Below are 283,903 nucleotides of genomic sequence, written 5' to 3' on the forward strand. Positions count from 1 at the left end.
GTTTGATTTTGCACTGCAATAGACTGGTGACCTGTCCATAATGTAACCCTCCTTTCATCCTATGACAGTGGGGATAGGCTTGAACTCTATATTGGATCTATTTTGTATCAGGCAATAATCTGATATTTGTACAACTACATGCTAACATTCTGACTAAATATGGAGGTCTCTCACATTCAGCATTTTTGATTTATGGCCCAAACTGTCTTAAAAATGTATCTTTACATCCATGATACAAACAGTGGCGTGGAAATCCCAGTACATCAGCAATCCATCTGACAAAAACAACTTATCACCTTTCCCATTCTGATGCTCAGTTTGAACTTTAGCAGGTGGTCTTGATGACGTCTACATGCCTAAATGCACTGAGCTGCTGAAATGTGATGGGATGACTTCAACACGTGTACCTAATAACCAACTGGCTACTTATCTTCTGCATATTTGGACACAAAATCTTTAATATGAGCCTTTTTAATCAGAAGCAGGAACATTTGTTGGGATTTTTTAATGAGTGCTAAAAATCATCGCCAAAAAACTTTTCTTTCTTTTTTTTTTTTAAATTATAGCATAATTAAAGGCTTTAATTTAGCTTCTCTCAATGTTATAAATCTGTGTTCACTTTAATTTTCATTAACTTTGTGTTCCCATGTCTATCCAGAATTCAAAATGGTTTAATGTTGCCTAATTGCAAATACTGCTCTAACAATGAGAACAATAATGTTCAACTCTGGTCCTGGAAGGAACTAAAATATCATCAACACAGCACCCATGTCTCTGCGGGACCAGCTGAAACTTAGAGCGACTTGTGATCCTTTATTTGGACAAGTTAAAGCACAGATTAATGTTTTACTCTGCATCATTATTTATTATACAAGTCCTAGAACTGCAGCCATGAGTAGGTTTTGCATCATTAGCCTCCCTAAAAACTGTGTTTTGATAGTAAGTAAGGAAGTTGTATATTAATTATGGTCTTTACATGTTTCACTTAGTATGATACTTTCTGGCATTAATTGAGTTGAAAACCAGATGTTTATTAGGCATTTCACATTTATTATACTTGCTAACATTTATTATACTTGCTAATTAGTTGAACACATCTGTTGCTGGGAGGCACAATAACTAAATCATACAGTACTGTATGGTATTTTACAGTCCTATTAATCAGTATGTTCATAAAAATTAATGGTTTCAGAGAAAATTCAAAGATAATGCTGCCTATTTTGAAAGGGCAGAGAGAAGACTGAAGTACTGTAGCAGTCTAAGGGTCCATACAAAAAGCTTTCCATGCCACAGATGGTAAAAATTAATATAATTTAGATATAGTCTACAAAATTAAGCAGCAACAACTATGGTAAGAAGTGGCATCAACCCCTGGCGGTGCCAAACAGCTACATTAGGTTGAGGCGTCACCCCAAAACAGCAGCACTCGCCTCTGTAATGCTCTGGCTTCTGGAGGGAGCCAGTGGTGCCGCAGCTAGCTGCTGCTGCTGTGATTTAAGCCCCTGCTATGATTATTCTACATTCACCAGCTGTCGTTTATCTGTCATTTGGTGATGGGCAAGAAACGGCTTTTTAAACCCTTTTCTCTCCCCCCCTTTTTAAAACCTCAAACAGCTGCCTCCTATTGCCAAAAAGGCATAAGTTTGATGAGAGGGATGAAAAATCACTTTGAGTGAACCCTTTCTCATCCAAGTAGGCATGTGCTCCATTGTCAGAATGAAATTATTGATCACCGTTGCTTTAAGTCACCAGCTGAAGCTGAGCTACCCTGAAGAGATCATTATGGTTATTTTGTCGAAGCTATGAGAGCTCCTTCAAGAGCCACAGTACGATCATGTCTTAAAAAAGTGCATCGCCCCTTTAACATTGAGCAGATTCCATGGAAGGCAAAGAAAGAAAATATGGTGATAAAATCCTTCAAATAAAAGAAATAAACCTCTCATTTAATATTTTCTTCTTTACTACACCAGTATTCTTCCACATGTCCCTCACAAACTGTGCGGGTTGTTTACATCAGGGTGTGATGCAGCATTTGAAGTGATTTTTATCCTGATGAAGTGAACACAGAGTCTGTGCGTCTTATGAGTCAGATAAAGGTGTTTTGAGACCCCATCAACTGAGAACATAACAAGTCACGAGTGCTGTGATACTTCACCTTCTGTAAGATCAATGATGATGACCTCAGCAATCATATGAGTCACTTCACATCAGAACCGACGTGAGCTGGGTGTCAGCAAAGCCCTTAGTTTTCCTCCTGTGAGTTTCACACTTGTTCTCAGTTCTTCTGAAGTACATATGTCCCCTTGTACTTATATTTTAAATTCCTTTTAAAATGTTTCTATAGGTCTCTTTTTCTCATTTTGCAGTCACACATTGTAGAGAGATACTTTAGAAAATATATAGATTATGATTCTTTAAGGGCTGTTTCTTTTTCATTTGTATAAAATAAAATAAAACACACATTTTAAATGTCTCTATATAAACCTCATCACACATGCAGGTATGTTCAAAATCCAACAATCTGGAAACTCACCAGCCACTCTATTAGGGACTCTTTAGCACTGGGTTTGACAGTGCTAAAGAGTCCCTAATAGAGTGGCTGGTGAGTTTCCAGATTCTTCCTGTTTTCCTTCCCACTTTCACCAAGGGATTGGTCATATGGGGTTGTCTGATTGTTGGGGTTAGTGTCCATATTATTGTAGAGTGTTACATTGCAATTAGAGCAGGGCGATATGGCCAAAAATATTTATCACGATATATATTTGAAAATTTGCGATAACGATATAACTGACGATATAATTGATGCGAGACAAAATACAACTCCACAACATTACTAGCGCAAAAAGACAACCTATCATTTATTTTCACTTAAACAAGAAGCTGGTTTTTATGTACATTAAAGCTTTATAAAAATGTAACAGTGCAAATGCAAATTCCTTGCTGAAAGTTTAACCAAAAGGCATTTCCAGTAGAAATGGGCTGACATATCCTGAGCATAACCATGTATAATATCCACTGAAGTTAAAAAGAGGTGCTTTGCAACATTAAACTGCAGTGTGCAGTACGCATTTTTCGGACCATAAAATGCACGGGATTATAAGGCACATTAAGCGAAACAAAGCAGTCAGATAAATCAAACTTTATTAAACTCATTCTTCTTGCTTCCTCCACTTCTGTACCATTGATTCATTAATGTTGAATTCTCTGGCAGCTGCTCTATTCCCATGTTGTTGCAGTATATTAATGACTAACCTCGCATTGTGGATGGATTATCTCAGTTGTTCTCCTGACTGAAGTTTGGTCCGTTTACAGCATCCTGCCATGCGATTGCATTTGTCTCTAACCATGAGGAACCTTCACGTTAACTTTTATAAGTGGAAAAGTGTTAGTGTTCGTCCTCCAGCTTCACTGTTTATGTTATGCTAACATAGCTGTGCCGCTAGCGATCACGTAGCACATCATTATATACCACCTAGCCCAACTTCAGTAACCCTACAAACGTCACTGCTGTTTAGTTTCCTGTCTTCATTTATGTTGGAAGTGATAGCAGAGCTGTACGTTTGATTTTTTTCAGAAATCTCTCAGTCAGAACATGCTATAGCATGCTTGGGTAACTAGCAAAACTAGCGAGCTAACTTCCGCTAGCTTCCTGCTAACTTCTAACTCCGTTAAATGTAATACATTTTGTTTTCATGGATGCCTGGAAGTTAAACTTCATAGTTACACCTGGTAAAGCAGCAATGCTGATCGTTTTATTAAAGATGAAAGAATTTAGACAGTTTTTAAGTCTCAGTGATGCTGCAGTGTTCGTTTGACCTGAAGCTTACGGAGTTTAGGACCCAGATTACTCCCAGATTTAAGGGCATCTTAGTCCGACGGCCGCTTGCATGTTCTGCAAAAAAATGTGCTTTGTCGTGTATCTGACGGACAAACACCAAAGCAGTTCCACATCACTGAAGTTGCACCATTTTTACAAACCAATTCTGGTTCATCTGTTTCACTCAACAATCGGCCATGTGCGTACGAAAACAAAGGCACTGCGCATGCGCGTTTTACTCATCCCGATATTTCATTTTCCTATCGTTGCCTAACATTATACCGGTATTACCGTGAACGTTATAATATGGCCCAGCCCTAATTGCAATATAAAGAACCTTGAGATGACTGCTATTGTAATTTGGGGATCATTAAATAAATCTGACTTGAATTGATTTGGTCACTCTAATCTGACATCTGGCATCAACAAGGTATTTTCTCCCAGAGTTTCTGAAATGCTGTGAAATACTGAACGTAAACCTGTGTGGTACCAACAGCATTCAAAGTCACTTAAATTGTTTTTCCTTCCCCATTTTGATGCTCAGTTTGAACTTCATCAGGTGGGCTTGACAATGTCTACGTTGGCAGACAGCCACTGTGGCGCCATGACCAGGTTCTTATGGCAGTGGCTAGACTTATCTATTAATAGCAGGAAACAGCATCATGATTCAAAGAAGACAATATCAACTGTCAAAGCCTCAGAGAAACCAACAAACAAATATAGGCCATTTCACACAGCCTTGGACTGGCAGTTGGAAGTATATCGTGAAAAGCAGTTCCCAGAGCTCACTGTTAAAACTTCAGTCAGACCATACTTGATAATTACCTCTGAAGTTTCAAAACATTTGATCACAATGGAACTCACGGTGCCTTGGAAAGAGTATTTCAAACAATACCTTGAGAAGAAAACGCACAAGGTACCAAGACCTGCAGGAAAAGTGTAGGAACAGGGACAGGAGGACTTTCTGTGAGCCAAGAGAAGGAGGATGCAGAAGCTTTGCAGGATGCTCATTTTGCAAAGTTGAACATTACAGGAGCTGCTGGAGGGCCATTCAATCTTTGACTGAAGCTGCAAGGAAAGCCCATCCATGGGCTGCCGGTGGGTCACAACTTTCCTACATTTAAGCAACAAAACTTGCAGCTAAAACCTAAGTTAACATTAACAACACGCAAGCAATACTAATTTATTAATGTTTATAATTTCTTAATAAACCTGTAACAACTAATTTCGGCCGCGTAGGTGTAGGATTACAAACTGCAACCTCATTATAGTCACTTGAGGTCAAAATAAATGCATTGGCATTGTTTTGTCCCTTTTGTGTTTCCAAATGGTGTGAACACTGCTTGCAGTCTATAATTCCTGAGAGAAAATGTCTTGCCCTTTAGGTGCTTTATGTTCTGTGTGTTTAGAAAAGCAGAGGCTGTAAACGATGCACTGTATCGCTGGTGGGAGACCATTACAGTAAAGTTGTGGGCCAGACATCTGAACAATGAGCTGAATTGTGAAAGTTCGTTGCAGGAGGGAGCAGCAGACTCAGATAATGATGGTCTGTCGGTTTGTCACTGACAACACTGAGTGGGTCTCTTGCTATATAAAAATATTGATTATAGCTGCTTTAATAAAATTTGGATTCAGCTCTGCAGCTGTTTCCAAGAAAGTCAGGGCTTAAATGCTCCATTGGAGCTTTTTTCAAATGAAGAAAAAAGTAATCATGTGGTTGGACTGACTCCAGCAAAAGAGACTTTTCAAAACTACACTCAGAAATTAAAGTACAGAAATGTACCTATAGGGGTACAATGGCTTGTCACTGGGGTGGTACCCTCTAAGGTACCGTTCTGTACCCTAAACTGTGGGTACTGATTGTACCCTTGTAATTTGTACCTTTTACACGTCAAACCTGTACTTTAAAGGGCAAAATTGTACCCTTAGTATAAAGTACAAAAAAGAACCCTTAAAAGGAGTACAAAAATGTCTTTCTAAAGGTTCAGTATCTACACACAGATTTCCTATATTTTTCCTCTCAAGATTTGAAAAATTGAAGATACAAAGTCAAAAATACTTGTCACATTTATTACCTTCTTAAATACATTGCTTAACTGTTACATACAAACTGTTATCAACAGAGTATGTGTCATAAGCTGCAACATCAATTTCCTGTCCAGGTTTTAGCAACGTCCATTCACTATCAACTCTAACACTGTATGAATGAAAATGGTTGTCATATAACAGAGGAATGAGAATTTTTCCACAAAAGACCCACATTGTGTCAATATTAACACAACACCTGTTCTCTGTGTTTCCTATACACATGTCGTCTGAAAGATTCATATTTTTTGAAGGAAGAACAGCAGTCACTGAGTCCACAGGTTATATCAAAATTGGCATCATGGGAATGAATAAGTCCTGTGTGCTGCATAAGCTTTGTCAAACTAAAGGTTCTTCTGCCACATTTGGAGCACTGATATGGCTGAGGCATGGTGGTCAATACAGAAGATTTATTTGTCTGGTGACTGTGATTGGCAGAGGCCGGTCCTCACCCTCATCTATTTTCACAATGTACTTTTGGAGAAAAATCAGGGTGTTCTTCAGATGTTTTGGATAAGCAAGGTTGAAGACAAAATACAAGCAGAAAGAAGAGATGATTCCTTCAAAAATACACGAGCTTCTGCACACTTCACTGCCATCCAACTTCACAATGTTTGGAGCGCTTCTGGAGAACACTGGTTTCCAGTCTTCATGAAGTAGCTGAACAGTTGGATAGGGGGTTTTAGGATGAACCTTTGAAGTCAAAAAAGAAGGTAGAGGAAAGCAATATATTAGTCTCTTAACAAAAGATACATTTGTTTTCCTTTTATATAGACTAAATATTTTAATACACACACCTCTCCAAGTATGACAAAGAGATCCAGTTTCTCCTTGAAGACGTATGGCAGGAATAAAAGTGCAGCCCTTGTGTCAAGATCTGCCAAAAAACAACAAAACACAAGATCACCCATGCATTTTATCTGGCATTTCCAGTTACCTATAAAAATTATATAAAATGGAAGCCTTGAAGTTAAAAAAAAAAAAAAAAAAAAGCAAATACCCGGTAGGTCATCAGTGAGAGCCTCCTCTCTTGCATCAAGGTAGAGCTGGTAGAGTGGGGTTTTCCCTTGTGTAAGGTCAATCACCTTTGCTGCAACACATGAGAGCCCTTCACGAAATCGCTGGCTTACATTACCCGTTGTTGGTTGGATCCACCCGAGTTCGTTGCACAGCTACAAGTAAAAAATTCATTTTCAGTACAAAATAACAGTGTATGAAAATGAAATAATCTAAAGTTGATATTAATTATGTATGGTGCTGCATAATTATTTTTTTTATAGAATTTAACAACAATACTGTAAGAAGTTACATGAACATACAAAAAAAGGAAAGAGGGACAGATGAAGAAAACAAGGTCAAGGGCAAATAAAATTTACTACTATAAACATGTTAAATGTGACAGCTATTTCCAAGTTCAATTCAGCTTTCTGACTTACACCAGTAGGCATCCCTAAGAAGGGGTACTTCTTCAACACATCCTCCACAGGCATACCATTTGCAATTTCTTTCTGCCGCCAAGCAAACGTTTGCTGCACACGGTTATGAACCACCATGGTATCTGGTTGCATCTTCTGACATTGGCACTGTAAGACCTTTAAGTGGGCGTCTATGGATAATAAATCCTCTCCTTGGACGCATGGTCCCTTGAAAGAAAGCAAGAGTGAGAAGAGAAAGTCAAAACAGATTAGAAACCCAACATAAGACTAAATATACAATTAGAGCTGACACGATCTGTGCATCACAAAGAACTCGTATCGGTTAAAGTTAACCGATACCATGAACCAATATTTAAAATATGGAAACTCTGAAATAATTTCACATAAAATCTTAATTGTTAACTTGAAATTTTAGTTTTGGAGTCATATTTAAAAAATTTTTTTTTTTTTTTTAATCTAGTTCACCCTCTTTTAGCACCTTCTAATTAATAATATTTTGTGAGGTAGAAGTATTAGCATTGGTACTTTGTATTAGCAAGTGCTCTAATCCAAGTATTGGTATTGTTTCGGTTTGAAAAAAAAGGGGTACAGTTGCATCCCTAATCCTTAGTTTTAGATGTAATAACAGAGGCAAGAACATTTTATAGCTCAAGATGTCCCTCACACCAACCTGACAAACATTTCTCTGACTTGTTCATTGACATTTATTAGGCTGCCCTCTCCTCGTAGAACCAAACTTCTCCTTACAACGCCTCACTGCCTCACTGTCGACTAGTGGTGCCCGCTCTGATTTGAATTTACGTCTCAAAGACATATGCCATGTGTGCTTGTTGAACAGAAACATAAGTTACTGTAAAAACAATCTACACAAAATACACCCAACAAAGAATCAGTAAACATACTTCATACAAACCTACTGAGAGGCTACAGATTGTCTTACTAACAAAACAAGATTGAAAAAAGCTTCACTTTTACTTTGTAATCTTGAAGGAACCTTATGCAAATTTTAAATTTAACTTACATAACCATTTCCCTCACGATCCTTGAGGAAAGGATACTTCATTACCAGCGTCTTCACAGCTTGCACATATTCAGAATTTGTGGGATACCTGTAATATCAGAAGAAACATAAGTGTTAGAGCAACTGCTGACAAACAAACTTTATCAAGTGTCAGTTATTGTTTCTTAGTAACGTAGCGTTTATTTTCAATATGACAGATTCAGCTTTTTCTAAAGCAACAAGCTAACATTACCCTGATTAACTTACATAGTATACTGTGCCACAGCTTCATATAGAACTCTGATTATTGTGTGTCTGTCCCTTGGATTTTTATGGCACGGTTCTTTGTTGTCCAGTTTTAGTTGGAGATTTTTGGGAAATCTTGGAATTTCAAAAGAGGCTGGTAGTCTCAAAGTATTTTCATTGCTGTGAAAACAGTTAAGCGTTTGTTTTTATTGCATGAATTGAAGTATAAAACACTACAGTAACAATACATATGGTAGAAACAATGATCATATTAACTAAATCCTAAAAGTGCATAACGGCCAACATGTATGTTTCAGACATACTAACTTCATTATAAATAAGAAAATACCTTATTGAAGTTGACGAAGTAGATGGTTGCCAGTCTTCTGGAGAGACAGTCTGTAGAGTCAGCGTCACTGAAGATTCCTTCATCCTTGACACAAATTGGTTGAATTTAACCTGCTTTTTGAAGGATCCTTGGAAAAGGTATGCAACCATAGTCTCAGTAAGACCGCAGTCAACTGTGTCACCATCAACCTCATTGTCTGCAAGATAAATGGTAGTACAAACTCTAAATTCCATGTAAGAATATTTATCACCACATTTTTACATGGGTAAAAACCGTATATCACACACATTAAAACCTTTTGTACAACTTCTTTCAGTTCAAAGAAATATTCATTTAAAAAAATCAGTAAATAAAATAAAATAAAGCAAATCTTTAGAGTGAATCCTCTTGATATGCAAAGTTTTCATTTTTAAATTTAGATGTTTGTTTGGGACTACTGGACACAGGAGAGCAGAGTCTGAGCATGCTTTTGTGCCCTTTCACGTTTGGAAGAAAAAAAAAGACTAGAATGCTGTAATTTGTTAATATTCACTACTAAGGTGACTCCTTTCTCCAGATTTCCGACAGTTTCTGCCGTCTGTTCTTTCAGACCGATTACTTATAGCGATAACACCCGCAGGACCGTATTACAATCTCAGATTACATGCTGAAAAAGTTCCCACATTGCTTAAAACGCGACTATCAAACCCCAGCTGCGACACCCTTGTTATATTTTAAACAAGTGCGATGTTAAGATATTTCCTTTAGACGTTATATTCAGCCGCCCATGTGTGTTGATAGCCTTGGAATGGATGTAAAAACGTGATTTTATTAAACCATTAATTAGAGCTGGGCGATAGAACGATAACGATATGTATCGCGATATAACTTTTACTCGATAGAGAAATTAAGCTATCGCGATAGACCTCGCCGCTCTTGTCCTCTTAAAAAAAAAAAAAAAAAAAGATCAGCCAATCCAAATTAAGTAGCGCAGAGCCGAACCAATCACAGCCGCAGCGTCACGTCGCGTGACTTGTAACGTACAGCACAAGTGCCAAGCCGCACGTGTGTTTGTTTGGGAAGCAGCCAGCGGGTAATGGAGGAAATGAGTGTGCCGACTAGAAAAATCAACCGAGCGTGACCGAAGAGAAAACAGATGATGGTTCCAACGCCGAAGAGATTGTCGAACGGAAGAGCCATAGAAGTTCCGTAGTGTGAAGGTATTTCGGCTATTTCAAGTCTGACAAAAAACAGAGTAGCGTGCACTGTAAATTGTGCCGAAAGCAAGTCTGGAAATACAATGAACTGGTGCATGCGTCACACTGTGCGCCACGTTATTGTTTCGGTGAAATGAATTTCTACAATACTGTTAATTCTACTCTCTGCAGTGTTTAAATGCTTACATATACACACAGTTACTGTCCCTCCACACTTACGACTCGGTTCTGCTTCTATGCCCCAGCTTTGTTTACTTTTTCCCACCGAGGCTTCTAGACTTCTGATTGGCCAATATTTCTGCACGGTTAGGAATCTAGCGCCACCTGCTGCTTTGGCATGTTCATAGCAGCGTTTTCCTTTATTTCTGCCTTTATGTGTGGACGGGATTATTTTTTAAAACGAAAACGGAAAATCTCCGTTTTCAAAAATACCCGTGTACGTGTGGACGTAGCCTCAGTCTCTGACTGGAAGCGCTAATTCGTCATTCGGCTTTTGTCAGACTAAAGTAACTGTTACAACTGTTTGAAAAGCTCAGCTATACAACAAGGAGAGATTGAGAATTTCCTTTTAGTTCTCAGTTTATTTGATATTGACAAAAGTTAGTCAGTTTTGTCTGTTCTTCTGTAAAACAAACTAAGATTTATTTTTAGAATTAATATTTTGTTTCTAAGTGGAATTGACAATTTAGTAGTGTCATGGTCCTGGGCCATGTTGGCCCAGTGTTCTTAGTTTTCTTGTATTTTTGTGTTCAGTTCCCTGTTTAGGTTCTGTTTCCTGAGTTGCCCTATTATGTGGTTCCCTGTGTGCTTTCCCTTTGTGACTCTCACCCCCCGTGTGCCCCTCTATGTATTCATGAGCCCTTGTCCCCTTTCGTGTTTTATTCCATGTTTTCCCCAGCCTGTTATGTCTGTGTTCTCCCCGTGCTCTCTCCTCTTGTCTGAACCTCTGTACTTCCTGTTTTACTTTGACAGTCTCTCGTCAGTATGCGTCATGTTGTGTTCACTCCTGCCCTGTCTCGTTATGATTATCTGTGTCAGCTGTGTTCCCCGTGTGCTCCCACTTCCCTCGTTAACCCTCTGTGTATTTCTGTCTGCGTCTCCCTCTGTTCAGTGTGACGTCGTCCCTCATGTTGTGTGGATCTCCCTGTGTCTCTCTACGTATGTTAGTTTACTTTTCCCAGTTTAGTTTTGTATTTCCCATGTTCTGCCTTTCCAGCATTAAAGCTGTGATTTTGAGTTCATCCCCGTGTCTGCGAGTTTTGCGTTTGGGTCCTCCTCCTGCCTGCCACACAGCCGAGCCTTGACAGTACGACGTCACCAGTAATGGACCCAGCAAACTCCCTACGGAACCGGCAGCGAGCAGACCCCGCCTTCCCTAACGAGAGGAGAAGGCAGGAGGCTCGGCATGCCCGGGAGCGCGAGTCTGCCTTCTATGGGACTCGATTGGCTCTAGGTGGGCCGCGCAGCCTCCAAACTGCAAACGCTGCTGCTTTTTCCCCACACCGTCCCACGGTAAGAAGAGTTGGAGGAGTCAGCCTATCGCCTGCCACAACTCCTCCGGCATTTTCGACTTCTGGTTCGCCTCTCCGGTCGCCGCCCACGTCCCGCGCAAAGAAGAGGGTTACTCGGCGGTCGGGGAGTGGTTTCGAGCCGACGACAAACGGCCTTACCCCGCTGCAGGCTTTTGCGCTCTACCTGGGACTTCCGCGCTCAGAGCTGCACAAGCTCCCTGTCTCTCCGGCGCAGCCTGGTTCGTCATCGGCTCAGCCAGCCGACATCACCGAAGTGCCTGCGCCCACTGCCTCGGGAACTCACGGCACAGTTCCCGGGAAAACACGACGCTCACGCCGTCGCCACTCTAAAGCTACTGAGCAAGCTCCGGTGGTGAGTGAATCTGACTGCTTTTTCCATGCGAGTTCCAAGCCCGACCGTCTCGGACAGTATTCGTTTTCTGAGTCCGCTGTTTTTCACGTCCGTAACTCACCAGAGAAGAACAAAAAGGTTGAATATGACTGTGTTTCTAGGCCTCATACTGTTTCTACGTTCGCCTCCGCTTCTATTACGCACGAGACTGAGTTCATTACCCCCCCAGAGACTGCTGTTCATGCTAAATTAAAGAATCCTGGCACTATAAGCCCCGTGCGCGTCATCCCTGAGGCCATTAACTCTGGGTCTGTTAATTCTGGTCCTGCAGTGCCTACCCTCACGCCCGTGTTTGAGAGCGACTATGTTTCCTGTGCTCCTCCCAGGTCAGCAGCAATTAACTCACAGACAGATTATTTCACCGTAGAGAAGCAAAAGACCGTTTTTGAGCCGCATACTTGTGAACAGCACTGTGAAGTTAACAGTTCTGCGGTCTCTGTACCTGCTGAGTGTGAGACTGTGAGTGGTGTGTCTCCACTCCTGGACTATGCTGCTCCCCAACCTGTATATTTAGAAACGGTCTGTGTGAATGCTCCTGTGTCCATAACGGATCCCTTTGTGCCCGGTATTACAGACTCTGACTCTGCTAAACCTGGATCTTCCTGTGCAATGACTGTTTTAGAGACTGCTACTCCTAAGATGGACAGCTTAAGGCCTACAGAGTCGCTAGGAGTGGCTCGCCATGAATCTCTGTTAGCCGCCCGGCCCGAAGCTCAGTCGCCACCTCCACCACATTCAGCCTCGCTTCCCATAGCACAGTCACATCCACAGCCTGACTTACTACAAACCTTATTTCAATCCTTAGCCCAGTCAATAGCTCAGTTGGTAGAGGAATCATCGGCCTTATCGTCAGCTCGGTTTCCAACTTTACAACCATCACTGCAGTCTCCAGTGTCCCCAGTGCAGTCCCCAGTGCAGTCCCCAGTGCAGTCCCCAGTGCAGTCCCCAGTGCAGTCCCCAGTGCAGTCCCCAGTAGCACAGTCACCCACTCAACCACCAGCACCACAACCGTCACTACCTCTAGTTCATTCCCCTGTGGAGTCATTAACTCCACCACCTACTCCACTCTCACCACCACCGTTACTACAGACATCAGCTCAGGTCCCCGTGTGTCCGGCAGCTCAGGTCCCCGTGTGTCCGGCAGCTCAGGTCCCCGTGTGTCCGGCAGCTCAACTCGCACCTGAACCTTTGGCCCAGTTCCCCGTAGCAGTGCGGTTTTTTAGCCAGCTTAACATTCAGCCAGGGGTCCCAAACCTCTCTGGCTCTACATCAGCTCCTGCTGGGAGCTCGGATGAGCTCATCCAGGACTCCGCGGCTCCCACGCCGCCATCTACCTCGTCCGCTGGGGGTTCCAGTGAGCCCGGCCAGCACCTCCTCGTCTCCGCTGGAGGGTCCGAGGGGCCCGTTCAGCCTCCTGTCTCCGCTGGAGGGTCCGAGGGGCCCGTTCAGCCTCCTGTCTCCGCTGGAGGGTCCGAGGGGCCCGTTCAGCCTCCTGTCTCCGCTGGAGGGTCCGAGGGGCCCGTTCAGCCTCACGCCGCATCAGCTGGAGGGCCCGAGGAGCCTGTCCAGCCGCCATCTGCGACCGCCTCGTCATCGCCTGGCCCGGCTACATCCGCCTGTGCTTCTGCTACGCCTGGGCCAGCCTCTGCCTGTGCTTCTGCAACCTCGCCTGGCCCGGCCTCAGCCTCTGCAACCTCGCCTGGCCCGGCCTCAGCCTCTGCAACCTCGCCTGGCCCGGCCTCAGCCTCTGCAACCTCGCCTGGCCCGGCCTCAGCCTCCTCAGAGCCTTCGTCTGCTGCAGCCTCCTCAGAGCCTTCGTCTGCTGCAGCCTCCTCAGAGCCTTCGTCTGCTGCAGCCTCCTCCTCAGCTGCTTCGTCTGCTGCAGCCTCCTCCTCAGCTGCTTCGTCTGGTCCAGCATCCTCCTCAGCTGCTTCGTCTGGTCCAGCATCCTCCTCAGCTGCTTCGTCTGGTCCAGCATCCTCCTCAGCTGCCTCGTCTGGTCCAGCATCCTCCTCAGCTGCCTCGTCTGGTCCAGCATCCTCCTCAGCTGCCTCGTCTGGTCCAGCATCCTCCTCAGCTGCCTCGTCTGGTCCAGCATCCTCCTCAGCTGCCTCGTCTGGTCCAGCATCCTCCTCAGCTGCCTCGTCTGGTCCAGCATCCTCCTCAGCTGCCTCGTCTGGTCCAGCATCCTCATCAGCTGCCTCGTCTGGTCCAGCATCCTCATCAGCTGCCTCGTCTGGTCCAGCATCCTCATCAGCTGCCTCGTCTGGTCCAGCATCCTCATCAGCTGCCTCGTCTGGTCCAGCATCCTCCGCTTCTGCCTCGTCTGGCCCTGCGCCCACCAGGCCATGGCCAGCACGCCTGAGACTGGAGGGCCGCCGCTGCCTTCCGCGCGGTCGGCCCCCTGAACTGCTCCGTCGTCTCCTTCGCCGCCGCCGCTGCCTTCCGCGCGGCCGGCCCCCTGAACTGCTCCGTCGTCTCCTTCGCCGCCGCCGCTGCCTTCCGCGCGGCCGGCCTCCTGAACTGCTCCGTCGTCTCCTTCGCCGCCGCCGCTGCCTTCCGCGCGGCCGGCCTCCTGAACTGCTCCGTCGTCTCCTTCGCCGCCGCCGTTGCCTTGCGCGCGGCCGGCCTCCTGAACTGTTTCCACGTCGCCACCGTTGCCTTGCGCATGGCCGGCCTCCTGAACTGTTTCCACGTCGCCGCCGTTGCCTTCCGCACGGTCGGCCTCCTGAACTGTTTCCACGTCTCCGCCGTTGCCTTCCGCACGGTCGGCCCCCTGAACTGCTCTGTGTTTGGGTTATTTTCTTGGGCTCCGGTGTTTGCTGTGCTCTTTTGTTTTCTGTTCAGAGCCCTCCGTCCTGGGCCCCCGCCGCCCGCCCTGGGTTGTTTTCTGTTTGGTTTTGTTTTTCTGTGTTTGGGCTGTCTGGAGCCGGCCCTTGAGGGGGGGGTACTGTCATGGTCCTGGGCCATGTTGGCCCAGTGTTCTTAGTTTTCTTGTATTTTTGTGTTCAGTTCCCTGTTTAGGTTCTGTTTCCTGAGTTGCCCTATTATGTGGTTCCCTGTGTGCTTTCCCTTTGTGACTCTCACCCCCCGTGTGCCCCTCTATGTATTCATGAGCCCTTGTCCCCTTTCGTGTTTTATTCCATGTTTTCCCCAGCCTGTTATGTCTGTGTTCTCCCCGTGCTCTCTCCTCTTGTCTGAACCTCTGTACTTCCTGTTTTACTTTGACAGTCTCTCGTCAGTATGCGTCATGTTGTGTTCACTCCTGCCCTGTCTCGTTATGATTATCTGTGTCAGCTGTGTTCCCCGTGTGCTCCCACTTCCCTCGTTAACCCTCTGTGTATTTCTGTCTGCGTCTCCCTCTGTTCAGTGTGACGTCGTCCCTCATGTTGTGTGGATCTCCCTGTGTCTCTCTACGTATGTTAGTTTACTTTTCCCAGTTTAGTTTTGTATTTCCCATGTTCTGCCTTTCCAGCATTAAAGCTGTGATTTTGAGTTCATCCCCGTGTCTGCGAGTTTTGCGTTTGGGTCCTCCTCCTGCCTGCCACACAGCCGAGCCTTGACAAGTAGTCTGTTTTGTTTGTTCTATTTTGAAACTTAAACGCTTTAGCGGCTGCCTTTTGTGTAGTTTGCAATATTTGCCTTTATTTATCTGAAAAAGTCTCATGTTCCTTAAGTACATCTACCCTGTTGAACTTATTATGGGAAATAAATATTTAAATAAAAACAAGCTGCTGATTATTTCACATTTTACTTGTGAGCAACGGCACATTTAAATCTTACAAATATAGTTATTTGGCTTATATCGTGATAGATATCGTTATCGCCTGAAATGAAAAAAACATATCGTGATATGAAAAAATCTCATATCGCCCAGCTCTACCATTAATACACTAACGGTAAACTGCATTCAGCTACCAGGGAATCAAATTTCGCGCCATTCCGCTGCGCAGGGGTTACCGAACCCATAGACTGTGGCCGAACCACATATATAAGTTCAAACTTATACAAATACTATGTGTACACATTTTTCATTTTTCAGAACTGTGACCTCAACTTTACACATGAAACGTTTGTAAAAACGTTTGTAAAAAGAGATAATTTGAGCTAAGAGAGTGCCGAAACTAGCTAAATTGCTAATATACGTTAAGCTAGGCTAAACCAATAATTAGTAATTACGCTACATTTTTCTTTAAATAAAACTTACCTCTGAAATGCTGAGCTTCAGCTTCGGTGACATCTAAGCCCCACTCTTGTATTTTTGTTAAGAGTTCCTTGGTTGAAAGTGAACAGAGCACACCAGGACTTGCAAGTTCATAATCCATCTCCCTCCGTTGATAAAACAAAATGGCACCTGCTGCATTTACAGAAAATTCTAGAATCCACCAGCTATTCGTTGAGTTTCTTCTTCTACTTTTGGTTTGATGTTGTGAGGATGGGCTCAACTCGCACTCCGAGTTCAATAAGGGTGCTTTTTTGCAATTCATCCAAAGAGTTATACTTTAAAAAAAACACTCTCTTAAAAAATTTTTTAAATGCATTTTTACTTTTTTTTCTTTCAAATAAATTCATTGTTCTTAAAGCAGCTTAAAAATAAGGGGGGGGGGGGGGGTACAGGGAATACAAAAACAACAACAGCAATGAAAATAATAAAAAATAAAAACACTAAAATATATGCTTATATCAATACAGTTGCAAATAAATTACTGTCAAAAAGAATAAAAAACAAAAAACCTCTAATCAAAAAGAGCTTAATCAACCTGTACTTTATCTTTTGAAAGAATGGGTACAAATAAGTACTTTTCACAATTAAGGAACATGTATGTACCTTTCAGACGCTAAAAAAGGTACAGATAGTTACCCCGAGGTCCAATATTTGTCCTTAGACTGTATTAATGTCATTTTTGTACCTTGGGGCACAGTAATGTACCCCTTCCGTACCCCTATTTCTGACTGTGTAAGAAACCCAAAACGTGCAACTTTTAAAGGTGTATGAGTGATAAATCCAATACTCTAATGAAGCCTTAATTAACTGCCGCTTATGTATCAGCCATAACAGTGTTTGAACAAAGTTCCTGTGGAAACATCTGTCAGCAGACTTGAACTCAAATTTAATGAGCTGCACATTCGATTAGTTGCACTCTCTAAATATGTAATTTCCTTCCTGCTAAAGGGACAAGAGCTCTTCTACTAAGTTAAGTTCAAGACGATTACAGGAAAACACTAAAGGTCACACAATTAATCGTAATCTGTTTTGTGAAATCACGCTGAGAGATATATTGAGCATTTTTGAAAATATTTTAATATTATTTATAATAAAGGAACCTTGTTGGGGGACCTGACACCAGATGGTTCATCGATTCGCACGGGATTCATTTGCATCAACATCACAGCAACACATTTTTGCATCATTAAATGGGCACTTTCATCTTTTCTTTAAAAAAATGCTTCTGCTTATACAGAATAAACATGATTTGCATATGTTATGAACTTTGCAGCCACAGGCCCGCCCTTTCCTGTGAGTCCTTACAACACCAGGTAAAAATTCCTTCCTACAGTACTAGACCTCTAAATCTGCGAAAATGACATGAAAAGATAGACTTCTAGCATCTGGGGATCAAACTAATTCAGTTTATTTTTGTTTTTTCTGTCTATGCCAGTAATATCATTATTATGTGTATATGCAGTGTGATATACAGTTTATGTATTTATTTTCTTTTTTTCTTTTTTTTTTCTTTTTTTTTTCTTTTTTTGCCTGTCCCGTTTGGCTCTTTTGCCATCAGAATTGTTGTCTAAAGGCAAAGAAAGATGCCCAACGGATTTACTTTACCAAACTGACCATCCCAGCCTTGCCGTAATGGTCCATTTGATTCACCTTTTATTGTTTATTTTATTTTCACTTACTGAATACGGGACAGACTTGACTGGGGGAAAGAAGGGGAGAAAAAAAGAGGGAAAGAGAAACAGCTGAGAAGAGGGACGGGGGAGAAGGGCAAAAGACAAAAACCAACAGAACGGGCAGAGAAAAAAATGCATATATCAATCACCTGGATCACCTGCTGAGAAAGAAAAAAGAAAGCAAGCAGAAGAGAACAAGAGTAATAGAATAAACAACATCACAATGATATATGGGAATATGACAGTAAATACTAAATGTTAAACATTATTGTGCAGCACATAAGATCAACAGAACACAGTGTGCTTTGAGGTAGGAGCCAAAAAGGGTGTAGTTTGTGGGTGTGATCACCCGTGTGTACACCTGTGAGCATGGACGCGCTTGTTTTTTTAAAAGGTTCCTTCATGTAATAATCTGCTAGAGGGTGTGGGGGGGCCACAGCCCCGTCCTCCAGGGCGTGAAGCAGGTGTGGAGGAGATCAAAACTCCAGACATCCAGAGGCCCCCAGAACACAAGAGACCAAGGAAGACCAACAGAGGGGCAGCTGCGCCACTGTCCCGGAAAGAGCTGAGGAGAGTCCCAGATGAGGGCTCACTCAGCAGCCGCGGAGCAGAAGCCAGGGGGAGTTGCAGTGACGCGCCCGTGAGCTCCGCCGGCAGCCAGCTGCGCCTGAGTGACCGAGCCCCAGGCCGAGAGGCCGGGGGCACCCCACCTCCGAAGTGGCCCGAGCGAGCCCCAGGCTCCAGGCCCCGATAAGCGGCCGCCAAGGAGTGAGCCGGTGTGTACCTGGACGCCCATCCCCGGACACAAAGAACCACCAACGCACCGATGTCTGAGGGGGTCCGCCACTGGCAGGGGAAGTGGTGGTAGGGGGAGATAGGCCTCCATACCTTGGAGGGCCTAAGATGTCCCCAGAGAGGTGGCGCCTGACACCCAACCTGACATATAGACACAGACATACAGGCACACACAGATACAAACATCCATTCCCACCCTCATGCTCTCATATGCACTTACTCCACACTCAACCAACGTGGAGACAGACATAAAGAGACGTTGTACACACGATCACACTCCCCAAGCGTACTCTACAAACCGGGTCTAGGTGCCCCCGCCCCTGGAGGGGGGAACTGCACCCAGACCCAGGTGGTGTTTCCCTTTTCCCTGCGGTGGGGGGAGGCAGACCGCCCCGACTCCGCAGCAGCAGGAAGGCTCCACACTCCAGACCGCAGTCGGACGGCCAACTCCTCCTCCTAGTCCTAGCCCCCCTGCTCCAGCAGGTCGCAGAGAACGGGGGTGAGAGAAGACTCCGAACCTCCCTCCACCCGCTCATTGTAGTGTTGATGCATGTGCGTTCTAAGGTGCATTTAAAACCCAGGAGGGCTTGGAGCTACCTGCCAGAGAGCAGCAGGTAAGCGCATGGTCCCTCCTGCTAGCCCTCAATGTCTACGTGTATTTAAAATTGAGAGGTGGGCAACGATGCCAGGGGTGGGGTGTACACCCTGATGGTACTTTGGACTCCGTGTATCGTGCCCACCCCCAAGATCCTATATGTATGTGTAATGAGAGTGTGAGTAATGTGAATGTCTAAGTTGTGGGATAAAATTGAGGCAGAGGCAGCCAGAAGGGGACGGGGGGGGGTAGCCTCCTCTGCACCCTGGTGACATACCCCTACTCCAAGGCCCTGCATGTGTGGGTGGTTTCTGTCTATGCCAGTAATATCATTATTATGTGTATATGCAGTGTGATATACAGTTTATGTATTTATTTTCTTTTTCTTTTTTTTAATGAGAAATGGCACAAGACACTGTGTCTTGCTAGCCTTGTTTATGTCTTTTACAAAGATTCATGCTTTCATATGTGGCTTCCTCTGAAATTTGGAGCAAATTTCTGCCTCATACACAAAGGTAAGGCAAGGCAAGGCAAGTTTATTTGTATAGCACAATTCAACAACAAGGTGATTCAAAGTGCTTTACAGAGACATTAGAAACAAAAACAAATAAAAAGCATGATTTAAAATTGATTAAAACAAACAAACAAACAAACTAATTAACAAACAAACAAAACAGTATATAAAATCAAAACAGATAAAATCAGAACAATAGATAAAATCAGTAGTTAAAATGTACGTTTTGAAATTTAAGCTTAAAAGTGTGGATTTGGTGCTTTATTCAAATGCAGCTGAGAATAGGTGAGTCTTCAGCCTGGATTTAAATAAACTGAGTGTTTCAGCTGATCTGAGGCTTTCTGAAAGTTTGTTCCAGATATAAGGAGCATAAAAGCTGAATGCAGCTTCTCCATGTCTGGTTCTGACTCTGGGAACTGATAAAAAAAACGGATCCAGATGACCTGAGGGATCTGGAAGGTTCAGGAGGTCACTGATGTGTTTTGGTCCTAAACCATTCAGAGCTTTATAGACCAGCATCAGAACTTTAAAGTCTATCCTCTGACAGACAGGCAGCCAGTGTAAAGACCTCAGAGCTGGACTGATGTGGTCAACTTTTTTGGTCTTAGTGAGGACTCGAGCAGCAGAGTTCTGAATGAGCTGTAGTTGTCTGACTGATGTTTTAGGTAGACTTGTAAAGATGCTACAGTAATCAAGCCTACTAAAGATGAATGCATGGACTAGTTTTTCCAGGTCCTGTTGAGACATCAGATCTTTTATCCATGAAATATTCTTGAGGTGATAGGAAGCTGATTTTGTTATTGTCTTAATGTGTTTTTCCAAGTTTAGGTCTGCATCCATCACTACACCCAAATTTCTCGCCTGGTTTTTAGGTGTATAGATTGAAGTTCTCTGGTCACCTGTAATCGTTTTTCTTTGGCACCAAAGACTATTACCTCAGTTTTGTTTTTGTTTAGCTGGAGAAAATTGTGGCACAGCCAGTCATTAATTTCCTCAATGCATTTACCAAGAGCCTGTACAGGGCCTCGGTCTCCTGGTGACATTGTGATATATATTTGTGTGTCATCTGCATAGCTATGATAGTTAATTTTGTTGTTCTTTATAATCTGTGCCAGTGGGCGCATGTAAATGTTAAACAGAAGGGGTCCCAAGATGGAACCTTGGGGAACTCCACATGTGATACTTGTCTGCTCAGATGTGAAGTTGCCTATTGATACAAAGTATTTCCTGTTTTCTAAGTATGTTTTGAACCAGTTTAGTACAGTTCCTGAAAGACCTGCCCAGTTCTCCAGTCGTTTGAGTAATATGTTGTGGTCAACTGTATCAAATGCTGCACTGAGATCCAGCAAAACCAAGACTGACATTTTTCCACTGTCTGTATTCAGACATATGTCATTAAACACTTTGGTCAGAGCGGTTTCAGTGCTGGGGTTCTGTCTAAAACCTGACTGGAAGGCATCATAGCAGTTATTCTGTTTTAAGAAGTAATTGAGCTGTTGAGAAACTGCTTTTTCAATGATCTTACTTAAAAATGGGAGATTTGAGATCGGCCTGTAGTTGTTCATTTGTGTCATGTCAAGATTGTCCTTTTTCAGTATAGGTTTTATTACAGCTTTATTATTACAGTTTTTAGTGGTTCTGGAAACACACCTGATATTAAAGAACAGTTGACGATCTGTAACAGGTCTGACTCCAAAGTCTTTGAGACCTTTTTGAAAAAACTTGTTGGCAGGACATCTAAACAGCAGGAGGAGGAGTTCAGTGACCTAAGATGTCCTCCAGGTCTTTGCTGTTAATAGGGGGAAACTGTTTCATGGTGTTTAAACAGTTTTTCAGTGGACACAGTATATATCCTGAATATGCTGTTTATGTACCAATTGCTTGTCTAATCTTTTGGATTTTGTCTGTGAAGAATTTGGCGAAGTCATTGCAGGCCATGGTAGAATGAAGTTAAGCTGCCACTGACACAGGAGGGTTTGTTAGCCTGTCAACTGTAGAAATTAAGACCCGAGCATTATGACTGTTTTTAGTGATGATGTCAGAGAAGTAGGACCTCCTTGCACTCTTCAGTTGTAAATTATAATTGTGAAGTTTCTCTTTATGATGTCATAATGAACCTGGAGGTTTGTTTTTCTCCATCTGCGCTCAGCTTTCCTACACTCTCTTTTTTCATTTTTCACCAGTTTGGAGTTTCTCCATGGAGACTTTTTCCTTCCAGAGATAACCTTCACCTTAATGGGAGCAATAGTGTCCATTACATTTAACATGCTAGCATTGAAGCTATTGACGAGCTCATTGACTGAACCTCTGGACAGGTCAGGTGTTAATGGGAAGACCTGGTTAAATATCTCACTAATGTATTCAGTTATACACCGTTTTGTGATCACTGCTGTTGATATATTTGTGTGAGCTGAAATTTTACTTTCAAAGAAAACACAGTAATGGTCAGACAGGCCCACATCAGACATAGTAACCTTCAAAATGCTCAGGCCCTTGGAGATCAGTAGGTCAAGAGTGTGTCCTCTATCATGTGTGGCCTCTGTTACATGCTGAGTCAGCCCAACGTTGCCCAGAGTGTTACTCAGGTCTTTAGTCCCTTTGTCCTGAGGGTTGTCCACATGGATGTTAAAATCCCCAACAATAATTACACAGTCGAAATCAACACAGATCACAGACAACAGTTCACTGAGATCATTAAAAAAAGTCTGTGCAGTATTTGGGAGGCCTGTAAACATTAAGAACACAACACAACACAAAGGGGCGCTGCTCTTGTGGCGACCTGCAGCAGGTGTTTACTGGTGTTCTTTTTGTTTTTAACTTTGTTTTAACTCTGTTCTTAACTGTGGTTTTAACTTTTTATGAAGTTTTTTTTTTTGCCGAGATGGAGATCTTCTACACCTTAGTTTTATTGTTGGCGATATTCACCTGGAGTAATTCACTCTCACTGACAATCACTTATACATGCAAGGAACTACTTGGATTACAGTGGTCCTGTTTGTCTATGTACGACTCTTCTAATGCTCGGACAGATGTGATTCTTGGTGAGGATTTATTTGCCCGGTCAAAGACTAATTTTGGAAAGCCCCGCCGCTTGAGAAAACGCAGAAAGAAAGGCGGCGTGGGTCAGCATGTAAGAAAACTTCGGAGGAAGAATCGTGTTCCTCTGCCTTCTATGATTCTGGCCAATGTCCAATCTCTTAGGAACAAAACGGATGAATTACAAGGAAATGTGCTTCATCTACGGGAATACAGGGAGGATTGTCTGATGGCACTTACCGAGACGTGGCTAACTTGTCCTACAAGGCATAACAAAACGCTGGATTTGTGTTATGGACCAATTAAGGGGGCATATAAGTCTGTGGCCGGACCTGCGCTAGGTTCTTCGGATCACAATGTTATTCTTCTCCTCCCTGCTTACAGATCTGTGATTAGGAGGGAGAAGGCCTGTGTGAAGCGGACTAATGTCTGGACAAAAGACAGTTGTGTTGCCCTTCAGGGGTGTTTTGATTGCACTGATTGGTCCTTGTTTCAAGAGAGCACTTCTGATTTGGATGAACTCACTGATGTGGTGTGTAGCAAAGACTCTGTGATTCCAGTCAGAGAATTTAAGACTTTCCCTAATAACAAACCGTGGCTCTCTAAAGATATTAAGGATCTGATTCTTAAAAGGAAAATTGCTTTTAACGAGGGAGACGTTCCCACTATGAGAATATTGAGGAAGGAGGTGAGGGCTGCAATAAAGATTGCCAAGATGAGGTATAGAAATAAGATTGAGACAGAACTCAGCAGTAAAAACCTCAAAAGAGCTTGGCTTGGTATGAAAACAATGGCAGGGCTACAGACGAAAGGTAAAAGTAATATTACCTTAGAGGGGTTTACCTCTGACAAACATCTGGCAGACAGTCTTAACAGTTTTTACCTTCGTTTTGAGAACTTTGACTGTTCTAGGCAGACCAGCACACTGAGGGAAAAGACTATCACTCCCCCATCAATTTGTATTGATGAGAGGGGGCTAGCTAATCTTTTTAGACACACTAAAAGCAAGAGTCTGGACCTGACAACATCTGTGGACAGGTACTGATCAGCTGAGTGGGATTTTTCACCATATCTTCTCACTTTCTTTAGAGCTACAGACAGTACCTAAGATTTGGAAACATGCTGTCATTGTTCCTGTTGCTAAGGGCAGTTCTCCTAAGGTGCTGAATGATTATAGGCCTGTGGCTCTGACTTCTTTAGTGATGAAGTCATTTGAGAAGATAATTAAGAAGGAGATTTTAATGCATGTTGAACACCATCTTGACCCCTTGCAGTTCGCCTATAGAGCAGGGAGAGGTGTGGAGGACGCTGTTGTCACACTCCTGCATCTCTTGTATAAGCATCTTGAGGCCCCCCACACCCATGCAAGATTATTATTTGCTGACTTTCATTCAATACAATTCAACCCTTCTTACTTGCTGACAGGCTTTACAATCATTTCAAGCTTGACACTAGTCTGGTCGGCTGGGTGACAGACTTTCTGACTAATAGGTCACAATGCGTGAGGGTGAATCATGTATTTTCTGATGTGCTCTCCTCTACTGGATCACCCCAGGGTTGCTGCCTCTCTCCCCTTCTGTCCATTCTGTACACGAATGAGTGTCGCAGCAATTTCACGAACAGACACATCCTGAAGTTTGCTGACGACACAGTGATCGTCAGTCTTCTAGTGGGGGACGAGTCAGGCCATGGACAGGTTGTAGATGATTTTGTGAATTAGTGTGATGAGTCCTTCCTTTCACTTAATGCAGGGGTGTCAAACTCAAATACACAGTGGGCCAAAATTCAAAACTGGAACAAAGTCGCGGGCTAACGTTAATATTTATTGAAAAAAAATCTTGCTCCAGATTTAAGAATGAATCTTTTCTTATGGACTCAAATAACTTTTGCTGGAAAACTGAATATGAAACAAGCAATGCTTAATACTAAACAATATATATATTAGCTGTATAATACCAGTAGGCCAGCTCTAATAGTAATTTGGTATGGCTTCGCGGGCCAAATGTAATTAGGCTGCGGGCCAAATTTGGCCCGCGGGCCAGAGTTTGACACCTATGACTTAATGTGTCAAAAACTAAAGACATGATTACTGATTTTAGGAAGTCCTTTTATAGCTCATCACCCACTATCATTAAAACTGCTGATATTGGGATCGTTGAGAGTTATAAATATCTAGGTGTGGTACTTGACCATAAACTGTGTTTTGAATCTCATGCTGATGCCACTACTAAAAAAGTTCAACAAAGATTGTTCTTTTTAAGGAAAATGAGATCTTTTAATGTCTCATCTGAGATGTTGTCTTTGTTTTATAGAAGTTTTATCGAATCTGTGATGTCCTTTTGTATCGCTGCCTGGTTTGGTAACCTGACGGTGAAGAATAAGAATTGGTTGGGCTTCTGGTAAAAACTGCTAGCAAAATTTCAGGGCGCTGGCAAGATGGACTTTTGGCCATTTACAATAGAAATGTGCTTAGAAAGGCTCATTCTATTATTAATTGTTTGAACCATTCACTTCACAGTGAGTTTGAGTTGTTGCCTTCCGGCCGCCGTTTTAGCGTACCTGTGAGGAAGACTAAAAGACTCCAGGTCTGTCCTTGGACTTTCTATCACTATTATTGTCATTATTATTTTATAGTATTGTTCTGTTTATTTATATCCTGCTGCTAAACTAATTTCCCCTTGTGGGACAATAAAGAAATTGAATTGAATTGAATTGAACTTTGGATGGGGCCTTCAGCTGTAAAGCCACATATTCAAAAGACTGAAAACTTCCAGGAGATAGCTGCTTACATTGAAATGATTCATTAAATAAGACAGCAACCCCTCCTCCTCTCCTGCTCACCCTGGCCTCACTGATAAAACTGTAGTTAGGAAGGGTCGTCTCAATGAGAACAGCTCCACTATTACTTTGGTCCAACCAAGTTTCAGTTAAAAACATAAAATCAGTGATTAAATCATTAATTAAAAATGTTTTCCCAGCTAAAGATCTAACGTTTAATAAAGCCAACTTAAGTGTTTTAGAGGTATTATTTGCCCCCTCGTGTTTGGGAGCAGTCTGTGGCACACAAGGTATGTTTACTATATTTAAAGATCATTTAGAGTGCAGCTCTCTGTGTTTTGACCAGGCCACATGTCTCCTTCTGTCACCCAAAAGTACAGAAATTTTAAAACCTTCTAGTAAACAGGGTCCCAGCTGTCACAAAACTGAAATGACAGCCTTGTTTTTCTCTAAAAAGTCAAAAAATTTATAGCAGAAGAATTGCTGAGGCATAACTGCTGCTGGATTTACATCATTCATCTGTGCAGGCTCTGGGAGCTGTGTTCTGTAAGCAAGCACTTGTACAGGCTTTAGCGGGACAATGCTCTAAATGGAAACATTTGAAAAGCAATTCTTCTTTAAAAACAGGAAGCTTTGTTGACCATCTCATCGCCCTAAGTCAGTTTCCGTCATGATGAATCCCTCAGTGAGAGAAGTGCAGTTAATTCAATTTCCTTTTTGCCTGGCATCGGCGTTCATTCATTTTCAGTGGATCCATTCATTACATCTGAGCAATCCACAGTTTTTCTTTTGGCTATATTAATGTAGTGTATGGGATTCCTTAGTGGGTGTGCTAGTGGGAGGTGCTTGGGCAACAAGCGACCATGCATCAGGTGTAACAGTCACTTTTTTTGTTGCCCAAACAAAAACTCAACACGGCCCTCCAAGATTGATGTGTTTCCCCAAGAAAGACTCATTTTAAAGACGTTCCAAAACATGTAGGTGCCTGGACTATGCGGACTTGTCATTAATTGTTATCCAGTTGCGTTTTAATTATCCTGTAATTTTAATACATAGATTGTTTTATGTCTTTTGGCATTGAAAGATACTGTGCTGGTGATTGTACCACACTCTTCTTCGGTGTGCACACTTGGGGCGGTGTAGTTTAAGTTTGCATCTGGATTTGTAGTGGAACTGTGGTGTGATCGCTTAGTTAGCGTGAGTGGTAAATTAAATTGAGCCCCACACCGTGCTGCAGCCTCTGGCTGTTCTCGCTTTTCCTAACTTGACCTTTTGCGGGTCCATTGGGTATGTTTTTTTTTTTTTATTAACATATTTGCATTTTCCAGCCATCCACCCATCTATTTCCTTCTGCTTATTCAATGCAGGGTAGCAGTTGAATGGGATCCTCTCTCAGCTGTCACAGGAGGAGGGGGGGTTACTCCCTGGACAGGTTGCCAGTCTACTGCAGTGCTAACCATTCACACTAGCATTCACAACCAATTTAGAATCACCAGTTAACCCACATGCATTTTTTTGATAGGACGCACCCACACACACACACACACACACACACACTGAAAGAACATGTAAACTCCACACAGAAAGCCCATGGCCAGCTTTTGGATTTTAATCCCAGACCTTTTTGCCAAGAGGTAATGGTAGTAGCCACTATTAACCATCTGCATTTTTACATATATAATTATGATATATCTCTAATTATATATATATATATATATATATATATATATATAATATAAAAACTGCAACAGCACTTGTGCAGTGTTTACTTAATTTCAGTACAGTGGTAACCCTTCTCGTGAGCCACATTAATATGAGTGTAAGTCACGATCTTCATTCCTCTATTTCACCCTTAACTGTTCATTCATATATTTCATGGTAATTAATAACTCATTTTTACATGAGATACTTCATATACTGCTGACATGCAGACCTGCATGTGTAGCAGCCAACATGCGTTGCTGTTGTCTTACGTGGGCTTTTGTAGACCCCTTTCCAGCAGGATTGGAAGGAATCCAGCTTCAGCTTCCATTTTTCTGATCTTTTTGACAATCAGCACTTTGATTGTGTGTTAAGTCAGAAGGTTACTGGCAACGCAACCGTGTAAACAAACAGTTCAGCAAGCAATTAATTAAACTACTGTCATAGCGAGTCCTGCACATGCCTGTGAACACAGCTCTAATTATCTTAACTGTCACCATTCCCAGATCTCTCAGTCAGACCGCTAACTAACGTGTTGAAGATCAAAAGTCTGTGGCAAGTCCAACCTAGACTTGGAACTAAACTATCTTATTGGCATTTCTCTCACCCACTCTCTCTCCCCCCGTTTTCTCCTCCTCTCTCGCGCACTCTCTCTTCCTGTCTTTATAAAACTGCATTCAGCCCGAGCTCACTCACCGTGGAGAAGCACACAAGGAAGGTCTGCTCTTCACACTCCTCACACACTCAACTCGTCATTGCACTGAGAAACAGCAGCACAGGTAGGTTATCAGCTGATTGTTTTTTAAGGAATTTTCATGTTATTGTATTCTTTTTTATTTTATTTTATTTTCAGCTGCACCTTAAGCAGTAGTAGTAACATTTTTCTTTTTCCAAGTGCATAAAAATATGTAATTAGAACAGAAACGAGTGTTTCCTGTTTTTCAAGCTTTTCCAGTCACATGTAACACAAGCCTCACAGGTAGGGGCTTATGTTAGGTAATTTCAGAATATTATATATATATATGGCAATTGCATGCTTATCCACATTTTTTTTTCAATTAATGCATATAAAGGTATACATTGTTGTGAGCTAATAGCTTTGCATGCCAGACCTCTTTTATGATGCTTCTTGGCATTTTCATCCAAGGGCCTACAGCTGGATTTCTAACATAAAATCAGATTGCAAATAAGTGCTGGCATGGACATGTGAAGCTTTGTATTGTTGAAGGGTGAGTGTGTGAACACAAAGGAACCAAAAAGACCTGTGTATGTCATCTAACGCTAAAAAAAAGTATATTGGAACAGTGATATGAAATATCTATTAGTCTGTCAAAAAGTTTAGATTTGTAATCATGTAAATTGCAAATATCTGAATGAGAAGAAATTGGCATCTTTTTAGATAGAGAGTGAGATAGTTAGATAAATAGAAATCATATATATATATATATATATATATATATATATATATATATATATATATATATATATATATATATATATATATATATATATATATATTTTTTTTTTTTTTTTTTTTTTTTTTTTTTTTTTTTTAAATTGTCATTTTTTTAAATTAATTTTTTTTTAAATAAATAACAAAACACTAGTAAATGAGAAGTGCTGGAAGGGTGTACAAACCTGTATCTGGGATGGACATATGAGAAAGATGAGGCTGCTGGAGAGCTGGCGGGTTATCTGAAATCTTACACAATGAAAAACATCAGCATAGCAACAGGACACAAGGTGGTGGTCACCCTGCATTAGCGAAGACTCTCACGGGCAGAAATTCTGCAGCAGGCAGATGTTTCTAGATATCAGAATCAGAAAGGGTTTTATTGCCAAATGTTGAGCGGGTTTACAACATTAGGAAATTGCTGCGGTGCTTCAGTGCAAACATACTGTTATAAATTAATCTTAAATAGACATGAAAATAAAAATGAGAATAAGAATTAAAAGTGCTAAGTAGACAGATAGATATATACATGATATATGCATGAGTGCAGGTGGTGATCAGTGCCAAACATGGAATGATGCAGTGAACACAGCGTAGGGTCATGTGTTAGTGGTGGGAACAGTCATACGGTTATTGTTATATTGTTATATCCGGGCTCTTCTGCAGATGTACAACATAATGAGCTTTGGACACGAAACAAAAATAGGTAGCAGATGAAAGAGACATAAAGCCTTATTTTGAGAAGTATTTGGAAGAACTCCAACAGCATCATCAGCTGAGAATCACCAAAAACCTGTGAAACCCTGATACCCCTATGTACAGTACAATACACAGAATTCTGTCAGAAGTGATCTTTCTGAAAGATGAGAGCTTATTTGCCCGTCTGTAAAGCAAGACAAGCTCCTCACCTGAGATCAGAGCTTTGTAGGAACCCTGCAGCAGGTTCTGGGTTCCTACAAAGCTCTGATGTAAAATAAACCCAAACAAATCAATGCATTAATATTGGGTTAGATATAGAGACAATAACATTAAACCTTCATCCACATAAGAGCTGTTGAAAGTTCTCTAAAATGCTTTTATTAAACATAAAAAAATGCATATAATAGCAGTTTAATTTGTTGTTGTTTACCTTTTTTCACTTATACAACTGGATAGAAGAAACATTTATTGAAATAGCTCGCAAAAAAGTTTTCATTTGTGGAGACTTCAATATTGATTTGCTAAACCCAAATAAACATAAAACCACTGAGGAATTTATAAACACAATGCACTGTATGAATCTATTCCCTAAAATTACTAGACCTACCAGGATTACATCACATTGTGCAACTCTCATAGACAACATTTTTGCAAATGACATTGAAAATAAGACTGTAAGTGGACTCCTGATTAACGACATAAGTGACCATCTTCCAATTTTTACAATCTATGATAGGAATTACAAGATCAATAAAATGGACAGTAAAAAAGAGTACAGACGAGTAAGAACAGAAGAAAGAATGAATGCATTTAAAAAAGATTTATTGAAGGAAAACTGGGGTGAAGTATATCAGGAACAGGACGTTAATAGTGCTTATAATAAATTCCTTAGAATATTTACATTACTGTACAATACCAACTGTCCAATAAAGCAATATAGTAGGAAACAGAAATATATGGACTGTCCATGGATAACAAAAGGTCTGCAAAATGCATGTATAAAGAAAAATGCTCTATACAGAGAGTTCTTAAGAACGAGAACTAAAGATGCTGAAATCAGATACAAAAGATATAAAAATAGGTTAACTAATATACTTAGATTTAGTAAAAAGGAATACTATAAGAAGCAATTAGATATAAATAGAAATAATAATAAAAGATTATGGGAAATCCTGAACAGTGTTATAAAATGTGGGACTGGACAAAAGAACTATCCCAAGTATTTCATTTGTAATGACCATGAAGAATACAATATGGATGTTGTGGCAAATAGTCTCAATGAATTCTTTGTAACTGCTGGACCAAATTTAGCAAGAACAATCACTCATCCTGGGAAAGCACAGGAAAAACCCGATACACTGATTGACAGAAATCCATATTCTATGTTTCTCACAGCCGTTGATGAAAATGAAGTTCTTGAAATTGTCAAAAAATGTAAAAATCACAAATCTTTGGATTGTAATGATATTGATATGATAGTGGTTAAAAGAGTCATTGAGGCTATTATAAAACCATTTACATACATCTGTAATTTATCATTTCAAACTGGTCGATTTCCAGACAGAATGAAAATAGCAAAAGTTATACCTCTATACAAATCTGGAAACAAACACCATTTCACAAACTACAGGCCTGTCTCTTTACTACCTCAATTCTCAAAAGTTCTTGAAAAACTGTTTAAAAACAGACTGGAAAAATTTATAGATAAACATAAACTACTCACTGAGAGTCAGTACGGATTCAGATCAAGCAGATCAACATCATCGGCACTATTAGATTCAATAGAATACATCACAAATTCCATAGACAAAAAGCAATATGTGGCTGGGTTATTCATAGACTTGACAAAGGCATTTGACACTATAGATCATGATATATTAATAAGAAAACTGGAACGTTATGGTGTCAGAGGGGTAGTTTTAGATTGGGTCCGGAGTTATTTAAGTGACAGAAAGCAGTTTGTGAAAATAAATGGTGGTTGCTCCTTATGTATGGACATTGCTTGTGGTGTACCCCAAGGGTCAGTTTTGGGTCCAAAATTCTTCAACTTGTACATTAACGACATCTGTAAAGTGTCCAAAGTATTAAAAATGGTTCTCTTTGCTGACGATACAAACATTTTTTGCTCTGGTGATGATCTGCAGAATTTATTGGAGGATATGACTAATGAAATAAGTAAAGTGAAGTTCTGGCTTGATAAAAACAAATTATCATTAAATTTGAATAAATCTAAACTTATGTTATTTGGAAATAGTAGTTTAAATACAAATGCAAAGATTCAAATAAATGGTGTTGATATTGAAAGAGTCAGTGAAAATAAATTTCTGGGGGTAATAATAGATGAAAAACTTAACTGGAGAGCTCACGTAAGATATATTCATTCCAAAGTATCACGAAGCATTGCAGTACTAAACAAGGCAAAACAGGTATTCGACAGAACATCACTTCATATTCTCTACTGTTCACTGGTTTCACCATACTTAAGCTATTGTGCAGAGGTCTGGGGCAATAACTATAAAACCACATTACATTCACTTTTTACTCTTCAAAAGAAAGCAATTCGAATCATCCACAATGCAGGTTATAGGGAACATACAAACTCACTATTTTTGCAGTCTGAAATATTGAAAATTGACGATATAGTGAAATTCCAAACAGCACAAATTCTATTCAAAGCAAAAAATAAAGAACTGCCAGGTAATATTCAGAGTATGTTTTTTTTGAAAGAAGGAAGTTATAATTTAAGGGGTTTTTGTAACTTCAAAACAATGAAGGTACGTACTACAAGAAAAGGCTTTTGTGTTTCTGTTCAAGGAGTGAAACTATGGAACAAACTGAATATGGAATTAAAGCAATGTCCAAACATAAAACTGTTCAAAAAGAGTTATAAAAATATGATCTTCTTGATCTATAAAGAAAAGGAAAATATTTAAATTAAGTGAATGTCTCTATTTAAAAACAAACAAACAAAAAATTCATGATGTGATATTATAGTATATAGTATATCAGAAATCTGTTCACTATTTTTATTACAAATTATATCAGTAAGGAAGCTGACTAAATATTCACTGATAATTTATGGGACAGGGGTGGGATTAAATAAGTGTATACTTCTTCCCACTCCCTTTCAACATGTAAATTAATCAGAATGTTTTTTTGTATGTAATTTGTATAGTATATTTTTTTTCTCTCATTTCTTTTCTAAATGTACTTGTATATTGTTCACATGTTGAAATAAAATTACCAATCAATCAATCAATTGATAGCACTTTATATTTTGTCCCTTTGGAGCTCTTTTGGTGCACAAGACTCCATCATTTTTTCTCCTTATTCACATTCAGGTTACTATGTCATTTGGTTTGAGCCTCATTTGTGTGGAAAGTAATTTGGGGGAGCAAAGTACTTTTTATTTGTGCAGATCTGGGCCCGTATCCCTAAAGAATCTTTGTGCAAAAAGTGGCTCCTCGCGGCCAAATTCTAAGAAAATTCTCAGAGTCATGACGTTTTCTTAGAATTTCCCCTAAAAGTGACACGACAATCCCAGTTAATATAAAAGCTATTCCTCAAGATTCCTAGCGCTTAAAAGGGCTCCTAAGGCGAGATCTGCTAAGAGCAGGGAAGAGGACTTTTAGTGGCTTAGGAGTTCCCCTAAGCAGCTGCACAAAATGGCCAACAGAAGAGGCAGGAGAGATGTCCTGCAAACACTGGATGACAGGGAATTATTGAGATGCTACAGATTGGATCGTGCAGGAATCATGTTTGTGGTGGATCTCCTTAGAGATGCAATTACTTCACCAACTCGACGCCACAACGCTATTACACCGGAGACGAAAGTAATCACAACCCTGAGGTATTTGGCAACCGGGAAAATGCAACAATGCAGCAGTGATGACTTGGGTCTGCAATCACAGACATTGCTAAAAGCTGAGCCATGTTACCCTCGTTAAGACCACACTGGACTTGTAACGTTGTGATTTCTACTTCATTAAGGACAGCCTCTTGAGATAGGCCATCTCGTTTTCAACGGGGTCCATATGGGAGTGAAAGTACAAAATATGCCAGCTAGGATATTAATATGAGCAAATAAGACACGAATCATTATTTGAACAGGGTGTAATGAGTTTAAGTTTTCACATATTTTAGATTCTAATGGCTATAACCCCTACAGCTTACTATTCATTTTCCAGATATTTTCTTGAATGTGAAATATTATTTACAATTACAGTCAGCATAAGATTAGAGTGTATAATATGTTTATTGATTTGAGGGTACATCCTTTGCTCATTATCACCAAAAGCTCATTTCCATCAAACTTGTAGGATCAACCAATCACGGCTTTTGAAATGATGACTCATACCTAGCAACGGGGTCAACCACACCTCCTCACTAAGATAGGATTTTCCATCCATTCCTTGCTCAGAGTTCACTGAAAATGTTCTGGAATCACTTCTAAGCTAAAACTCCTGGCAAGGAATTTTTAGGTTAAGTTAGGAGCTCTCTGAGAGGATTCTCAGAATCTTTAGGGATATGGGCCCTGATCTTTTTAACCACATTTAAAGCACCAGGGTCAGTCTTTTAGACCTGTCAACATCCATTTGGCAAATCGTCACTGAAAGAAAATGCACTCTACAAGCATGAAAAAGCCCTGTGATACATACAAATTATGGAGTGCATAATTTCTTCACTGCCGAAATCTGTAAGAGGTTCAAAGGAGAGACTTGTATTCAATTGTACCTGAAAAGAACAAAATCCTGAACAAGTACCAGCAAACTATGGAGGAAATCTGATCAAATTTTACAATCTTTTCATTTGTTCACACTCTTGGTGAACATTAGGATAAGCTGTCAGAATCAGTCCTTTGCATCAATGGCAGAATTGAATGAAAAAAAAAGGCCTTGACAAGGTACAGTTCAGTCCTTAGTTATTCGGTGTACTGCTACACTAAAGAGCAGTATAAGTGTCAAGTGTAAAAAGAACAGAATGAGTACAGAAAGTCACAGTCTGTGCTGCAGCTGCAAATGATGCAATCTGGTGAGGTAAAAAGGACAGAAATATTTTCATGAAATTATGTGCAAAAACAAAACAACCACAATAATAAACCTCATCGATTCTGACTGCGCTCCTTTTAGACTTCATTTCAAAACACTACTGCTTTGCAGAGGGGCTTCTGTTTCATCATCTATTTGCAAATTACTACATTTAGATAATTACACGACACATTGCATCAGCAAGCTGGCTTCAAAATCAGGCTGTGAAGTTATTTTGCACAGGAGATTTAATATGTAGAAATTCAGAAATTTTCATCCATATAATGGCAGCCCATTGCAATTTTGAGGAGGTTACCAGCCTTGTAAACTCAACATGATGCCTAGAAGAGCTAGTTTGAGTGATAAATTAGTGTACATTTGTTTTCCTTCGTTTCTTTTTCATTCCATCTGGTGGTTTTCCAGTTGTCAGCTTCAAGGACAGGTTTAACATCGATGATGATAAATCAGCGAGTTTTGGCTCGCTGATTTAAAACAGTTTTTTACTAGTTAAATATCTGTAGTTCTTTTAAGTCTTCCACAAGTCTTCGAACCACGGAGCAAAGAGGTGTTCGGTCCCACCTTACACATGTGAAGCTGTTCCTGGTTCCACTTTTCAGGCACACAAAAACAAGGAAGTCGTTAATTTAATTTTATGCTTAAATGTTTCCTCCCGTTAATTAATTAACTTGCAATTCCTTCTCTGCTAGATGGCATGTGACAATAACCGGAAAGGGAAGCAACATTTTAATCAATTAATATAATGCATAAAAATGGAGCTTGGATTGACTGGATAAAATTGAGATTTTACCTTTGGAAAAGTTAGAATGTCGTGTCGTTTCACTGCTTTTTGTTTTTTGTTTTTATAGTGCAGTTACTGGCAGACTGATTCTGCTCCCATGGAGGGTAATCACAGTGGTTTGACTGGAAGCACACAACCATCTTTGCTAGAAAGACAGACTGATGGGCACATTTATGAAGTTGCAGTACAAACCAACTCCACCAACCGCAGCTCCCAGTTTGCAGACGTGGCCTTGCTGCAAACTTTCAAACCTCTCATCATCCCCTTTTACGTTCTAGTCGTGGTGGTGGGTGTCTTTGGGAATTACCTGCTTCTTTATGTCATCTGCCGAACCCGAAAGATGCACAACGTCACCAACTTTTTCATTGGAAATCTGGCCTTCTCTGACATGCTCATGTGTGTCACCTGCGTCCCCTTTACTCTCGCCTACGCCTTCAACCCTCATGGTTGGGTTTTCGGGCGCACCATGTGCTATCTGGTGTTTCTCGTCCAACCTGTCACAGTGTATGTTTCAGTCTTCACACTCACTGCTATTGCTGTGGACAGGTGAGTGCTCCTTGTGGCATATGAGATCTTCTTTAGATCAAAATTGAAGATTTGAATTATTTGAATTGTTTTAAATGTTTTTCCCTTTGTCTTTCCCTCTTTCTCTCTCTTGCTCTGTACATATATATGTATATATCTCACAGACAATTAAAAAGGCTTGAAAACGCATCACATCTCAATGGCAAAAAAACCCCTCTTAGATATCTACACTGATATGGACTGGGTAATGTGTTTGGTACAAAAGGCTGCCGCATCATTTGATGGAAATAAAAATGATCAGACCCTGAAAACACCCCAAATATCAAAATGAGAAATTGATGCAGCAGGTCAGATCATTTTGTCGAAATTTCATTGCAGCAACTTAAAATAGTGTTCAGCAGTTTGTACAGATCCCACGCTTGTATGCATGTCTGAAAATGTCGAGGGATCCTCCGAATGAGAAGATGGCTGAAGTCCTGATTTCCTCCTAGATCCTGGACAGTTTGAGGTGTAGCCTGGCAGAATCAGATGGACTGAAACATAATGTCCCAGAGGTGTTCTATTGAATTTAAGTTAGTCAAGCCTGGGGGACAGTCAGTGGTATCAATTGCTTCATCCGTCAGGAGCTGCCTACATACTGTCATCACATGACGTGGATTGTCATTGTCATGCACCACGAGGAACCCAGGACCCACTGCACCAATGTAGGGTCTGACAATGGGTCCAAGGATTTCATCCTGATACCTAATAGCACACAAGTTGCTCTTGGCCAGCCTACAGAGGTCTGTGCATCCCTCCCCAGACCATCACTGACTCACCATCAAACAGGCCATGTTAAACGAGGTTATAGGCCACATAACCTTCTCCACAGCTTCTCCAGACACCTTTCACGTCTGTCACATGTACTCAGGGTGAACCCGCTCTCATCTGTTGTAAGCACGGGATGCGAGTGGTGGATCTGCCAGTTCAGATATTCTATGGCCAATGTAAATTGGGCTCCATGGTGCCAGGCAGTGAATACTGTGGAGGATGTCGGATCCTAAGGGCATCTCTGTGAAGTCTGTTTCTGATTGTTGGAACATTCACACTGGTGTTCTGCTGGAGTTCATTTTGTAGGGCTTTGGCTCTGGCAGTGCTCATCCTGTTCCTCCTTGCACAAAGGACCAGATATTGGTCCTGCTGATGGTTTAAGCGCTTTCTACAGCCCCATCCAGCTCTACTAGAGTATGTGCCTGACTCCTGAAGTCTCCTCCATGATTTTCAGACTGCTGGAAGACACAGTAAAGCTTCTGGCATGGCACAAATTGATGAGCCATCCTGGAGGAGCTGGACTACCTGTGCTACCTCTGTTGGGTCCAGGTATCGCCTTGGGCTACCAGCAGTGAAACTGATCCTAAATGTGAGAAAAGATGTAAAACCAGTCCTGTTTTGGGGATTGTCTCACTTTTGCTCTTCTAGTGTGACAATTGTTAATTTCATTAACAGCAAAAGCGCTGAAACTCATGAAGAACTGCATTTTTTTGTTGTTGTTTCATGATCTGAAACATGGACAAAGTGTGACAAATATGTAAAAAAAAAGTAAAAAAAGAATAGAAAGACATCAGGAAAGGAACAAATACTTCACAGTATATATGAGAGAACTGTAAATTTGATTATAAATTGCAATTATAACTCATTATGATTACTTGGAAATGAGACATTAGTTTAGAAATTAGGCAGATATGAAGGGAGACTGATTACTGAGTGTTTCCTTTTCATTGAGGTGACACTTAAACAATAAAGATTTTCCACTGAATGCATTAATTCATTTACATGAGCTCCAGACCCAGACATAACATAATTATTCAGCTGTATAGAGTGTTCATCATTAAACCCCTGAGACATGCAGCAGACCTCAGGTTTGAACAGGTCTGCTCACTGGACCCATGAAAAATTCATTGATCTTTAGTTAAGTTTTCAATTGTACTTTGCATTCTGCAATGTCTCCTCCTTCTAAGGGGAAGACATTAACATGAAATGAAAAGTCCCTTTACTTTTACAGAGAATATAATGCTGCTGTCATTTTGTGATGCACAACTGGGTTCAGTTTTAAAGTGTAAAATATAAATAATTCACTCTTTTTCCTCGTGGACTGTGCAGGTCACGGAGTCCACTCTGTCTTTTCTAACAAATTTGATTGTCCTTCAGTGAAGCACGTCGAATGCAAAGTAACTGGTTATGAGAAAATGATTCAACTTAACATTTATAGCCAATATTAAGTAACGCCACTGCCAATGAGCTTGAGTATTATAATTGTAGGAGTTCACGACTGCATTAATAGCCATTCATTAATTAAGCATGAGCACCTTCCCTTTCTTTTTTATAAAGTACTATTCCTTATTCATTGCAGATATTATGCAACAGTTCACCCCCTGAAGAAGCGGACCTCTGTGGCGACCTGTGCCTCTGTCCTTACTGGGATCTGGCTTCTGTCTTGTGGCCTGGTAGCTCCAGCAGTGACCCACACCTATCATGTTGAATTCAAAGAGGAAGGCTTCACTATCTGTGAGGAGTTCTGGTTGGGTCAGGAAAAAGAAAGACGTGCTTATGCGTACAGCACCCTGCTGGTTACTTACGTCCTCCCGCTTTCGGCTGTTTTTGTCTCTTATCTCTGCATCACTGTCAAACTGAGGAACTGCGTTGCTCCAGGCCACAGGACGCAGGACCAGGCAGGCGCTCAGCAGGCTCGCAAAAGAAAGATCTTTCGCCTGGTCGCTCTCCTGGTGTCTGCCTTTGCGGTGTGCTGGCTTCCTATTCACGTGTTCAACGTGCTGAGAGACATTGACATTCACCTCATTAACAAGCGTTACTTTTTGCTCATCCAATTGCTGTGCCACCTGTGCGCCATGAGCTCCTCCTGCTGTAACCCCTTCCTGTACGCCTGGCTTCACGACCGCTTCCGCACCGAGCTGCGGAAGATGTTCAAGTGCCATCATCGCATTGGAGTGCCTGCCAATCACTGTGCCGCCAGCGTGGTATTGTAATTGACTAGTGAAGAGCATCCTCTGTCGTTAATTTAGTGTCACTTACTGACTCATCCTGAGCGCAAGTGGAAACACAGGTCTCACCAGCAAACCATTCCACCTAAACATTCGTGGTAATGCAGTCATTGGTTATAAAACGGGATGGGGGTGAATCTCAGGTGATTTATTTCCTGGGTAGCATGAAAATGTGCATTCATTTTCTTAGGAATCACATCTGTTAAATGGCACGATCAGTCGTGTTTAGGTGGGAGTAGCACCTGTTTATTTGTGTAAAAGGCTGATCATTTAAGCCAAGAGCGGCGAAAACTCAGAGGACCCAAACCAGGCTAAGGCAAGCATGAGTGCATGCAGCTACTTTTGTGGCTACTTAGATCCACACATTTCCTTTCTATGGGTTGCCATGTGCCACGAGCTGAAAGATAAGAATCTCTGCTAACACGGGGGGAGGGGGCATATCAGCAGCAGATTTCATAAATATCAGACGGTTAGACTACTCTGTCATGGACCACAGTGCTGTTTGAAAAGAAATGTTAATATTTAAAAAAAATGTTTGTAATTATTTGTTTAATAGTAATATTTCCAGTGAATTACAGGAGATAAGATCAGAAGGGTTTCAGCTTTTAATCAAAAATGACAGAGAACATGTCAGACGGGTGCAGCTTTACTGGATATGAATAGCACATTAAACCATGAGTTCAAATTGCATTTGGAAACCACAAAGGTGGTTGTTTGCACCAGGGGGGCTGGTGTCAGAGCTAATCTTTGTGTAGTGCAAAATTAAATTCATCAGCTTGGTCCCTAAGGCCCACATTTCCTGTATTTGATAAATATGCGGCTTAAGTCATCAAATTATTTTTGATAGCATAATATAATTGCTGCAGAAAAATAATCATACTGTGGCAGTTGGCTCGATGTTGCTTTTTCTGTGCTGTGGTTTCTCTTGCTTCCACTGGCTTTTGGAAATTTGCACATAATGGGAAAGACTGGTTATCCAGGCAGAAAATGTGAAAAGAAAGAAAGAAAGAAAGAAAGAAAGAAAGAAAGAAAGAAAGAAAGAAGTCATGTTAATGCAGCTTTCTAATAAAATTGTCTACTGCATTTACCAACATGTTACACTGAACTGATAACAGATGAGCTGCCTGTTGTTTACACCGTCTTTAATCCAGTTTTTAGTTTGCACAGCAGATGTTATGCTTCTTGCTTTGTGTTCTCTGTGTGCACATCTGTGCCTCTGCAGCAGAGTCAACACATTTCAAATGTTACAGCGTGCTCTCTCTTTTTGTTGTTGCTTTTTTCCCTATCATATTCTTATATTAAAGGACACAGTATAAATACTTTGCAAAAAAAAGTGTTATAATGACCACACAATGTTTAAAATGATATAAATAATGTGGTGTGGCATGTAACAACAGTATACTGTAATATGTAGCATGGAAAATCTGAGATTAAATCCAGAGATGAAATGACCTTGCTGTTTCTGACCGGCCTGTGTGATGGCAGTAACGGGAAGCAAATTATATCCAACTTGGTCAGAGTGCAGCTGCACAGCTGAATTTACTAATTAAATGGAAGAGGAGGATGAAAAGTGTTGTCTGCATATCAATTAGGCCTGTTAGGACACTGAAAAATGTGATAATTTATTGATCTCCCCAATCACGTCAGAGAACTTGCTACTTGCCAACAAAGATGTTCGCTTCCTGCAGTGGTTGTTTTTCAGCACGACAACACCCAGTTAAGTAGGTGAAAATTTTATCATCAACTCATTCAGTCATGTATGATTTTGTTTATTTAATTTTTGTGTTTTACTTTTAACCTGCAAGCTGATGAATTTTTTTTTCAATATTATCTGTGTTTTTTCTTGTTTGTTTTGTTTTTAACAGAGAAGGGAAATCATCATTTTGGGCTGTCTTTTTAAGTGGATTATTAGAAAATGTTGGCAAGTGTGATTATCAAAATGGATTTATAAACCACACAGGATCAACACACAGCACATGTCTGATGTTAAAAACATTAAGCTGCAAAAGTCTTCATTTTTTTTATTTTCCAGCCAGACTTTCTTTTCATTTTGTGAGGTGGTCTTGAGCACTAAGACTTTTTTGTTTGGACATTTGTTGCTATTTTGCTCATTTTCAGTCCAGTCCTTACCTTTATAGGAATGTCGCATTTGCTAATACACTTAAAAGGCACCTAACTCGAGGGATGAATCAGTAATGTGTCTGTACATAGCAGATAACTTAACGAAGAATTCACTTAATAAGTGTATGTTGTAGTTCTTTGTCACTAGCAGCATGTTGCAAAGCTCATAGTCATTTCTTTAAATTTCTTCCCTTCAGTCTTTGAAAAATGCCAAAGATAGCACAGTTTTACGGGCATAAAATAATATTTTTACACCAACATTGTGATTCCCAAAGAGCTAACACCTGAAAACCTGCTAAATCTCCACATGGTGTGCAATGTGTCCTTAAAATATGAAGTAATTAGACTAGTGGAAGATAAAAGAAAATAGTTAGGCCAAGAAACCCCCCTCAGGTGAACAGTATCTGAAAGTCATGTCCTTAAGAAAAAAGACAAGGGAAAATCCAGCAAAGACCGGATACAAGACCCGAGAGATGCATCTGGCCCTTTATTTGGCTGCCACAAAGCCATTCTTAAGGACAGCAAACAGGGTGAAAAGGCTGAGATATGCCAAATTACACAAGAGCTGGATTGAAAATCAGTGACAACAGGTTTTATGAACTGATGAATACGAATTTGACATTTTTAGTTCAAAATAAGCATTAGTAAGTACAAAGGTCAGGAGAGAAGAACAACAGTGAGTGTCTACAGCCATCTGTAAAACACACTAGAAGCTGTGTCATGGTTTCGACTGCATTTCATCCAGTGGTGGAAAGCATCTATCTGAAAAGTATCTGATTGGCAACAGCTTCATTTTTCAGCATGACAGTGATCCTAAATACACTGCCAATGCGGTAAAACCATACCTGGATAGAAACATACGCAATGGTACTAATTATCAGTCATGGATTGGCCTCCCCAAAGTTCAAACCTAAACATAACTGAAGCAGTGTGGGATCATATTTGACAGTAAACAGAACAAAAGACAGCCAACATCCGAAGAAGAGCTTTAAATATCCATGAAGAACTACTCCTAAAGACTACTTAAATAAATTACAAGAAATCTTCAGGCGGTGTTGAAGAACAAAGGTGGTACCTAATATGCTGTATTTCCATGTATGTTTATGTTTCAATAAATCACTGCACATATATCCATTTTCCTAACAAAACATAAGGAAATGAGAGGTAGCTCCAGAATTTTGCAAAGTGCTCTAACAAATAAACACTAAAGTATACACTTTAACTTCATTTACCAAAACTTTAAAACAAAGGCTTTGAAGTGCAACAGCAGGACATGTAATTTGTCAGATAATTAAAATGCTGCAAAAGGCAACAAAGGTGCAAACACACCAGAGAGGTTGAGTTCAATGACTCCAGTTAAGAGGAAAATTATCCACAGAGACCAAAAACTTGCACCAGTAAACATGCTTTTTGATCAAGGGTTTAAACGGGATGTGATAGGTGGGGTTAGGCTAAGATCCAGTGTAGCATGATGATTTGGATTGTGAGCCCCAGTAGAGTTTTCTTTGTGTGCACGCTGTGATCAGCTGACCTGTTTTTTTGGGGGGGGGTTTTGGATTTAGACAATTTATTCAACAACATTTAAGAATATTACACGAGCTATCATGGCAGCATTCTCACCAAGTACAAAATTAATACAAAAGATAGCATTTTACGAGTGAAAATAAAAAGCATGACCAGCATAAATTTAAATTGATAACCGCTACGGTTGCTGAAATTGATCAATCATTAATAATAAAAAATAATCTATAATGAATTTCACTTAAAGGTGCCTGTCATCAACAGACAACAGCAAACTCTTCTTTGATTGTTTTCCTTTAAAGAAAAGCCACATTTATGCTTGTTGTTGTGGGAGTTTTCCATTTAAATAAAGCCTGCAGACGAGCAGTGAGCGGTAGCTAACATTCTTTAATCCAAACACACAAAGAACAGAAAACCAAGCTTGTGGAGAGCATGACCGCGGGGCAGACGGTCAGCAGAGTCTCCCTGAGCCTAGCATGGCTCTCAGTTAAATACCTTCTCCAGGAACAAAAGGCAGTACGCAGCTATTTCACACCTTAAGGTTCACACTCCCTTGCTACCTCCCAGAGTCCTCAAAGAGACAAAAGACTCTTCCTGTGGAGTGGTCTTCTTCCCCCCAACTTCCTTACTACACCCCCACCATTTGTCTTACAGTATGGGTGTCAGACATGTTAAAATCCAGTGGCACCAAGGCATCATACAATAAAATAATGTGATTAATACATAAGTAAAAGAAAATCTATACATGCTCTTTTACCTTTTTTACTTGGTTGTCTGCACCCTACCACTAGCTCTACCAATCCATCTCAGTGCTCACTGCCAAGTAAGCTGTTTAGCATTCACTAAACAGCTTAAAATTTTCATACTTGGAATAACACAAGTTGATTATAATTCAATTTGTTTTTCCAAGTGTTTTCACAACATAAATTAACTCTCATCTTCCTCTCCTGTCCTCTAACATCAGTTCTTTATATTATCACACATTAGGCTTTCTCTCAATGGAAAATACACATTTCTTTTATCGCGCTCCCATTTTTCAGGACTTGTTAGATGGCTATAATACAGAATTTCCACAACATCAGCTGTGACATCTGTGTGCATGAAAGCATGAAGGGGATAAGAAGGAAAACAGGATGCGCAGAGGGTGCAAGCAGGACCGTGGGATGCCACTTTTTAATTTGAGCAAGTACCTCAGTGCGATCAGCTGAAAAGACTGCCAGGCTGCAGCACAGGAAAAATAATGGTGCTTTGTATTATTATGTATTTAACCACACAATCAGATTTAAGTCATAATTAGCAGAAAATGCCAGAACGTCATTCCAGATCACTCTGTCCCACTTCAACACCAGTTTTTTAAGCTGTAAAGCTGGATTATTTCTTTATACATCTATGAGGACTGACTGAGTTTTGAAGTCACACTACAAGAGGAACCCCAGTTTTGGGCACTTATTTTGTGGGTTTGATTTTTAAGTTCTCAGGTTTGCCACTTATGTGAATCTTTTATTATGTATTGTGGGAATTTTGAGTTTTAAGACGCATTGTGTTCAATAACAATAATTTTCAAACAGATATTTCCTGTTTCAACAAACTTTTTCACTGAAGTGAAACGAAAATTGGACGTTTACTCAACACAATGTAGCCTCAGGACAATAGGCTTTTTCCACAGCAGATTCCTCATAGTTGGAAATGCTCATATTAGTGGTAACCTTAAAGCGTCCCTTTATTGTATTAAGGAAATCCTTGTAGTTCATACAACAAAGAGACAGGACACACACAACCTGAATGTACTTCAATATGTCAACATGACTTCAGCAAAAAGGGCTTATTATACTTCACAGGTCTCATATCTCAGGTAGAATTTGTGATGTTGTCACAAAAATGGTCTGTCAGGGGAAAAAAATTAATTGAAATTTATGGTTTTGATGTTCGGGCGAGTTTCTTTCCATGTCCATCTGATATATGAGGCATTTCATACATAATATGCAGAAGAAAACTCTTTCAAATGGTGTCCATTAGTGTGAGAAATTTGATCTTATTAAACTGGATCACATGTTAGGAACTACCAGAGTCATACTCAAACCTTAAACCCAATGCCTGTTCAGCTGCTCTTTAAACTTTAAACTGGGCATTGGAATGAAGAAGTGAGGTGACTTAAGTGACTTTAAATGTAGCATTAATACTAGTGCTGCTATTTCAGAGTATATCAGAAACTACTGACCTACTGGGATTTTCACACACTGCCATCTCTGGGGTTTAGAGACTATTGGTCGGAAAAAGAGAAAATACCCAGTGAGTGGCAGTTCTCTCGGTTGACACCAGAAGTCAGAGGTGGACAGTTAAACCAATTCAACTTAATAAACATGAATGGAAAGTTTATAGGAAGAACTTGTTACAACCAACATATGCAGAAGAGCATCTTGAAACAGATGTACTACAACAGCAGAAGACCACACGGTGCCACTCCTGACAGCTAAGGTCAGAAAACCGAGGCTACAATTCAAACAGGACATGACAAGACTGGAAAAATGTGCTACCTCATCTGATCTCTCATCATAATAAACATGCCTCTACCATGCCTTGTACCAGTGCTTCAACCTTTTGGTGGTGCTGTAATGGTGTGGGGATCCCTTAATATCAATTGAGCATCATTTAAACTCCACAACCCACCTCAGTGTTGTTGCTGACCATGTCTAGCCCTTTAGGACCACAGTCTTCTTGAACATGACGATAAGCTTTTAAATAGCCTCCAAAATTTGAGAAATGTTTCCAGCATCTTGTTGAATCTATGCCACAAAGCATTAGGGAGGTTCTGAAGACAAAAGGTTCACCTGGGTGCCAGCAACGTGTAACTAATGAAGTGGCCAGTTGCTGTTCTAAAGCTTCTAATTAGGGCAATGAGGAATAGACAGTTTTCATACAGAACAAAAATTACCAGTATTAGTTTTAAAACCTGACTATTTTTCTTTGTTATTTACAGCGTCCTTAAACAATGCACCAAATAAAGCAGCAAGTAAAGAGGATGCAGTGTCCTGTGCAAAAGCACCATTAGAGGTCTATCTTCATCATTACAAATGTTGAAGAGGAAGTAAATACTTAATGAAATCCAACAGAGGTTGAGAATGCAAATGCATGTCTGCTACTTCTATACTTTTGAACTTTCTCTCAATATAGCAACAAAGCCGATTGTTTTGGGAAGTTCAACTGCAGGTAATCCCCTCGTGGATTAACCCAAATAGGACCTTTGAAATGGAAACTGCTATCAAAGATAGAAGAATGTACAAACAAGTTCCAATAAAAAGTATTTCAAACACTTTCCTCTTACACAAAACCGTTGAGCTCTGCTTTAATAAATCTGACATTTGAGTGGATCAATCCAGTACTAGCAAGGTGTAAGTAAAGAAATAGCTGGTGAGTGTATATTTGACTAATTACCAGAGCTCTACTCAAACACATCCTTAGATTTCACTTACATTTGTTTATTACTTTCTTTATGTTTGTTTGCTGTGGACTCAGCAGTAATTGCTCTATTTATAGCCATGTGTTATTTCACTGATAAGAGCTCTAATATAAAAGAACAAACAGAAAAGCCATCCAAAAATCATAAAATGTACACGGTGAAGTTGGTGCATCCTTTTAATCAGGCCTTTGCTTTAATCACATTTCCATTAAAACAAAATATTTACACACATTAACTTCCTCATGCTACACTTTCAAGTGCTGAGTGAAGCTTTTTAAAGTACAAACACAAAAGACATAGCCCCTTATGTAGACTGTACAAAATTAGATGAATAGGTTATATAATCAAGCCAACGAAAATGTCTGCATCCTGAGTTCAACAGTCATAAAAAAAAAAAGAAAGTGCACATAAACTTAAATATGCCAGCCATCTCTGAAGAACCAGTCACTGGGCTCGGTTATGATTTAGCACTGTCAGACAAAGACAGCATGTGCTGCATTAAAGCGAAGTCTCGAGCCTCCTGAGGTGTGCGAATGTATGAGTCAATTTCACTGTCAGAGATTTCCTCATCACCAGTCACATCCGTGTGTTCAGGCTGCACCGCTCTCCTTTTCTTAGCATTAATGACACATGGGGGAGCAAACAGAACTCTTTTACCCCAGTTTGGAGGTGGATTTTGACTCTCCTGAGTGTCGCTGTGCTCTGGCAGTACACGTGGATTATAGTCTACATCTCCTGGCTTCTCTTTCCCGTCAGAATTCGACCCATTTTGTTTCACAAAAGACGTAATTGGAGTCTGATCTGCACACTCAGAGATTTGGGAGGAAGCAGTCCCCTCAGGCGGAGCCTCAGCACAGCTGGCTTGACTCTCCTCCAGCAGAGCGTCCTCGTGGGTTCTCATAGCCCTTCTTAGCAGGGCGTACCTGTTCTGCAGAATGCATTCAACCAGCTGAATAACATTATCCGGTGTCACTGTTTCCCTGACCCAGGGTATTTCCTTGCCTAGCTTACACAACACCTCTTTGATTTCAGCTACTCTCTTCATAGCAGACTTGAGCTTTTTCACTTTGGCAACCTGACAGAACTTGTCCAGGGAGAATTTCAGGCGATGCTTGTTGGGTTTTAAGGATTGCCAGGCCAAATACGTCGCTGCCATCATTATGGGGATGGGCTTACGGCCAGTCACAATCCAGGAATCTGCTGCCAGCTCTACCAGGGCCACAGCTCGTTTGGTCAGGTCCCTCGAATTCTCAGCCAATTCTTCAGGAACATCAAGTGAGCTAATTTTGTATCTGTCAAAGAGAAATGCTCCCAGTAAATCTGAGATAAAGACTGAGCTGGTAAATCATCTAGAGCACTGACAGTTTTATATTTTAACAATCAGCTTTTCAGATAAACACAGTTAACCTCAAGTAACTCCAATGAAATGGGTTTTAAAATTTAATCGAGGTTTAACGCTGAAACAAGAAACTCCTTTAAAACCAGGGCAGGCCAAGAGAGAAATGAATGTTAAACAAGTGGAAAAACAAAATCAGCTTTTTAAGTTAACTAAAGTAGTAAAAAACTATGTAAGCCAAAAATGTTTTTAAAATAAAAGCAAATAACTACATATTCTATAACTAAGGATAACTTACCACTAAATTATCGGTATGACTGAACAAAAAACGACTCAACATGCCGTATTTGGAACAGAAATGCTGAGTATGACCCAAAGAACACCATCCCCACAGTCAAGCACGGAGGTGGAAACATTAAGCTTTGGGTCAGTTTTTCCTGCTAAGGGTTACAGGACGACACAACGAGGGGCCAATGGACAGGGCCATGTACCACGAAATTTCAGAATCTCCTTCCCTTGGCCAAAACTTTAAATATGGCAACTTATTGCCAAGGCAACGAAGAAGTGGCTAAAGGTAAAGCACACTAAAGTCATGGAGTGGCCTTGCCAGTCTCCAGACCTCAGTCCTACAGATAAATCTGTGGAGGGAGCTGAGGCTTCGAGCTAACAGGCAGCAGCCAAGAAACTTAAAAGTTTCTGTAAAGAGGAGTGAACTAAAATACTAACTACAAGAAATGTCTTCCTGCTGTTCTTGTCAACAAAGCTATGAAGTCCTGTTTTGCTCTGGGATCAAATGCTTATTTCACTCAATGACCTGCAAATCATTTTCTACCTTTTATGTAATGTGTTTTTCAGGATTTTTGGTTCATATTCTGTCTCCTTTAAAAAAGTAAAGATGGTTAATTTCTTTGGAAGTGAGCAAACTAACAAATTCATCAGGGAATCAAATAATTACATCACCACTGTAGGTCTCAGTTAGAAGACCTACAACTGCAATAAATTAGTTGTTTTGAAATACCTACTTAGCATTTTAGGACTGAAAGCTGCAGTAAGTTCTTCACTTACTCATGACAGTGAGCTTCTATTACATCAGTGACGTTGATGATCGGGGCCTCGATGCTGAGGTTCTTGACCATTTCTTGATAAATCGCTCCCACCGCCATCGAGTCGGCATCCAGCAGGCAGCTGATGGTTCCCACAGTAATGGGCCAATTGAGCTGCCTGCAGCTTAGAAGCACACAGCAACCAGTAAGAATCTCTTTCTTCTGAAGGCTCACTTTGAGGAAAGCTTTATGCTCATAGGCCATCTTGTAATACGTCTGTGAGAGATCCTCAATCTCCCTGTTGACCATGAGAATCCGACATATGGCTTTCACACGCTGCTGACCTGTAGGTGTAAAACAAATCCATTATCCATTTGAGGAAATGCACAAGCAACAGGACTGAATTACACTGAAGTAACAAGGAAAAGCTTCTTTTGGAGGGCAAGAGCTCACCTTTTATCAGGTTTGTGCACGGCCTTTTGGCAACAGCAGTGGTTCGACTGAAGCTGACATCTGCAAGAGGGGAAAATAATCAAGGCAAAGTCCAAAAGTGATTAAATGTAAAGAGAGAGATCTACCATTCCTTCAGCAGTAGAGGGTCATAAATTTCATTCATATGGACTTACTTTACATGCTTTACAATCTTCAAGTGCCCTTCTAGTCATTGCCCTGTACTGAAGTTAGTAGTCAATGTCAGCAGCAAAAAAATAAAATAAAATAAAAAAAAAAATCTACATTTATTGACATTACATAACCTTTTACATAACCTCCCCAGTAGAACAAATTTATTAAACCGGCCTGACTAATGCTAAGAAATTTCAAATTATGTATCTACACTTACCTGACACTTTTTTTAGCCATACATGTCCAACTGCTCATAAACATCATTATCAATTCAACCAATCACATGGTAGCCCCTCAATGCATTTAGGCATGCAGACATGGTCAAATGACCTGCTGAAGTCATGAGAATGAGTAAGAAATGTGATTTAAAGGATTTCAGAAATGTCTGATCTCCTGGGATTTTCCCACACAACCATGTCTAGGGTTTTACAGAAAATTTTCTGAAAGACAGAAAATACCAGTGAACAACAGAGCAGCAGCGGTCGAAAATGCCCTGTTTGACCCCAGTGGTCACAGGAGAAAGACCAGGCTGCTTCAAACTGATAGGAAGGAAACAGAACCTCAACTTCAAGATATGCAGATGAGCATCTTTGGAAACTCTGGAACAGGTAAGTGAGGCTAAAATTCACTGTGATGGTGGTGTGGGGGCATGTTTTCTTTGCACACTAGTACAAGCTTAGCATCATTTAAACACCACAGTCTACCTGAGTATTGTTGCTGACCATGTCCCGTCCCTTTATAACCACAGTGTAACACTGGTTTGAAAATGAGTTCACTGTACTCACAGATCTCAGTCCGGTAGAGCACCTTTGAACATTTGAGATGATCATTATGAAGTACAGATGATAAATCTGCAGCAACTGTATGATGCTTTCACATCAATATAGACCAAAAATCTATGATGAATGTTTCCAGAACCTTATTGAATCTATATCTAAGAAATCTCTAACTGTGAGGAAATTAAGCCTCGTCATTACATAATTTCTCCACTAGGGAGCACATACAGGTCCCGCTTACTATCAGTACTTTGTCTCGGTGAGCTCAGCAAACAAAATTATGAAAAGAAACAAACAAAAAAAAAAAACCTACTCATATTTAACACGGTCTTTTAACGGGACAGACTTGACTTCAGTCTCATTTTCGTACCTGAACCTCCCACTGGATCATTAGCCAGGACTCCCTCGGACACCACAGAGCCGCAGTCCACACACACCAGCTGAGCCTGAGAGTACAGGTCATCGTCTACAATGTTTGTGGAACCGCAGGCCGGACAGCGCATACCAGCAGCAGACATTATCCTTAGTGAAGCTGCTGCCGCCGCCTGAGGGACAGCTAAAGGTATGAAACGGGTACTAAACTGATAGGAACACCTGCAACACACACACACAACATCCTGTTACTAACCTGGAACTGTCAACAACCAATGAACGTCGCTTAAGCGACCGGTCGCGAGAAAGGAGCCCAATAATATGTGTCCGGATAGAAACAAGGTTCGGATTCTACAAGGTTCCGCTCGGCCAATTCGTCATTTTTGTAAGCGATTAAAAAAATCACAAGGCCGACCCTCCGGGGTGAGTTATTCATAACAGAAACACTGTTGAAACCAATGATGGTTGAAACACAAACAACGGGTTTTACGACCCCGGAAATTTTGGATAAGTGCTCATTAAAACGCATCGCCACACAGCCTAGTACGAAAATATAACATCACGTTTACAACTTACCTATATACAGTCTTTAAAAAGAAAAAAATAAAATTAAATTAAATGCTGTTACTAACAGACCATCCTACGGGTGCATCGTGGCCTCTGTCTATAAACCACTCAAGCAGTGGGTGTAAGTCACTGTAGCCAAACAGACATAAACTTTCAGTTAAGCTTAACTGCAGGGATTTCTTCAGCTATTTCAGTATCCCCGAATCAGCTTGATAACATTCTTATATGTAGGTAACGTTTTCTTTGTATGATTTAATCTTTTTTGTCGATATTTGAAATTAAATTTGACTGAATGTCAGCTCCTAAGACATTTAAAATAATTAAATGGCGTCATGAGGGGCACGAATTTCTGTGGAACGGGAATTGTGACTACCTGTTTTTCGGTATGCATTCATATATGTTTCAGGATTGTTTGTGTTGAATTTCAAACTGTAGCTTCATACATTTGCTCATCTTTTGTATTGCAAAATTTGTTTACCAGAATTTTTTTTTTTATCTTGATAAGAGCCTAGCTTCCCCTGCCATCTTCTTTAAGGTCTGATGTAAGATGTAGACATTTGGTAGAGACAAAGAACAAGGCACATGTCCAAAGGGTGGCCAGCTGAATGAAAGCTTTGATCAGAATAACAAAGAGTGTTAAGAGTACAAACAGAGATTATCATCAGGAATCTGAATTTTGAAAATAACCCTTTTTAATCAAGGTCATGATAATAATAATAATAATAATAATAATAATAATGACAGTAATAGATTTAATTTAAGTACACATGTACTTTTACATGTACATCTGATAGTATCATCAGATGCAATTCTATCAGTGCAAAGGCAAAAAAGGTTTAGAATGTGTCCATAAATATATGTATAAAAAGTTTATAAATGAGCAACCTCTATACTTGCTAACTCTCTACTCAACTTAAAAGGAAGATAAAACACGCATCATACTTCACACATCACACAAGACATTTTGCATTCTCCAGGCATTCAGCTTGCATAGCTCTGTCTTCACAAAATTGCAAAGTTCCAGCAGCATTTTTTGCTGTTAAAGCTTTTGCATAAAAGCTATTTTTAAATCTTTTTGTCCTTGTTTTTAATGTCCTGAAACATCTGCTCGAGGGCAGCAGTTCAAACAGAAAGTGTCCGAGGTGGGATGGATGTTTCAGGATGCTCTTTCCTTCTATGAGGTACCGGGAACTGTAAAGCTCTTCCAGGGAGGAGAGAGGTGATCTTCTGTGATCACCCTCTGAAAGCACTTTTCTCTCTTCTACTGTGCAGCTGGGAAACCACTCTCTACTTCTCTGAGCAGTGATAGAAGGACATAAGCAGATTTTTGAGTGAGGCAAAGTCTCTGCTTTGCCTTCTTCCAGGTCAGCTCCTCTTCTGCTTGGATGCCCAGGAATCAGTCCAATAATTTATCCACACATGAAATGAAAATGGTCTGAATATCCATTTTCTACCTCTTGTAGTCAATAATCAACACCTTGGTCTTGGTGGTGTTAATGATCAGGTTGTTATCACTACGACAACCAGATAAATACTCCACCTCCACCTAATAAGCAGACTCATCACTCCCTTAGATGAGTCCCATTAAAGTGGTGTCATCTGGAAATTTAATGAGGTTGTTGCTGGAATGGGTGGGGGTGCAGTTGTGAGTATAGAGGATGAAGAGTAGGGACTCAGCACACATCCCTGTGAAGAGCCGGTGCTGAGACTGAGGGCTGAGAACTTGTAGCAGCCTACTCTCACCTTTTGGGAGTCAAAGAGACAGAAAGTCAGACCAGAAGTGACTGGACACTCTGTCAGTTTTGTCACCAGTTTGTGAGGGAGGTTGAAATCTACAAAGAGCAGCCTCGTGTAGCTCAGGACAACAGTAAGGAGTGTTGTGGTTATGGTGTCCTCTGTAGGCCTGGTAGCTCTGTAAACCTCATTCCTCAGCATGGACCAGAAATTCAAAATGGTGTGAGAGAGTTGAGTAATAAATGAAAAGGAAAGTCATGAAATGAGTAAGGGATTCTGATGATGTTGCAAGACTAAAAAGACTGAGGAAGAAAGAAATGTTAGAGAGGGCATTTAGGCTACTCATCACAGCAGGATAAACTACTTACCCAAGAACGACTCACAGCATGAAATCGGAATGACTTGAGGGCAACATGGAGAATGGAGCATTAATAAATAACAGAAAATGTCAGTGCAGAGAGAAGTTCCAGTGAAAGAACAGGCATCAAAGAACAAAAAGAATGATGGAGAAGAAAAGCAACCCCAAAAAGCCATGAAAAAGTAGACTTCAAGTAGTGTGAGTATTCACGAAGAAGACTCACAAAAGAATCAGGAGGCCAAATGCGTCATCACAGACGTTATCACAATCAAAATGAAGACTCACACAAGATGAACAACAGAGGATGCCATTACAGGCTGGAATGAACACAAAAAGACTGGAACAAAAAAACAATACCAAAAATTACCAGTGGTTATAAAAGTAGTTCAAAAGAAAAATCCCTGTTTCACTCTTTTCTTCAAGAGCCAACATATCATAATATCTCAGTTAGATCCATCCATGCAGTGCAAAATATGTGCATTTGAAAGGCAAATAGGGCCAGCGAAAGACACTGAGGTCAATTTTTTCTTTATTGTAGCACAAATGTATTAAGACCAGACTAGAACTCTACATAAAGTAGGGAGGTAACCTTTCTATAGTAAACCTAAAGAGACCAGCCCTCCTTGAAATTATTTCAGGAATCAGTCCAACTCTAATCTGAATAAAAAAGTGATGCAACTAAGCTTGTTGACCCATACTGGGAAAACAATAAGCATAGTTGTGCAACACATGAGAAAGAAGACCAAAAAAACCCCAAAAACATATCTACAGCAGATAATGCACATAATGTTTCCTCTGAGAGTGTAAAAGCTCATTTGACAAATGCATCTGTTTAAAATGTGCGGTCTTCCCAGTCTGTAAAATGCTAACAAATGCAAAGTGCCACACTACACAAATCTACACTAGGATAACAGCTGGTCACCACTATATAATGCAAATAAGAGAAATCACTGTCAGCTACTTAGAAAGGGAAGGTAGAAAAGGATATCACAATGCGTTACACGCACACAAAAACTCAAAGACACTGCCGATTGCTGAATTTCCTGAATGAGAGAACAAGTGAAGCAGTATCAGAAGCATGCAGGAGTCCTAAACAATCAAGCACACTGTAGGGGCTGTAAAGACTGGGGGCAGGTATAATGGAGTCATGCAGGTGTCCAGAGCAGGGAAATGGACTAAAACAGGCTTGGTACTCTAAGACTGGAACCAGAGCCAGCAAGGCTGCAGGGCAATGAGGTAAGCAAATAATTCCCAGAAATAATCTTACAGGTTGCAAAACTCAGTGACTCCTTCACCTAAAATTGTCTACTCACTCGGACACTGTGTTAATATGGAAACCCAACACCAACAATGTCCTGGTTTAACTCAAGGCAGTATAGAAGAAAAACAATCTAAGATTCCCAACATGAAAGAGACAGAAAAAGGTAGATACTGAAGAAAGAAGAAATACTGACACAAATGTTGGCTGGACTCTTTTCACATTTATGTAATTATGGAAGGTTTTGAGAGAGTTACAGGGATAGTTGGGAGAGAATAATATAGACACTTGCGCACAGACTACTGATCAGGAGTTTTGATAACCTTTTGCTATTAGGAGTCATTTTTCCCATTCTGAGGGAATTTGGTAAGATATATGACTGATGGTCCATGTAAGCCGTGGGAGGGACGCCATTTTCTGTGTAGATTGAAACTGTGGACCCACTCACTCATTTACTAACCCACCCACCCATTCATTCACCCATCTATCCATCCATCGTAGGAGCAGCAGCCTAAACAGAGAGACCCAGACCTCTCCCTCCCCAGCTATATTCTCCAAATTATCTGGTGGAACACTGAGGCGTTCCCAGGCCAGCCAAGAGATATAATCTCTCCAGCACGTCCCGAGTCTACCCTGGGGTCTCTTCTCAGTCACGCATGCCTGGAACACCCAGGAGGCACCTTTGTAAGATGCTCGAACCACCCCCCTTTGACGTGGATTAGTAGCTCTAACATTTTAACCCATCTTTGAGAAGTTACTGTTGAATTATTAAACTATAAATTCTGAGAAGGTAGACGCAACGGAGGTCAGGGACCTTTTTTAGGACAACGTTTGTCTCTCTGCATCATGAAGGCTGGGCAAACACTGTCAGTAACAAATTTTGCACTTACAAAACCCGAACATTCATTCATGATTAATGCTAATTAAAATGAAGTCTTCTTACAGTCTGAAACTACTAAGCACTTCCCAGTGCAACAAAAATATTTGAAAGGAAGAATTAAGAAACACTGAGGGGGGTGGGGGTGCAGTCAGAGTATTTAACAGCTTAAAATAGAGTGATTTTCTCAAATGCCTCAGTGATTACAGTTTTATTGTTCATAATCTTAATCTTGTTGAGCAATGCCCTTTGCACATGCAGATCAACTGAATATGTTGTGGCTGCTGGAAGACTTGCTGAATAGAGGCTGATTAGAGGCTGATTTCCACCCTGTGGTACACAGAACTTCACAGTTTGAGACCTTGAGAACTCATCACAGCCAAGGCAAGTTTGCCATTAGTACTCATATTACCGGATTGTTTATCTCAAATTACTCCATCTGTTCATGACCAGTTCTTGAAGAAATATCCAAGAACATGTTTTGTACAGCATAAAAGGATATCCAAGCAGACTGTCTTCAGACAAACTTTAGACTAAGCAATCTTAGGGTCATGTTGACGATATGATTAAACACGATTTTCAACCTTAGCCTCTGCATTACTAGAAATTTTCATATGATTATTGTTTTTATTTTTCCAAAAGGAGATCAAATGTTAAATCAGAGTAATCCTCAGTTTTATAAATACTGCTAGGTGACCTAACCATGTGATTCGCGTACAGGTACACCGTGTTGGTACCGGGCTGGGCCCCTTTTGTCTTGAGAAATGCTTTAATTCATAATGACACACATTCAGCAACATGCTGGAAACGTTCCTCACAGATTCTGGTCCATATTGACCTGACAGCATCACACAGTTGATGCAGATTTGTTGGCTACACATTAACGATGCAGGTCTCACATTCCACCACATCACAAAGGTGCTCTGTTGGACTGAGGTCAGATTCCTGTTTACATCTGACAGGAATGGCCCCCGGTGTGGTCTTCTGCTGCAGTAGCCCATCTGCTTTAAGCTTTAATATGCTGTTCATTCAGAGATGCTCTTCTGCACACCTTGGTTATAATGAGTGGTTATCTGACTTCCTGTTGGCTTCCTATCAGCTTAAAGCAGTCTGGCCATTCTCCTTTGACATCACCAAAAGCAAATGTTTTAAACAAGCTTTAGTAAATTAATGTCAAGATTAATTTTAAGATGATGAAGAAGACCATGTACACTTAAATTTCAGTACTGCGTACAGACATTAGATGAAATTAAGCCTACAGAAAAATATTCCAGGATATAAATTAAGATTTAAAAAACAAGAACAACTGTTTCTTCAGGAAAGGAAAACTAATCTTTAAAACGCGCTATAATCTGATCAGAAACTAAATAAGGTAGCAGACAGTGTTTGTATTAATTCATGGTTTTATTTTATTTTTCAAATTTATTTAAGCAGTAAAAATACTCAGTACAGTGTTCAGTGTCTTAACAGTTAATAGTGTGAGCTACTTAAAGTGCACATGGGAATTAGCAGTAAACTTTGACAGTAAGCTCTACAGAGAGAAATCAACTCGAGTTTCACCATGAAATGCAACAAGTCTGGTATGCTGGCAGGATTACACATTTATCAAAGTTATTTCCAGAAGAAAGATGACAGGCATGACCAGATATATACAAGATATCCTTTAAACTCACATGAAACAAATGTCTAAATTTATCGATCATCTAAAAACTACAAAGTCTTTCCAAACTGAATCCTTTAGCTGAGAGAGCTAAATATTTCAAAGATTTCAAAGATTTTCTTTCCCTCAAATCATTAATTTTATTGGGTGATGAAATATTTGAAATCTAAAGTGTTCCTCCACACTTTACAGCAAAAGTATTCCAGTTGCATTAACGTAACCAATACATCTATAAAGTGATATTTCTAATGTGGACGAGCTGTGAATAAACAGGTCTGATTAAGTGCAGCAAGAATACAGTGATGCCTGCAAAGCTACCTAAGCAGCTTTCTTCATAGCGGTCAAGGACATGAGGATACTTGGCTTCTCTTCTATGACTCGCACAAGTAAATTATCAATGTACTGCTCCAGCTCCGATATCTTATAATCTCTCTCCGAGAGCTGGTTCTCCTGTTTCAAGATCAGAGAGATCAGTTCCTCCCGGGTCAGCTGGGAGTAAGGCCCTTTCATCCCACTGTCATCCACCTGTGGAGCGACAAAGCATGCTTTAAAAGTGCCAGGATATAAGAAACTTAAATTCCATCGGCCTATTTCTTGTTGAAAATCTTAAAAAGGGAGAGAGAGAGAGAGAGGGAGTTAGAAACAAATACCGTTGTTTTGTCCTGAAGTCCACTGGGGATTCCTGTGGATTTGTTTTCATTTTCCTCTTGAACAACTGAGGCACCCTGCTGCTCAAGAGGATTAAGAGGTCTTACCGGCTGAAGCCTGAAATGATGAAAACAAAGCATAAAAGACAGACGTAAGCACCTGTTGAATGGGAGTAAAGGAAACCGTATAACCAAGTACACTGCGCAGTAATCCATTCAACAATTAAACTGAACATAATACCCAATAATAAAACTCAGTTCACCCATATCAAGCTTACTATACTGTACAGAATACATTGAACATTTGTGTAAGTGAAAGCTAATAAGATTGAATGTTGCAAATTACACAAATGAAACGTGCGTACAGATAAAAATATAAATATAGTAACATTTGACCTATAAAAGTTATTCTTTAGCAACCAAACCATCTCACCTGCGTGAAGGTGTAGGGGCCCAGTCTTTCTTCACATCTGTCTCCACTATATTCTGGACTTTAAGGGACTGGGACTCTTGGAGTGGACTCACTGGGACATGCCCAGGACTTGTGGACTCATAATACGGGTCGCATGCTTGGAGTGCATCGTTATCGGGCGCAGCTGCACTTCGATCACCTGTAGCATGGCTTCTTTCCGTGCCCGGGTTCGTTAAAGTGTTCGAGCTGATGTCATTCTTTGCAGGAGGTGGGGGAGCGTGGGCCGTCTTTGAGGATTTGATTTTTGGTTGAGAGGCAGCATCTTTATCTGCACTTTGTGACACAGCTGCAGGCCAGTGTATTGAACCAGTATTACTAGAGACTGCTGTGTCATCTTGAGCTGTGAGCTCACTTTCATCTTCATCATCCTCAAAAGGATTTAAGCCACAAACAACTTTAACTTGTTTGGTCTCTGCGCCGCCTAGATTAGAGCTCGTTTTTGGTTCTGATGACTGCTTTTCTCCCACAGGAGGAGGTACGGACGGCGCAGGACGTTTGCTGTGTTTGGCTTCGTTTGTTGTTCCATTAGCGTTATTGCTTTGCATCAGGCTCTGGGAGTTCTTTGAATCTGTGGGAGACCTACACAGCGGAGCGATCATTTGCACCGAGCGCTGTGGGGGAACACTGACAGTTTTGACATCTTTGTCTTTGCTTTGCTTGTTAATTTGTGCCAGATGTCGTGCCGGCACATCCTGCTCCCTGTGAGGCTGCTTGCCAGCTTGACTCCTTACTGGCGGCTGAGGAGCTGCTCGCTTCTCCCGTTGAGTACTAATCAGGTCCTTTTCATCCACAGAACCAGTCTTACTTCTCACCAATGACATGGCAGAGTGACACCTGGAAATGAGACAGACTATATAACATTTGGGCATACGTCAGCATTTAATTACAGGAATTCAACTGAGGGTTGGTAGGCGTGGGGGGCTAAACACACTAATGATGCAAGTAATATAGATTGATATAATAGGACTTTATTTTTCACAATATTAAAGATACCTTGTCCCAAATTCTCTTGCAATGTTATAGGACAACCAAAAGAAAGTGAAAAGGTAACATAAGATATTGAGATACTATTATAAAAGGAAATGTATTTTAATGTGCTGAGCACATCTGAAGTTTCTTTCCATCTACTTCTTCTGTCAAACTGACTTCTTCACAAAGTTTCTAGTATTTTTCACTTCACATAATGAGGTAAAACTATGCAGTGAGCTCAATCTTTCAGCCCAGTCTGCAAAATTATATAAACTGTAACGCACACATAGCTGTGCAACAGTCACATGTGTCACTTATGTTCCCATTACTCTGCCTCCTGACATCTGACCCATGTTAACACACACACACACACACACACACACACACACACACTAGCACTTTATATAGCCTCTTAACTGCACTACTGTATAGTTCTGTGTAAATAATCATACGATAACTTTTAATTCTACAACTGTTTACAACTTGCATAGTTCCCATTTCTGTATAGCTGTATATCTCATATTTCTGTATAGTTCTTTATTTCATATTCTGTGTAGTTTTTTTTTTTTCATATTTATATCCTGTTCATAGCCTGTACATACTTATAGTTATAGCATATTCATAACATATTACATACCGTAATAGACCCATTCTGTAATATACTTACATATCTATATTATTGCTAATATATATTGTAATATAGCTATATCATGGCTAAAGCACTTCTGGATGGATGCAAACTGCATTTCGTTGCCCTGTACCTGTGACATGTGCAATGACAATAAAGTTGAATTCTATTCTATTCTATTAAATAGAGAAGTACTGAGAAGAACTGCTGCTGACCTGTGACGGAGCAAAAGCACAAAAGGTAACTTCAGATAACACATTCCCTGCATGTACATCATCGTTGTGTTGTTTTTAAATCAACCATTATAATTCAGCTCCACTACCTCCTTTTCTCTTCTGCTCCTGATGCTGTCCTGTTCTGCTTTTAAGCCTGGTCAACCGTGCACATTATGTAATGCTTAACAATGTCAGGCGGTCTAACACTTTAGTTGAGGAAAGGTCTACAGAGGTTCAATGTAACTACCTTGGGGTGATCACCAAGCCTTTTAAGCGTTACCAGCACAGGGCAGTTTCTCTTAAAAGGAAAAGCATTTTAACGTCTGAATTAATTTGCACAAACTTTTTTTGTCGAAGTGTTAATATTCCCGGAGGACACTACAAAGATTTCAATTTTCCTTTGACATTTCGTCCAGCCTTGCCTGAAACCTGTGGTTCTAATTTGTTTTACAACAGCTTTGGAAGGACTTTAATGCACCACTTTGAAAAGGAAAAAAATAAATAAATAAATGAATTGGAAAGAGTGACCTGAATCGCTAAAATCAGGTTTGATTTGCCAACTTTTTACATTCGTGACCAGAAAAAAAACAAACAAAAAAAAATTCCATTGTCTTTATCCACAATTGTACTTGGTACTGAGTGCTATGGAGAAAATGCTAAACAAAGACTGAGAACCTTAAAATTCCATCCACCTTGAGCTGTTGTCTGGTCGTTTTAAAATTACATTAACAAAATTGTTTAAATGCACTGTAAATAAACTCCCTCTGTAAAGTCAGAGGTTCTCGAGAGCTAAGGAGGTTGTATGTATACATGTATGAATGAATTCAAGTATTTCAAGGTAAGACTATTAAATCACACTTTTACTGCAGTGCTTGTGATTGACGTAGCGTATAGCTTTAACTAACCGTTGCTGAACCGTTGGCTCGTCAGCTGTGCTGCTGTCGAGGGACTTGGGAATCTCCTCAAAGGGGTTGGAAGAGAAGGTTTCATCAAAAGGATTAGTGGAAGTGACTGCAGGACTGCTCACTTTGGGTTTCTTCCCTGCAGCCCTAACTTCATCTGTTGTTTTGTTTTCCCTCTTCTCTTGCTCTTCTGCATTCCTCAACTTCTCCAGCTTCCTTGCCTCCTCTTCCTTCTTCTCACTCCTAATCCTCTCCTCTTCCTCAATCCTCCACTTTTCTTGTTCCTGCAGTCTTCTCTCTTCCTCCAGCCTCTCCATTTCTTCCTTTTCCTTTCTAGTCCTCTCTTCTTCCTCTTTTCTCCTCTTCATCTCTTCCTCCATCCTAACCCTTTCCTCTTCTTCCCTTCTAATTCTTTCCTCTTCCTCAAGTCTTCTTTGTTCTTCTTGTTGCATTTTTTCCTCTAACAGTCTTTCATATTCTTCTCTTTGCTTCCTAGCCCTCTCCTCATCCTCCCGTCTCTTCTCCTCCTCTTTCCTAAGTCTTTCCTCTTCAGCTCTTTGATTTTCTTGTTCTTCTAGTCTCCTTTTTTCCTCTTTTTCCATCCTGATCCTTTCTTGTCGTCTAATTTTCTCCTCTGCCTCAATCCGTTTCCTCTCCTCCTCTAATCTCTCATGTTCTTCCCTTTCTTTCTTAGCCCGTTCCTCCTCTTCTTGCCTTTTCTTCTCTTCCTCTTTCTTAACCCTCTCTTCTTCCTCCCTTTGCTTCCTTTCCTGCTCCAACTGTATCCTTTTTTTCTTTTGCTCTTCTTCTAGTTTTTTCAGCAGCTCCTCCTCCTCTTTTTGTCTCCTCTCTTCCTCCTCATTTCCCTTTCTAATCCTCTCTTCTTCCTCAGCTATTTTTGCCTCTTCTAGCCTTCTCCTCTCTTCTTGTGCCCTCTTCTCTTCCTCAAGTCTCTTTTCCTCTGCCACTTTTTGCTCTTCTTGCCTTCTCTTTTCCTCCATCTTAACCCTCTCCTCCTCTTCTAGTCTCTTCTTCTCTTCCTCAATTCTAATCCTTTCCTCTTCATCTCTTTGCTTTCTTCTTTCCTCCTCAAGTTTCCTTCTCTCTACTTCTTTCAGTCTCTTTTCCTCAGCTATTTTTGCCTCTTCTTGCCGTCTCCTCTCTTCCTGTGCCCTCATCTCTTCCTCAAGTCTCTTTTCCTCTGCCAGTTTTTGCTCTTCTTGCCTTCTCTCTTCCATCTTAACCCTCTCCTCTTCTTCTAACCTCTTCTTCTCTGCCTCAATTCTAATCCTTTCCTCTTCGTCTCTTTTCTTCTTTTCTTCCTCCTCTATTTTCCTTCTCTCTAGGACTTGTAATCTCTTTTCCTCTGCCAATCTTTCACGCTCTTCTTCCATCCTAACCCTTTCCTCTTGCTCTTGTCTTCTCTTTTCTTCCTCACTTCTAATATTTTCCTCTTCTTTACTCCTTGTCTCCTCTTCCTCTTGTTTTTCTCTGTCCTCAGCTAAACTTTCAAGCCTCTCTTGTTGCCTTTTAACCTTCTCTTCTTTCGTCTCCTCCTCTATTATAGTCCTTTCTAAATCACTCACATTCGCTTTAACGTTTTCAACTTCAGGAGTGTCTTCCTCCTCCTTCTCATCCTCTTCCCAAGGTGAACACTGCCTCGCTGCCTTTTGTTGCTCAGGTGGTGGAGAGTTTTCAGGGACATCCTCCATTGATCCATGACCTGAACTGGCCAGACTGAAGTTTGAGCTGATGCGAGAAGTCCGAGATGGCGGCTCCTCACAGTATACGTGACTGCCATTGATGCATAAATTACTCTGTTCTACAGAAACCTGTTTTTCACGACCAGATGATGAATCCTTGCTGCCTGAGCTGCCCGAGCGTTTATGTATCATGAACTTGAACTTCTTTTTACCTGAAAAGAAGATGAGAGCGTTAACACAACATAATGAAAGAGGAAAGCATTAATGGTGAAAAAGTACATTCCTGACCCTCTGAGGAATCGACATTCAGACCAGATGATTGGCTGCCGGTGAGCGTGGAGTTCTTCCCAGGCAGAACAGACATAGACTGAGACATGCTCTTCTGCAAGTTGGACTTTGGAGAAAACAAAGACTTAATCTTGTGTTTCTTCTGTTTTCCATCCTTGCCCGTCGCCGCTTCACCATCCCCGGTGCCCTCCTCCTCGCTGTCCGTCAGGACCTGACTGAAAGACGGCGCCACGCTGGTCACAGAATCTGACTCCTTTTTCTTGCCACGAACTTTGTCCTTGAACTTGCCCAGACGAGACCGAGATTTGCCAGCAGCAGAAAGGTCGAACATGCTGGCAGTCATGTTGTTTCTCATGAACTGGATATCCAGAAGCACCTCTCCTCTGTCTTTGTCTGGCTTACCAGTCTTATCAAGAAGTTTAAACCATCTGTTGAAGAGACACAAATTATTAGTGTTTTGTACTTATTTACACATCCACTGTATAAAAGTGCAAATCAAATATCTAGAAATATGTGGTCGTTTTAGAGGTGGGGTGCAATCACAAAATCAAGCTACTTGTGACCAAAATCTATCACTCAATCTATAAGTCAAGTGAGGCCTGTCTGAAGGTCCAAACTGAATGTCTCTGTAATGATTATAAAGATCAAATGCACCACAAACCCCTTGTAACAAAAGAAATTAATACTGATCACGATCTAAATGATTTAAACAAATGAGAGTCACCAAGACTTGGACTCATTTATAGTAATGTGAATGTCTAGTCCTGCTCATTTTTCCTCTTTGCAGAAATCATGACCCATCTCACTGCAAATGGAAAGTGGCAGCGTGAATGTTTTTGGAAAGTCTGTGATGATCTAAGCTCAACCAGCGAACTGACCATAAAGGAAAGTCTTAAAAATATAAATTCTGTCAAGTCTACAGCAGCCCTGCAGAATTTATGAAAGCTTGTACTGTGTGTACCCTCAGCAGTTGACAACCTTTATTAAATCCTGTTCCCTTGTTGCTTGTCTCACATGATCAAATCTTCAGAGCATGGTAGGTGTACGGTGCTGATGTTCACTGTCAAAATGTTTTATGCCAGTTTTCCTAAATAATGCAACCAACCCTGCAGGGAGTTAACAAGCCAACTGCCCCTTTGAAAGAGAAAGCTTTCATCCGAGATTTAGTCGGATCCTTGCGAAACTTAGCCTGCCAGGTTCAAGGGAATTTATTCTGTTATTACCCCCCCCCCCTTCATCCTTTAAATATACAACACATGCACACCAAAGAGAATTTTGATACAGCTGGATAACAACAACACACCAAGATGACAATAAAGTAACCAATTATAAATGCTGGTTACGCCCTAAAAATTCATTCATAAAATTAAAGTCTCATGTTTAAAATGCTGAAAAATCCTAAACAGACATCCTAAAAATGCCAAGCAAGACCAGACAGGGCCAGCTTTCCAGTGTTTCTGCACCTTCGCCATCCAGTACTGACAGAAGGGTCTCAGAACAGGCAGAAGAAATCTAACACAATAGGAAAAAGGAAAAAAAAAAAAAAAAAAGTCAGTCAGCATAAAAAGTGCCCATCAGGCAAAAATCTGAGGTCAGCTCACCACTGAGCAAACAAGTCCCACTGAAGTCTGGATTCCTAGGGAAATGAGGAAATGAGGACGAGGCCATGCATTTGTTGTTGTGCTGCAGGCTTCTGTCTCTTTCTCTGCATTACACATTATTGTCCAAAGATGCTTTGTGCATGCACGCGTTTGTGTGCCATAAATAGACTTTTCCCTCCAACTTCAGCCCTGACAAAACACAGCCCACTGAAATTCCATATATATATATATATATATATATATATATATATATATATATATATATATATATATATATATATATATATAAAAAACACCCAGCACGCCCCTGCGGGCGGTTTATCCTTCAAGCTCGGGTCCTCTACCAGAGGCCTGGGAGCTTGAGGGTCCTGCGCAGTATCTTAGCTGTCCCAGGACTGCGCTCTTCTGGACAGAGATCTCCGATGTTGTTCCCGGGATCTGCTGGAGCCACTCGCCTAGCTTGGGAGTCACCGCACCTAGTGCTCCGATTACCACGGGGACCACCGTTACCTTCACCCTCCACATCCTCTCGAGCTCTTCTCTGAGCCCTTGGTATTTCTCCAGCTTCTCGTGTTCCTTCTTCCTGATATTGCTGTCATTCGGAACCGCTACATCGATCACTACGGCCGTCTTCTTCTGTTTATCTACCACCACTATGTCCGGTTGGTTAGCCACCACCATTTTGTCCGTCTGTATCTGGAAGTCCCACAGGATCTTAGCTCGGTCATTCTCCACCACCCTTGGGGGCATCTTCCATTTTGACCTCGGGACTTCCAGGTTATACTCGGCACAGATGTTCCTGTACACTATGCCGGCCACTTGGTTATGGCGTTCCATGTATGCCTTGCCTGCTAGCATCTTGCACCCTGCTGTTATGTGCTGGATTGTCTCTGGGGCATCTTTACACAGCCTGCACCTGGGGTCTTGCCTGGTGTGATAGACCCCAGCCTCTATGGATCTTGTGCTCAGAGCTTGTTCTTGTGCTGCCATGATTAGTGCCTCTGTGCTGTCTTTCAGTCCAGCTTTGTCCAGCCACTGGTAGGATTTCTGGATATCAGCCACCCCCTCTATCTGCCGGTGGTACATACCGTGCAGGGGCCTGTCCTTCCATGATGGTTCCTCTTCTCCCTCCTCTTTCTTGGGTTTCTGCTGCCTGAGGTATTCACTGAGCACTCGGTCAGTTGGGGCCATCTTCCCAATGTATTCTTGGATGTTCGTTGTCTCATCCTGGACTGTGGTGCTGACACTCACCAGTCCCCGGCCCCCTTCCTTCCGCTTAGCGTACAGCCTCAGGGTGCTGGACTTGGGGTGAAACCCTCCATGCATGGTAAGGAGCTTTCTTGTCTTTATGTCAGTGGCTTCTATCTCCTCCTTTGGCCAGCCTATTACCCCAGCAGGGTACCTGATCACGGGCAGGGCATAGGTGTTGATGGCCCGGATCTTGTTCTTACCATTCAGCTGACTCCTCAGGACTTGCCTGACCCTCTGCAGGTACTTGGTGGTTGCAGCTTTTCTAGCGGCCTCTTCATGGTTCCCATTCGCCTGCGGGATCCCCAGGTACTTGTAACTGTCCTCTATGTCTGCAATGTTGCCTTCTGGTAGTTCAATCCCCTCAGTTCTGACTACCTTCCCTCTCTTTGTTACCATCCGACTACACTTCTCCAGTCCGAACGACATTTCAATGTCATTGCTGTATAGCCTGGTAGTGTGGATCAGTGAATCGATGTCTCGTTCACTCTTGGCATACAGCTTGATGTCATCCATGTACAGGAGGTGGCTGACAACTGCTCCGTTCCGTAGTCGGTATCCGTAGCCAGTCTTGTTAATGATCTCACTGAGGGGGTTCAGGCCTATGCAGAACAGCAGTGGGGACAGAGCATCTCCTTGGTAGATCCCGCACTTGATGGTGACTTGTGCTATGGGCTTGGAGTTGGCCTCTAGTGTTGTACGCCACATCCCCATTGAGTTCCTGATGAAGGCTCTTACGGTCCCATTGATCTTGTACAATTCTAGGCATTCCAGTATCCAGCTGTGGGGCATTGAGTCATAGGCCTTCTTGTAATCAATCCAGGCAGTGCACAGGTTGGTCAGTCTGGTCTTGCAGTCTCGGCTGACTGTTCTGTCTACCAGTAGCTGGTGTTTTGCGCCTCTGGTATTCTTGCCAATTCCTTTCTGTGTCCCGCTCATGTATTGACCCATGTGCCTGTTCATCTTAGCCGATATGATGCCTGACAGGAGCTTCCATGTAGTACTGAGGCAGGTTATTGGTCGGTAGTTGGAGGGGACCGGTCCCTTCTTGGGGTCCTTGGGGATCAGGACCGTCCGACCTTCGGTTAGCCATTCCGGGTGTCTCTCGTTAACTAGCATGCATATATATATATATATATATATATATATATATATATATATATATATATATATATATATATATATATATATATATATATATATATATATATATATATATATATATATATATATATATATATATACACATATATATACACACACACACACACACACACACACACACACACGCTAAAAGAACTGAATACAGCGCTTCCTTTGGATGATCCAGAGTTAGATATGGTGAGATTTTAATCATCCTAGGAATGCTTCAGATGTCATGCAAACAAATTAAGAAGCTGGGGAAAACGCCTTTTCCTGGAAGTTTTGAAATGGCTTACTGCTGTCAACGATCCACAGCCTCCTACTTGCTGATGAGTAATTGGTTGTGATTTGCAGATTTCAGGCCTTGACATAACTGTGTCATGTGTGGCTTCTTCATGCTTGCCTGATAAATGCCATTCAACAGAACGCGTCTAGATGGGATGGGGACACATCTACAAGTGATATAAAGTTATGAAAAATAATATTTCATTCAATACAAGTAAAAAACAAAAAAAAAATTCCACTTTTTCAGTCATATCATTGCCACAATAACTTGACTGTCTGTCCCGTTCTTTGTGTGTACTGAGATAAATTAGGATAGTTCATCATCTACATGCAATCTAGTACAAGAAGGTTAATTGTTGGATTAAAACTGATTAACTATTTATTCTTAATTTTATGAATTTAAAATGCACATACAGCAGTCAATCAGCAATTTAATGTAAACATGGTCAGACTGAACTGCTGAAGTACAAAGACGAAATATGATAAGTGAATTTGAATGTTGCATACTGTAGTTTCTGTTGCCATTATATTTCAGAAATTGCTAGTAATTGCCTAAACAACCATCTCTAGAGTTTACAGAAGAAAAAGAAAATATCCAGTGGTTAGCAGTTCTCTAAATGCAAAAACACCTTTTTAAGTCAGAGGAGGGGGCAGAATGCAGACAAAGTAACACAAATGACTGTTAAAACCATGGAGGCATGCAGAAGAGCATCTGACTGTGTCAAACCTTGAAGCAGATGGGCTACAGCAGAAGAAAACCACACCAGGCTCCACTTCTGTCAGCCAAGAACAGAAAACTGAAGGTACATTTTCTAATGTCTGACCAAAATTAAACAATAGTCATTATTCTCCTTCAACAGTCTCATATTTAGATGATCAGAGTTGTGCACAACCAACATGAGAGCATGGATCCATCATTCTTCGTACACATCCAGCAAAATCTCTGAGAAATGTTTGTTGAATCTATGCTACAAAGAATTAAGTCCATTCTGATGGCAAAAGAGGGCTCTCACCCAGTACTAGCAAGGTGACACTGAGGTGTCCAGTGACAGCACAGACTAATGACAATGGCCCAGTTGTAGTCTAAGGAGCTCATCATTTGTACTTCAAACCTCTCGGGGCCTACTAAACAGATGAAGAGATTTCTTCCAAAAGATATCCATTTGGCATTTCTGGTGTTAAAGTCTGCTGTCTAGCATGTGGATCAGCAGTCACTTAGGCCTTCTGGATAGCTACAGTCTCACCCTTTGAGAAACCACTCCACTGAGTGCTTAAATATTCAGAATATGCAGCATTAAACTCACCAGAACCCCTCACTGTAAGTTGACAATTTGTCAAACCTCTTTATACCAAATGTAAAATCTTTATAATTATATTAAATGTACACAATAACAGCCGTATATATGCATAACATACTTATATAAAAACAAATAGACAAAAACACATGCAGATGAGTACTTTGACAGTACAAAATAGTACTGCATTGCAACACAGTTGCATCCCACATGAACATGAAAAAAATTAAATAAAAAGAGCAGAAGTAGTAAGTCACTTCAGTTAAATGAGAAGGGAAGTTGCAAAAATGTTTGGGCGTTAGCTGGCTGAATGTAGTAAGTGCTGTGCAGGAGTTACAGCTGCTTTGATGGCTTTCATACAAGACATCCTGGGTGATGATGAGGCCATTTGACTAATCTCACACCTCTGTAAGTAGCAGAAAGATTGCAGCTCTGCTAGACAGGCAGAGCCAGGGGAGGATAATGCATGACTCAACATTTTGTAAAGCTATTTTACTTCGTGTGCACACACGCACTTCCTTGTGAACTACTGATAAGACAATGCCCTGTCTTCTTATCACAGAACCCAGCTGTGAGTGGGAGAAGAGCTGAGTGAGTTAAACAGCTCAACAGTGATAATGTTCAAGGCTTATTGGTATCCACGAGTCAGAGAAAGAAAATGAAGGTCAGTGCAAAGAAAAGAAACTCACTTTCCCATTGTTTTGCCAAAACAGAGAATGAAATTGGTGCCTTTTAAAACTGGAAAAACTGTATAACATATGCTAGATCACACAGTGACTTGAAAAAGGCAATGAAGCTATGTAAGAAGTCAGAAATGATGAACAGAAGTTATACTTGAGATCTGTCCTTACTAGATTAGCTCGTTACACCGTTTCATGACAAGTGTATAATTATTCCTTTAATCATGTTTCACATCTTAAAGTCTTCATAATATTTTGCTCTCAGACTGCTGGCTTACTTGTGGTTCCTGGAGTTTCTACAAGTTTAATGGGAATCATTGCCTTCAGCTATCAGGCCTCTACTATGGAACTAGATCCCAGTTAGGCTTTTGGAGACACACAGTCTCCACTTTTAAGATTAGGCTTAAGACCTTTTTTTGATATAGTTGACAGTCAGGTGTGTATCAGCTGACCCTGAACCATCATTTATTTATAGTGCTATAGGCTCAAATGGCTCAGGGACTTCCCCTTTATACACTGAGCAGTTCACACAGTTTGTATTTCCACCACTTCCCATCGCCCTCCAACCAGTCGCATCAGATGTTTGTCCCTCCCCGACCTAGTGCTATATTAATAAAACTGAATTAAGTTGGCTGCTTGATAGCACCTTTAATTTAACGCTTCTCGCTAAGACGGCTGCTGTAATGCCCTTGTACAACTCCATGTGTATGTCATGCAAATACCCCATATATTTGTGTAACTGTAGCACAAATGAGACATTGCACAAATTGAAACTCCTTTTTAATAGGTTTAAAAAAATAAATAAATAAAAAAAAATAAAAAAATAAAAAAAAATGTTGGCAACAAAAGACAATCTCCCAAACCCAATGTTTAAAAATAGTTAATGGTAGACAAAAAAAAAAAAGAGGGGGGTGGGAAGCTAAATCGATATTGAACTGTCCTGATCTCCCGGCCCTCAGGTGGCACAGCATTAAAAACAGACTATGCTCTGTAGTGGAAATCAATGAAAGCCAATGAAGACCACTGTTGGTCCTCAAATTCAAGTCATAACCCTACAAAAGGACAGGAGAGGGAAGAAAAAAAAAAAAGCCACAAGATGGAAGAAAAGCACTGTTGCTCAAAGTCTTTTTAAGACTGATTGAGGCAAAGTGTAAAACAGTCCTGTGGACTGGCAAGCAAAACATTCAAAATTCTTTTAAAAATTGGTTCTTCCTACACTCTGAAAAAAAAAAAGACTATGAGGGAATATCTGGCTGGTTATTGACACTTGTTATTAGTTGAAAAGTGAGAATACATACATCTAAGAGGAAATGCATTTCCTCTTAGATATTCCACAATCAACTGTAGGCTGTAATATTGCAAAATGGAAGTGTTTAGGAACCACAGCACTTGGCCACAAAAAGGCACACCACATAAAATGTTACAGAGCAGGTCGCCAAGTACAAATAGTGCATCAAAGTCCAAAACACTGATGAGTGAATAAGTTAGAACCTCCTCTGGTATTAACATCAGCATAAACACGGTGTGCAAGAGTTTCATGGCGTGGGTTTCCATGGATAAGTAGCTCCTGTAGGTATAATGTATAGATGGTGTAATATGTGTGTCCACACAGTATATATTTAGGATATTGGACCATACTGTGTATGTTTCGGAGCAACATGCTGGTCCACCCAGGTCATGCTTTTTAAAGGGAAAGCCTGGCATACAGGACTGTGCAACCCCTCATCTCTTTATATTTTTTCTTGGAAAACTGGAAAGGGTGAAGTTATTTACTGAAACATGGGCAAACATGCATGGAAAACAGGATATGAGGTAAAACCATTGAAATGAGCTTGAAAGTCAGTATTTGGCATGACCACCTTTATAAACTCTGTGACAAGCTTTCTTGTAATTTCTTTAAGTAGTCTTCTGGAATAGTTCTCCAGGCTTCTTGAAGGACATTTAAAGCATCTTTGGATGTTGGCTGCCTTTTGCTCTGTTCTCTGTCAAGATGATCCCCACACCCTCCTCCCCCCGCCCCTATCTCCCTTCCCAGTTTCTTAAAAACATGACTTTCAGATACTGTTCATCTGCTGCAGATAGTTATGCTAGTTAGGCTAACGTTTAGCAAAGAAAGAGAAATTGCTCAGATCTGGACTGAAGTGAAAGTGATTGAAAAAGCAGCCACTGTCCACAGAAAACCTTTGAAATGGAAAACGATCGCACAGGACCACACTCAGATATTAGAAGAAAGTTTGGCTCCTTGGAAGCAAAACATAAAGAAATGAGGGGTGGTTCAAAACTTTTGCACATTACTACATTTCAGCAAGAAACTGCCAATTCAAATCATCCAGGTATTAAACATTACGGTTCATAGCAAACAAGCCTGGATGCAAACTGGCCCACCTGCGGTCCAGACTTGTTGCCAACTGAAAATATGTGGGACATTATGGAACAAAAATATGACAGAGGAGCTCGAAAAATGCTGAACAGAAGTCCTACATCAAGCCTGAAAGGCTTTTCTGCATAAATAACTATATATTAGTGTCCTCAGTCTTCAAATACCCAATACTGCCAAAAGAAGAGATGATGTAACGCAGAAGTAAACATGCCCCTACCTGACTTGGAACTTTCTGCTAGCTTCAAATTAAAAATATTGAAGACATGTCTAAGTTTCAACATTTGCTGTGTGCTCTTTGTACAGCTTTAGTAAACTAAATGATTTCAGTGATTTGAAAATAATTAAAATAATTTAACTTTGCAGATTTTCCCCAACTTTTCTGGAGACAGGGTTGCAGCCCATAAATCTTATATAACAAAACTCACGAGTCTGTTTATACAATGAGTGGGTTTTTATTTTAATGTGCATGTAATTAAAAGTGTCTTTTTATTGGTGTGACAGACATTTTTTAATAAGTGAAATTAAAAAGGAAAATGTCCATGACAGCTGGGAAAACCATACTACGGGAAGACCACAAGCGCACCAGAGCAGCTACCACTGCACCTCATAGTGGGATTGTTTTTTTTTTTTAAATAATCAGTTTTGTTTGCTAAAAATGGAAGATTTCCTTGTTAATTATTAACAAACAAACACACACAGCTGCACAAACTATAGTTCCTCATAATAAAATACCAATGTCTATTGCAAGCAACAAGCAAAAAGTGCTAAACATGGTCGAATTCTTGATTTCCAGAGTTCACAAACACATCGTGCACATTTAACAGTAGCACTGTTGTGCTAGCAGCATGACACATGTAACCCTGCTTGTGTGATAAAGCTTGGTACTACCACAGTGGTCTTACTCAGACAAACTGACCTTGCATGACCATTGCTGTTGCCATCACTGTTTGTTTTTCCTTGATAAGGTGTTCAGGAATGTAAGGCAGCAGCCAGAATGAAACCTCGGAGGCAACGTGCATTCGCAGAGCTCACATAAAAATCAACAGAGATCGAACTTAGTGTTTACACAGCACCAGCTTCTGACTTCACACATAATAAAAATACTGCAGAAATGCAGATTTCTGCAGTTTTGCTTGAGGAAAACTTAAATATTAAATCAGCCATGATCAGATAGTCCAACCTGCAGGCAGGTGGAGTTCACATTTGCATACTCGAGCATCCTCTTTCCAGAGCATAATAGAGCTGGGCACTAGCCAAACAGGCAGAGCGGTATAAAAAATTAATTGTGACCAAATGCCTTTCAGTCACAGCTCATTTCAGTCAAAAAACACAATGCCAGAGTATGGCTAGACCTCTTTGCTTCCTCATGGCGGAGGAAATGTGAAAATTAATGAATCACAACATCAAATCCAGCCTTCTTGTTGATGCAGTTATCCAAAGACCTTTAACAAAGCGGAACCAAAAAAAAAAAAAACCCAAATAAAACAAAAACAACAAGAAAACCTTTCAACAGGTAAATGGTAAATGGCCTGCATTTGTATAGCGCTTTTCTAGTCCCTAAGGACCCCAAAGCGCTTCACACTACATTCAGTCATTCACCCATTCACACACACATTCACACACTGGCGATGGCAAGCTACATTGTAGCCACAGCTGCCCTGGGGCGCACTGACAGAGGCAAGGCTGCCGGACACTGGCGCCACCGGGCCCTCTGACCACCACCAGTAGGCAAACATGGGGTTAGTATCTTGCCCAAGGATATTTGGCATGCAGCCAGGAGGCAGCCTGGGATCGAACCACCGACCTTCTGATTAGTGGCTGACCTGCTCTGCCACCTGAGCTACAGCCACCCAGGTAGGAGAACAAGTGTGTGTGTTTGAGTTAAGATTAACAGGCTAGATTGTTGTGTGCTTTTGTATAATACCAGCTACACATCGGGGGGAATAAATCACTCAGGAACAGCTTACAAAGAAAATGTTTTCCATTCTTACAGAGATACAGATGTCTCACTGTGGACCTGGACAGATTTGTCTTGGATAATAAATAAAATTTAACTTCAGCACTAATACACTTAACAGAGTAAAGAGCATTTTCTGCTTAAAGGAGCAGATATAAAAGTACCAGCAAGGCCAGTAAAACATGTTCACTTACATTATTACTGCACACTAATAGATGGGTGTGGATGTTTTCACATAGTTAATTATATTTAGCAGTTTTGTTAAATTAAACATTTAAGTTTTTAATTTTCTGAAACAAAGAAAAAATTGAACAGAAGCTTGGGTTTTCTTGATGCAATTTCCCTCTTGTTGACACCTTCAGTCAATGAAAGTAAATCATCTAGCTCACTTCATTTGCCTGGGTAAATAATGCTGCTTGGCATTCTTAAAGGCTGCTTTAGTGGGAACAAATCCCTTAAGCTCTACTGGAGCAAGTAGGCGGCACTCTTAAGTCGAACCCACCAGAGCAGGTCTGGGCACTGATGCATAAATAGTGCACAGCGTGCATCCTCCAATAGCTCACATCACAACAACTTTAAGGGAAAAAAAAAAAAAGTCCAAATATAACAGATAAATATTGGAGTCATGCCCAGTGAGGCTTGCAAACACATAAAAACACTCATAGGGCAACCATTAGCCAGTTTTCACAAATTATACCACGTTTATTGATTCTGACCATACTGGTTATTTAATGGGGTGTTATGAAGATCGAGAAACTACAGCATGACTGACAGAAGGAGCTACCGAGGGTTCCCTCCCCTTGTGTCACAGATGAAAATCAGAGGTGCTTATTATTCACTTGGCCTCCCGTAATGTCCCCATTTACATGCAAGTAGAAACCAACAAATCCTCATTTGATTTCTTTTGACGTGTCCGTCTTTAGAGAGGTCAAGGAGGCTGGCTGCATAGCAAGAGTGATTGATCAGAGAAACTCCAAGGGGACGGTTTTGCAGGCAAAGCGATGCTTCCTTTGAAGTAACTTTAATGTGATCTGGTATTTGTCAAAAAGGGATTGCCCATATTTAAAATGCTATAAATAATTTTTTGGCCTATAATATGTCACATGTCATATGAATCCCTCATGAATTATATCAAGTCATCTTGAGTCACAAACAACATTCCTATCACAAGGTAGAAGCCCCAATCTGTTTTTGGCAAAGTGACTTCTATATAGCTTTTATTTATCCATTTAAAAAGTATTTTTAAGAGTAATCAGGCCAAGAGGATAGCAGAAATTGCAACAAATATAACAATAGGTCTCTAAAGATATTTTAGATGGCCAGAAAGAACTGCAATGGTTATGATGTACAATAACACAGAGTCATAAAGATACTTTTAAAATAACCCCTTGGTAAATACTGTTCACTAAAGTCTATTTACCAATATAATTTACCAATATAAGTAAAGACATTACATAGAAAAAAAAACAAAACAAAACATGGAAACAGTGGAAATCAGTTTTGGCAGACGGTCACTCTTTGACACAACATCGATAACCGTTTAAAGACAGTTATAGCCGAATAATTAAGTGAAATCATTTTAAAGGAGGGGAAAAAATTTGCAGCTTGTGAAAAGCCCCCACCCATTTTAATAAATGCTGTTATCATCGGCAACTGCATGACAGAGTTATATGAAATCATCGATAATTATAGTTCTGTTTCCCCTTGCTACTGTGAAATGAGTCACTCTGTGTAGTTTTGTTTTATTTTTAGTACTGTGACTACATTTTGAATACTTTTTACGTCAGATAACACCGACTTCGGGGCTGTACTCGAAAACTTACTCGGTTTTGTTGCGTGTTTTGTCCTCACTGAGCTGTGACAGATTAATGACCGCCTGTCCCAGCAGTTTGTCCGGGCCCACCAGAGCCCGGTGAAGGACGTGGACGTGCAGCGTGCTGCCTCCTCCTCCCTGGTTCAGCTGCGGGAGGTCGAAAGAGGCCTCCTCCTTCCACACCGGAGCCACGCATTTCTCCACCACTGAAGTCTGGTACTTCTCTTTGCCCACTTGTATGACCGCGTACGCATCGTTGGTGCCACTTTTCCCCTTTATCCTAAGGCTCCTGGCTTGGAGTACCGTTACCTGGACGCTTGTGGGACACCACTGCTGATCCGTCAAGGACATGCTGACACGGCTCAGAGTCGTTAAAAATGTAATCCTCCAAAACAAAACACAGTGGTGGCTACCATCGGCTCACCAAGAGACCGCACAGAAGCGAGGGAAAGTTTTTTTTTTCCTCCTCAGGCTCGCTGAACTTCAGGAACCAGCTGATTGGGCGTGGTTACACGGAGAAAGGGGCCTTGGTTGTATAAAGCACGCCCTCAGATTAACAGGTTACACGTTTTCTCCAACGAAACTCGCGACACAGCAATCAATTAGATGACAGAGAACACCTGATGCTTGTTTGTACCTGTCAGACTGCATCAGCGTCATCGCATACTGAATGAGCCCAAATAACACCAGGACTGAATGTAAAAGATTTTATTATTCCTCGATGTATTTACGGTGCATGCATTTAAATAATAATCTGGCTCTATATGTTTGTATTTTTAGACTAGCTCCAAATTGTGTCATAATTTAAAACTAAAAAATCCTCCTTCCATAGCAGCTATGCCACTGATGTCTAAAATCTGATACCTCTGCTCTAATGATTCTGTCACTTGGAGAGGGGATGGGATACCCGACAAGCCACATTTGGCTGGATTCAGTGTCACCTTCAGCTCTGCTGAATTGTAATTAAATTGAAGTGCCAGTGTCTTCATGGATTACATCAAACCTGCAGATCAAGGTTGTAAGTCTCTGAAAAACCACGAATGTGAGATGATATTTCTCAGGTCTGTTTTCCCCCAGTTTCAGAGCTGGTTCCTTGCAGGCTTTTTCCTCTATACATATGACCTTGAATACACTTGCATAGGCACGGTAAATTTATTTATTTATTTTTGTCACTGCTATCTAAACGAGTCCATAGAGCAATTTAGATGTTTGTTGATGAAGGTAAATGGATTGCCATGTCACAAATTGCTGCTCAAATACTGACTCCTGCTGTTTGAGGAAGGGAACAAACTTTAAAGAAAAATGTGGCTAATTTGCTTTGTAGAGGAAAGTCTGCTGTAAGAGTCAAGGACAAGTAAACTGAAGCTCTTCATTATTAAGGCTTAAACGGTGGAGCAGCCCTGAAAAAGTGTGATCTCGCTTTCCTTTTCATGGACAAAATTCAGCAAAGATCAAAGTCACATATAGACACTTGAGCCGATTAGTACATTAGCTAGCACTGCCAAAGTGTCTGGCTGTGATGTAACAGCTTTAGTAGTAAACACTTGTTGCAGTCAGAGGAAAATGTTTTAATCAGATACTACAACAACAAGCTCACATGCCCACAAAACGGTTGCAGAGATGTTCAGCTTTTGGCCTTAATGCAAACAGTTAAAAAAGAGAAGTTAATAAAGTACAACTTTAAATACATTTAGACTGACCTTGGATACAAAGCAATATAGATAGTTAGATGCATAAAATCATTTTCTTTGGTCTACAGCCTGGTAGAAATAACAGTGTAACTCATTGTTACAGCAAATATCTAATCATCTAGTCACAGGGCAACAATCCTATGCATTTAGTAATATGTACATGGTCTATGTACAAGATCTGCTGAAGTTTGAAATGAGTATCAGAATGAGGAAGGAAGACGATATAAGTGACTCTGATTGTGGCATGGAGAAGAGTGTCCCTGAGTGCACAGCAAAATTGTAAAACAGAAGATTGGAAAACATTGCCTGTTTGAGTCTCGGTTTCTGCTGATGGCACAGTCATAATTTGGTGTAAACAATATCAAAGCATGGATCCATATTGCGTTTTACCAGCAGTTCAGGCTGATGGTGATGGTGTAACAGTGTGGGGAATATTTTCTTGGCACATTTTGGACCAAAATGAAAGAGGGTCCAGCCCAGTACTAGAAAGTTGTACCCAACAAAGCAGCTATTGTACAAATTGCTGCCTGTGGTATTTTACATTCACCTTATGTAAAATGTTCTTTAAGAAGTAAAACTCTGCAGTGATAACATACATTCACTGTGTCCTCATTGTCTTGTGGTTGAATCTTTTTTTTTCTGGGTTTCCATCCTTTCACTTTGGTCTTCATGGTCACCTACAAGAACTTTGCTGTAAAGTTTCTGCAGCCCTTCTTTAAAAGCATTGTTCACTTTGGCTCGTTTCAGTCCACCATCCCTGAGAGAACATACATTGAGGGGTATTACTCATTGAATCGTCAGCGGTTACAAGTGCAAAGTCGGCATTTGTTAATTCTTCCGTAAAGCTTGAAGGAAGCAAGTAAAATTGGGCAACTATAACACTGCACAGTTTCTAAGTCCCAGTTGCACCACTGTTCACATTTCCCTTTTCCAACAATGAACACGTCATTGTTCGGAAATATAAATTATATATAAATATAAACGTGTCTCACCAGATGAGATCTACTAATCCGCCTCGGGCAGCTATGGCGGCTTTCACTCTATTGGCAAACTGTACTGCATCCTCTCCTTCCTGCATATGAACAATAAGAAAAATCGGGCTCTTAAAAAGATGAATTAAACATTATATGATTTAAATTGTTTAAATTAAGGCAGGGCTTTACCTCTCTGTTCATAGGTGGCAGGTACCAAACGCTGCATACGATGGCCCAGCTGCTCATCATACTGAGAAGATACCACACCAGGCCACACTTACTGCTGTTCCAGAAAGCATCACCGAAGCGAGGGTCATACTGCAAGATGACCATAAACGGCCCGTCAGCAGTGAGTAAGAGCAGTATGAGGAGATAGGAGGAAATGGACTGAAGCTCCTACCTTAATAGCAACGGGATAAATAGTACAGCCAATTTCAAAGCTGCCCTTTTTGAACATCATCACTGATGTGTTGTTAATACAAGTACCTGAAAATTACACAGTGTGAGGATCTTAACAATACTAACGAGGCTGTTTCGGCTGCTTTCTGCTTAGATTACACCCATTATGATACGCACCCTCAGGGAAGATGAGGATGGGCTGTTTGGTTTTATCAGCCACATGATCACTAAGCCTGAAATGAAAAACCAGAACAAACAGATTAAAATATTTGTATTGAAATCTAACCACTTTAAATCTAGTCTTACCTACTGCAATTATACAAATAGCCGAAACCAATGTATTACACTGACTGCTGAATACTTCACTTTTAATCACGTGAACCAAATTTAGTGAAACTCACAGTGGGAATCATGCAGTGGTAAATGCCTGACACACAGTATTTTGGCTGTGATATGATGCATACATGCATATGCAAATACACACACATAACTATATACACCCCCTTATTGCATCTACTGTACAAAGGTCTTGAGTCACCCCTCATTTATGCTTTATGCTTTGCTTCCAAGCTTCTAGACTTTCTTATAGTTTCTTCAAGTGCTCTTAAGCAATAGTTTTCCAGGCTTTCTGAAGATCTTCCGAAATTTGTCTTTTGCACATTGGCTGCCTTTTCACTCATTCTGAGTCCGGTTCTTGTCCCTGACTATTTTCACAATAATGTTTTTTTAAGCCACTTAATAATGCCCTGTGGATCATTTAAGCATAAAAAACACACCTATAACACAATAGACGAACCAATGTTGTGTCTACACGTAATGTAGATGTGAAGCATGTTGTTAAAAAGTTTGAGGAAAAGAGAAGAAATGGCAGACCTAAAAAGCTATCCAAAGCACATGAACAGTATCTGAAATTAATGTCCTTAAGATATAGGAAAAAAATCAGCAAAGATCTGACACAGAACACGTGAGATGCATCTGGGCCTTCAGCTGATCCAGCTACTGTTCACTGAAGCCTCATCAGAAATGGTCTCAGTGGAAGGACGGCTGTCAAGAAGCCAATCTTCAGAAAGGGAAACAGGGAGAAAAGGCTGAGGGATGCCAAAATACACAAGAACTGAAATGAAAATCAGTGGATACATGTCTTTTATGGAGTGATGAATTCAAGTTTGAAGCTTGTGGTTAAAATCTTTGCCACTGTGTACAAATAAGTTCAGAAGGGAGGGACAACAGTGAGCATCGACAGCCATCTGTAAGCAAGGTGGAGGCTCTTTCATGCTTTGTGGCTGCATTTAAGCCAGTGCTGTTGATGATTTTGTCAAAATCAACAAAATTATGAAAGTGGGAAAGTAGCTTCAGATTTAAATAAACCATGCAATACAATCTGGAAAGTATCTGACTAACTTCATTGTTTTGCATGACAATGATCCCAAACACACTGCCAATCCAGAATAGCACCTGATTAAAAACAAAAACACAATGCAATACTATCAGTGATGCACTGGCCTTCCCAGACCCCAACATTATTGAACCCATGTGAAGCAACAACATCATCCAAAGAAGAGCTTTGAATGTGCTTTAAGACGCCTAGAAAACTGTTTGTGACGACTGCTTAAATAAATGAAAACAAAGCTGACAGTTTTTTCTTATGTGCTGTATTGTCATGTATGTTTTCAATAAATCGCTGCACCTATTTCCCATTTTCCTTGAAAAATATTTTTAAAAATGACAGTGGATCAAGACTTTTGCACAGTATTGTATTTATCCAGCCATGCCTCCTATCCATTGCTAACCACATTAACATCCTAAGTGGTTACATCCCCCAAAAAAGGAATCCTCCTGATGAAACACAAGAACACAACTCCAGTGCAGTTCCCAAGCACATTTAGTCGGCGAGGGCACTGGGTGTGAAATCTAAGCTCAGTGAAATATGAGGACCAATCTGTTGTGGTGACCTCTTGAAGAACAGGGAGCAGCCAAAGACAGCACACTTATTTGCATACTGAAGCAGAAATTAAAACAGAAAAATGCATGAATGAATCTGCAAAGAAAAATACACTTTACATAAAGTCAGTCAATAAACGGGGTCTAAAATGATGGGAAATAGTAAAGATATAAATGTAAACATCAAAAAAGAACATCAAAAAATACCAAATAAATGAAATATGAAAACAAATCTGAACATAAATAGCAATATATGATATATTTAGTGAATTAATGAATTCTCCTATTTGTCTTCAAAGTAAATTTTAATATTAACTTAATATTATTAGCAATGACTCATTGAATAAATGAGTGATTGCTTTCTTTCTTTATATGTTCTGTTGGCAGTTTTGATCCTTCCTATCCCGGGTCACCCACACTGATTTACTTTTTGTCTCTCATGAGGAAAGGGGATTTATATATAAAGACGATGCAATTTTACCTCTTGGCCACTAGGTGTCTGTCTTTGACTTCTGATCTGTCAAACCAGATGTGCGGGGAGGATTTGACCATTCCTCTTTGGATCATCCCCAGCAACCCACGATGCATCTGTCCAACCTGAGAGCCAAGTTCAAAAACAAAACCTCTGCTCATCTCAAATACTCTGATAAATGCTGATGTACACAAACTCAGAGAAACAAAATGTTGTACCAAAGAGTAGCAGCGATCACTGGCCAAGATGATCACGTCAATGGGTGTCGTGTGATTGGCCACACATATACCACCATTCTTTGGTTTGTTTTCTCTGCAGATAAGACACATAGACACAGTACAAAATAGTGAAAATCTGCCATGTTTGTTGTTAAAAAGTCACCCGATTAGTCTCTAGGATATCTTAAATCGAGACATTACGTTAAAGCTGTTTTCCTGTCAAACAACGTGATGCTGCCATGGGTTTGAATAAGGCTGATGTTTGTTTGGGTTTTTTTTACTGTACCTGTTATGATAGGTGATGATTGCCGTGAGAGAGCTTACACACATGCGATAGCCCATCATGTGAACCTTCTCACTGAGGAAGGATCTTAACCTGAAGACATACAGCATGTAGCCACAGAGTCACTTTATATCTCTTCAGGCTGGTGCTCACAACACTGGAGACTTTAGGTGTTGTGCAAACTTACGCTGCGTTTGGTAAAAACCCCACTAAGGTGGTCAGGAATAGGAAGAGACTAATGCCAGTGACTGCAAGAGTAACCCTGCAGAAAAAAGAACAAATAGTTTCCTCAGCAGTCACCCAGCCAATCACAGTTCTTTTAATGACACAAGTCATACCTGAGAGGCAGCAGGATGCCATAGCGGGTGAGAAGTCCCAGCCCCCACAGGAGTGTAAGTCTCATATTTATGTGATGGAAGTTGTAGTTGCTCCGAGTCAGCAGATTCCAGCTCTCAAGTTCCTGGGCTGAAAATCGCTTGGTCACTTCATCATCCACTATGCTCTCCACGCCCCTTCGGCAAAAGTAGAAGATATCAGCCATATCAAACTCATGATCTGAGCACAGACAGCTGGCAGAACCCCGGATCTCCTGCTGCAAAGATGCTGGTGATTCTTTGGCTATGATACCTGCAGAGAGCGTGCAGAGAAAAATGAATGATTTCATTGTTTAAAACTCATACAAGTCAAATAAACATTTATGACTGACTGTCAGGTTCAGTTGTGTGAGGTGTTGTGGAGTATCCAAATACAGGATGCAGTAGATAAAGGTTCAGTTTAAACCTGAGCATTTAAACCAATAAAAGAACAAGTAACAGGCAGTCCAGAAATAGGTGACAAAATCCACAAGGAAAAAGGACTGGGACTAAGGACCGCACAGCTAGTGGGACTACCCCACAAAGGACGAGGGGAGACGCAATTACAATAAATACACCAATAAATACACAAGGTACTTGAGGCAGACAGTGACAGGAGGGGAGCACTAATTATGGGAAACTAGACAAGTAAATTAATTACCAAAACACAGAAGACACTGGTTACCCAAATAAAACAGGAAATAACCAAACAAGGGTAAACATGACCGATGGAGATTTGACACAAAAGGGCAGAACAGTAAGGAAAGTATAATATACAAAACTATGACCAAGGACAGAACTAATGTACTGCAGGGAAAAGATACATGAATATAAAAACCCAAAGAAAACCAAGAAAACCAGATTACATAAGGAAAACTAAATAGTAAAAAAAAAACCACTTCAAAATGACTAAGATACACGTCCCAGAATCATAACACTGATCAATATATGAAAAAAAGGTTTACCATTTGTATGTGTTTTGTAGAGTTGCTGATTTTTTTCTTTTGCTCTCATTTCCATTCGTAAGGTTGCCCACTAATTTAGGACAAAAAAAATAAAAAAAAACAAGTATATAAAAAAGAGGCTGAACAATTTACCGCTGCATTCGTTCTTCTGTTGACAAGCAGCTGTGAATGGACTGATTCTTATATAGGGCTTTTCTATTCTATTTGAGCTCTCAAAGGTTGTTCTTGTGGCATTAGATAAGCATTAGTAACAACCCTTATAGGTCTCCAAAATACCTTCAAGTTCACAGATTCAAAGAGAAAATGGAAAGCACAGACAAAAATATGATCAAAGTAATGAAACTGGGCAAGATGCTCCCTGGAGACTAAAGCTCTGCTGAGGAAAAGGATGGGAAACCAAGTTTGGCTCAGAAGCCTGCAGCTAAGAAAACAAAGCATAGAAACTCGAGAAACAGTTCTGATATTGTGATCCAATTTACCTCCAATCCAACCTTTTTCCAAAAATTAAAAAAAAAACTGTTTTAAAGAAACCAAACAGTTTTGAGGAACATGATGTTTGCACCAGAGAAGACATTTAAAAAAAACACTATATCATCGTCACAGTATCATAATGGCATGTACTGCAAATAAAACATCACTGTACATCCAAGCAGGGTGACCATGTTGTAACCTGGTCCTCCAGCCCGTAAACCAAAACAAAACAAAAAACAGTTGCAATCCTCGTGCATGTTCCTTAAGCTTTAATTACGATTACATTTCTCCTGAGTAGTAGAATTTATCACATGGGTAAATGCTTGCTTCTTCTTAGGGTGGAGTCACTAAGCCTTACTCCCCGAAGAAGCAGCAGCAACATCCCCTGTGCTTCTAACAGTCCCTCTGAGCCTTAAGAACAAAGGCCTCCATCCTCTTTGCGCCTTTTGTTGTTGCAATGCATTTTTCAAATCAACATGATTAAATGTACTTTGCTAAAAACTCAGGGGTTACAATAAATGATCATTAAGTAATCCAGATTTTATCATTTAGAAAGTCTTTGAATGAAACGCATATGAACTTAAAGGATTTTGATTTTGTACCTTTTTAGTGATATTAGGCACCCAAATCAAGCTCACCTCAAATATCTTGAGAAGTGTCCTCAAATACAAGCTGCGGATACTAAAACAGCCTCCGAGTACAGCTGGCACAATGATAAAGAGACACAGAAGAGTGAACCACGCAGAGATGGGGATGCTGAGACACCTGCACAGCAGGTTGTGAACAGCCCATGTAAATGGAGGCATGCTGTTATCGCACGGAGAACAACTGAAACACTCAGCTTCAGGGAAAGTCGTCTGTGCTGTTTAAAGCCATGCTGTCTGAAATCAGAATGGAGTAAGTCATTAAGTCATTGGCACCATTTGGCAAACACAGCACAAAATACCATGATAAGAGATGCAATAGCACACTTGGGGCTCCCTTTCAGGTGACTTATCATTAAATTAATTAAGAAAAAACATCTGATTTTTCAAATAAACAATGACTTTTCTCTGAGAGCCTTTGTAAGCCAAAAGTTTCTTCCATCCTTTGAAGACTGGCTTAGTGGCTGCTGCTCACAGCTGTAGGCTGATTGTCTTCAAACACTGGAACATGTTTGATTGCTGTCAGAATCAATGTGTAGATGCACAGAATAATTTTAATAACAGAATCATTTGAGGTTCCCTCACTATAGTATCACTAGAGCAGGTGACTGGCTAGAAGCTTGTACAGCTGCACAAATATGAAAAATAATGGAAAGGTTTATCTGTTTACTGTGATGACAGCAAATGCATCTTAGGATAACTAAGACTAAATATTCAACCCCAGGTTTTAGATAGGGGAGATATTATCACCCTCATCTGAGATTGGGTACCAAGCCCCAAGTGTGGCAGAGCACTGAGTGCAAGAGTAGCTAACCTGAATCTGGAAACTGGTTACAAAAGCTACGTGAGCAATACTGTCAAGGGGGCCCGAGGGCCTGTACAGAACTGAACTCAAGTGAAAGACAGGCGTGCAGAGTTCAAAGTTCTCAAATGCTTTATTTAACTAAGGCACAAGGTATTATTTAATGTGGTGTACAAGAATTAGAAACTTGTGGTGAAAGATACACTCAATACTATACTTGACGTGAGGCTGAAGCTAGAAACTTGTCTTGACTAAACATACAACACAATACTTGGCATGATGTTCAACATGACGACAAGAGGGGTGCTACACAAGGCTTGTCAAGAATGAATGACCTAAGATCCTGTGGGACTTCCAGCAGACATAGTAGTTGTGGACAAGCAGAGGAAGGTGGTCGTAGTGATAGATGTAGCTGTACCAAGTGATAGCTACATCAGGAAGAAGGAACACGAGAAGCTGGAGAAATATCAAGGGCTGCGAGAAGAACTCGAGAAGATGTGGAAAGTAGTCCATATTTGGTCCATATTAACATGACAGCATCACACAGTTGTTGCAGATTTGTGAGCTGCACATGTACAATGTGACTCCTGTTCCATCCCATCCCAAAGGTGCTCTATTGGATCGAGATCTGGTGACTGTGGAGGTCATTTGAGACATTGTCATTCAGGATGGATCTCTGCTTCCATGCTGTTTACACCAAGACTCATCATATCAGTCAACATGTTTCTAATTTTTCTGTCGTCCACTTTGGAGAACCCTGTGAAACAGCTCAATTTTCTACTCTTAGCTGCCAGGAGTGTCTCCTTATGTGGTCCTCTTCTGCTCCTTTTGGACCATTCTGTATAAATCCTAGAGACGATTGTGCAGAAACTCCCCAGTAGAACAGTTAAATCGCCTTTCACCATGTGAACATACCTAAATGCATTGAGTTGCTGTGTGATTGACTGATAGATAATGAGCTAAGATTTTGAGCCTGGTGCACCCTATTGTATAACTGGGAAGGGAAGGCAATGTCAAGAACAGGAAATTCGTTACGAAATAAACATAAACTATTTTAACGTTTTACCTTAAATGCTTTTATATTTTATTAACAAAAGTTGTGTTGAAAAGGTAGCAGGGGAGAAGAGTCTGATCTTTCACAGGAAAAAAAGGACATGATGTTCTTATACATAATATAAATGATAAATGTTGTATCAAAACACACAAATGTGCTTGATGAATAATAGCCAGGGATATTTTAGGTGGTCATTCGCGAAGATACAAACAGGAACAGTCATTTAATGTTACTTTAGCAGACTTAGCAGTGTTACTTCTTTCTTTCAATTTTTTCAAACCTATCTGTTATGAGTTTTAACAAGTTTACTTTATGTTTTATAATCATCGCCCCTTAATTTAAATAATGAACTTTTTAGCCATTGAAGTCTAAAACTACTAAAGGTAGTTCTTACCGGCCATTGGATTTACCGCCGCGTCAACAAGGATTGAGATGGCAGGTGGTGTTCCATCTGGACAGTCCGGACTGAAGAACAGGGATTTCTGACACTGTGCTGCCTGTGCAGCCTCTCAGCAGCATGCTGTGGCTGCAGATCACAGGCAGACAGAGCTGTATAGAGTTAACAAGGCAACAGGTGGCCAATGAGGGCTGCTGTCACTGCACTGTGGATTGAACGTGGTATTAATCTGATTACAGTAAGTATGCCAGAAAACACTGTAGATGACATGAAGTCAGGTTCTTACAGCTTTGTATTCCCACCTGGAAAACCAAAACAGATGACAATGTTATGAGGAGCTACTGTTATTTACATCAGTTTTATGCTTTATATTCTGACTATGTTAAATTACATTGTCCCTTTTAAATAAATAAATGAAACAAATGAAGTTAATCTGCACCAATGAGCAAAATGTAATATAGAGCACCCTTGCGCTTCTAAACCACCCATTTAAAATAACATGTATACGACTGGCTGCATTGTTACACCTGCATCAGTTATCACTGATATTTGCAGTTTATTATTTTCCATCTATATTAGAAATATCAAAGCTATCTGATCATTTGGTGTTGTGTCCTGGGTGTTTTTATTGTGATATTTCTGAAGTTAAAAAAGCAAATAGTGTAGATTTGCCAAGTATTTGCAACTCATTAATTTTAAAATGCCCTGTATTATATAGCCAACTGCAAAGACAAGGATGAAGCTGGACAGATGTGCAAACTGCATTGGAGCACTGGAGGCATGGAGAAACTTTGGGCTCATGTACTGAGCATAAGTTTAATTTTCCAAAATTACTGAAGGTGTAAGGAAAGCAAAACACAAGTTCAGCTACAGGCCACTTGAAATGTCAAAACACCATTTTGTGTGTTTCCATTTTATTTTGTATGAAAGTGTGTATAAAACAAAACATAGGAAAGAGAAACACAGCTTACAGTGTGTTTGTTTCTACTATATGAAGTCAGTTTTGAGCAGATTTTAAACTACTAGCACCTTGTTTTCCATCTTATCTTCATTTCTTACCTTATTCCATACTTCCACGGCTCATTTATAAACTTTCCTGAAATGTTTGGTGATGCTTTTTTAACTTTTGAACCTGAGTTTTGGTAACAGATTTTACTGACTTTGAACATGGTATGGTTGTTGGTGCCAAACAGGCTGGTCTGAGTATTTCAGAAAATGTTGATCAGATGGGATTTTCCCATAAAACCATCTCTAGGTTTTACAGAGAATGAAAAAGAAGAACTGGTGGGAGCTGATATAAAAGCAACGCTATCAAATTACCGCTTGTTTAAACCCAGGTATGCATGTGAGCATCTGAACACACGGCATGTCAAATCTTGAAGCAAGAAGTAACAGTTCGAGCTGGAAATGTTATATGATAGTGTTGGGGGTATTTTCATGGCACACTTAGTACCAACTGTGTATTGTTTACACACTATAGCCTAGCTGAGTATTGTTGCTGGACATGTCCATCCCCTTTCGATCACAGTGTATCCATTTTCTGATTCTTTTCTCAGCAAGGTAATGCACCATGACACAAAGCTCAAATCATATCATTCTGGTATCTTCAATATAACGGTGAGTTCACTGTTCACACAGAGCACATTTGTGGGATATGGTAGAACAGGAGATTCTCATCATGGATGAGCAGCAATTGTGTGATGCTATCATGTCAGTACGGACCAAAATCTCTGAGGAAAGTTTCCAGCACCATTCAATGGGTCAAAAAGAAGTTCTGAAGGCATTTGGGGATCAAGGCTAGTACTAGCAAGGTGTACCCAATAAAATGTCCATTGAGCATATTTCCAAATCATTTCTAAGTTTTTTTTATAGTATTAAGTATTTCTGTCTCACCATTTTTAGACTGAACATGCAACTTCAGATTTCCAAGTAGTGCACTCTCACTCCTCACAGATTGTATCACTCTATCTCCACCTCAGCATTTATCTGTTGACTCTGACTATTTGTATAAAGGAGCTATTTTGCACATATCCTCCAGTCTCTGCTTCTGAATAAACTCCACATAAGAGGAGAAATGTCCCTTTTTGGCTTCTCTAGAGTCCGGAAGCAGTGGGTGGAAGTGAAAGATAATGAGGCATCCAACAAGGGTTTCTTTTTTGTTATGTGAAGATGTGAGCAGATGCTAGTATGGAGTGCAAATACTACAGTAGGTCTGATGAGAGTCAAGTCTCAATATTTTCAAAGTTTCTTTAAACAAGAATCTTATTGTCCAATAAAAATGTGAATTCTGTGACACGACTCCAGTCAAAAGAAAGAAAGGAAACATCCCCATCACAGTGTTTGAGGTTAAGAAGAAACACACATTCACACATGGCCTAATCTCAATTTGGAATAAAAATCTTTATTTCTTTTAGATTCTGCTACAAATTGCAGTAGTTTATTAGCATGCATAGTTTCACACAGTTAAAACAAGTAAAATCACAACTCTTTCTTCTTCTTTTTTTAAACAGCATGCATATACCCTCACATCCATTCATGAACAGTCTACAAATAATTTAGCTGTCCCAACAACTAAAGCGCATTTCACGCAGTCGTTTTGAAAAGGTAATTCAGTGCATCAAATTTCTGAAAAATATTGCATCTACTTACCAAACTGGATTAGACTCACAAATAATGTTTGTAAACTTTCTTTGGCTTTTTATTTTACCATAAAGAAGCTTCCACTGCTTCCTTGGAAATAATAATGACGGTAAGGAAGCTGGTACACTACATGGACAAAAATATTGGACCGCCCATAGCTTCATCTTAACAAGACATATTAGACAATTCTCCAACGTAGTGGGGACCGTTTGGGTAAGGCCCCCTTTTTTTTGTTCCAGCATCAATGTACTCGAAGCAAGGTCCATAAAGGCATAGCTGGTGTGGGAGAACTTGCAGAGCTCTGACCTCAACCCCGACAAACACCTTTGGGTTGAAGTGGAATAGAGATCGCGACCAATCACACACAAAAAATGATTCTTCACCCTCATAAACACGAAACAATAATTTTGAGCAAAGTGCAACTGAACTATATAAAATCAAAGGTCAATTTATTCAAATAAGTCATTATTAAAGAAAATATATTTTGTATAATCTAAATATATGCCAATCAAGTGCATTTAATTCAATTAGATTCAGTTAAATTTATCATTTGACTTTGTAACACTGTAGCAAAATTAGACAGAGAACTTACCTATCACTTATAGTCAGCATTTCAAACAGAGTTAGAGTGGGAATTAAGAAATGGGATTTAGGTGTAGTGTATAGGTGGCCCAATAGCTTTGTCCGTGCAGTGTATTAAAAATAAGCGTGTGCCAGGAGGGAGTTCGAGAGTGAGGTTGGTCGTTTGACTGATTTTGAGGTATTAAAGGTAAAAGTGTAAATGTTGCACCAAGTGAGATTTTTTTTAACTTCACAAATATTTTGTTCACTCAGCAAAACTCACAAAGAAACTCAAAATTATCAAAGCTCGCTGATGATAATAAAAGCACTAACCCCATCTCTTTACCACCTATAATTTACCTCTTTGTTGATCCCACGCTTGCACAGTCAGGCGTGGATGATTTCTCAGTGTCAAAACATGTTTTGTGTATTCTGAATATACTCGCGGAAGTAATTCAGAAATAGCAAAACACAGCATATATATAAAAAGTAAGGCCTATCTTCAAGATTAGCAAGTTGCAGTTGAAAGAGTCCGTCAGTCTTATGCACAGTGGCAATGACACACACATAAATATATATGTATAGTCTATATATCACAGTAAAATAGGTATAATGTTATTAAAGTCATGAGAACTGTATCGGTGCTACATAACATATACCGAACAAATACTGGGTCACGATAGTCTCCAGTGACATAACACATGTACAGCACAAGGTGGAAAGAAACAACAGTATGCACAAAACACAAACACGCTGCTTGACAGGGGTCACGTAACATGTTTCTATATTGCCATTTGTATTTGTGCTTCAGATACGCTCGGCATTAAAAAAAGGAATGTGCTGTATGAGTTCGGGTGTTTGCTGGCATACTGCTGCTTCTTCTTAATTGCTACAATTATTAAAGTGTAATAGCATGTAGTTTGTAGGTGAGCAAAACAGCTTCACCCATTGAGTCAGGAGAAAAAAGCACATCAACATTAGAAATGTTGTCGTTAAAGGAAAATACGTTTGTAAAAACTACTTTGCAAAAGTCAGAAATGCAGCTATTGGTTTTGTTTATGCTCTTGGAAACAGCAGCAGCATATTATTCTTAACAGTGTTGCTCCCGACTGTAGTCGTCAGCATTTGTGCTTCAGCGTGGCAGTTTCAGGGCAGGGTTTGATATGTTTTCTTGTTTTGTTTTTTTTGCTGTCTTCTTCATTGACAGATTCAGAAGTTCAAGCTTCATCAGTATTCTGTGCTACTTGCACTTCTTTTCCTCCAAAACCCAACAGAGAATCCAGGCTGTCGTTTTAGCTCTCAGCCAGGAACTCACCGAGACATCATCCGCACAAATTCTGAAAATTAAACAAAGGAGAGATTATTCACACAGTGCAGGGACCTCCTGTGGTGGCCAAAACGGAGCAGAACTACGGTATGGTTGTTGGAGATACTGGAGCACAAGCTGACCTTGCTCAGTAGCAGCAGAATATGAGAAAGCCTGTATTTGCTTCAAAGTGCTGAATATATTTATATTGCTTCCAAAAAAAATGTCTTAATGATATCGCCAGAGATCGTGTGCCGCTAAATGAGCATGACTTGATCTCTAGGCCATGCATTAACTTGGGTATTATTACTGCCAATCTATCTCTGTCAACAAAGAAAATATGCAAGTTAAATAGTCAATGACACATCGGCTCATGAGTTTACGTAAGAGAAACTCGGTTTTTGCCCTTTATTTTGTACTGATGATGTCATGGGGCTAATAATATGTTAGTCTGAAGATAGTTGGGTAAATTTTGGGCTCAAACAAGATAATGATCACTGGATTTCACACAGCTATGTTTAGCATTTCTGTGCTTTTTAGCTCATTGTTTTGGCTACACAGACTAGCACTTTGATTTTTCTTCCTCTAAAAGCTGAATGAGAGGAACCCTTGAAGGTCTTTTTTTTTAACTGAGTGGTTTCTTGTATATTTCATGACCTTCTTTACAAGATATGTCTTTATTGATATATACTGAGGTGTCAAAACTGGTGTATACAGGTGATACCTTTAAACTTTATGGAATAACAAACTGCTGTGAGCCACTCTCACATCTCCAGTAGCATTGTTTCCAGATGCAGCAGGCAGCTGTTTTCAGTGGTAAAGCGCCAAATGCTAGCCACAACACTGAGATGATGGAGCGTTAAGCAACTAAACAGACAGTATTTGTTATGTCTCCAGATTTATTCCCTGATCTCCGTTTGGTTCTTACGTGTAGTTATGGTTTAGGTTTTGATTTTTCATTTATTTTAAAGTGTGATAAGCCTCCAGCTTTTTGTTATTTGTGGAGTTATTAGTCAGGTATGCACGTTCTGTGTGTCCGTGTTTTACTGTGGCTGTTGCCCAGCTCCGTGATTAGCCTTGTGTATATAAATAGTCCTGTGTCCCCTTTCCTTTGCCGAGTTGTGTGTTATCACATGGTATTTATTTTTTCTTGCGTTTCGACTTGTTTGGCACTTTGCAACAGCCAAAATAAGTCCTTGTTTATTAGAGTTCTGCCTCTCTGAGCTTTGTGTTTGTGTCCAGTACACGTCACATTTACCCTTGATATCAGTTTGCTGTGCTATATTAAAAGCTTTAAAAAAAGCTATAAAGTTCCCAGTAAAAGACAAAAAAATCAATTAAAGTTTAATAAAGATATCAAAAAGCAAAACTACACATCAGGTTGAATCAGTCTGCAGGTGTTACCAGGGCTTATAAAAGTCATAATCGCTGATCCACTTGCATGCACACGATATTAAATAAGTACTGGATACATACTAATACTACAGGATCCTAAAACAGAGCTGAACTTGAGGTTTCAAGTAGATCTGAGTAGACCCCAATTCATACCGTCTATGAGAGCAATTTCTAAACCTCATTTCTTTTTCTACCCAATTATATTTGCTTCCATATCTATTTTTAGCTTTAAAACAATTACCGAGGCACTCGAGCGCATAACCAAGTGCTGAGTATTCATATTTATTCTCTCGTCAGCCTCATTAGCAACCTGATGGTTCTCTCCTGCCTCACATCTTCTTGTACGTTCTTTTCTGATCTTCACCCAAAAACCTGAAATTATGTATCTCTAAGTTTAGTAACACTGCTGAGAACAGCAAAACAGCCTTAAATTTTCATCCCCGGCATCCTGCTGTATACATCTTTCTCTCTGTGGGTAATCTATGAGGTGACATAAACCTTTGGCAAGGAGATTATCTGAGACAGACCTACTGCTTCATCCCCTCACCTCACTCTCAGCATGGTATTGGTATATAAGGCAGACACATAGTGGGATTTTGCTTATATGTGAAATAGCTGTGTGCGTGTGTGTTTCAGAGATAGACTGAAGGTTGAGAGAGAAGGACAAAAGCAGAAAAAAAGGTTATACTGTGTTCCCAGACATACTTCACAGTATTTTCTACCTTCAAAGTCTACACGTCCATCTCCGTTGATGTCAATGTCTCGCAGTATTTCCTCCAGTTCTCTGTGTCCAACCTAGAAAAGTCAGGTTGGTGTGATAGTGTGAGCTTCTGTGGCACAAAGGTTTAAAAGCAGACAGGCTGGACAGTGATGGATGGAAAGCTACAGGCACGAGAGCAGCTCTGTACCTGCTGTCCCAGAAGTTTTTTCATGGCCTCTCTGAGTTCTGCAGTGCTAATCTCGCCGTCACCATTAGTATCGAACTGAAAATGGGAAATAAACACATTACTAAAAACAAAAAATATTTATTGGTATTAAATGAAAATATAGCATTGAAAAAAATCCCGCCTTTCCTTACCTCTTTGAAGGCATCCCTCAGCTCCTTCACCCCTATCATGTCTGCTGTTTCAGCCAGAAGTTTGGGCCCCATGAGTTCAACAAAGTCTTCAAAGTCAACATGTCCTCCCACTGACGGATAAAATGTCAGCTTTTATGAGCAAAAACTGGCAGAATTTTGTTTTCTTCATTTCAACATTATCATATGAATAGTAATGGTGAAGAGTAAACTCTAATTTTAAAGGGTCAGTTTACCCCAAAATCCTGGCAGCTAGCACTATTTATCAATCTTCAATGTTCTGATTGGCCGTAAAGCTGCTTATTTTACCTTTAATATAGCGGTATTAGATGGCAATATGTAGTGATGACCAGAGACCAAGGAAGTGGGAATTTCATGAGTTAAAATGTCCTGATTCTTTTTGTGAAGAACACTAGGATGTCAAATGGCAACCTTTTAAACTTCCAAATAAAGGTTTGGGTAATCCGGTTGTGGCTGTGCAAATCTTGTAGCCAGAACACACAAGCTGAGTGTCACGTTCAGTTTGCATCCACCATAAGGTAAGTGCATTTGGTTCCTTTACATAAAAGAGAAGACTGATATCTCTACAGCCAATCTCTCCAAAACTGGGCGGCTCTTATCAGAACAATATAGATGGATAAGCAGCGCTACAGGATAAAAGAAGTGAATGCATATTAGGGAGAAATCTCTCTTTCAATTTTTATGCATATTTGGCAATGAATCAAGCACACAGGCACACTTCTAACTTACAGTTCATGTTGATCTGCTGGCTCAGTTCTATTAGCTCCATCTCTGTTGGCATGTATCCCATAGTTCTCATGCAGTTCCCCAGGTCTTTACAGCCAATGAACCCATCTTTGTCTTTGTCAAACTCCTTGAAGGCCTCGCGCAGCTCTGAGACCAAATGAAATTAAGTGTAAATGTGACAAAGATGTGTTGAAAACTACTTCAGAATACTGTAAAATTCACTCTTTATTTTTTACTAACAACATAGCATACCATCCATTTCTTCTGGCCTCAGCTCTCGATCCTGTGGAGGATCATATTGCAAGTTAGTACCCAAACACTGCTGATATCTTAAAAAATCAGGCCAATTCCCAGCACACAAAATGACACTGTAAAAAAGTAAATTGGCAACCACAGTGCCACAGAGTGCCACGAGCTTTCAGTTTTCACTCCAGCTATAGAGAGAAAGAAATTATTAGTGGGATCACACAGTTAATAAAACATTGAGGCTTCTATTTATAATTAGGCAGTGGGATCAAAGTGAAATACCAGAAACAAAATGTATGGCCTTTGTTGCAGCAGAAAAGAATCAGAACCATTTACTGTGTCTTTAGAACGAATGTGTGCGCAATGAGTGAAAATTGTTAGTATTTAGGGTAAATACAGAGACTAAAGGAAGATGTTAATACAAAATAATATGTGTCAGTCCATTGAATTAGAATAACTAGTCTCGACCACTGTATCCTTTAAGAAGTCCCATATGAGAGCTCATCATCAGAAGAGTCGTCCGCACTGAGGATTTCAGCATTGCTCCTGGCTTTAATAACAAGACCTTGAGTCGTGTTGTCAGCTGCTGGGAATAGATGAAGAGAAATAATCACCATGTGAGTAGCATTTCTGCCGCTGCCATAACCTGTCCTAATAATCCTCCATCCAGCTACAAAATGCATCCATCCTCATGCATAACAGATGCTCACATGCCCTTTCAGCATTCAACTTAAATTATCCAACAAAAAAAACCCATCTTCTAAGCCCGACCACTCTTCAATACATGCAGGAAGTGCTGACATTACAGTAGAAGGTGATTGCTACACACATGGGATTTGGTTGTTGTGCATGTACTGCATTGTGTGCTATAATCTCTCTTGGCATGCATGCACATGATATTTTCTGGACTTACGTACAGCCTGCCGGCTCTCAGCGAAGCCCTTGCGTAGAAAGATGCATGCAGGCCCCAGTATGTTGTGCATGTTGGCTCCATTCTGGGCCAGGGCTACTAGTGGCTCAAGATAGGCCCCCCCAGATCCCCCCTCCTCACAGGATTGCACTGCTTTGTAGTTCTTCTTCTGGTCCTGAAGAAGCATCCGGTGGGTAGCCGGATATGGATGAAGAGGCAAAGACAGGGGTAGAGAGTGTGACTCAGTTTGTTGAGGTATTGTTTCAACAAGGAGCCAACATGGAGATGGGAAGGAGGGAGGGTTCAGAGGAGGATCATAGATGACAGACATATGTCTGTCAGTCATTGGAAAGTGTGGAGTCAGGTGAGTCATGACAGAGGAAAGGATCTCAGTGACAGATAAGTGGGTGTAAAATATAGTGACAGAGCAACTGATGCCATCTACGTATAAATCCATCCGGCAAAAACCATCCTGCACAGCAGAACACTGCAGAGCAGGATGCAGGCCTCTTTTCATGTCACAAAGCAATAGCCTAATGTAAATAGTGCCTATCATTTTTTAATGGTCCTCACAGGTTATTGTGATCATTTTGATTCATTACACAATGTGGTTTGACTTGAGTAGCTTTGGCCATTGTTTCCAGTGATTACGATAACACTGCACTCACCACAATTGCTGAGATGTGGGGAAACAACAAGTCCAACTCCACACACTGGTCACACTTAACTCTGATATCAGTTTTTTTGCTCTACAGGGATGAATTGTAATAATAATAATAATAGTAGTAGAAAGCAGTTGCATGATTGCTCCCCAGATCTTATCACAGAAAATGGAGGGTGCAATATTATCTAAGCAATGGCCAGAACTAACAAAATAAGACCCAAGCTCTACTAAAATCAAAGAATTTCTTAATATTTTTTTTCTACAAGAGTGCTTGTGCTTTGGACTGACACAATTTATTTTTAGATTGCAAATCTGTAAGCAGTAGTACGGTTTTCTTTTAGTTCAGCACGAGGTCAAATAAGGGCATTTAGAGTGTTATAGTGAGTCCATGCAAGTCAGCTACAGCACTATTGCTGGGATTGTTACTTAAAATTACCCAGAAGTGGCTAGTTTTCTGTTTTTTTGTTTTGTTTTTGGGGGGGTTGTGCACATTATAAAACAGTTTTCCTGAAGGTGATGCTGACGTTCAGCCAGCCATTTAATTATAATCACCAATTAGCCAATCAACCAGGGGGCGAATGTTGTTCTCTCACATCAGTCATTGTGATTACCGAGAGGGCTACAAGTTAATTAAAACAGTTTTTCTAAGCCAAATAAGGTCCAGAAGGTCCAGCTGCAGACCAACACAGCTCAGATTGCTATTTAAAAAACAGAGTCTAATGTGCATTTTGGTCAAGATGAGATTAACTAATTTTAATGCACCAATATCTCTTATAAAACATGTCACATTGATCTAGTTTTGAATTACTGCACTTTAACATCCAACTCAATGCAGGAATTTAAAGCTAAAAGGTAGAGAAGTAGACATTATATCACAACGAGTTACCAGCGGACCATTTTGCTGTTGTTTGAAATCTTTCTGACATGAATTTGTACAACGTTCAGATGCTTTATACTGTCAGCACAAGACATCTGCATGCATATGCAATGAAAAATTAATATGCATGCTTGTGCAATATGCACAAACACACACTATTATGCGCTCTACAAATGACCTTCACACTCCATCTGTTACCATGCCAGTCGTCCTGCCAGTTCGTGCATTCCTACAGTTTTCACCACAGGAGCGGATGCCCACTGGGTAATCTGACCAAGTGATGCATGGAGCGGGGCTGTCTGTGGCTATATCGTGCCAGAAAAGTACTATGAACACATGCGCTAGCTTTTATATAACTAAAAAAGAAAATACACGTACACACGCACACACACGCACATACAAGACCAAAGAAAAATCTGAGAGGTTGTCAAAGAAACGCTGAAGTCAAGCAAGAACTTCTTCAGCACTCCAACCAATTTTTGCACAGATGGCATCAACAGTTGCTTGTCATATTGTTCTTCCTCAAGGATGTGCAGCTGGCGCAATAAAGGAAATTCTATTCGTGGGTCTGTCTCCCTGCTACACTGACGGTCTATTCAAGCATACGCTGATACGTGAAAGATGTAATCCAAAATTAGATGTATTAATAAGCCCAAAGACTCTGAGCCAGTGAAAACAGCACACCTGTTTGCAACATTTCCACTGCCTGATCGCATCCTGCAGGTGCAGGTAGCATCTTCACCTGGCTGATAAGGTGGTGTGCAGCCTGACTGACCTTAAGTGATGTGATCCTAATTCACAGATGCAGTCGACAGGTCAACCGAGAGGACTGACCAGCCCCTTGAACCTCTATGTGAATACATGCACTGATAAGGAAAGAGAAATCTTTCTGAAGTCCTTAAAAATGTCAACGTGTAAATGCAGACTGAGTTTTAAAGATCAAAACTAAAAGCTCCTGACTTGGCTAAAAGTACATAAGAGACGAGCTTTAATCTTAAATTATTCTGCTGTTATTCTCCACACAGCCTGAATGTAAAATATCTAACAGTACGCCAGCTCAGTCAGTGCAGATCCAGTCAACTAGCCATCGGTCAGGTTGGGGACAAACCATTAGAAAAACATGCACCAGGAAGGAGGAGATTCAAGGAGAATAAAAAACCTCAAAGCGGACCTTACCTTCTTGGTGAAAATTTTAAGCGACTTTACAGAGTTGCCCATTGCAAAAACAAACAAACCAAAAAAAAAAAAAAATCTTCCTGTCTTATGTTTTCTCTCTAACTGTGGCTGTGTTAGTGAGCCTGCATGTAAGTGCACGTGTATGCATGTGTGTTTGCAAGTGTTTCCAGGCATGCATGGGAATAAGAGTGATTAGAAAGTGAAAGAGGGTTCAGTGGGTCATTGACTAATAAAGGAAGACATTTGGGAGAAGGCAGGGAGAAGAGCAGGGATATAATAGGAGGTACGAGGGGAATAGGACGGAGAGGAGTGTGCAGGGAGGACCTGGAGGCAAGGACACTGGAACGAGGGGGAGGGACACTGAGACAAAGGGAGGGAAATATGTAAACAAGAATGACGGACAGGTCAGAAAAAACACAAAGATGCGCGAAAGAGAGGAAGCATGCATGTAATCAGCTCGAGATGCAAATGCCAGAAGTAGAAAAGAAAGACTGCTTATTCATTCTATCCTCTCTCCTACTGTGTCTTCCCTCCCTCTACCCTTTCTCTCTTCTCTCTCTGTCTCTGTTATCTCTCTCCCTCTCTCTCTCTTCTCTCTCTGTCCGTCAGTCTGTCTCATGCTCTTTTCCCCCTCAATTGCTCCCCCAAGTCCTGCTCACCCCACAGTTCTAAACCATCTATACGAATGTGACAGAAGAAGCTCGTTCGGACAAGCATATTACCTTCCCCTGAGCAAGATGCTGGAGACACTAATCCAAACATGCACACACGCACATGCACACACAGACACATCTCTCTCTCTCCCTCTCTCTCTCTCTCACTCGTACACACGCTCGATTAGACACTCTTGGATGTGGGGCTGTGGAGCTAAAAATATAACACACGCTCTCTCTTCCCCCCTATTCCCACCACTCTACCCCCAGCATCCATCCCTGCTCTCTCTCCCTCTCCCCGTATGTGTCGACCACACACATACACACAAAGACGTAGAAGCATCACAAAGTCACGTTAAGCTTGAAGGGCTCGGATTCAGATCAAAGCTAAAATGTGCAAGAAATGACACATGGATTCTGAACCACCACGCTGAAGGATTCAAATCAGTGTGTGCAAATGCAAACACACACAGACGGAAAATAAATGCTCTCTCTCAGCCTCACACACACACACACACACACACACACACACACACACACACACACACACACACACACACACACACACACACACACACACACACACAAGCATACATTTGTTGTCAGGCACAATGACCAAAAATGTGGCTTTCTAAAAATGAAGCCTCTGTAAAAACAGTAGTGAAAAGGATAATGCATGCAAATGCAAATGTGGGCTAATTGACTGATCAACACTTTGTCCTACTAGGCTTCACATTTAAAGTAAATGCTGTACCTTTTATTCCAGGGTGCAATAAAAACTTAACAAACAAAAATATGAGCTTAAAGTTAATTCACTCATTTCATTTTGTCTCACTATATGTGTTTCCATACCATTTTGCATTTACTCGTTAGTTATTATTGACCTCTGGTTCTCTTCCACAGTGTTTCTTTTGTCCCGTCTTCCTCCCCTCACCCCTAACAGCTCACGGGAGATGGCCGCCCCTCCCTGAGCCTGGTTCTGCCGGAGGTGTCTACCTCTTAAAAGGGAGTTATTCCTTCCCACTGTCACCAAGTGCTTAGGGGGGCCATCTAATTGTTAGTGTGTCCTCTATTTTTTGTAGCATCTTTACCTTAAAATATAAAGTGCCTTAAAGGGACTATTGTTGTGATTTGGTGATACATACTGTACATATATTGCATGACTTCAAAATGCACAGCGTGTTTATTGCAGGAGTTTTAAGTGAGAATTCAGACATGTTCTTATTGACATGTCCCTCTTAAGTAAAAGCCCTTCCCTCTGAGGCATATTTTAAGGTATGTAAACAAGTTCTGCCTTAAACATTTATTATTTATGACCAGTTTGGGTTTTTTGCATATGATAAAATGAATGATTATTTCTTACAACCAAGCTGTTGTTTGATAGAAAATCTAATTATGTTGGTAATGTTTAAAAAGAAAACTGAGGAGAAGCTTTTAGGATTTTGGTAGTCGTCATTTTATGCAGGAAAAGTTCTTCTTTCTGTCATAAACATCCACCTAGTGGTAACTTAACAGTCGGTTGCTGCGGCACTGACGTGCATCAATATTTCCCCCTCCTGTCCGACCTTGTCTATTCACTGATGTTCTAATAAACACATTCACGCCCAAGTTGCTTCACATCTATCTCCCATTCAATATCTGAGCGGCTCCTCTGCGTTGTTCCTTGGGTGATTCATCCAGCCTCTCACCACAGGCTCATTGTGAACTTCAGAACACATCAGACGTCAGACACAGGAGCCGTCAGCTCTTATAATGTCACACCGTAGTGTGCACGGGCATGAGATCCATCCCTCTCTCTCTCTTTTTGCTGTATCCTTTCCCTTTTCCATCATACTCACTCTCGGATACTTTACCCACTAAGAAGCATGTCATTTACTTTCGTTGATATTAGTATCAGATGGTTATGGGGTGACCATTTCTCAAGAGTCTACATACGCGCACAAGGCAGGAATCTAAATCAAACAGGAATATTAATCGTTTCCTTTGCGATTTATTTGAGATTTGAGGTCAAACATAATCCTGTTTCATCCATCCTCGGCCATCAGCTGTGTTAAATGAGCTGAGAGAAGTAGGAGGGTGAGGGAGGGGACTGATGCAATAATAAGCTCACATGAGTTCACCAGCCGTTGTCCTCTAAAGCCACCGAGTTAATATTACACAAACAAGGAGACTGTGACCACAGAATTCATGTGGTTTGTTTGTGAGTTCGTCATCAAAGGACATCCGAGCGGTGAAAAGACACGCAGTGCGCACTTGCGTCATCTTCTTGTGTTTGGGTTGAGACGTCACAGTTTTTATCCTGCAGCTGATTCATTCATTGGAGTCAGATTATAGTCAGTATTTAAGTATTTTTCTTTCAAACATCTGCTTTTATGTGAGAGGAGTTAAACATCCAGTGTGTCAGCAGGGGAAAAATATTCATGTGTCTTTTTATTGCATGTCAGTTATTGCTGATTTTTTTTTTCTCTCCCTCTGAGTCATTTATCCCTTCTAGTCTGTCTCGCAGTCTCTCACACTGATTTTCCCTTTCAGCCTCAGGTCTGCATCAATATTTAGCATCATCACATGGGCACACATGCACTCACACACACACACACACACACTTCATAATGTAGCATGTGCATGTGTGTGCACGGGCCTCTAATCCCCATCTCAAAAAAGGGGTTTACCTCCTTCTTGGAGATATAAATATACCTACCATATGTCTAAAAATAGCTTTGTATGTTCTAGATATGTTCTTCTTATTTTCACCCTGATCTTTCTCCTCATATTACTCATTTGTGCTCCCCCCCCCTGTAGGCACTCTCCTTTTATCCCCTCTCAAACGTCACTATGACCCAGGTCAAAAAAGGAAAAAGGAAAAAGGAAAGGAAGAGAAGGAAACATCAGTGCGTGCGAGTACAAGACGAGTAACAGGAAGTGGACTTAATCTGTGTTTTAAGACCTTTTCCTTAGATTGTCTTTTCAGGTGGGAGCGAGGAAGTGAGAGGTGATGAGCGTTTGCTGGTATAACAATCATCAGGTCTGCCAGTAAAGGCGCTCACTATTCCTATTTTACATCCTTTGTCCCCCTCATTTATGCGATTCCTCCCCGCTCCCTTCACTTTCTTTTCCGGCCCTTTCGCTTCTCCTGGCTCCCTGATGTGACATTCTCCCCCCACTCCACCCCCTCTATCCCTCACCCGCACACTGGCAGCTCAAAAACCTTGGTACAAATGATACTTGCTCCCTCTGCTGGTCAATGCACATCCTTCAACTATTATTTTAGAAAAAAAATAAGAGATTTCTCTTCATAATAATTTCTCATCACACATCTTTCAATAACAGTTCTCTACTACATTTCCACATTTCCTGCGAGAGTGTGCAGAACAAGGTCACAAAAACCGAGAGCTGTAGTTGGACTTTTAAAATAGAAACAAATTTTCTACTGGGACATAAAAGTGCTCTGTCCTCGATCAAGGTGTCCTTTTAAACCCGAATGGTTCAAAGGCCAGAATGTGCTGGGATAATGGGAGCTAATTACGGTGCATGGATGCTCTAAGGATAGAAAATTTGAGTGAATCACAGTGCCACAATCTCCCTATAACAAACAATCGGCAAAATGCAAGCGGCAAAACACATTTGTCCTTATTCTAACCCCCACACTTGCCTCTGTGGTCATCGTGAGTCATCATGATTCACGTATTAAAATGTGAATTTTAAGATGACGGCTTGAAAAAACATTCACCGTCTTTCTCAATCAGGAAGCGCACTTGCAGAAGCCTGAATATTTTTGCCAAGACAAAACAAAAAGTAATAAAAAGAGGAAAAAAACACCCTGCCCTCCTCCAGTCTCTCATAATCAGGTCTTGTTGGGCTATTTTTAGCCTTCTCTACATGCAGCGAGTGTGTTCTGTTAGGATTGTGTGCAGATCTTGATGTTACATAAGAAAATATGAAAAGAAAGAGTTTGCAGGGAGTTTAATGCCTCATTGCTGGACCCGGTGTCAAGCTGCCACATCCCGATTTAAGAAGTACTAAAGGGCATACTATGACGATTGTGTTGTCAAATAAATAAAACAGCTTAGGTAAGACGCTGAGCAGGTGCAAAAGAAGAAATAAATAAATAAGAAAGCATGCCTGCATAAGCCTTCTCAGCTTTCTTCACTTTTTGTCCTCACACATGCATCATTCGCTTGCTGGCTCCCTCACACAAACACTGATGCACACAGACTCACAACCAGCTCGCGTCCACTCACAAATTCATTTTAGCTTTTGACGGCCGTGTTTGGTATGACTGAACTTCCGGGCGATATCACAAAACAAAGCACTTTGAGAATTTGATTATTTTCGTCCAAAATCAGAATTAATTACAGTAGGTTTGCTGGTTTGGTAAGCCTGCATTTTCAAATTACATTTGTAGCTTTTTATACTTTTTCTAGCTTTCACAAATGTAATTCTTCCTCACTGTTCCCCTGTATCAAAAATCTGAATTTTTCCCATGTGGGATCTAGGCAGAAAATATCAGATCTCCTTATTCTATGCACATCAGCAGCTCTGGAGACTTTATATAGCACACCGCTGGATGGATTTTGCCTCACTGGAACCCCTAAGACTGATTGAAGCTCTGGCCTGGATTGAGGAGTTATTTCTAGAACACATTAGCACACTGAGAGGTAATTGTCTCCTCTTTAGCTTTTTATCATCCAAAGATGATGAAGAAGGATTTTAAGTGAAATGAGAAAAAAAAGATGGGGTGGAGGGGGTTGAAAAATCTCATGTGCAGCTTCCTGATCTGTCTGAGTAACAGGAGGAATTTGGCACCCTTTGTAGAAAACTAGTTTATTTGGAAGTGAACAGGTGGTGAAGTGATGCAGCCTGCATTTGTCACTCACCACGTTATTGGCAAATGTTACGAATGATATCTCTACAAACGCTTCACTTACCGTTGTGTGTGTGCGTGAGACACACGGGCTCTCATCACTGAAACATTTTCCACACAGGGGGGTAAGCTGATCCCCCTGCTGTCACTCAGGTGACAGCAACAATGAAAGTGACTGCATTCATATCGGGATGCATGAAAGACTACAGAGAGCGTGAAAGTAATGGATACCCAAAACAAACAGGAGCCAGATTCGGACTGAAAAGATGCATTCATTTTTAATCTGCCCAGAACGGGTGACACCCTGTCAGTCCAGCCTCACCTTCATCTCACCTGTGAAACCTGCTGCTGAATTTCAGCAGCTCTTATGAAAAGCATGTATGCTGCAGTTAATGGACCAAACCTTTGCAGCAACGAACAGGAACCCACAAGTAAAAAGCTGAATATCTAATGAGCAATATTTATTTTATTCATTTAGGATTGTTTTATTTATGTCCTTTTATACTGAAAGATCTGCTTTGACCCTGAATTGGATAAGAAAAAGACAATGGATGGATGGATGGATGGATGGATGGATGGATGGATGGATGGATGGACTTTCAAAACATTTTCTTTTTTATCTGTGAATGGAGATGGTCTGAATGTGATGTCCACACAGAACATGAAGATCCAGTAGTGCAATCCAGTAAGGACCTCAAAGTGAGCAAGCCGCATCACTTTGTAAATAGACGCAATTTTGATCTTTGTGGGGGAATAACAACGTTTTTCTCTTTAGTGCAAATAATTTAAAAAAAAACAAAAAAAAACGAGTGTTCCAGTTTCTTCTGGTTAATGAGTCTGCTTTTTTTTTTTTATTCATGCTGCTACTGAGCAGTAATACAGCTTGATATTTTGCCCTTTGCATTATGCTACAACAAAACTCTGCAGACTTAATGTCGAAACAAGACATTGTTTAATTTAACTTAAAAAGATTTAGAAAACTTAAAGAAGGTCAATCTATAAATTAATTATGACATTCAATTTTTCCCACTTTGATCAACTTTCGAACACTTTCGAAGTTTAAATGTTCTCCCCTCCCCACAAACCTCCTTACCTGCCCAAAAACTGATTTCACTATTGGATGAAGACTGGAGTCATACTCAGAGGATGCTGCGTTTAGTCTTTTGGTTTTGCGGCTGGCCGCTGGCCGGACAGGTGCGCTTGTCGCAGGTGGGTCTGAGCTGAGGCTGGGTGATGACCCGGTGACGACTCTCTCGCTGGACTCGAAGAAGAAAGCTGCATCGTCCTGGTGTTTTGGATAAGATGGGGTTGGTGAGGTTCTCCTGTCGTGTCTGGATCCGACCTGCGGATGCACAGCGGGAGGCACCTCACCTCGAGTGGAGTCGTGGTGGTGATGATGATGATGATGATGATGAGACTGTTTGGATCTCGAGGACCCGATGTGCTGTTTCTGATGCCTGTTCATCCTGTGCCCCACATCCTCCTGAGTGTATTCTTCATCATCTTCATCATCAGCCAGGGTGGTCGGCTGCCGGTGAGTATGACTTTTCGGCGTCCGATGATGGTCACTTAAATGTCGAGAGTCGGCATGTCTTGGTTGGCAGAGAGGTCTCCGCACACTGGTCTCGCAGTCTTCCCTCCAGACCGCGTCCTCGCTGCCTCCAGCTCCGGCGGGATGATTGTGGTGAGAGCGCTGGCTCCTGTGACCGTGGGGACCGCGATCCCCGTGGGCAGACCTGCGGTGGGGCCCCGATGTTCTAAGAAGAGAGGTGGTCGACTCGCTTTTGGGAAGAGATGAGCTCATCGTCCGCGCTCGTTTGACAGGCGAAGTGAAGCTGAGGAAGGATGAAGGTCAAGCAAAGGAAAAGAAGGCAGTCCTCCGCCACGTGCAGGTGTTCAGCCTCAGACGGTGGGACCCCGCTCTTTAATCCACATCCACGCGCTCGATCAACACTTGACAGAGCGCAGAGAGGAAGTTGGAGCACCTGAGCGAGAGAGTGGCAGCAGAAAAATGTAGAAGTTGAGCTCTGTCAGCTAGCCGGTCAGTCACGGGGGCTCCGCTAAGTTTGGATGACAGCACTGTGTTGCGCTGCCGCGTGTCACATGCGGCAGCAAGTTCACTCCGCTCCACGTAACTACACATAATTTCAGACGTAATGAGCAGCTCGATTAATTTTGCCCCCCCCCCCCCCCCCCCCCCTTTTTTTTTTTTTTTTTTTTTAACGAGCAGTCGCTTGGACGTTTCTGCTCACGTTCATGTTTTACATACAGTGGATGATGTATCAAAATCACAAACATCGACAGAGAAATGGTATTAGACCAGACAGCAGTCAGGACTAACAAGTGGCTTCAGTGACATTAACGCGAGTGGACGGTGGTCATTGTTTTCAAGGACGGGCAAGGTAGATCCCCTGTGTCCTGCAAATCTGGAACTTTTATCAAACACTTCACGAGTTAGAAGGACTTTTAAGTTGGAATTAACGCTGATCACCCTTGAGATATACAACACAAAGCAACAGTAAAACATGATGTCACAAAAGGTCAAATAAAATGACAGCTTTGGGGGGGAAATACTTTAAGTGATTCTTAAATGATTTTTTCTCCAATCCTTCAAATCAATTTGCAGATTTAGGAAAAGACTGGTTAAATCTCTACTATCTCGCTATAAAAAATAATACACCGAAAGGGTGTTAACTTGGGATTTTCTCTTTTTTTTCACTAACATTTTATGTATGTTTTATAATGTGAATTATCTATAGGCTGCACATGTGTAGGGGAGATAAATATGCATATGCAGTGAATCAATTTTCATCGCTTGCTAACAACAAACAAACAAACAATATGCTTGCATAATCTGGGTGTGATGGTGTCAACAGCATAATGGAAAATCTGACTGTGGGTTACTCAAAATAGTAACAGCAAAGTTCAAATGAAAAAAATGGTGAAAACAAAAATAATTAATTAAATAAATAAATAAAATTAAAAGCACATAAGAGCGTCAGTCTTGCCCCATCTGCACATCCAGGGTCATAATTCTCACAGCAGATGTCTGGGGATGCAGGGCAAAAGTAATGATGTTAATATACGCAGCCAATTAGACACTCGGGCTCTCACGAACTGTGCTCACAGAGCAAAGCTGAGATTTTGCCCTACTCTCTCAGGGGAATTTTTGTTCTACAACATCTGTGTCCCTGTCTCCACAGCTCTAGGGAGAAGCAAAGTGTCTTCACTCTGCTGCAACCATCCCCCCGACACACACACACTTCAACATGGGCTCGCTTTAACTCCTCTGATACCTTTTCGTTTCAACTGTGCATCTTAGCAAGCGTGGGTCGATGTCACCGTGTGCTGAGCCATTATTGTATCGTTCTGTAAAAATCAGCAGCATCTTTAGTCTAGTGAGATGACACTCTGAAGTATGAGCTTAGCTTTTAGAAACATTTCTATCAGAGCATTTCTGGAAGAGGTGTGAATCATGTTGCTTTCATCTTACCCCCTCCTGCTCTTTTTTGCTCTCCCCTTCTGTAGACACTGAGCTGCAGCAGGGGACATTCAGGCCTCAGGCTGCAATATGGCCCATTTATTGTACAAAACAGGAGGGCAAGATGTGCAGCACAAAAACAAAAATAAACACATATTGCAACAGAGACAACACCACAAATAAAAAATAATTTTTTTTAAGTACATCGATGAAGTTATATAAAAGCAAAATTACGTGTTTTTTAGACTTTTTGAGGGCACGTCACTTTCTATTTTTACATACCCCCCCAACCCAACCCAGTGGAGTCCAGCATCAACTGTCACAGGGGTTAGATGACCAAACTTTCATGGCAAGTGCTGCAGTGCACACAGCTGCGGCCCTGTGTTCATAAACTGCAAATTCATAATAATATATATTCACAATATTCTAATATTCATAATATTCTATCATTTTCTGGTGGAAGTACATCAGTGTAGCACTCTTTTGCAAAATAAATCTCATTTTAAGGCTAATTTTTTGGCTTATTATGGAGCTTTATAGTTAAATTAAATGAACATTAAGATTGAGATGCACAGTGCAGTCAAAAAGTATTTTTCCCATGTTCTTTGTTTTCACATATTAAAAAGCTATCCCAAAAGCAAGAACTGCAATCAAGTGTTTGTGATGACTGGTGAATAGTCGTTCATGTGACTGTGGAGGAAATTTGGATCACTCTTCTTTGCTGTTTTAATTCAGGCACATTGGAGGGTTTTCGACATGAATGGCCGGTTTAAGATCATTCCAAAGCATCTCAATTGGATTTAAGTCTGCAGTTTGACTAGGCCGCTCCAAAATCTTCATTTTGTTATTTTAGCTTTCTTTTTAAAGAGGCAGACTTGCTTGCATGTTTTTGCTCATTTTCTTGCTGCATAACTCAAGTGTGCTTGAGCTTCAGGGTATGAATGATGGCCGAACATCCTCCTTCATGATTTTCTGGTACAGATCAGAATTCATGTTTCAACCAATTGCTATACAACAGATCGTCCCCAGATCATCACACTATCACTACCATGTTTTACTGTTGGTGTGATGATCTATTTGTGAAATGCTGTGTTAGTTGAAGATGTAACGGGACTCAAACTTTCCAAAAATTTCAACTTTTTTCTCATCAATTCAGGAATATTTTCTCAAAAGCGATCGGGATCATCAAGACCTTTAAACTCACCCGTGGATGCTATTTTTGCCCAGTCACTTTCTGTTGAATTATGATCACTGACCTTAACTGAGGAAATTGGGAGTTCTTTTGTGACCTCCTGGACGAGTTGTTGATGTGCTCTTGGAGTAAGTTTGGTAGGCAGGGCACTCCTGGGAAGGTTCACCACTGTTCCAAGTTTTCTCTGTTTGTAAATAAAGGCTCTCACTGTGGTTCATTAGAGTCCCAAAGCCTTAGAAATGGTTTTGTAAACCTTTCCAGACTGATAGATGTAAATGACTTTGTTCATCTGTTGTTCAGTTTCTTTTTTGCTTTTTGAAGTCCTTTAGCCTGCTTCACTCTGTCAGACAGCTTCTATTTAAGTGATTTATTGATTCAACAGGTCTGTGCGTACTCTGGCCTGGCTGTGATTGGTGAAGTTGAAGTCAGCTTTAGAAAAAATTGATTATTCACAGTTTATTCACGATTTCAAATAGGAGATTTACTTTTCCACACAAGGCCAGGCAGGTTTGTATAACCGTTTCCCCCTATTAAGTGAAATAAATTTTTTAAAAAATGCATTTCAAATTTGTTTTGATGAAAAGTGTGTGCGTGTGACAAAAATGTAAAATAATAATAAATCAGGAAAGGCACAAACACTTGTTAAAAACACTGTATCTGTTTGCCAAATAGATACGGGGACTGCCAGGCACTAGAGGTGAAAAGTAGCCTTTTGGCTAACTCCGAAATATTTACATTGATATTAATATAATTAATATACACTGTCCATTTTTAAATAAATAAATTCAAATTGGAATAAGATTTAGAAAGTCAAGAAATTAACAGACTAACTGAATCTCTAAAGGGGATAACAATCTTACTGCATCCTCTGCAGTAAAAAAAAAAAATTCAACTATACTTTTCTAAACATTTTTTAAAGGATTTCTTTCCCCCTGAATTGTTCCCCCTTATTCAATATTATCACATCAGGCATCCTCATTAACATCACCCCTTGGCGCATGTTCATATTACTGAAAGATTAATCAGCTGGGTAAATAATTCACCAAACTGCAGCTTGGGGCCTACGATACGAACAAAGAGTTCCTTGATCTCAGTCATCAAAACATTTCATCCAGGGAACAGCCCGAGGAAACGTAATATCAACACTAAAACAATACAATCGGGGACATCAGGCAGCCTCGTAGAACCCAGGAACTGATAATGTGACAAAACTTAAAGTCATTTTTAAGGTGGAATTATGTTTGTCCAAACTGTTCATCAGACTCCATTGTTGTTACTTGTCAGCAAATATTCACGTCAATTCCCACTCACTTGTACTCAAGCCCATCTTGGAGACAATTGCAAGCATATTTCCTCTGTTTCATTGTCATATCCAGTTTGTGTTTGGCATGTGTTTGAGTCAATAAATAGAAGCCAATATGAGAGAAATATTCTACTGGGCAATAGAGAATTGGTCAGAATTTGACATATGAAACATGAAAGCATGTATCCAACCTGCCTTGTATCAACAATTCAGTCTGCTAATGGTGGCCTAGTGATGTGGGGGATATTTTCATAGCACACCTTTACCTCATTAATACCAACTGAGCATAATTTAAATGCCACAACCTATCGGAGTATTGTTACTGACCGTGTCCATGACCATCTGTACCCATATTCTGATGGCTCTTTTCAGCAGTATAATGCACCATGACACGAAGCTCAAATGTCATGTTATTTTAACATGACAATGAGTTCACTGCACTCAAATGGCCTCCACAGCCACCAGATATCAATCCAGTAGAACATGAGAGGACAAGAGCTTCATGGCTGACAGATCTGCAGCACCTGTGTGATGCTGTCACATCAATATGAATCAAAATCTCTGAGGAATGTTTCCAGCACATTGTTGAATCTGTGCCATGAAGAATTAAGGTAGTTTTGAAGACAAAAAGGGCTTCAGCCTATTACCAGCGAGGTGTGTCTAAAAAAGAGGATGTATGATGTCATATTTCCCTCAAGCCTTACTACGCACTAGTTAGTTAATTATCCTTTAATAATCCCCATAGGAAATTTTCTTGTCTGCCTTTAAGCCATAATAAGTATTAAGAACAGTGGGCAACTGTGCGTATCGTCCACACACAGCTGCCCACACACAGAGCTCAGGGACTAACTTCAGCTTTGTGCTTTGGTCAAGGGAACTCTGAAGACAAATTAAGCTTTCATATTTTTCAAAGCAGGAAGAGATGATGTACAGTCCTTGCTGTGAGGCAATAGTGCTAATTACTAACTGCCACTGTTGATAACTTTTTGTACATGTGCATTTTGAAAAAGACGCTTTGTTAAAGTCCAATGTCCTCCAACAGTAGAGTCTGTTGTTCTTATTGGTTGCAACTTGTTTCCAACTATTGGAAGGGTGGGGGTGTGGGGTACCCCCACCCTTACATATGGTCCCAATTTGTGATCTGGATATTTAAGGCAAATGCTTTCACTTTCTTTCATGCTTGGCAATGGCAGTTTGTTACTGACTCATTAAATCAATGGGAACATTCAGCATGAGAACCAGACGCTCAGTCATACATCTGACGAGGTAAAATATTTAGTTCCTGGAAGGGTTTTGTTCCCCACAAGTGAAGCATTTCATGAGCATCACCACTAATATGAACTGTGTTTGTTTGTGTCTGTTTTACTTATGAATTTCTAGCAGACTGCTTGACAAATTTTATATTAGTCAGACAATTAGTTATCCAGTTTCTGGTGCCAAAACTAAACCAGAAAGAAGTTTTGAGAGAAAGAAGAATGAAAGTGACACCCTCTATGGTAGGAAAGTAGAAATCTGTTCTACTCCTGAAGTTTAATTTTTTATTTTAATGTTGTACCATTTTTTTGTTGTACGCCACCGTCGAACTAAAACACAAAATAAAATTCAATGAAATAGGAGGACGGGTGAAATAGAGACAAATAAATGATCTACATAACAAACAAAACATACCTTGCTGCCTGACCCCTGCTTTGAGGCAGAAATAAACACCTTACAGATACTTTTAAGAACATTTAAACATCCTCTGACTTAAATTGGCCTCTCCTGCTTCACTTCCATCCTTCAACATGGGTGTACATCTCACTCAGGTGCACCAGCGGAACCAACATGCAGTACAATAGTTCCTACGTGAGAATTTCCACAATAAATGACCTAATGACATATAAAATATGCGTAGTGTAAAAAAAAAATACATTAACTAAAAATATGGCAGTAAAAATAATAATGGTGCGCTGTTGTGAAAATAATCAGTGTGCTCTGGCTCTTTCTGTTTGCTGTTCTCAAGTTGAGGCGTATTGTGTGAGGATTGCAAATGACAGAAGATTTCTAAAGAAGGTAATTGAGCTAACACTGGATTTCAGATCATGTCTATGATAACAGTAATCCAATAGCAGGAGCAAACACATGTTGTACCATTTTTTTGTTGTGAACTACTTTGCGATATTTAACTTGAAAGGTACAATATAAATAACATTGTACTATTTTTTATACATTAAGTATATCAGGTCTGCTAGAGAAGATAAACCTCCGAAATAAGGCCCCAGGTTCGGACTAAACCCCAAGGGCAGTTTAAACATAACCATAAATTAGGCTTTCCAGCTCCAGAAACCTAGCCAAAGTCATGCTTGTACTTGCACAAAAAACTGTTCACAGTGCCAACATCATATCTGGTTTCCCTTTTCACTCATAAACTGAATTCCATCTGAAAGTATGTGACTAGGTAATTCATACCAAGGTGGAGTGGCTCAGGGAAGCGTATCTGAAGCGTATCTGTAACCGGAAGGTCGCCAGTTCGATCCCCGGGCTCTCTGTCCTGGTCGTTGTGTCCTTGGGCAAGACACTTCACCTACCGCCTGGTGTTGGCCAGAGGGGCCGATGGCGCGATATGGCAGCCTCACTTCTCTCAGTCTGCCGCAGGGCAGCTGTGGCTACAACTGTAGCTGCCTCCACCAGTGAGTGAATGAATAGTGGCATTGTAAACGCTTTGGGTGCCTTGAAAAGCGCTATATAAATCCAATCCATTATTATTAATACCAATTAAGCATGACACATTTAGTTCATAATAAGAATTTTTCTGACACAGTTACATTTTACTTTCCATAAGTATTTATAGACCCTTGGACTGAATATCAGGTGATTCTTGGAGGCAGGATGAACAACAGGAAATAAGCACACTGAGCATCATTCGTCCTGACCTCACTGTTTGACCAGCATTTTTCAGGTGACTTTGATCTTTGAAATGGATTCATTTGGTTTTTGCAGTCTTTCTAACCACATACTCACCACATCCATTACATCTGACATCTGGATTTCATGGATTTTACTATCAAACACAGTTTTGCAGTTTCCTTGAAATTACTTGTTGGGTGAGTGGAAATAAGGACATGTGCGTGTGTGCTCATTTCCAGTCAGCCACAACTATATGAGAGAGGTGTTAATTCCTTTTCTTTCTTTCTTTCTTCTTTTTTTTTTAGCTTAAACTGCTTAATTTCCACCCACTCCGAAAACAGTTTCATCACAGTAAATGGAGGACTGGTGCAGTTCAATCAGTTTTTCCGTTAGCACGCTCAGCAAGTGGTTTTTGCTCTGAAGGTGAAAGTGGGATAAAACGTAAACCAACTCAGTGGGGATTTTTTTAAACCAATGAAATATAAACAAATGCACAAACTGTAGCAGCAGTTCAGTGAAATGTGAAGATTTTATGACCACGTTCTAAATTTTTATAAAATGGGAACATCAGAAAAGAATCCAAAATGAATGGTTTTAATGGCTATTGTTGGCTTTTATTACTTCAAAAAAAAATATTTCAGACATAAAAACAGCAGCACATAATGTATCTTGACTTCATGCCTTTCACATTTATTTTATTCCTTCGGCAGGATGGAGAAGTTTTATCGGTATCATTTTGCATGTTAGTGCTTCAGCTGTGAACTGCAGCAAAGCATAGTTGCATAAATGTGTTGGCTTAAAAGAAACAGATATTTTGGGGGTTATGCAATAGCTGTGAATTCAGAACACACTCCAAGTGATCTTGAATGTGCTTGTGCATCTTTTTCATGCTCCTCTGTTTCATTTCATCCTGGCTAGTTCCCAAAGAAATGTACTTGTCTGAATAGAAGAAAACATCAATTTTAGTTATGATCTGCCAGCCTATAAGTGCACTCTAAAACATAAAGATATTAAGAAAAGTGATGCTAATTCTCTCCTGGAAAATGAAAAGTAAGACTCTGCAAAAGGATGATTTAAAAAAATATCCCTTGAACTAAAAGCTGTGAAGGTGCAGTGGCGATGATGGCGGATGTGATTGACTAGAGGCTGGCATGGTGAATTTGGGAGGTGGGGGTAGTTATGACGCATCAAGGACATAATAATAACCACGAGCGATTTATAGGAACACAGCGACCTACAGTATGATATCCTTCATACACCATCTCTGTGTGCTTACATAAGTGGAAATCATGACACACTTATTTGCATTTTGTAAAGATTAATTACTGGAGCGCAGCAGAAAATAAAGTGATTCAGCTCCTTTTCAGCGCTGTAGGCACTCAAACCCAGCTCAGATTTTATTACGTTTGTGGTTATAACAAAGCCAAAGCGGCCTTAAAGAACTTTAGCATGCATGTGGTTTTGTTTTTTGGAGGCGCATTACTTTTGATTATTGCTGTTTTTCACATAGCACAGTCCAAATACTTTAATGTGTAACACCAGACATTACGGCTAAACTGGAGTATTATACTGGGACGTTCGTGGCCCAAGAGTTGGCAGTTCGTCTCGCAATCGGAAGGTTGCCGGTTTGAGCCCCGGCTCCGACAGTCTTGGTCGTTGTGTCCTTGGGCAAGACAGTTCACCCGTCGCCTACTGGTGGTGGTCAGGGGGCCCGGTGGCGCCAGTGTCCGGCAGCCTCGCCTCTGTCAGTGCGCCCCAGGGCAGCTGTGGCTACAATGCCGTGAATGTGTGTGTGATGTGTGGGTAGATGACTGGTCCATAGGGACTAAGTAAAGCGCTATACAAATACAAGCCATTTACCATTTATCATACAATTGTATGTGCTTTTCTTAATTATGAAAATGTATTCTACATCTAAAACCCCAATTCCAAAGAAGTTGGGATGCAAAAACCTGAAAACGTAAAATGAGACATTTTACTATTTTGTGAATTCAAAAAAGAGCTAATAGCTCATTTGAAATTTGATTGCAGCAACATGTCTCAAAGGTTGGAAACAAAAGACTGTAAAACATTATACTAAGAAGAAACAGCTGGAGGAACATTTAGGTTAATTGACAACAGGTCAGTAACATGTTTCTCAGAGTTTCTCAGAAGTAAAGATGGGAAGAGGTTAAAGAAAACCAAACTGTGTCTTCAAACTGTGGGGCATGTTTTTAAAAACTTTGATTATCCCACCAACTACAGTACACAATATTATCAAGAGATCCAGAGAACCTGGAGGAGACTGTGCACAGGGGACAAAGCTGCAAATCAGTACTGGATGTCCACGATCCTGAAGCAGGACTTCATTAAAAACAGGCATCATCCTGTCACGGAAACCACTGCAGGGGTCACAGTTCACAGACATGTTTCCTGAAAAAGAGATCCACACCTCAACAGCAACATGAATGTGAACTTGCCAACATCATCACTATAATCTCATGTGCATTTGACCAAACTAATGCCTGAATGAAAATGTAAAAGTAAATAAATAAATGAAATGTATGAAAATGTGTGAATGTGTCATCTTCGCTCAGTCATAGGAGTCTGGAGTTTCATCTCTGAAAGCGTGCACACTATTTCCCCCTTGTTTTGAATGATAGCTGGCCCTTTGCTGCAGTGGCCATAATCATATGAGTGCTCTCTCAAACCATACAATGTTCTGACCATGTCATATAAGACATACAAATATCTGCATACGTATTGCTCATTATAATTATCACTTGCACCTCTTCTTAAAGTCAATAAAGATTTATTTTTACTGAGTTGGCTTTTATGTGAGTCATAAAATCTTGGGGTTGATATTGTTACAGCATCACCTTGATCACAAACTACGCCACCGTCAAACTAAAACACAAAATGAAAAAAATTCAATGAAATAGGAGGACGGGTGAAATAGAGACAAATAAATGATCTATATAAAAAACAAAACATACCTTGCTGCCTGACCCCTGCTTTGAGGCAGAAATAAACACCTTACAGATACTTTTAAGAACATTTAAAAATCCTCTGACTTAAATTGGCCTCTCCTGCTTCACTTCCATCCTTCAACATGGGTGTACATCTCACTCAGGTGCACCAGCGGAACCAACATGCAGTACAATAGTTCCTACGTGAGAATTTCCACAATAAATGACCTAATGACATATAAAATATGTGTAGTGCAAAAAAATACATTAACTAAAAGTATAGCAGTAAAAATAATAATGATAACAGCAATCCAATAGCAGGAGCAAACACACTCTCTCTTGGCTTGGGACTCATGGCTCCTGTGGTGCAGTGGCTCTTGCTCCACCTAAGAGTCAACACACAAGGCGGCGACAGTCGATGTCAGATTTTTTAAAATGTTGAGCCGTAATGAGTGACCGTCTCACCTGAGGTCACTAAACATACTGGAATCTGGTGACCCTCTTGCCATAATTTTTATTATACTGTTACGGCTGTGGCCATAAGAACACTGTGTGGGCTGTTTGTTCTGTGTCTCTTTACTGTGTTTAAGACTCTTTACAGGTCCCTCCCCTAATGAAGAGTAGTGAGCAACTGATTGGACCATGGAACAGGTGACCACATTCAAAAAGCCGCTCTGACAGCTCCAGGGAGAGAGAGAGAGTGTGGAACGAGCGAGTAGCCTGACAGCCGTCGCAGTCCTGACCCTGGTTTTCCCAGCCTGTGTTTATCTTGTGTATTTGTGGGAGTGTGAATTGTAAAAGCCGCTCCTAGTGCATTAGCTGAGAGCTTAGGCACTCGTGGGCTGAAGCGGAAGGGGTGAGCTGCCTTTTCTTTTGGAATCGTTTTCTCCTGTTTTCTTGGTCAGGGAGCGAGGGATAGCTCTGTCATTTGTTTGTTCTTTTTTCTTTCTTAGGGTTTAGTTAGTCTTTTCTGGTGGGACTTAGTTGGTTTTGTTTATTATTTTGGCCTGGGCTCACCCTGGAGCTATGCTTCTTGTCCTTAAATAAAATCACTTTTTTTACTCACAACTGGTTTGGATGTTTGGCTTGGGAACCAGGGCGGGGATTTGTCTCTCTCTCCTCCAACCTTATGTGCGTCCCTACCCGCCTAGACTAGGGGCATAACATATACGCTTGTGTCTTTGTTTGCTATTGTTGGACTTCACATCTGACTTCAGCTGATTATATCCCTGAACACACCAGCCCTCACTCCACTGTTGGCTCTTCTTCTTGACTTTACAGTAACACTATCCACTCAACCAGACAGCTGACTATAGTTACACATTTCATCAAGATTTGTGTTACAGTTTCTGTAAACATGGTGTTTCACTTTCACTGTAACTGAGGCCTATGATTACTGATACTGCGGGTCTAAAGGAGGAAGGAGAGCTAACAAAGGAACTGGGCTGGAAAAAAACTCACAAACCGGTCTGATAGCTGTCTTGTAAAATATGAAAGAGAGCTTTATATGGGACCTTGTTTCTGCCACTGGAAAAAAAAAAACCTAGCATACCTAAGTCAATACATTTGGGTTACTATCTCAAAATTTCAACTTAATAACTTGAGACTTAAAGTTATTTTCTCAGTCTTGAGTTGTTTTGTCAGAAGTTTGAGTTAGTAAGTCAAACTTCTGACAGAAACAAGGTTCCATACCTTTATGTATGTGTACTACTTTAAATATATCACATGACTTTGCCTGTTCCCTCCAAAGAGGGATCATGTGCAGTCATCTCATGGATTATCAGGCTGAGCATGTGGTCGTCTGGTAGATTACCAGGTCTGCTCGGCAGACAGGAAGAAATCCAGTCTTGTTCCTCGCTTCCACGGTGGCCAGCATGGTAGAAATGCAGTGATCCAGGGTGGAGTTTATACATCAGGTTTGTGAACAGACTGTCTGGGATGTTGGACAAACCACATGTTCCCTGTCTGGGTTTTTTCCACTTTTCACAGTTTAAGAATAGACTGGCCATCTGGTCATTTCATGTGCTGAAACAGCAAAAATATAAACAATGAAATCCCTGTTTACCTTTTCTGTAGAATGATGGAACCATGTAAGAAGCTAAGAATTAATGACATCTTGTCACTCGTTCTCTTTCACTTCAGAGACTTGGCTCTGGTAATTCTGATTCACATGTGCTGCAGGCTAGCTACGGTGCACTTCTACAACATTTCAAAAAGAGGGGAAAAAAACCTTAAGATGTTTTGGAGTTTGAATGGGTAGCTATGCATGCATGAACAAAGAAATGAGACAACATTCAGAGCTTCACAATGACTCACAATAACTGTCAAAGTGAAATGACAATAAACGCTAATCCATGTCCTCTTGTTGTTTCTGTCTCAGTCCACTGAGCAATGACTTTGTCATTGCCACAAGTTTAGCCTACTACAGGAAAAAAGTAAAAGGTACTCTATATTTCCAAAAGTATTTGCTTGTCTGCCTTTACATGATTATGAATTTGAGTGACATCCCATTCTTAATCCACAGGGTTTTATATGACATCGGCCCACCCTTTACAAACAGCTTCAACTCTTAAGAGGAGGCTTTCTAAAAGGTTTAGGAGTTTGTTTATAGGAATTTTTGACGATTCTTCAAGAAGCCCATTTGTGAGGTCAGACAGTGATGTTGAACAAGAAGACCTAAATCATAGTTTCCACTGTAATTCAACACAAAGGTTGAATTAGATTTGATTGAGGTCAGGACTGTGTGCACGCTAGTCAAGTTCTCCCACAACAGACGCACTCATTCATGTCTTTACGGACCCTGCTTTTTGTGCACTGGTGTGCACGTTGGAACAAGATGAGACCATCCCCAAACTGTTTGCACGAAGTTAAGAGTTTTAACTTGTCCAGAATCTCTTGGTATTCTGAAGCAGTAAGAGTTCCTTTCACTGGAACTAGGGGTTGAGCCCATGTCCTGAAAAACACCTGAAAAAACTACACCAAACTAACAAACTAATCCCCCCTCCACCAAACTTGACACTTGGCACACGGCAGCCAGACAATTAGTGTTCACCCAGCAACTGCCAGGCTCATCCATTTGATTGCAGGACAGAGAAGCTTGATTCATTGCTGCAGAGAACACATCTCAACTTCTCTAGAGTCCAGTGGTAGGATGGTTTACACCATTGCATCCAACACTTTGCATTACATAAGGCTTGTATGCAGCTGCTCACCATGGAAACCTGTTTCATGAAGCTCTCCACAAACTGTTCTTGAGCTGATCTGACGGCCACATAAAGTTTGGATGTTTGTAGCAATTGACTCTGCAGAAAGTTGGACCTGTGCATATTATGTGCCTCAACACCTGCTGACTGTGATTTTACATGCCATACCCTCCCACACAGTTGCTATTGTTCCCAATCACATCCACTGTGTTACAATACCACAAAAAACTAATATAAAAATATTAAGTAAAAAGGAAATTTCATGACTTGTTGCATGGCTGGCATCCTATCATGGGATTACGCTGGAATTCCTGAGAGCGACCCATTCTTTCTCAACCATTTGTAGAAGCAGTCTGCATGCCTATGCACTTCATTCCACGCCCCTGCGTCAGTCGAATTGATTGGAACACCTGAACTCAATCATTTGGATGGATGAGTGAATATTTTTGGCAATATGGTGTATGTGGATTTGTCCTGACATATCAGTTTAAATGTTTTAAAGACATCTATTGGTAAAAAGTGGAAATCAAGGACAGTATTAGTGTTGGACACTTGTGAAATGTATAAATGTGTTTTTTCACCTACCTCTGCAAATAATTTGAAAAACTTGTAAGTGGACATTTACTGGAAATTGATGTGGACAGGCTTGGGGATAGTGCATATTATTTTACATACATAATTAAAGGTTTTAGTGTTGAAGTCAGCAAGCCTGCTGGTGACTCACCATGAATCACTGATTCCCAGACTGGATTGGCTCTCACTGCAGAGCTCACTTCTCTCTCACTGTAGCTGTTGTGACTGCTTGCAGGAGTTGGAGACAGGTGTGATGGTGTGAGAGCAGAGCTTCCCAACCTGGAGATCAATCCTGTCTTCTTCTTTTTATAGTTCTGTCTGCTCTAGCGACCCTTGAGCCTCCCTTCCTTCAGTAATGTATAACTCTTTAACACATTCACCAAATAAAAGATTATTGTATCTGGACCATCTTACGTCAGTGGAAGATGGCCATTAAGAAGAAGGCTGCAATCATGCTGCAGACATCAGCACTCAGAACTCTCCGTCTTCTCTCCTCCCACTTTCTGTCTCTTACTTTCTGACTGGATTCCTTCTCTCTCTCTGTGTGACTGTCTTTCTCTATCTCTGCTCCAGCCCTCGACCTCAGGCTCAAATCAATCAACCATGCCATGCCAGTGTCACCAGGTGGAGGTGTTTTTAGTGGACTCCAACACACTGTCAGACCACCAGTTTTGCTCTGTGCATTGATCTTTTTGTTTGTTTGTTTTTTCCTTTCTTTTTGGGTTTGTTTTTGACTTTTATTGTATTTATTTGAAGTTAAAGTACAGACTTTCTTTACTTAAGTAGAAATACAGATACCTGTTGATGGGTCCGTCTAGCACAACCCTTCGCTGGAACAAAACAATCCTACTACAACAGCAAAAGCAAGATGCAAGTCATCAAAGTTATTTCTATTACTCGTGCACGAGGAAGAGAACTGTGACAAGCATGTTCCTGTCGCTCACCCCAGTCGATCTGCTCCCTCGTAACACTGCTCTTTATTGAGTTTACATGAATATGCATAAGTTCATTAACATATGGCATCTCAAAGAGTACCAGTCTGTGCATAGTGTAGGTATGTGTGTGTGTGTGTGGGGGGGGGGGGGGGGGGGGGGGGGGGGGGGGGCGACTCCCCAAAGCTGGTGCTAGGAGCGCCGCGGTCCACCTAAACAAAGGGCTCTTATACTTAACCAGATGACAATCAACAATATAAACCTAACACCTGTGTTTAAAAAAAGTACTCCAGTAAATCTTGAAGTACTGACTCCACTTTTCTCAAGTGAAAGTGAAAAAGTACAGACTCTGAAATATACTCAAACTAAGTAACTAAAAACTAGCTCTCTTTGAAGTAAAATTCTACTCTCCATTTTTATACAAAGGTAACTGAACTTTGTGCTATATTAATGCAATAATAAAACAAAGATATATTTTGAAAAGTCGAAAGTCCACATATTTGTGTAAAGACGTAGGGAGCCAGGGCAAAAGGTTGTTTGAAGAATAAATATGTAAGTACAGAAACCTGAAAATTCTAAAGCATTACAGAGTAATGAAGTATTTGTACTTACTTCCCACCTTTACATGAGAACTATTGCAGACACCTATAATAAAATGAAATCAATAAAAAGACAATAAAATATCGAAAACTATCTAATGTTTGAGCAATGAAAATGAAAACAAGAACAGATTCCCAGTGATTATTTTTTTATTTAAAAAAAATGTTTATACGTCTTTTAAACTCTGTAAACAACTGAGAGAGCTTTCGTAACGTCTCTCATGATGAGCCTTCTCTAAACGAACTGATAGATAAGGTGGAGGAAATGACGTCATGAGAAAGTAAACTATGAATAAACTGTTTACCTAACATGTAATCTGATAAATAGGTGTTAGAGTTTTACTAATCTGAATGCTGTGGACTCCTTGAAAGTCATCCTTGTTTTGTTTTGTTGTTGTTGTGGTTTTGTTTATTTGTTTGGTTGGTTGGTTGGTTTTTGTTTTGTTTTGGGGGGTTTTGTGTGTTTTTTGGTGCAGGGTTTTTCTTACTAATCTATTTTTCTTATTAATCTATGTGTCCTATTTCCTGTCTCACAGTCTGTGCGCCCCTCGGTTCACTTTTTCTTGTAGACTCCTCTTGCGTAAAACCATTACAGGTTTTACGCACGGAGTTGTTCTGTGTTGCTGTTTAATTTGTCTTACAATGTCTTACCATCCAGAGGTCAGTTACGATGGCGCAATTAAAATAACAAGTGGGAGCCTGCTGTGGTCTTAATGCAGATGAGTTCAGCATCTGCGATATCTCTCTTTAAATACCCCAGTGTCACAGCTGGGTCGCTGACACAGAGTTCACATCAGACAGTGTGGTGGATGTCTGACAGCAGGAAACTAGTTTTTCACACACTGAGGGTCAGGGTGGGATGCTTTAGAGAGTGAGAGGGTACAAATTTATTTTTAACGTCGCATCTTTAGATCATTTATCGACATTGACGTCAATGAGTCGAATGGAAATCACCCTGGAAATCACAGCTAAGTCCCTCGTGAGATTTTAACATGATATAAGAAGGACAATTAAGGTTTAGTGGCATGCTGTAGTCATTGTACTACTCATCCGGTCCTATCTTCAGTTTCAGTTTAGCCATTTCTTAAAAGAGGCTGGTGGAGGCAGGGAGGGAGGTAATCCACGTCTGGATCATTGGGCAGACCTCGCGCACACTTAGTGGCAGCAAGAACAAGTTCCTTCGGCGCAAGGTTTTCCCCTCAGAAAGTCAAAATGGCCAAATATAAGCCCTGGGTGCTGTGGTGCTTTATTTTGATCGGTTTTATTTGCATCGTTACGCTCTTGTGCCTGTGCTTCACCTCGTTTCTGGGCGTAAGATGTTCCAGCGGCAGCTTCAAGCAAGCGGCGGTGGCCGCAGACTCTCAGATTTGCTCGGAGATTGGCAGGTACGTTTTTGTCTATTAAAGTCCTCTCTATAGTGGAAAGCTAAAGCTGGAAGAAAAAGAAAGTATTGAATTCGACTGGATTTTGTCTTTTATACTAATTCTTTTTAGAAATAGTAAGGAGGTTTTTAATTATGATTTTAGTGTGTGTGTGTGTGTGTGTGTGTGTGTGTGTGTGTGTGTGTGTGTGTGTGTGTGTGTGTGTGTGTGTGTGTGTGTGTTTATAGATCTTAGATACAGTATTTTCATTTTAAGCATGCTTTCGTTCATGTTATATTCAGTAAGACTGTGCATGCTTCCTTCTGAACCCAGCTGGCACTCCATGAGGAGCCAGTGTGCACCTTGTCCCACTCAGCAATCTGTCAGCCAACAGTAAAGAAAATAAATAAATAAATAAAAATTTTAAAAAATAGACTGTACAACTTGGAGGAGATGGTTAAACAGAAGAAAAACACCTCTATCGCCAAACCAAAACTACTCACTAGTAGCAGCAAAACAACTCCAGCCTCACAGTCAGAAGCTCAAACAATGCATACCACTGCAACTTTCTACCCTCAGGGTGCTTCACAAATTAACTGACCTGTAGCGCTTACCCAGTGCTGCATGGCAACAATTCACAATACTGTTTGACAGAACTATTAGACTGGACCTTCCAACTCTAAAGAAAAAAGCTGAACTGAGCAATGTGATAAGCTGTTTAAGAGATTTAATAGGCAGTGAAGAACAGAGATAAGACCTGCAGATCAGTAAGCATGCAGCACACTGTACCTCAGTACTTGTGCTTGTAACTGTAAAAGAAAAACTCAGTAACTGATATTAGCTTTTCTGACTGGGCAGTGAAGGTCTGAGCTGTTTCTCTAATGCACTCTGTGGTTGAGTTATTTGTTCTGCAGTGAGCAAGCCATTAATCAATCAACACAGTAACTGCAAATAAAGCTCAGCAGATTATTTTATTGTCCCCCCCATCCCACCCGACTAGATGTGAGCATACCCTTTCCTGCTTCCTGCAGATAGATATATCTCTGTCTGTTCTCTGCCAAAGTTTAAAGAGGGTTCATTTCCCACTTCAAAGCCAACACACTAAATTTGTTCAGGCAGGTAAAACCATCGGGCACTGTGCCAACAGGACACAACTTCAAGTAATCAAAGAAACCTGAAACACATCAGCTTTTTGTTGTTTAATCATACTGACCTTGTTCTTCTACAGTAGATGGGCAGCAAATAGAGCTCTTTATATGTCTGTGTGTGCACCAACACTCACTGCGGACAGATGAGCTATCAAGTTTCAGTTTGAGTTTTCAAACCTCCAAAATTCTTTCAGCTCCCCCACCCCGTGAACATCCCCAATTTTTCCCAACTCATGTTTCATTGTAAAGCTCCTTTGGTTGCCTGCTCTGTGTTACTTATGCTCACAGATTTGTAAGATAATCACTCATTCGGTCAGACCTTATTCACTGACCATCAGAAGCAAAACATTCCCAACAGTGCTTCCTCTTGTAGCTCAGTGACTACACTTGATCCCACGCCAGGCTACTGGTGAAAGGGCCCATTCAGGGCTATTCAAATACGGTCCAGTCAGGATTAAGTTGTTTATGTCACAGCTAACTTAGATAATCCGAGTGAGAAATGTGAGTTACATTTCTTTTTTTAGAGCCAGGTTACCTTATGAGTCAAATAAAAAAAAGAAGAGAAAGAAAAGAAAGAACACCACTATGGTCAGCGACTTCCTGGTATGTCACCTGAGGTCAACCTCAAACAGCAGGATGTGGTTCGAACATGCCCACTGGCAGCCGTCACCGTACTGTGGCATCTTCAAGTACTCAAACACCAGGTTCAATAATTAAAGCCACGTGTAAGTCGGAGCGTGTGCAATGAGTGTTTACACATTTCCCATAAATAAAATTAAACCCTCTTCCAGGAATATGCTTCAGCAGGGTGGATCAGCAGTAGATGGCGCCATTGCAGCTCTTCTGTGCACATCTGTGGTCAATCCTCAGAGCATGGGGATTGGAGGGGGCTCTATAATAACTATAAGAGATAAGAAAGGTAAGTCCTCTACTGATACGGGTTTCGTAAATAGTATTTCTCCACAGCAGTGATTGATTAGACCAACCAATTGGATTTCTCATCTATTTTAAGGCAACATTAAAGTCTACAACTTCAGAGAAACTGTCCCACAGTCATTCAGACAGAACCTGTTAAAGGAGTGTCCCACTTTCTTCAGTTTTTCCACAGGTAGGTAGATTTACAGCACTTATCAATATCCAGTTACAGATTTTGTCCTTGTGGTTTCTCACTTTACAGAAATTCATTTATTTAATTTTAAAAGATGCCGTTTTTATCCACTTATGTACTTAGTATCACTATGTATTGTTTATACAGTGATTGTAGCTTAAGTTGTTAGTGCTCTAGTTGTGCTGGTAAGGTTAGATCTTCCTTATCAATTAACATTTTGTCATATTTTGCAAACAGTTTTCCACCATTAGTCTAATTTACCTGCACTACTTTTCTCATTTTTACATTGAAGGCAGCCAGTGGGTCGGCGTTCCCGGAGAGCTGCGAGGCTATGAGGCAATTCACGAACAGTACGGGAAGCTGCCCTGGGCCAGGCTTTTTGAACCAACAATTAAACTGGCTAGGGAGGGCATCCCTCTGTCACCCTATCTGGGAAAAATCGTGTCCTTTGTGAAAAGAAACATACAAACATCGTCTCTCTGGTACAGCTTTTCAATTACTCCTCTGTGACTTAAGATATTTTTTTTTATTAATAATGCTTGCAAAGAAAAAATTGTGTTTTAAATCACATGTTTGATGGCACCAATGAACTAAAAGCATTTGTAATCCTAGCTGGAGCCTATTTCATGCAGCTGTCACTGCAGAAATCCTGGAGCGAAGGCCTCTCCTGTAAATCCCTGGTTATACTAATTTTGTGATAGTTTTATGTAACATCTCAAAGAGAATTTAACTTTACACATTGCGTAATAGTTTAGGCCAGGCACCACGCTCATTGTTCTCAGTGAAGCATTGTTATTTTTAATGACATAAGAGTGCACATTGTTTTTCTTAACGTGACTCAGGACCAGGATTTACCAGCTCAGAGACAAAGGTAGCATTAACCTTCATCCAAAAAATGTTTGTGAGACGCAGCCAGGACTCAGGTATCATGGGGAATACCTGAAAGATTGCATTTCCTTTTTGGATGCCGGGCCAAAAGTGTGTGCACAAACAGAGTTTTTTAATGTTTACGATAGCGAAGGGAATCAGAGGAAAATAAGTGGTGATTAGAAAACCTATTGCACTTGGATCTTTAAAAAGTGCATCACTGTCAGGTGCAAATCTGGATTCCTGTGAGATTGAAGATAAAAAAAAAAATTGTAGTAAACACCAAGTGACCCAATTCTACTGTAAGGTAATCTCAGAAAGCTTTTAAACTAATAGGTAAAATTATGGAGCACTGCTTAGATGATCAGAGGCAAACCTGCTTCGACTCACTGCCCTCGGGGTAGATTTTAGCTGAGTCAGTCATTTAAAAAGGTGTGTTTGCTGAAAGGGAATGATTATCTTTGTGTTTGTCAGTGTCTCAATCTGTAAGAGGGTTGATGGATTGAGTACAATTTTGTGCGTGTGGGTGGTTGAGGCACACACTCGGCTCAAGGGTCAATGACGAGTCTTGTTTATCCAGAGTTTCTTTTGATTTGGGTCTCAGTGATATATGCTGCCTCAGCAGTGCTTTCAGGGCATTCACGTCAGCGCCATTTGATCAGCATGTTGCATTCCTAATGCATTCAAGATCTAATGTGGTAACAAATATGGTGATTAGCCATTTTTCTGGAGCTCTCTTTTCAGAGTTAGAAATGCCTCGTCTAATCAGCTTTTAAACTGAAAATGTTTTTCTAATCAAGACCAGTGAAAAGGACATTTTGGGTGCAAGAATGAAAATGGCTGCTTCTAATGCCAAAGTGCAATCAGTTCTTCCAAACAGAGCCACCGACTTTATGATCCAGTTTTGTTTTTGTTTTCTTTTAATTATCAGCTTTGTGCTGTGTCCTTCAGTTTACTTCCTGTTTAAAGTTAAAGTGTGGTTTCTGTAATTTTGTTTCAATCCCATATTCCGTGTTATGTATTTAGTGAGTTTTTGTCTGGTCTTGTCTGAATCTCCCTCAACTTCCTGGCTCCTCTGTTGTGCTTGGATTGTTGTTTTTTTTATTTAGTTTAATATTCTGAATTTTCTGAGACCTAAGAGCACAAGAAAAATAACTAAAAGGGACTTGATAAACTGTCAGCTATCAGTTCCACTGAAGAATATTTCCCTGAACTGTGACTGCGCTGTGTTAATTTCCTATTCAATCAATGCAGCGTGCCACTAATCAACCTGGCTTCAGTTTATACTGCAGTGAGTCTAACAAACCGTCTTCTCTGTCTGCCCAAAAATTAGATGGTCTCCATTTTTGTCACAAGTTTAAACAAGCACTTCATCTCAGTGGACTAAGAAGTAATTTTTTTAAAATTTCCATCTTTATATCTGAACATTTATAATCCTGGTAGGATTAGGTAATAAATAAGAAGTAGAAAAAGAGTTACTTAGTCCTAAAGCAAAGATTTCTAATAGCTGCAGATCCCACACAGGGCGATCTCGATCCATTCTTCTTTGCAGAAGTGGTTTAGCTGTGCAATGTTGTTAGGATGCACGGGGTGTAGTGCTTTGACCCTTCATCAGTTTTTGGTTTTGACAGCTCTCTGTCTCTTTTTCTCTGCTCTCCTTTTTGCTTAGTTTGTGTTTTCTTTTCTTTTTTACAGTGAAATTTTTTGCCACAAGAACAAAACTGTTCTGAGCACAGGCGAAATCGTAAAGTTTTCCAAACTTGCAGAAACCATGGAAACCATTGCAGAGAAAGGAGCAGAGGATTTCTACACTGGCAAGATAGGGCATGACTTAATCCAAGACATAACAGCTGCAGGTTGGTGCAATGTCAGCATTAGCAGCCTGAGGGTTTGTGTTTGAAAAGGAATTAAATGGAATGGAAAAATGACTTTTACTCAGTGTTATGAAAAAAATTTAATCTAATTTAGGGCAAAGTTTGTTATATACGTTCTGTGTGTCTGTCTCAGGTGGGACCTTGACTATAGAGGATTTGAGGTCATTCCGGGTGCAGGTCCAAGATGCTTGGACTGTTCCTTTGGGAGATGCTAAACTCTACATCCCTCCACCCCCTGCTGGAGGCGCCCTGCTTGCCTTCATTCTCAAACTCATGGAAGGTGTCGTGTTTTGTGTGATTTTCTTTTTCCGCTGTAACAGCTGGATGAAATTTCAATTTAAAGAAACAGTTAAACAGTTCTTAGCTCACAAAAGCTTAAAAACATTATCACTGTCTTTTCTGCAGGGTTCTCGCTGACGCCAAACTCTCTGGTTGGTGACAAGAAGATTGAGATGTACCATCATTTTATAGAGGCAGTTAAATTTGCTAATGGACAGAAGAAGAGCATTTGTGATCCAAAGTTTAATAACGGCAAGGTTGGGATCTGAAATATCTTTTTTCTTATTGGAACTGGGGACATTTTTAATACAAGGGCAAGAAATTGAATTCTAAAGTCTAGGTATATATTATGTATTGTTTCATGTATTTTATATTTTATTATATTATTTATATTCACTGCTCAAAAAACTCAAGATGGATATCTATAATATGTTAAGAATGAAGGGACTTTGCATTGATTGATGGAAATGAAAACAATCCATCTACAGAAGGTACAGATGAACTGAGGAGCCCAGCAGCTGGTCTCCTCAGTTCCAGATGTTTGCAGACTGTTGATAAAAGAAGAAGTGGTAAACACGGCCCTCTCTCAACGTTTTTGAGACGTGTTGCTGACATCAATTTCTAAATTACCTCTTTCTTTTTTTAATAATAGTAGATTTTCTCACTTTAAACATTTGACATGTGTTCTGCTGTGAACAAAATGTGGGTTTATGACACTTTCAATGTGTCTTTCGAAACATTTTATAAAGCATCCCAACTTTTAGGATGGGGTTTCTACATCTCAAACCAGTAATATCTGGGATATCTTGGAAATGTTTAATGATGCTCTCCTTTTAGTGTGCAGAGCACTTGATTGATCCCACCTTCATTGATCGCATCAGGAAGATGATTTCTTCAAACATGACCCATGACAACTCTTACTACAACGTCACACCTTCTTCAGATCACATTGGGACGACACACGTGTCTGTCCTGGATGAAGATGGCCTGGCCGTCTCTGCCACAAGCACCATAAACCAAGTGTGAGCAGGAAGAGTTGTGTTATAGGAAACATACTAATGTTGGGTGTATCCATCATCCCCTCAGCTGACTGAGTACCCTTTGTTCTGTAGATTTGGAGGAATGATTTACTCTCCACGTACAGGCATCATCCTCAACAATGAGCTGGCTGACTTTTGCGGGAGAGCAGACACACTGAGGGCAGGTGAAGTTATATACGACAACTAAATTACAGACGTTTCACGATCTCATCACCGAGTCTGATTTCCATCTGATGTTTTATTTTTACGTAGGCGAACGACCTCCATCCTCAATGAGTCCAGTGATACTGGAGTCAAAGTCTGGAGGTCTTCTTATAATTGGTGGATCGGGAGGAAGCCTGATTACGCCGGCAATGGCCTTGGTAATTCAATAATTAAAAACTCTATTTGTTTCCTTGTTTGTATACTTCTTTGTTTGTTTACTCACAGTTCTTTTATCCTTGCAGTCTATAATAAATCACCAGTGGCTGGGGATGAGCTTGAAAGATGCCATTACTGAGCGCATAATCTTCATCGACTCAAAGAACGACGTAAATTTTGAACCTGGTTTTGATGAGGTGAAGTACTTCCCTTTATCCTTGCTATCCATTAATGATATTCAAATTCACTAGACTGTCTATCAGAAAAAAATCATCTGTAATAATGGATTCTGAAGAAGATTAGCGGTCCATAATCCTACAAAGGCAGATTTAATTTTTCTGTAATCTCTTAAGGATAAGTAGTATTAATGTTTTGTCTGTGTGTGTGTTGTGTACCCTCAGTCTGTGTCAAAAGGCTTAAAGGAACAGCTTAAACACAAAACCGGGAACTGGCAATACTTTCTCAATGTGGTCAATGCTGTGGAAAAGGAGAACAACTGCATTGCTGCTGTGTCTGACAGCAGGAAGATGGGAATGTCAGCTGGATACTGACCACAAGGATGCGTGACCTTTCCACTTATCTCTGCCCTTTAGACTAACTGACCCTTCAGCATTAAAAGTAACCATATGTGCGGAAACACTGACAAATAAAAGGTGAACAAAAGGTGCTGTGGCTCCATCCAACTGGACCAATCAGGAAACTACTCACCTTAGAGGATAACTCCAATTTATAATTGCTTCAAATCCAATCACTCTCCAGGCTATAGAAACCCAATTTATGTTGAGGTGAAATCTGCACTAAATATATAAATATAAGGGTGTTTAAATTTCTATTCATCAACTACATCTATGTAGATATTAGAAAATAGGCACACACAGGTGGAGTTTGTTTCCAGTCGAGCACCATTGAGCTATTGCAGGAAAGTGCCCTGAGATGATGTAATATATGTGACACACCGTTTCCAGTGAACTTTGCTTTCATCCATGTGTCAACCTTTCTACCTTCAGCGGGCGTTGACAAGTTTCTGTATGTTTCTTTTTTTATGCAGTCATTGAGAATTCCCATAAAAACAATGAGATAAGAAAATACAGTCGCTGTGTGTACCGGGAGCATGCACAGCTACAGAAAGTTCAGGACAATGTTCAGCTAGGAAAGCGGTCTCTGAAGTGTTGTGAATGTTTGAAATGCTCCGTCTTAAGTACATACGCACTTGTTCGTTTTTATGGCACTAGCCTTGATGACAGTAGTCAAAGAGGACGATGACTTTTATTGGTTTGTCAAAAACCAATGTCACAAAATTCAGCCGGCCACACTGACTGTTTGAAAACTGCTTTTGGTCGACCGCGCGGGCCGCCTGCCTCGTCACAGCTACTTTTAGTTTTGCCTACGTGTGCTCAGCAAGAGTAGGGAGCTAAACTGAAATGTTAATATCTGACCAACGGATACACAAATGATCACTCCAGCCACAAAGGTGCTCGTATTTGATTTCATGCACTGTTGGAGAAATGTGCACTGAGTGTGTCTGCTAAATCAGTTATTGAAACATGTAATTCTTTGTAAGAAATATTAACTCAAGATGAGCCATATAACCTTTTTAAAGTGACATCCTGGCAGCTTCCTCAACAAGGAACTTTTACTGTGACCTTAAATGTGTTACTCTATGTGAAATAACCTAATCCAAAAAAAAGCCTCCCCCAAAAATGTACTTTATATATTTTAACACACCTTGAATATTTTGGTTTTTTATGTTTTATGAACATATTTTGTATTGTTTGTAATAAAAATCCTTCTAAACCACAAACTCTTTCTTTAAACACATATTCCTGGTTGTTAGTACAGTATGATGGGAATAATTCTATTTGGTGCTTTCCCCTTTTGCCTTGTGCGTTTATACAGAGCAGCAGTGGAACAAAGAAAGCAGTAATGAGATACATTTCAGCAGAGAAACTTATGAATTAGTAATGATTTCTTAAGTGGATTCTGCTCCGTTCTCCTTTGAGGCTCTAGATGAGAGTTATGAGAACATGCAAATTTTACTCCGTGTGAAGCACCACTGTCTTTTGTTGTATGACAAATGAGTTAATCTGGATAAGTTGCAACTTCACGACTTTAGTGCCACGATCTTGCCCTCTTTGTATAAATAACAACCACTTAAAGTGAGCCATCACTTTAAAGGGTGCAGAAATAGTCTTTCTCTCTCAGAGCGGAGCGGTTAAATAATCCTGTGATGATTCAGCACACTTTCGCTCACAAAGTCCTTTGATGAGGCAAATTATCTTAACAGTAGTTTGATGCTTTTATTATGTCAGTTTCTGTGTCATTATATGCATTTGTCACAATGCCATTCGAGGCAATGAGTCAAATTAAAACTACACGTAGACTCTGATATACACAGAGAATTGGGATTTTTTTCTTTCCTAGCCTAGAGGGTTAGTCAATTGGTCTGAGTTGCATAACTTTGAATTTAATCATATGTGGAAGTGAGACTTTGCTTAATTGGGCCCTGAAGGAAAATTTTTAGATTTTTTATTTATTTTTAATTTTTTGCAGCTTCTTCTCAGAGCAGCTGTAAGCACAGGAGGTAGCAGCTCAGGATAATAAAAATAAAATAATTGTGAATTCAAATAAAATTGTGGTATGTTAAATGTAATATTGGCACACATGGTGGGATTGCACTTTCCCCCCAATTACTGTAACTCTACAACTGCTCCTGCCACTACTGGCAAAACCGCCAATGGATGTTAATGGTTCACAGGTGAGAGAGTGCCCAAACACCAGATAACAGAGAGCAATAAAAGTCAAAAATACACATCTCAAATCTCAGGCGAGAGGTCATTACATCATAACATTATATAACAATCAAGACCAACTGTTCAGGTAAAACGTAAAATGTACGTGGAATATCTGGAGTGGAAAAAACGAAACAAAAAACCGTAGCACTGTCTTACTCGCCACAGTACAGTCATCTACACATTTTTTATAGTTCTTCTATTTTTGTTCTTTTCTTCTTTTCTTTTAAAATATGTAAAAACAAAAAAAAACATAAATTAGGTCAGGTTCAGTAAGAGCCTGTATGTGTAGGAAGATATCTTTGTGAAAAATGATCTTCTCTCTGGGGCTTACATCAAAGAATTCGAGCATCAACGTGGATTTTGCAATGCGAATGAGTCTCAATAACTCAATAACTACGCACACGCAGACATTAAATCATACCTCTCGGCAGGTAGTTCTCCCCCTATTTCCCCCTGCAGGAGACATTTGGCTTTATTTATGTAAAATAAAACCACTGGCTTTTATCCAGCCTTGAGCAACGTTGTGAAAAAATAGCACTGCGTCCGAGGTTTGTTCCAGGAGCGGGAATATTTCAGCGGCCAAACATTTTTTCTGATGTAACTGTAACTGTCAGAATGGGGATATTAGCCTGCTTTGTGTGCCCATTGTAGTTTAATGAAAGTTAAAGACCTCACCTCCGCTGTACTGAAGCTGTAAGCTAGTGGTAGTCAATATGTTTGCATGCAGAGAAACAAGTACAAGCAAGTTACAGTTACAGGCAAGGACTTCAAACGGCCTCTTGAGGCTGGCTCCAAAAGCAGTTTTCACTTATACAAGTTGGCAAGTTTTGGTCCCTTTGTGAGAAGAGAGGATAGAGATGAATTTGTCTTTTAAATGTTTGAAGCTATGTGTTACCTTACAGGAGTATAGGCCCTTTGAACTTGTTCAGTGTCCTCATAAGTCATCCTAAAGACATCAGTATAACTGCCACGTTGGTCACGTTGTGTGCTGCCGCTAACGTCATGGCACACTCGCATCCATGTATGCTCACCAATACACTACAGGTAGCACTTGCAGTATTCTCCTGAAGGATAGGTGCCGCAACTCAGACAGTACCTCAGAATGTCCTTGGGCAAGATGCTAGCCCCAAGTTCCTCTCCGATGGATCCATCAGCATATGAGTGTGTTTGAATGTTAGATAGAAAGCACTTATGTAGATAAAGCATAGAAAGAAGTGCTTGTATGAGTCGGCAAGTCATGTAAAGTGGTCAGTTGGAGTACAAAGGTGTCATTTGCCATTACTAATCATTTACCCTGTCGACACAGAGGCGCAGCAGCTCCACTCTGAGCCCCTTTCAAATGTCTAAACTCTTCAGCCTATCACTAAGAAAGATGTCAGCCACACTTCAGAGAAAGCTCATTTACACCACTTCTATCTGCAGTCTCGTTCTTTCAGTCACTGTCCAGAGCTCGTGACTATAAGGTAGGGACGTAAATCGACATGCTCCTCTCTCTTTTTACCACGATGGACCAGTACAGTGCGTGCATCACTGCAGATGCCGCCCCAGTCCGTCTGTCAATCACTTGCTCCCCTCTCCCCTCACTTGTGGCAGCATCTCATCACTGACCCAGAGTGAGCACTCCACCCTTCCCTGGCTGAGGACCATGGCATCAGACTTGGAGGTGCTAATTCTTGTTCCCGCCGCATCACTCTTGGCCGCAAACTGCTCCAGTGCGTGTGAACTGCTGAACTACATCATCTGCAATAAGCAGAGATGAAATTCTGGGAAGAAGAAAAAAGCAAAGATTTCCACTGCCAGTGTCACAGCTGGGGTCATGTTTACTGTAACTGTCTGTAAGTAGATCATGACAAAAGTGATTTATTCCTCTGGGGGTGAAAAGTGAAAAAGAGAAAAACAGAGGAAGGAAAAAAGTAGCAGAAAAAGGATGTTTCCATGAGTAATTACAGTCTGGTATCATAAACACTCACTGACCGTGATGTTAGTTAAATAGAGGCATGAAAGTGGCCTTCATTTCACTCAGTGCATGACGAGGTTAGTTTACGTTGTGTGGAAACCACAGAAATCATGGCTGGAAACTTTATCTTTAGCTCACTAGTCTGTTCACAGCCTTACAAACAGATCTGGTCATCACGTCTGATGTTGCTGAATAACATTCATCGTTATATGAATGGTACTCGCACCATCGAGGCACCTCAATATTTGATGCAAGGAAATGAGCACTAATTTGGGAGTGGTTTTGTGTTTCACAATGGCTGCAATTGGGTTGGGTTCATTGATGACAGGTGTATTTGATTGCACTCACATGCAGAAAATTGTCTTGCTGAGCCTGGAGTGGTTGCTGGACTACTCTGTACAGGATGGGAGAACAACAGCTGATCCCTGTTGAGGTTATCAGCCTGTGGGGTGTAGCTGATTTGTGGCATAGCTATCCCTGGCCTTGGACTATATTGTTTATCCCTTTTGAAAGTGGGAGATTCAACTTTAATATGATAAATATTGTAGCTGCCGGGATTGTTTCCCATTAATCTCATTGATTTGACTAATGAATTATGTTTTAGATTTAGTCTGAGATGGTCAGAGTTAGACTCTTGCTACACAAGTTAAACTGTAAATATGACTTGTTACTGATTAGGCTGAAACGTTGCCATGGCTGTCTGAACTAAGGAAGTGCTAGTCACATATTAATGGGCTATCCTGTATTGACAGGTTGTCTCATTTTGTTTGTGGCTTGCATTGCCTCATTTTGAACGCATCACATTAAGTTTTCCTACATACGTTTGTATTAAACTTGGTTGTTTTTTGCCCTTGTTTTTTATGTAATAAAAAATATTTAGGCTTATGTTAAATTGTAATTGTTTTGCCCTTTTGTACAAAGTCAATAAAAATTGTTAACTTTATTTGTGTAACTTTTGTCTGCTGGTTTATTTTACTGCTTTCCTGCACGGTAGTACACCATGGTAATGGTTGTCTTAGATGCACAATTAACAATTAAATGAGGAGAATGGTTAATAATTAATGGTGCCATGTGGGGGGTAGGTGATGTGTTCAGGCACCTAATAAAATTCTGCTTAGGGCCCCATAACACCTTGACCTGGCCCTGCACTTGATTTATGACCTCAGAAAACACTTGATGGTGTCAGTCGCTAGATTCACAACCTAAATTCAATACAGGATTATGTTCATTTGGTAAATTATGGTCCCAGCTCTAGTCTGATAAACTATATAACAGGGTAAGCTACTGGGCTGAATGTTGTGCAACGAGTTGTTGAGTGACAAGAGTGCACAGTCTTTGTCAGTTCCATCCTTCACTTATTAGATCTGGTGTCAAAACACCAAGATGGAGTCATGGTTTAACGTTGTAAACATAGTTAATGATCCAAGTAGTGATATAAAAAAAATTAAAAGAGAGAACAAGATGGAAATAGCCAAACTACACAGCTCTGCGCTTCAAAAGTTGCAATTTATTTATTTTTCAATAAATATATGGTAGGTCCAGAGAACAAGTCCCAGCTTTGTTTTGAAACATTGGTTCTATTACATGTGATCCAGTCACTCATAGCAAATCTATTTATTTCTATATATCTAATCTAACACTGTTATGTATTTAACTTATTATGTAACTTTAGCTGAATGAAAGGTGAAGATGGACGGCAACAGCTGTAATGTTTTTATGAGGTCATTAAAAGCCGATGAACTTGGGATTCCTGGATGTTGTTATGTGCAGTGTTTGAAAATGTTTGATCCCGAGGTGTTGCAGTTTCTTATGACAGTAGCAGATCTCAGTTTTGTGGATGCCATGTGTCAAAACAATCGCAGGAAACTGCTTTACACATCTACTAATCTGTGCTTCACAAATAGATTGAATCATAGGCGCTCAGTGTCTGAACAGTTTTGTTTGTTTTTACTGTTATACCAAAAGATATCTTTTTTAAAAGATTTTATTCACTAGATTGATGTGATCATTAGAATGATGTGAAGTTAAGAAGGTTCAGCCAAGGCACTCAGTGTTAAAGTATAGCTTGTAATGGTTAAAGGCTTGTTCAGCTGGTACTAGTTGTTTTGTACAATCAGTACAAAACAACTGGTGCCCAAGACAAACGCCCATGTTGGCTGAATCTTTATCAACTTTCTAATCTTTGAGGTTGTCCCACTGGTGTCAAGATTCACAAAACTACAGTATCTCTCCATAATCATAGGTGTGTTTATAACTTCAGTATCCTGCTGCATACCCCCCCTTGCGTGGATCGGACTGAGCATACACCTTGTCATCATGACACAGTACTGCCTGCACCACGGCTCCCGTCGATGTGAGTAGTTTTGTCTCATGGTTCTTCCTTGCCAAACCATCCAGGACATCCTGGAAACCAAAGCATGAGTGAAGACAGACTCTAAGCACAAAAACATGACTGACTAGGCGTGCCATGTAAACATGTGGGGAGGGGTTGTCTGTTCAGTGTTTGTCCATTAACACTGCTGTTTTTGCATGAGAGTAGAGAGGATTATTTTAATACTTTTTGCATTGCACAGTACTTGTAAACTGTACTTGTAAAGAGCACTTTTAATAAGAGAACTGGAGTGCTGGTCAGCAATCACCCCACATGTAATGGTGCAACCAAGTTAACTATGTAAGAATAAGAATATAAAACATGAACGATCTTTGGACCAGGAAGTCAGTGTCTGCTGTTAGAAAAAAACAGATGCAGAATTTAAAGGGGGTGGAAGTTTGAAATGAACCAAGCATAAAACTCTATTACTGAAACATTTTTTTTCTTTTCAGGTATGGAAATTCATAATTGTAAACTGGTGCCAATAAAAAAAAAGTGTGCTACATTTTTTTTTTTTTTTTTTTTTTTTTGCTTTTTAGTCAAACTGAATTAGAAAATTGAGAACAGCAATACTTATATTTTTGCATTAAAATATCGTTATGATTGGTGGATTAACTGTAACAGAAACAGAGAAATTTTGTAATTACCAATACTGCTAATTCAGAGTAGCTGTGGTAGTAAATTTACACCAGAAAAACATAAATTTGTCAAGCATTGTATTTGTGATGTACAAATATATCACCTAAAACTGTTCTTGTTTTCAGTTTTCTCTTTCTCTCTCCCTTCTTCTCCTCTCTGTGTAACCTGATTACAGAAGTATGGCTCTAGAATCATGAAATCATCTGTAATTGTTTCTGCTTGCAGTCCAGTTTTCAGCTCCACCACATCCCCAGATTATAAACTCAGTAAATATCAGCTTTGTTCCAGCCTTTTATAATTGTTCTAGTCTGCTCCAGCCTAGCCTCTAAACTTCTCACCATGAATTAACACACATGTTATGAACACTCAGAGAGTCCTGGTCTGGTGTCTTGTTCAATTTTGTGAACAGAGGTGAAATGCCACAAATTAGACCATTAGCATAACCCTAGTACAACCATTTCCTCCCTTATTGTTACGCTGTTTTTACCCATGAAGCTAAAGATGAAACAGTGTTCCCAGTTCTAGTCATGACTTTGGTTTATACAGTGTTTCTTAGGGTTGTGAATAAAACATAGTTTCCCTGCACACCACACCACCGCCCAGTTGTTGTTTACTGCTTGTGACACTCACTTTGTCAAAGCCAGGCTCCGCTACAGTGATGTTAGGACTCAGCTGGTTGTGGACCCTTGGATCTAACACAGCTTCTTTCAGATCATAGTTGAAGAACAGGGTGTTTAGAATCACCTAATAAGTATTAAATAGAAACCAAGTTATTAATTAGTTTCTACATTTAACGAGTAGAAATGAGTGTTTTACATAGGTATCGGTACGCATTTTACCTGAGCAACAGAGGTGGTGATTTTTGTTCCTCCTGAACCTCCGACCACCATCTTCACTTTGTTGCTTTTGTCAAAAAGGATTGTTGGACACATTGAAGACATTGGCCGTTTCCCTTTTTAAAATGATATGTTGATAATAATTACTTTCTGAATGTCTGAGTCAGAGCAGATTCATGTGCATGCACACAAGATATTATTCAGTAACCGTCAATAACCAGGCTGACATCTGCATGACTTTTAATCACTCTGTCATTAAAAAGCTCATCTGTCTTGCAGAGTCGCTGGTTTTAAGGCCCTCTTATGTGTGTTCTCAGTCTGTACGAGCGTGGTGGCCATAACCTTACCTGGCCTGATGAAGTTGTTCGGTGAAGGAGGCACACCGAAGCTGTTTGTGATATCAGGCGAGCTGAAGTCGTCCATCTCATTGTTGAGAATGATCCCTGTTGATGCTGACATAACTTTGGAGCCCAAACTGCAAAAAACAAACCCAATAACCAGTAAGAAATCACATAAGTTGTACACACATGAGTGATTAACTTCATGAAGTGTCAGTTAGGAAGTCGTACTATATGTTGATAGTGCTGGTGGCAGCCACAGCACTTCCATCTTCAGCTACTACCGAGAGGTGCGAGGTCCCGTAGTTTTCAGGCAGATAAAACTCTGGCTCGTAGTAGTTCATGTGATGTGTGGTTTCATCGGTAATCTTTTCATGGAGGGCATCGGCATACAATTGTGAAGTCATATTCTGGATGAGCTTTGGGGGAGAAATATTATAATTATACACATGCAAAACCTAAAAAGGTTTCCTATTATTCTGTCCTCAGGTTTTAAAGATTCTAGCCTAATCAGAATATGCAGGGTAATTTTGTTTTTCTCTTTTCAAACAGTGTCGAACAATGACTCTCATGGAGGACTAACATCAAATTTGGATTAATTTCAATTGTTTTTTTTAAATTTGTTTGATTTGTTTCATTATAGAAGTGATGTCAAAAACTCCTTTAATAATTGTATAATCTATAACCTTACACCTGTGATGTTGAGAAACTTCCGATCTCCGAGCATGGTTCTCTTTGCGTAAGCGAAACGATAGGCCTCCACCATGCGGTGGTAGGTTAGGATCTTTTTCTCAGTGCTTGCCACGCTATCTGAGGTGAAGTTGTAGCCTGCAGAAAATACAACAATAAGTACCATTTCATTTAAAGCACAGCCTTACCCACAAATGGTTGTTCAGGTAGGAAATGAGACACAAAATGCAGGCTGTTCCTGTGCTTTTCATTTAGTCTAAAAGGGAGCTGCAATCAGACCAGAGCTGACAGCCACATGAGGAAACAGGGAGATGGCTGAGAGAGCCAGAGTCTGGGTCTGATGGGTTTCAGCTGACAGCGGCAGGAGTCACAGTAAATCAGCCGGATGGAAGTTTTTGGACAGTGAAATGTGTGTGTGTGTGTGTGTGTGTGTGTGTGTGTGTGTGTGTGTGTGTGTGTGTGTGTGTGTGTGTGTGTGTGTGTGTGTGTGTGTGTGTGAAGCCTCCACCATTCAACTCTGTCCAATTAGAGATGAAATAGTGAGATTAATGTGAGTGTGTGGGAGGCAGGGCGGAAATAGTGAGGAAAGGAAAGGAAAGGAAAGGAAAGGAAAGGAAAGGAAAGGAAAGGAAAGGAAAGGAAAGGAAAGATTAATATCTTTAAAGGAAGATTTGGGATCTAATCGTTAGAAGAAGAGACTGTCTCTGACCTAAAAAGTTACTGAAGCAGGGAGACAGTGTCCTCCCAGGCAAATATTTTAGATAGTATAGCATTCCCCAACCAACAAGGTCAAGGTCAACTTTATTTATATATCACATTGCCAACAGTCCATGCTGCACAAAGTGGAGCATGGAAATAGCATCACAGATGTAAAACAGACAATTATCTTTGGATCTTCACTACTTCAATAATATTAAAGCTCTTTTAATCCAAATGGGCCCCACACTTTCAACCTGGAGCACTAATTTAATTTTGGCATAGTTATCCCATATCTATATGATAGTTCACTGAAAATCATCCCAAAGGTAGATCTGTGCTTTATCCCATCATTCTAGCTGCTCTTAGGTAGCAATAAGTCAAAGGTGCTTTTTATTGAAGTGAGACTGAAGAGATTTAGTGCACAGTAGATCAGCTTGTTGAGTCTTTTCTGAAAGACTGACTGGTAGTGTGAAGGCAGCTCACATAAAAGCTTATTCTCTCCCACTCGGGATGTTTTTTTGGACAAAGCATCAAGGCTTACCATTCAAGATGTTTAATATCAGCGAGAGCACAGGGCCGCTAGCGGGGGCATTGGGAACAACCATGGTGTACTCCCCCACGTTCACCCTTAGAGGGTTCTCATCCAAGACAGGCGTATAATCCTGCAGATCCTCCATTGTGATGATGCCGCCTAAACAGATTGACAAACACTGTGAACGCACACTTGGACAGAACTGCTGCGTTGCACAAATCCTCTTTATCGTGAAAATTAGATGTGCATAGAGGTGTATGTAGCTATTTAAAGACTAAATATAAAGACTTTTTATGGAAACTGCGTATATGGGGTTTTCTAGGTACAGAAACATGATTTTAATTGCAGAAACTGCTGTTCTCATAAGTCTAACCCTTTGACTGTAAATCTCAAAACTGGGAAGATAGCTGCGACTATCAGCACAGGAGAACTGAACGTTTGCTGCCAGACTCAAATCAGTTCAGTCCTGATGTTAAGTGCTGGTGAATTTCTATATATGTGACTCCAACTCATCTGTTTTCCCGTTCAATTAAAATGTCTGCTTATTAGTGTTAAAAACTATACTTTGTAAAATAAAAATAGTACCTGCTGCCTGGATATCTGCCACAAGCTTCTGAGCCAATTCTCCCTTGTAAAAAGCATCAGGACCCTCTTCGGCTATTTTTCTATAGGTTTCCGCGAGCTTGGTAAATTTAACGGTTTCATTTTCTTTTAGGACGTCGCTTTTCTCCCCGCAAAAAACTTGACTGAAAGAAGAGAAGATGATTTACAATGGATTTAGTCACTGTCTAAATAATGTCACAGTTTTTATAGGGATAGTTCCCTTCTTCTCACCACAAGGTTGGGTCCTGCATGATGGTTTGCTTATTACTAGACAAAGCTGAGGCAAGTGCCTTTCCCAAAGGAAATCCTTTCTCTGCAAGTTCAATGCTTGGCATAAACAAGTCTTTCCAAGGCAGTTTTCCATGTCGCTGGTGTGCCATCTGGTAACCTCGAATCTCCCCTGGCACAGCAATCGCCAACCCTCCTAATAACAATGAGGATCAGGCACAAGGAAGTCTTAAAGATTTTATTTTGGTGCACTGAAGTTCTTTAGAGGTTTTTTAAAATAATTTTTAATCTAAATGATTGTTTAATTATTTATTTCACAAGCAAATCTTTAAGAAATTACACTCTCTGACACTGATCACCCTTTTCTCCATCACAATCACAAAGTCATCAGCTTCCCTCAGTTTGTTGCCATGTCAGATAGTGCTGGTTAAACATTACCTTTCTGGGATAGATCTGTACTGTTCCCAAACATGTTTTCTGTTGCGTTGCGTGGTGCCGTCTCCCTGGCATCAATGGTCTCAACTCTCCCTGTGCAGGTCAGGAAAAGCATTTAGGGGCCCAATGAAGTGGAAGCTTTATGGGTTTGTTGTGTTAGTGGGAAAGTATAAGAACAGAGTATTTGAAGTAAAATGCATTTAAGACGGCAGGTGTACCAGTCATTGCATTATAGATGGTGAAGAAAAGTCCTCCTCCGATACCCATACTATGAGCATTCATCAGTCCAACACACAAAAAAGCAGCTATAGCAGCATCTACTGCAGAGCCCCCTCTCTTCAGCATGTCCCTGAGGTTTGAAATAAAAAGGAGACAAAGTGGGAAGGGAAGGTGCTGGAAGTTTTACAGTTAAGATCCTCCAAAGTATCTTGTGGACAGATCTTACCTGCCGATCTCTGAACATGGTCCAGCGTCTGCTGCCACAGCTGCCTTAGAGTACCCCCTCTCACTTTTTGTCTCCCTTCTCCCCACACCAAAGTAGACGCCCACAAAAGTAGCAGCTGCTGCCAGCAGCAGTATTGTCAGTGCCACAATTATTGTCTTCTTTTTCATTTTTATACCTCAAACACAACAAATAATTTCTTTAATACCTCAGAAGACTTGGCTTGTATTTTAAAAGTTGCAATGTTGAGCTAAAACAAAGCAGCAGGAACATGCAAAACACTGAGATTATACATCCTCTGACAGACATACAATACATGTTTAAATACTTTGTGCAATGTGAAACCAAACACGACTGCTCGCACCTGTACCAGCTACATAAAGAGGTTGTAGATGAAATTAATTCAGCAGAGAGAAAACTAAAAATATATATCATGTCCAGTGGCTTGGGTAAATAATTTAGAAATTTAGTCATCATTATACAGCTACGCTCATCATGTATTCCCATTTGATCCAGGTCAGCAATGCCAGTTTGAGGAAAAGATTTGTAGATTTGATAAGTCTGAGGCACAAGATTTCCAACGTTGTGTAATATTAACATAACCACAGTAAGAGCCCTAAGAGAATCCATTTCTAATACTTCCCTGAAAAAACGTCTTGGAAATTGTAGCCTGCAAAGCTTCACTACACGAATAAAACCAGAGAATGTGACGGGAAAGCAAATTAATAGCTGCGCAGCACATTTAATATTAGTGCACATCAGTATAAACTGACTAGTTATATAAAGCTGTCGTCTGTTTTCACACCTCACACACAAAATAACTTCAATAAACTGAAAACGGCCCCTTTCTTCAATTTAAATTGAACATTTTGCTTTCACAGATATGAATCAATGACCTCTCTTACTTCAGTTCCTCTCGGGGTCTCAGCAGCAGGCTGCACGCTGTGCCACGGTCTGCAGGAGTTGAACGGTAAAAGGCTCACTCAAGGTCTCGATGTGTGATTGTCACAGAGTAGTTAAACTTTAAACCATCCCACCATAAAACACCATACTTGTGTTTTTGATTGGGGTGAAAGATGCAGGCAGACGAAAGTATAGAAAATGAAAGAAAAAAAAAACCTTAGACAGCTGCTTTCAAATAATTAGTTTTCTGTATTCAAGCAACTTTCTAATATCCACAGACAACTGCACAACCCTGGAGCTGAGAGTAAGAAATAATCGCCAGATGAAAGGCTCTTTATCTGTGGTAATACTTTATCTGTGAAAAAGATTAACCAGCAGTAGCCTCAGTTTGCTGATGGTTCACTTTAAATAAATGCCAAACGTTTTATAGTTAACACAGGACCTGTTTCCTTCTCTTAAGTAACGCAGCGCCTGCAGGAATGTCATTGAGTTTTTTTTCTTTCTATGACTTCACACAAAACCTAATATTTAGGTTTTTAAATAAAGTGCCTTCTCATCGGAAAAGTGAAGGCTTTCTCGGCTGCGAGGGAGAAGATCTGCCATGAGGCGAGGAAACAAACTCTCTGAACAAACTGCAGGAGAACCATGTGAACGAGTGCAAAGCTGACTGAGGAAGGTCAGTTAAGTAAGCATTCAGGCCGAAAGCAGCAGGGACACGATGGATTACCTTCTTATGTAAGAAAAATTGTGTATGTTTCTGTTCTGTGTCCTGTGTACTGTTTGTTTGTATATGTGTGTTTTTGGCTGCTGTTACAACCAAATTTCCCTTTGTGGGACAATTAAAGGATTATTCTATTCTATTCTATTCTATTCTTATTTTTGACTGATTTGAACCTCAAAACTTGAATGAATCCAGGAACATCTTTACTTTAGCAAAGACACTTCTAATAACTGAATTAAAATATGGTGCACCTGGTGTTGAATTATGCTAAACTATGGATTTTACATTCAAATACGTCCTTGTTTAAAAACCAAGGATTTTTTGTTAGAAAAACTACCCACATACATGGGTTTTTGCAGTTTTTATGTGAGCAATAAACTGCATGATTGCCAGGTGTAGCTAAAAAGATAGGATTTTTAATTTATGATAAAATGACAAACTCATATATGCAAATTGATATATTTTTTATATATGTATTTATATTTCGGATGTCTATTTAGTATATTTGTGTGGATTTCTTAAATAAGCACTCCCGTTTTTTGTTTTTTGCTTTTTTAATTGAATTTTCTGGTAATTATTTAATGGTTCGGGCTTCACTGGGTTAAATTCTGTGTAAGCTTTCAGTGTAGCTCATCACAGAAAACACACACAGGTGGAAATGAGTGATGTAGCAGCTCCAACCTATTATAGAATAGAATCAAACAGAATGTGCTTTTTACTGATAAGAGGCTGATTCGTTTAAACTGCTGAATTTGATTAATCTGAATCTTTCCCCAGAGAGCAGGGCAAAGAATCAGTGATGTCCGGGTGGGTGTGATCCATTATTATACACCTGGCTTTCCACTGGAGTCAGGGTGTCGCGCTGACCACCACCTGCCCTCACCAGCTATGCAGCTGGCGAACCACACCACGCAGCAGAGGGTCCGAAGGCTCTCTGCTGTTGAATGATAGAAGCTGCTCAGCAGGTAGCAAGGGAGGTGAACGTGTCTTAGCTTCCTCAGGAAGCAAACGCCTCAGCTGGGCCTTCCCCACCTGACAGGAGATCCGTGGTTCAAATGAGGTCAACCTAAATGTGAACACCAAGGTAACTAAAACTATCTACCTGCTCTACTTCTTGAAGTCCACAATCATTTCCTTGGTTTTTGTAGTGTTTAAATCCAAATGATTGTGATAGCAATAACCTGTGAGAGGCCTGACCTGCTCCCTGTAGGTGGTTTTGTTATTATGTAGAGTTGTTCACCTCAACTAAAATAATGTTTCATTCCATCCTAATGCTGGGGTTTGTTTTTAAGGATATCAGAGGCCAGATTGAGATGGTTTGCAGGATGGCTCTGGTCATTTAGCTGTATTTTCCCTATGTGTGTTTTAAATTCTGGATCCCTTGTCCCATGTGCACTGGCCACATGGGACAAGGTGCAGGTCCCGTCCCATCCCAGTGACGAACTATTTCGACTTCTGCAATCAGGAAGAAGTTTCCACACTATCAGGGCAAAAACAGAGAGACTCAAGAGGAGCTCCCACTCCCACTTCCCTCATAACATCACCCAAAGTGACGGAAACAGGACATTATATCATATTCTTGTCACGTCCCAGAACTTTTACTGTCATGTTTCATATCATATCTGATTTATTATTACATCACACACTGATTCACTGATCATACTGCTTCACTACTATTTATATTACTCTGGTTACTCTGTTTAATTATCCTGTTAAAATACTCTGCTTACATTACTCTGGTCACTTTGTTTTCTCTGCTTTCATTGCTCTGTCAATACATTGTTGTGCTAATATGGCACAAAGCACTTTAACATTAAGTTCGCACATTGTACTTTTTTCAGATTTAAATTTAAAATTTCCAGATTTAATTTAAATTTAAATGTACTTGTTTTTAATATAATGTCTTGCACAGTCAAAGGAGCAGTTCAGGACACATTTGACTGTGTGTTGTACTTGTATCACTATGCATGTGACGAATAACGAATCTTGAATCTGTGGAGCCGCAGCTATCAAAGCACTCAAAAATCCAATTTAGGCATTTAAGGAACACAGACCTTTGACCTTTGAATTGCCAAACAAAACAATTATAGTCTTCTTCTTCTTTACTAATTTGTCCCCATCACTTTGCTCCTGCTGTGACATGTCAGACGAAAGAGAACAGCAGGAAAATGGTGCCTTCATAATGCAACAAAACACAGAAGAGATGGGATATTGTTCTTTCCTTTTCACAAGAACAATGAAGCTGTAGATTTCTCCTCAGGCTCCACCCAACTGACAGCCATCCGCCAGACAGATTTTTTTTAAAGTTTGGTTTAATGGCGTCTTTAATAAAAGATGTTATTGCAGAACTGTGGGTGAGTCAGATTACTCTAAAATACAAATTGCACTCCAAGTTTTCTAGTTTGGTTCCACCAGACTGGTTGTGGAGTTTCTGTTATGGACTTTGCATTGTTCAACCTGTGGCCTGCATGGGTTTTATTAGCATGATTAAAGTTCAAGGAGTAATTTCAATATACAGTGGAACATAATCAGAATCAATCTGAATCTAACCACGTAATCAGGGATTAATCAAGCAGTTCTTGTAAATCTAAATGTCATTATTTTTTCTGATTGTGTAACTTAGATGACATTTTATTAGTTATTACCCAGCCCTGTGAGGATGAAGACTAGATATGGAGTCTTCATTCATATAGTGTGTAATTTTTATCTAAAGGCAGCTATGTCTGTGTCATGGTCAGTTTTGAGTTTGTCGGAGGTTTGGGGATTTTTTTTTTTACATTCTTTTTTGGGGATTTTTAAATTATTGTGGAGTTTAGTTCTGCCTGAGAGTCTTACATCTGGGTCCTTTTCTGTCTTGCCTCACACACCATTTTATGACAGTCTGGCATACAAAAGCATATAAGGAGCTCATGGCAAAGCCTGACCCCAAACCATCTATGTGGTGGTGGTGCAACACAGGTTGGTAAATCAGTTCCTATGTTGCATGCAGGTATGTTGAACCACTGAGACACGTCAGCTAAGAAGCATGAGTGTGGCTGGGAAGGTAAAGGAATGCCTCACTCCACCGCCATAAAGAGCAGTGAGCAAAGTGAGCCACAGGTGTTCTCGCAGCACGCTAATGATTCTCCTTGAATTTAAATGTTAGCCCACGTCTCATAAACCACACGGTGACTGTGGTGTCCCTCAAGCAGAACAGAGAGAATGAGGAATCCAGGAGATGGAGCTGCAGATCATTAAAGATTTTTTTCCGTACACCTGCTGCTCCTGGAGTAGGCCTCCGCCTGTGAGCGCCGACACATCCTGCAGCACAGCATCCCAAAGGCTCTGCATCAGTTTGGAGACACAAGGGCAGATGAAAGGTGAGATCCACAGTAAACAAAGAGTTCGATTTCGTTCTAAAAGTCCACTTGCGTCTCTCTTCAAGGATCTGTATAAGATTAGTATGACTCTTCAGTACTGCTACAGTAAGTCAGAAATTATAAGCTTTCTCATTATCCACTTCAGTTTTAGAAAAAAGGCCTAGATTAATAAACTAATTTCTGTGTTGTTGTTAATCTTGTGTTTAGAGAAAGTGGCTGTTACCTGCTGCCATAGGCCATAATGATGGTGTCAAGGCAGAATTAAATGCAAGATGAAGGGGGGACAACCCCTCTAAATTAGATGCTTGACAGGGGTTATACTAGGTTTCCATACAAGGAAAGAAAACATGTATGTAGGTTCTCAGTCATCCAGGTCATGGTAATCTAAGGAGCTGACGTTCCCTGACATTGTTCCCTGACATTCAAACACAGCTGTTCAAACTACATGTCAGTGAAAAAGGATTTTTCCAATCTCCTGTTGTCCAATTTTGGTGAACCTGTGCAGATTATGACATTTATTTTACTGTTTTTAGCTTATAGAAGTGCTGATCAGTGTGGTCTTCTGCTGTTTTAGCTCATCTGCTACAAGATCCAGTGTGCATTTAGAGATGCACTTCTGCGTACCTTTGTCATAATGAGTATGTATTTGACCGACTGTTGCTTTCCTATCAGCTCAAAGCAGTGTGACAATTTTCCTCTGACCTCTGACATCAGCAAGGCATTTTCACCCACAAAACGGCTGATCACTGGATATATTGTTTTTCAGACCATTCTCTGTGAAGGAAACGGTTTCCAGGGCCTACTCCGTGGATCGGCTTCCTCCGAGGCGTGGACGTCTATCAGCAGAGAATGTACCTTCACCTATCAGCAGAGAATGTCCCTTAGTCTGTAACACAGTCAAATATATTCTCAAGTAATATTCAAGCATGCCATTCAGCGTGTTAGTACGAGCTCGGGAGCAGCTTGGGAGAACAAGAAAACAGAGACTGCTTCAGGTTGTCTTCCCAAATTGACTCAACTTTATTCACAAGTACAACAGTTTATATAGAGGGTAAAACTCATGAGACAGCAGATTATCAGTTTAAACCAGTACAGACCAAGATAAGGCAGCGTCTTCCTGCCCATGGGTGAAGAAGCATCCTTTGTGTAGTTTATCAGTTCAGCTACAATTGTGATTATCTCAGCGACATATTTTCAAGGCACAAAACAAAGAGTTCTTACATTAGTGAAATCTGAAACAAACCATTTGGCCTTCAACAGGCGTCTAAAAGATTAAGAAACTAATGTAGCTGAGGGAGTGATCTCTGTGGTATTTCAACCTTGTACCAGCCTGTGATTCTCACACATCAATTCTTGGGTCAAAGAGAAAAATAACTAAAACAAAGGGGCCTTATTGAATGACAGAGTTTTCCTGTATAATGTCACTATAAAACAATATCCAGTAAATGCTCCCATGGTACTAAAATACCTAACACTCTGTAAACCCTATTGATGACTGAGTGGGAAAATCCCAGTATGACAGTCTGACTGACACCAACAGCCATGACACGTTCAGTCAAGTCACGTAGGTCACATTTCTGGCCCACTCTGATGCTCACTTTGAACATTAACAGGTCGTGATTGTATATTTAAGTTGAACATGTGTACCTAACAAAGTGGCCAGTGAGTGTAAATACCACTGAAGGCAGGTGACCCATACAGACGCCCCAAATCTCAATAAACAGACGCATCAAAGCATCATGTTGTGATAACAAATTTCACCAAACTGACAAAAACTCAAACTAAACATATTTTCTGGATGCTTTTATTTTTATTCACTTTATTCGCACCCAGTTTCAGATTGTAGTTCAGCTTTAGCCAACTCTAATAGCTATGCAAGAAAACTCAGCTGAGTGTTTTCCTGCACTCTCAAGCTGTGCAGCGAGTACCGATCTGATTGGCTGAGAAGAAACACCATCCCCGAGTAAAGCGAGGGATGCCAGAGTGCTTAGGCAGTGCATGGACAGATGCAGACTGAGAGAAGACGGCGGCGAAACCAGCCGCACATTTACGGTGGCGATGCTGTGCGGTTGGTTAGTAGCCTTCAAACTTTGAGGCACTATTTTATGCATCTCCTCACATTTCAAGTTAAGTGTGATGTTTTGGCTGCACGCTGAAAATTCGCTCTCCGCACCAACAGTGACACATCCTCCCAGGAGTGATGGGCTCTAAGTTGACCAGACAGAGAAGTCTCGATTTTGATAGCAAATTGTCAAAAAGGAGACGCCAGAGGAATGATATTCCTGGAGAGAGCGAGAGGAGTGGCGGCAGGAGCGGAGACTTCTTGTTTACCTCCCTGATGCTCAAGTCCGACAAGCTTCCAGGGATGCTGCGGAAAACCAACCACAGCCCATATGTCAGGCGGGTGGCTTGGGTCCGGGAAATCCAGAGGCTTCTCCGAGAGCAGAAGATGGAGCAAGCGGCCGAAGTGCTGAAAGTGCTGAGAAAGGCAAGAGACCGAGCTTATTTTAATCATGCATGCGCTTACTGTGGAAGCTTGGGGGAGGGGGGACTACTTTATTCCTAGTGTACCTGAAACTTTGTGACTAAAGAATGGAAGGTGGTTTTTAAACAACTGGCCTTCTTAAATCGCTAGGAAGCTGGTTTTGCGTGAAACTGTGTGCTTAATGTTTGAACCATCCACAAGTGCATTTGTAAAATTCTGTAGTTCAGTTTTTGCATGTCTGCTAAAACCTGGTCACGTCTAACAGAACATTCACTAAAAGCAGAAGTTCAGCATAATGATCACACCCCAGCTAGTAATAGCCTTTGGCCATCAGCGTTTCTGATTTCTAAAATCCTGTGCAACTTCTCCTCAAATGAAGGCATGCTGAATAGTTCCATAAAGTCTGTTTCTTTGGTTACATTCTGGTCCAATCAAACATTATTATACTATGAATAATGATTTTATTTTGTTGTTGTTGTACGGCATTTCTTAACACATTGTTGCAGAGCTCTTCACATTTACAAAAAAACACATTAAAGATAAGTATACACAATCCATCATGCAAACACACAGGCACACACAATCTTTTGATTGTGTTTTTTCATAAAGGCATAGTTCTGTGCATCCATTCGGTTTGAGTTATATCACAAAAATACTGGATGAAAGATTAGAGAAACATATGAAACCACAGAAATTAGTTCTCAGTAGTTATTTAAAACACACCCACTTATTCAGCTTACCTGATAAACTGAGGGGGCTGATGTACTACAACCTCAAAAGAGTTTACAATAAAGTCAAAAAGATTTCAAATTAGAGCTTGGGTCAGTATATAAAGACTGCTCAGATGACCGGAGCCTGGAGCCTGGCCATACAAGGCTATAAAGGCTTTATATGAAATTAGTAACACTTTGAAATGAATTCACAAATTTCACTGGATGTCAGTGAAAGGGAAGCCAGGATAAGAAGGGTGGTGGCCATGTTTTTTGTGAGCAGCTGCAATTCTGGATGAGCTGATGATGGGCTAAGCGGGACTGAGGGACGCACATAAAATGTGAGAGATGAGAGAAAATTAAAGTGCGTACTAAAAGCTCTAAATTATGGGTGGGTCTAAATGATCTGTGTTTGATTTATGCATTGTTTTTTGGTTGAACGAAATAGGTTTGAATGAGCTTAGAAATGTGAGATTAAAAATTCAGATGCTGGTGAAATATTAAGATTCAGATGATGAAGATAGAGATGATAAACTCAGGCTCAATATTTTTATCAGCCTTTTATATTAACACTGAAAGTGTGAGTAGGCAGACTTAAGAACCTGGGGTGACTCTGTTTACCAGTCAAGTTTATAGAGTATACAAAGCCTGTATATAATGTAAATGAATGGCATGTCTGTTCACTGTTTTCATTGTTAAGAAGGCTTAAGAAGCAGTTTATCCAAAAGTCTTGGAGGTTATAATACACCATTGTTAAAAATAGCTCTAATCAGTCCCCGATCGAAACACCTTTCTTTCCCCAGCTTCATAGCTCTGAAATAATATACAGGTCTAGGGTAAGGGAAGCCTTTCTTCTCTCATCTGTTACACATTGCTGTGTGTTGCCATCTCTGGGTTAATCCTTGCTCTAGATTTATACAAACTAGAGAAATAAGAAAAAATAAATATTTTTCAAGCTTGAAGCCTGAGCTTCCTGCTGCCTTCTGTTAGCTGTGATCAAAGGGAACAGTTCTGAAGTTCAGACAAAAGCAGTTTTGATCAAGAGGGCCTCCTGTCATGAAAAGTCCCTGCCCATCTGTAGGGTGCTGTAGAATAAATTATACAGATGTGTGCAGATTAAAGCAGGAAACAATGCCGATGGGAAGCTCTCAAAAGTCTGAATTAAAGACAGATTTATGGGTATCCTTCTGCTAAAACCAATAGCAGAGCACAAAATAGGATGAATTGTTAAGCTTCATACACTATTTGCATGAAGCAGGAGGGAAGTGACTCATACATATTCCTTTAAGACTTCAAAGTGTCTATGTTTATTAAAGCAGACCTACAGTCACTCATTTCTTTTTATTTTTTTAAAGGATTTTAAAGATCAACATGTAGATTTGTTGGTCGTGTGCAGGGGCTGCTTTCTCCATAGCTCGGCATTTAAACTGCTCACGAAGCACGAATAGTCTCTCCATCACTCAGTGAGGTGAAGCCAGAGCACTGCTACGTTGTTGGGGCTGAAGCCAAGTGTCTGACTAATAATACTTCAAGACTGGAGGGAAAAAAAAACTGCCAGTTGATCTCCTGTTGTTGTTCTCTAGCAGTAAAGCAGCTTTTCCTCTCAGGGACGGATGGTTTTGGAGATAATCACCTCGAAGTGATGGATGCTGGAACAAGTGTCTTTCACATCGAGGAAGTCGTTTCAAAGAGGAACGAATAACATCGGCCCCCACATGATATCTCTGTGGTAGATCTGCCTTCTGGGCCATTAAGTTAATTAGTTTGGGATCTTCTAGATATTTATTAGCAAACAAAGAATCAGCAAATACTGATATTAATTACCAATATGTAGCTATGGAGAAAACAGTAATTAAACTGCTCCACATTATTGTATGTGACCTTTTTAAAGATTAAGATTAGTTGTCAGAAGCACACTCATTTTATTAACTGGAAAAACATCCTAAATAACAGTGGGCTAGAAATGGATATAAAAAAAAATACATGGAAATGCGGCATATAAAGCAAAAACATAATTTGTACAATTCTAACAAGCTTGAAAATCGATATTTGGTATGGCCACCTTTAATTTTTCAACACAGCCTAAACTCTCTTAGACAAGTTTTCTTGTCATTTGTTTAAGTTGTCTTCAGGAATAGTTCTCCAGGCTTCTTGAAGGATATTCAAAGCTCTTATTTGGATGTTGGCGGACTTTTGTTTCGCTCTCTGTCAAGATGATCCCACACTCCTTCAGTAATAATCAGACTCGGGGAAGCCAATCTATGACTGATAACATTCTGCTGTTTGTTCTTCATTGGCAGTGTGCTTCAGATCACTGCTGATAAATGCACCGGACGCTTTCCCAGTCGTATTGCATGAAGAGTCAAAATCTGACTCTAGTTTTCTACATTCAAAATTGATCAATTTTGACAAGATCTCTGACACCACTGGTTGAAATCCAGCCCCAAAATATGACAGAGCCTCCGCTGTGTTGCACAGATGGCTGTAGACACATCACTGTTGTACCTCAATGTAAACTGACGATGATTTAAACCAGAAATTTAACATTTGGATTCATCGTTTCATAAAACATCTTGCCACCAATTTTTAGTCCAGTTTTTGTAATTTTCATCCCGTTCTTTAAGAATGGCTTGTTGACAGCCAGCCTTCCACTAAAACCGTTTTGATGCGGGTTCAGTGAGCAGTAGATGGATCAGCTGAAGGGTCAGATGCATCTCTCGGATCCTGTGTCTGATCTCTACAGGATTTTTCCTATTTCTTAATTAGATGACTTTCAGATCTTTTTTAGACCTGCCACTTCTTCTTTTGTTCACCACTTGTCCGGTTTCCTTTTTTAAGACACGCTACGTCAAGTTTTTGGCTCTTTGGGAATCACCTTGTTGGTCTAAAAAAGCTATTTTATGCCTGCTAACTGTGTGATCTTTGGCAATTTTTGGATATCCAAGTAAAGAAGTGGAGACGTGTGTTTTGCTGCTGGTAAGAAAATTTGGCTCTTTGCTAAGTTGTCTGTTATGCGTAGACACAATACCAGTTATTCAGTTGACTTAAAAGCCTTTTAATGATTGAATAAGTCAGAGGTTGGTGGTCAGTGGCTTAAAAGGAAAAAAAACTCTGAAATTGGTCAGGTGAAAGGACTGGACTGAAAATGAGTGAAAACGTAGTCAGTGTCCACTGTTAAAGTTTAAAATGTCCTGAGAAAGCTTGGAAAACTATTCCTCAAGACCACTTAAAAATTACAACAGCCTGGCTCCTTGGAATTAAAATACAAAAGAAAATCAACTTGCCTTAAGTTTGTTAATATGGTAATAACAGTATAGCTGGATTGCAGCCAAGATGCAACCCTCTTAATGGCAGCATTCTTGCTTATGTACATGCGAGGTAATGTTTTAATAGTCTAAATAAAAGCTTCACACTGAATCACGTCGGGGGGCTGCTTTGAATGGATTTTACAGTGTGACTGGTCCTAACGCTGATGAGTTAGCAGCTAACAGAGCTCTGATTAGAAAATCAATTATTTACATGTGTAGGCTATTTATTGCTAATCATTTTCAGTCAGCCAAATTAGATAGATAAGATAGATAACTCTTTATTGTCATTACACAGTCATACCTAGTACAGTAGTACAACGAAATTGGTGCCACGTCAGCACTTAATAAATAAAAGAATAAGTGAATGCTTATTGTACATTATTTTTATTGCACACCAAAAAAGTCAAGGGAGGTAGCCATTCAGGTCAGCTGTTAGCACTGATTAATATCTAACTGTTACTGTAACTGTTGTAAAAGCTGTCCTTGAGTGTGTTTGTTTGTGACCTCAGCAACCTAAATCTCCTGCCAGACGGCAGCAGCTTAAACACTCGGTGTTCTGGGTGTGTGAATCCCGTAGGATGCTGCGTGCCCTCTTGAGACAGCGAGTGCTGTACGGGTCCTTCAGGGAGGGAAGAGGATGTCCAATGATTTTTTGGGCCATGTTGATGACCCTCTGAAGTGCCTTTTTGTGTGCTGAAGAATTATACAGAGATGCAGTATCTCAGCACACTTTAACTTGAGCAACAGTAGAAGACGATCAGCAGCTCCCTCTTCAGGTCCATTTTTCTGAGGATTCTCACAAAAATGGAGACGCTGTTGGGCCTTCTTTACAACCGTCGAAGTGTTTGAGCTCCATTGGATGTCTGTGTCTATGTGCATACCCATTAACCTGAAACTGGACACCCTTTCTACACACTTCCCGTTGATGCTGAAGGGCTGCAGCAGGGACTTCCTCCTTCTGAAGTCGACTACCAGTTCTTTTGTCTTGGTGATATTGAGGTCCAAGTTATTGTCTACACACCAATCCGACAGCCTCTGAACCTCAGCTCTGTATGCTGTCTCGTCGCCCCCAGAGATGAGCTCCACCATCGTATCATCTGCGAACTTAATAACTGCGTTGACTGGGTGCTGATACAGTCATGTGTGTACAGAGTGCACTGTAGGGGACTTAGTACACAGACTTGTGGAGAGCCGGGGTTAAGGCTGAGGGCTGAGGAAAGAAGGGGACCCACTCTAACTCTCTGTACACGGTCTGACAGGAACTCTCTGATCCAGCAGCAGGTGGTAGAAGGAAATCTGATATCGAGCAGTTTAACTATTAGTCCGTCCAGGAGTTTCGTATTAAAAGCAGCAGCCTGGCATAACACCCCTGTTGTTCCAGGTGAGAGATGGCATTTTGGACAATGGCATCTTCAGTTGATCTGTTAGCTCTGTATGCAACCTGGAGCGTGTCGAGTGTGAGTGGCAGGCAGGACATGATGTGGCATCGGACCAGTTTCTCGAAAAACTTCAGTATAACAGGTGTTAGAGCAACTGGTCGGTAGTTGTTGAGGCTGCTAATGTTGGTACACTTTGGCAGTAGGACAATTGTGACCGACTTTAGGCATGGCAGGATGCAGGACTGGGACAGTGACGTGTTGAAGATCAAAGTGAAGACCCCAGCCAGCTGGTCTGCACATTCTTTTAGGACACTCCCACTCACCCTGTCTGGACCGGCGGCCTTCCTGGGGTTCACTGCCCTCAGTGTGCACCTCACCTCATATACCTGCACCATGAGGCTTGGGCTGCTGCTGTTGTCCGATGTTTGAGCTGCGGCTGCCTGTTGTCCCTTCACCGTGAAGCGTGCAAAGACGTGGTTCAGTTTCTCCGCAAGCGCCTCGTTGCCCTCAGCCATCGTGGTATTTCCAGGCTTGTACTTGGTTAGGTGCTGAACTCCCTCTACATTTTGTTTATTTGACTGTGGGGGTATGATAGATCTGAGCACAGTGAATAACATTTAACCTCCTAGTACAGGGGAGGGCAACTAGTACCTGGCTTCCACATATGTGAACATCACATTTTGTGTTGTCTAGACCAACATACTTAATTTTTGCTCTACAAGGGCTTGATAATTTAAAATGAATGTCCTCATATGTGGATCTCATTTTTCTCAGAAAAAATCTGGTAAAAAAAAAAAAGGTAATTCTTTGTTTTTCCATTCATCAGGTCCCAATCAGCCCAAATAACAAAGAGAAATTAAAAATGCATGTCATGAAAGAGTTCAGGTCTTAGGAGGTTAATGTTTCTTCCAAATGGGTTAGGGTTAGGGATGTGCAGCTATAATGCTAGAAATGCAGCACCAAGCTAATGCAGGGAAAAGCCTGGCTTTGTCGAATTTGCTTCATAATACAGCCACCGAGGGAAGGACTTAGCTCAACTCTGTCTGAGAGAAACAAAGTATATCAGCAAGTGTCTTTAAAGCTTGCTTGCTAATTAGCATGTGTTATAAATGTTACAAATAAGTTAGAACTTCCTGAAGTTTCAGGTGACTAACAGGGCGCAAGAAGTTTTTTGTTTGTGTAACAGAACCACAGAAGACCCGTCCACGTTTGCATACTTTTCAGCATCTTTATTCACGGCTTTTGAAATGTACAAAACAGCTGCAGCTCTTCAGCAACAACAGTCAGAGAGCACAGACTTTAAGCCGGCGAGCCATGATTGCGGATGCCGTGCAGGTGCGTCTGCCTCCCCTGCAGCAGCACCGCAGACTACACCCCGCCACACTTTGTATCTAGAAACAGTTTGGTTTCTATACACAGGCTAATGAACAAGCTAGTTTCAGAAATACTTGACTTTTTGTAAAGCCAGCACTGGATGCAAGTGTCTACTTCAAAACCAATATGTAGTGACTCATATTAGCGTTCCCATGTATCAACGTGACAGCGAAAAGCAACAACCAAAATATCATAAAATACAGAAATAGTCATCTTACTGTGTCCTGACACCTGTGACCAAACATACAGACTCCATCCTACCCTTACCAAAGTGTTGTTTAAGTCTTTACAGCTTTCATTTTCATATTACAGCCATGATATTTTGAATTTAGTCCAGTCAGTGAAGAAAAAAAAAGGGTTAGCATAACTGGAGTTGGAGCATCCTTCACCTGACAGCTCTGGCATGTTTCTTCCTACATAAAATGGTGGGACTGGATTTGTTGCACTCTGCAATATATTTAATTGGATTCTAATGAACTGCATGTGTGGGATGATGTTCTGCGGTTTGGAGCTCATCGCTCGATTCAGACTTTTTTGTGACAAAGCACACACCAGATTAGATATGCAGCTTTCACAGGGGACATTTGTCGTGGGATCTGAAGGCACACAAGCGTATGCACAGGCATCGTCTCAGTGAGAAATAGCAAAACATTTCATGCTTTTATAATTAGGAATCGGTCGGATTAATCCACGGGATCAGATCTTGTTTTGCGTAGTTGAAATGTCTTTCGATTTAGCTGTGAATGCTCCACAAAGAAAAAAAAATCATATCTGATGCCGCAGCTGCGCTATGGTTAACACGCATCATGATCATAATCTCCAAAATCCTCTATGCCTCCACTTTTAGACGCATGTGGCACCTTCTGTCTCCAATTAATGAGGTTTATTGAAAGGAGAGCTGGTCTGGAGGATAGCCCGGCGTCAGGGAATCCCACAGATCTCTGCTGTAATAAATCAACACAAAAGCTGGAGGAGGAGAAAATGCTGATGGGAGTTTTCCTCTTTGCCTCCACTGTGCCCCGCAGTGTTATGGCTGTCAGCACATATAGAGCATGTCTTACACAGTTTCAACCTCCAGCCTGCAGTTTGAAAAGCTTTTCAGTTCATATAGAGCTGACAGTATTTATTTTTAAGCTCCACGGCCTCTTGTTGCATGCTTACATAAAACTGCCATCACAGTAAACTGTTAAAGGAAGATCGGCCAGTGAAACACGATTTTATATTCTTTTCGTATTTAAAAAAAAGGGTCTGTAGTCTGTTGATATATCTGAGTAGGGAAACTCTTTAATTTGTCTTGAACTAGGAAAAGACGTTGATGCTTTATGCCTTTAAAGACCAGATTTCCTTTGACTTCCTTTCCTTTTGCTGCCAGCCTTTAATCTTCGGATTATTTGGTCTCCTCCGCTTCGTTCATATCTTCTCCGCCGTTTGTTGTTTCTTTTTTTAATATGGCTTGTTGTGTGTTTACGTGTCGGCGTCTTCATCGAAAAGGTGGCTGACACTGCGTGCTGCTGGGGTTATTCAGCGCGTCTGAAAACATTACATCTCAAACACTCAAACTTCAATATACTCTATTTACATTGTCGCCACAAACGAAAATAAAGCCCGGTCAAAAAATATCATCAGCCACCCCACTGGGGATGTGACCTGTTTTATGGTTTTATTAAAATCTTCTGCACATCACACAGTCTTCTGGTTATGAACTATCAAGATTTTAAAAAAAGCGACGTTAGATTGAATCAAAAAGCATTATCCTCAAATGGATTAGAGGTCTTACATTTTTTCCCATTTCAACTGGTTAATGTAAGTATCCAGCTCCAAATATCACACTGATTGCCCATTTTAGCATCCCTGCATTCAGCCCTTTAGTGGTGCACCTGTGACAGAGGATCTGTTGTCTTCACAGCATTTTTTTTTTTTTTTTGGGGGGGGGGGATTATTATACATGTGACGTCTGATGCATCAAACAGTTGAGAGGAGATGCAGTTCACAGCCTCACACCATTTCCTACAGTTTCAGGGAAACATCTCAAACCAGCAACAAAAACCATCCTCTTAGTTGTGACTGAACATGCTACAAGTTTTATCCATGTTGCAAAAGTTCTTTTTCGGTGTCTGTAGCTTTACCTTTGTTTAATGAAATAACCCTGGCCTGAGAACCAGGCAAAATAAACTTGTGTTCTTGCAGGTTGCACAAGTATAGCTATAGTCCTCTCACATGTTAACTGAACCCTGGAGTTTACCTGTGCGTGTTTTGATTAAAAACCCACATGAAACTCTGGCAGAAATTGCTACATTACGCACAATGTTGTCGGATGTGGTGGCATTACTACTAGATCTTCATTTCTCAGATGCCTGGGGGGAGTGAAGACTCTTGCATGTACTTGTGCAGGCAGAAACAGTTAAAGTTAGCAGTCTGACAGGTTTGTCTCTGCAAACAAAAAAAGGTTGCACTGTGGATCCCGGTGGGCTGTACTGAAAGCCTGAATGAGGACAATTGTACATTGTTATATGTATGTTTACAAAGCTGAACAAATTTTTAAGGTCCATAATCTCTTGTTTTGTCCTTATGTAAATCTGCCATCACTGTAAACTGTAAGAGGATGGGCCAGAGGAACATGTTTTTCTATTCTTTTCATGCTATAAAAATGCCAGTAATCTCTTAATATGTCTGAGTAGATCAACTTCAATTAGTAAAAGATTGTGATGCTTTATGCTTGTGTGCACGTCTCTGTAGATCAAGCTTTTTTAACATTTGCAAAGCAGATACAGGGCAACAGAAGTTTCATTTTCTCCACCACTGTGTTGCTATAATATGACAATGGTGCTCCCCACCCGTAGCACCACTCCACAAAATCTGCTCACGAACAGCTTGAGCAACATGACAATGAGGCACTGATCTACCCTGCAAACTGTCTAGCGCTCAGTCCAAATGAGCATCTGCAGGATGGATTGAAAAAAGCCCAATCAGCAGAGGCACTAACCAATAACGATCTGCTTGCCAGTGTCTAGATTGAAGGTTTAGCTTCAGCAACATTATGTGCCCAAAACTGAGTTTGGCTGACTACCTAAACATACTGAATGACCAGGTTTGTCCATCAGGTGATATTTTCTCCCCTGATGGCAGAGTCATAGTCCAAGATTCACTGAGCTCAAAATGTGCAAGAGTGGTTCAGGGAGCATGAGTGGTCAGATTCTTCCATCATTAACACAAGATGTTGGCAAAGAAGTAATGAAACCGTGGACAGAAATACATTTTGTGACACTGGATAAGTGTTTGACTTTTTGGGGTTTTCAGGCCAGAAGGTAGAAAGTCTTGAAAGAGTGACCAGACCCTAAAAAATAATGAGTCATTTCTGTTTTGTAGTCTTTCATGTGGAGAGTATTAGATTTCCTGGTACCAAATGGTAACACTTGGCAAAGAAGCTTTGATCCAGTTGTGTAAAATACACTTTTTGGCAATTAAAAGAAGCTTCTCCAGAAGTCTGTAGTGTAAATGGTAAATGGCCTGTATTTGTATAGAGCTTTACTAGTCCCTAAGGACCCCAAAGCCCTTTACACATCCAGTCATCCACCCATTCACACACTGGTGATGGCAAGCTACATTGTAGCCACAGCCACCCTGGGGCGCACTGACAGAGGCAAGGCTGCCAGACACTGGCGCCACCGGGCCCTCTGACCACCACCAGTAGGCAACGGGTGAAGTGTCTTGCCCAAGGACACAACGACCGAGACTGTCCAAGCCGGGGCTCAAACCGGCAATCTTCCGATTACAAAGCGAACTCCCAATTCTTGAGCTATGACTGCTAGCTACTGCTAGATGCAACTCTCTAAAGGATAGGCCTAAGAGGAAAACACCAGGATCATTTTAAATTTTCATTTTAAATATTCTACTATGTTCCGTAGATATAAATGACCACAAGCTGGAAATTAATTTACTCCCAGAAGCAATGAAAATATGTTCCCCAATCAGAAGAGAACAGAGAAGGGAGAGAGCAGTTGATCTTGTACAAAACAACAGGGGTGATATGCAATCTGTGAAGAATCTTATACTGAGTCGCTCTGTCTATTGCATATGAGGGCAGATTTTATAATGCTCCCTGCCAGTCATCCTCTATATATTCTGTGCCTGAATCCTTTTCCCACTTATGAGCAATATTAGGCAGCTCATATTCATCAGAGGAACAGAGAAGGGAGTAGAATAGCGAAATAAAAGACTTCCCAGATTAAGGCTCTAAGACAAACCGCTCTATGATGCTATAGGTAGGTAACTGAACCCTGTAGGTAGGTAGGTTAATAGAAGTAGAGGTGAGATTAGAAGATAAAAAGTGCCTAACTTTCAAATATCCAAAGAATTGTTCCTTTGGACACATTATCTCCCCGTCCCACAATAAGGAGAAAGCAGATGAGCCAGTGCCAGCAGGAAAGTCAGCATTTTGGACAATAAGGGACAGCAAGGATTTCATATTATTCCTTCCAAGGTATTTAGTAATATAGTGCCAGTCTTTAATACTGTTATATAAAATAAGATGGTGCTTTACCACTGGGCTTATATTACTGACATAACGTGACCAGACTCCATAGGAAGCGTGGAGAACTCCAAGAAGCAATACATGATTCCAATTTAAGATTTGCATTAGCCAAGACCAAAGATGTGAGCATGGCAAGTCTGGTTGTAGAACAGTAATTTAGGCATGGAAAGGCCACCCATGTCTGTATGTAACTGTAAAGGTATAAGCCTCTGTCTAGGTTTTTTGCCATGACAGATTCATTTAGAGAAGGCCTTTTGTATATCCTGAATATTCTTCTGGGCAGTTACAGAGGAAGCATCTACAAAGTTTATAAAATATGAGGGAGGATATTCATTTTAATGAAACTAATGTGGCCTATCAGAGAAAGTGGTACGTCATGCCAAGGTCAATGTCTTTTCTTTTTATTGAGGAATAAACTGGAAGAAAATTAGGTTTCCACAGGTCCTTTAGGTTTGGCAATGTTTTGATTCCCAAGTAAGTAAAACCAAAAACAGACCATTTGAAAGGAAAAATTGTTCATTATAGTTTAGTCCACAAATTTTACCAACCTCCAACAGCTGGTATAGTTCTTTCGTTTGAAAGCCTCAGTTTTACTCCTCTTTTATAATTGTTCCTATTCCCACTCAGTATTGATAAATCAATTGAATCATGTCAAACAAACTTTTTGAACGCAAAGAGAAACTACAAATTGCAGTCGATCATGATCACCAACTTGAAAATATTAGGTCTTGTTTTTCATCTTTTTATCTTCTTTTTTTCTCTTGTTTTTTAAAGTCATCAAAGATGTATGCTGTATAATTATATTACAGTGGGAAAAGAACAGTTCAGAGAGTTCATTAAATGCTCACAATTACAAAGACATTTGGCAATGATGAGTGGATGTTAACTACAACTGTATATTCTGTACACTGCCCAGCACACCCTAATCAGCTACGTTGGGTGGAGAAACACAGCTATGATGGGAAACACTCATCAGCTGACCTTGTGTTAAGGAGCCGTGATGAAAGGGAATAATGAACATAGCTGACAATACTGAAAGTCTATTTTCAGTTAACTAGCTATGAAATCTCAGTTTAATATTTAAAGTGTGGTTCAGTTGAATCAAATTCTGTTTTTGAAATTCTAATCCATGGGTTAGAAAGAGTAAATTGAATCACTCACATCCTTTTTCTTGTCTCTCCTTTAGGATTTGGGACTTCAGGGAACGTCACTCAATGACATTTTGTACAAAAATGCAGCGTTTCTAAACCTGGTGGACCCCATTTCCCACGAGTTGCTGCTCAGCCTTGCCCGGGACCTGCAGTGTCCAAAAAGGGTATGAATAAAACAGTTTTATTCATAGTGAACATTCAAAGCAGCTGTTTGTTTACAGACTTGACACCAGTAAAAAGGACAAGCAGTACATTTCACACAGAGGCTACACGCACGCCTTCATTAGCCACGCTTAGATGCTTGTGTCATATTCATTGTCATGCTATTGCAATAACAATGAACCATCGGTTTGCTTTGTGCAGGCACAAATGCAGAAGACAGGAAGAATGGAAAATATTGTAAGCGCTGACTCATTAGCATGAAAGGTTAGGGATGAATATCAGGGCCAAACAGAACCAGGGTATGACTCTTCATTGTTACTCTGCGCTCGGTTAGCCCAGTTGCAAGTGGGAAGCAGCTATGCACCAGGTGTATTAAATTACCTGCTCTGGTTGGGTTATACTGGAAAGCACGGTCAGGTGCCAGGCAGCCAGAGGTCAACAGAGCTCTTAACCTCTAGCTGCCTGGCTTTAGGGGGCTCATTACCCTGGCACTAACAGTGAGGGAAGTTTGAGGGCTTTGATAAATAGCCAGAAAAATCAAACTGGGGAAGGTAATGCTTTCCTCTTGGAACTGGGAAATCTAGGAAAGAGCAAAGAGAGATTTTCCAACACAAAATTTGAATTCTGCCCAAAAATCAAAGCCACTTTTTTTTTTCTTTGTCCAAACTGGCAGTCGGCTCGTTTACTTGCGGCACAGCATACAAATCAGACACGTTGAAATTCAAAGTACATTTCAATCTAAGGTAAGAGGCTGAAGACATTACAGAATCTACTCAGAGTGGCTGTAAAACATGAACCCAGAAGCTATTACGGATACAGTTATGAAAGAATGGCTGCCACAGGGGGAAAAAAACGTCCTTGTGGTGTAGTTATTACTTACTGAGTTCAGATGATAATCACCTGGAAGAAACTCTAATCTTATCTTTGTTTACTTCAGCGAGGAAAGCCCTGGAGGTAGGGAAGAAAAGTGAGAAGCTGGCAGCAATGTTCTCCTGACTGGCTGGCGACCCGTGGCAGGATACTGTGTTAAACGTGACAAGGGTGTATAGCGGCAATGTGGTGGATATAGGGCCCCGCAGGTGCTTCTGTGGCCAGTATTTTCCACCTTAGATTTATTTAGGCTGAGCATTCAAGGGCATACCGTGGGTTAAAACATACATCATATGCCAGTGTCTTGTTTTAATGCAGACCCATTATTAATGCTTAGCATTGCTTATAGAGTTACAGTACTGCACTCTGTCAATAACTCTGGAGCACGCATTTTTCTAAGAACACTTTTGCTCTGTAAATCAGCATGCGCTGCTTAACATCGTGCTCATTCATCCAAGTGGCTGAAAGAGAAGCACTGAATGTTTTGAAGCGCGTGACATGTTTGTTTGTCACCCAAGAAAAGAAGAGGCAGCGGGAACGGTTAATCGCCTTAAGGTAAATTGGCCCTGTCTTTTTTCCTCTCTCGCCACATTGCCTCTTTCTAGTTGTCGTGTTGTACCATTAATTAGATTTAGCCTGCCCAGCGCAACCCGTTCCAGTGTTTGACGGAGGAGGGAGAGCGAAGAAAAAGAATGTAAAGAGGTGCCGGAGAATCAGGAAGGAACAGGAACGCAAAAGAGAAGCTGAATTACTGAGTCATGTGGAAAATGTTTAAAGCAAGACAAAGAAATACTTTGTAAACATGTAAAATTTGGTAGTTTCACAAGTATTTTTTTTTCAGCAGTAATAAAGGAAGAAAATATATGCTAATTACTGACTTTTAGTATATCTAACATCTGGAAAAGCTGTCCAGTATCACATTGTTTGCTTAGTTCCCTGTTTCAGGTGTGCTCATGCATGAGGAACAGTTTGTTTATAGATTTGTGGCTTGCTTTTCTGTCCCTCATTCGCCCCTTTTGTGTGTTGCAGGAGACTGACTCGTTTAAGTCTACTAACAAGATATGTCGCCAGCTGATTTACCACCTGACCCCTCACTCCAAGTGGACAAGACAGAGCGTGCCCAGGAGAAAGTCTCAGGCCTGGTGAGTGTGTTCTCTTGGCTACCGCCTGAAACTGTGCCATCACACAGTAAATATATCCTCACCGTGTGTGTCAGTGTGATTCACAACCCTCCGGAGCATCTGTGGAATAAAGCAAGTGTGGAACAATCTCTGTGTCTAGGAATATGTTCCTTGACTTCTTGCTAAGCCCTGCTCCTCTTAGCTCATGCAGCTAATCTATCTCCAACTTACCAGGAGAACAGTGCAGATTTAAGAGCCAGTCAGATCCCCTGGCAACCACCAGTCACTAGAGGAAAATGTAAAGTCCTCAACCAGCTTGCAAGTGGAGGTTGCAAGGATTTGGGGTTGCTTGGGGTTCACTGACCAAGCTCTAGATTTTCCAACATAAGGAGCCCAGACAGGAGAAGAGAAAAATCAGCGTCTCATTTGTAGAGATAAGCTGCTGAATTTGATGGCTGGAATGATTGTGTGCAACAGATTTTATATCAATTTGCGCACTAATAAAGCTACACAGCTAAGATAACTGCTCCAGTTAGCAGAAAGGGGTTTCTTTGGCTCAATTTTAAATTGTTCTTGCTGTTTTGTCTTAAAATAAGTCTTAAATATGCTACTAATTAGACAAAGTAAGGTTCTTTCTCAGTGCAGAGTGAATTTAACAATATGGGCTTTAAACTATTCAAGATCTGTATCATCAGAGCTGATCGGATCATTATCATTTATCATGTCATTTCAACAACAATCTGTAGAGCTCATCCTCTGACTGTGAATACATTTGACCTGCCCTGTCTGGATTTGTTTTCCATTTGGTTATTAGGTTATGATGTGAAAACTGGCAGTTGGAGTGGGATTTATGTTTCCTGCATGCTGCTCTTCTTAAAAACATTATTTCCTTGCTTACATTAGCCAGTCAGGGTTGCATTAGTAATACAACCAAGGGTACCATGACCACAAGGCGTAGCTTGCACTTCTAACCCACAACCAATCACAGGGGAACACTAAATGACAGGTTTCATTTTTTCTTTTAAAAAAATTGTTTACCTGATGTTTTTTCTTCTACCTAAATAACATTAGAGCTGATATGCCCTTACAAATCCTTGTGTGTAGCCAGTAATGATGTTTTTGTATCATTAATCAACACAAAACATAAAGACAAAAAATGTAGTATTCCACTGTTAAGGACATTTCTGTGCTTTTTAAGTGTTTCTTATATTCATTCACATAGTTTTGCTTCAGTTATGAAGCGATATGGTAAACTACCCACGCTGACATCGGCTCAGGTGGCAGAATGCAGACTTTTAAAGGTCGTCAGTTCATTACATGCAGCAGAAGGACCGATGAGCTTATGCCACAGAGAGGCGTCCCCCATCAATAATTCACAAAAATCGCTGCTCCCCCTATGTGTTGGTCAGAATTTGATCAAACTTGCATACAGAAATTACTTGATGGGTCTTCATCTGTGCAAACTGTGCTCAAGGTCAAAATCACATATGTTCAAAAACCTGTGAATTGTAATGGCTCGTGAGTCAAATGAGCATCACTATGGTTCTGGTCTTTACCACTTATCCTATTCATGGCTGTTGGTGGACTGCGAGCCTATCCCAGCTGTGATAATAACACTGGGATAGGCCGATGAACCGCTCTTTAATTTTTAATTTGTACTGACATTTATCTGATCACACCCCTGACCAAGATCCTTCCTAAGAAAAATAGAAGACGCATCTTTAACGCAGTTCTTTTCATCTGAACTTAAGTCCTCAGGTTACAGTTTTCCACCTTGTGCCCTGTATTTGTTTACATGGACATGTTTGTGATCCAAATCAACTTTCAGTGCATAGTCAGTCAGTCTAACACCACCACTAGCCTGCCTGTGCTCTCTTGCTTCATTTACAGTACATTTCTTAAACATCACTATAAGACTGGACTCTCACACACGTCACCACACATTTCCTATAATCCTATAATTCCTATAATTTATAATCCTTATCTTTATAATCTCTTCTGCTATTTGCACATTCTTTACTGTAAATTCCTAAGTTAATTTGTAAATTTTTGTAGTAAACTGTAAATTGTAAATATTGTAAAACTTTTCTTCTGTCATTTAATGGTCGGGCATTGTACAGCTACAAGCATTTCACCCCCATGTCATACTGTGTATGGTTGTGTGTGTGTGACAAATAAAATTTGAATTTGAATTTGATTGACGTTTTAAATACAGCATATTATATCTGTGCATATGTACAGGTATAAGGTTGTATTATCTGCAAAATAACAAAGTCAAGAATGAATAAAGTAATTGTGAATCTTTTACTTTTGTTGTTTTACTTACTTTAGTTATGAAAAGTGGAGTTTTTCCTGGTAAATGTAATTTTTCTTGTTGTAAAATAACACATCACAATGTGTGCTTACTGGGATGTGTCCGTTTTCTCACTGGCCTCTCAACAGCAATGCTTCTTTTTTCTCTCTCTCTCATCCAATACTGCTGTGACTGAAACACTGCCAGTGACAAGTTTGACAAACCCAGAGCGTTAGTCGCCCTCTCGTTCCCTCAGTAGTAAAATCTGCTACAAACCTGTCCCGTGTCACTTCATACACTGTTTTGAGTTTTATAAATAATTACTACAACAGTTCCCTGTTGTATTATTTTATGTCTCTAGGTTAGTTGTAAATCGCTTTTCATTAGTTCCCTTCCTGTAACCTTAGTCATCTCTTTGTGCTTCGTCCTTTTGTGTCTCCCTGAAGTCTGCCGTGCCTCCCGGTTTGTTTACCTTTTGTCTATGTCAAGTTCATGTGTATTAGTCTCTGTCTGTGTTTGTGTTTCCTGTTTTATTTTGGTGATCTCTTGTTCATGTGCGCCGTCTTGAGTTTTGCTTCCTTTGTGTCGTCTGTTATGATTCTGCTCGTCAATGCCTCGTTCTCCCCAGCTGTTGTCTGTCTCTCTGTTCTTTGTCAGCATCTGTTTAGTTCCTGTTTCGTCTTGTGCTTAGTGTTTTCTCAGTCCTAGTAACTCCGGTGTATTTCTTAGCAGTTTATAGTTTTCTGTTTTCCCCTTTTGGACGTTTGCTGCTTTTGTTCATTTTTTGCCATCAGTTGAATAAAGAGTTTGCTTTCTGTTAAACCCCGCCTGCTCGTGTCCGCATTTGAGTACAACTCAGCTTCCAGTCTGCACATCCTGCAGATTATGACACAGATCCCAAAGGTGCTCTAATGGATTTGAATCTGGTGACTGTGGAGGCCATTTGAGCACAGTGAACTCATTATCGTGTTCAAGAAACTAGTTTGAGATCATTTGAGCTTTATGACCTGTTGTGTTATTCTGCTGAAAGAAGCCATCAGAAAACAGCTACACTGTGATAATAAAGGGATAGATGGTCAGCAACAATAATCAGGCAGGCTGTGGTGTTTAAATGATGTTGGTACTAAGGGGCCAGAAGAGTGCCAAGAAAATATCCCCCACACCGTTACACTACAGTGTCATCACCAGACAATGTTTTTCCAATTTTCTGTTGTCCAACTGAGGCTATAATTTACAGGGGAGCCCCTGTATATTGTAGCCTCTGTTTCCTGTTCTCGGCTGACAGGAGTTGAATCTAGTGTTGTCTTCTGCTGCTGTAGCCCATCTGCCTATTGTAATGAATGGTTATTTGCATTACTCTGTCCTTCCAGTCAGCTTGAGGCAGTCTCGCCATTCTCCATGACATCAACAAGGCATTTTCACCCAGAAAACCGCTGCTCACTAGATGTTTTCTCTCTTAAACTAGAGATGGCTCTGTGGAAAAATCAGTTTCTGACATACTCAGTCCTGCCTGTCTGGCACCAACAACCACATAAATCAAATTTCTTCCCCAGGCTGGTGCTCAGTTTGACTTTGACCATGTCTGCATGTCTAAATTGAGTTGCTTCTTTGACTGGATGATATTTTAACCAACCCCTAAACTGATGTACTTTGTGAAGTGTGCTTTAAGTGTGTTATCAATGCTTGAGAGGTAGAGAGAGAGCGAGATAAAGGATGTAAAGGAGTAAACAAAGGACACTGATTTGATCAGCTCGAGAAAAATCCGTGTAAACAAATAAAAATGCTCAAACTCAGTTAAGTAACAGTTACATTTGAGGAAACATTATGGGGGGAAAAAGAAAAGAAAAACAGTGCTAATCATAATAATACGGCACTCTCCCCGAACAATTAACCCAGATCGAAAGATGGTTTGACAGCTAGAGTTGCCTTCCCGCCCGAGTCTCTTGGTTGCAATGTTTCGAAATAACACTCAACAAAACAACAAGGCAGACACTCCCAGTGTGCTCATTAGCAAGCTCTGTCTCTCTCACAGCTTCGGCTGCAAACATCCACACAGCAGCACTTTACTGTGGCTGTCTCTCTGCTGCTGGATACGATGCTGTCTGAAACATGCAGAAAACGTGGCTGCCTTTGGATTAGATTAAGCATCAGTTTACTTGATTTCAGATGCTTTTCATTACAGCTCAATCTTCTCTTTCTCAATCCCTCACTCCTTTCTTTGGCAATCTTCTCGCCCACCTTTAAGCTCTTCTCTTTCAGTAACCCCCCGACCTTCAGTTCAACCTATTTGAAAATCCCCTTCTTGCATCGATTTTCTCCCTCTCCCCCTTTCCTGTGGGATTTTTTTCTCTCCTCCTTGTGAGAGTCCATTTTGTTCAACAGTTGCCACACCGAGCGGTTCTGCAGTTTGAGTCGAGGCTCTGGGGAAACGCTCTGGGGGAAAGGCCTGTCAGTGAGAGAGAGGGAGAGAGAAAATCTGGAATCAGTGCAAGGTAGCAGATTAAAAGTCACACGCAGCCCCCGCCTGCCCTCCCCTTCTTCCAGACTCACTTTGAATCGATCAACAATTTGATCTTTTTATAAAATGAAAAGGCGATAGCTATTACGTAAGCTGCATTGTACCCTCGCAATCTTATTTTCTCCATTAATTGATAATGAGAACCCATCTGTCGAAGTGTCCCCGTGGCACACGGGAGATTACTTTCATGAAATATATGCAAGTGGTTCCAAATGTTCAACAGATGACATATAAACTATAATTCAAGCTTTATTACAGAGTCTTGTTTGTTTTTTTTCTCTAACACTGTAAGTGCAAAGCAAGTGTGTCGCGCATAATATATTATCGAGGCAGTTTCATTCTTACTCTGCAGCTGCTTGTGCCAGCTTTCTACAGTATTGCCAAACATCCAGTGGAGTTTTTAATGTTACCGTAATTGGTATTGAATTTCAGATTAATCAAGCTCATGCTTCATATTGCACTAAAATTGCGCCTCCAGCACATTTTGAAGAGATTGGAATCCAATTGCAGATTGCTATTTCATTACTCGTCTTTACTGCAGGGCAATAATTGATGCGATGCTCTGGCAGCAGATATTAGAGGCGTCTTCAGGTAAAATTACTATAGCTCAAGAAGAGCACTCATTCTAATAGGGTAGAGAGAAAACCATCCAAGTATTGGAAAAATATCTGTGGAGCTGTTTTTTTGGTTGTTGTTGTTGTTGGTGTATTTGAGTCAAGATTTAACTGAAGCTCATCTTCAGTTTTGTTCGTCATGCTGTCCAATGCTGAAACCAGGCGCGGCTGTGACAGCTGTTTTGAGCAGGTGGGAACAGCTGCGGATGAGTGTTGATAACCCAAGTCCTGATATTTGACCCAGACCTCACACTGCTCAAACTAAACTGCTTTTCCACCCACATTTCACACTGTGAAGGATGTCCAGATGCCAGTTTCATCACTTTCATTTTGGCTTCAAGTTTTAACAACTGACATCTTCCAAGGTCTTGTTCGTCTGTAAGTACTCACGCTTTCATAGTGATGTAGCAGTGATTTAGATGTGTTTAGTGTGTTATGAAATAGTCAGAAAGAAAGCATCTGGAAACATCTGATAACATTTAACATCTGAGATCACTTTACTGTTGCACAACTCAAATATTTTGTAATAACACAAATTTACAACAAAGATTAAAAATGCCACGTGTTCATCGGGAATTTCAGTGGAAACCAGCAGAGTAAAGGGAAAAGAAACAAGAGGCAGATATCTATAATCTTGAGCTTCTGTCATGTATGAAGTATTCATGGCTGGACCATCGGTTATGCTTTGTTTTGCTCATTTTCAGCCTGATTTCTGGTCATACCTCAACTGAAGTCCAATCACAACATGTGAAATGTGCACCTGTCTTCCAGCACATACCGAGCAGCCTACTGGATCATAGACAGTATGGGACTATATTTTAATGAGTTGTTAGTTGGCTGTTTTTGCATAAACAATTTCGACATAAACATTAGATCTCAACTCAAGAAACAAGTACACTAATAGCCATGATCTGCCTAAATCTTGCATCTACTGCACAAAGCTCACAAATGTGTCATTCTCCTTTCTACCAGAGTTGAAATGCCCTTCCTACTTTAACAAGATCACCTTTTCCGTGCCTTTGCTCATAGGCTGCACTTGCACAAGTGGCACTTCATGTCATGTTGTCACTTCGGAATCACACCCCTGCAGCACTAACGAGTGAAAAGCCATCCAGGCATCTTCACTATACAACTAATTTTGGTTGAGTAGTGAAAATTCTCTAGACATCTCTTTAACAGTTTGGATGCCCATGACCACTTTTACAGCTTCAGCCCCGAATCTGTGACAGCTTTTCACTAATCACAAGGGAAAAAAGCTCAGTGGGATTTTCTAACTAGCTTTTTTCTGCTCTCCTTAGCCTCATTTGCTCTAATCTTTAAAGAACTCCCGTCTTCCTCGTTTCCTTGCTGTTATTTCGAGAATTCCCCTTTTGCACAATCCTTCCAGAGCCACAGCAATATTTGACTCAGAGCTTACCTCAAGCCAACATTTACACTGATGTGGTTTTAAAAAATGTCTGTCTTTAATTTATCTTTCTGGGAAAGTCAGACCAGATGGGATATTTATGGTGTTTTTAAGGTGAAGTTCTGAAAGGACACCATGATGGAAGCAGAGCTACTCTAAGTGTTAATTTTAAGAAACGCAATAACAAAACGCTGCTTTGACTCATTGGCTTTAAAAAGGCTGAAATACACCACTCAGATCAAATAGACAGCAGTGAGAAATGCACAGTGAGGCGCTCATAAATTAAACCAGACAGTGATGAGAAGAACAAAGGCACATGAGGACACATTCAAGTTATTTCTATTTATTATTATCTTAAATGTTTAACTTAACTCAAAATTTCAAGTTGTTTTTCAATTTTGATTTAATTATTCAGAAGTCGAATCTGTAAGTCAACATTTTCAGCTAATAAATCGATATTTTGGCTTAAGAATGGTGAGAAATCTTTTTTAATGGCAGAGACTTCCTTAACACACATCCTGTGAGATACAGGGAAAAGAGGGGGAAACTGCTAACATGAGCAAAGGCAAAGAAATAAAGAAATTTCAGTAATTTTAAACACACTGACCATGAAAGTTTCTTGGCTCCCTGACGATGTATTCTACTCACTTTCATGTCATGATGTCCTGACTTTACCTCTGCTGCTGTGATAATTTGCTGGGAACACCAAGTGGGTCTCAACTTGGAAGTGATGTAACTCAAATATGCACCAGGGGATGGAATAATAATGCTTACCGACATTGGATGGCGTGGGAAACGTTAACACCGAAAAGAGAAAGCAAATAAAAGCAAAGAAAGCTGGATCTGTTCACTTCAGCCCAACTGTGACAATGAGAAACTTGTTTTAATTGTGGACAGGACTTTAGTTACCGGCCAGGTTTTTTAAACACTGCAGGAGGAAGTTCTTGGTCTTTGTGCACAAGGTCTGTCAGACTGTTTTATATATTCATACTTTGTGGTATCCAGTGTTAAGGAAAGATATATCAAAAATGTATGCAAACATAATCTGTTTGAAAATAAGTGAATGAGAGGGAGATGGGTGGAAATGCAAACTGGGGCCAATCATCCAAAGCAAGAGAAGAGCATGCGGGCAGGGTGGAGCGGTTGAAGACAAGTGTTGGATTTCATGTGTGACAGAAAGAGTGAGAGAGAAGGTTAACAAGATGGTAGTGAGACCTAGTCTATTGTTTGGAGACAGTGGCACTGACAAAAAGACTGGAGGTCGAGCTGGCGATGGCAGAATTGAAGATGCTCAGGCTGTCATTGGGAGTGAGCATGATGGATAGGATTACAAATGAGTATATGAGAGGGACAGCTCAGGTTGAGCAGTTTGGAGACAAAGTCAAATATTCAAGAGTGAGATGCTTTGGTCGCATGCAGAGGAGGGATAGTGGATATATTGAACAAAGGATGTTAAAGAATGAGCTGCCAGGCAAGAGGAAAAAGGGAAGATCTCATAGGAGGTTCATGGATGTAATGAAAGACATCCAGAGTCTTGGCGTGACAGGAAAGTATGCTAGGGTGAGATGTGGTGACCCCTAAAAAAAGAAACCAAAACAACACGATGATGTAAACACGATCTGTGGAGACAATCAAACAACAGTGTAACTTTAAGCTTTGTTAAAGTTTTTACGTCTGTATAAGTGTGAGGGACCAAGCAGCCAAAGCAAAGAGGACACAGGCAAAAAAAATCTTCAAAAGGGTTTTCTTTATTTTAACCCTCAAAAAGTCCAAAATTAACAAAATTCAAAAACATAATTAGCAGGCCCATAAAACAGGTCAACTAAATATAACTCTACAAAAAGTAATTTCCAGAAACTTAAACAACAAAGTGAGACACAACTTAACTCACAAACTGACCTAATTACAAAGACACATGAGGGTAGCTTTTATAATGATTTGGCCAAACCATTTGAACACAATAGGGGGGAAAAACAAAACACACACTAATATTAACTAAGCACAGAATAACCTAACTAAACCTAAAACACCCCTACTCCTGGTAAGCCCATGGTTGGTCCTGCTGAGCAGGCATTTTGTTCCTGGAGTCCTCAGCCACGCCTTTTGCCCAGACAGGAAACAGCCACCGCCCAAACCCAGGTAACTCAAAGAAAGAGAAACATAATTAATATAACAAAACATTTTAGAAAAACCACACAATGTTACTATGTGCGCGCCTCATAATACCAGTGTTAGGTTTAACCAAATGATTAATGAAGAAAACTGCAAAGCAAACTAATAAAGTGAAAAATGGACTAATTTACCCCTGTGTGGCTGATGCCATCACACACCCCCCCTCTTCAGGACTCTCGCTGGTACAGCGAGAGAGGAAGTCGGCGGTAACGTTGTTCTTCCCAGGAATGTGCTTGATGACAAACCGGAAAGGTTGCAGAGCAAGGTACCATCTTGTGATCCTTCCGTTCTTATCTTTCATCTTTTCCATCCACTGAAGTGCACTGTGATCCGTCTCCAGGGTGAATTCTCTTCCAAGAAGGTAGTACCTGAAGGAATCAAGGGCCCACTTGATTGCAAGGGCCTCCTTTTCCACTGTTGAATATCGAACCTCTCTTGGGAACAGCTTTCGGCTGATATAAGCAACAGGATGACGTTCTCCTTCCAAACCTTGAAGTAGCACTGCTCCCAGACCCCTATGAGATGCATCCGTTTGAAGGAAGTGCTCATTAAAGTCTGGACTGTACAAACTGGTTCGCTACTCAGTGATTGACTGATGTCCTTGAAAGCTGCTATAGCCTCCTCTGTCCAGTTAATCTGATTAGGACACTTGATGCCTGTCAAGTGTGTTAGTGGAGCTGCCCTGGTGGAAAATTGTGGTATGAACCGACGATAAAAGCCTGCCATGCCCAAAAAGGATCTTAGTTGCTTCCTTGTCTGTGGGAGAGGACAAGACTCAATGGCTTGGATCTTACTGACCTGAGGCTTGATCACCCCATTCCCGATCACATGGCCCAGGTACGCAGTCTCAGCAGAGGCAAAAACACACTTAGAGGGGTTCACGGTCAACCCAGCAGCGCCAAGACGGTCGAAGACAGCATGCAGATGTTCCAAGTGTTCCTCCCATGTGGTGCTGTAGATGACAATATCATCAAGATATGCAGATGCAAAATCTGAGAAACCACATAGTACTTGGTCCATTAATCTCTGAAAGGTTGCTGGAGCCCCATGCAGCCCGAATGGCATCACTGTAAATTGGAAGAGACCCCAAGGTGTTCGAAAGGCAGTCAACTTCTTTGATCGCTCCGTTAGTGGCACCTGCCAATATCCCTTGCACAGGTCAAGTGTGGTCAAGTACTTTGCCTTCCCCAGCCGTTCCAGCAAATCATCAATGCGTGGTGTGGGGTATGAATCAAACAGTGATATTGAGTTTAGGTACCTGAAGTCTATACAGAACCTAATGCTTTCATCCTTCTTTGGCACCAGGACCACTGGATTACACCACTCACTCTTTGATGGCTCGATGATCCCCAAGGACAACATGAGGTCGATTTCCTTCTTCAGGGATATTAGCAGACGTTCAGGGATCCTGTAGCTCAAACGCTTTACTGCGATGCCCTCTTTAATGACAATGTCTTGCTCAACAATATCTGTTCGGCCAGGATTCACTTGAAGCACCTCAGAGTTGCATGCAGCTCTCACCTGAAGCTGTTTATCATCTGGCAGATGACTAAGGTCAAAATCTACCACATCAGCAGAAGGCAAGTATTGCTCACCAACCTCTTCTTCCTCTGGCACACCCCTTATGAGCATCACCTCTGCTGTCTTTTCAGGGCGCTGCGCCCATTCCTTCAAAAGATTTATGTGCAGAACCCTGCTGGAGTGTGGCTTTCCAGGGATGAACACTTGGTAAGTAGTGGACCCCAATTTCTTCTGAACCTCAAAGGGCCCTTGCCACTTTGCCAATAGCTTGTTGTTGTCAGTGGGGAGGAGCACCAACACCTTTTGTCCAGGACTAAAAGACCTCTGACGAGCTGCTCGGTCATACCAAAACTTCTGCTTCTGCTGGATTTTGGTCATATTTGACTGAGCAAGCTCACTCATTTTCTGCAGTTGCTCCCTCATCTGCACAACATAGGAAACAATGTTAACAGAGTCCATCTTTTCCTTGCCTCCCTCCCAGATGTTTCTTAGCAGGGCTAGAGGTCCTTGTACCTCATACCCATACAAAAGTTCGAACGGAGAGAAACCAGTGGAGGCTTGTGGCACTTCCCTGTAGGCAAAGAGAAGATAAGGAAGCCACTGATCCCAATCAGCACCATTCTTATCTACCACCTTCCGGAGCATCTGCTTCAGAGTCTGATTGAACCGTTCTGTTAGCCCATCAGTCTGAGGATGGTATGGGGTGGTCCTCAGCCTTCTAATGCCCAGCAGCTTGTACACCTGTTTTAGTAAGTTAGACATAAAGTTACTCCCCTGATCAGTCAGTATTTCCTGTGGGAACCCTACTCTTGCGAAGAGCTGTACAAGGCAGAAAGCTACTGATTTTGCCTTGATGGATTTCAGTGGGAAGACCTCTGGATATTTAGTTGCATAATCAGTGATTACAAGCATATAGCGATTCCCTGACTTACTCTTCTCAACGGGTCCAACAATATCCATTCCGAGGCACTCAAATGGGGTACCAATAATAGGCAGTGGTTGGAGTGGAGCTTTGGAAGGGACTTTGGAGGATGTCATCTGGCACTGAGGACAGCTCTTACAGAAGTAGGCTACATCTCTATGGAGGCCAGGCCAGAAAAAATGTTGTTTAATACGAGCGGTGGTTTTGTGCTTACCAAGGTGGCCAGACCAGGGAATAGAGTGTCCCAAATTAAGCACGGTTTCTCTAACTTCTTGGGGGACCACTAGCTTCAGAAGTGAGCCCATCTGATGGTAAAGTATGCCATTTTGCAAGACATAGTCACTTTTGTTAATGCCTGCCTCCTCTACTTGGTCCTTGTCTATTGCTCGCTGAAAACAGGAAGCTAAACTAGGATCAGTTTTTTGCAACTCTATTATATTGCCAGGAATTTGAAGTCCCAAAGGCAAGTCTGGGTCAGTATGCATTTCTGGGTGTACTATAGTATGCTGGAACTTCTCCTGTCTCCTCTGTCTGCGACTTTTCCGAGGCTTCACAGGTGCAACTTCCCATTCCTCATTAAAAAATGGCAAGGCACTGAAAACTTCTGAGGTTTCACTAGATTTTTGAGCTTGGGCTCTAGTAACAGCCACATTGCATTGATGATTCTGGTCTGACTCCAACAAATCAAAAAGCACTGGAAAATCTCGTCCCAGAATAGCTGAATAAGGCAGGTTATCAACCACCCCAACATTTAAAAGGTATGTCTGTCCATTCACTTTAATGTACATGTCAGCTGTTGAGTACATCTTCTCATCTCCATGCACACAACAAATGGGGGTGGTGTCACTAACACGGACAATATTGGGGGGCACAAAATCTCTATGTATCAGTGTACGAGAACTGCCAGAATCAAGCAAAGCTCTTAAAGTTGTTCCATTAGCTTCAATTTTTATCATTTTAACAGTCTGGTCACACTGGAGCCCATGTTCAGCATGTGAGCGTGGCATGAAACACATTTGAACCATCTTAGCTGAGGTTTTTGGGCACATTGGCTTTGTGTGGCCCTCTAACCCACAGAGGTAACAAACTATCCTTATTGAATTTTTTAATGGTCTGCCAGCAAACTGGTTCTCACCCATAGGAGTTTTTTCTGCTGACAATGGCCTTTGACGATACATCTGGGCTGATTTGGGGCCTTCCTTTGGCATTTTATTTGCATTACAGGTCCAAGGTTGCCCTTTCCTCCTGGCAGCTACAAACACTTCTGCCAGCTCAGCTGCCTTCGCTGCAGAAGACGGATTGTGCTCTCGAATCCAAACCTGTAGCTCAGGGGAAAACATTCTCAAATATTGTTCAAGGATGATTATTTCACCAATTTCTTGGTTCGTTTTACCTTTTGGCTGAATCCATTTCCCGTACGGATCTTTAAGTCGAGCATACAACTCCTTAGGGTTCTCATCAAGCCTGACTTCCAGTGAACGGAATCGCTGCCTGTAGGTCTCAGGGTTAACATCATACTTGGACAAAATTGCAGCTTTAACTTTGTCATAGCTGAGAGAGTCATCAATATCCATATGAATGTATGCTCCTCTTGCCTTGCCCGTGAGCAGTGGTATTAATCGAAAAACCCAATCTGTTTTTTCCCAACGATATGCTAAGGCAATGCGTTCAAATGTAGTCAAAAAATGCTCAATATCATCACTATCAGTCAACTTTTCCAGTCTGGGTTCATACAATGAAAACTGACCTGATAATGACTGACTGGATTCAGCTTGAGCTTGAGGAGAACTAGGAATGTGAGGTAGCTCCCTTGACTCTGGTGACTCTGTGGTAGGTAATGGTAGCTCTGGTACTGGTGATGTCCGGGACTGCACCTCTAACTGTAAAAGCTGAAACTGATGTTGCAATGCTTTGAATTTTTGTTCTTGTCGTGCAGTTACCTCTTCTTGCCTTGCTTCCCGAGCCTCCTGTTGACCCATATGAGCTTGCAATAACCTCAGTGCTCTCCACCATTTCAGAGACTCCAATTTCCTCCTCAGCATCAGCTTCCTTCTGAACAGTTACTCCTTTCTTCTTTTCCACCTTTCCTCCCCGATGCATTTTTCTTTTTTTCTGGGGGTGAAAAAGCCTCAAAGAAAAAAAAACAAAAAACTGTGTCCTCAACTGGCAGATCCCACTGCTGCCACCAATTGTGAGGGACCAAGCAGCCAAAGCAAAGAGGACACAGGCAAAAAAAATATCTTCAAAAGGGTTTTCTTTATTTTAACCCTCAAAAAGTCCAAAATTAACAAAATTCAAAACCATACTTAGCAGGCCCATAAAACAGGTCAACTAAATATAACTCTACAAAAAGTAATTTCCAGAAACTTAAACAACAAAGTGAGACACAACTTAACTCACAAACTGACCTAATTACAAAGACACATGAGGGTAGCTTTTATAATGATTTGGCCAAACCATTTGAACACAATAGGGGGGGGAAACAAAACACACACTAATATTAACTAAGCACAGAATAACCTAACTAAACCTAAAACACCCCTACTCCTGGTAAGCCCATGGTTGGTCCTGCTGAGCAGGCATTTTGTTCCTGGAGTCCTCAGCCACGCCTTTTGCCCAGACAGGAAACAGCCACCGCCCAAACCCAGGTAACTCAAAGAAAGAGAAACATAATTAATATAACAAAACATTTTAGAAAAACCACACAATGTTACTATGTGCGCGCCTCATAATATCAGTGTTAGGTTTAACCAAATGATTAATGAAGAAAACTGCAAAGCAAACTAATAAAGTGAAAAATGGACTAATTTACCCCTGTGTGGCTGATGCCATCACAATAAGGAAATACAACACAATGTCAACCGAGCAAGGCAAACTGGTCCTCAGCTCACAACCTTGGCCTTTCCGTGAAGGGAAACTGAAGAAGCTGACTGGAAACATGTGAACATATGTTTCATGCAGTGTAATGGTGTTATAGCGACAGTATAGCACTACACATTTCAACCCTGCTTTCTGGTTGAAACGTTGCCTTTCTCAACACAATACACAGGACACTGTTTTATATAGTAGTAGCAGCAGCTATACTAGTAATCCAATCATGTGTGTGTACTAAGTGGTGCAAATACACGGAAGAAAAAGCCTTTAAAGGTGTGTCGTTCATGGGACAGCACCTGATTAGGCATTTAGTCCCAGACAGTTCCTCTAACTCTGGTCTGAAAGCACCTTTTGGTTACTTTCTGACTTTAGTTGTTGTGCTTCCTTGACCTATTAAAACCATGAAACTGTGGACAGACATTTTTTTGTTCTTCTTTAAGCCATCAACAGTTGAAACTTACATCTGTCCAACACTTTAGCGTAGAGCTAAATATTAAGCTGTTACCAATAATGTGCACATCTGCTGCTGGTAAAATTAACTATCTAGTTCTTCTTTAATGTTTTTACCCTACTTGTGACATCTGCAAACTAAGTTTTGTGTCATCTGCCTTTAAAGCATGCGTGACCTATTTGTCTGGAGCCAAATTACCCCCCTGAAGTGTACTCTGGCAGTCCAAACAGGCTCTGACACAGCGTGCCTGACCTCTGACTACGCCGCAAGGTCAACGCATAACTGAGGAGGGGAAAGAGTTTGTGGGAAAATATGAACTACAGATGTCTGTTTTTTGTAAAATGTGACCGTCCCTGTTTTTATTTCCCTTCGGCGATGGAGTACTCTACTTGAATGCACGCCACATTCAGTCTCCTCGATCTCCTGTCTCTCTGACCTCCACTTTTAATACAGCCTTAAAGATCCATCCACCATCCTTGTCCATGAATAATTGAGGGCTTCCCGTGGAGATCCTGCAGAGTGAGGCGGAGGGAGGAGGAGGCGCTCAGTGACTTCAGGGCACGGGGTGACAATTAAATAATTAGAATGATTAAATGTGTTGATCTTTGAACTGAAGATCGCTGGTGTAGTTCGTTTAACTGAAATAAAATCCTCTTTATGCATTTCAAGAGCTTCTTTCTGATGGTTTCTCCTCTCCTAACCGTTCATGTTTTTAACTGTGAATCAGAGATAAGGCTGCTTCACTAAAACATAAATAAGGATTGTTGTGTTTTTGATGATCTGCGGGGTCTCCTTCCTTGAAGGCTGACACAGATCACTCCACACGATCAAGCCCCCGGGCCTGTGTTTGGAGCCCTGCATTTTAATGCTGGTTTCATAACTGCGCCGTGACACGGTGTAGCAGAGACAGGCACACTCCTCCATGATATACAGTTATGTAATGCAAACTGTTTCTATGTGTTCTGTCGCAGCGCTCTTTCCTCCCAATCATCTAGTTTGTCACATGAAATCAAATCATGGGTGAATTTATAGCTCACCCGAGAAGCACGTGTTGCTTCTGCCACACTGCGCAGTTGAATTGTGGTACATCCTGTACCGAGAGGTTTAAGTATCATCGGCACAAAGGCAACGATATGCTTTTGGTTTGAATTTACATGTCATTAGAAGAGATCCGCGTCATTGCGTCGCTGGGCCGTTTGTGTTATTTTTGGTGTAAAATGAACATAACAGGGCGTTAATGTTAGTGGTATTTACATGGGAGTCAAAGACATTTGGTTTCTTTTGCGCTGTACTGTACATTACTTACATTTTTTGGTGGGAAATTTTTTTTTTTATGAGAAAAAATGTCACAGCAGGTTGTGCAGTCTGACGTGTTTTCCACATCGATGTGTGAAGAGACCTCTGAGAGTTGTGTGATGGAGTAGCTTATAGTTGTGGTTTATAGAAACTCGACAGACCCTGGAGTCTTTTTTGTTCCTGTTTTTCTTTGTGCTAATTAAAACTCCACCTTCAGACTCGTACGAAAGGCGGATGGTGACTAATGGCGCTGCATCTTTAAGGGTGGGACTGTAAGTTGGAGACTGTTCGACCTGTGTTTTCCACGATTTGTGTCTTTCGGTGAGATGAGACAAAAAAACAAAACAAAAAATAGCGAGAGCTTTTCTCATTTTAAGGGCACACGCTGTCACTTCTTTCTCAGTCAACACCGACGTTTCCCCGAAACTTCGAATTCAAAGTTTCCAAGAACCAAGTGAATGATTTGAGATGTCAAAACACTGCACAGCCTCAAGCTGCTGCATTGACAGTGTACAATAGAGGCAGCCTTAATCAGCCCATCCGCTAAATGTTTCACTGAAATTTAATCCAAATCCAAATGAGCTTTGAGGCTATTTTTTCCTTCCCGGAAAATGTGCCATTATCCCCATGAAACTGGAGGACTCTGGATGGTGTATGTAATCACCACTTTCATGTTTCCTAGTGCATTTTCTGCAGGAACCGTAGTATCAGTATGACAGTTGCATAGTTGTGCAAATTCAACTCCATTTTTAGAGTCGCTGTAAAGAATCCTCATTAACACGGGCCAAAGTAGCCTGAGGCGTAAGAGTGACACATAGCCGATGCTATAACTGAGTCAAGCTCCACAAGCTGGTGGAGAAAATGTTGAGCCTGCAGTCAAAAGGCCTGAAGTGACATCTGCAGAGAACTGAAGGATCGGCCCTTTAGCAGCTCACTTTTCAGCGATGAGTTTGTACAGTACATTGGACCCTTGTAAGGCCCTCCCTGACTGAGACAGACTACCACGCATGTATTATACAAATGCCCGGAGGCAAAACAGTTCAGATCGATCTGAGGTATAAACAAGTCAAGACCAAAGCGTTGATGAAGCAGACATTGATCTGGTCGTCCCACGGGTCTGTGGTACAGCATCCACATCCAGTGTTTCTTAAGTGCTTTTATTTTATTGCCCTGAAATGAATCTGGTGTATCTCTGCATGCTCAGCGGGAAAAAATTCAAATCAAATTTGTAGTTCAGAGAAGTTTCTCCTCACAGCTGAGATACTGCTCGTTATTCTCTCTGATGTGATCACGGACATGCTGAACTTGGTCAGAGCTGTGCAAATGGACCACAGACCTTTTCTAATAACATGTTCTAATGAGACAGATTATATAATATAAATGATTTATTAATGGGTTATAATTTGTAATAAAGTATTCAGCTTTCATGCTTTTAAGAGACTGGAGAGAATATGGATAATGCCACCATCAAATCACCCACAAACTTCAGCTGTATGGCCCACACAGACATATCTGCTTAATAATGCTTCAAACCAAGAAATTAATATATTTCATAACAGAGACCGGAGACTTCTTGGATGGGCTGTTAGTGTAATTGATTGCACAGCAAGACCTTATTTGTCAAAAGAAAATTAAATAAAATAACGCTATGAAAACACTACTCAGAGGTGCTGTTAGAGGATTATAGAGGTTAGGGTTATAGGTTAGGGTAAGAGTTTTTTATAATTAAAGAAAAAAGTGAGAAAAGTAAGAATTATCACATTAAAATTATGAGGGGGGAAAAAGTCAGAAATCTACGGTGGCCCCAAGGGGTCAAATATACTGTAATTTAAGAAGACGCTTGTAAATTAACAATAAAAATTGCTGCAAAAGCACACAAAACACAATGGAAATTGAATAAAAACACAATAGAAAAAAGAAAACATCTGAGGGACCGGAACAAACTTAAGAGAAGCAGAGAATTCTTCAGTGTTGTGAGGGAGAAAAGGGGTAGTGTGTGTTTAAATCGCATAATTCATACAAAACCAGCGCATGTTTGCTATTAGCAGTAAAATGTTAGCTTGTCATTTCTACCATCTCCACAAAAACACTTCCATTGTGTTTTGTGAGTTTTGCTTTGTTTTGGAGGGGTTTTTTATAGATTTTTTTTGTTCTGTTTTATTTGAGGTCAGAATTTTGACTTTCGCCTCAGAATTATAATTTTTTTCATCATTGTGAAAAAATAAAAACCCAAATTCTGTGATTAAAGTCAGAATTTCTCACTTGAGGAAGTTACTTGGAAACAAAACTCCCTTTTAACAGGAATAAAAATGCAGTAGAAACAGGCTCAGGGAGGGGCAGCCATCTGCCGTGACCAGTTGGGGGTCATTTTAATAACTTATAATGACAGTGAGGCATATTTAATATCATACATCTCATTATTGTTAGCAAGCTTTTTTAATTTTAAAAAATAACTGCTTAACAGTAATAGTTCTTTACAGAAACTATATGCAACTGCATGAGTGAAAAGATGAATCGAGATGTCAGCCATGCAGTTAGCATCTCAAGAAACAGATTAATGATTTTTCCCAGGTTCTCCGCTTTCCTCCCACAGTACAAAGACATGCATGTGAGGTTAACTGGTCAGTCTAAATTGGCCGTAGGTGTGAATATAAGCATTGTCTTTCTCTTTACGTTTGCCCTGTGATGGACCCGTGACCCATGCAAGAATACCCCGCCTCTCATTCTATGCCCAGATAGGGTTGGCTCTAGCTCCCCAGGATAAAAAGAGATCCATGTAGTCCACGAGTCATGAAGTCTGCAGATAAGATTTTCCCCACATTTCTCACCCTATCAGCTCTTTTTAAATGTGTTCATCTCCTCAGCCTTCCATCTCTGCCTGGTTCAGTGCTGAGAAAGTGTTTGGTTGCATTCAAGCAAAAATTGATTAGTACATTGGTGAAGGAGGGAAGCTGCAGACTAATGATGGGCACTTAACTTTTTGAGACAGCTAGACTGAGTGGAGACTAACGGGGAACAGAAAATGAGTGTGAATGCAGAAATCAATGGACCTGCTACGACCAAGCCTTAATGGAGAGGCTTTAATGCTGTCTGGGGATGTATAGAACAAAATTACAACTCCTACATGTATCTGGTAAATGTTTCAGTGAAAATGGGAAAAAAAGCCAAAATTGTATATTTTACATCTGGAAATAAAAGTTGCAAATTGAATATGAATATTTTTCTATTCATTTTTGTTTAAAAAAAAAAAAAAAAAATCAGCTGTTATGTATTCAAAAGGCACAGAAGTCGCCGGGCAGCCTAGACTGAATAAATCTCTGTCTCAACAGCAGCAGATTGTGCAATAGATCAAGCCACTGTAGGTTTTTTAATCAGCGCTAACTCCATTGCAGTCTGAAACACGCTGAATCACTCGTGTAGCTCCTAAACCGAATTCTCAAAAATGTTTCATTAAGTCATGATTCTTTCAATTTGTTCTGACCCTTTTTGTGCACTCCACTCTCTTTGCCTGCACTCATTTTTAACGTCACAAACCCCAGATGTTTTAGTCTCCACCTCTGGGGTTTACATAACTACAAATCAACAAGGACCCTGGTTCAGTGGATAAAAGTTAACAACATCCCAGAGGAAAGACGGCATATGAAAAGCAATTAGACAGCCTGTGTGAACCCACATTTAAGCAGCCAATAGTTTGACACATGAGACTCAGCCATTATTGGATTCCTGCGCTGTTGTATCAGTTGCTCCTGAAGATGTCAATAGATGGATTTTCCTCAGTTATTTGCTTTTAAATTGGTCCCGAAGCTGGGGACGCTCTCGTTCACATCATATTTATGGGGACGTGCTAGCCTTTGAAGTTGTTTGTGACTGAGCTGGTCCAAGAGGAAACGCACCACTGCCTACAAGTGTGCAACCACATCAGAAAGAGCAAAATAAGACATTTTGTTGTTTATGTTGTTATCATTTTCATGCTGATGGACAGTTGCATACACTGTGGCTTTAGAAATCCTACTTATGCCCCCTGGGCCTGCAGCTAACTAAGGAGCCCGTGGGTGGAACTGAGCTCACGGAGCTGGGAGGAAGCACATTTTGGGGGATGGGGGGGGGGTCTTTACTCTGTCTCATTAAAATCATATTAGAGCCCCACCTCCCCGTGCACCACCTACTCAGTTGCAGCACCTACTGTGCCTGTCTCATGAAATAGCTCTTTCTACATGAATGCAAAGGCACCACAGGTGAGATGGAAAGGTTCTAGCAGAAGGAGGAAAACCTCCTATAAATAAGTCAGAGAGAACAATAGTCACTTAGATGACAGTAAAGAGCAGAAGCTGCACAGTGGAACAGAAAACCTGTGGTTGATTAACCCAAGAAGACTTCTCCTGCTTTTTAAGTTGCTTCTTAGCAATGTGCAAACCTCATTCATCATTTTCTGTTTTCTGTATTATTAAACTGAGAAAAAATTATTGAATAGTAATTTAATTGTTAACATATAAGAGATCACAGAATTTGCCGAGAAACTAACGTCAAATATGAGGAGCGATCCCCAAACTAGGTGTAACAGGGGGACAATGAGAACGAATCAGAGGGGGACCATGGAAAATTAAAAAAATATATATTACAAATTTTAAGCAATGAAAATTAGCATAGAAGACTTTGGACAGTTTTCAGGCTCCTGTGCTGTGTCACATGCACTGGTACAGGTAGAACATAAAAATTACATGAAAAGTAGCACTGAAAAAAAAAACCTTTGTTTAACTGAATCTCTGCAAATTAGCTTCTTGAAGGTCAGACATACTTGCACATCAATTGCCCTGGTTAGGATTTTATGTTGTTATTATGTTAGGTTCACTAACGTTCACTGTTATCAGCCAATCACATGGCAGCAACTCAAGGCATGCAGACGAGATCAAAATAACCTGCTGAAGTTCAAACCAAACATCAAAATGGAGAAGAAAGATGAATATCACTTTGAATGCTGCAAGACTGCTGGTGCCAGACGGGCCAGTTTGAGTATTTTAGAAACTGCTGATTCTGGATTTTTCACACACAGCCATCAGTTTACAGAAAATGCATTAAAAAGGCGAAAATATCTTGTGAGCAGCAGGTCTCATGGTGAAAATGCTTTGTTGATGCCAGAGGTAAGAGATGAATGTCAAGACTCCTTTGAGCTAATAGGAAGGCTAAAAAAACATTACAACCAGGGTATGCAGAAGAGCATCTCTGAACACACAGCATATTGAACCTGCAGCAGCAGAAGACCACAATCGGTGCCACTCTTGTCAGCAAAACTTTTGTATGGGCTGAACAAGAAGATTGGTGTTGCCAGGTCTGATGACTCTCAATTTCTGCTGTGATTTCCAGATGATAGGGTTAAAATAAAATAAAAAAAACATGACAGCATGGATGTGTTGTAGTACAACCCCAACCTTTTTTGCACCACGGACCAGTTTATGCCCGACAATATTTTCACATGTTGCGGAATAATACAACAAAATAAAACCAGTACCGGTACCAGAAAAAAGAAGATTTATTTATAAGACACGGGAAAAGACCCAGGGAAACCAAGTTAACGATAAAAACAATTTAAAAAATAATGTTAAAAACCCTGAGAACCATCAATTTCACACCCGAGCCTCAACTCTCGCAGCCCAGAGCAAACAACTCGCGGACCGACACCAGTCTGTGGCCCGGGGGTTGGGTACCGCTGTTGTGGTATAATGATGTGGCTATATTTTCTTTCTTAGCATTGTTTAAATGTCACAGCTTACCTGAGTATTGTCCATGACTATGCCCGTCCTTTTATGACCACAGTGTTGTGATGACCGTCTTCTGATTGCTGCTTCCACCACAATAACTCGCTGTGTCATTATCTCAAACTGGTTTCTTGAACATGGCATTGAGCCACTGTAATCAAATGACACAGTCAGCAGACATCAATCCAGTTGAGCATTTTACCCTCAGCAGTACAAGACTGATGGGGTATTGTCATCACCCCGCCGGGTGGGCGGCCAGGCAAGTGGCGTGCACACCTACGTTTGTGAATGCGATAACTCGAGGAAGAGGAGAGGTAGGCGTTTAAAATCAATAGCATAAGTGTATCTACTAAAAATATTGGACGAGTTCGAGTCTGACCTCAAGGTCAGAGGTCATGTTTTCTGAAAATCTTGTGAATGCGATAACTGGAGAACGAGGCGATGTAGGACTTTGAAATTTATACCATGCATGTATCTACTAGGAGGCTGCAGTGTAGCGCTGGCAGCTGCCAGTATTTTTAGGATGTGATGGAACAGGAGATTCACTTTGTGGATGTCCCCTATAATACATAACCCAAAAATACGGTTTTCATTCTCATATGAAAACTGTTCTAGGTCTTTTAATCTGTTAATTATTAGAGGTTTAGGTGTACCTGGTGCGTGCAATTCAATAACCTTTTGAAGGGAGCCATTCAAAAATGAGAGAATGAAGGGGTGAATATGTTTGCTTCAGCAGATCAGATTTAGAACAGGAGAGACTGTGAGGCTGTGAACAAAACAAACCGAAGAGGCCAAGAAAATAGAAAAGAGCAAGAAAGTGAGAGGCAGTGAGCAGGAGTGAGGATATGAGGGAGGGAGAGATGAATTATAGCCTACTCCTCAAATCAATAATCTTGCGAATCGCAGCCCCGGTGTGCTACAGATCTTCTTCTTTCCCTTAACCGAGCAGAGAGGGTGACAGATGTAAAGAGCACAGCCTGCCAATTTATGAGGCTCCCAGACAGACCAGAGAGCAGAGAGAGATGTAGGGATAATCCTTTACTGCGCCTGAGGAGGCAGAGGGGCGAGGAAAAGCAAACAGGACTAAGACAAAAACAGAATGAACCTCTGGTCGCTCAAACAGAGCGTTTTTCTGCTGTTTGTTGATTTTCTTTAACTAATTCTCCATTTGTTTGGCATATCTGTTTCCTCTGACTTCTTCAAAAAAAACAGTGTTCTGCAGCAGGCTCTGTCTACACACTCCTGTACCGCCCTAACATGTATGTTTCCTCCTTTTAGCTCAGCTATCCATATTCAACCAAGTTCTTTTATAAAGCAAATGTTTTGTTGAGCAATTCCATGACAGATCTGGAAGTCTGATAGTTACCGATAGTAGTATTTCACCTTTCACTGTGTTCCTGCTAAATGGAGAGATTCCGTAGTATCCATTCTGTTGTGGCGGGTGTGGTTTGTGGTGACCTGCAGTGGAGACTGACACCTGAGTTTGTTGTTGTTGTGCCGTATGTGTGGCTGGCAGCTGGGAAGCTGCAGCCAGAGTTAAAAGAGCAGCAACCGGGAATAGTGTTACAAAGTGCAAATACGTGGTCGGGTCCGTCCTTACTGCCACAAACTTGTTCTTATAAATGATGCTGTACTTCCTCTTATTCTTATAACATGCAGATTGCATGGGGTCCTAAATCAGGAGATGTAAACACAGAGGGTGCAAGGTGCAAACCACTGGTTACAGTCAAGAACAAGAATGCCAGATTAGACTGCCAGAAAAAAACCTAATAGAGCCTGCACATATATTTGGATGAAACCAAGATGAACTGATGCATACTGCAAACATGTGGAGGTAATGTTGGGCATGTGTGACTGCCAGTGGAACTGGGTCACTAGTTTTTATGGATGATGTAAGTGCTGAGAGAAGAAGCAGTGCTGCAAAACCGATCAGATGGCACTTCCCAGCGCACAGGGATAATGACCCAAAGCAAAGTGCAAAAAAAAACAAGAGTTTCTCAATTCAAAGAAATTGGATATTCTTCAGTGGCCAAGTCTGTAAACTGATCTCAACCTAGTGGGGCAGGTTTTTAAAAAACTGAAGACAAAACTAAAGAAACCCACAAACAAGCAGGAGGAAACCGCGTTTGGTAACATCCACGGGTTCTACACTCCAGGGAGTCAAAGGCATTTCCTCCAACTATCAAAAACATATATTATATATTTAAAATTGTGTTTGTTTGTCCAGTTACTTTGGATAAACATTCTTGAAATGTTAACATTTATAAAAAAAGATTGTAAACAGTTAATGCGAGGCTTTTGTAAAACCCCTTAAATTAAAGCTGAATGTCGGCACTTCAATCACATCTTGACTGCTCTGGTCCAACGTGGCAATCTACAGAAGCAAAACCACAAGAATTGAGTCTTTGTCCAAAAAGTTATGGACCTATCTGCGTAGGAGTTTCCTTTCAGATGGTTTCACCCTAACATCTGTTATCCACAGTTTGACTGACATAGATGGTGACGTGTTGCTTTTATCACTTGTGTGTCTTGCCTTTTCGAGACTGTTTGTACGTGCATCATCGACTCTTTTATCCTCCTGTCTGTTCTACACAATATCCTAACAGCCATTTATCAAATCCTGACAGGGAAAAGTTCAGGGAAGTACATGTATTTGCCTTCTTGCTGACAGTTTGTGGAGAGGAATCATGCATCTCTCAAGTGTATACATTAAATTTAAAGCTAACGCCAGTTTCTGGCTAAATTAACTTAATAGGGAGTCAGTCCAATGGTAATCATCGCCTCTAACGCCCAACTTTACACTGTCTGTATTCTTATAAAGCGTACTGCAAAATGTGGCGCATCCTAATGCTCCTGGCATAAAGACTCAACTGCGAATACTCTCATCTCTAAACTGCATTCATCTCAACTCCAGTGGCTTATTAACCTGTCACTCACAATATTTCAAACACAAGTGGCCCGATTTTCTTTTTTCTAACCCCCAAAAAACCCAAACTTTCCACTGAATCCCTGTTTTCAAAATAATCCGTGTCCCAGGAGTGACGCTACAGTCCCAGATCATAGCAAGGAGACTCATTTGTCAGGGTAACATGTTTACTTTTGCTTTGTTTGCTCGGTTTGCTTAATCACAAATATTTTAATTTTCTTGTCTCTGTGGGGTTTATTTTATGGATTTTTTATTTACTAGTAGAACTGGAGGTGACACAGAGGTGAAAAAAACAGATGACACTCAAAGCTGAAAACACCTGGCGCCTTTCTACGCCGCACATTCAGCACCGGAGACAAAATTTGTTGTTTGAGAGCCTCGGGACGAAACATAAATGCAAATTCTCTTCTGCGTGTTATTGTGGGCTGAACTCAGCCTAATGCTGTTTCTTTTTTTGCAGTCTTTTTTGCAGCAGTGGAACATTTAGAGTCTAAATTATGGAGCCCTTAAATCAATAATGTCTGTATCAATAAGTAACACCTACTTGTGTTTGCATAACTAAGCATTTTCTTGCACATTTAATGTCTGCAGCAAATCACCATTTTGTACCTCGGAGACCAAACTTTTGAACATCGTGATAATGATTTGTTTTTCTTTTAAACAGCCTGAAGACCACGCTGAAAAAGAAGCTTTCGGGAGACGTTGTCAACCTGTCGGGAATCCCGCTCTCCGGCCGGGATGTCCACCGCGTGGCCTTCTACCTTCAGAGCAGCAGTGACATGGTGTCCGCCGTAGACCTGAGCTTCACTGAACTGCAGGACGACAGCTTACGCATGCTGCTGCCCTACCTCAGCTGCTTGCCGAAACTCACCATACTTGCTGTTAATGGCAACCGTCTGACAGCGGCCATCCTGAAAGACCTGACAGATGTAATGAAGGAGCCCAAGAAGTTCCCCACGCTGGCCTGGATTGACTTGGGGAACAATGTGGATATCTTCACCATCCCGCAGCCGCTGCTCGTGGCGCTGCGGCGCCGCTTCGGTTTACGCAGCAGCCTCCCCACCATCTACGAGTACAGTGAGGCGCAGGCTTTCGGTAGCTATAACCCGAACATGGAGACCTCTGTGGAGGAGCCTAGTCTGTACGAGGAGGGAGATATAGTAGAAGATGATAGAGAGGAGGAGGAGGAGGAGGAGGACAGACTGGAGCTTCAAGCCTGGGGCTTTGGAGAAGAAAGCATGTCAAAAAATGTGCCGGTGCACTTCTGTGGGAGGTGATCGCCCAGAGCTGCTTTCTTTTTGACTGGCAGCCTTGCATATCCCTCTGTATCACCTTGCTCCTCCTGCGTTAGCCGATGTCAGTGTGGTAGAAGATGCTTACAGTGACCCACACGTTTCTGAAAATAACTTTAAAATAAGTAAATGTGCTGTGTGTCCCTCTGGATGCTCTGACTACTGAAATTAAATGTGAGAATATGTTTGCGGACTGATTTATCCTTCATTTATCCAGGGGAGTCTGAACTGATCCAGCTTCCAGTGCTTCATCTTACTGAAGTTGTGTGCTTGTCCCACTTGGAAGCTGGAGCAGCTGTGGATTAAGTGCCTTCCACGAGGGCACATCAGCAGTAGCTGCTGAGGAAGAGGGGAGTGTTATTAATTCACTTTCTCTAAACACATCCTTTCTTTTTTCCATTCCTTGCCTGAATATGTCAGGGTCTGATATATATGTAAGTAACTATATATTCTGCACATGTGATGTGACAATAAAAGTGATTTGATTTGATTTGATCCTGCATAGGAAACACTTAAGAAACAGGAACATTTAACTTACTTAGAGAAGAAAGAGTATGGAAAGTATAAGCAACAAGTTGACTGTAATGAGTCGTTCATCAGCACTCCTGATCCAAGACTGTACACTGGGTAATTATTCACTAGAGCCAGCTGGAGGCACTATATTAGTGATTCGTTCATAGTTATCCATAAAGTGAGGGGTTTGATTGAAACACAAAGTGATAGAGTAGTCATGAGGAACTGCTGAGGCCACACAGACAGAGTAACAAATATTAAATATTAATTAGATTTTTAGTAATGAATAAGCAGTTATTGTTTTGGGTTGATGAATATTTGGATCAGAGTTGATGAATTTTTGTATGATTATGAACCAGTCCTCCTCTCCCTCCTCCGTCCCACCCAATCCCTAACATCCTGTCACACCAACCCTCTGCAATTACTCCTTCACTACATCTTTGAATCTCTTTTGTGGTTTTCCTCTTTTCCTCCTCCCTGGCAGCTCCATCATTAGCATCCTTTGTCCATTATCTCCACTATCCCTCCTCTGCACATGTCCAAACCGTCTCAGTATTGCCTCTCTAACTTTGTCTCCAAACTATGAGTACCACCATCTCCAAGTCATACACCACCGCAGGTCTCACTACCTTCCTGTAAACTTTCCTTTTGACTCTCGCTGCTATCCTTCTGGCACTCATCATCTCCACCCTGCCTGCACTCTCTTCTTCACATCTCTTGTGCACTACCTCTCTCTTTGGATGGTTACCCCCAGGTGTTTCACCTAATGGCACACTAATATCGTATTTTCCAGCTGGTTCTGTAGGAAGTAATTGTCAGAAGTTCGGGTGGGAGAGCACTGATGAACGACTGATTACATATCGGTTCATTCCTGAGTCATTCCTCTCTTGTTCTAACTAAGCAAGTTTTTTTCTGCCCTTTATTGTAAAATCTTAGAGCTTTTTTGTGATATGTATGTTTTATCTGGAAATAAATTAAAGTAATTCTGTTTTCATTAAATATGATTTCAGTTTTGCTACAGCTGGGACTCTGCATTTCTTCAGGAGTTATTTTTTTTAATCGATCAGTTATGATAAGCTAAAGCATACTGAATGATGCTTCAAGTCCGTGCCGATGTGCCGGCAGAAGCCCTGATGCACGCATGGACACATGCTGGCAGGAGCACACAGAGTTTGTGAGCTGCTGATGAACTGGTTACTGCCTCTATCAGGGCTCGTTATGCCCCTTCAGTCAGAGACGGTGTACAGAGGATCTATTTTTTTTCTCAGCAAATAGGACCGTAGCCCCAGATCATTTCGTCCAATGGTGATCATCGAATGATTCCGTTTATGAATCAGACAACAAGAAACGAGAAGGAAACCGCCTATTTTGAAGATGTTCTCACAGTTTTGTAGACTACAAGCAGTTCTGCTTTTTCTTTCCCTTTCTGCTGTTACGCTCCCACGGACAGATCAGATTTTGTTGTGGCATGAGTTTTGTTTGTTTGTTTTTATATATATGGGTGGCTGCCACCCTTTTGTATTGGTTTTAACAAGTGGGCATGACTGTTTACTGTAACACAGCATTTAACCCGCAGACAGATAGCATCTACGTGTGCACTACATTTCCAAATACATTTCAAATTCTTTTGAATGGGGAGCTTGATGATTTCTTTTAAAAAAAAAACTGCTGTCTGTGAATACAGCTCACACTTTATCCTACCAGTATTAATGTGGTCTGTTCTCTTTCAGTGCTGTTATTCATGAAATTCAGAGTATTTGTGTTTACAGGGGGACATTAATGAAATGAATCCTTGGCTTTTGTGTGTCTGTGAGATGGTAATTAGACTGTGTGCATGAGTGTGTTTTGAACATGCAGAGTAAATTACTACCTTTGATCACAGAAATGAAATGTTTACTCATTTGCGCAACTCCGTCCCTGAATTCGCAATCTTTCCTGTTTTTATTGTTAATATAAAAATAAACGAGTGACTCAGCTGCATAGCAGAAATGAAAATCTGTCCACATTCTCGATTTGATAGATAAGACGTTGACCTTCCTGGAAATTCACTGCGGTAAAGTCGTTTGAAAGTTTACTCAAATTTGACTTTGGCTCGCGAGCCTGCTGTTCCTTCAGAAGTAAACACAGTTTGAATAACATTTCCCTTCTGTGGACTTGTTTCTCGCTAAAGTGAGAAATAATTCTGTTTGGTGAAGCATCTGGATCGCTCTGCTTACATAGTTTGTCTCCTTAAGAAGAAGGAGAGCGATCGCCCTTATTTACTCTGATACTAGTCATTCCTTTACCGTGTACCCACATCCATCCACGCTGACTTTGTCAAGCTGCAGTTTTGACAGCTCGCTTGTCTAGTTTAGAACAGGGGTGGAAAATCAAAACAGGGCACTCATGGGAGCGTGTGACCAGTATAATCACTGGTTCGTTAACACAAAGGACCGGTTTCACACCATAAACATTCATTCGTTACTCTGTAGAAACACTAAACAGTCTCTCTTTGTTTTAAGCCTGCCATGGGAAAACATACCCACATTTCTGTTTTTCAGGTTTTACCGGTGCTTTATACTCTGTCAGTCTTATAACTGGGAAATTTACTCATCTGACTGGAAAGATGTGTGTCAGATCTATGGGGGCATAAGGTATATTTGATGTTTGTATTTTTATGACATGCACGTATATATATATATGCTTTAAAGAGATATATTCCTCCCACCACAAGTTGCACCTAAGTCACTCTGCCTGGAAAGCACATGCGTACTCTCATTCATCAGGAATACTTTAAACATTTTCAAGGGGCTCCAATTTCAGCAGCTGGTTTCCATGTTTCATGTTTTTAGTGCTGCGTAGAGATGAGAACGGTTCCTTGTACGGGCCTGTCAGAGGCACCACCATATCAACATCCTGATGGCTAGTTGTGGCTCTGCTTGCAAGGCATTTTTATGTTTGCAGGAGCAGAGCCTGAGGCTGTCCATCTGTGATTCCTGTCTGTCCCTCTAAAGGAAACACGGGAGTGTCAGATAACAGAGGATGTTGTTCTGGTTTGTAGAGGACGCCGAAACACTATGCAGACATTTACAGAAAGAAAGAATGTATACTTTATTGATCCCCGTGTGGAAATTCCTCTCTGCATTTAACCCATTCACTCAGTGAGGCAGTGGGCAGCCATTGGGCACCCCGGGAGCAGTGTGTAGGGATGGTACCTTGCTCAGGGGTACCTCAGGGTAGCTGTTCAGGGGAATCGAACCCCTGACCTTCCGATCATGGGGGCCACCACTCTACCTACTAAGCTATCCCTGCCCCTATTTACCTCTGGAGCCTCACATCTGTGCAGTTTGTGACTACTGTCTCAAAAATCAGAGTGGACAATAATAAAGCATATTTACTTATTGTAAATACTTTTACTGGCTGGGTTTAGTTTCTCTGCCTTTCAAAACAAAGATCAGAGGTGTAACACTGCCGTTGGGTGTATAACTATTATATTTCTTCAGGCATTCTCGTTAAGATGAAAATCGAGCACAAAGTTTGAACAAGAAAAAAATGCAGCAGCAAAAACAACACATCACACTAAACAAAGAATCATTCAAATGTTTTAGGAGTCCTAAAGTACATCAACGCTCACACACTCCTGTCTCATCGGTCCACTTTTAGCTTTGATGGCAGCGCACATTTGTCATGATGTCGCATCGGTAAGATTATGCAGTGTCACATTTATTTCTGTCCAGAAATTGCATTATGTTTTCACCAAGTGTAAAGTCTTCTCCAGAACAATCCCCAAAATTCTGAATCGGGTCAAAATGCAAACTCTGTGGTGGCCAATGCATGTGTAAAAATGATGTCTCTCACATTTTGAGCCAGATGAAACCCAACATTGTCATCCTGGGATATGGCATCCGGAAGAAGAAAAACCCCTGATGGAAAAACCTGGTTATTCGGTATGTTCAGGTACATGGTTGGCCTCATTTTTGGGCACCTGGTGTTTCTAAACCTAGACCAACAGTCCACTCCAAGCCTCTATTTGTTTAGTTCAAATCCAGTGGGAACACTTTTTTAGCCAAGAAGTATATATAAACATGTATTCTTCCTCTTTCTCTTTCTCTTAGTTTGACGTCATAGGTAAATGTCACAGACATTTTCTACAGAATTTGGAAAGCAGAAGACATCAAAGACTTCCCATTCATCTAAACCGAGGGTAATTCCTCAACAGGTTTTACTATGAATCTGAAGTTCCCTTAAACAAGAGAAATCCACCAGTAAAGCTTTTATGGATTACCTTTGAATTATCAACCATTACATCGTCCACCTAGTATGTGAGCAGTGGGAATAAAATGTTTCATGTTGGCAGCAAAGGGAGTTTATTCATTCACTCAACTTTCAAAACAGGGAGTGCTGGATTTTCTCTGGAGCTGAAAGTAACAATAAAACATTTTAAAAGACGTCATAGCTACAGTGTAAAAATCTGTTCGTTTGTGATAAATTATTATTGAGTACAAATAAAAAGTGAAATAAAGTAAAATAAAAAATGATTTTCTTCTATTAATTGCATGAGCTAGAGTATAAGTATAGCACAATTGTATTTCAGTAGATTTGCTCCATTCAAAATATTGTGACTAAAACTGCTTTTTCTGTGTAATAAAAATACAGTACACCAAATACTTGAACATTTGTTTAACTTCTCCTGAGATGTGCATGAACCCAAGCCTTTAGTGAGCAGTGGATTGCTCTTTTCTTGGAAAGCATACATGCTCCATCTAGTGGCGTTTGTTGGCTGCACAGAGCCAGCTCCGGATGTCAGCTGAAAGAAGAGCTTGTTAGTGCAAGCGGTAGTTCAGAGTTTATTCCACTCATCCATGCATTTCTGATCTCACCAGGAGAACAGATGAGAAACTGCGGTAAATGTGTAATTAATAAAGCAAACACACATGGCTTATTTCTTCCCTACCTCAACAAAAAGCGATGGGGGGACCGATCAGTCATTCCCATAGTATGCTTTGTTTCACAATCCTGGAGACTGATAGCTTCTGGACTCTCTCCCAGAGTTTGTAGTCCTTGAGTTTGAACTTGTCATATGGTTCTCATCCAAAGTTAGTTTCTACAGACAAAAGAACACAAACCACCTCCAGAAATGCGGGGGTTCCAAAAACACTGCTTCGAAAGTGGTCTTTGCTTTGGTCTTCCTCATTTGTGGCAGTCAAAGAATACAATTTATTTCTCACGGGAAAGCACCTTGTCCACTAATGTTGATTTCCTATCAGCGACAAGGTCTTCTTTTATAATTTGCATAACTAGCAGCGTAAATCAGTTACTAAATTTGTTCAGATTTGAGTGCAGCTGTGAGAGTAAAAGGCAAATGAGGGGCATGCTAAGAGGAAAAGAAGACAGTGTCCAGTGTGTGAGATGAAACATTAAGGTGAGAGCTTATTAATCAGTGACAGTCTTAAAAAGTCGGTTAAGGGAAAGCACCGAAGATAATTTGGCTACAGCCTGTGAAATCTGAAGATGTGCTGCTTCTCCTTATTTGGATCTGATAGACCTGAAGATTTATTTCCCTTTCACTCAGAGGTGAGCTTTGCTTTTTGTCACTTTGATATTTTTAAGCTAATTCACTTAAAAAGGATTTTTTAAAACCCGCCATGCAACACTAAACTACTGATATGCATCATCCATGTACCTGAATGACATACAGGAGTGGAAACATGCTAGTTTAGTACTCCTGTGTCCAGTGTGCCATTAAGTTACAAATGGAGTGTGTCCAGATCTGCTGATGTTTATCAAGTACTTAAGATGGGTTGAACAATACACGGCTCAAAAACAATCTCCAAACTTTTCCTCTTCAAGCAGTTTCCCAGACAATCTGAGCACAAAGAGAAGCAGGTAAGTTAAGGTATATGAGCCAGGCTTCACTAAGTGCGGTGATTACAACAATTCCAATCGCTTCCTTAAGAAGAGGAAGTCAACAGCCTCAGGTGCATGATAACCCACAGGTGCAGGGAAGCCAGAAGGCGGGAACACAAAACACCAAAACCAGCACACCCGATGGTTACTGTACTTTACAATGTATCACTTTAATCTAATAATGAATTTGTGTAAAGTTGGAGACTGTAAAGTAATAAAAAGTTATGCCTTGCACAGTAAAGTCATTGTCCTGGGTCACTTTGACCCAGCGCCCTTGGTTTTCTGAATGCAACTGACACCCTCGTCTCGACGAGAAGCCTGGGTTCGGGAGAGCCCACTGAAGACATCCACCTTTTTGGGACCATGATAACAGGGTTCTTGCTGATCGGCGCTGGCTTGTCCCTGGCTTATCGAAGAATAAAGAAAGCGGAAACGGCTGTTCAAATCCCCACAAGGCTGCCCACTATGTTGATTGGAACGATGGAGCGAGCCGTGGCTTCTCAGAATGGGCGCATTAGACGCAGCACGGATGACATCTTGGAGAAGCTTGCAGCTGCGTTGAGTGCTGAGACTCTGACAACGTCTTGGAGAGGCTCACGGCTGTCGTGAACACTCGTGCTCTATGAGCAAACTGGATAACATCTTGGTGTAGCTGGATAACATCGTGGAGAGGCTCACGGCTCTCCAACGGGAATGGTGAGGAACCAGTGATGGACGTTAGATCGACTGTAAAATTGACATGCAGTTTTTCGCATATGCGGCTACCATATCGGCACCAGCTGCGGTCTCAAGGCTGGAGCTGAGCATAACAAACAACTTCTCCCCTGATAACAAACTGTGTTTGGACTCTTCGTTCCAAACGCCCTTGTATGCTTATCTCCGAGGCCGAGTCGGACGGCGGGTCTGACCCAGCGCTGGATGAATAGTTGCAGGGCAGGATGGCTGTGTCTGGATCGGCTTACTTCTCACCCCTTACCCACCCCTGTTGCTTGTCACGTGCTTCATGATGTTGTGATGTGGACATTTATGTGCTCTTTGTGCAGAGGAGGTTTCTTTTGTTTTCTGTTCTCATGCTGTCCCCCCATAGGAGCCCAGCATGAGTAGAGGTCTCTTTTTTCCCCTCCTGAACTTGCCCATTGTATTGTACATTTCAGTGTTTTTCCATGGTACTACCGGTCTCCTCCCTATGTGATGTCTGTGTTGTGTATGTAAGGTCGGGGGGGGGGGGGGGGGGGGGGGGGGTCCCATTTCGCTGCAGGGCAACTTGCATGTGACAAAGGCTTTCTTGACTTGACTTTCTTGTGTTTTTGTATTTTGTTCTTTATTTATCCCATGGTTCCCAGGTTGTTCGGTTACGTTTATTAGATTTCCCCCATGTCTTTACCCCATGTGCCCCCCCCAATGTATATCTGTGAGTTCCCGTGCCTCGTTTCTCCTCCTTGTGTTTTATTCCATGTTTTCCCCAGCCCGTTATGTCTGTGCTCTTCCCGTGTTCTCTCTCCCTCCAGTCTGCTTCTCTGTGTACTTCCTGTTTTACTTTGATAGTCTCCCGTCAGTATACGTCATGTTGTGTTTGCTCCTGCCCTGTCTCGTTATGATTTGAGCCCTCACACTAGCAGATTTTAGTGCATTACTGTTTTGCATAAAAACATTTAATTTGATGATGTTATCAGGATATCTAGAGAAAACAAGCTGATGCTATGATTTTCAAAGTCATCCTTTATTTCATTTTTAGGTTGTTATAGCAGATAAATCTCACTTAAAGCACAAATTTAGAGAGGTGTCAAAGAGAGAGTCTGTAACTCTAATTGCAGAAGAGCGTAACAGTTGAACAATTACTTTTAACTAATAAAAAAGCAACCACATGAACTGATTTCCACACATCTTCTGTCAGTTACAAGCTAACTGTAACAATGTAAGCCAGGATCCATCTGTGGTCACCACATCAAAGACTTTATATAAAATCTGTCCTGTTGCACAAGAGTATGCTCTTCCTGTAAAACTCTAGAGTGTACCTCTAGAGTTTTACAGAATAATTTAACAAAAGATTTGTTTAATAGCCAAAAATGAAAGCACACAAAAGGAAACGGGGTCACAAACAATAAAGCAGAACATCACAAAAGGGACCATAAAAAGCAAAGAACTTAACAGCCAGACAAAGATTCGGAAACACATAGGACTACAAATATATAAATATATATCTCAGGGCACTGAGACAGAATGAGGGAGGCGCAAAAAAAATCACAAAAGGAAGGAAAGGAACAGAAAATAAAACTGTGTGACACAACACAGAACAGACATTGGACGTAAAACAGGATATAACTCCCAGAAAAATAACACTGAGACGTGGGAACCGCACTACACTAGAGGACAGAGAGAGGTCAAAGCAATTTAGACATGACCAGATCAGAAGGAGGAAACACAGATGGAAATAAATTAAAACAAGCGATCATACACAAAGAGAAGAATTCAAACGCTTTAACACCACTGGAACAAAAGAGCCTTTGTTCGTGGTGGCTCTATCAGATCAGAACTTGAACAACTAGAAGCAGCAACCACCAAAAAGTAGTTTAAAGATACGTCGAACATGCTGGATTATATGTCTACCTCTACTTGGTTGCATGTTTTTAAAATGAAAGAAAAAAGTAGAACTCTTCCATCCTGCAGTGCAGCCACACAGTGCAAAAAATATTCAGGTCGAATCTAAAACTCTAAAGTCTGTCACTGCTGGCCTGAAGGGATCCACAAATTTATTTTAACGTGGCTACGTGAAATAAAATCACCATAAGGTCACTGTTTGATGTACTACTGTGGATGACAGTGAATTTAAAGAGAGTCGGCACTGTACTCACTTCACACACAACAATGCGTCTTGTGTAGTTACCTCAGATGCACTTTTTCTCTCCTGCACCACTGCTGCAGCAGCTGCGCGTATTTCAAAGACGCATATTTTCTGTAGGATTTCGTAATATTACACACTAAGAACATCGGGAGCATCCTTCATGCCTGCGGCTTCCTCGTGTCTGAACGATAATAACTCACTGAAGGCTATCTGCTGCCCCCTGCGGGCTTTCAGCAGGTACTGTCTATGTGAAGAAAGAAAACCCCTCTAATCTTCTTACTGCAGACGATATCCTTGTGCGCACACAGACGCACACGCGCGCACACACAGAGAGGGGCTAAATGTGCCTGTAAATAAGACTGTAAACGCATTTAGTTTTGGTACAAACAGACAGAAATAACACAGCGTGTGCTGGTGCGGAAGATAAGCTTAGTTATCACCTCTTCCTGCAGATACGACCCCTTCAAGCTGATGTGTTATATTTTGCGATTTCAAGGAGTTTTCATTGTGAAAGGCACCAAATTTGTGTGAGAGCTGTTAAAGCTGACCACCTTATTATAATGCTTATTGCTGCTAAGTCACCAGAATAAACCAACGCTGAGGAGAGAAAAAATAGCGTGATTCGTCTGGCACGCTCAGATGCGTCCTTACGCACAGGCGTGAACGCCTACTCCGGTGATGTGTCGGGGCGGATTGGCTGCTAAAGATACCAGAGTCCGTGTGCTCTTTGTGATTGGCTGTGGCTGTCTTGGCCATTACGTTATGCTTACTCCATACACACTGGTAGCCGGAGAGAGGGAAGACGTAATGGTTTGATTCCGTGTGCACTTGCAATGGTCGTCGTTCTGACATTACTCGGCAAATTCCTCAGACGAGAGGTGCAATGAAGGTATGTGCCTGTTTCTGCAGCTCGTTTGTGATTTGGATTGTTAACGAGGCTCATGCGGTGCCGTGATGTGCAGGGGGTGCTGCATCGAGAAGCAGGGAATATCCCCATCCTAATGCCAGTTAATTTCATTTGTGTGCAGTTGTATCAACAGGCTTGAACGCTGCAGACACTCTTTAATTTTTTAACTTGCCATCACATTTCATTACTCGCCGCTGTCATTCCAGCGCCTGACAGTCTGGGGTTTGCATTATTTTCCTGTCGAGGGTGCAAGCCTGGAAACGCTTTCCCCACGTCTCCAGCCGTCCTGATAAACACTGGGTACAGTGTGTAGCCTTTTAATGAGCCTGCTTTGACCCCAGAGTGCTAGTTCAGTGGCCAGAGCGACATCCATTCATCGTCAGGCTTTAATCCGCTCTAACGAGATAGAGACACTGCGGCCGGTGAGTGAGAGAGCGTGGGGATGTTCGGGAGACGTCTCGGGATGCCGAGAGGGTCACCTCTCAGGTCCAAGCTGTGTCAGGCTGTGCAGGAGTCTCCTTCCTCTCAGTGTGCGCTTGTGTATATGCGTGTGTTTGTTTGTGTGCGCCTGTGCTGTAGCAGCTACAGGCTGCAGCATAGGAAGGAAAGGTGATGAAGCTGTCTGGCAGCTTAGGACAGATAATGATGAAGACTACAACGATGATGTCATTGGTCCTCTGGTGGTGGCAGGTTTCTGGTGGCAGTCGGTGTGAAAGGTGAAGTGAAACAGCAGCAGCATCAAGGAACGTGAGTGTACACAGTACGAAAACTGTGCTGCTGTCGGTGGCAGTTGACACTTAGTCATCTGTTACAGTTAAAGCTGACTGGATGATTTTTTTAAAAGCTCATCGCATGCATCAGTGATTACCTTAAAAGGGAAATGTCCCCCTTTTTATAAATAAAGCCTCTCTTAATTCCAGAGGTGCAAAATAACCAAATACATAGCTTTTTAACTCCTCACTAAAGCACTGCTTTGGATTGGCGTGTCTCTTTTTTTCTGTGAAATCCTTTTCCTATGATTCATAGTGAAATGATATGTTCTTTGTGCCAGGTCAGGCTGTTTCTTTAGTCACCCCGAAGTGGCCCAACACACAGCAAACTTATGGAAGCATCATCAGCACTGAAATGCTGCAGGGATTTCAGCAGATGGAACATTTTCTGAAACATGCCACTGAAACATTTAAACAGAAGGGCGTTTTAGCTTCTTGCGTGGTTTGTGTGTATGGTCACATTTTCTCACTTTGCAGCATTTCTTGTAAATGTTGAACATGTGTTGGCCCATCACCCCGTCGTCTGTTTTCCTGCACGTTTTAGGCTGCAGTGTGTTGAGGAGGGTTTTTTTTATTTTTAATATTATTTAGGTTTTGCCTGCCAAATTTTTACAGTCAAGTCTCTAAAGATTGCTGGATTGTTATAATATTTGATGTTTATTTGTGTTATGTAGGTTTTCTTTTACTAATCCCCCTTTTTTCTTGTTTTGGAGCTATGCTGCTCTTCTGTTTAGCTTTGGATTCATCAGTGTTATTGTAGCTTCTCATTTGGCTCTTAGTGGGTAAAAAGGGAAATATTTTTTTCTATAGTTGCAATTAGTGGTGATGCACCCATCTTGAACTTGTGAGCCAATTCTGATGCTTAAAATAACCATTTGGCTGATTACCAAAGAAGTTGTTTGTTTTTGCAGTTTTCCTCCTGTGTGCTAAGAAAACAAGGGAATAAAACTCCCATCATATCACTATATTCAAACATTAAACAGGCGCAAAATTTATGTGGCACAGCAGAAAAGACATTTTGGCCAGAGTCATCAGTAAATGTCATCCCATTTGCTGGCAGGTTGATGGCAGCGAACAGGGACGATATTGATGTTTGGCTGATATATCGGTGCATTTGTAGCTCTTAATGGTTGCTTTTAACTAACTTGATTTTATGTGCAAGGCCCGTCCTCATAAAATAGAAGCTTTTTTGGAGAATAAGTGAGCTGGGGTTCAGGTTGAAATCACAGAGGACGTGATTTTTGACTGAAAGGCTGTTCTGATAAATTTTTTTTTTTTTTGCTTGCAGATTCAACTAAGACCTTTTTTTCTTTTTTAATGCCTCCCTTCCTCCCCCCCTCCTGTTTATCACAATATTGTGGCAGATAAGAAAACAGACGGCTTAACTCTGTGAAGTTAATTTTCCCGAGGCACATCATCACTCGCTGTGTCCCGGGAAAGCAAAATGGATGTGACGTTTTATTGACTAATCTGGTTTAAATTGAAAAGCAGCTTTTCTGCCCCTGTGGACGGGACGGCGCTGGGTTGTGTAAGCATGCATCTCAAAACGGGAAAGACTGCTGTACAGTCTGTGCTGCCAGTGCCATTTTATTCAGAGTTAAACCTCTGACTTAAGTGGTTGGCTTTTTCTTTTTTTTTTCTTTATTTTGCATTTAAAAATTCTCGTTTTCACGGCCATCTCGAAGCCCATACTGGGCATGGTGGGAGTAAATAGTCACAAATCCCCGCTTCCAGTGTATCACACTTTGTTCCAAATGGGACTAAACTGACTGAAGCTATAAAGAATCAAAGGGGTGCACGAGATTCCTGGTGATATTTCATGACAGTTTTTATATTGCAGGACTGCAGGACTCGGCATCTGTTTCCAGGGCTAAATCCAGCCAAGTCGTCCTTTGCCTTCAGAGTAGACTTTGTCAATTTCACATTTTGCACGCACAAATCCAACTTTGCCTGTAGCAGTTTGATTTGCACATGCATATTTCTCCAGACTTTGACATCTGCTGCATCCAGCAGACATCACTGACTGTATTTGTGTCATAATTTAAATGGAAAAATATCACATTTAGCTCCATCATCTTCAGACAAATGTCTAAAGGCGTTAAATCAATTAGTTGTTGTTTTTTTCTGAAACCATTATCTCCGGTATAAACAGGCAGCCAGCTGAATTCACTTTTCACAGTGTGAGTGACATTTGCAGTTGATACAAGAGGGGGGGAAACTGAGAGAGATTCAGGAGAGAGAAAGGAAATGAAAAGGCGGGAGAGAGGTGGTGGATGGTGGAAGATTAGCGTTGAAGGCCCCTTCAATAAAATATATGACAGTGCACAGTTTTCTCTCAAAAGTCCTCATAATAGACTCTGGTTGGTCCACATGTGCGTGCAGACTTGCAGAAGTCAGCCCCAGGTGTCATTTGTATCATTTAGACAGATGTAGCCAGAGAACTTTGGGTTTTGTTTTTTTTTGTTTAGATTTCACTCCTTTAACAGAAGAATAATATCCACTTTTACAGACTTCCCTCTGTTTATCAAAGCCTTATGCTTACATTACCACAAACATCATTCAGAGGTTCACATTGAGTACTGCTACAAGAAGCCAAGACCCAGCCGATGACTTAATTCAACAATGCAACGTGCGTCAGTGCTTTCCGAGTCCTGCAAACACTTAAAATACATCTTAAGTTTTGCAGTTGTGTTTCTTGCAAGGGGGAAAAGGTAAAGGAAGAGGGATGGGGACGTGACATCAACAAAGGTCACCATCGATAATCAAATTATGCTATCGGGGCACTGCAATGCATCAGTAAAGCACTCCCATTTAAAGTATTTAAAGTTTATTTTCCTTCTACGCTGAATTCCATTCTTATTATTCAATTCCTACATTTCCCATAGTGCAACTTGAGTAATTTTATTAGAACCCCATCCTCGTGTTGTTTTTGTAGCTGGCTTGATACATGTTAGTCTATATTCAAAATGTCAGTTATAAGGACAGAAAATAAAAGTAAAAGCAGTGTCAGAGCTCCAAGTAAAACAAAGTCATTTATGTTAATTATATAGTCCAATTCATGTGCACTTGTGTAATTTCAGCTCTGCGTGAGAGTCTCTGCTGCCGCTTTGCTGCTCTCCTGTCCTCTCTGTTTCACTGTGGGGTCAGCGTGTTTGCTTACTATTACATATCCACGTCCAGAGAAAGAGAAGATCTTTTGTTTGAGAGACTGTTTCTTCATTTGATGTTTAGTAGTTCAGAAAGTCATGCACAAACGCTATCAAAAGTCACCCAGTACAGTTTGAAGCAAGGTTAAAATCGTCTGTCTCAGTATGTGACTCATTTCTCCAGTTTGCGTCAGTCTGTCAGTGACCCATTTAAGCCTCATCTAGGTTCTCATCCCGGTTACACTTGTGGATGCTTGGGCAGTTTTTAAGTTTTTATCTTCTAGGCTCATTTTATGAGGTCGGCTAGCTGTTTGGCCACACAAGGCTCTCCCCTGTGGGTTTTTCTATTTAAATCCATGCCTCTGTTAGATTTTGCTACTTTCACACTTTAAGCTTGTGTGTAGGGGCTAGTCAGTGTGATGGCTGAACCCCAGCAGCAGTGTGTGAAATGTGACAGGTGACAGGAATGATAAAAATGCACAGTACAGTATCCCCAGAGGTATCATTCAAGTTAAGACTGTTGAGTGAAGATAAAACAAACAAAACAAAGCACAAAAAAATAAATAAATAAAACGCTGCCCTACATGTGATGTTTGCACTTGTCACTTGTTTATTCAGGACTCCCTGCCTACAGAGCTCGCAGTGTGCTAATTGAAGTGACACGGGGAACTCGTGCTGCTGGCTTAAAGCCAAATAAGACTGTTTTCATGGCCAGGCTGCAGTGGCTCCTCATCCTGGAGAATGCAGTAAAATTCCTTTTAGTGGCTTCATTCCCTTATGAGAGAGGTTTTATCTAACCGGAGACTTCTTAGCAGCTAACCACGGGGTCAAGTTTGTGCCACAGGCGAGTAATACAAGATTTAGTGTAACTCTACATAAATATATCTGGATAAAGTGAGCAGCTTGTGGAGGAATGTACCAAGGATAAGCAGCAATCTATAAAAAACAAATAAAACCTATATAATAAAATTAAAAATGTACTTTTATTATATAGCGTTTTTTTTTTTTATATATATATGTTTATAGATATTTATTTCATTAATATAACATAATATACTGGTGGATTGGTAGCCAGGTAGCTACCAATCCACCGATAATGCGTGGTTGTATGGTTTGTTTAAGTATTGAGAAGGAGACAGTGAGTGAGGCATCTGGGGTCATCCTCTACAACAAATTTGACAATCAGAAAAGTTCAAAATCTCTTGTTTATTTTTATTTTACTTTTTTACATTTTTCTACAATATGTAATTCATCCAGTCACCTGACAGCAACTCGGCAGGTTTTGACATGGTCAGGAGGACCTGCTGGAGTTCAAACTGAGCATCAGGATTAGGAAAAAACAGGATTAAAGTGACTGAACGTGGCGTGGTTGTTGGTTCCAGAGTATTGTAGAAACTGCTGATATACAGGGATTTTTCCACACAACTACCTCTCAGGTTTACAGATAAAACTGGTGTGATAAAAGAGAAAATATCCAGTGAGGAAAAAAAAACCAAATAACCTCTTGTTACAATCAAGGTCCACAGAAGACCATCTCTGGACACACAACAAGTGAAGCGTTGAAGCAGATGGGCTACAGCAGCAGATGACCACGCCGGGTGCCACTGCTGTCAGCTAAGAAAAGGAAAATTGGAGATAATTCGGCATAAACAACTGCGAGCTATGCATTCAAGGATTCGGGCTGGTCCCGGTGTAATGATTAGGGGTGCAACGATACTCGTATCGATATTGAACCGTTCGATACAGTGCTTTCGGTTCGGTACGCATATGTATCGAACAATACAAAATTTGTAATTTATTTTATCAACTTTCCTTCTGACGATGCTGTCTGTGTTGAGCGCTCAGTAAATCTGCGTTCGACTACTCAGCCTAGGCTGCACTGTCGAGCGCAGATCCACTGAGCGCTCAACACAGACAGCATCATCAGAAGGACGAGCGCAGGGCAAGCTAGCAAGACAGAAGTTAAGCTCTCCTTGCAACATGGCAAATTGAACCTTCCCCACCCTCATTCAGATCTGGCGTTTGGAATTATTTTGGTTTTCATGTGACGTATGACCCTGAAGGTAAGCGCGTCATGGACTAAAGTAAAACAGTATGTTGGATGTGCCACGCAATGCTCAATTACATGGGTGGGAACTAGTGTGTTAGTGAGCAGTTAGCTCGTTAACGTGTTAGCCGTCTAGCCCCACGCAGGGGTAGCTCGTTAACGGAGATTTGCCGCTGACAGCACTAGTGGGAACACAACGAATATGACTGCACATTTACGCCGACATCATCCTAGTGCAAAGACAAGTGGAAGCAGACAAAAACAACAAGCATGCATGCTACAAACTTTACCCGAGTCATTTAGACAGCCGTTAGCACATGATTCTCCTTATGGGGACCTGATATGTTTAATATTGTGGCGAGCTCAGACAAGGAGGAGAGGGAGGTGTCGTTTGGTCTTGCTTACCGTGAGCTAGTCAGGGAGCACAGCCGTTTATTGACATCTGCAGAAGAACACTGCCGCTAGCTAACTCCTCAGCGCGGCAACCGCACAGCAACAACAACACACAGAGCGCCCTCTGACCCCGGAAGGACACACCGTCGCAGCGAGAAGGCGTCACCCGTCACTATGGCAACATAAACAAAACAGAACCCTGAACAGCCCTGACCCGCTACATAGCCCCCGCCTAAGGGGTCAGTCGTCCCCGACGACCCCATTGCCCCACACAAAGTCCTGCAAATGTCCAGGTGCCTTCTTTTGGCGCACCGGCCGGTCACGCTCAGACAACGAGGAGACGGAGGTGTCGTTTGGTCTTGCTTCCCGTGAGCTAGCCAGGGAGCACAGCCGTTTATTGACATCTGCAGAAGAACACTGCCGCTAGCTAACTCCTCAGCGCGGCAACCGCACAGCAACAACAACACACAGGGCGCCCTCTGACCCCGGAAGGACACACCGTCGCAGCGAGAGGGCGTCACCCGTCACTATGGCAACATAAACAAAACATAACTGTACAAACAGAACCCCGAACAGCCCTGACCCGCTACAATATGCTGCTGAGAATATAGCCCAGAAGAAGCGTATAGTATAGCTTTTATTTTGGAAAGAGACATTTCTCTGTAATAAACTCTCTTTTCCAAAGATGAGTGACTCCTCAATCAGATACAGGTGTTACCGCGCCAGATCCGCGGCCCCGAACCGTAGTAAGGAAACCTCTGACAGTTACTTGAAGGTTCCGTAACTGACTCGTAGCCGGCAACAGATTACTATACAGGTCAACTCCGCTAGCAAAAAGATCGAAGGAGGCGTAGGAAACTGCTTCACCGAACTTTATTTCTTCTCTAAGGCACGAACACAGCGTACAGTGGGCTGAAACAGTTTACTCACAGCGAGCATCGCCGACACAACTCTGGCTGTCGAGGGAGTTATTATATTCCTTTTATTTATTTTCTTTCCGTCTCTTCTGTAGCTAACCGTTACTTTTCCCCTTCTCCGCTCTCTCTCTTCACACACACACACACCAGGCAGTCCCGCTACACACATCCCGAATACATTTCCCATCAGGCTTCATCCTTAAAGGGCCATGCCTGTAACACAGGGCTTGCAAAATCGCTAGCCCGATGTCCCGGGGCTAGCGATTTTTCCAGTCGGGCTACCAAAATCTATCTCTGCCCTGCCCGTCGGGCTATTGTAGGAAGGAAAAATATATGTCAATGCTTTTGCATTCTTTCGGAAATGTAGCTGGGTAATTATGTCATTGGCATCGGTGAGCCACTGTCAATATGTGACATATTGAAATCGCGTTTGAATTTGCGCTTGTTTTTTGCTTTCACTTTGCAAATATCCAGGTGCCTTCTTTTGGCGCACCGGCCGGTCACGACAGGGGGGGAAAAGTCACTCGGGTCAGAACATGGGGTGCCACCATCATCCCACTTCTGACACCAATGTGGCGAGCTCAGACAACGAGGAGACGGAGGTGTTGTTTGGTCTTGCTTCCCGTGAGCTAGCCAGGGAGCACAGCCGTTTATTGACATCTGCAGAAGAACACTGCCGCTAGCTAACTGCTCAGCGCGGCAACCGCACAGCAACAACAACACACAGGGCGCCCTCTGACCCCGGAAGGACACACCGTCGCAGCGAGAGGGCGTCACCCGTCACTATGGCAACATCAACAAAACATAACTGTACAAACAGAACCCCGAACAGCCCTGACCCGCTACAATATGCTGCTGAGAATATAGCCCAGAAGAAGCGTATAGTATAGCTTTTATTTTGGAAAGAGCCATTTCTCTGTAATAAACTCTCTTTTCCAAAGATGAGTGATTCCTCAATCAGATATATTTATTTTTTTAATTATTTTTGTTTCAGCAACATTAAATTAAAAAACTGTACTTTTAAGTTTAAATATATATTTATAATTTTAATAAATGACAAATTAAAAAGGCATGAACATTTTTTTTGTATCGAAAAAATATCGAACCGTGACACCAAAGTATCGAACCGAACCGAACCGTGAATTTTGTGTATCGTTGCACCCCTAGTAATGATGTACTCAAATGGCCTTCCACAGTCATAAGATCTCAATCCAATAGAGCACCTTGGGGATGTGGTGGAACCGAGATTCACATCATGGATGTGCAGCAGCTGCATGATGCTAACATATCATGTCAATAAGGACCATATGGAGCAGAATCTCTGAGGAGCACAGCTCCCTGGAATCTATACCCATGCGGCAATGGGAGGGGGGTGTTTGTATCACTGTAAAAGGAAAACTTCCAGCGTTTTGGAAAGACGAAACGATCTCTTCAAAATATCACCTCGGGCCGAGAGTAATGGAGGAAGACATTTTCCTCCATACTTCATTTTACAGGCTAAACAATTTATCGGTTAACTGAAAAATAATGAACCAGTTGATGCCATGTGAATTAAGTAGTAGCCTCAAAAAATATGAATTGAAATCGGGCAAAATTGTTATTCATTAATTTAATGACAGACAAACAGAAATGCAGGCAGGGAGACAGAAAGATTAATGGTGCCCACCGGAAACAGTCATTCATTCAATTAATGAGATTAGTTAATGATTTGAACTGTGGAGCCGGTGGAAGTGGACTTTTCCCCTCCGCGTCCCGAGTCCACATTTAGTGTGTCTTTTCTAAGATTACATAACGCCATCCTTAAGCAGATGGGTGAAGTCAGATCACAGGGTGTTTGTGACAAGTCGGAGCAGAGGGCCGTCTTAAGAAAAGATGTGGCAGGATCCCGTGAATTCCTTTGTTTTTCCTTTGGAGCCATGAACCAAAGAGGGCTTATATTATGCTCATGTCAGCTATTGATTCAGCAGGCTGGGGAACAACAGAAGACATATTCTCTCCTCGCTGTCCTCCCCCCTCCTTCCTCCCCGCATCAGTATGCTCCAAGGAGCCGTAGCTCCCATCGCACCATCTTTGCTCCCCGTCTCTGGGCCGTTTTTGAGATCTGCAGACGCATCCGATTTATTCTTTCTGCGTGGGGCATTTTGCTTTAATTTTACATATACCAACTTAAGTCTGGAAGCTACCTCGGGACGTTTAGAGTATGTATTTACATCCACCTCTTCCCATTTGAGCCACACAAGAATAGCCGTTGTATGGCTTGGACTCTTTTAACGTGGCTCAAAATAAATTACATTTATAAATTTAAGCCACAGCGCTGTTGGTAAAAATGTCATTAATATATTTTTGAGACGTCTTCTTTCTAATTATCTCTGACCTGCAGGAGCACTCTCAATAATGTGCTTCTCTCTCTTTCCGGTCATTGATCTTCCCTGAGCACAGTATTACTCAAGTGTCGTACTGTAGTTTGATATTTTATATGGGTCTTTATGCAATATTGTACTTTATCTTTATTTGTTTCATAACTTTGTAGGTTCTAATTAACAGTACAGTAATTATAATTAGTAAAGAAATTATGGCGTTATGATGTATTAAGATAAGATCATACTTAATTAATCTTCACAAGCTACCCAGAGGTGTAGTTTTAAAGTAATTAAAGTTGGCTCTACCTTTATCTGCCCCAATGTTAATGATGTTTCTACAACATAGGTTCTATTTTTCAGTCATTTGAAAGTAAGTTAAAAGACCTAAGTGCTGTTCTGCTCTTCCCTAGCTCCATATTTCTGTTTCTATCGGGGGTTTGATTGATTTACAGTTCAAAACAATCCTTATTCACCCTACTGACCTAAGTGCAGCCCCTCATCCAATCCCCAAAACTAACCGTTTTAGCTCCTCTTGTCTTTCATGCGACTCTGCCAACAGAAGGGCACAAACAAAAATGTTTTTATTATTACATCTGCCTGAAAAAGAATTTAAAATGTCATCCTCAAATGTCATTAATTTCATCGATGATAATACTTAAGTACTGCATAAACTTCTGTACTAGATGTCTCTAAAAGTCATATCTAAGTCATGTGGGTGTATTTCTGTCTGTGTTGTTATAGGCAGGAGCATCGTCCATGTGGGCGTCATGCTGCGGGCTGTTGAACGAGGTGATGGGCACGGGCACGGTGCGGGCCCAGCAGCCGGGGTTTGGAGCAGGCGCGGGGCCCTTTCGCTTCGCCCCCAGTGCTGGGTACTCCACCTACCCCCCCACCAGCTCAGGGAGCGCCGGGCAGCTGTGCAAGGCCTGCGGACTGGCCTTCTCGGTCTTCAGACGCAAGGTAAACACGGATGTCAGCGAGTGACATGTGACAAAGCAGTAAGTGGAGCCTATCCCAGCTGTCGTAGGGCGAGAGAGTCACATCATGCCAGTGCTATATAAAAATGAACTCGCAGAGACTGCAAAGGTGCGAAGTAATCCCTCACACTCAACATTTTACACACCTTTTTTCAGCCTTGTAATCATTCTGTGCGGTTGTGAGCAGCGACTTTTCCTTCCTTGTGCATTCAGGAAAACGCACCCTAAAGTTCGGAGTCATCTTTTTTCTTTTCTTTTTTTTCTTTTAAATCTTGCAAAAAATTTAGAAGTTTCTCAACCTTAAAATCCTATTTATTATATTTTAATATAAACCTAATAACTTATAAGATTTATACATACAATATTATATTCAATCCATAATAAATGATGTAATTCTTTACTATTTTTAAAGGGCCTATGTTGCTCTTCTTAATCAGCACAATCATTAATTTGAGATACCTTTTAATTTAAGGAGCAAGGCCAAATTTTCACTCTTCTGTTCTCATTTTCATTTTCTCCTCAGTTCTCATGGCTCTCATTAGTACATGGAGATCTGCCCAGCTCTGAGGTGCCCCCACCAGTCCTCACCGAGGCCTTCCCCAAACCACAGTCGTAGGCATAGATCCATCTTTGTTACAGCAGCCGTTCTCTTACAAGAAACATTGTCAATCTAATTGGTCCCTGTTAGTGAAGAGTAATATTATTCAGACTGGTCTTTGATACTTGTATATATCTATCCCATTTTGGTGCAAGTCAAGAACATTGTTTTGCGCTATTGACAGAAATCCTTTAAAGAAAAGCTCAAGCTGTGCATGATGAGGCAGTTGTATTATTTTCCTACTTTTAAACTTTTCATAATGTGAATATTAGCCTCCACGTAAGCGTAGCCATTGAGAACTCACGGGCTTGTCTCTTTTTGACGTCTCGAAACTCTAAAACTTCAGATTTTTGAACATTTCATAGTATTTATTCCTCTAATGTATATTTATTCGCTGGTTTCTGCAGCAAACGCGCTGTTTTAGAGTAAAACTATTTTTAAGAGGACTCTGCTAAACATCTTACGTGGTTGTGTTAGAATGTGCGCCGTACCTTTCCAGGGTGTCTGCACAGCTCAACATGTTAGCATGGCAGAGTTTTATCTGCCTGGCAGTCAGACGGACTGATTAAAACTCTTCCTCTTTCCACGCAGCTTCACAGGTGCCGGGTTGACTTCCATTTCACTGTCAGTGTGGTATTTTTATGGTATCTTTATAAAAAGAAGGGGGGAAAAAAACCTGCTGGGGGATTAACAACAACTGATTGAAGCAAAGTATCTGTTACGGTGCAAATGTGCTTCTTGTGAACCAAGAGCACATTTGTGCACAAGCGATAAGAAAATGTTTACAGCCGTGGCCGACCCGCTTTCCTGCCCATTTGAAGTGTCAATCTACTCAGAGGCTCTGTATCAGGAGACAGTGTTAAGCCTGTTAAATGTCAAACATCACCAGGAGCTACAGATGGTTTACGTCTCTTTTCTGGACTCTCTTTCCTAGAAATGACTGGGCACTGTTTCAGATGGGACTCTGTGTTCGTGGTTATTAAGGTTTCTCTTTGTCAGGGCGATTCAGGCAGAGCCAGGCGACTCCTGCATGCAGTATTTAAATAAGTGGCTATATGGGGACATGGCTGCACTCAGTACTGATTAAAAGGAATGTCTGTCAAAAGCTAAACTTTGCCCATTTTTCAGAGGTCTGATCTGATTAGATTTCTTTCAGAAGGTGTTTCCCTTATTTATTTATTTATTTTTAAAGTGGCATAAATGGTGAAGAGTTTATAAGTTAACAGGCCAAACATCATCACCCTTATGTTGCTGAAAAAGAACAACTTCAAGAACAAGTTTGTTTGCGTCAGTCAGAAGAGAAAGAATAACTGATCACATCACATCTGTCTTTCAATCTCTCCTCCCCCTGCAGCACATCTGCTGTGACTGTAAGAAGAGCTTCTGCGCTCTGTGCTCGGTGCTGCAGGAGAACCTGCGCTGCTGCACGACCTGCCACCTCCTGCGCGGCACGGCCTTCCAGCGGCCTCGGCTCATGCAGCTCAGGGTGAAGGACCTGCGCCAGTACCTGCTGCTGCGCAACATACCGACCGACACATGCAGGGAGAAGGAGGACCTGGTGGACCTGGTGCTCTGTCACCAGGGCGCGAGACAGGGCGCGAGGCAGACCCCGAGACCGGTGATGGAGGAGGATGAGGAGGATGAAGAGGAGGAGGAGGAGGAGGATACACATGAGGAGGAGGAGGAGGAGGAGGAGGAGGAGGAAGATGAAGAGGAGGAAGATGAAGGGGGAGATGACACAGACAGCCTGCACTCGCTCCCGCACTCACGTGCCGCCTCGCCCCCTTCCGCAACGCGCTCCACCTCTGAACAGTCGGTCCTGTCCGCCTCTCAGGGAGACGTGCTCAGCCCAAGTGACAGCTCAGGGACCACCAGCCAGGTCTGTGCTCACAAACGCACCGCTTTCATTCAGAGTGTGTCAGCATCCTAACAACGAGCATCCTGGCAGCCGCACGTGCACAAGCATCATTCCCTGATTTACATCCGCCATACTTCCTTCACATCTGTCCTCATTCTGTCCGAGATAATTAATTTCAGAGGTGAAATCAACATATTAAGTTTCAGAGTGGCTGTTTTAACTTCTTCTCTTTTTAACTCGCTAACAAACAAGCACTCTCGTGTGCATAGAGGGTTTAGATGTCTGTTTCATTTAATTTCATGCTTTACTCTTTCCTTTGTGCTGCTTTCTGTGTTTTGTTTTGTTTTCTGGTCTTGTTGCTTTGTTATGAATGAAAAATCGACTCCATTGAAGGGAAAAAAGGTTAACTCTCCTCCGTGGTACTGGTGCAGTGTTCAGCAAAATATCCATGTGACAGCTGAAAACAGCTGTGTTAGCTATGTGGGCTAACTCTGTGTGTAAGTGCAAAACCCTCAGACCAGCCAGCGAGGCAGATTAAGCCCTTTGCCTTTTTTTAGTACTGTTACATGTACTGAGCCTGTTATGTAACAGGAGCACAGGTTGAGAACTCCCCACAGCGTCACAGCTGCAACCAAACAGCAGAAACACCACTGTACACTCCTCCTCTCATCTCTTCATGGGATGGGCACTGTGCAAATTTTAGTTTGTGGCACTTTAAATTTCTTACCACCAAATTTTGACACAAATACTACAAAGACAGTCAGACAAGAAAGCAAAAGTCATCTAAGACATTTGTGCTAACTTCATGAATTATTGAGAAAACAATCTGTCAAAAAATTTGGACGGTCCAACTAGATCACTCCAAACGGCACTCTTAGACTAGACATATGTAGGATATGGGGCTTTTTGGGGGGTGAGATCTGAACTAATCTAACGTATGTACCAGATATATTTGTGCCGTGGTCTTCCTAAAATATACCTCATCATTAAAATTAACTGAGAATTAACAGGCATCATTGCCAGTAAAAGTGTGGTGGCAGACGAAACTTCCACGTATAGTTACAAAAGCTCAGTGAATTAACATAAAGACACAGTCACGTTTTAGGTACATCTGATTTTTGCTGTTTGAATATCAGCAAATCGCATGACAGCAAATCAGTGCATTTAGGCCTTTAGACAAGGTCGGCAGCTCAAGTTCAAACAGAGCATCAGAATGGCGAGCTGAGCATGTCAGAAACTGCTCGGATTTTCCTGCACAATCATTTCTACGGTTTATGGAGAATTGTCTGAAATAAAGAAAATATCCAAGAATCTGCAAACCTCTGGGCAAGAAGATGCCAGAGGTCAGAGTAGAATAGCCTGATACGAAGGCAAATGCAAGTCAAGTAACCACTAGTTAAAACAAAGGTATGCAGAAGAGCATCTCTGAGCATGCAACACATCAAAACTTGAAGCAGATGGGCTACAGTGGAGTCTCTATTTCTGCTCCAGCAGAAGGACCGATGAGTGACAAAGATGCCCGGTGCTGGAGTTGGCACCATTTCAGCAGGACAAGCCACACAGATCCTGCATGTTGCAGATATATATGTTATATGTTGAGATCTGTGGGGTTGTGAAATAATTCCTGATAATGTCCCTAGTGTGGTGTCTGCTTTTGTTTGTTTTGTTTTCTTTTTTTAAATGACAGTGTCCACTTTGCTCAGGGCTCTGCTTTGTGATTGATTAGTGGTTAACATCACTTGTCGTCTATTAGCTTTAGCTTCTGAAACTACACATTGCAGTGAAATACCTTTTTGGGTGATGCAGTTTTTTGTGTGATAATGCAAAGCCACTGCATGAACTGAGTAAGATTTTCATGCTCACTTAGATATTCAAACTCTCGAGTTGATACCACTTCAACCATTTTCACAAAAAAAAGGACCGTACACATCGTTGCTTTTGATGAATAACCCATTTTCTCTGAGGCGATGTTTGGGGGATATTGGTGTCACTTTTCAGACTGGAGCTGGAAAATAGACTGAATATCAAAGAAAGGGGGGGAAATTGGATCAGTTGCTTTGAGATTTAACATTTCAGTGCACAGGATGATTGACAGGATTGTTTTATCACAATATAATGTCAAAACTAGAAGCCTCTTTGTTTGACAAGATGCCGTAATTTCTCTTTTAAATTACCTTGACATTTGTAGCTCTCTGGCATGAGATACGACGATATCGGCATCCGTCCAGGAGGTTATGGCCCTTGAAAATGTCTGGACATTTTTTGCTAACATTTGGTATCAAATCTATGAATCAGTAAGCATGTGATGGAACCTGACACATTTCAAGGAAATCCTTCTGTGCAGAGCCAAAATAAAAACTATCTAGCCCGTGTATGTTTTGTTGTACACAAAAGCCTTCTGAACGTTTTGTTTCTGCTTGTGCTTCTGCAGCCTTGCTGGTTAATTCAAGTGCTTTCTAGTACTTCTATGTCGTTTTGATGGTTGAATAAAATCTAACATCATTCATGTGTTCCACTGAGGTTCGGCTCTCTGTGAGAGTCGAGACTGCAGCTCATGTTTGTGTCTCTGAGGAGTGCCGTCTGAGCAAAAGCACGATGTCTGCACAAAGCGTTAGGCACCTAGCAGCGCTCCTGATGGATTCATTATTAACACGTCTTTATTCAAGAAAGACAATGGTCTGCGGGAATGTGCTGAAGCAGAGAGAGGGAGTTTAGTTTTTATGGTCTAGAAGGAGAGGCGCTGAACTCAGTGGTATCAATTAGAGCTTATTTCAGTGCCTCACGAGTTCGTTTTGTCACACAGATAAAAGAACAAAGAGGGCAATATCAGCAGTGATAGCACAGCTACACAAAACAGAGCCTAAACTCTTCTGTAGCTCCTTTCGTTCTCTTATTAAATACAGCAAATTCCTGACCTCCACCTTCAAAGAGATTAATTAACTGCTGAGCTAAGAGGAGCTGTGACAGTGTTTAAACATCTCTGTTCATTCGTTGGCTTTCTGAGCAGTTAAAGTCACAGATAGCGGTAAAGTAATTTCTTTTATCGTGGCAATGATGAAACCTTGTCACACAGAGCAGGAACAATTTATTTTATTATGCTTTCCATAAAGGTTCCACATTTGTTACTTTGACCAAAAGAGGTCTAAGCCATCAGGTAAAATGGCAAAGTATGTAATGTTTATCTCTGCAGTGTCTTTTTTTTTAACTGCAATAACCGAGTGGTTCTTGTATAGAACTTTTTATTGTGATGTAACATTTTATGCATTCATTCAATAGTGTTGTAGCACATGTATTCTGAAAGAATAGGTTGTTCTAACAAAAAGTCGTGTAAATAACTTCAATTCAGTTTTATTTATGTAGCACCAACACAACAGTCGAACTCAAGGCGCTTTATATTGTAAGGTAAAGACCGTACAACAATACTGAGAGAACTCCAGTAATCAGATGGCCCCTTTGAACTAGCTTTTGGCAACAGTGGGAAGGAAAAACTCGCTTATAACAAGAAGAAACCTCCAGTAGAACCAGGCTCAGGGAGGAGCATGAATGTGCATTATATACCTGAGATTTTTAAAGTATTTTTACACAGGGAAAAGAACTAATATGGGATGTGCATTAGATCTTATGAGTTAAACTACGAACTACGAAAATCAGTCATTGTCACACCTGAGAAGTCTTTGGTATTTATCTTAACAAGTTCAAAATCATTGTGACAGTTGGATCTGACTTAAGTTAACCTGACTGTTTGTCTCCACTCACACAGGAGCATGATGATACTCCAACAGCATCCCTCTTGAACCTGGAGCCCACGGAAAGTCTCATAGAGGTGTGAGACCCGCTTTTGTGCACATCTACAGCGTCGAACTGTCCGTATCTTTAAAGTCAAAGGAAATGCTATCCTGTTGCTCTGTAAGTGATTACGGCTCTGCTGCTGTGTGTGGATTGCAGGTCAGTCCGGCGACACAAAGGAGGATCAGAGCCTCGCTGTCGGATCTCGACAACGAAGAGGCGATAGAAAACCTGTCCGTCCGCCAGCTGAAAGAGATTCTCGCCAGGAACTTTGTCAATTACTCTGGCTGCTGCGAGAAGTGGGAGCTGCTGGAGCGAGTGCATCGACTCTACAGAGAAAACGAGCAGAACAGGAAGTCAAGTGAGAGCTTTGAATTTTCATTGTTTCTTACAAATTTCACTATTTTTATTTTTTGCTTGATGAACACTTTTTTTTTCTCCTTGTGCTTTAGTGGAAAATGTCAACATAACTGCAGGTAACTTACATTTAATTATGTCTATTCATCTGTGATTACAACATTGCATTTATGCCGCTGATGTGCTGTAATTATGTGAGGAAGTATTTAATGCAAAACAACCTGCTTATTTGCTGCTTCACTTTTTATATTAATGAGCAAGTTCACGTCCCCCAAACTAATCTTCTTTGTTACTGCCCCTTCTTAACTATATAGTGGTTGCATATCCTCCACCTCTCTGCAACAGTGGAGTTGGAGGTAAGATGTGTTTCTAAAAAAAAAAAGCCACATCACACACTATTTCCATCTCCTCCATGATCGCCATTGTACTGATACTGCATTTGCAACTCATCTGCTAGACCAGTTAAGGCATGCTGCAGCTGCTTTTACTCACCCCGTCCTTTACCATCTTCCTCTTTGTTGTGATCTTGCAAGGGTGCTTTTTATTAAGTCATTATTTCCTGCCTGGTTCGGTGTGTCTGCATTCTGTCACTCGTGCTTCTTCTCCTGTGTACATCATCTCTGTTTATTCTGAAGGACAGCCTCTCATGCCGTCGTTAATGCCCTCTTTAAGGGCTTTTACCTCTTGATGAGCCGTCATGGTGCTTCAGTGGCAGCATGTCTTCAGGTGTAATTGCATTGTCAAGCGTCCTCGTTGACATGAAGGGCTTGCGGATCACATTAGCTCCTCTTATTAGTCAGCTGTGCACAGGCAGCAGACAGGCTGCAGCTGCATTGGTCTTTTCCTGTCACGCTAGATGTGAGCAGCAGGACCCAGATTTAGGCCAGTCAGCTGATCAGTCAGAAATCATTTAAGTGTTAGTAAAACCAGAGCACTGATACAATTTGCCGCTGTGATTTTAAATGGTTTTGATGGGAGAGGCTGTCTGCCTACCATCAGCATGTGTTGATCATTATGCATGGCTCTGTTCACAAGCTGTCACAGGACGGCTCAGCAGTTTCCTTTTGTTAGTATCGATATTTTATCTCCATCTCAAATAAATAAAACCCCTTATTTTGCCCTGCACATGGAAACATTTAGCACAGACAGGTTTATGTTGCTCTATTTGGCACTAACACACACATTTCAAAATAGAGCCTAGACTAAAACCAGAGCACAGACCTCTTGACATGTCTGCTAGTTCAGTTAACCATACAGAAGGCCATATTGTTTGCAATATACAGGGCTCCAAAAGGAACCAACACCACAAAGACAGTCAAGCAAGCCTCGTTGGCATCGACATGTCAATCAAAGTTGCCGTACCCCTAATAATGCCTGTCTTTAATCCTTAATCAGATTTAAATGAGATGGCAGCATCTTGTGGCATTTTAGAGCTTCACCCGTTTTTAGTACCTCAGTACTGGCTTCACTGTTTCAGTCCAAGAGGAAGGACCACATGCTTTTAAGTTTTTTAGTTTAGTTTTTTGTTCTTTGTGTTTTTTTACTTTGGCATGGAAAGTGCAGGGATTTAGATTAGTCCGAGAACTAACTTGTCACCAAATAAAATGAATGGTAATATTTTTAATCGCTGGAGATGGAGAGCTTCCACCTCACAAGAAGTGTAGATATAAATATCTGCAATAAAGCTTCAAAGTACTTTATCATTTTAAATAACATCTCAAACCCACAGGGAGTGTAGGGCTGTAGTTTACTGGGCCGAACATTGGTGATGGTGTTTGTGCTTATTATTCTGTCTTGCATCTGCACCTCAACGCTGATCTCCATACACTCTTATGAGCCCACAGCAAAGAAGGATTTCTTATTGAAAATATTTATTTTACATATATATATATATATATATATTCCCATCCACAGATGGCGTCAAAGCTCAGCTGGCGGCTGATGAAAACCTGTGTCGCATCTGCATGGATGCCATCATTGACTGTGTGTTACTGGAATGTGGTCACATGGTAACTTGCACCAAATGCGGAAAGAGGATGAGCGAGTGCCCCATCTGCAGGCAGTATGTTGTGCGGGCCGTGCATGTCTTCAAGTCTTAAAACTCAGTGTGAGCGTGGGTGAGTGGGTGAATGTCGGCGCGGCTCTCAGGCGTGGCCCGAGCCCTGAATTTATCACTGAGAATGAACTGCTGTGCATGACGTCTCACAGGGCCTAATGCTGCAGCAGGCGTGAGCAACTTCTCGGTCTTGAAAACCAGACTGTTGTATCTGGCCTACCACGGTTTGCCCCCCTGCCCTCCTTACTAACTTATGTTCCAGTCCCCCTTTCTGTACCCTGGTGGACCGGCATCGGCTACATCGGGACTTTCATTTTCTCTGTCTTTGGTCGTAAAACACACAGCAGAAGCCCCTGCCATCACGTTGTACTCGCCAGTGTCTGTATAGATTCGACCCACAAGAGAGGAGTGGGCAGGAGGTGGTCCTGCGGGTACTTGAAGTGGACCGCCTTGTTATTTGTGGGGAAGAGAAGCAGTTAAAATATAAGATCCCAGGGTTTGAGTCAGTATGGTTTACACAGTCATGCCACATGGCATTGTGTCATTCTCCTTCAGTGTTGTTTTGTTTGTTTCTTTGTTTCTTTTTAGGATGTGCAATATCAGAAAAAAGTAAAAAATAAAAAAGAAGTGTTCTTAGAAAATATTTATTATGCACCAGGTCGTCTCACACAGGAGCATGTAGGGTGCCAAAAAAAATCATGCCTTGAGTTGATATTTGGTTAAGTTTCACAGTATATGCATCACATAACCAGCAAGCTTGGTGTGATACCTTATTCTTATTTTTCCATTTACTCAAATGAACTTTGGGGAAACAGAGTGTGTACACGTGAGCCGGTTAACACTTACTGTGTGAAGGATCGTTTCTCCGTTGTCTCATCCAAGACTCCTGCAGTTTGCCGGTTGGTTAAGTCACAGTGTACATTCCTGCTAGATCTACTGTGCGAATGTTTATTAAGACAACGACAACAAAATGAACTCAAGGCCCACTTTCAAGCTTGTTGTAGAGCTTTTTGCTGCATTTTACAGTCTCTGTAATGTGATCGTTCATTGATTTGCCATTGACATGTTCCTTGATGTCGCATGACTTAAGGTGGGAGATCATGTGAAAGGCCTCCTTCTTCTCCTGTGTACATTTTATTTCCCCACGTCCTTTCTCCTACTGGTCCATTTCTCCTCACAGTCATCGTTAAATGTACCTTAGGAGCTAAACTGATTTATAAATCTCACACGTCCACCAGTGATTATAGACAGGATGCACGTGAGACAGTTTTATTCCATCATCTCACAGTAACTCTAACACAGTGGAATATAATTTTACTGCAAAATTGTGTAGCAGTTGTTACCAACTACGTTTCCTGATACAAAAAAGCAGAAGAGATAACATATCACTTATCCATGAAGGACTTAGAAGATGATTAAATCAACAACTGTAACACAGCTATAAATGCACAACTAAGTTAATCAGTTTAAGTCTTCTTGCATTTTACCAGCTTCTAAGGGAATTTTTCTGTGGACAGTAGAACCAGTCGGGCTGACAAATGATCCTGCTGTGCAGCCTATCATAAATAAGTGATGTTGCCTAATAGGTCTGACACAATGGAAGCAAGAGTTTCTCATTTGGCAGCTTCTGTACTCAAATCTCTCTCCCATCTTTGCCGGGAGGAGCTGAGAGGTGAGGACGACACAGGAGCGAATGAAGTGAGCAGCTTCATTTAATGAAAACAAACCCATGACATGCTGCTGGACGTCCCAGTAGGAGGTACTAAGTGGACCTTGAGTTTAGCCCCTATATTTATCTACATTTTAAAGTTGGTTTAGTCTTCTATAGCTTTCACCAAGCAATACCGTTTCATTTCCAAATTGATCACGTGTTTGTGTCATCCTTTTTAATGTCAGATCGTAGGAAGGTAACAGGTGCTACTCTTTTTTTTTTTTTGAGTGAAACTTCCTCACGCAGACGTTTTGCCACGTCGTTTCCAAATATCCATCACACAGTAAGAGGCAGCCTGATTTACTTTAACCTGTTATGCAAATAAAACATTTTGTTCTTGTCACGAGATCCAGTTAACTCGGATGTCACTGAAGTATCTGTGTGTACAGTATGCCTGTGGTAAATAAAATAACTGCAATTTAATCGCTGTTAAGTAAATTGCATAGATAGCTTTTATTGTTGTTTACTGATACTTTAATAAATGTATATTTTTCCATTTACCTTGGAGTTGACAGGATTAAAAATTCTAATCATTACAAAGGTTTAAAAAAAGGAGAATTTACTGTTTTTCAGAATGTATTTCTGCTAGTTATGGTCACATGAGTTTGATCATGTCTCTCACTATTAAAGTTGCATCATAGTCTTGCTTTCTACAACCTTTCTGTTGTCTTCTGCTTCCAATTCACTCGCACCGTGCGATGTAGCAGTCGCTGTTACTCTGTCAGTTTGTTGTTGCTGCTGTCTCTCAAAGATGTCACTCACGGGCAGCTAAGGTATTATCAGAGTGAGAGCACATCATAAGCACTCGTAATCCTGGATCTTTATATTTTTGACTGTTCAACCTTTTTATTTTGGTAATCAAGATATTAAAAAAAGAATTTATTAGATTCAATAAAATGCAGTACTACAAACCAGAATGTAAAACCCTGCTTTTCATTTTATAAAACTGTGATATTCTCACTGATTGATATACTGTTTAAAAGTCTTGAGCCAATCCATGACTGATAGTGTTTTTCTATCCAAGTATGCTTTTACTGCAATGGCGGTGTGTTTGGGATCATTACAATACAAAAAAATTAAGGTAATCAGACACTTTCCAGACAGCATTGCAGCTATAGTGTCAATGGTTTGGGAATCATCCTGTTGAAGTAAAAATACATTTGTATGCCTGTCAAACTGTGTTATATTGGATTTTTTTTTTCCAAGAAATGGGAACAAATGATGGATAAAAGAAACTTTTCTGTGAAAATGGTTACAGAGTAGGACTGGACTCAAAATTACTGAAAAAGTAAAATTGTATTTTACAGCACCTTTTAAGAAAAAGATAAGTCCCTCACAAAAAAGGAAATCGTTACCTAAATGCAAATCTAGAAAGTTTTTAATTGCTGGTCCATGTCCATGAAGAGCTGTAAAAGTCAGAACCAGAATCTTGAAATGGACTCTCAATTTAATGGGGAGCCACTGCAGTTGGATCAGCAACATAAACTAGGCATAAATCTCTCAGGGGCTCAAAAAGGGGCTTAATGACGAAAAAATTAAGTTGGACAAGGCTAGGCACTTATTCAGGATATGCAGCTTAGAAACATCTTAGGGCTTAAAAGAGATATACAAGGGAATATATAGCAAATGCCCTCAAAGGTGCTCAAAATGTGCTGAAGAGGGAGCAGATATAATAGAAATATTAAAGGTCCTAGTACAGAACCTTGTGGCACACCATAGCTAAAGGAAGAAGACAAGGACCTGAAGCAGGAAAGCTTCGTTCAGACAGATGATGCGAACCACTCCAGAGCAGATCCAGATATACTCACCCAACATTTTAGCCTATAAAACAAAATGTGGTGGTGAGCAGTATCAAAAGTGGAGATCAGGTCCAATATTAGTAGACCAGAACAGTCTCCAGCCTCAGTCGGCATCAAAATCTCACTGGACACTAAGAAATGCAGTTTCAGTAGAATGAGCTCTAGAAAACCAGATTGAAATTTGCCATGTAAACTGTATTTGTCCAAGTAAGCTGCTTAGCCACAGCCTTTTCTAAAATCTTAGCAATAAATGACATTTTAAAATTGGTCTCTAATTGCTAAGAAGAGAAGGGTCAAGCTTGTTTTTTGTTTTGTAAATGGATGGATGATAGTGTACTTAAAATTAGCAGGGACTTGACCAGAGAACAGCGAGGTGCTGATTATAGTGAGCACAGAGGGGCCAATAGAGTTAAAGACTTTTTTGAAAAAGCAGACAATTTCCAAAATCAAACTTTGAAAGACCTCCAGAAACCCAGGAGAAATATTGTTCAAGACCACTTTTAAAATTCTCAATAAAGTCTGGCTCGTTACAAGTAAAATATAAAGAAATGAGGGGTGGCTCAAGAGTTTTGCACAGTACTGTATAGGAGCCAGCGTGTATTAAACACAGAGGTAAATCTAACATGACCAGCTTTCCAGTATAAGATACAAACCTGTTACTGATTAAACCCAAAGGACGAAACTCACACACTCATCAGTATTTAAAATGAATTTAATATCTCAAAGGTCGACTCTGAAGAGGCTTTGCGTGTACATTATGTACAGATAAATAGATCTGAAGTAATGTACTAAAATATTTCATGGAGACACGGCCTTTTAATAAAAACATAAAATTTTAAATGTAAACCCATCCACTGAACTGTATGGACTGGAGTGCTATTCAAAAATTACGCAAAAGACTTCATTTTAGAAAAATCTGGAGTTTCAAAGAGGAAAACGAAATTCTATTAATCACTAAACTCATGAGTCAGTCAAAACTTCCAACGACTTCTGAATGTCTTAATACAATTATAAAGAGTATAGGTGCACAGTAAGAACATTGCTTATGAATTTGAAACTTTATCACTGAATGACAGGTCACAATGTACTTACATCAGAAGATCAACTCAAAATATCATAAAAAAATAAAAAATAAACCAGTGTTAATGTGTTTTTTGTTTTCAGTGAACTTTCTGGCTAACAAAGAAAAAAAAGCCTTTTTTAACTTTTATATTTTACAGAAATCTTTCATACAACCCTCTGCTGACCTTTTCACTTTTCTCCTACACTGGATACAGTGTATTTGGTCTCATGCTGAGTTTCTGGTGAAGGCCTCACATTTTGAGATTGGAATGGCTTCACTGTTATTGGTTTCACTTGTTTTCTCAATGTTGTTGTCAATTTCCTTGGAACATGACACTTTAGGCATATAAAGCCCAAAATAAGAGCGATTTACAAAGTAGAGACACTCAGCTGCATTTTTCATTTGTATGTCTGATCCTCTTTTCTAAATTTAAACCTTATGGGCTTTACAGATTCTTTACTCCTTGCATGATTCAGCACAGTCTCTTCTTTATGGTAACATGGAGTTCAGCGGGAGTAAACATGGTTATATCGTTTAACTGTTACTAACTCTACTGACAGTGGTGTAAACATGTCTGCATGCAGAGCTAAAACGCTTCCTTCCACAAAGCACCGGGAATACTAAAGAGTAATGGAGATGTTTTTATCTTATAATAGCCCAGTTACCTACAAGCTGTTAGTAAAATTAGCAGAACGTTTTAGTGTTTAAAAAATATGCTTTATACACTGTACACTGTATAGTGTATGTAAGAATGCATTCATGTATTCGTATTGACCACATCAGTGCAAATAACTAGATATTTCATCCAAACGGACATGGAAAACAAAATATACAGTACCTTTATCTAAAAGGAAGCAGAACTCTGGCATATACAATAATAAAATATAAAAACACCCACACAAACAAAAACTACCATCCTACAAGTCTGGCAACAAATCGTTAGACCTTTGTCTCTCGACAATAAAAAGCTTAACAGTAATGCCAACTAATAATCGCTTTCAGTGCTGTGATACTGTACAGTGGTGCATTTAATAAAAGCTACTTTTAGCCACTCCCTTATTGGAAAGGGGTCACCACAGCGGGTAGCTCCGCGTGTTTTAATTTGGCTGTTGTTTTTCTTTTTTTATGTCCGAATGCCCTTCCTGACGCAGTCCTCAAAGGGATTCGTGTCTCCTCCCCGGATACTGGGGGTTCCTTCGCTTATTAGGCGAATTTGAAAACCACTACAGCATGGAGCCACTACAGTGGTCCATTTAATACTGCACATAAATGTATGAAACACTTTCTGATACAAAAATATTCTTCTATAATGCAATAAACTTTGCATTGAAACAAAAAATAGTCTATAAACACCAAAAAGATAACCAGGATACAATACATAAAACAATCAATATAAAGAATAAATAACGTATAAACAGGTGTGACAACAAAAACTTATATATATATATATACATATATATATATATATCTCCATTACAGGACCATTTTTACATTCTTGCTTAGCAGCGCAAACTCCCTTTATATCAGTTTTACAGGAGTCCTTCACGCTCTTTCACACACAAGTAAGCAGTCTTCTGCTGCCTCCATGTGGACGGCACTTTTACTACTTGTGAAAAAAAATAAAAAATCACACCAGAGTTGTCCGTGTGCCTAACTGATCTTCTGCAGCAGTTTATCCTCAATGAGTTCAAACTGCACACTGACGGACATTTCGGCGATGAACTGGTCACATCCTTCCTTGGTCACCTGTTTGCAGTATCGCAGGTCGATATGGCAAATGCTTCCACAGCGCTTGAAATAGGTCAGCGACTGGTCTGTGACCCTGTTACAGACTGCAGGGAGAAATTGGGTTGGGAAAAAAATTAAATGGTGTATAACAGGTCACCTGCGCTGAAACAGACTCTGCACACGCATGGATTAATCAGCCTTTTGGGACAGGAGCTCAAACGGTCTCAGTATGGTGAGGTTTCTAAAATGGCCCTTTGATTTACCGCGTTTACCATTTGATAATATTCTTGGAAGAAAAGTATTGAGTTATTTTTATCAGTTCTGCACAGGCCACTGAACAAGATTTCCTCTCCAAAATTACAGTACTGTGCAAAAGTCTTGACTCACCCCTCATTTCTTTATGCTTTGGATCCAAGGAGCCAGATTTTCTAGGAATTTCTTCATGCGATCTTAAGCAATAGGCTTTGTGAAGGCAATTTTTCTTACACACTGGCTGCTTTTCACTATTTTTCAGTCCAGTCCTTGTACCTGACATTTTCAGAGTAATGTTTTTGTTTGTCTGTTTGTTTGTTAAGCCAAAGCCACTTAAGACTGACCTATGAATCATTTAAGAACCAAAAAGGTACCTAAATCTAGGGATAAACCAGTGTTGTATCAACAGATAACAGAAAGCTTAGCAAAAAAGAAATTTAAAAAACATTACTAGTAGCCAGTCAGCTCTGCCTGGTGCGCAATGCAAAACTAAACAAGCACAGGACCAAAGAAGAAGTGGCAGGGCTACAAAAATCTATCTACAACAGATAAACAGTATCTGAAAGCTGGGTCCTGAAGAACTAGAAAAACATCCAAAGACTGAACACAGGACCTGAGACATGCACCTGGCCCCTCAGTTGATCCATCTACTGTTCACTGAAGCCTACTTTGCGGTCTACAAACATCAAGTCAGAATCAGTCTCAGTGGATGGCTGGCTGTCAAGACGCCACTCTTAAGGATTTGAAATCATCAATTATCATCATCGTTCGTTTGTATGGAGATACAACAGTGAGTGTCTACAGCCATCTGGTATTGTGGATCTTGTCAAAATTAATGGAATTATGAACGCAGGAAAGTACCGTCAGATTTTCATTCACCATGTAATACCATCTGGAAAGCATCTGATTGGCAGCGGCTTCATTTTTCAACATGATGCACTGCTAATACAGTAAAAGCATACCTGGATAGACAAACACATGACGAAAACACCATCAGTCATGGATCAGCCTCCTCAGAGCCCAGACCTCATCTTGACAGGGAGCAGAAAAAAAGGCAGCCGACATCCAAAGTAGAGCTTTGAATGTCCTTCAAGAAGCCTAACCCTAAGAGAGTTCAGGCTATGTTAAAGAATAAAGACCGAATATTGACTTTTAATCTCATTAAAACTGCACAAACTGTTTTTGCCGTATATGCTGTACTTCAGTGTATATTTGCACAATTTTTAATAAACTTCTGCACCTAATTTCAATTTTCCCAGCAACATATAAAGGAATGAGGGGTGATGGGAGTTATTTGCACAGTACTATAACTGCATTATTTATTAATATTGGACCCAAGTTTTCTAAAGCACGGTGTTGCTAATGGGGCTAAATATCAAGCTGTTTTATACATTCAATACTCAATACTTGAAATGTGCAATTCACTTGTATTTTTATTTTTTATTCCTATTTATTCTATTTATCCCCTTTGTATATTTTATTTATATTTGTCTCTGTATTCATATATGTGTGTGTGTGTGTGTGTGTGTGTGTATATATTATTTATATTTGTCTCTGTATTCATATATGTGTGTGTGTGTGTGTGTGTGTGTGTGTGTGTGTGTATATATATATATATATATATATATATATATATATATATATATATATATATAAATATATATATATATATATATAACAATTCTGTAACTGTAACTTCGGTCGTTGCTGTGCTTTTTGGAAGTCGAATTTCCCAGAGGAACCCACCCGAGGGATTAATAAAGTTCTATCTTATCTTATCTTATCATTCACTGGGATTATCTAAAGGGGACAGAGGTGATAATTCAGTATTCAGGTCTAATACATTTTGATTTCAGCCACAAGTCAGTGCAATGAGTCTAATCCAGGCAGATTTAGAGCCTACAAAGACAGACTCATACCTGACAGATTGATGTCAGTGAGTGAGTCTCTGGTGGTTGTCCCCGCAGCAGTCAGGATGTTAACCGACTGGTCAGTAACGTGGTTGCAGTAGCTGAGGTCCAGCTTAGATAAGAGGGGCATGTAACGAATGATGAGGCGCAGAGACGTGTCAGTGATGTCCAACCCTGCCAGACGCAGGTCCTCTACGTTACGCAGTTTACTCCTGTTGTCCAACTGACCTACAAAATGTGTAAAAACACAGGGGAGGAGATTACCAGAGGGATTAAGTAAAGAGAGATGATTCATGGTATATAGTTAATGAGCATGGAAAAGAAACAAATCCCCCAACAATGAAGTAATCCTACTAACAACTGCTGTCTCTGGATCTAAAGCCTGACATAACTCATCTCTCTGCCACAAAGCTGCATTGTTGTCTACAAACAACATTAAAGGCACACATCGCACATCTGGGTGACATGTTCCTACAACATGGCTGCTTTAGCCAAGACTCCAATTTTGCATTCATTCATGGCTGATAATTCTGCATTCAACAGAAAATACACCAGTTACAGCAATTTGCTAAATTGGAGAGGCCAGACTTTTTAAATGTATGCAGGTCTTCAACAGGAACCAGTGGGTTGGCTCTCGGTCTGAGTTACAGACCAGGTAAGGAAGTGGCCAATTATTGATAGACTGATTAATTTGATGTTTTATTTTGGTCAGTTATCAGAATTTGTTGACACAGAGCTCTTTTCATTCATTTCTGATACTACTCAAAGGTCTCAATTTAGTTTAGGTCAGGATGCTGCCTGGACAGACCCTGCAGGACCACTTTAAAGTCAAACAATGAATTGCTCTGTCTTCACATGGGTTCAGTAAGAAATCAGACAAACTAAGAACTACTGAGCAGGGAGAGTAAAGTATGTTTAAAATCCTGCCCGAGGCAGTATTTATAGTCTACATATTATTTATGATAAATGCAATTTACACTACTCTTGCTCAATCTCAGTCTTAATTTTTACTCTTCTTTAACTTTGCCTCATTTTTATTTTTATTGGGGGGGGGGGGGGGGGGGGGTTTCAAAGTCACTGTTGTATGCAGATTTTGCACACATCCATCACACAGTAAAGGCCCTTCACTATGCACCTGAAACATTTTAACTTTGTTATTTATCTACAGTACACGGTACTATTGTTATTCTTAATGTTGTAACACAATAATTTCCCTTTTAGGATCAATCAGTTAATCTATGCACCAATCAATCTACTTTTCCTATCTATTATGGCCAAACACCTCCACTTTGGTCTCAAAGTCTTGTGGTTTGCGCAGATGCAAACCTAAGCCTCTTTTTTAGAGAGAAGATACGTTCCCCTGGCAACCCTTTCAAAGAAGTCATACTTGTTCAGTCTTTTTTCCAATTTTGCCGTCACAAGCTTTGACATGCAAAATGCTAACAGAGACTTGTAGTCTCTGAGATGTAGCTCTTGTGTTTTTCTGCACATTGCACAGTCTGACTTTGGGGAGAATTTGCTGGGACATCCATTTTGCCACTGAGGTGCTCACACTTGCTGATGATCACTTAATCAAGTGCTTTTTTTTAGCAGCACCTGGCTGCTACTGACCTTCTTAATCCCTATGAAAGCTGTAACAGTGTATTTGGCTTTCACAGGACTCTATGCATGTGATAGAACTGCCATTTGACTGTGGAGGCTTTTTAAAAACAGTTTTAACAGGTTGAGATAAATTCAGGGGAAGGGCATGTGTGAAAACAGCTCTCAAAGATATTTAGTTTAGTACATAAACTTCATCTGAGCTTGTCTTTAGATGAATTTGTATTCTACCATTGTGAAACGGAGTGACTTGAAGTATAGTGATTCAGAAAAGAAAACACAGACAGAGTCACTATACCAACAATCTCCTTTCCCCCCCTCTGTAATCAAGCTCTCTCACTCAGTCAATAATGTTGTCCTGGTGTTCTGTGACAGAAAAACGGTTGGTACCTGGCCTATTATCTGTGGGAGGCGACAGCAAGTCTCTCATCTGAGCGTCTTTCAGTCCCTCGACCCACTGAACATCCAGAGTTCGCAGGAGAGGACAGCTGGAGGTGCAGAGAGCAGAGACGGCTACCCATGAGCATCCAGAGAGAAGCAGCACACGTAGACCTGCAAGGACACAAAAAACCTTGTTATAGACAGTTCTTAAAGTTTGGTTTGCTGTTTGATTTCATGTGGACAAATGCAACAATGTGGCATCTGCTTCTTCGTTTTCTGTCTCAGATGCAGTATTCTTGGTGTAGCAAAGAAAAAAAAACATCCTCTACAAATGTCAGCACAGAAAAATTACATTTAATCAAATACTCCCCCCGAAAAAATAAATAAATAAATAAATAAAATAAAACGCACATAATGAATGGATTTGAATTAGAAATTCTCTGGAAGATTGAACAGTGACATACCATCCACTCCGATACAGTATTATACATTATAACGTATACAGCTGCTGGCAATGACCACAGGGTGAATCAATGCACCCTCGTGGCTACACAGGTGTAAGTAAAACCTGTTCACACCACTCTTCCAGAAACCTTATGAGATGAGCTGCAGCGACGACTGTGGCTGCGATTTGGGCTGTGTCTGGAAAGGTTTAACACCAACTACATGCACTGGTTGCATTACATTTATGTTGCAGTATTTCTGAACTCTTGGAATGCTAACACATACTAACACGTGAGCTATATAAGGACCACAGATCTAAATAATTTTATTACCACAGAATCAGCCATAAACTCCAAACCATAACCACATTTACCTCCACAACCAGGCAGAGCAGCTGCAGCAGAGCTAACAGGCATTAGCTCCACACTGCGGCCACTCTGCCTGTTGAAACATCCTTTCAATAGACTGCAAATATCCTCTAACAGTACAGCATAAGCCTCAAGAGAAAAGGAAAAATGATTCTGAATGATTCCCAAAAGTAGTTTGAAAATATTTTTTCCCATATGTGACCATTAGGGGGCTCTGTAACATGATGAGCTCACTACATTTGGTTTTGCAGTGAGACAAACGTGCTGACCCCCCCCCCAAAAAAAAAAATAAAATTACATGATATTGCCTTATATCTGGTTTATTTGCCACAATTATGGCCAAAGGGTGGTAAAACTGTTTTGCAGCGAGTCTCTTTCTTTTCATGACTAAGCTGAGAGTGAAGACGTAAGACAATTACAAATTGTCCCAATCCATTTTGAGTCAGTCCTTAATGGACTGACACTACATAATGAGTTAGTCTCAATACATATTGATTGAGATTAACTAGTTTTAAAAATGTCTCTTTCTAAAGCCCGTCAGACCAACTCCCTAAATTGTGTCATGTTTCCGGTGTTAATAAACGGATAAATACACAAAACTGCCACATAAAATCCTTCATCATTACCTGTACATGTCACTAAGGCTGTTTCATACAGACACAAACACACCTGTGTAGATGGGTGGATTTACTTACCTGGAAGTCTGTTGATGAGCCAGCTGAGCTGCTTCTTGGAAATGTTGGTCCAACTGAGGTCTAGGGCTACCGGCTGTCTGCGGATGATCCCGCTCAGCATCAGGGGAGTGATGGACTTGCAGCGGTTCAGATTGATGTGCTTCCAAAGCCTTTTGTCACAGCACCTGATGAGAGAGACAGCGGACGTTTTTGCTGGACTGCTGTGTGATGAAGTGCAGAAGGCACGTTTTTCATCTTCACCATCTTTCTACTCACCATCTGTTCCAGGTCCGGCAGACACGCATGCAGACGCAGAGATCTCTGTGACTGAGGTGACCGAACACCATCATCCAGGTCTCTCGCTGCATCACATGCGCTTCGCCGTCGTTCAGGGGCAGTCTGTCGGGCGGGGGGCTGATGGGAGGGGGCCGGATCACGTGGCGCTCCATTTGGATACACTTCGGTGGCGACCGGCAGGGAAGCGGTCGAGGGCATATTGGTGCGATCGGTGTGTTTCTGTTCCAACTGAGCGGCGAGTAGCCACGCGGCATCCCGTTCATCTCCCGCCCCCGGTGTCGCAGCCAGTCGCCCAAGTCGCTGCTGCCATTATTAAGAGGCCACCTGGGCTTCTGTTCGTCCACTTCACTCTCGGGCTCAGATTTCACTGGCCTTTGATTCTGATTGGTCAAGCTGTCTTCTGTTTTCAGCGGCAGTCTGTTTTGATTGTTTACGCCTTCTTCCATTTTAAGGGCTTTACGACTCGGATTGGCAGGTGGGTCCTCAGTTTTTAGTGGTTTTCGGTTCTGATTGGTCAGGGAGTCTTCGGTCTTAAGTGGTCGACGATTGAGGTTGGCTGGGCTGTCCTCCTCCTTCTTCACTGAGCCCAGCTTCTGGCTGCTCAGACAGTCTTCTATCTTCGGAGTCTCCTGGCAGAACTCTTTGCTCGCCTCCTTGTTGGGGAGCCGCTTACGCTGATGTCGTGCTTTAAGCTGAGCGGAGCTTCTCTCTTGGGCTTCTCCCGACTCACCGCTTGGTCCCGCTCTGGGAGAGTTAGAGGATGTCTGGTCACTTTCTCTGGCTGCAGACGTTCTCAGCAGCGGGCTTAGAAGGACTTTAGCTTTGTCCTCTGCATTATTGTCCCTCTCTTTTTTCACCGTCACCTCTTCCTCAGCGTCCCCATCTTGGTCCTCGTCGTCATACTCATTTTTCTCCCTTAAATGCATCCTCTCCAAGGACAGCCCATCTTCTTCATGATCCTCCTGGTCGTCTTCTTCATCACCGTGATCATTCTCTCTCTTAATATGCTGAAGCAGCTTCGAAGTAAATGAGTCATCCGGTTTTGAAAGCTTCTTCTAAGAAAGAAAAGAGGGAGTGTAATTATGTTTTGAAAGCAGACAGAATTATCAGTTTTTCCACATAAAGATCAGGACTTTCAATTAAGTTCTTGTTTCTTTGACATATTTTAAATATATTCGAGTTTTTAATTAAACATCTGCAGACAAATATTTGAAAACTTTACTGCCTGTCTGCATTTTATGCAACATCTTAAACCAAAGTTGACAAAAAAATATCGTACTCTGCAAAAGTCTTGAGCCTCATTTATTTAATTTTCACTGGAAAATTACCACCTTAATCTCAAACACAGCCTGAACTCTCTTAGGCAGCTTTCTTGTCATTTCTTCAGGTCTTTAGGAATAGTTCTCCAGGCTTCTTGAAGGACATTCAAAGCTCTTTTTTGGATGTCGGCTGGCCTTCGTTCTCTTCTGAGGAGGCCCATCCATGACTGATAGAGTTGCACTCCGTGTTTTCCATCCTGGTATGCTTTTACTGCGTGCTTTCTACATGAGATTGCATGGTGGATCAAAATCTGACTGTAATTTTCTGCTTTCATAATTCCAACACCACTGGCTGAAATGCAGCCTTAAACCATGACAGAGCCTCCACCATGCTTTACAAACTGCTGTAGACACTCACTGTTGTATCTCTCCTCACCTCCTCCATGTGTATAGTTGTATAGTGTAGTTGTATAGTTAGTAATTATTACCTTTGTATCCCTTAATTTTACCAAAATTTAGCATGTTATTTATTTGTAATTTCTAGTTTTATATCTCTTGGAGATATATCTTTTATATAGTTATAAATGAACCATGGGGGCTTGGGGTGAAACAGAATTTCGGTACACTGTATACTGTGTATACTGCTGTATTGACAATATGAATCTTGAAATATATTGATAACAATTAACTAAAACTAAAAACTTTATCACTGCATAAGGCCCGTTGTCACTGATTTTCAGTCCAGAACTTGTGTAGTTTGTCATACCTCAGTCTGTTTCCCTTCTATAAGAATGGCTTCTTGACAGCCAACCTTCAACTAAGACCCTTTCTGAGGCATCAGTGAAAAGTAGATGGATCAACTGATAGCTCAGATGCTATGCAATGTGTGAAATCTTTGCTAAATGTTTTCCAATTTCTTGAGGACATGACTTTTGTTTTAGGCATGTCACGCCTTCTTTTTGTCCAGCTTCCTCAAATGTTTTAAGGACATATTGCACAGTATGCACTATGCTGTGAATGCATAAGGCATATGGTTTTCAGCTAGTTGCTCTTTGGAAATCACCTTCTGGGTAACGACATAATTACTACTTTATTTTTATCAAACTGTGTTTTCTTTGGCATTTTTCATAGATTCACCAAAATAAATGGGAACAGATTACATGTTTTAGAAACAGCCCGCTAGTAACAAAGTGCCAAAATATAATGGTTTTCGTCTGTATTGTCTATTACATATAGACACAGCATTGGTAGGTGTCTTTTTTTTTAACCTTAAGGATTCATAGATCACCGTTAAGCAGCTTACCTGGCATTGAAAAAACACTGATTTGAAAATGGTCAGATACAAAGACTGCTCTGAAAATGAGTGAAAAAGCAGCCAATGTCCAAAGAAAAACTTTGGAGGGCTGTAACAAAGCCAGGTGAACTATTGCTCAAGATCACTTAAAAAAAAAAAAAGACAGTCTGACTTCTTAGAAGCAAAGTATAAAGAAATGAAGGGTGGTTCAAGAATAGTTATATTCTTCCATTTTTGGTTTTCTGCATCTTCACCGTTTGTAACATTTCCGACAACATTAAAAAACTATTTTAAATATATTTTTAAAAAGCCTAAATAAAAAAACTTTACAAAGAGACATGAGTCTTACCTTCTTTTTAACAAAGCTAGGCTCATCATTTGTGTCAAAAAGTTTCCTCTTTTTCCTAAGAGGATTGTCCTCCAATCTCGGCCGGGGCATACCATCTAGAGAAAGCAAGGGGGGGCGTTTTTTAGGAGGCTCCTCGTCATTTTTCTTTGCGATTACATCCCGTTCCACCTTCCTCTTCACAGCAGAAGTGGTAGTCAAGGCAGCAATAGGTGTTGGCGCCACCATGGGTAGGTCTGGCTCTTCCTTTGAATCTCGGTTTAACCTCGGTTCTTTGAGCAGCGAGCCAGGAAGGTTGGATGCATACTTAAACCCTGGGCCTCTTTTTTGCTTTGAGGCCAAAAGGTTAGGAAAAAAGAGAGCACAACTTTATTTTTCTGGTTCTTAGATTCTTAACTAAAACTCGGCTGTTTAACAAATGCATCACACACACACACACACACAGAATAAAGTCCATACTGATGCTTACTTTTCCAGTTTTCCCAGCATGGTTACATTTTGGGCACTCCCAGCAGTTTGGCAGCTCATCATTGACTACTCCATTTGAATCTTTAATCTGAATAACAAGAAACACACTGGCTATTAAACAGCGTTTGACATGAAACGAGCAATTATTCAACAGCTGACTGACACTCAGGTCTTCACCTTGAGACAGTTAGGGTGAACGATCTCGTTACAGATGGAACACTCCATGAGCATAAGGTTAAACTTCTCTTCCTCATCCTCCACGGTGTCCTCCTTGCCTGCCTCGCCACAGACGAGACACACTGCTGTGTGGGGTAGGACGGGCTGGAGGAGGGAGAAAAAAAAAACAAAGAAAAGACAGTGCAGAAGATAAAGGCTCTGCATCAGCTCACTCTCGTCTTTTTAAGCAATTCTTTGTCACAACAAAATTTAACCCACACTTTTTCAGAAGGGTGAAACAAAGCAGAACTGGAACTATTTGCTGCCATGGCTTTCAACAGCCTACTCCTCATATGACTCAACTAAGGACCCAGAAAATTTTAAATCCAATCTGAGTGATGGAAAAATGTAAATTGACTGGCATTTATATAGCTCTTTTCTCGTCTTATCGACCACTCAAAGCACTTTACACTACAAGCAACAGTCGCCCATTTACACACACGTACAGACAGATCGTTTTATTCTATACATCCAATACTTTTTCCATCATAGACACACACAAATCACTCACTGGAGGCAATCTGGAGTTCAGTTCCCAAAGATCACATGGACCAAACGCACAACATCAAGCCATTTGCTTCAGCTCCCAGCTTCCTCTATCTCCTCTGAGCCACAGCAACCTCAAAGTAATAATAATGTAATATTGATGGAAGATTGACTTCACTAATTGCTAAGACAGTAGCTGGTTTATAGAGTTGTATAAGCTACCCTTAATTGTGATCTAAAAGCCTGACAGCTCAAGTTTGCCACCATAGCTTTAAAAAAAATGACCTGATTTATTCATTCATTTATATTCCATATGAATCCAGAGTGTTATAGCCCTAACAGCTAGTTCATCATTTACCGTGAGGTTCCAAACAGATTTACAACAACATTAGCCAACTAATAAATGGGCTAAAGCAACAGAGTGGCTCTTGATGAACTGTGTGTAATCGCTGGCTCTGATGACTGCTCTCTATCTGTGTTAGAGTAAGTTAATATGAAGGGCGAGTTAAGCATGTTTTGCATTATTTAAACACGAGTCACGGTGGCTAAAAAGCCGAAGACCCGACAGCTCTCGCTATCTTTTAACTAGCATGATTAAACATTAAAACACAGTCCTTCTCATCATATAAAAGGCAGAAATAATCAAACTCAGCCTCTCTACAAGTCTCTGTCCTTGGTACTGAAACATTTAGACCAGGCCATTATCACTTTCTCCGTGCGTCTATATAATTGCTACTGTAACAGGTAATATCTGATACTGCTACTTGCATTCTTTTTTATTACACAGCTACAACAAACAGCAACTAAAAAAAAAAAAAAACATTCAGGCAGCTACTCCAGAACCAAACATAATAAATTATAGTTATACTTATATAATAATATAATTACTATTTTCTTATAATAATTATAATAATTATAAGAAAGCCAGGCTTATGAGTTTCTCACTTTCTCAGTCATTGAGGTCATGAGCCATTCGGTCTAGCATTTGAGTCAAAGACAACTGGACTTCTTTCTATAGATTCATGAGGATGTTTCACCTCTTCATCAAGTGGTATCTAATCCTGGGATCTTTATGTTTAAGGTCACATGAATGTGTGAATGACAGCTGAAGCACCTGGAAAAGGACCTCAAGAATTAAGTCTTAAATGTGGTACCAACATCTGAAACTCTTCAATCAGTTCTGAGAACTCACCACACTCGAGAGGCTTCGTGAAACACCTTCACAAACCTAAAAGGAACTGCAGTTTCCTTCAATGCTTAAGACTACCATGACCTGGATGACTGAGAATCTACACAGAAAATATTGCCTAGGGAGGGAGGAACACCCTTCAATTGGTGCAGGAATATGAAACAGTATCAAGGAAGTTGACTAAAGGAACCACCTCTGCTTTAACCTAATGTGCAGACGCCTTGGGTCCACAGTCGAGGGACATAAAGCTAAGCAGAACCAGCTGCTGAGTGAAAGGATAACACTGGTCTATGTCACTACAGATGCACTCAAGGACAATAAAGTGATTGTGACTGAGACTTTTAGTTTAGCTAACAATAGATACAACAAACAGCTATCCTAGCTCTGTAAGTACTTTAAAGCTCACTGAGGCATTAGAAGTTGTTTGTTTAATCTGTAGAGAAACCAAGCTGTCGTTTGATCAGAGGTTAAATACTTGAATTATTTCTTGTCGAGAAGGTTTGACTTCTTCACTGATAGTGACACCAATATGCAAGAGACTTGCATTTAAATAACTTCATCATCAAACAAAGAAGATACAGTAAGTTTTAGATAGCTTATGTAGGCGTTTCCATTCATTTTCAGTATTCATCCAAAGTGAATCACCCACTGGGTGTACCTCCTTATTTCACCAAAGGCTTTGAATTTGCCACCAATCAGGGACTTCAGGAAGTTAAAACAGTGAGTACCGTTTATATAAAACAGAAATGGAAATGTGAAACTAACAATTTTGAATATAAGTATATGAAACTCGTGGAGAGTCCTAGTAGATATGTCACCACAGCTGTGCAGACGCCTGCTCAGGCTCTTCAAGGTGCTGGAGGCATGTGGCTCCCAGGAGGCCAATCATTATCACTTGTTGTCGAGCTTCGAGCAGCATCAGTGACTATATCTGATGAGAATTACTTTCAATTGGAAAGAGCTGCTTGTTGGATTCCTATATTTGAAGCAGTGAATACAGCTGCTCTACTGGTATGAGTTTGGTGAACTTTTGTGATGGAAAGGAATCAGCTCTCCCAATTTTATTCTATTTTTTTTACATTAATGTGTGTTATTTATGATGCTTGTTCCCCTGTAGCCAACAAGCATACCACGATTTGTTTGTGCGTTCTCCAATGAGCACAAGAACCAATGTTAATTCGTTAACCAATACTTTTCCTCAAAGATTCTTTTTTTCCTGATGAAATTAAGATAATAACGGAATAAATCAACAACAAATCAAAACAAGTTGAAAGTACTCAGGACAGATGAGATCCAATCAGAAATAATGAAGCTGTGATGAAAGGCAGGACAAGTCGGAAGTGATCCAATGAGAAGTAATCTCCTTGTAATTGTGTAAGGAAGGATTCAGCTAGCATCCATGCTTCCTGTTTCTAATGAAAACGCGACAACATGTCAACGCTTCGGAACAAGAAAAGAGCAGATATGTGGAAGCTCTTCACATTTGATCTCAAAGATGAGAAGCTTTGTAAACCGTGCTGAGCGAACCCTCACAGCCCAACATTTACACTTTATATTTTAATCAACTGAATCAGCTTCAGATTTAGCCTACTATAATGATATTTAGTCTAATAAAACTATAAGAATTTAGATGCCTAACTTATGACTAAAACTAAATGACCTTTTAGTCAACAGACTACAACTACATCGAAATTGCTGTCAAAATTAATGCCCGAACTATACTTCAGCAGGAAATCTACCCTCTTTTAACCCTGCGGCATAACCTTCCACGTACCCTGACATCTATCTTGCGAGAAATTTAACTACATGTCAGGTCACGGCGTAGGGCTAAGATAGGTCATAAGTAAATTTCCTGCAGAAGCCTAAATCAGGCACACTTAGGAGTACATCCATCCATCCTCTTCTGCTTATCCTTTTCAGGATCACAGGGGGCTTGGAGCCTATCCCAGCTACCATACGGCAAGGTACAGCCTGGACAGGTCACCAATCCTACACAGGGCTAAAACAGTAAGAAAGGCAACCATTCACACTCACATTCACACCTACGGGCAATTTAGAATCACCATTTAACCTAACCCCACTAACTGCATGTCTTTGTACTAGAGCTGGGCCATATTATACCGTTCACGGTAATACCGGTATAATGTTAGGCAACGATAGGAAAATGAAATATCGCGATAGAATGGGAGTAAAACGCGCATGCGCAGTGCCTTTGTTTTCATACGCACATGGCCGATTGTTGAGTGAAACAGATGAACCAGAATTGGTTTGTAAAAATGGTGCAACTTCCGTGATGTGGAACTGGTTTGGTGTTTGTCCGTCAGATACACAACAAAGCACATTTTTTTGCAGAACATGCAAGCGGCCGTTGTTATTGTCGTATTTGTCGGACTAAGATGCTCTTAAATCTGGGAGTAATCTGGGTCCTAAACTCCGTATACTTCAGGTCAAACAACACTGCAGCATCACTTAGAGTTAAAAACTGTCTAAATTCTTTCATCTTTAATAAAACGATCAGCATTGCTGCTTTACCAGGTGTAACTATAAAGTTTAACTTCCAGGCATCCATGAAAACAAAAGTTATTACATTTAACGGAGTTAGAAGTTAGCAGGAAGCTAGCGGAAGTTAGCTCGCTAGTTTCGCTAGTTACCTAAGCATGATATTGCATGTTCTGACTGAGAGATTTCTGAAAAAAATCAAACGTACAGCTCTGCTATCACTTCCAACATAAATGAAGACAGGAAACTAAACAGCATTGACGTTTGCAGGGTTACTGAAGTTGGGCTAGCTGCTATATAATGATGTGCTACGTGATTGCTAGCGACACAGCTATGTTAGCATAACATAAACAGTGAAGCTGGAGGACGAACACTAACACTTTTCCACTTATAAAAGTTAACGTGAAGGTTCTTCATGGTTAGAAACAAATGCAATCGCATGGCAGGATGCTGTAAACGGACCAAACTTCAGTCAGGAGAACAACTGAGATAATTAGGGTTGCCAACTCCCTGAAAAATAAATAAGGGACACCTCGTGGCCAGGGCCGGGCGACCCAGTTGTCTTCACCCTTCCCAGTGTGGTGAATTTTCTAGCTCTTTTTTTGTGTGTGAAATTATTTTTTTTAACCCTTTGACTTGAATTTGATTTAAGTAGATGTGTATTCTTTGTGATATGAACACATGTGAAACAAATGATCATTTAGCCATTTATTTTTAGCTCAAAATGACAACATTAACACATAAAACAGGTCTCCTTCTTAAACAGAAGCCTGTCATGCTTAACTTTTGAGAATATAAGTAAATCTTTCTTTAAAAGAACTCTGTCCTGCTTAACTTAAAATAATAGAAAACAATAGAAAGAAAAATATTCTTGTAACAGTGCACATTTAGTGCATTTAGTACAATTGGCTTCAGCTGAGGTATTATTTCAGCTTTTCTAATGCTAATCAGCTGCTCCCGTTTGAAAACCCGCTTGTTCCCATGATTACGCATCTTAACTCATCATCATTATTCATCTATGTATTACTTTTATGTATTAGTCATCTATTTGTTGTAATCATCTATCCTTGCAGTCGTTTATTACACAAAATAAATTATATTATCACACTTCTGGCCACATAGCGCTGATATTCACTGCACATGCCCATATTAACTTTTTCCAGCCAGGTGTTTTCCTTTTCCCATTCTTCCCTTTCTCTGAGGGGAACAAACATTGCTGCTCTAACGCTGGGCTCACACTGTGCGGTTTTAGGCCCATTTTGAGCCGATTTTTGAGTGATCGGACCGATTTTGGCCTTCATCGTGCGTCGTGTAGTATACGTGGGGTAACGAGAAGTGATTAACACCTCACGACCAGCTCCCGATCATCAATCGCTCGTGAGGGTGTCACCACAGCCGCTCACACTGCTCACGCGCAAACGTAAACGTTGGTGAAAAAGACGGAGCAGCACGGCTGTGCAGCGTGTGATCTGGACACAAGCGATGGAGGCACAACTTGTAGAACTTTGGAAAGCTCATCCGAGCCTTTTCGATGTGGCCTCACAAAATTATCACGACCACAACAACCGTGAAAATAGTTGGATCTACATCGCTGCTAAATCACAGCTGCCTGATCAATGTTTTTCATTAGCAATTTAGCAAAGTTGATGGTGGTGGTGTGTCTGTGTGAGTGAGAGACAGAGAGAGCGAGCGACAGATTTTCTGTTATAACCTTAATTTTATGGACCCACAGTGTGAGCACTCAGGTCGCATCAGAGCATCGGGCGGTATAGTGTGAGACCTGCATCGTGACCTACCAACTTCTAACCCCTGCGAGTCAATCGTGCAGTTTGAGCAGGAGCTGAATAACGCGACTGAAAAAATCGCACAGTGTCTGCCCAGCTTTAGGTGTACTGTCGTCCGAGACTTGCACCGCAGTGACGGCGTTTGTTTCCCTGTTGGCCATGCTTCTTGTTGTGGTCATCTGTTGTCTTCCGGTATTTTCTCCGTAAGCGACCTTTCCTCGACCAATGAGATGAGCGGTAATCTGAATTGTCATAAGTGTGCTGTCAGCTCATTGGTCACAAAGCAGGAGAGGGGCTGGGAATTATGTTTTCAAACAAAGCGTTAATTCCATAAACATTTATAGACTACTTTTGATTCTCACTGTATTACGGGACAAAGTGCGTCCCTTATTAGCTCAATACGGGACGTGTACTTTTGTTTCTAAATACGGGACGATTCCGTATTTTAAGGGACGGTTGGCAACCCTAGAGATAATCCATCCACAATACGAGGTTAGTCATTACTATACTGCAACAACATGGGAATAGAGCAGCTGCCAGAGAATTCAACATTAATGAATCAATGGTACAGAAGTGGAGGAAGCAAGAAGAATGAGTTTAATAAAGTTTGATTTATCTGACTGCTTTGTTTCGCTTAATGTGCCTTATAATCCCGTGCACCTTATGGTCTGAAAAATGCGTACTGCACACTGCAGTTTAATGTTGCAAAGCACCTCTTTTTAACTTCAGTGGATATTATACATGGTTATGCTCAGGATATGTCAGCCCATTTCTACTGGAAATGCCTTTTGGTTAAACTTTCAGCAAGGAATTTGCATTTGCACTGTTACATTTTTATAAAGCTTTAATGTACATAAAAACCAGCTTCTTGTTTAAGTGAAAATAAATGGAAGGTTGTCTTTTTGCGCTAGTAATGTTGTGGAGTTGTATTTTGTCTCGCATCAATTATATCGTTGGTTATATCGTTATCGCAAATTTTCAAATATATATCGTGATAAATATTTTTGGCCATATCGCCCTGCTCTACTTTGTACTATAGGAGGAAGCCAGAGTACCCAGAGAAAACATGCAAACAGAAAGGCCCCGGCCAGATGGTGGAGTCGAACTGAGGACCTTCTTGCTGCGACCCAACACTGCTAACCACCGTGCTGCCCACACTGATGACTACACCACACAAAAGTTCACTCACACACATCATACTTACAGCAATGCACTGCCTCATGATGCAGGACTGCTTCATGCGTCCCGGCCCGCCGAACTTCTTCATGTCTTTGCAGAAGTGACACTCTCCGCACTCCGTCCGCAGACACGCCTCGCATTTCCGACAGCGTGTCCGTCTCCTCCTGGCTCCAGATGTACCCCGGCTGGCCGACAGCTTGACCGCTGATGCGGGAGATGCTGCCATCTTAGGTTTTGGCCGGTTGGGAGGCCGGGGCTAAGGAAAAAAAAAAAGAAAAAGGAAAAAAGAAATGGTAAATGGCCTGTATTTGTATAGCGCTTTACTTAGTCCTTAAGGACCCCAAAGCGCTTTACACTACATTCAGTCATTCACCCATTCACACACACATTCACACACTGGTGATGGTAAGCTACATTGTAGCCACAGCTGCCCTGGGACGCACTGACGGAGGCGAGGCTGCCGGACACTGGCGCCACCAGTAGGCAACGGGTGAAGTGTCTTGCCCAAGGACACAACAACCGAGACTGTCGGAGCCGGAGCTCAAACCGGCAACCTTCCGATTACAAGACGAACTGCCAACTCTTGGGCCACGATCGCCCCAAGAAAGACAAAACAGAGAGGAGGACAAAGTGCGGTGCATCAGTAACGATAAGCCAACAAGTATGCACTTAAAGGTCAGATAGAGTCATGTGTTGGCAAAGAGTGAATGTTCAAAATATTCACCAAGTACATGTTAAGCACGCCGCGGGATGCAGCGCAGCGCAGTTAATTAATATAACAATTAGGATGTCATTGGCAAAGTACTCGCATCATTAGCTTTCACTACCTTTGGTTTGCATTGTTAATAACAAACCGCTGTACATGTTTATCATCATTCTGATGACTGATTATCTCCATTCTAATAATGAAGCTCTGCAGTCGAGCGGCCCTTTTAGAGCACACTTACAATCATGTTACATAAAAAGAAAAAAAAACAAAAAAAACAAAAAAAGAGGCAATTAAATCCAGCTGCGGTTGGTGCTACAGCTGACGTCTAAAGTACTGCCTGGACCCTTCTTTGTTTCCCCCCCATCTCTGGGTCAAGATTTCCAGGCGCAGACGAAAGCAAAAAGGAAAAAAAACACCTGCATTTATATACGCAAAAACAGCACATAACACATATCCACAAACCTGATCGAAACATGCTGCGCATAAACACATTATTCACGCCTGGTATAGCTCAGAGTACGAGAGAAAACAAACACATCAAAAACGTCCCTGGAGGCGTCTTCCAAATTTAGCACCTCAATTGCTTGCGTGTTTCTACTTCAAAGAGGAGCTGCACTTATGGCTACATTTCACACATGGATCACTAGGATCTATTATTCCATGGTTTACAGCCGTGCGCGTTATTAAATGTGCTCTATTTAACAGAAGTGGCCAATTGAAATGAGGGAGTCTTTGATCAGCATCATTATTTTTCTTGTGTCATATATATATATATATTTTGCCCCCACCCCCTCGGGCTCACATCCCCACCACAACAATGTATTTTTAACATGAAAACCACAAGTCAAAACACTGCCAGCCATGCCACATGAAGAAAAAAATCAAAAATAAAAAGAGTGGAGTGTGTGAAATGAAATAAACATGAACGAGGAGTGCAAAACACTGCAGCTCCTGGAAATGAAGATCGGATTTCTTTAGTTACATCGGCAGTGCAGATTTTCCTAGTGTCAGCATAGCAACAGCCACGTCCCATTCCCTAACAGAACAGTCTATGACACACGGACTTGTAACCAATAAGAACTGTAATGAGACCATCTAACACAAAAAAAAAAAGAAAAAAAATTAAGTAGGCTCTGTCTTGCGCACATTGTAATAATTTATTCCAACAATAGCCACAGAATTGACTGACATAGGCAGTCAGATATGTGGTGACCAGACAGGATTAGCGGGAGATATTGGTGTGTGTGTGTGTGTGTGTGTGTGTGTGTGTGTGTGTGTGTGTGTGTGTGTGTGTGTGTGTGTGTGTGTGTGTGTGTAGGATGGGATGGTTGGGGAGGGGGTGGGATTAAGAAGAGAAGAAACAATGAAATGAGACCAGATTACCCAGCAAAACAACACACATGATGTTCTGCAACTCAGCTTTTGCCATTTTAAGTGTCAGCTGATGGGCTGAAGTTGCAATAGATTCACACGAAACAACAAGTAACCAGGCCGTGCAGGAACACTGCCTCCATTCATGTTTGTTTATGTCTGTGACATGAACCACAAGGAGGCAGGTTTTGGATTGTAGTCTATATTTTCCACCAATTCCCCCTCCAACTCTGCTCCCTCCCTGCAGACAGATAAGTGGGGTGATCTCTAAAGCAGATATCCTTCTGACACACAATTTTCAATCACAGGAAAGGCTGGCAACAGCAACATCACCAAAGACAACCAACTTCCCTTAAATCTCAGTAAGTACTCCCTGTATCTGCTCATGTTTTTTTGCAATGATATCCAAGAACTCCTGACAAGAAAATATGTCACCGGTGGCAGCTAAGCCTTCATCAGCATGTTTCAGGAAAAGCAGCCAATGAAATCTGTATTATGTAGCGTGTGCCTTTTTACAGCAAGAAGGATGCACATTTGTCCCCTTTGTGCAGTAACAAGGACAGCATGGGTGACCCGCTAGTGATTTCTTAGCACTACAGAGCTCATTCAGCTGGAAAACATTATGAGGAGCAGACCCTTATGTTCAGTGACACAGCCCTGAGCTAGTAGGAAGATACCCATCATTGCAGTGAAGACAGCACACACACGAACACACACTGCACACAATATGGCAAACTTCACAATCAGATAGCTGACAGCAGTAATACATGGAACACTGTGATGATCTAAACTCTGCACTGACATAAACACACCACGTTCACGTTGCTCTGATGCAATAACGGTTCCTGGTATTCACAATTTCTCTTCAAGGGGATATAGATAAGTAAACTTTTCAATGGAGATCAATTACAATGTCAATCAGTTTTAAAATCTCCATATATACAGAGCATGCATCGGAGATATTGAGACCACACAGCACAAGCAGATAATCGGGCAGTGATATTTCACAAGTTGCTCAGGTTGAAGTTGAACTGCTATGCTTTGGAGCAACGCAGTGATTTAACAGTTATACAACCTGCTGTGGACGTAATACATCCCAAAGATGTTTGAATAGTTGAACTTTGGGATAAAACTTGGAGGGGGGAAAAAGCCTTTTTAATATCTGTCAGCAGAGCAGAATTGACTCATTCATCTGCAGTCAGCATTTTTTTAATCTAAATGCAGGCACAGGCTTAATGTAAGGGGGGTGTGGTTCAGAGTAAAGAGTGTAGGGGGGGAAATATTTGAATTAACAATTTCCGTGAAAGTCCCATCGTCTAACGTTTTCACAAAAAATTATGTCTTTTCATTAACGCACACTGAAAGAAAAACCTTCCCCTTTTGTTTTGGTTTACCATGACATGTATTCTGATATCAATCGATAGGTTTACAATCAGACCGTTAGAGATTCAGCTCCTGCATCTTCACACAACCAATAGCAACCTCGAGCTACATAAACAGAAGCTCCTATTGCTGGATTTATCTGATAATAAAAATGCAAGCACGCACGCACGCACAAACAACAAATCTACCACAAAAAAAGAAGCAAAAAAAAATAAAAACAAAGGCAAAAAAATAAAATAGAAAATCAAAGCCCAAGCACAGAAGATACACTGAATCAGTGCTTTTGTCTTCAGGTATCTCCATTACTTCACTGCCCTGTGATGCTGCACACTGCTCTGTCTCACACAAGCATTCCTCTGGCGGCCTGCTTACGCCTGCCTGCAGGGCTTTTAGGGTGCTAACCTGCTCGGAGTCTGAGTCGTAGTCCTCATCATCGGCGCTCAGCGACATGGCCATGGCTGGTTTTCAGATACCGTCCAGCTTACAGCAAACTGACATGGCTGCAGTCTCCTCCTCCTCCTCCTCCTGCTACTGCTGTCAGGCCTATAGCCCTCCCTCCTGCTCCAAAAGCTCCACAATACCACAAGCAGATGTAGGAAACACATACAAGCCTGCCTCATTAATATGGATCGACTCACTGAGGAAGAGGAGGGGGTGCTGGGCAGCGCAGAGCCAATGGGAGGCTGCTGTGAATCAGAATATGCACTCGGGGGGAGTCTGCCTCCATCCAATGTGGAGAGAAAATGCAGTAAAGGTATTATCATATTTATGATGAGTAGCAGAGGGAGAGGAGAGCAGGCTCTGCACAGCCAGAGCCAGATGGCATCTCATTACAAAAGGCAAACACAAAGAGGCCCCACGACCAGCAGCTGGCCTTTGGAGAGCCCGGTGGGGGAGATCCTGAGGGTTTGTAAGACCCATACAAACTTCACTTTCATGCATTCCTGTAAAGCACATCTCATTCTTAAACTTTCAGCTGAGGCTCCGATGTCTTGTGTGTTTGTTTGGATACATTTTTAATCACACATATTCAGCGACTAAAATAGAGCAGCACTGTGGCATATTTAAACACTTCTAATTAAAATTGCAACCATCACACAGATTAAAGCCATTTATTCACATTTTGATTTGTTTTGGGATATCTTATGTTACACCGTGAGTGAGATAAGAATTGTACTGATATTAAGGAGCATGTTTTTTTTTTGTTGTTGTTGTTATATTTGGATAATAAATGAAAAGCCTCAATTATGACCTCACAGTCTGCTGCTCAGCTCATGGCTAGAGAAACTCAGGTAACATGACATCAAATGCACTTCGAGCCTTCTGACATCAACAACCATTTTCGTCTTACGATATCACAATTTCAAATGAACCGTATCGCGGTGTTTCGAACAAATGCGAAACACCGCATTTGTGGAACTCGACACCACTCAAAACATATGACAGCAAAAAGGCTAGCGAGGGCAATATTTCTGGATCTCTGTAAATATTTAGTCCCCCCAACGTAAAACGCGAAGGCTGTGACATGGTGAGACATGCCATATAATTTCTGCTCTTAGTAAACAATGTTTTTATGGACACTAAAGGCTTGTTTTGGATTCGGAAGGCACACCAAAAAGCATTAATGACAACAAAACACATGTCAAATTATGCAGAGGAGCAAAAATATCTAATCATTTACTTCATTATGGGCAGGGATAGCTCAGTAGGTAGAGTGGTTGCCCCATGATCGGAAGGTCGGGGGTTCGATTCCCCTTAACAGCTACCCTGAGGTACCCCTGAGCAAGGTACCGTCCCTACACACTGCTCCCCGGGCGCCCAATGGCTGCCCACTGCTTCACTAAGTGAATGGGTTAAATGCAGAGAGCAATTTCCCCACGGGGCTCAATAAAGTACAATAAAGTACACACTTTCTACTGCAGCCCGTTATGACAAAATTATGCAAACTGTTAAATCTCCTGCTAAAGGGAAGGAGTGCAGTGAGTGGTGGGATGAGTGAGGGAAGACAGGACCTTAGCCATTAATAATTGTCCTGTACCAGATATGTACCTATATAACATAGGTAAAGAAATATATAAAATATGCACACCTGTATTGATAGGTAAATATCTATTTAAAATATACTCAGTGATGTTGCTTGCACCACAAATTTAAGCAAAAGGTGCATAAGCTTTGTACTACACAGGTATGTAGCACATAAAATGATTCTCAAGTGCCTGAAAATTAAGTAAAAACACTATATTTGCTGGAAAACAGATGTATTGCAGGTGACACTTTCTTACCTTTATGGTTTTCTTAGGCCAGTACACCACAGGATATCCAGTGATGGCTAATTTAGGGTCATCATCAGTATGTTCCTTTAAGACAACCTAGACGGGCACAGAGAACAAAATCAAAATAGGGCCGAACTATGATTCCTGTCTGTTAAGTAATCTGAAGGCATGCCGCAAACATGTTTGGTTTTTTGGGTTTTTTACCTTTAAGTCATCCAACAGCGCTTGGGGGTTCTCTATTCCCATTGGAATACATTTCCTATTTTCCGGGAGTGACTCGAGCTTTTCAATCAGCGTCCTTAGCCCATTCAGTTCAAACTCTGTTAAATGAATCCATTTATTCTGAGGCTCTGAGTTTGGAGAGTCTGAAGGAGTTTTAAGGAAATCTAAAGAGGCCGAGCTGGGGTTACAGCTGTCCTCAGAGTCGATGGATAAAACAGCTTTGAGATGTTGGCCCTTCCCATTGTCGGGTGTGCAGGGTCCATCCTGAGGAACTCTCTCTAGTTTTTCACCCTGCTCATCTCTGACATGAGTCCCACACGAGTCCTCGTTCATGTCTTGACTCCTGGAGTCAGAGGAGGGGCTTTCTGTCTTTGACTTTGTCTCAAAATCTGCAGGGATGAAAGCAGATTTCCTATAATGGATGTTTTGATAACGGGCATACCAATGAGCAAATAATTTCTCTAGTTTGGGGAGCACCTGTTAGTAATCCTGAAATTATGGGTCAATTTGTAGGTTAGCACATATAACAAAGCAACAACAACACATCCAAACCCCTGAAACATTCAAGTTTGATCTAAAGTGACTTCCTGTGACATACCAGCTGGGTTAGGCTCCAGTCAGTGCCCCTTCCCCTCCCCGGCAACCACATGTCGCTAGGGAAAAATATGTATTACCCAACCAGCCGGCGAGCAGTTGCTGGTGGTTGTTGGTCACAAAGAGGTATAGAGTGCAATTACTTTGGTGCCGTAATTGAGGTTTTTCACTCACCCATAGATTCTTTACGGATCTCCTGAGAAAAGTAGGACCGTTTGGTAAGGCAATGCAGGTATCTCTCCAGGACATACCAGCATATCTCATAATAGAAGGGGAAACGAAACTTGGAATGAACCTGAAGGGATGACAAAACAAAAAAAATTAAAAATGACAGATTCAATTAAAGAACCATTAAAAAGTAAATGAAAATCTCAAATGGATGCTTTCAATGATTGGTCATTTAAGTAAGGTTAAAACAAAGTTGGCCTTCCATTACCACAAAAGCTTTAATGCATATAAAAAACAGCTTAAAGCGTAAGTCAAACTATAAAGGACTATAAGGAACGAGGCGGCTGCTATCTGTAGCAGTATCTTGTGCTCTGACAGTCAGAGGCTATGCAGAATTCTCAGTAATGCAACTGTAATCCCAGCAGACCAGCTCACATTTAACAGGAAGTGGAAAAAGATAGCCACAAAGATGTTAATGCACAACGCAAGTAAAATATAGAAAGAACCCAAGAAAGGGTTACTTTATCCAAAAATTAGTTTTGCAAATGCCCACACCTCTTATTCTCCTGTCTCTCTCAAGGGTAAACTTTTCACCTTCCCCTGGTTCTCAGAGAGATTAATTTCTCCCACGTGGAGTTTACTATATTGCAGTCCAGATCAGAGTTAAGCCACAAAGTGGAGAAAATAGACTCCTACCTTTGTCCTGTTCTCTATCTCATAGATGGTAAGCTGCATAGGAATGTTAAAGCTGTGCAGAATGTTGCCTCCAAACACCAGTGTGTCCACGGGAGTGTAGACAGCGTGGATCCACCCTTAATTACAGAGAGTTAAATGTGTTATAAAATGGTCAAATATTCAAAGCTGAGCATTAACGGAGCCTAATCTATTCCTGCTGGCTACTTTAAGACAACCATGCCAACACACCAGATGGGATGAAGAAGGTGTATCCTTGTTGAAGCTCCACTCTCTGGCATCCATCAGCTCGGTCTCCCAGGAAGACATCACTCTGCTTGCCTGACAGGACCCAGTCCTCATACAGGGCAAGGTTATAGGGAGTTGGAGGCACAAGCCAGAACACCTGAGGAGAAGCAGTCATTTCTACTTAGAGTCTGTAACTGTTAACAACATTCAAAGCTTTGAGGAATATTAGCAGACGTCTTCGTAGGTGTGATCAGTATATCCTAAAGAGGCAACCAAGCTTTACAAAGAAAGAATAAACTTACTTTCTGTCCCTTGAATACGTGATACCAAACTGAAGTTCCCCCAAAATCGATGTGGAAATCTGTGTAGCAGCCCTTCACGCTCATCAAACAATACCTACAAAGGAAATTAGAAAATCATCTAAGAGACAAGAAGTAAATAGGTAAACAGAAAAAAGTGGTAAACACAACATGGCTAATTACAAGGCAGCAATAATCTCAGGATGCTACCGACACAGGTAACTCTCGGGAGCGACACAGCGTAGAAAACACTTCACAATAAGGCAATTCTCCTCTAGAAATTAATTTAGGAATGATTAGAACCCCAAGACACAAATGATTTGCCAATTTAGCTAAAGAGTATAATCTCTAAGAGAATCCCCACTGACTTGGAGACATTTAAAGGAAAGCCCTTCTAAGGACATCTTGCACACGATGATACTGTGAATGCCACTGAGAGAGAATCTAACACCTTCACAAATAAAAAGAAGTTTGAATTTTGCCAGTTGAACCATCCGTCAAACAGCAAAGCCAAAATTAAAAAAAAAAAAAAAATCCTGACATCATTATTGACTATTTCACAGCTTTTTAATTTAAAGACTTGTGTGTTATCACCGCATGAAAGAAGACTGAGTTCCTAGTGAATCATAAATGAGAGCATATCCAGGGTAGCTTTCACTGCAACAATAATAAAAAATTTAACGCTCCACAGCTATATCACGAGTTTCACCTCACTAGTTCTCGGCTGGACCCCGTTATGCCTTCAGAGCTGGTTTAATTCTTCATGGCATAGATTCAACAAGGTGCTGGGAACATACCTCAGATGTCGGTTCATATTGTTTTTGGTTTTTTTCCTGTTTTTTTTTTTTCTTTTTCTGAACTTTATTTGAAATTATAAAGCGAACAGTCAGTCATTCCAGTTCAGATGTTGGTTCATATTGATGTGAGGCCATTTGAGTACAGTGACATCAATGTCATGTTTAAAAGAAAATCAGTTTGAGCTATGTGATCTGGCACATTATCCTGCAGGAAGCAGCCATTAGAAGATGGCTGAACCACTGATACAATGCAGGAAGGAAGGAAGGAAGGAAGGAAGGAAGGAAGGAAGGAAGGAAGGAAGGATGGATGGATGGATGGATGGATGGATGGATGGATGGATTTCATGTTGGTCTGCCCCCATCTTAAAAATGTCAGTGTGGTCTTCTGCTGCTGTAGTCCAAGATATGCATTCAGAGATGCTCTTCTGCATAACTTGGCTGTAACAAGAAGTTATTTGAGCTTCTGTTGCCTTCGTATCAACTCAAAGCAACCTGGATGGGTTGGCTGTGCAGTAAATCAACATTTTCATATGACCAGCGAGTCTGGGACCAACAACCATGCCACGTTCAAAGTCACTTATGTCACCTTTCTTCCCCATTCCCCACTCAGTTTGAACATCAGCAGGCTGATTAGATATTTGTGTTAATGAGCAGTTGAACAGGTGTACCTAACAAAAAGCTGGTGTCCAATTAAATAGAACAGGAGGTGAGAAACAACATGGGATGTGTCTTCATGCAACAGTATACTAGATTAACAATTTTAAAGTGAAGCGTCTAGGCAAAGGGGACACCAGTGAGTGTGCTGAAGGGAAAAATACAAGAGTACAGATGACTGAAATGTTTTAGTTTTGAAAATGGCTTTATTTTAAGTAATAGATTCTAAACTAGCTTCTGCACAGTGTGCTGAAATTGCAGCAGTAAAATCGTCTTGTTTGATATTCTACTCTGTTACACCCTAAACCACTGCCAGCATCTCCCTAACCTCTATGAACAATACAGGAGATTAGCAGGGTTTAAGTGTAACAGTAGAAAATATGGGCAGCTGACATTAAAAAGACAGGCAGCCCTGGTTTTGATTCATTTTGACTCTTCAACGGCTGATTGGCTGAGTGGTGTGTGTGTGCAGTCAGACCACAGTTGTTAGAAACCTTTCTCTTATGCAAGGAGGGGGAAAAAATCCTGCTGCCTAGCAACAACAAGGAGCACGTACAGGAGGTGACAGTATGCAGTACTCTACCGTGATGGAGCGATGGATGAGAGATGGGAGGAGAAACAGACATTTTCTACAAGTGTTTTCTTTTTATTAGTATTTATTTTCTTGCTCTACACACGGTTTTTTTTCACCCCTCGTAGACTGACACACAGCTCCAAAGAGAACTTCATAAAAACAAAAGCACAACAGTGCAATGCATACCTTTGCACTTTGGGGTATTTCATCTCTGAGATGATATTGGTGGCTTCAGTTTGGCTTTGTTTCAAACCAGGAGGCCACATGTTGTCCACCCAGTCCACTTGATCCACCTATAAGAGCAATCAAAGCAGCACCATTCAGCAACCAATCACAGTGTTCTATCATCTTCTATTTTTGTCATTCTTCTTTGAATCTTTCACCAGATTTGTGACCTCTATCAAACCTCTTATAGTATGATACACAGCGAGGGTCGGGGGCAGATTACCACTGTGGGACGCTTGATGAGGTTCTCCAGCTTGGTGTGGCTGAACTCCAAGCTAATGACATTGAACAGTTTGTCCCGCTCTTCCTCTGGCGTCTCATAATAGCGGACAAACTGAGCCATGCTCATTTCAGAACCTTTCTGAGTGCTCACATCCATAACGTCCACAGACCGGCGACTGCCTGCGAAAAACAACCAGGATATGATGAATTTAGCCAATGAGATCATACGCATCAACATCAACACACAATCCAGTGCAGTCTGTCTGTGAGTCGGCGTATGCTTTGTCATATTTATACACAGAGAAGTTGTACTGTTGCAAAATATTCTACTATGAACAAGAGCAGTACTTCTTATTTGTAATTCCCAAATTTAACCACTAGATGGGGCAACTACACCCCAATCATACCCTGGCTCAATTTCTTCCAGGGCACACTTAACATAATTATATTTCACTGCATTAGAAAACAGTCGCAAACAGAAAACAGCATGATGAGACCTTTAACATAACCCCACAATATGAGCAAGAGGCCCTGGGTGAACCTATCGTGATGATCCTACACACATAACACAATAGTACAAGAGGTAGACACAGACAGAGATACAGGCATACAGCAGAGTGACTAACAGATGCATGCTCACTAAATAACTTATTTCCTAAGAAAAATACAAAAAACAACACTGATGTATTAACATGCATGATTAAAATGTGACTTTTTTTGACGTTCTCTTCTATTTTTTATGTCCATTTCTAGCATTTGGCATCGGCAACATCCACTAGATTTGGATGGTTGGTAGGCAGATCAGTAAATAAATCATTTCTACTATATCTTTCAAGTTAGCAATTTCTATAATATCAGATAAAATTAGCAAATTGTTGTGACAAAACTAAAACAGCTACTCATTATCCTGAAACTTCCCACATGCCTAGTCATAGTTAGTGCAGACTGAACATGTTTCATCATAAATTAAATTAAAAGGAAATTTGACCATGAAACATGACTTCATTACATTTTTTTAAGTCAGCATGGAGCCTCACCATATCACAGACTGTTTTGGGGTTTGTTTGTTTGTTTGTTTTTTTACTTTTTACAACAATGCAAAAGCCCTTATTCTCTGAAGAAGATGCAGATATACTTTGGTCGTGTTTGCACACAGGCTAAGAGTAATAAGTATATGCACGGGTAAAAATATGCATGTGTGTGCATCGGTGTCTACTTACCAACTAGTCCTTTAATTTCACTGACTGTGAATTCTGGATCTGGCATTCTGCATATTTATAGGAAAGGGATGCATGTTGTTTAGTTCCCAAAGACTTAAAACCATAAATATATATATAAATAAAATAGAAAGTAGGTTGAATCTACAGCATGTGCACAGGCATTGCACATTTAAAGGAAAGGTTTCTCACCTGATCCCTAATTGATCTTTCTCTTTAAAAATGAGAGGGATCCTTAGACCCTCCCTTTGCACATACTCATAAGTGAAGTCTGCAAGACAGTAGTTTTACATTTAGGTCCAAAGCAATTATTTGAAAACTACTGCAGTCACATGTAACCTATAAGAAAGCTAATATGCACCGTGCTGCTTTACCTTTACCCTCCATCACCCGGACAAAGTCTGCGCTGTAGCTGTCACTGAGGACCTTTTCCTCCACGCTGAACCCTCTGATGTTTACAATTTCCTCCACGTCAGACAGGTCCTCGTTTTCGTCGTACATCGTCCGGGAGATGGAGCGCTGCCATTGAAAACGAGATGTTTTACAAGACAAAAACAGAGCCACGCGGAAAGAGAGAACTCTTTCTACCCCAAAAGGCCACTTTCTGCCCCCCTTGAACGGTCATTGTGACTCGTGTGAGGGAACCGATCGTTAATTTTACGTGTGACTTTCAAACTGGAGCAGTGGGTTGTGCTAAAGTTTTGATAGTACTATAACAGCAGTCATTTCTTTGAATGTGTGAACTAGTGCAAAAACTACAAAGCCAGCTGTTTGTGATATTTTATGGAAGCGATTGTAAAATGTTTGCTCGACTCCGCTGCTCCAGATATTGATTTATCTCGTTTTAATTACGCTACGCTCGCTCAACTACTGCGATCAGAAAAGAAGTTATAGACTCTAAAATGCGACAGTTAGCCGTTTTTCCTCGTTTTGCTTAAACTTGGACATCTTAAGTGACTTGACAGATATCCCAACGCTCACAGTGGCGAGGGTTAGCTTAGCTAACTAATTAGCTCGCTGCCAGTCTCGCCTCATAAGCTAACATTTAACATGGCAGATGGTACACACCAGCCTGCGTCCGGATTCAGCACACGTCTCTGCGGCCTGAGCCATCGTCTTTTACGATTGTTTTCCGGCCACTCAGTTTCGCGAATGCATCTCCGTGCGTGGCGAAGTTGAGAGAAAACACTTAGCACGCTTTACGGGTTCAAAACAAGGGAACCATGTTTTTGTGTATTACGTCACCGCCAGGAACCAAAACATTGTTGGACAACGTCACGGCATGTCAGTACGCTTTTTAACCTCGCTCACCAACAATAAACATTCCCCACGTCACACGGTTTTATTGTAGTAGTGGGGGGAAAATGATACTAATACTGGTTAAACCCCCTGTTATCGAATAGCGCTGATATCTATTTTAAACATCAAGCAATAAAAAGGAGGTATATTTACTCACGTTTATTAAACTATAAAGAACGGTACATTTAACTTAAAAAGTTTATTTTTTATTTCTTTGTTTATAAGTTTTACACGTGCAATTCTAATAAGCTTGTTTCCACCGCTGAAAAATAAGATAAAATGTAAAAAAAAATAGTTATTATCTTAAAATGTTAACTAAATAGCTTGAAATTTCAAGCTATTCAATCAGTTTTTTTCTCCTTTTTCCCTAGTGCGAGGAAAGTACAGAGTTAATTCAAAATTTGGGGTTATTGTTGCAAATTTTTTAATTTCATAACTCGAAACTGTTAAGTCATATTTTTATCTCTTTGAGTTACTCAATTTTTTTGAGATAACTCCAAATATCGACTCACCTCTCCCCGGCATCATTTTATTTTTATTTTCTACTTCTTTTTTTTCCACTGGGAGAAACAAGGGTCCGTAAAACGTAGCTCAGTCGAAATTATAGGTTAACTCAAAATCTTGACTTACCAACTTAAAGCGCTGAGAACATTTTGAGATAATAACTCCGAATTTGAACTTACCTCTGCCTGGCATCATTTTTATTTATTTATTTAAAAAAAAAATCAATGGCGGAAACAAGCCTCCATTAAGCGTAGCTAAGCTGAATTTTCCGGTTATTTTCTCAAAATTTCAACTTAACATCTCGAATATCCAAATACTTCCTCAATTTTCGAGTTATTTACTCATACGGTTGAGTAAGTACCGGCAAAATGTGACTTTAGCCATTTTTTCAAAAAATGTATGTATTTATTTATACTGGCAGAAACAAGCTAACATATATAACTCCGTAGTTACACTATTATCGCTGACTAATTAATAATGAGTAGCACCATGTTTTTAAAGCAAAAGCTCAGCAGCGGATGTTTCCATGGGAGCGCGCAGACTTATGGGTAATGCAAGGTGCAGGCGGTACAGCGGCACGCTGAAGAACGACAAGAAATTGCTTCCGCAGTTCAGTTAGCGTGCGAGGTTAAATGCTGTGTAAGTGTACGCTGTCCTTTTTTAAGTAACAGAGTGTTTTTGCTAAGTGTCGCAGTATGAGTCTGAACGAGCATTCCCTGCAAGCGCTGTCCTGGAGAAAGCTGTACCTGAGTCGAGCTAAACTGAAGGCTTCCAGTCGGACCTCGGCTCTGCTGTCTGGATTTGCTATGGTAACACGGTCTCCTGGCAAGCACTGGCACTCTTCCGAATCTGTTAGAGGACATTACTGACCTGTGTTGTAACGTTGTGTTTCCCGTTTCCTTCCGTCTTCTCAGGTGGCTATGGTAGAAGTGCAGCTGGACAACAGCTACCCCTACCCACCTGCCCTCCTTATTGCCTTCAGTGCCTGCACCACTGTGCTCGTAGCCGTTCACCTGTTCGCTCTGATGGTCAGCACCTGCATTTTACCCAACATAGAGGCCGTGAGCAACGTCCACAATCTCAACTCGGTGAAGGAGTCCCCACATGAGCGAATGCACCGGCACATTGAGCTGGCGTGGGCGTTTTCCACAGTCATTGGTACTTTGCTCTTCCTGGCAGAGGTGGTTCTACTCTGCTGGGTTAAGTTTTTGCCCATCAAGCCCAACAAATCCAGCAACAGCACAGTTTCCTCCGGAGTGGCTGCTGCCATTACCTCCACCTCCATCATGGTGCCCTTTGGTTTGGTTTTCATAGTCTTCGCTGTGCATTTCTATCGCTCCTTGGTGAGCCACAAGACTGACAGACAGTTTGAGGAGCTGGAGGAGCTCTCCAACCTCACCAGGCTACAGAACGAGCTTGATAACAGAGGAGAATCTTCCATCTTGCAGTCGCCAAGCTCACATTTCCCATAGTCGGGTCCAGCTGATGCACATCTGTGTTGGAACTCGTGACCCCTTTGGGAATTCTCCAAGTCAGAAGCCTCGTTATTGGCTTCTATGGTTTTTACAGGAATGAAGATTAATCTCACTCTTTATTGTGAAACTTATTTTGTGAAGAACAGTTGTATTTTTTAGAAAACACACTTGATTGACTGTGAACTCGTATATCCGCCGTGCTGCATGTAGCTTGAAATCGGAAAGTCTTAACAGTGGTAGCTGCCTCACTGATCTCCAACGGTATGGGAGAGATGTCTGAACAGTAACCTGGAATCCTGTCTGTTGCTGCCTGCTGTATTTATTTAACCGTCTGTCAGTGAATACTTCATTTGTTTATGTATATTACCATGTGCACCACGTGTATTTAACCCTTTATTTACACGGTCTTATTGTTTTTGTTTTTTTAAATGTTCATCATTTGCATTCAGAATGCTCTCCTTTTGTGTCGACTAATCAGCTGCACAACTTACAGTACAACTTCAGTATGTTTTGCTGTCTCGTTTTGCACAGGCTGTGGTGTTCAAATAAACACCTTTTCACAAAGTGATGTTAAAAGTTAACGATCATAGCAAAAATCAAAAAATGTGACTGCGTGTGGAGAGTCTGGTTTGGGCTTCGTGAGGATGCTGACTTGCCAATAGATAGATGTTCTGTCCTTATATTACACAGACTTTGCACTATGGAGCTGGCAGGATAAAGAGCCTCTAATGTCAGAGCAAGCCAGACATTTGTGTTATCACACACTAGATTATCTAGAAAATTATGCAGTATATGTATGAAAAAGAGCTTAGTCCTATCTGTTTGCCTTAGACTGCTGACATTTTTATACACACTAACACAGCTTTATAATCTCATTGGGATCTCTGCTGGAAACTTAATGTTAATATTAATTGTTAGTGCTGTATTTTGAAGAGTCTGAGCACTCACATATTCTGAACTGGCATTTTGCCTTTGTGATTCAGTCTTGAAGTACATACGGAGAGCTTTCCAATTGTGTTTTTAACATAAAAAGTTTTGAATTAAGAGTCTATGTGAGGCTGTAGTCCAAATGTGGTCAGAGATGTGTTTACTTAAGCAGCTGGAACATTGATAGATGGCCATAATCCAGTTGCTAGTGAATTCTAAAAAATTAAAATATAATGAAAAAGTTTTTTGGTTTTTTTTTTTGTATTTCTAAAGGGGAAACCATATTACACTTAGAGTGACATTTTAAGCTTTTTTTTTGTTTGTTTTAATTTTGATGAGTATGGCTTGTAGCTCATGAAAATCTGAAATCCAGTCTCCTGAGTTGGCTGACCACTTGCACACAGTAACGGCAGAGTCAGCACACCTTGTAGTAGAATGCTTGGCTCTGTGGGAAGGGGCTGAGTCCTGCTGGAAAAGAAAATTGGCATCTCCTTAAAGCTTGTCAGCAGATGGAAGCATGCAGAGCACTGGAAAACCCTGGCAGACATCTGTGTTGATTTTGGAGTTGATGTAAAACACAGGACACACACCAAAACAGCGGCAGATAATACAGCACCTCAAATCACCACAGACTGCAGAAACTTCACACTGGACTTCAGACACTATGGAGTCTGCGCTTCTCAGTTCTTCTTCCAAACCTCTAAGACTGTAATTTGCAAACAAAATGCAACATTTGCTTTCGTCTTAAAAGAGAACTTTGGACCGCTGAGCAAATTCAGTTCTTCATCTTTAGCCGAGGTAAGACATTTGTGATGTCTCTGCTTCAGGAGTGCCTGAATATCACTTCCGGAGTCAGCTGTTTTTGACAATCCTCTCAAAGGTGTGATTATCTTTTTTGCACCCTTTCTTGCCACACTAGCAGTCAACTTTTTAAATCCTGTGATGCAGCACTCTCGAGAACAGCCAGCCTTTTCAGCAATGACTTCCTGTGTTCATTCGCAGTGATGATCATCATCATCTAGTCAACTGTCAAGTCAGCAGTCTTCCACATGATTGTGGTTGGTGGTATTGAACTAAACCGTGAGATACACTGTATTTATACTGTTTGAATAGTAATTTACTCAAACTCTAAATTAAATATTCTAATAATTTTAGATACAGGATTCTTGATTTTCATCTATATTCCATAATCACCAAAATTAAGAAAAAAGAAATGTAGTGAAATATATCACTGCGTGTGCGATGAATATAGAATAATATGAAATTTTATCTTTTTGTATTTCTTTGAGAAGCAGTAGTATTTTTCAAGGTTTAGATGTGGTAAACATAGCAAAATATCATCCTCTTACAGACTGGTTGTTAGGACTAGTGTTTTATTCTTAGGACAACTACACAAACTATAAACAGAACAAAGCGGCTTGTGTGTTAGTTACAAGTTCACAAGGATTTACACACTCAAGGCTAATGTGTGATCAGACACCATATGACAAACAGATGGATGTGTAATACTGAATTTATCATATGACAATCATACACATACATACAGATACATACATATAAAAAATCTGATGAGGCATTTTTTTCCTTTATGATCTATTATCTAAACACTTTTAATTGGCATTGGCAACAGATAAATTTGTCACATTAATGGATGATTAAAGGATTTTGCCCCTCTGACAAGGACAAATAATCTGTGACAAAATGGATACATGCTGCGAACCCATTATGCTTTTTTTTTTTTTTATTCTTTATCAGCAAGCATGCGGTGAAGTGGAAACTTGCTCTTGATCCTCTTGTTGTTTATCAGAACCGGCCAAGGTAAGCTGATTCGGCTTCCCTTAAAACCAGCTGAGTATCGATCAGGTGTACCTGAAAATAGAAGATAAGTGCATGCTTTCATGCACAGTAGTACAAATGGAACAGGGCTTTGTTGTCAGTGCTCATATGATTATGTCATGTAAGCAGTGTAATGTAATTAGTCGTGTAATTTAATTTTGATCCATGGCTGTAACAGTCAGAAGCAACGCTGTACCTTTGGAATCTGATATTTTGCAGGCATTGGTGCGCCATCTCTCCCAACATCAGACAGGGTCCCACATTTTGGCACTCCATCCACCCAAAGGCCTTCATAAAGCTGGCCTTTGTCACAGTAGTAGAACTTTCCATGACCATCCTTCTTCCCCTCTCGCCAGCTACCTTCATACCTGTTTCCATTTGCTTAAACAAAAATTTGAAAGTCGCATTATAACATCCAAATTATAATCTAGTTTTGATTCACATGCATGTATAGAAAATTTTCTCTTACAAAATATAAAGATTCCTTCTCCATGATTCTTATCCTTCAGCCACTTGCCCTCATAGATGTCTCCATTTGCATAGTATATCCTTCCCCAGCCACTCCGTTGGTCCTCGCTCCACTCCCCCTCGTACACTGATGAGTTTTTGTAAAAGTATGTGCCATACCCCTGAGAAGCCGGACAAGTACATCACTGACCATACATACCGATATGTCTTGTAGCGTGCATGTGAAACATTATGGCAGATACATACATGCTTCTTTCCATCTGTCCATTCACCACAGTACTTCTTCACATACTTCTTTGATTCTGGGAGTAAAATGCTGTAGGTACCATACCCGTCACGTTTTCCGAATTTCCACTCTCCATTATAAATGGCACCAGACTTCTTCCAAACCTGATTTCCCTTGCCTTATAAAAATAAATAAACAAACAAGCAAACATGACAGCTGCACTATACTTCGAACCTCTCAGGAGTTGAGTGGAAGCTGACGACAAACTATATCTCACCATGCTTCTTATTGTTCTGCCACTCCCCGGTGTATTCGTTTCCACTGGCTGAGAAAACTGTGTGTCGTAGTCCACATTTCTGTGATTTAATGTCCAGCAGTGTTGACAATGGGGGACTAGTTGGAGGTCTTTTGAGAAATGGCATTGCTAGTTGTAGCTTGATGAAACCTGTAAGCATTAGAATGAAATTTAAAAAAACAAATACATGTTTGCTGTCTTTCTGCCACTGAAAATGAAAACAAATATTTTTATTTGTATTTTTTGCCACCCATAAGTCAAAATCTAAAGTTATTGTCTCAAAATCTGACTTAATAACTCAAACTTTAAAATTATTTTGTCATGTTTGAGTTAGTAAATTGATATTTTATTTTTTGAGATACCTAACATACATTTTTGACTTGATAGATGTCAAAAAAAAAAAAAAAAAAGTTTTGTTGGTGGCACAAACAAGCTTCCATACCCATTAAGCAGTACGTATCACCAAATTCATACAACAACAACAAAAAACACTGCCCTTCTTTGAGGTTTTAATTAGGAATTGACAGTATTTTAAACACACTTTTCCATGATGTCTAATTGTATATCAAAACTGTATTTTCTAATTCAGAATATGAAAAGTAGCCACAAGGTAATCTAAGGAAACTAGTTAAGCTCTCCAGCTTAGTTAGCATTACAAGTAAAATAGAAACGTGGAAAAGCAAAATAGCAAAGTAGTTGTACCTTCGCGGAGTTTCCAAGCGGATAACTTACTGAAACTGAATCCGCTTGCAAACTTTGCCAAACAAAAGCCATTAATTTACCGAAGAAATCCAGAAAACATGTTACACGACTAGCCGTACACAGCTTCCCTGGTGACCAGCAGCAGCAGGCGAGCAAGTTTGTATGCTGTATCCTAGCAACAGCAATGTGTACAGTTATTGGTGACTTATAAATGTAATTGGGAGACCATTTAAAAATTCGAGTTTAACATGTTTGGGTGTCATTTTTAATCCACAAGTCATGTTTTATTTATCTGCCGTTAGTTTTTTTTATTTACTGTTTGATGGCTTCACCCGTGGTTAAACCACAGTGTTTGGTCATCACGGCGGTTTACGAAGTGCGCATGCTCCGCACAAGAGTTAAAACTCGCCTGAGTGGCCGGAGCAGGAGCAGCCCGTGGGTGAAAAGCCTTGTGAAAGAGTCTTCTTCGCCGAATAAGCTACAACACTGCAATGTCCAAGCCGAGGTTTCAGGCGGAGTGGGAGGAAATTGATGAGGAATATCAACAATTACAGGTGACTGAAAACTCTTAAACGAGTATAGTATAATTTGTGCTAGCGTGCCGTCGAGGACATGCAGGGTTCTGTAGCAGTTTGTCTAGCTCTTTCCTATTCGCCATTCATTCTCAGGTCATCCGTAAACCGAGCATCGAGCCAATAAGTGCGCTGTTGGCAGCAGTATCCGAGGGATGCAATATATTTGCCGTGCGTTTTATAATTTTTCTGACTTTATTGTAACATCGCTGTGTTGTAGTCGCTAACATTAGCAATAGTCTTCTTAGGGCTAATGTGCTTTGCTGCTAATAAGCAGATACAGTAACTTAGCTAACCGCACACTGCATTGTTGTGCTATTGACTAATTTTAAATCATTGCTACCGAAGTTGAGGTAGAGGTTAAAGTGGCTTCACAAATTAGTTTCTGGGTCTTTGGCTTGGGTGATTTATTTAGGAGTCCTTGGGGACATCAGCAGCCATCGTGAAGTTGACACGCTAGCTCACGTTAGCCATAGTTTGCTAACTTTGAACAACATGAAGATAAGAAACTGTATTGTTCGCCTAAAATCTCTGATTCTGAGACACCTCACAGTTTGTGCACACGTGGATCTGAAACTGAGCAGAAACCGCCTCCCGTTCATATTATAGCTTTTATATTTCAGCTTTATTTACATCTTTCAAACAGCTGCAGTTCTTTAGAGAATGTTAATACACATATTTTGACTAAACTTTTACAACTATAAACAAATGTGTAAACAAATTTTGAAACGATAAAAGAAAAATGTCGTAAAGCTTTAACACGTACAGAAATATTGAGCCCACTTCAATTAAAAAACAAAAGTCAAGGGGTTTTTTAAATTGCCACTGAGGTGGAGTCATTCACCTTCAGACACTGGGGCCACGATGGCTAAAAGCTGATTCCTCCTGTGTGTGTATAGATCTTGGGACCAGGAGGCCAGCTGCATAGCATCTGACTTATCTGTTTATCTGTATATGATGATTATGTGACCTCTGAGAGAAAGAGACTGGTGCCAGACCCATAGAAGAATTTAAAACAGATTTTGCATCGTTTTCGTGTCAGTTTGAATGGACGTGTACTTAGATCGTGTGCTCAGTACTGGCTGACTGGTATAACCCATTCTTTTAACAGGCCATTTGCCTCATAACTGATGTCAGGAAATGATCATGTGATAAAACAAAGAATGCTGAAACACAACAAATGAGAGCTGCATGTAGATTGCTTTCTTTTACCTATTAATTGCTGGGGAGTTCTCCCTACTTTTTGTAGTGTCGCTAACTTTGAATTATTTCATCATAAGGACACTCATAGGACAAGTATTAAACAATTACTGTTCTCTGCTGAAGAGATCAGTCCTGCTTTTGTGATGGTGTGCTGGATGGATGGAGGTACAACAAAGGGGGTTGAACTGGCTCTAAGGGGGATAGGAATCTGACCCCTGATTAGCAAACTTACATGTAGTTTACATGTATGACAATAGGATTCGCTTACGGGGACTGTTTCACTGAAGAACAGAGTATTAAAGGCTCAAAGATTCAGAGGATAGTGAGTCACTCTCAGCATGAATGGATGAATGAACTTTTATTGTCATTATACATAGGCAAACTTTCATTGTACTTTCTCTTAGGATTAAAATGACAATAAATGAACAGAATGAATAAATAAATAGGATTAATAAAAATGGGTATGTAATTAATGATAAAAGAACTTAAACTTAGAAGCATGACTATATATGGGTGTGTCATCAGTTTTCAGTGTTTAGCCAGGACATTTCTATTTACATTTTGAAGTCTACTAATTGTTTGAACTGCAGTTCATATTTCCAAATGATATAATTTACTTTTAATTAATTTATAATTCTTATTGAAGCTGTCAGGTAAAGTGTCTGTCTGTCTGTCTGTCTGTCTGTCTGTCTGATGCTTTATGCTTTTTGATGGGGAGAAAGTGATGACAGTGTAGCTACGAGCGCAAGTAAACCTGAGTATTTATTTTACTAAAAAAATCTTGTGGAATTTGCGGTTTGTCTTCATACAGAAAGGTTGGACAGTTTTTCCACTACTGCTGAAAGAGACTATGAGCCAAAAGTTTCATCTTTTGTTGTTTTGTTTGTTTTTTAAAGCTTGGCAAAGACTTGTGTGGGATAATAATGCATTTTTATTCTATCAAACAAGGTTTTCAAGGGAATATGACAAATTTCAGTTGAAGTTAATCTGTAAACACCCACTGGCTTTTCTTTGTATTTGTATTTTGATTCAGTTGTGGCTGTATTTATCTTTAAGTCCTAGCTGGTTGTGCTTAATCCTTATTTCTGCATTTCAGCAGATGTTTCTAACCAGACATGTATTTAATTTATTCACAGGAAACTCACAAAATATACAGACAAAAACTAGAAGAGCTCACCAGTCTTCAAGCAACTTGCAGCAACGCCATCAGTAAACAGAGGAAATGTCTGAAAGACTTGAGGCACAGTTTAACCAAGTAAGTACACCTGCTATAAAAGTAGTCAAGCAAGTAGTCGACGGTTTCCCACGACTAAAATAAGCACTTAAATGATCTGGTTTTGATTTCGGTGATATCATGGAGAGTGAAAAGTATCCTTCGTCTTTTCTCTTTTTGCCCTTCTGCTTTCCTTACAGGTGCGCACAGACATGTGACGAGAAAGAGCTGAAACTAATAACTGACATCAAAACACAAATAAAAGATAAAGAAAATGTTTTCTTTGACATGGAAGCATATTTGCCAAAGAAAAATGGGTGAGTACTATTTGTTGTTAGTGAGAGATCTGCTGTAATCACTAAGCTTTATTTCATTAACTTGCATGCTTTTCATTTTCAGACTATACTTGAATTTGGTCCTGGGCAACGTGAATGTAACCCTTCTCAGCAACCAGGCAAAGTATGTGTCACCTTTTAGCCTCAGGAGCAGGTTCCCGCTGTGGGTTCAGATTGTTTTTTGTCAGTCTCTTATCATCTCTTTCTTCCGTTTATGTACAAAGATTTGCCTACAAAGACGAGTATGAGAAGTTCAAGCTTTACATGACAATAATCCTGATGTTCGGAGCAATAACCTGCCTCTTCTTTCTAAACTGTCGGTGAGATAACCTACCTCCCCCTCAAAGCATGACTGGTGGTGTTATTTTATTAAGGATTGGCTTCTTATTTATTTGTTTTCTGCCTTGTTTAGGGTCACTGATGAAATCTTCAACTTCTTGTTGGTGTGGTACTACTGCACATTGACCATAAGGGAAAGCATCCTCATAAACAACGGCTCCAGGTGTGTTGCTACTATCGGAGCATTTATCCTTTAGTGGGTTATTTTTAAATTAAAGCCTTTGTCTATGGAAGATTTTTAGTTGGGAAAATTTTCAAGTTCCTCCTTTTTTCTTTTCAGGATCAAAGGGTGGTGGGTGTCTCACCATTATGTCTCCACCTTCTTGTCAGGTGTTATGCTGACATGGTGAGATATTGTCTTTGTTGATTCAGCATTGTGTTGTGTTTATTTTGGGAAATGTGAATGAGTTGGTCTTTTCTTTCCTCAGGCCAGAAGGAGCTATGTATCAGATGTTCAGGAGCCAGTTTCTTGCCTTCTCCATCTATCAAAGTAAGATGAATCCATGAGATTAATTCATTCACTTAGTGGTGCTAAATTAGCTTATTTTTTTACACTCACTGGCCACTTTATTAGATACAGATGTTAGTACCAAGTTGGGAACCCTTTTGCGTTCAGATCAGAATTCTTCATGACATGTAAGATTCAATATGGTCCTCGAAACATTTGCTCCATATTGACAGTTGCTGCAGATTTGTCAGCTGCACATATGTGATGCAAAACTCCAGTTCCAATAAATCAAAGGTCCTCTATTAGACTGAGATCTGATGACTTTGGAGGTAATCTGAGTAGAGTGAACTCTTTGTGATTTTTAAGAAACCAGTTTGAGGTTATTTGAGCTTTCACATGGGGTGTTGTCTCGTTTTTGGACCATTTTCTGTAAACTCTAGAGATGGTTATGTGGGCAAAATCAGAGCAGCTGAGTAGTTTATGAAATATTCAGACAAGCTCGTCTGGCAGAAACAACCATCCCACAGTCAAAGTCTCTTAAATCTCTCACCTTTCCTCATTCTGCTGCTCAGAACTTCAGCAGGTATTCTTCTGTTTTTCCAACTCCCCTTCCTGCGCTTCTTTAAAAGCAACAGTTCAAGATTTAATAGTTCAAAGTCCAACATAAACAGCTCAGTTACATCATGACAGCAGAGCAATCTGGGCACACCACTGAAAAGTATAGATGAAGTACAGTACTAAAAGTACTTAGGGTTGACTTAAACCTCAGTTTAAAAAAAGGGGTTTTAAGCATGAAAGCCTTTCCTGTTTGTTATAAGGAACCTCATAACAAATAATGCATTTCACATGGTTTTCTGTTGTTTCGTCAAACATTGCCACACTGCATCACATTTGAGGCACCATGCTGTCGCAGTGCCAAATAAATGACTACCAATTGCATCAATAGTTGGCAATACGAGTGTCTTCCTGGAGACGGAGACAAATATATTTTGATTATTTGCGGAAGTAAACAAAAAGAAATATTAAAAAGCAAATTGTCAGACTGGAGGTGCTTCTATCACATTTTATTTGGCTTTTGTGATATTTAAGGGATGAAAATAATAATTTCTGCCCTTCAGCCAATTATTGCATAAAACTGTGCATGGAGAGAGAAGATGCACTTGAGCTTAAGGTCTAAAATCTGGGATTTCAATATTAAAAAAAAAAGAAAAAAAAAAAGGGGGAGACACACACATACACACACTCTGTAAATCAAAGCTCTAGTTGAGGACCCAGAGGGGGTAAAACAAACTTCAGATGCTTTCATCACTATTTTCCCTCGAATGTTCCCATGTCAGACGCTCACATGCAGTCACACTGTGGTGTGATGCCACACTGTGCCAGAAGAGGGCAAGGTCAGGTCACTTGCAAAACCAAATTTGTTACATAACCCCCCAATAAAACAAAAACTTTGAATGACTTCAGGATGGGGCAGCACTTAAAGGTGATGACTTACAAGTAGGGATGGGTATCGTTTAGGTTTTATCCGATACCGGTGCCAAATCGGTACTTTTGAAACGGTGCCGGTGCTCAAACGGTGCTCAAAGACTGGAGAACACAAAATTGGTCCAAAAACCTCTCATGTTCAGCTGGTTTTTTGTAAAAAGATAACAATGTTAGCCTTTTCTGCAGCTATGGGGCATATATGGTATCACTCTTGGCTGGAAGCAGTGCTTAAACAATGGAAAAAACACAAACTTTGTCCAAAACCTCTCATGTTTAACTGTTTTCCACTTTTTCTTTGGTCATTTTAGCCTTTTTGGCCAGGGTGAAGGGAGTATCTGCCATCAAACAAGAAGGCAGCCGCATGTAGCTATGATGATGTTTGCTAGTTCACCTTACATGCATTAATGTAATAACGTGGTTAGCCTACTAAACGTAAATTACACGCGAACAACATGAAGCTACTCACGCAGAGAAGAACGGCTGCTGCTGCCACCATCATCCATCATCATTTCTGCTACACTGACAGGGCTAGGGGCCAGGACTCTCCTCTTCGTGTTTTTGGGGGATATTGCTAACTCCGGGTCCGATAACAGGCAACCCACGCACAGTAGATGTGCTCGGTGTGAGGTCTCGCAGCAAGCTATCATACGGCGCATTTCTGGGCTTTTAAAAAAACCCGCTATGCGTCGCCAGGTGTTTCATCGGATTTGAGGTGTTACCTCCTTTGACAGTATCACAGTATCACCTTAAAGCACTTGTTGCAGGTTGCTGAGTTTGCATATTTTGCTGTGAAGTACAGCCAGACTTATGACCGCTTCGCCTTGGACATTTTTAATCTGTAGCTCTGCTCTAAAAGAACGCACGTACCTGGACCCGCCTACTATCCTCGGAAACGTAAAATTATTGGCTAGAAGTGTATCACAGCTCAGGAAAAAAAAGCACCGAAATAAAGCACCGAAATGTGCGCTGCTTTTCGGTCTGGTTACTACCGTTTATGTCAGAACATGGCACCGGACACCGGTACCCATCCCTACTTACAAGTTTGTACTACAAAGAAATACAGTAGTTAGAAAGTCATGTCACAGTATCTCATGTTCACAATGATGTTGGAAAAACTGGATTTGAATACTTTTCCTTTCCTTTTGTAGGCAGCTAAGATTTATTAGTGTGTCTGCAACTGCTCTTGCAAACCGTGTCTCTTTGTATTATGTGTCTGTATATTTACTCTTAAACTGTACAAGTCATTGGATGGAGCCATACAACTGGATTGAGCTGAGGTACACAAATAAAAAGCTGTCAGTGAAGAGCTTCATTAAATCTTTGTTGTAGTCTGGGATTAGATTTGATCTGTATTTGCAGAACTTGCTGTAAATGTCTGTAAAAATGTTCCTGGTGAGAACCTTTTTAAATAAGAGCTTTAATAATACAGATGATTTAAAGTTGATAGTTGGATTTAATAAGGTTGTAGAAAGGCCTAAAAACTAACCGGACTATAACAAAGAGCAGTTTATTTAACAGTGATGGAAAATGATGAGATTGTAGCTGCTTCATCAGCCGTTGTTAAGCAGTTTGTGGAAATATGTCTTCTCCTGAGTATAGAAGGGAAGTCATGTGACACACTGGCGGTTGTACTTGTTGCTATGTATATCATGAGGTGTCAACTCTGTGAGGGTGCTCTCTGGTCAGGGTTTTGGATGACAAGTCAAATGTTTGAAAGCGTAATAATTTAAAAAAAAAAAAAAAAAAGTCTGCCTGACAGATTCAACCGAATGTAGAACTTGTGGTTTTGAGCCAAACTTCACATGGAGAGCTGCAGTTTGTTGATTGTTATTGTTGCCATCAGTGCTCTACAATAAGAACGTGGTTACAAAGTGCAGCGATGAATAATTATTTTTAATCTTTTTGTTCCTCCAGGCTTTGTTCAGTTCCTTCAGTACTACTACCAGAGCGGCTGCTTATACAGGCTGCGAGCTTTGGGAGAGAGAAATCAGCTGGACCTCACAGTGGGTAAGCTATTTTTGATGATAACCATTTCAGTTGTTTGAGTCATCTGCAACATCATGTCTGGGTGGGGGAAATGGGGGATGGGTGAGAGATGGGGGCAGTTGTTAACATCAGCGTGCAGGGTCACAGATGTCCCAACACGCTGGAGCACCGATGACACAGATCTGCTTCCTCAAACATCTCAAACGTCAAGCTGTTGAGCAGTGAAATCGGAGTGAGAGCACTCCAAAAAAACAAAACATGACAAGTGACTGTTTTTCTGTCTCTGCAGAGGGATTTCAATCTTGGATGTGGAGGGGACTCACGTTTCTTTTGCCTTTTCTATTTTTTGGCCATGTAAGTTTTCATGTTTTTCTACTTGTATCCAATATAAAACTTCTATTGCTCGATTGCACTTTTCAGGAGGACTGCACAAGATCCTCACTGGGCATTAAGAGCATAAAATGGCCTGGCGTTTTTTAAAACTGTCTGTGCAGCAACATCATGAAAGATGATGCCTCCTCTTCTTTCACAGTTTTGGCAGCTGTACAACTCTGTGACCTTGTTCCGCTTGGCAAGCCATGAGGATTGTAAGGAGTGGCAGGTAAGGATCGCATTTGCAGTTCAAGTGCTTAAATGTCAAACTGACATGTTGAAGCAGAGCTCAAAGATAATTTTATGTAAGAGGAAAATGTTTGAGACGCTTCTTTTGGATCTCATTTGTACATTCCTCATGTATATTTGGTAGCAGTATAAGCTAAGGCCACATTTGGGGTCGTATTCAGAGTTATATTTACAAATTCTGACCCTACCATCAGAGTCTCATCCTCCGTCTCATTTCCTCTAATCTCTGACATGAAGGCTTTTTAACCTAGAGAAGTGCCGCTCACTGAATATTCTCTGTTTTCGGACCATTCTCTGTAAACCCCAGAGATGGTTGTGCGGGAAAGTCCCAGTCTGACACTAATAACTGTGCCATGTTCAGTGTCGCCTACAATCTGTTGAACTTTGCTCGCGCTGTGCCTGCACTTTCCTCATCACAGCAAGAACCGTCTGCGAACACAAGTGTTAGGAAATGATGCGTTTTAGAACAGTCGTCTTCATTTTCGTGTCCTGTTTGAAAGACGCACAGCTGCACATGCCATGACTTGTAACCCTTTTTTCTTCTTTTAGGTATTCATGCTGGCTCTAACATTTCTCGTCCTGTTCCTGGGAAACTTTCTCACCACGGTAAAAGTCGTCCACCAAAAAGTTCAGAAAAACCCGGAGAAGGTCCAAAAAACTGACTGAGAATAACCTCAGCGAGGCATCTTCAATGGCCAGTCATTTTGAAGTAACACGCACAATCGCTTGATGGACTGAACAGAGTGTGATCAGGTCGAGACGACGAGGCTGAAGCCACCGTTTTGTCTCGGGCAGCAGCGTCCGGCCAAAGTTTCTGACAAACATGTTTTTACATATGTATGACTGTGTTGATGTTCATATGGGCACATCACAAAGTGACGTTCACCTGATAGGTGTGTGTGTGTGTGTGTGTGTGTGTGTGTGTAGGTGTGTGTAGGTGTGTGTGTGTGTGGAAAGAGTGCGTTTATTTGGGTGTTTGTGTCTGTGCATGAACCTTAGCGGAGAGCCTCTGTTCAAATCATATGCAAGTAATGAGGGAAGGTAGCATCGTTTAACAGAACAGAAAATAGTTTGCCTTTGAAGACCTAACGTCTGTCACACACATGCTTCATACTTCTGTGAAGTAATGATGATCAAAACGTCTCCCGAAAAAATTGATCACTTTCAGTTTGAGGCTGTACTTCACCACCACCTTTTTGTCTCATCTCCCTGTTGTGTGATATTATTTTTACTGCTAGTCTTTAGGTCCTGAAAATCTCAAATGTAGGTCCAAAGCTTAAAAAATATATATATATATATATCAAGCTGATACTTGAGTATTGAGAATTATCTGAAAGGGTGGAAGAAAAAAAGAATCCCTCTGCTGTCTCGAGTGAGAGCAGCTGCTCTGTCTTTACTGTCACTGTTTTGTTTCCAGATGAGTTGGGACTACAAAGGGAGCACTACATTGTTTGTCTTTTTGAAAGCAGCGGTTTCAAAAGCCATAACTTTTTTTTTTTTTTTTAATCCCAAGAAGACGCACATAACATTTAGCGACACAGTTTTTGGGGAAGATGGTTCAAATTACTGTTCTGAGTTCCCGTTTTGTTACATGTTGGAGAAATGTTTTGATTAAATGCTGCTATTGGCACCAGTACTGTGAGACTGATTATGAATTTTTTTTTAATGTTTTCAATTATTTTTCTAATTCCACAGACCCATATACCCTATAATATTTGAATTAATTTATGGTGAGACCTTTCACTTTGCTTCACATAGTTTTCTCTGATGCCTTACTTTTTATTCATGGGATGGGGGAGGGGACAAAAAAAACCACTTGTTTTGTGAAAATGGTTTCATTGATTGTGTCATGTCTTGTGCAATCATGCTCCTGGAGAGAATCTCAGTGTCTGTGTAATTTTTTTTTTTTTTTTTTTTTTTTTTTTTTTTTTTATTGAGGGAAATTGATCACATCTGATGTGATTAAAACACTTTGTCTTTAACACAAAGAAAAATTGTACGTAGCCATTTTTCAAGAATGCAATTTGCTCCCTGAGTTTTTCATGTGTCCGTTATGGTTAAATCAGCACCTGATTAAGAACAGTAACTCGTTTTTTCTTGTTCTCACAGGTGTTCACTGTATTCATTACATTGTTTCAGTCCAACCTGTGATAAAAGCCTAAATAAACTGTGCAGCCGCTCTAACGCGTTATGGTTTTTCAACTCTAGTGGGCGCTATTGGTAAAGCTAAGAGTCATGCTTCAGACTGACGGCCACAAAACAACCTAACAGTCATGAGTTGGGTTTTTTGGTTTTTGTTTTTTTTTTTTTCTTCTCCTTCACTCCTTTAGATTGTAAAAGCTACATCACAATACAAACAATAACTCGGTGCCTCCAATAAATATGTTTTTGGTAAAATAACAGTACAAAAGTAGAGAGAGTACAAAATTCCTCAGGAAGAAGAAAATACATAAAAATACCAGACATAACATATGAAAGTAAAACCCTCCAAAAGAGGGTGTTTCAAGCTCCACGTTGCAACTTGCAAAATTGTCTTTCCTGTTGTGTCATCACTCATTTCCTTGTAACACTGAAGGATCATGTGCAGGCCCCCAACTTTCAATCTCTGCAAGACACTGAGCACAATCTGTCTCACTGAAGAAGAGGGTTCTTGTGGCTTTTTGTCCTTTTTAAAAAAAAAAAAAACTTTCACAAAATGATACATTTCTTCTTCCTCTTGTTATTCCTCTGTTTTCGGTTGAAGGCCAAAGCCCTCTTCGTTGCCTCTCTGAAAACGTCTTCCACGTTCTCCTGATACTTCGCCGAGCACTCGAGGTAGAGCTCTGCGTTCATGTGCTGGCGAGTCTCCTCACCCTGGGTGAGGGGAAAAAAATGAACAAAAATCAAAGCAAGTTTTAGAAAAAAGCAAGAATTAGACTGTAAAGCTGCGAAGACAACGATCAGTAAAGGAAGAAGGAAAAAACATGTATCTGAAGGAACTCTGTAGCTTTTAGATGTGGTGATGGGTTCTGGTTAGCGTGCATGCTCTTGTATCCTGTAACATCAGTGAAAACATGTTTACAGAGATCGGTGAACGTCTGCATGGTTCGCTTCTTACTTGCATGTAAGTGACATGAGCCAGATTCATAGCCTTCAGCTTCCTGGCACACTCTTTGTCCTTCCTGAGGTCAGTCTTGCAGCCAATCAGGATGACTGGCGTGTCCCGACAGAAGTGCTTCACCTCTGGGTACCACTAGGCAAACAGAATAGGGAGTTTAACGGTGTGATACAGTACATGTCTGTTATTTCCCCTATTAGATTTTTGAATTATTTGGCATTACTCTGTTTGTTTGCAGCACTGATTGGTCCTGTATTGTAATCCTTGCTCACATGAAGGCTTGCACAACATAAGAGTTAATAATATACGAGACAATGCAAGGCAGCACCAACATACCAGGCGATTAATGATTAATCGTAAACTGGATCTTAAACAAAAAAACAAGAACGTTTGGCGACATTCCTGTGCCTGCATGAGTAACTTGGCTCATTGTTAACACTTATTGTAAAATAGAAAAGGATCACCTTTATCAGGACGTTCTCATAGCTGGTTGGGTTTGTGACATCAAAGCAGACTAGAACCAGATTAGCTTCTTGGTACGAAAGTGGCCTCAGTCGATCATAGTCGTCCTGTCCTGAAAGGAGAAGGGCAAGAAATATGGGTTAGCCGATAAATGTAGAAGTGTGAATACGCCCATACGCTACAAAACTCTGTGTGTGCGTCTAAAGAAACAAAAGAACAAATATTCTGCTTTAAATGCAACAGTCTAAACATAAAAATGCTACAAAGTTTGTGGTGGCTATAAGAAACCACATCCTGGCTTCAGTTTCCTCTGCAGCTGATGTAAGGCACCCTACAGCAGATAAGCTGACAGACCAGACTGCCGTGGCTTTTCCTGACAATGAAATGTCTTCTTAAAAAAGCTCTTCAGATAACATGGAAATGTGTTAAAACTGTCACTTTTGAGTCACGCTGACCACTTTACGAATCTAATTTTGGTACTAGCAAGTCGACGCTGTACAGCTGGCCATACGTGCTCTGTTTCAAAACATATAAAATACTGTTATTAATATATATTTAAATGGTTTGACAAAGCAAAAATACATAAAATTAGTCCATAAAATGTTTTGAGGGTCTAATCTGAGACTCCAGTCAAGTTTTTGGATATTTACTTGATTGTAGGTGTTTCGTTTGGTTTATTTACCCTATAAAAAAACCCTCATATTAACAGCTGCTTAGTACACTTATATTTTAGACAGTTCCTGAAATATCATGATGATGATGCTCTGACATGAGCGTCAACCTTTACTACTTCCTTCTACAGTGTTTCTCAGAGCACGAAGATAACAACCGAATTCACAAGATGGGAGTGTGGTTGAACTTTAATATCTTAAAAAGCAAAAAAATAAAAGGGTGTTTCTCTTCCACTCGCTTGATAATCACATTAGATTAGATACAATACTTCTGTTTTATTCCACCCAGAGGACAAATAATGTGGCCTCTGAGCTAAAAAATAAACCCTGATGTCTTCTCATACAATGTGAAATTTAAGTGAAGAAAAGAACCCTGAATCACAGAGATGATCATTGATTTATTTATTTTTTTTGTCTTACCGGCTGTGTCATACAGGTTGAGCTTTATCTCTTTTCCTCCGAGAGTGATAGTCGTGGTGTATTTTTCGAACACTGAAGGTGCATACTTCTGTTTTTGACACACAAAAAAGAAAGATTTCCAACTTTAAGAGACAGTGTCATGTTTATCCCTTCATTTATACCGATTTGAAGTGTTTCAGAGGTGTGCCTCGTTAATCTTTGGAAAGGCAGCTTACAGTGCTGGGTGTGACAGGTTACAGTCACACATCTGAACTGCGTTCATAAATTCAGAAAGCTGTGATGAGTGAAAAGTGACATGGGAGCTCTTCTTACCTCTGGAAAATCACCTTTGGCATAAACCATCAGAAGAGATGTTTTCCCGCAGCCTCCATCTCCCACAATTACAATTTTAAGTTCATCTCCCTTTTTCGTGGTGCCGCTCCCGGCACCGTTTTGTGTCATCTCGCCTCCAAAGTGTCACGCAGGTGCTCCCTCCAGATTTAACTTAAATACATGACACAGCCTAGCGAGTCTATTTTTTGAATGGTTGAGATGATTTACAGGGAGTGTCAGGCAGAGTGAGGAACAGCCAAGCCTCATGTTTTACCAGGTAGCTCACTCTGCTCACCACTTCCTGTTCCTGTCACACTGTCTGCCTCCAATTGACCCCCCACTTCTCTCCTCTCCTATTATGAGCCTGTTCACTGAAAGCATGCCGCTCTCTCGCCGAATTACACATGTGAAGCGACTGAGTCTGGCTGCTCCTACTTCCTCTACCGCAATGTGTTTGCGTATTTCATTTTCTGGGTGGGTACTCAGTCTGAAGCACTGCCCCCACTGACCGTGTGGCGTGTGTGTGCGAGGGATAACACTGAGAAATGCTCACTTTTCACGCTGATCCTACTGATGCAGGATCAGCAGGTTTTTGTTGACGCTGACAGCTGTCACTACAGAGGTTTCTAGACTCCTGCCTGTGGAGGTGTGAAGCATTGTCTTGGTGAGACTGAGTGGGTCACTGGGTGCACCCATCTAAATGTGAGCTTTTTCCAGGTAAAAAGCCTGTTTTGGTTATCTTTTCCACTGTCAGGCTGGAAAGATATAACAGTTGGAACCTTAAGGAAGCATGCAAGCAGCTTGCAGGTAGAATATTTAATATATCTGAAACAGAAAACAGAGCATCTGAGCACCAGCGCTTCCAGATTAGATCAAAATAACTGTATATTACTTTAAAATTAAAGTGTTTTCTGTACCATGTGATCATTTTGAGTCCTCAGCAGGATGTGAGTAATGCTTCTCTGCTGTGACATCACAGATGGTACCATCAGGACAAACTATTTTCTCTCTTCCCAGGGTGCAGTTTATGGATGTGGGGTTTTTTTGGTCTTTTTTTTTATAATGTGATGAATCTTTTCAAGGGCGTGAGGATTTTTTTTAAAGTTTATTTTTGTATTTTCCAGTGTTTTGGGTGTATTTTCTTGTCACAAGGGTGAGTGTTACAAACTAGAGCTAAACACTGACGTGGCTAGATATTAAAAGACAAACACAGCAGAAAGTGTGAGAAAGCAGGTTTGGGAACGTGTTTCATTCGGCAGTGTAGATGATTGGTTATCAGTGACTGTGGGTGTCGGGAGAGAGCAGATCACAGGGAACAACCATATATGATCACAAAACGCCAAACACTTAAACATGCTGACGTGGACTAAAAAGTCAAATTAAACCCAGGGATGTTTAATGATATGTTTAGCTGGATCATGGAAGTGCTGAAAATGTGAACAACCTGTCCCTTTAAGAGAAAAGGCTGACACCCTTCCTCCATTTCAAAAATTCTATTCTTAAAATGTGAATAAATTGGCACAAGATAAACGTGTTTCTACTCAAAATTCCTCCAGTAATCTCACCCCACAGCATGTGAAACATGCCATATATTGTGTCATCACAGCTAAGGCACAGTTTTAAGGATGGGCCCAAAAATTCAACAAAATCTCCTTTTAGTTTCCATAAAAAGAAAACAATAAAATTAATGCATAGTCTATTTATTTCATCATCTCACAAACACACACACACACAGCCAAGAGGTAATAAAACTTGCAATGAGAGTATGTTACAGATCATTATGTGGAATAGTACAGCAATACACTACATATGCAAATATTTAAGAGCTAAGAAGAAGAAATCTGGCTTTTTTCCCCCTTTACAGTACCAATCAATCTCTGCACGGGGAAGAGGGGGAAAAAATCCTTGAAAAAGCCAACTGTGCCCATAAATAATGAAAAACACGACTCCGAGGAATGTTTGATTTGATTCAGTCCGTCGGGATTTAAAGCTGAAAGTACAAAAAGCCATAAAAAATAGACACAGCAGTGTACCTGTCAGTTTTGTACAGTATTTAGCGCAATAAATTTTAAAAGAAATATGTTGAATAAGTTACATTTTTTAAAGTGCTTGATTGACTTACAAGGTGTAACTGGCAGTATAACATATGGCTTAAAAGGATATTAAATTGTCCTTACATATCCACACGCATACAGCCCATTTTCATCAGTTAATAAAGAAAGAACAATTGTCAAAATATTATCACTCCGAAGAGAAAGAGACAGCTGTCCTGCAGGGGAAAAAGGCCAGTCTTCTCTGTGTGGAATATTCCAGACTGTCAGCGGCAGCGCTGAACGGGCACAACCCACTCGGGAAGCTTTTTTTTTTTTTTTAACAACAGAAAAAAGAAAAAGAAAAGGCCTATAAGTAACCAAATGGGTGTCGATTTAATCGCAAATCCATCTCTAAAGTAATGTCACATTTTCACTTTTATGTTGTTTGTTTTAAACATATCCATAAAACCCTCTACATGCCGTAACCGTGGGCTGGCTGTGAGCAAGGACAAGCTTAACATAGAGAGAGGGGGGGAGGGTATTGAAGCCCTGTGACCTGAATGCGCGCGCCCGGCAGCTTAGGGCCGGCAGTTGATAACAAGAAAAACAGGCCTCTGACACGCACACTGACACATAGAGAAAGACTGCACCATTTAACTAAAGAGGTGTATCTAGAGACCCCCCGCGCCCCCTTCCATTTTACGTACGTGAATAAAGACCCTCCCCTTCTGTATATTTAACTCCTTCACCGAAAAAAAGAGGTTCATGTCATGTTTGTCTAATCTGGTAAAGCAGCCGTTGATCCGCTGGACTTTGAAGCGAGAGATCACGCGCACGCTGCGTGCTATTTTCGCCTAGATACCAAACAACAGAGCTGTCGCTGCAGTGGATTCTTCGTGACCTTATATGGCAACTGTGTGTAGGAGGGGGAGGGGGTTCCAACGAATGCGCTCGAGCTCTCGGCGCGAGTCAGCCTAGCAACCGACCGCCTGACTACGCCGGTTTTATGAAAGTTTCCTTCCTCACACGCAGTTGTCGTCTTTTCTTCTCTTTTTATATTCGTGTAAAAGCAGCCACCATTTTGGATTAAATAAATAAAAAATAAATCACCCCCCAGTGGCGCTTATTGTGGTTACTTCCAGTTGAAATTACCCTCGGATTAAAAAAAAAAAAAAAAAAAAAAAAAACGCTCTCCTGAGCCTCACCCAGTTATGGCGCAGCAGCTTTTTCACGGCACAGTGCTCTCCTTTGTCTGTAAAGAAGCCATTTTGAGACAGAGAACAGCAGAGAAAACCACAGAACAAGTGTTGCCTACATACCACTAAAAAGGTCTCTGTTTGGAGAGGGGGAAGAAGCAGTTTAAAAAACACAAGATTTCTTCCCATAAGATTCTTTTTTGGTGGCTCGTTTAAGACTTGGATTACATGTTTTGAATACTGCCTGTAAGTTTGCAATATCATTAAAAATGTGGGTTACAGTTACTCATTTTTCCCTTTTTTAAACAATTACGCTGACGTCGTTTTGTATCAACTGCTTCTTTGATGTCTGCTCTCTTATGAGACTATTTAATGTAGACACATAAAGCTGGCAAATTGAGTGAAATAGCTCAAAAATCCATTACCTGTCCAAAACATTATCCTTGCAGTTTTAAGTGAAGTGTAGATCAGCTAGAAATGTCGAAAAAAAGCAAGAGAGGCTATTATCGACTGCAATCCTGTCTTCAGGGAGAGAGAAGAGATGGTTTTGCATATTGCCCACACAGATGATGCTTGAAGATGCATATTCGCTGGCTGAGAGAGGCAAAGCTACCACTGATCAAAAAAAAAGTTATCAAAAGAGCTCTATCTTTTCGTGCTAATGGATTCCTTCCTTTTCAGGAGACGCATTCCCACCCCTTATTAATGCCATTATTAGAGGATCCGAAGATGGAGCTGAAAACATTCCTCCTGCCCCTGCGTTTAGGCCTGTTAACTGCTGAGGTAAATATTTTCAGCCTGAAAGTTTTCCCTCCATCTCTTTAATCTGAGGTTGTGTTTTTAAAAGGAAAAAAAATCGCTGTAGAAGCTGGAAAAAAAATTAAATAATTAAAAATGGTGGTGGTGATGGGGGACTTCCTAAGTGGGCTTCTTTCTAAATTTAAATTATGCCCTTGAAGTAAGGTCAAGTCGACAATTGCACATTTGGCTTTCTTAGTTGGACAGCACAAACCTAGTCGATTCAAGCTGTCTCCACAGTTGCAGTACAGGACACAACAGGAGACACCAGGGTGTTTAAAGCGTTGCTGTTGTGAGAGGAAAAGTGGGAGACGTTGTTAATCAGAGCAAATGGATTATCAGTCAACAAACTATTTAACAAGCGGCCATTAGGTCTCCGTGGCCTGCTTTCAGTCATTTGAGGAGCACTGATGTTACAAACCCTGCACCTTTAGCCTTGTATGTTTTAATGTCAGCATGCCAGTGGACATATTTTTTTAAACAATAAAGCTGCAGCATTTTTATGTGATCACATAGCTCAAGTAGACAAAAGTGACAGACATACTTTTAATAACATTAACTGCATGCCTCACATTTTACATTAATTTGTTAAATTTAAAAATAAATTATGATAAAAGACTTGAACTTACTCATTGCAACTCATATCCTACAAGGCCATAAGTGCAATGCCAGCAAGCTGCCATTGCACATTTTGTCACTTTGTGTTTTTCCCCCACCCCAACCTCTATCATTTTAAACATCTCCAAAAGCATAAAGCTGTTTATTCACAACACTTTTGGTTTCTTTTCACTTAAGAAATATAAATACTGTTATATGGGTGTGCCATGACCTAGTTAAGACAAAGATGGATTCCAAGGCAGAGGAAAAAAGGCTCAAAATGTCACGGGGTAATTGCATCCAGCACATTCTCTTCCTTCTTCTCAATCCTTTAAAAGGAGCAATCATAGTTTTATCATAGTCCGTGAGAGATGAGGAAATCAAATGTAAGATCCCTTTGGAACAAAGGAAACCCATATAGGCCATTGAGTCCTGTTTAAGGAAAATGGCTGCCGAGAGCGCTCAGCCCCCTCTCTCTGCTCTCTGTTGAAGGACTCCTGAGCCGTGCCTCTAATAGCAGACGGCTCCTCTGCTGCTGCGCTCTGATTGGCTCGTTGAGCTACCGCTGTTAACCAGCCAATTGCCCGAGCACTGCAAACAGCACCAGGCAATGTCAAACAAAACCCAGTTAGTCCGATTGCAACGCACCTCCACTGAAATAATTTACAAACTAAGAGAAGCACAGTCAGGTTTAGTATTATATAAATAAAAGCGCCACCGTTTAAAAAAAAATGCTAGCATAACATTAATAATTTTTAAAAAGAGGACAAATGGGGAACATAGGCGACGGATTGGCACTAGTCTGTTGCTGTAACCAAACAAACCGCCGCGTTCCAACGGTTATATAGCCGGGTAGCGAAATCGAGCTGCCAGACATGCGAGTGTTCGTATTAAAATTCCAATTCCCGTGTTTGACATTTTTTATATTAGCCGCCATCACCTATTGCCGTGTCGCCGTAATGACTCTTTTACCCTAACATATCAACCGACATGTCCTGAATGTACAAACGCCCGCAAGACCGCACAGAAAAGCTCGCCACCAAAGCAGTTTTATTAGCCCTTTAGTGGCAGTTAAGAAGATATTACCCCCTGTGTCTGTCTTGTGTTTGCCAGTTAGGTAAATACAGCCGGTAGATTCAACACTATGTCGTTTAGAGGATTTGTGAGACACTAAACTATCGCCAGACCTCATTTAGTCGCGGATATAAATGGGAGCGTTTCTGCGTGGCCTGCCTAAAAACACGTTTATTTTATTGTTAGGCTAATGCAGCGTTAAATAAGCTGCGGCCATGGAGGCAAGTTTGTAACGAAAGTGCCGTTGGAGGTGGGCAAGCCTAGCGGTGTATTGTGGGAGAGACAAGCAGCTACAGACCAGAGGCACACAATATGTGTTGGCTCTCGCCGAAAAGGAGGCAGTATTCTTTAAGCTAAATCATGTAATGTAAGCGGCGAAAGGAAAGCGATTTCGTCTTTTCATCAATTACAAAGAGAACAACACCCGATCGGACGAACCATGTCCAAGCCAGGGGAGAGGAACAGATTGAACGAAGACCATGGCAGAAAGCAGAGTTCAAGTAAGCTTGTTCTTTTTTCCTCTTTCTCCAGCCCTCCTAATGCCTGTTTTCCGTAAGTGGGATATACACTAGATCCCATTTTTCGCTCTCGCTTGGGGTTACCCCCGCCACCGAAGTCATGCATCTGTAACGTTTGGCTGTTTTAAAGTGTTGGAAGGGGTGGAAAGGGGGGAGGTTTTGCTGGTAGGAGAACCGTGCTTAGCGCTTGGCTCCCGATAACGTTAGCTCTCCTCTCCTTGTCGCTGCCTGTCGTTTCAGGTTTGGCGAACGGCATGGACAGTCATCCCGTCTGCGGCTCAGCGGAGAAGCGGAGTCACCACTGGAGAAGTTACAAGTTGATAATCGACCCGGCGCTTAAGAAGGGATCTCACAAACTGTATCGCTACGATGGACAGACTTTCAGCATGCCCGTAAGTGCCGCATTTGACGCGGCGGAGCGGCTACAATAGTAACCGAGTAGCCGACCTCCATGATAGGTTACAATGTGGCTGTGCTGGCCGTGGGTTTGTCACGGGCACGTTCAGCATCTTGAACACGGTGCCCGGAGGTGTTCGTGTTGATTCACCGACGCAGGACAACTTTGCAACAAGTTAGTAGCGTGTGGAGCTGTGAATGGATAACGGCATTGTGTGTGTGTCTCCCCCCTCTTCTCCCACAGAACCCCGGGATACCACCGGTGGACATCGTCCGAGACCCCAGGATCGGTCGTCTGTGGACTAAGTACAAAGAGACGGACCTACCGGTGCCAAAATTTAAGGTATCCACTCTGGCTTGAAGATCGATGCCACACTTTTCCTTGCGGATACGGGGTGCTGTCAAAAGTTGCAGACACACCCCCCTCTCACTCATCTCCGGGATGCGAAGTGAAAATGTGCCTGTCGGTGACCAAAATAATACGCTCTGCTCTGATGCATGTCTGCTTTTACGGACTCGACCGAGTGCATCAACGCGATCTTTGAAACTTCTCCTAGCAGTTGTTATCTCAGCTGTCAGAAATGACCCTCCACACACGCGGTGCAACATTAACTCCTGTCATTCTTCTTCCAGATCGATGAGTGTTACATCGGCCCCGTGCCTCCAAAGGAGGTGACTTTCGCCAGGCTCAACGACAATATCAGGGAAGGATTTCTTACCGACATGTGCAAAAAATTCGGAGAAATCGAGGAGGTCGAGATCCTGTACAATCCGAAGAACAAAAAGCACCTGGGGATAGCCAAAGTTGTTTTCGAGAGCGTGAAAGCCGCCAAAGTGGCCGTGCAGTCGCTTCACAACACGTCTGTTATGGGAAACATCATCCACGTGGAGCTGGACCCGAAAGGTAAACAAGAGCTTAAGTTTGCTTAAAAAAAATCAGAATCATATGTGTTATAAGAGTCGGGAGCACAGAAATATGACAAGCCGAGTGTTACCTTTAGAGTGACAGCGTTCACGTGTGCATATTTACGTGCGTTGCCTGGTTACGTGGATAATTGAATTCATTCATTGAATATAAGCCTGCTCCCACAAGTCCAGAGCTGACGGTGCTGTGCACTCCCACTGTGCATAATTTCAGACCTGCAAACAAACACAAGCCAATCTGTCCGAGTCCTCTGTACTTTAAATTGTTTGCATTTAACTTAAAACTAAGAAAAGAAGTTAGTTTTTCTGTTGTTAACACTGTTTGAATTCCAAGTCCATGCATGTTCTGTCTTGTTATTTTTTTTACTGATGCAAAACTGCAGCTTGAACGCATCGTAACATACCACTTTAGCAGTTTTGCTTATTATTTAATGTTATAAATACTGGCAAATATTTTGATTCACAGCTTGCACTGTTTTCATTGTCCGTAGTAATGTCTTTATGTTAAAGTATTACCCCAAATTGATGGATTTTTTTTCCCTAAGTGTGATTGATGTCTTTTTAAGAAGTGCAGTTAGGGTTTGCTTTTTTGATCAATATGCTAAAGGAATGCATGCTTTTTTAAATTAAAATATGCTGATCAGTGGTATTTATCCCAGAACATAATGATGCTTTTGCAGATACAAATAATAATGCATCATATTAGTTTGCAAACCCCCCTCCATAAGCACAAGTTGTTGCTTTAAAATGTTTAGCTTGGAGTTCAGCTACTGGAGAATAATCACTGTCACTTAAATGATGCCCGATGAAGTCTGTTGGCTTTGTAAACCTGGCATCAGACCCAGACATGTTTACTGTTCTGCAGGTGAGAATCGCCTGAGGTACTTCCAGCTCCTGATGAATGGCAGCTACACTCCACGCACGCTGCCTGTTGGTGGAGAGGAGGCCAGAGAAGTTTCCCCTCGAAGCCTGGCAGAAGCCTTACTGGTAAAAAAAACAAAAAGAAATAAAGCTTAGGTTGTGCAGTTAAGAGTAAAATAGTAATTCAGTAGTAGTTTTGTGCTAGTTTGTTGAAGGTCAATTTGGAGGAACTGTTGCACACTCTTGTGTAGATGCTTTATTGTGCTTTGTAGAAATGGTTCAAGATACACCTGAGCAGGAACTTAACTGAAAGTCAGGCAAACCTGTGGCTTTGTATCTTGAGATGTCCTCACACTGCTGTGCCACCAGCTTGCTATTTTGATTTTAAAAAATCTTACTTGCTTTAGTTGTTTGAGAAACTGATTTAAAGAATCTTCTCGAACCTAAAGATGTTCTCAAGAAAATGCCCAAATTAGAATTCGCCTCTAACAATTTCATATTTGTGTCCTCTAAGGCTTGCGAGCCCATCCGCAGGTTATCAGAGAGCAGCGTGTCTGCTGGGGGAGGAACATTGCCGCCCAGCAGTTCCTCCACCCCCCTGACCCTGGAGACCGGCTACTCCAGCCTAAGACAGGATACGCCACAATCCCAGGGAACCCCTCATACCCCGCGTCAGGCTGGTACGCCTTTCTCTCAGGACTCTAGTTATTCCAGTCGGCAGTCCACGCCTGCCTACCAATCTAGCCGTCCTGAGAGCTCCGGAGGTTACAAATCTCGCCGACACGAGAGTAAATTTCAGGATGCGTACAACCGGAGACCGGAGAGGCCTCAGTATCGCAGCAACATGTATCGAAGTACGCCTGAGCAGCCTCCTTTCAAACAGCACCAGCTCACACCACCTGAACCTCCACCTTCCACCACTTCTTTCAACTACACAGCGCCTCCCCCCGCTACACCCAACTTCAAGTCCGCCTTCTCACCCTACCAGCCCCCTTTGCCCCCTGCGTTCCCTCCAACAGAGCCAGCTTTCCATCACCCAGCCCAAAGGGAGGGTGAATACCTCCGACCGCCAGAGCCGCCCCTGACGGCTGCTGTTGACTTTTTGCCCGCCAAGGAGCGACCAGAGACTCCTCCAATCCCGGAGCCTCCTCCACCAGAGCCCGCTCCTCATCCAACCACCCCTCCTCCTCAAACACCAGAGCACTGCCCTTCACCCGGTTCCCCCATTCTGGATCCAGAGAGGAACAGCCTGGATTCTCGCATTGAGATGCTGCTCAAGGAGAAAAGGACAAAACTGCTGCCGTTCCTGGACGAGCGGGACTCGGACAACGAGGTGCGAATGGAGGGAAGTCCGATTTCCTCCTCGTCCTCGCAGCTATCCCCGATCCCTCCTTACACAGGTGGCTCTCAAGGTGGTCAGCAAAATTCCCGTCCCTCCAGCACAGGTTTGGAGGACATCAGCCCCACGCCACTGCCGGACTCGGAAGATGAAGAGCCAATTCCCGGGACTGCCTCACTGATCAAGAGAATCAGCTCTCCTGTCCACGAGAAAGAGAAAGAAGGATCTTTTGGAGGCCACTCTCCCGCTGAGAAAATGGACACGGTAAAGCAAATATTTATTTTCTTAATTCCCTGATATTTGTGTCCAAATAGCGCCATATTTACCTCCATGCTTGTCACATTTGACAAGAAACGGCGCACAGGTGCTGCTTCAATTACCTCTCATTAATGGCACTGATTAAGTTGATGGAAGCGCGGTGCTGATGTTTACGCACAGCTGTGAATGACAGTTACACAGAGGACTCAGGAAGTCGGGTCTAGTTTCAGTGTGCGGCGGTAGTAGTAAACCTTCCCTTTTGTTTCATTCTTTTTCTTCTTCTGCTTTGTAAAGGAAATTCCGGTTTCACAGCAAACCGTGCTTTAAAAAAAAAATAGGGGCCATACCAAAAAGGTGTTTGCTCCTCCAGTTTACCACTGGCATTTTTCTTTCTTTATTTTTCTGCAAATGAAAAATGAAGAATAAAGCACCTGTAACCTTCTGAGGAAGCGTGTTTGTTTGCCTCATGTGCGCACACGCACTCCTTGTCAGGCGCAGATAAAAGAGTTGCAGCAAGTTATGAATGAAAAAGCTTTCGGTGCAGCCTTACAAATGCCTTCGCATTCATGGGAAGACAAACCAC

General features: G+C 40.9%; 15 protein-coding genes and 1 long non-coding RNA gene across 48 annotated transcripts in view; 7 read left to right on the top strand and 9 right to left on the bottom strand.

Moving 5' to 3' along the window:
• Positions 1–6,238: 6,238 nt before the first annotated feature.
• Positions 6,239–16,352, bottom strand: LOC112430007 (sterile alpha motif domain-containing protein 3-like). The gene is made up of 8 exons (XM_076886456.1): positions 16,260–16,352; positions 8,934–9,129; positions 8,606–8,764; positions 8,360–8,447; positions 7,339–7,545; positions 6,903–7,074; positions 6,700–6,779; positions 6,239–6,595 (listed from the first exon to the last, which is right to left on the bottom strand). Exons 2-8 carry the CDS (start codon positions 9,080–9,082, stop codon positions 6,299–6,301), a joined length of 1,152 nt encoding a protein of 383 aa, XP_076742571.1. The 5' UTR covers positions 9,083–9,129; positions 16,260–16,352; the 3' UTR covers positions 6,239–6,298.
• Positions 16,353–28,075: 11,723 nt separating this feature from the next.
• On the top strand, positions 28,076–39,355 carry LOC101476754 (prolactin-releasing peptide receptor-like). Its single transcript, XM_004538155.3, has 3 exons — positions 28,076–28,148; positions 35,415–35,893; positions 38,262–39,355. The coding sequence occupies exons 2-3, from the start codon at positions 35,445–35,447 to the stop codon at positions 38,893–38,895; spliced, it is 1,083 nt and encodes a 360-aa protein (XP_004538212.1). The 5' UTR covers positions 28,076–28,148; positions 35,415–35,444; the 3' UTR covers positions 38,896–39,355.
• Positions 39,356–46,167: 6,812 nt separating this feature from the next.
• On the bottom strand, positions 46,168–50,877 carry brf2 (BRF2 general transcription factor IIIB subunit). 3 transcript variants are annotated; one of them, XM_023153238.3, is made up of 5 exons: positions 50,737–50,877; positions 50,159–50,382; positions 48,842–48,901; positions 48,411–48,732; positions 46,168–47,301 (listed from the first exon to the last, which is right to left on the bottom strand). In XM_023153238.3, the coding sequence occupies exons 2-5, from the start codon at positions 50,304–50,306 to the stop codon at positions 46,467–46,469; spliced, it is 1,365 nt and encodes a 454-aa protein (XP_023009006.1). In that variant the 5' UTR covers positions 50,307–50,382; positions 50,737–50,877; the 3' UTR covers positions 46,168–46,466. The 3 variants fall into 3 exon arrangements, with proteins under 3 accessions (XP_023009006.1, XP_004538211.1, XP_076742572.1); XM_004538154.5 differs by lacking the exon at positions 50,737–50,877 and adding an exon at positions 50,417–50,522 and having other exon boundaries at positions 50,159–50,333; XM_076886457.1 differs by lacking the exon at positions 50,159–50,382 and having other exon boundaries at positions 50,737–50,843.
• Positions 50,878–56,337: 5,460 nt separating this feature from the next.
• rab11fip1b (RAB11 family interacting protein 1 (class I) b) lies at positions 56,338–75,335 on the bottom strand. 2 transcript variants are annotated; one of them, XM_076886460.1, is made up of 6 exons: positions 74,851–75,335; positions 62,463–62,866; positions 60,451–62,362; positions 57,695–58,567; positions 57,265–57,379; positions 56,338–57,139 (listed from the first exon to the last, which is right to left on the bottom strand). In XM_076886460.1, exons 1-6 carry the CDS (start codon positions 75,189–75,191, stop codon positions 56,933–56,935), a joined length of 3,852 nt encoding a protein of 1,283 aa, XP_076742575.1. In that variant the 5' UTR covers positions 75,192–75,335; the 3' UTR covers positions 56,338–56,932. The 2 variants fall into 2 exon arrangements, with proteins under 2 accessions (XP_076742575.1, XP_076742573.1); XM_076886458.1 differs by having other exon boundaries at positions 62,439–62,866.
• Positions 75,336–75,981: 646 nt separating this feature from the next.
• gpat4 (glycerol-3-phosphate acyltransferase 4) lies at positions 75,982–85,614 on the bottom strand. 4 transcript variants are annotated; one of them, XM_004538152.2, is made up of 13 exons: positions 85,502–85,614; positions 83,246–83,488; positions 82,137–82,206; positions 81,157–81,445; positions 81,006–81,080; positions 80,822–80,911; positions 80,536–80,629; positions 80,327–80,442; positions 78,082–78,137; positions 77,906–77,991; positions 77,695–77,823; positions 77,524–77,603; positions 75,984–77,288 (listed from the first exon to the last, which is right to left on the bottom strand). In XM_004538152.2, the coding sequence occupies exons 2-13, from the start codon at positions 83,411–83,413 to the stop codon at positions 77,141–77,143; spliced, it is 1,401 nt and encodes a 466-aa protein (XP_004538209.1). In that variant the 5' UTR covers positions 83,414–83,488; positions 85,502–85,614; the 3' UTR covers positions 75,984–77,140. The 4 variants fall into 4 exon arrangements, with proteins under 4 accessions (XP_076742578.1, XP_076742577.1, XP_076742576.1 ...); XM_076886462.1 differs by lacking the exon at positions 85,502–85,614 and having other exon boundaries at positions 75,983–77,288; positions 81,157–81,330; positions 83,246–83,266; XM_076886463.1 differs by lacking the exons at positions 83,246–83,488; positions 85,502–85,614 and having other exon boundaries at positions 75,982–77,288; positions 81,157–81,330; positions 82,137–82,202.
• A 2,271-nt stretch (positions 85,615–87,885) lies between these two features.
• Positions 87,886–104,730, bottom strand: cabp1b (calcium binding protein 1b). 8 transcript variants are annotated; one of them, XM_004538150.4, is made up of 8 exons: positions 103,709–104,729; positions 94,392–94,559; positions 93,481–93,511; positions 93,232–93,375; positions 92,485–92,594; positions 92,315–92,389; positions 92,129–92,201; positions 87,886–90,042 (listed from the first exon to the last, which is right to left on the bottom strand). In XM_004538150.4, exons 1-8 carry the CDS (start codon positions 104,417–104,419, stop codon positions 90,017–90,019), a joined length of 1,338 nt encoding a protein of 445 aa, XP_004538207.1. In that variant the 5' UTR covers positions 104,420–104,729; the 3' UTR covers positions 87,886–90,016. The 8 variants fall into 8 exon arrangements, with proteins under 8 accessions (XP_004538207.1, XP_076742581.1, XP_076742582.1 ...); XM_076886466.1 differs by lacking the exon at positions 103,709–104,729 and adding an exon at positions 97,824–100,855 and having other exon boundaries at positions 94,388–94,559; XM_076886467.1 differs by lacking the exon at positions 103,709–104,729 and adding an exon at positions 97,824–100,844.
• A 15,836-nt stretch (positions 104,731–120,566) lies between these two features.
• Positions 120,567–129,570, top strand: ggt5b (gamma-glutamyltransferase 5b). Its single transcript, XM_004538149.4, has 12 exons — positions 120,567–121,117; positions 123,033–123,160; positions 123,254–123,349; positions 123,642–123,831; positions 125,912–126,072; positions 126,224–126,370; positions 126,496–126,626; positions 127,207–127,391; positions 127,482–127,573; positions 127,662–127,771; positions 127,856–127,966; positions 128,171–129,570. The coding sequence occupies exons 1-12, from the start codon at positions 120,945–120,947 to the stop codon at positions 128,318–128,320; spliced, it is 1,674 nt and encodes a 557-aa protein (XP_004538206.1). The 5' UTR covers positions 120,567–120,944; the 3' UTR covers positions 128,321–129,570.
• Positions 129,571–134,005: 4,435 nt separating this feature from the next.
• ggt1b (gamma-glutamyltransferase 1b) lies at positions 134,006–141,524 on the bottom strand. The gene is made up of 13 exons (XM_004538148.2): positions 141,237–141,524; positions 140,335–140,509; positions 140,108–140,238; positions 139,893–139,982; positions 139,458–139,650; positions 139,209–139,369; positions 138,633–138,782; positions 137,394–137,530; positions 136,934–137,121; positions 136,712–136,839; positions 136,368–136,480; positions 136,159–136,272; positions 134,006–134,921 (listed from the first exon to the last, which is right to left on the bottom strand). Exons 2-13 carry the CDS (start codon positions 140,499–140,501, stop codon positions 134,775–134,777), a joined length of 1,719 nt encoding a protein of 572 aa, XP_004538205.2. The 5' UTR covers positions 140,502–140,509; positions 141,237–141,524; the 3' UTR covers positions 134,006–134,774.
• A 160-nt stretch (positions 141,525–141,684) lies between these two features.
• LOC106675242 (leucine-rich repeat-containing protein 75B) lies at positions 141,685–189,975 on the top strand. 3 transcript variants are annotated; one of them, XR_013099499.1, is made up of 7 exons: positions 141,685–141,969; positions 142,733–145,314; positions 146,081–147,386; positions 147,494–147,802; positions 160,288–160,416; positions 162,314–162,426; positions 187,815–189,975. It is a non-coding gene; the product is annotated as a leucine-rich repeat-containing protein 75B (long non-coding RNA). The 3 variants fall into 3 exon arrangements; XR_013099497.1 differs by having other exon boundaries at positions 142,733–145,043; positions 145,147–145,314; positions 146,081–147,802; XR_013099498.1 differs by having other exon boundaries at positions 142,733–143,039; positions 145,147–145,314; positions 146,081–147,802.
• An 8,442-nt stretch (positions 189,976–198,417) lies between these two features.
• Positions 198,418–240,832, top strand: rnf34b (ring finger protein 34b). Of its 6 annotated transcripts, none has more exons than XM_076886476.1 (8): positions 198,418–198,572; positions 208,965–209,183; positions 211,153–211,677; positions 215,417–215,479; positions 215,602–215,803; positions 215,895–215,918; positions 237,260–237,346; positions 240,662–240,832. In XM_076886476.1, the coding sequence occupies exons 1-7, from the start codon at positions 198,567–198,569 to the stop codon at positions 237,340–237,342; spliced, it is 1,122 nt and encodes a 373-aa protein (XP_076742591.1). In that variant the 5' UTR covers positions 198,418–198,566; the 3' UTR covers positions 237,343–237,346; positions 240,662–240,832. The 6 variants fall into 6 exon arrangements, with proteins under 6 accessions (XP_076742591.1, XP_076742590.1, XP_004538194.2 ...); XM_076886475.1 differs by lacking the exons at positions 237,260–237,346; positions 240,662–240,832 and adding exons at positions 216,114–216,155; positions 228,293–228,373; XM_004538137.5 differs by lacking the exons at positions 237,260–237,346; positions 240,662–240,832 and adding exons at positions 216,114–216,155; positions 217,714–220,222.
• Positions 222,060–255,151, bottom strand: kdm2bb (lysine (K)-specific demethylase 2Bb). Of its 6 annotated transcripts, none has more exons than XM_076886472.1 (21): positions 255,104–255,151; positions 252,805–252,949; positions 252,623–252,701; positions 252,434–252,480; positions 251,215–251,393; positions 250,953–251,059; positions 248,745–248,838; positions 248,446–248,599; positions 248,218–248,333; positions 247,528–247,648; positions 246,742–247,148; positions 246,547–246,633; positions 240,827–241,057; positions 233,626–233,769; positions 233,449–233,536; positions 232,984–233,318; positions 230,061–231,136; positions 229,806–229,969; positions 228,308–228,469; positions 226,328–226,546; positions 222,060–224,260 (listed from the first exon to the last, which is right to left on the bottom strand). In XM_076886472.1, the coding sequence occupies exons 2-21, from the start codon at positions 252,929–252,931 to the stop codon at positions 224,079–224,081; spliced, it is 4,119 nt and encodes a 1,372-aa protein (XP_076742587.1). In that variant the 5' UTR covers positions 252,932–252,949; positions 255,104–255,151; the 3' UTR covers positions 222,060–224,078. The 6 variants fall into 6 exon arrangements, with proteins under 6 accessions (XP_076742587.1, XP_076742586.1, XP_014264856.2 ...); XM_076886471.1 differs by lacking the exon at positions 255,104–255,151 and adding an exon at positions 254,413–254,531; XM_014409370.3 differs by lacking the exon at positions 255,104–255,151 and adding an exon at positions 253,499–254,011 and having other exon boundaries at positions 232,984–233,310; positions 233,450–233,536.
• Positions 254,733–256,276, top strand: orai1b (ORAI calcium release-activated calcium modulator 1b). Its single transcript, XM_004538139.5, has 2 exons — positions 254,733–255,042; positions 255,148–256,276. The coding sequence occupies exons 1-2, from the start codon at positions 254,929–254,931 to the stop codon at positions 255,703–255,705; spliced, it is 672 nt and encodes a 223-aa protein (XP_004538196.2). The 5' UTR covers positions 254,733–254,928; the 3' UTR covers positions 255,706–256,276.
• Positions 256,277–257,991: 1,715 nt separating this feature from the next.
• morn3 (MORN repeat containing 3) lies at positions 257,992–260,348 on the bottom strand. 3 transcript variants are annotated; one of them, XM_004538136.4, is made up of 6 exons: positions 260,243–260,348; positions 259,443–259,610; positions 259,186–259,343; positions 258,941–259,100; positions 258,668–258,852; positions 257,992–258,504 (listed from the first exon to the last, which is right to left on the bottom strand). In XM_004538136.4, exons 2-6 carry the CDS (start codon positions 259,585–259,587, stop codon positions 258,439–258,441), a joined length of 714 nt encoding a protein of 237 aa, XP_004538193.1. In that variant the 5' UTR covers positions 259,588–259,610; positions 260,243–260,348; the 3' UTR covers positions 257,992–258,438. The 3 variants fall into 3 exon arrangements, with proteins under 3 accessions (XP_004538193.1, XP_004538192.1, XP_004538191.1); XM_004538135.4 differs by having other exon boundaries at positions 260,193–260,340; XM_004538134.4 differs by having other exon boundaries at positions 260,163–260,336.
• Positions 260,349–260,454: 106 nt separating this feature from the next.
• tmem120b (transmembrane protein 120B) lies at positions 260,455–270,548 on the top strand. 2 transcript variants are annotated; one of them, XR_013099500.1, is made up of 13 exons: positions 260,455–260,716; positions 263,074–263,192; positions 263,351–263,467; positions 263,550–263,609; positions 263,710–263,805; positions 263,898–263,987; positions 264,105–264,170; positions 264,253–264,314; positions 267,672–267,764; positions 268,033–268,097; positions 268,276–268,344; positions 268,914–269,269; positions 269,302–270,548. XR_013099500.1 is itself a non-coding variant. In XM_004538133.6 (12 exons), the coding sequence occupies exons 1-12, from the start codon at positions 260,654–260,656 to the stop codon at positions 269,028–269,030; spliced, it is 1,017 nt and encodes a 338-aa protein (XP_004538190.1). In that variant the 5' UTR covers positions 260,455–260,653; the 3' UTR covers positions 269,031–270,548. The 2 variants fall into 2 exon arrangements, 1 of the variants encoding a protein (XP_004538190.1); XM_004538133.6 differs by having other exon boundaries at positions 268,914–270,548.
• A 187-nt stretch (positions 270,549–270,735) lies between these two features.
• On the bottom strand, positions 270,736–277,242 carry rhof (ras homolog family member F). 3 transcript variants are annotated; one of them, XM_076886483.1, is made up of 7 exons: positions 276,981–277,242; positions 276,565–276,611; positions 273,327–275,682; positions 273,015–273,102; positions 271,926–272,035; positions 271,462–271,596; positions 270,736–271,217 (listed from the first exon to the last, which is right to left on the bottom strand). In XM_076886483.1, exons 3-7 carry the CDS (start codon positions 273,453–273,455, stop codon positions 271,053–271,055), a joined length of 627 nt encoding a protein of 208 aa, XP_076742598.1. In that variant the 5' UTR covers positions 273,456–275,682; positions 276,565–276,611; positions 276,981–277,242; the 3' UTR covers positions 270,736–271,052. The 3 variants fall into 3 exon arrangements, with proteins under 3 accessions (XP_076742598.1, XP_076742599.1, XP_012771538.1); XM_076886484.1 differs by lacking the exon at positions 276,565–276,611; XM_012916084.5 differs by lacking the exon at positions 276,981–277,242 and having other exon boundaries at positions 276,565–276,650.
• Positions 277,243–277,251: 9 nt separating this feature from the next.
• The window catches only part of setd1ba (SET domain containing 1B, histone lysine methyltransferase a), a 15,153-nt gene continuing 8,501 nt past the window's right edge, over positions 277,252–283,903 (top strand). For 2 of the 3 annotated variants that reach the window (XM_076886478.1, XM_076886480.1), the window contains exons 1-6: positions 278,754–279,524; positions 279,783–279,934; positions 280,183–280,281; positions 280,572–280,842; positions 281,728–281,849; positions 282,238–283,326. In XM_076886478.1, coding sequence (XP_076742593.1) covers positions 279,464–279,524; positions 279,783–279,934; positions 280,183–280,281; positions 280,572–280,842; positions 281,728–281,849; positions 282,238–283,326 — 1,794 coding nt within the window. In that variant the 5' untranslated portion in view covers positions 278,754–279,463. Of the gene's footprint in view, positions 277,339–278,753; positions 279,525–279,782; positions 279,935–280,182; positions 280,282–280,571; positions 280,843–281,727; positions 281,850–282,237; positions 283,327–283,903 lie in introns of those variants that run through there. The other variant, XM_076886479.1, reaches the window with a different exon arrangement.

The sequence above is a fragment of the Maylandia zebra genome, linkage group LG7, assembly GCF_041146795.1.
Source record: "Maylandia zebra isolate NMK-2024a linkage group LG7, Mzebra_GT3a, whole genome shotgun sequence".
In the NCBI taxonomy this organism is placed as follows: domain Eukaryota; kingdom Metazoa; phylum Chordata; class Actinopteri; order Cichliformes; family Cichlidae; genus Maylandia; species Maylandia zebra.

Excerpts from the sequence above, each read along its gene's own strand:
- LOC101476754 (XM_004538155.3), top strand. The coding sequence starts at position 35,445 with ATGGAGGGTAATCACAGTGGTTTGACTGGAAGCACACAACCATCTTTG. Across the intron at positions 35,894-38,261 it reads ACTGCTATTGCTGTGGACAG|ATATTATGCAACAGTTCACC; the intron begins GTGAGTGCTCCT and ends TATTCATTGCAG.
- brf2 (XM_023153238.3), bottom strand. The coding sequence starts at position 50,306 with ATGTCTGCTGCTGGTATGCGCTGTCCGGCCTGCGGTTCCACAAACATT. Across the intron at positions 48,902-50,158 it reads TGATCCAGTGGGAGGTTCAG|ATGTCAGCTTCAGTCGAACC; the intron begins GTACGAAAATGA and ends CCCCTCTTGCAG. Across the intron at positions 48,733-48,841 it reads GTGCACAAACCTGATAAAAG|GTCAGCAGCGTGTGAAAGCC; the intron begins GTGAGCTCTTGC and ends TTACACCTACAG.
- ggt1b (XM_004538148.2), bottom strand. The coding sequence starts at position 140,501 with ATGAAAAAGAAGACAATAATTGTGGCACTGACAATACTGCTGCTGGCA. Across the intron at positions 140,239-140,334 it reads CCATGTTCAGAGATCGGCAG|GGACATGCTGAAGAGAGGGG; the intron begins GTAAGATCTGTC and ends TTCAAACCTCAG. Across the intron at positions 136,273-136,367 it reads TCACCACCTCTGTTGCTCAG|GTGATTCTAAACACCCTGTT; the intron begins GTAAAATGCGTA and ends AATACTTATTAG.
- morn3 (XM_004538136.4), bottom strand. The coding sequence starts at position 259,587 with ATGCCATTTCTCAAAAGACCTCCAACTAGTCCCCCATTGTCAACACTG. Across the intron at positions 259,101-259,185 it reads GGACAGATGGAAAGAAGCAT|GGGTATGGCACATACTTTTA; the intron begins GTATGTATCTGC and ends CCGGCTTCTCAG. Across the intron at positions 258,505-258,667 it reads CAAAATATCAGATTCCAAAG|GTACACCTGATCGATACTCA; the intron begins GTACAGCGTTGC and ends TTCTATTTTCAG.
- rnf34b (XM_004538137.5), top strand. Across the intron at positions 211,678-215,416 it reads GCTCAGGGACCACCAGCCAG|GAGCATGATGATACTCCAAC; the intron begins GTCTGTGCTCAC and ends CCACTCACACAG. Across the intron at positions 215,480-215,601 it reads CCACGGAAAGTCTCATAGAG|GTCAGTCCGGCGACACAAAG; the intron begins GTGTGAGACCCG and ends TGTGGATTGCAG.
- ggt5b (XM_004538149.4), top strand. The coding sequence starts at position 120,945 with ATGGCCAAATATAAGCCCTGGGTGCTGTGGTGCTTTATTTTGATCGGT. Across the intron at positions 121,118-123,032 it reads ATTTGCTCGGAGATTGGCAG|GAATATGCTTCAGCAGGGTG; the intron begins GTACGTTTTTGT and ends ACCCTCTTCCAG. Across the intron at positions 126,073-126,223 it reads CCAAGACATAACAGCTGCAG|GTGGGACCTTGACTATAGAG; the intron begins GTTGGTGCAATG and ends TGTCTGTCTCAG.
- orai1b (XM_004538139.5), top strand. The coding sequence starts at position 254,929 with ATGAGTCTGAACGAGCATTCCCTGCAAGCGCTGTCCTGGAGAAAGCTG. Across the intron at positions 255,043-255,147 it reads TGCTGTCTGGATTTGCTATG|GTGGCTATGGTAGAAGTGCA; the intron begins GTAACACGGTCT and ends CCGTCTTCTCAG.
- gpat4 (XM_004538152.2), bottom strand. The coding sequence starts at position 83,413 with ATGCCTCCATTTACATGGGCTGTTCACAACCTGCTGTGCAGGTGTCTC. Across the intron at positions 82,207-83,245 it reads CACTTCTCAAGATATTTGAG|TGGGCAACCTTACGAATGGA; the intron begins GTGAGCTTGATT and ends GTCCTAAATTAG. Across the intron at positions 80,912-81,005 it reads GGGTTTTTACCAAACGCAGC|GTTAAGATCCTTCCTCAGTG; the intron begins GTAAGTTTGCAC and ends GTATGTCTTCAG.
- tmem120b (XM_004538133.6), top strand. The coding sequence starts at position 260,654 with ATGTCCAAGCCGAGGTTTCAGGCGGAGTGGGAGGAAATTGATGAGGAA. Across the intron at positions 263,193-263,350 it reads TTGAGGCACAGTTTAACCAA|GTGCGCACAGACATGTGACG; the intron begins GTAAGTACACCT and ends CTTTCCTTACAG. Across the intron at positions 264,171-264,252 it reads TCAGGTGTTATGCTGACATG|GCCAGAAGGAGCTATGTATC; the intron begins GTGAGATATTGT and ends TTCTTTCCTCAG.
- rhof (XM_076886484.1), bottom strand. The coding sequence starts at position 273,455 with ATGACACAAAACGGTGCCGGGAGCGGCACCACGAAAAAGGGAGATGAA. Across the intron at positions 273,103-273,326 it reads CCAAAGGTGATTTTCCAGAG|AAGTATGCACCTTCAGTGTT; the intron begins GTAAGAAGAGCT and ends TGTCAAAAACAG. Across the intron at positions 271,597-271,925 it reads ATGAGAACGTCCTGATAAAG|TGGTACCCAGAGGTGAAGCA; the intron begins GTGATCCTTTTC and ends CTGTTTGCCTAG.
- cabp1b (XM_004538150.4), bottom strand. The coding sequence starts at position 104,419 with ATGAGCTCATCTCTTCCCAAAAGCGAGTCGACCACCTCTCTTCTTAGA. Across the intron at positions 92,595-93,231 it reads CCAGCAGATCAACATGAACT|TGGGAGGACATGTTGACTTT; the intron begins GTAAGTTAGAAG and ends TTTATCCGTCAG. Across the intron at positions 92,202-92,314 it reads AAAAACTTCTGGGACAGCAG|GTTGGACACAGAGAACTGGA; the intron begins GTACAGAGCTGC and ends TGACTTTTCTAG.
- kdm2bb (XM_076886469.1), bottom strand. The coding sequence starts at position 253,543 with ATGGCTCAGGCCGCAGAGACGTGTGCTGAATCCGGACGCAGGCTG. Across the intron at positions 248,839-250,952 it reads AAATACCCCAAAGTGCAAAG|GTATTGTTTGATGAGCGTGA; the intron begins GTATGCATTGCA and ends TTTCCTTTGTAG. Across the intron at positions 233,537-233,625 it reads TTCACCCTAACTGTCTCAAG|ATTAAAGATTCAAATGGAGT; the intron begins GTGAAGACCTGA and ends CTTGTTATTCAG.
- LOC112430007 (XM_076886456.1), bottom strand. The coding sequence starts at position 9,082 with ATGGTTGCATACCTTTTCCAAGGATCCTTCAAAAAGCAGGTTAAATTC. Across the intron at positions 7,546-8,359 it reads ATCGTGAGGGAAATGGTTAT|GGACCATGCGTCCAAGGAGA; the intron begins GTAAGTTAAATT and ends CTTTCTTTCAAG. Across the intron at positions 6,780-6,902 it reads TCTCACTGATGACCTACCGG|ATCTTGACACAAGGGCTGCA; the intron begins GTATTTGCTTTT and ends GTTTTTTGGCAG.
- rab11fip1b (XM_076886458.1), bottom strand. The coding sequence starts at position 75,191 with ATGTCCTTGACGGATCAGCAGTGGTGTCCCACAAGCGTCCAGGTAACG. Across the intron at positions 62,867-74,850 it reads AAAACACGCAACAAAACCGA|ATGGTTTAAACTTCTTGATA; the intron begins GTAAGTTTTCGA and ends TCTCTTCAACAG. Across the intron at positions 58,568-60,450 it reads GAGCCAACGGTTCAGCAACG|GTGTCACTCTGCCATGTCAT; the intron begins GTTAGTTAAAGC and ends TCTCATTTCCAG.